The 267,459-nt window shown below is 37.5% G+C and overlaps 4 protein-coding genes and 2 long non-coding RNA genes across 6 annotated transcripts; 3 read left to right on the forward strand and 3 right to left on the reverse strand.

Annotated features, from left to right (window-relative positions):
- The first annotated feature begins 6,114 nt into the window (after window positions 1-6,114).
- On the forward strand, window positions 6,115-220,617 carry tenm1 (teneurin transmembrane protein 1). Its single transcript, XM_065250598.2, has 32 exons — window positions 6,115-6,416; window positions 52,441-52,729; window positions 57,079-57,342; window positions 103,269-103,506; window positions 117,590-117,828; window positions 142,066-142,215; window positions 147,865-148,073; window positions 154,767-154,977; window positions 155,190-155,291; window positions 155,554-155,748; window positions 158,612-158,812; window positions 163,634-163,819; window positions 166,781-166,810; window positions 166,924-167,070; window positions 167,655-167,871; window positions 169,473-169,592; window positions 172,194-172,455; window positions 173,144-173,411; window positions 177,614-177,757; window positions 178,368-178,617; window positions 179,703-179,723; window positions 182,388-182,620; window positions 193,921-194,075; window positions 197,896-198,262; window positions 198,727-199,237; window positions 205,330-205,502; window positions 205,664-205,923; window positions 208,970-209,260; window positions 211,683-212,073; window positions 212,572-213,792; window positions 217,617-217,759; window positions 217,855-220,617. The coding sequence occupies exons 2-32, from the start codon at window positions 52,522-52,524 to the stop codon at window positions 218,614-218,616; spliced, it is 8,169 nt and encodes a 2,722-aa protein (XP_065106670.2). The 5' UTR covers window positions 6,115-6,416; window positions 52,441-52,521; the 3' UTR covers window positions 218,617-220,617.
- LOC141282192 (uncharacterized) lies at window positions 60,386-61,998 on the reverse strand. Its single transcript, XR_012336714.1, has 4 exons — window positions 61,953-61,998; window positions 61,750-61,811; window positions 61,401-61,462; window positions 60,386-61,241 (listed from the first exon to the last, which is right to left on the reverse strand). It is a non-coding gene; the product is annotated as an uncharacterized lncRNA (long non-coding RNA).
- LOC135786199 (uncharacterized) lies at window positions 110,039-114,343 on the reverse strand. Its single transcript, XR_012336715.1, has 4 exons — window positions 112,700-114,343; window positions 112,502-112,592; window positions 112,324-112,403; window positions 110,039-111,956 (listed from the first exon to the last, which is right to left on the reverse strand). It is a non-coding gene; the product is annotated as an uncharacterized lncRNA (long non-coding RNA).
- A 1,265-nt stretch (window positions 220,618-221,882) lies between the features above and the next one.
- Window positions 221,883-227,071, reverse strand: sh2d1aa (SH2 domain containing 1A duplicate a). The gene is made up of 3 exons (XM_065250028.2): window positions 226,841-227,071; window positions 226,681-226,744; window positions 221,883-222,242 (listed from the first exon to the last, which is right to left on the reverse strand). The coding sequence occupies exons 1-3, from the start codon at window positions 226,990-226,992 to the stop codon at window positions 222,114-222,116; spliced, it is 345 nt and encodes a 114-aa protein (XP_065106100.2). The 5' UTR covers window positions 226,993-227,071; the 3' UTR covers window positions 221,883-222,113.
- Window positions 227,072-229,588: 2,517 nt separating this feature from the next.
- On the forward strand, window positions 229,589-242,330 carry LOC135732515 (uncharacterized). Its single transcript, XM_073814858.1, has 6 exons — window positions 229,589-229,668; window positions 230,354-230,387; window positions 235,094-235,408; window positions 236,417-236,571; window positions 236,737-236,797; window positions 240,920-242,330. Exons 2-6 carry the CDS (start codon window positions 230,360-230,362, stop codon window positions 241,285-241,287), a joined length of 927 nt encoding a protein of 308 aa, XP_073670959.1. The 5' UTR covers window positions 229,589-229,668; window positions 230,354-230,359; the 3' UTR covers window positions 241,288-242,330.
- Window positions 242,331-248,734: 6,404 nt separating this feature from the next.
- LOC141282247 (uncharacterized) lies at window positions 248,735-260,002 on the forward strand. The gene is made up of 7 exons (XM_073814859.1): window positions 248,735-249,002; window positions 250,661-250,975; window positions 257,281-257,447; window positions 257,640-257,700; window positions 258,220-258,882; window positions 259,010-259,054; window positions 259,141-260,002. The coding sequence occupies exons 1-7, from the start codon at window positions 248,975-248,977 to the stop codon at window positions 259,185-259,187; spliced, it is 1,326 nt and encodes a 441-aa protein (XP_073670960.1). The 5' UTR covers window positions 248,735-248,974; the 3' UTR covers window positions 259,188-260,002.
- Window positions 260,003-267,459: the final 7,457 nt, after the last annotated feature.

The following is a 267,459-nucleotide window of genomic DNA, read 5'->3' on the forward strand; positions in this document are numbered from 1 at the left end:
ATTAATTGTATAAAAGTATTACAAACCATTCGCGTTGCAAACCTTGCGAACTGAAGCCATACGATTACTTTATATGAAGAACTCTGTGATCAAAACGCACATTCAGATCTCATTCAAATATAAACCAGCATGACGTAGTCAGTCACAATAGCCAATAACGCTTCACATTCTTAGCTAACGTAATGATGCAATCGGTCACGAGACACACGAAAGCCAATGCCCTTTTCACAATCATAGATGACTTAGCATCACTTCTTCTTGCGCCAGTTTTTGAATCAGTGTACGTCTGGATCTGATATTTACAGCGGATTGTCGGTATATTTTAAGTACATTTTTTAAAAGTTGTGACTGTTTTGTATGCTGTGTTTTTATCATATAATAAATAAATGGGTACGTTATTTGCTTTAAATGCCTGAATAGTGTAATGTGTTATAAAGTACAATTAATCCTGGTGTTTAAATTGAAAATCTTTTCCCAGTTCATGTCATTATAGCAAAATTATACCCCAAAATATTATTTTATACCCTAATATATTAAGTTTCACTTGCTGCCGGCAGATGCGCTAACTTAGTAAACACATATTGTCGTATTTGATGAAATGGACAAACGACCAAAGCAATCGTATGGGTTGGAGGATATGTTGGAAATGAACATACATACCGAGAGCATTCGGTTAAAGGCAGGGTCCATGATCTCTGAAAGCCAATGTTGATATTTGAAATCACCTGAACAACCACGCCCCTACCCCAATAGAATCTGGACGTTTTTTGATAGACCCGCCCCACACATACGCAAGCCAGGCAACGATGTTGTTTAGTAGAGACACACCTTACTCTTAAATGGCTACAAGTGTGTTTTGGTAGTCTGGTTGACTCCCTTTTCCAAAGCATTTTTCAGAAATCATGCACTCCCCCTTTAATATCATCATCTAATTTTTGACTGAGGTGGCATTTAGCGGCTTTTGCATCTGAACTCCTCAGTTTCCTAAATGCACCCTGTATCTGCCACTTTTTGGAGAGTCCTGGTCTAAGCTCACATCATTGTTTGAGTCAATGGCTGAACACACAGACCGATGTTGAAAGTGCAGTTTGCTTAGGTTTTGTACTGCACTTTTTGGCAAACAGACAGCAAATACTGTTTGAAAGTGAGCACTGTGCCCGACACTCTAGAATGCAGAGTACTTGACGTGTGAACTTTAAAGGCTGCCAGACAACCCTTTTCATATTTGATACAAAGGTAGTTGCCCAATAACATCACTAACAATGTGACTGCTACCTTGAAACACACAGCCACATAAGGGGTGTTATTACCTTTTTATTATTTCTGTTTTTCTTTCAGGTATTAAAGGCAAAAAATGTTAGTTTTCACTGCTATGGTCTAAAAATGCTGGGTTATATTCAACCCAACAATAGGTTTAAAGGGGATGAACACAACCCATTGGGTTGTTATTAAACCAACTTTTTTCCTACTATGGAAGTCAATGGGACTTCTGATCGGTTTAGTTACAAAGACAAACTAATACTATGAATACTATATCTAGGGCTGTCACGATTATGAAATTTGGTTGACAGTTAATTGTCTAATAAATTGTGGCGATTATGATGATTAGTTGACTGTTTTATTATAATTTTTTATAATTTATTTCAACATTGTTGTGATTATTTATATTAACTATTTTGCAAGGTTTACCTGGCAGTAAATATGAATACACATAACACATTTAATAATTTTTTTATTTAATTCTTCATCAGAAATAAACACAATAAAGTGTCGGAAAAATAACTAAAAATAAAAATGCAATCAAAATAAACTGACCATACCAGAACAGGCCTTAATAGTAGCCAGTCCTTCTGGTGATATTAGTACTGACCACATGTAGTCTGTAGTGGCTGCAAAAAAATCAATTCCTTACAGATCCATAAGTATAGCAACCTTCAATTCAATTCAGTGGAAATTGAATCGAATTATTTTTCCACTGTATTGAATGGCTTTGCAATGTATTCCATTACACTGTCAGTTAAGGAGCAGCATCTGATACGGTCTCCTTTATACAGCTCCCCCTTGTGTTTTTTTAGAGAGATGTGCAATCATTGCGGTGATCTGAACAATCGCGAAGAACAGTCGAAAAAGGTCAAACAATCGCGATGAGACAATTATTTAATCATTGTGACAGCCCTAACAATATCTAAAAAAATAATATGAATACTTTATCTTTCTTTGTGTTCACCAGAACAAAAAAATATATACAGGTTTGTAACAAAATGAGTTGATGACAGAATTTTCATTTTTGTGTGAACTATCCCTTAAAGAGTGTAGAGATCGCATTTTCAAAACCATAATGAAGATGAATTGGAATTATGGGAGATGTCTTTCTCACCATCCAGAGATCTACACTCTAAAAAAAAAAACGGTGCTATATAGCACCAAAAGTGGTTATTTGCTTGTAATCATAAAGAACCGTTTTTAGTGCCATATAGCACCGGTGAAGCACTAGTGAAGCACCTGTGTAGAACCATATAGTGCTATGTAGAACCATATGTGGTGCTATATGGCCCCTATTTGGTTCTACTCAGGTGCTTCACTGGTGCTTCACCGGTGCTTTATGGCACTAAAAATGGTTCTTCTATGATTACGAGCAAAGAACCACTTTTGGTGCTATATAGCACAGTTTGTTTTTAGAATGGAATACACAAGCGAAATCCGAAGATAGCGTTTATATTACGTCATTAAAGGTGACCAGTGTTGGGGAAAGTTACTTTTAAAATAATGCATTACAATTTTAAGTTACTCCCCAAAAAAGTAACTAATTGCGTTACTTAGTTACTTTTCATGGAAAGTAATGCTTACGTTACTTTTAAGTTACTTTTGTGTTACTTTTGCGATACTTTTGCATTACTTTTTCTTACTTGGCTGAGCCTTGATCTCTTTCAGGCCTAGGTGGCTTTTATGACTGAGAAGCTCTGCATTCAGAAATTGCATATTTCCATCGCAAAAATTTCAAGCTCTGGCCTGCCATCCCCGTTTCTAACTGAAACTGTTCTGCTCAGGCGCTCACACATAGAATGCGTAAATCTCAGTTTAACTCTTTCACCGCCAGCGTTTTAAAAAAGTTGCCAGCCAGCGCCAGCGTTTTTCATGATTTTCAAAAAAGTTTAATGTCTTCCAGAAAATTTTCTTCTTCAAATATATAAACATACAATATACCAAATGAAAGAACAGACCCTCTGCTTTCAAAAAAAAAGTTTCATCCTACCTTCAGTAGTTCTTTTGTAATCAGCTTTTGAATATGGGTAGGTTTCTGCAAAAACACCACATTTTGAGCAAAAAGCAGAGATAATTCCATTTTTGTGACGAACTTTTCATAGAGATACCATTCAGAGCGATCTTTAAAACAAACACGGACATGCAGCAGCTTGCCATAGGGCAATACTTCCGGGTTTAAAAAGTTGCGGAAGGACGCCACCTAGTGGATAATAGCGGTATTGTGGAAAGACGGAAAAACTCGTCATTGGCGGGGAAGCGTTTTCTCTTGATTGACGAGATATCTGTACATAATGAAGTACATAGATTTTTTTTACATCAAATTAATTAAACTGAAAATTAATTTGCATTTACTCATTACTTCAGAAAAGTAATATTATTACGTAATGCACGTTACTTGTAATGAGTTACCCCCAACACTGAAAGTGACAATCGACGAGACATAATTTAAAATGGGAATTTCTCTGGCTTTACAAATCCATGGAAACTTTTGGGGAAATTTAAGTAAAAAACTGCATGAAATATCTTCTTGTTCAAGTGGTTTTTTGATATTTCATCTCAAAAATCTTACATGTTGTGCCTTTAAGATCAATACATTGCATAAGCCAGCATCAAACTTACTCCCACACAGGCACCATCGGTTTTATTTGAGATTGGAGCATTTGTAATAACCACTCTGATGCAACATAACTCTGATCCAGAGTTAGGGTTTTGTAAGCCCAAGTTAGATCTCAACCCTTGATATTTGCCACTGATATCATGCCAAGATTACATGATTAAACTGACCATTGTCTCTCCACATTACTAACAGACTTTTCTTTTAGAACAACAATACAAATAACTTTTTTGTCCTTTCTTGCTTAAAGGGTGTAAAAATGGCATTAGGGCTTTGCTGGTATATCATCTTGGGGTTTAAAGCATACGTTGGGTATACAGTGCACAGTATACGTAGTATGTAATAATGAACACAGGGATGCAAACACCTTACAGCAACATGTATCTTTTTAGCTATATTGTGTGGTGACACTTTTCAAATTTTATTATAAAAATACCTAAAAAGTGGCACATTAAAGTTAAATTTTAGAAAGCTTTATCGCATGAAAAACATTTGTGCAAAACATACCACAGGTACACTAGATGCAAATGTATCACCTTTTTTAGTGTCTCAATCTTCTTATCGGAGTTTTTATCCGTGGGAACATATCTGTAAATACTGCAAAAATCACAAATTCTTTTGCTTTGAGCACTGTAGAGATGCTAATGCAGCACATCCCACATGAGACTTAGAAACTGAACAAAAAATGAACGTCTTTTTACTATATACATACACACACACACGCTCCTACACCTCACACAGATAAGCATTCCCAATAGGCCAATTGACACAGAGGAACAGGTGCATGCTGGGAGACCAATACAATAAGTTAAGAGGCCAACCACATGTCAAAGTACAAGCAAACACAATTGTGCACACACACACACAAACCCTTCTAATCTTCAATCAGACTTCTAATCATCTATTATTTGCCTGTCATAAATAATGGATCTAAGTGTTCAGACTGCCACAGATTCACTCTTTTAGATGCAAATTTTAACTTATTCCCACACGGCCATTTAGCCAAACAAACACACACACATACACACAAAAACACAACAAGCTTTGCTGGAAAATCATACAGCTCCAACACGCCATCACTTCATAGGGCATTTTAAAGCAGACACATCCATTGGATGATGCACTTCTAAATGCATTAAACCCAGATTTAAGCACTATTTCATTTTTGTACATAAAATGTCCTCCTCTGCATGAAATTACCTTGCAGATTCCACAAAAGTGGTCAGAGTTACCCAGTCACAAATAAGAGGCGAGCAAAAGGCATCACACGCTACCTAACAACCTGAAAATCGCAGGAAGTGCTCTGAGAGGTACCAGAAGTGCTCATTTAAAAAAAATCTTACATGCAGATGGTAAAATAGAGTACCTTGACTGACTCACTCACCTTATAAGTGCACAGAGAGTTCAGGCTATACAGACATGCCAGATATTATCTTATTTAGCTATTTTATGCTGCATCTGAAGCTCAAAACACATACTTTCCTCATCACGGTGCACACACAAATACACCTAAAGCAGAGATATGGCCTTTTAGGGATGGTTTAGCAGGTATGCAGTGCACCTGGGCATGTAATGTATAAGGAAATGTGTGTCTATTGGTGTATTACATGGATGTGTGTTGTATGTCTGCAACATCAATGTATAGCACTGAGTGCCAAAATGAGGAATGGATATTGTTGACTTCAAATGGTTGGTGTACTCATGCATTTACAACCTTGAGAAGCCAGCACACACTGAAAATGGTTTTCGTTGACCTTGGCTGATCACACATATGCTTCCAATCTCAAGGCATTGATATACATATTGATGCCAAACACAACAGATTTGTTTCCATTAAGCCTTATATTGATGCGCCCAAGCACACACAAGCACGTGCATCATCAGATTCAACACACACACATCAGCCAGCTGTACTCACACACCACAAAATGAAAAATCTCTCTTAACTACATGTATTATAGATGGGTATCAGTCTAGGCCGCAAAATATATTTCTAAAGAATTATTGGCTAAGTTCATCCAACACAACAGGAGTTTTATTAGGAAATCACACTCTGTGGATGTTTCCTCGACATGCGCTTCGGCCGGACTGAGAGATTCTGCATCGGCCGCTTGCGCCGGTAGACACGCGCCACCCGCTCCCCTCACGCCGCCACACCCCCTTTCATATGAGCGCCGAATGGTACGTCCCGGTGATGCCGAACGTGTCAGACGGTGAAAAATCCGTGAAGACTTGAATCTGAATCTTAACCGTTTAGAACACGACGCTCACTCCGCGTGCGAGTGCGCGTGTGTACGTTTAGCTATTGCGAGCCACCGCATCCCGTTTCACTTAGCATCGTTTCCCAGTAACCGAGCACCGCCTCTCCCGCCGCCTAACCGGAGCCACCGTGTCTCCGACCGAGCTGCTGTGCTCTCTGAAGGATAAACCCCAGGATTCAGTGCCGGAATTCGCAAAACGACCTTTTCCTGAATATCTGCCAGAGATTACATGATCTATCCCGGGATTTTCAACTGAATCATGGTCAGCATTGAAAAAGGTAAGAGGCGACTCTGCGTGTATTTGTGGTTGTTTGCTCAAGACGTGATTTCTGTGTCTTTAACGGATGGCTGCGGGTAGGGCACCCCTGTCAGCTCTTAAATAAACGATTAAAACAATCGCTTATTCTTTAAAATAACGACGAAATATTGAAGAACCGTTATGGGGCGACGGGAATGAGCTCGGTCATTTGTATCTGCGCAGTACTGAGAGCGTTTCCGCGCTCCGAGCACAGACATCTACAAACACCGCCAGCCCTTTAAATGAATCCCCATCCGTCCAGTGTGACACTTTCTTGGTTTTGCTACGAGCTTTCCCGCCGTTACCGGACGCAACTCATACTTGACAGTATCGACTGGACGTAAGACCGCAATTACCCGCCGCTCGTGAACCTGACGGACTGAACGCGACCTTTACGCTCTTTAACTCTTGAATTGCGATATTGCAATGAGTTATGCCTGCTAATACAGCAGACGGCGCTAAATGTTTGTGTACAGATTTCACGGACAGTATGAGCAGATTAAATGACCACGACCGGGTCACCTGGACGTCCTGGTAATTGAACTGGTAAATATTTAAATTTCACGGCTTTACAGACGAGGACAGACCGGCCGCTTGGATCTCATATCTCGCCGTGGATTCGGTCTGCGACACATCTGTGCATTATTCAGTAAGTTTCCCTCATAGAAAACCGCTGGAAAGATGTAGAGTTGTTCGAGAGAAGGAGTTTAAGTGTTCATGCTTCACTTGCAAATGCATCGCTTTATATGATTTATTTTTAATTAGACATTTGCACAAATGGAGAGATAGTGTTGTTCTGGTATTTATAATATTTAAAATGCTAAATAAATTATTAGAGACACGTAGCTGCTAGTGAGGTTAAGAGATACGTAACTACTTCTACTGAGTTGTATTAATAAAACATTTTCAGATTAGGTATGGCTTTATGGTACTGTAATGTCAGTTTTGTTAGGGTGGTTTTTGTTAGACCAGAGGTTACAGGTTTAATCCTAACTTTGGTTAACTGAATTTACGGTCTTTAATGCTTTATTTTATGATCTATACAATGTCAATTATATTTTATTATTTGTGACATTATTTACCCTGACATTTGAATTAATTAATATTTCTGCGTGTATTCAAATAATTTTATTGAGTTATTATACATTTGGACAGAAATAGTGAGAGAGAGGACTGTTGTAGTATTTACACCATTTGTATTTATAATACTGGATAATATATTTAGAGTTCAAAACTTTGCACTAATAATGCATTTTAGATGGTGAAGAATGGTCTTTTGGTACAATAGGTAGTATTTTTGTTAGCGCTGCCACAGTGGTTAAGGATTTTTTTTTGTAACACGTTAGACGATCAATCCCAATGTTGGTTTAATGAAAATTCAGTCCTGCTGTATCATTTATGTGCCCTTGAGCAAGTATCAAACCTAACCTGAGAGTTAATCCCAGTGGTTAACAGCACTGTAAGAAATCACTAAATAGCAACTATGAACCTGCAATATTTATATGCTAGACCAGGGGTCTCCAACCTTTTTGTGAGCAAGAGCTACAATGGATAAAACATCTGGAGGGCTAATTTTTGATATAATCTATTCAAACCTTTTTTGTTTTACATGTTGATTTTATTTTATTTGACATGTTTTATAATTGTTTAAAATGTCAACATGCAAAAAAATCCAAGGAAATATAAAAATATGTAATAAACAAATATTAATATTGAGGCTATTAGTAGAATTTGCTTTGGCGGGCAACTCTGTGTTGGAGACCACTGTGCTAGACAATAGAGAGTGAGTGTGTGTGTATGATATTAGTCTACTGTAAGTGAATCAGCATGTTGTGATCTCCTTGTTATGCTGGAGTGTTTATGAAATGTTTATTATTTGTCCTGACATTTTAATTAATTTGTAAAGCTGTCTATATTTTAGATATTTGTACATTTGGGTAGTATGCTTATTGATAATAATTGTTTGCTACATTTATATAGTGATTTACTGCAGTACTCAAAGCACTTTACATATGAAAGGGGGATTATTTTCAATCACCACCAATGTGCAGCATCCACCTGGATGATGCGACACCAGCCATATTGTGCCAGAACGCCCACCATACACCAGCTTATTAGTGGAGAGGAGACAGAGTGATATAGCCAATCAGTGTATGAGGGGATGATTAGTAGGCCAATGGGCAAGTTTGCCAAGGATGCCAGGGCACACCCCTACTCTTTTTCGAAAGACATCCTGGTATTTTTAACAACCACAGAGAGTCAGAACCTCGGTGTAACGTCTCATCCGAAGGACGGTATTTTTTATATATATACTTTTTGACAGTATAGTGTCCCCATCACTATACTAGGGGGTGTTAGGACCCACACAGACCACAGGGTGAGCACTAGGCGTGGGCCGGTATGAGATTCTGGCCGCATGATAACCGTAACAAAAATACCACGGTTTTGCGGTATTGCCATTGTAAGACTAAAATGTGTTATTTTCAAATGTCTCTGTTAGGGATGCACCGATAGGATTTTTTGGGCTGATACCGCACTCGTATACAACATAGGATTTTTTTGGGCCGATACCGATTTAAACAGACAACTTCTGGCCGATGCCGAAACCGATATTAAACACTCGTATACAATACTATACAGCTGGTCTATAAGCTAGTTTATTTCTGCATCAAATAATTTTTTCTGAACATGGATTGGATCTAATTAACATTTAACTGACCAACATAATAAGAGAGGTACAAATTAAGCTTAAATTAATAAAACTAATATAATAAGACAGCATGACAACCTTCAAAGGTGGTTTTTGCTATTCAGCATTTATTTTATTAACAACATGAACTCATGAACTTAATGCAGTTAATTAAAAAACAATCGGTATCGGCCTTTCTCGTGCTATTGCCGATATGCCGATGGTTTCAAATTCATCAAAAATCGGCCGATACATCGGTGCATCACTAGTCTCTGTATAAAAACATCAACATTTCAACTGGACACAATACATTTTATTTTTAAGCAACATACAACGTTTATGCCAGGTAAAAAGAAAGCTTTTAAATGATAATATTCTTTCAAAAATATGTAAGTGAAATGTAAGCATGAATTCAATTACACGATTTAATTCATTTTGTGTAAACACAGTTCATACATTGAAAATGGTATCACAGAAAATTTTTGTGGTTTTGAAACCTTTGTATATCTTGAAACCGGTAACCGTCATGCCTAGCACCCCCTGGTCTCACTAACACCTGTATCAGCTGCAAACTAGTTTAGGTCTCCTGTCCAAGTACTGGCCAGGCTCAACCCTACTTAGCTACTTAGCAGTGGGCAACTAGTCTTGTGTTACAGGGTGATATTGTTGCTTGTTGATGGCTTTTAAGCAAAATGCTTGAATGCTTCCACATACAATATGTAAGTCACTGTGAAATAAAATTAATAAGTGTAGGAATTTTGATTAATATGAACATCAAACAGATCGTTATGGTTGTCTTCCTATACCAAAACGTGTCATGAGAAACACATCAAATATTTGTATTACTTGAAAAGAACACATGTAATACTTATTTTTACCTATGGAGGCCGCTATTACTGGCATGATGACGTAAGTGAATCCACTGACTGGTAAATTGACACAACTTAAAGGCAAAATGCAACATAAACATCTCCCTGAAAATTAACTGCGGTTTAACTTTACTATGATCATACTAGTATAGGTCATATATTTTTCTAAGGGTCACGTTGAAAGGGTTGCAACCATTTAATGTCATGCGAACATCAATGGTGATCTGCGACAAAGTTGATCAAATTCATGACATCTACACTGTTTTCATTTGACATTTTATTATAGCCGATCTCAGTGTTAATCTAATAAGCCACGCAATTTCCTTTAATCTTTTGTGAACATCGGTACAGAACATTAGATTATCGTCATGTGTGTTCAGTACTCTCATTTAGAACTGAATGTAGTGCCACATTACCGCTTTTGTCTTTCTCTAAAATGTCGAGGTTTAGCAGGGACGGTAGCTGCCCACGCTGGCATTAACCCCCTGCTATACCTCAGCCTTTCCTAACAATAGAGGTAAAGACCCAGAGGGGCTTCAACCAGCTCTCCTGCTCACAGCAAACGCCATAGTACTGCATTCAGCTTTCATTAACAACACATTCAGAGAGGGAGAGAGCGAATGCAGCGGGTTCTTAGCTTTTTGACAGGCCCCAACAGCTTGAGAGCCTAATACATCAAAAGCTCCAGCTAGCGCAGCCCAAGGGTACTATTGTTCGACGTTTAACATTTATTAACAAACATTCTTTTTTATTTATTTATTTCGTTTAGGAAAAAAAAACACTTGTTGCAATAGCAATCAGTTATAATTTAAAAAAATCACTGTTATCTAAACAATGATTAAATGTGTTTAACAAAACATTAACGCTTACAGTGTGGTGTGGATATGCTTGGCAAGTTTTGTTTATTTAACATGTAGCTAACAGTTTGTTTTGATTGCTGTGACTATATAATTATGGCAATGAATGCAGTAACCCTGCCCTCTGACCCACATAAGGGTTTATCAAGCGAAGAGGTGTCACAAGGGGAAATAGATTGGACCTCATTACAGATTAGCCACCGTTGTCAAATGGCCTCAGCTTTGACATTAGCATGTTAGCGCTACTCCCTCATGTCTGGATTAATACTGCACTGGAAACAGGGGATTAAGCAGTGCTTGCCCAACCCAGATCTGCCAGTCACACAGCCGTAATTATACTAGCAAAGTGTCTTTTGCTAATACCACTGTGTTTTTATTCGGCGATGAGCAACAACCAGGGGACCGATTGCCATGTTATGACACAGTGTTGTTTGCTACTTCTAAATACTTCAAGGTTATTTGGGCTTTATTAAGGTTGGAAAATGCAATATGTTCAGCTTAACAGTGCAGAGTTGAGGTTATTATGTTTCTTTTATAATTAAGCTAATGTCTGTTTTTAACAGGGAATTACTTCAACATGATGCTTACTGTATTATACGTTTCCTGTAACTGTTGGAATAATAAATTAGTATGTATCCAGATATAAGTTTTTTTATCAATTTATTAAAAATAATAAGTAACTCTGTACCAGTGTTCCAAAAAACAATACTTACCGACCGTTGATGTTAGTATAAAATGCAGAACAGTAGGTACAGTAGCACTTTCTTTTATTATTGATGCATGCTGCGTTTCAAAGCTCTTGGTTAATTATATTTCTCTCCCCCATTCTTCTTCTCTTATCCTCTTATCAGACCCCCACTGTGAGTCACTGTTATTCTCCTTCACTCCCTCTTTCCTTCTCTCTCTTACCCCCTTTACTTTGGAAGCCCCCTGGCTTTTATGCCATTCAGATAGATTGTAGTCTTTCTAAGAAAGGTAGTAATTTTCACAGTCTTGACACCCCACCCCACCGACCCTGCAACACTATTTACAGGTAGTAAGAGTGAGCTAAGTCATCCTACACCTCTCTGTATCTTATTTTTCAGTTCTAATGCCTTTCTTTTTTCTTTATTCTCTTTATTCTTTGGTACAGTTCTTAGAAATGCAGTTCGACTTGAGTAGAGACTGATACATGCATAATACAGCCCTGAGGTTTTATATGGGAGAAGACTGTGATATCATAATAGGACTCCAGAACACTGAATTTTTTCTTATTCTGTTCTTGTTCCATTCTGCGTTACAATGCACAGACTGTCGCCTAATAAGGCCCTGTGAAGTGAGTAGTAGAGCTGCACCATTATGACAAAAATCATGCAAAAATTCTTATTATTACTCCTATGCAATATCTAGCTTTTAACAAAATATACGTGCTTTTAACAAAATATTTAGTTCATGCTTAAATTAAGCACTTAGTTAATCGTGTCAACTATAATTTCATTTATTTGCTCTTGTTAAATCAATTTTGCAGACCTTCTTCACATGGTGTTCTTAGTGAAACTCCAGTTCATAGGAAATGTACTGTATGTGCTCACTCCTAAGAACATTAAAGACAAGGAGGAAGTGCACATCGATATATCACTTCACAGGATGTGGACAGGGAATTTAGCCATCAGTCACTTTTCCCCACCTCAGTAATACACGAAATAAAGGCTGAACTAAATGCAGTGAAAAGGGGTTAAGGGAGCAACATTTTTATCCAGCTTGGTTCACCTTAGGAGCGGTTATACTAGACTGCATGTATATAGTGTGCCTGATGTGTTACTGCATCAATGAACATGGTTAAAATAAATCAAATTATAAATTAGCCATGTCATATATAAAAATTGTATTATTAAATAAAATGTAACTCATTTTGGAAACTGCATTAACTGTAGAGTGTGTTGTGAGTACTAGGTTTCATATGAATTAAAATATTGGTGCTTTTCCATTGCATAGTACCCCACGGTTTGGTTTAGTTTGGGTCGGGTCAGCTTACTTTTGGGAGCTTTTCCATTGGGTGCAGTACGTAGTACCCGATACTTTTTTTCGTACCACCTCGGTTGGGGTTCCAAGCGACCCGAGCTGATACCAAACGTGACGCGAAAACACTGTAGATCACTGATTGGTCTGAGAAAATCGTCACTAAGCGTCATCGCTATAATGTAGATTAGCTTTACCTTTAGTGCTAGCTTGCGCTGTCTCGAGCAAACATGTTGTCATCAAGTTCCCAAACTCCCTTTTAGCGATGAAAAATATCCACAGGTTGAGAATCAGGGACACCATAAGGGTTTTTTCCAAACTTGCAGTTTGTGGCGGAACATTCGCGCGAGCACGTCACCATTATATGCTTAAATGCAACTTCAATGAGGCTCAGCGGAGTGTGTCAACTACTGACGCCACGGGTGTTTAAACCGAAACTGTCATGTGAGATAGAGGTAGCGTTAGTGATAAACGCGATGTGCAAACATCTATTTGTGGTGCCCAATTTTAATTTTGTGGCAGACAGAGAAATAAATAAATGTATGGGAATGTACAAGGGCGCTCTCACTTGTAGGATGTCACAGCAGTATAGCGCAAATATAACGACACGCCTATAATCCCACTGCGAAGTGATACTAAACTCGATGGAAAAGCTAACCAAGCCGAAGTGAGGTGAGCTGACCCGACCCGACCCAAACTAAACTAAACCGTGGGGTACTATGCAATGGAAAAGCGCCATAAGTGTCACTCTTGCCTTATGCAACACCACCGCTTTCCAATATTTTACTATGTTTTTACCTCAACTCAGAAAAATTAATACATACCAAAATGTACCTAGTATAATAGTATTATAGTTCTATTTTTTATATGCTTAAAAAAATCGGCATATTTTATTTTGTACCGCCATACTTACTTGTGTAACTACTCATGTAACAGTCTTTAAATACACTGTAAAAACATTACTGGCAACTAGCTAAATTGATCTCTGTTTGGATCCTAAGGAATGAATGGGGCTAGGCTAAATGCTAACATATTCATGACGCATCATACAAAGATTAAGTGCATGTATTGAGTAAAGATAGGAAGGATTCATTCGTCTAGATTGAGGTAAGAACATAGTAAAATATTGAAAATGGGTGGTGTTTTCTTTAAGAAAAAATTGTGCTATCATAATAGATGAGGAATCCTCAGAACTTCAACTTTAAATTTTGAAGGTCCAATAATACATAACAGGCCTGTGTATCATATTCGGATTTGGTTTTGTCCATAAACGTCTGCTTTTTTGAAAAAGAACATTATATTTCTTGTTCCCCGAAACTAATTCATTATAGGAACTGTCTTTCTCTAAAAATAAGCTCCAGAAATGTGTGATAAATGGGTTTCTGAGGCACACTCATTAAGTCTCAGATATGTGTGTTTGAGAAGGACAGACTCTCATCACTCTTATTGCCATCCTCCAATATGTGAATAATGCGAACGAGATTGAACATGTGAAACATGTTTCGGCGACAATGACCACCAGATTGACCAAACAACTGCAGTCGGTTGAATGATTATATTCATTTTTAGATTTTTGCTCCTGGATATTTGATATGCATGAAAAACCACAACACATTTTATTATACGTGATAGAAAGCAAATATTCTCTGTCTCTGCAGTGTGATCCTCCAGCACACCCATATTAGGTGTGAATGATATTTAGCATATGTCACAGCAGACTGTAAAAATGTTCTTATATTGGTTTAACATTCGCTGTGCTTTAACCTTATGGTTTGTATGCTCTTTGTTTTTGATAGCTGGCACTACATTTCCCTTTTGGAGTCGGCAACATATTTCTCTATCCGCCTCTGGTAAATTACAGATTTTAAAAGGAACCGAAAGTGCATTATAAGTTGGCAAATTTTGAAAAAGAGTTCCCTCACTCTGTAGGTCAGGCTGCACATTTCTATCCATTTTTAAAAGGTTAGGCTGCCTTTCAACACAATAGAGGAGAAAGATGCATTGTCCAGCTCGAGCAACCATAACAGCACCCAGCAGATACGGCTTTGCCGTTTGATTTAATGACACATCATACTTTGCAGGTTTACAGTAATTAACATACTGATGAGACTTTTTGGAATATATTCTTATTTTAATCAGCAGCAAACTCATTTGCAAGATATGAAACATCATACAGCAGGGTGCCAGTGTGGGTAACCTGTCATTTAGCAGACGCTTTTATCCAAAGTAACGTACAGTACGCTAATTTCAGGAGCAACCTGGGGTCATGTGTCTTGCTCAAGGGCACAAAATTGAATGCAACTCTGGCACCATAACTTTCCAGAGCGTTGATCCCCTCCTGCTGCGGTGGGAATCTGCAACCTTGCCTGACAGTACAGATTGTTGGTGGTTTTTTTTACCAATTTTTTGAGAGGACAATTGATAGAAAGAAAAGGCAATGACGCAAGTATGCGTATCTAAAGTTATATTGCAAATAATCACATTTCGTGCATCTGAAATGGCCTACTTCTATACTATATAGTATGCAAAAATCCGTACAGGTATGTGTAATAAATAGTACTGTATGTCCAAAACCTTAATATGCAAAAAACTGTACATGAGAAGCTGCTTCCACTGAAATAGCATTGAGACTATAGAATAGACACTATTATACCAAATCAAAAAATCAATAAAAGTAAAGGAAAACAATTTTACTGTTTTATAAGGTAGCGGGAGACTAGTTCCCTCACCACAAAGCCGCAAATAATAAACTCTGTTTTTAACAAAAGTTTATGACACTTACACATTTTGTTCAATGAGATCATCTTTACAGATAAACATGACTTAAGGAATTTTGAAGTCTATGCGTTTACTAGAAATAAACAGCTAACCCTAGGCTACTATTGAACTACACCACATCATTACTACCAAGCTTCCAAAAGCTCTTTTAATCCAATTAAAACATTTTTAAAAAAATTCCCGATAAGGGAATACTCTGTACATTAATCTTTGTTGGGAATAGTTCCCATGTTGCGTTGTTTTTGAGATGTTCATGCGTGATGACTTTAAAGTCCCCAACTAAGGCTGTTTCTCAATTCCAAGAACGCAAAGAACGGAAATGCGTTCTCGTTAAGATTGGTCTTGCCAGGCGACCTTGGAAGAACGAACTCAGAACGTTGCTAGAAAACAGAACGCACTTGTGAGAATTGAGATGTGTGCGATCTTCCTGTTGGTCACCTGACCTCCCCAGATTTCAGCGCGCAAGTCTGCACTCGATGCATCCTCGATATCAAGAACCCATCCGGGTATTTTTATGCGTCCTCTGTACTTGCGTTCTTGAGAATTGGAATTGAACTTCGCCAGTTAATGAGGACGTAGAGCGAGGACACAAGGACGCAAGATCGCTGAAGAACACATATTGAGAAACAGCCTAAGTCTGGAGTCCCATGTAGCAACTTCTTAGCAACGGCCCTTTTAAAGACACATAAAAGCTTTAAAAAGTCACGAGTGCGTGGATTACTGGTGTGTTTTATAGAATAAATTGTGAAAGTATCTCATTGATTTCGGGGCGATGAAACCAAAAGTGCTAAAATGATATCCCGCCTCCGGGTTTTGCCAACACAAATATGAAATTCCTGTGGCACTTTATGCCAAAGGGCCGTTGAATGCTTCATTCTGATTGGTTGACAAATGTTCTAAGGGTGTGTTCATTATGTTTTTTAAACGTACACTTTTGAAGAAGTTACAAGTTTGTTGACCGCATTATGGTACATCCACACGGGGCGGTAGCAGTAGTGCTTGACGGAAGGCGTGTCTGAAGCGTGGCCAACAGCCAATCACAATGGCCGCAACACATTCTACTCTCTTTTCCGGTCTTGCATAAGCGTAATTGGCTGGCTCTGCACTAGGTTATTTGCATGAGGCAAATCTGATTGGCAGACGCACACATTGGCGTTTGAAAAGTTGTGAAATGTACAACTTCTGCCTTGAGCAATGGCAGTAACACGACACTGAAGGATCCACAATTTAGTTCGTCAACACATTACGTCAACCATTCAAAGTTATAGTCATGTGTAAGGTCTACGCCATAGGTTATCTGTAGCCTGAGTGTAGCTCTGCGTAGCCTTACGCGCACCTCGACAATTTTTTAACAGCTCGTCAGTTCCACGTGGTCCACAAGCACTGTGATTGGTCCACTAGAACCCCTACTGTCAGGTAATAACACTGCGTCATTGGTATTTCCGTTTGCGACGGTGAGAACAAAGATGGGCCAAGTTAAGAAGTGATTTAATGGTGACATAGAATGATTGAATGGGGTATTTATCCTTGTTCTGTAATGTGACAAATTTTGTTTGGGTCTGTAATGCCTTAGAAGCTTCCTAAAAACCTCTCTCAGATAGCTCTTTTAGGGTGGGGGATTTTAAACAAGTGGTTTTGCACCTATTTGGCTCCCCCTACTGGCTTAACTTGCAATCTCATTACTGATTGGTTGACTTTGCTGCCACTCAAAAAATTTTGCCAATTATTTTACAGTGGAGGGGCAGTGAGATGCCTGTGATGTCATAAGCATCAGTTTTTCAGATTGGGCCGTTTTCTGGCTGACATTTCTAAAAGAGGAATTTCTATGAGACTGAGATGTTTAGCATGTCTAGCACTTTTTGTAGATGCGGGTAGACTACCATTATTCAACAAAAACAAGGTATAAATGGTTTTTCATTCTCTGTCCCCTTTAACTCAAATTGCAACATAAGTCCTTGTTTTTTTACTTCCATCAGTGCCAGTCTTCTCAAAACATACACAACAAGTTGCTGTTTCTTCTTCATTTGTGGTTAAACTGGCCAAGCTGCTTCTTCATTGATGGTCATGCTGCTATTGTGGTAACACCGAGGGGCAACATTCCGATCTCTCCGATGAAGCCAATATAGAAGTGACTCAACGTGCAATTCATCGACTGGCCGCTTGAGGCTGGCTCCAAAAGTCAATTCCCATAGACCTCCATCTTAAAATGCCCAAATTTACAGTAGAAAGTAATATTTTTACAGCCTGATACAAAAAGTGTTTTTGGTCTATATAGCTGGCTTTAATGACAACTTTGAGGGGGGAGTATTTTTTGTAACTCATCCGTTTAAATTATATTAAGCCTTGAAATTCTGCATAATAAAGGGCGTGGCCACTTAAGTGAGGGGTGAACTGCCACCGCTGTCACTAGAATCGAGCTAGGCAGGCGTGGTTTGAGCAACCAGCCACCTCAGCTTTACCCATGTACCAGCTCTTTACCCATTTGCGAGTGATTTGCAATGACAAGATTGCCACAGCAGGCAATGCCTACTTTAAGCTTCAAAAATGATCTTAAAAAACCAATGGGTGACGTCTCGGACACTACGTCCAATCCTTTTACAGTCTGGGTTACACGTGTGGATACTGCCAGCGGTCTGCTTTTGTGTTTGCACATCAATGGCGCAAAAGTATATATAAAAACCGATGCGTAACTTAAGCCGTCGTGGCTACGCATAGGACCTACACTATAATAAGCCCTTTAATGAGAAGCGTTAACGCTTATGCACAGTGTGAATGTACTGTTACTGTTCCATTTCACTTCACCAAGTTTAACTGAAATAACAGATTAATTTACTTTTTAAACAAAAAAATTGTGTTAGCAAAATAAATTAATTGAAAATGAGTAATTAAAAAGAAAAGAAAATTAATACAGTAACTAAACACAGATTGCCTGCTTGTTCAGTTTTGTTTTTACTTTATTCCTAATAATATAAGACTAAAACAAAATTACTGAAGAAAATAAATGATAGGCCATGCTCACATTGTTCTCATTACTGCAAACACAAGTGCATGATCTCTCTCTCTCTCTCTCTTTCTCTCAAGCTGTAAAATTATGTTTGGAATTAGCAACGGAGGCTTTAGATCAGATACATAAGAAATTAGTACTCATAATAGCATTTAAAGGACAAAAACCTTACAGATGTCTTAACATAAAACACCTGAACAATGTCTTATATTTTGGTAACAGTATTTTCAAATAATTCCATGACCCGTTGTCAATAATCCTTTGCATAACTGTTAAGGAAAAATTATACTTTTTATTTTTGTCCCTGAAATGTATGCATACTGCATTCAAAAATACTGTATACATCATAAGAACATACTGTTTAAAGTAGATAGTTCATCTAATTCAGTACTCAGTTTTGGATGCTGTGATCTTTCACGATGCTAACACTTGGAATTCTTTAATGCCGAGCATTTAACAATCATTTCTGTAAAAAAGCTCTCTGCCAACATTAATGACGCCTATTGAGTGATTAATCAAGCACATGGACAGATTTTTGTCACACCACAGTCCTCCAATCTGAAGTTCTCGAGCCAAGCTGTAATTTAAGTATGATTGGGTTTTAGTGCGCTGAGATGATTAGGCACTTGGTTAAGAGTTTGCTATCAGTGAGACAGCCTTAAAATGGAGCCTGTCAGGCCCTCATCTGTGACACTGCAGGTGCTTTGTTAACCTGTAATAAGGGCACTTGAATGACTCACCTCAAGGCCGAACCCCAACCGGCCACCTGTTGTGGAATGATTAGGCGTAATTGTGTGCATGTACGGTATGTGTGTGTGTGTATAAAAGAAACCTTAAGAATGTAAAACCCTCACCTAATCACCTGTAACTGCTTAGCAAGCCTCTCGAAGCCATTTATCTATGACTGATTTATGTGCGAGATCCAAAATCCCATAGAGCTGATCAAATTCCAGACCTGTTATCTTCCCTCAAGGAATCTGTTAATGTTGCCCTATCAGAATTAAAGCTTTCTGGACCATAAGAAAAACATTTGTTGCCGTTTTTTCTCTTTTCGTTTGGTTCATCTCCCAAAGTTCACCTCGGCTCTCCCGATCCACTTATGAACTGAATTCAGATGGCGTTTTGTTTCTTCATTGCAAATTTAAAAGAAGTGTTCATTACTTATGCAAAACCCGTGTTTTAAATCAGCGCTCCGTACTGGGTCACTGCGAGTTCACATGACATCACCAAAATAATGCACTTGGTTTCTATGACAATGACATCAGTTGCGATGTCACAGCGATCAAGCGGAGAAAACGCAAACAGCTGAATAATTCAACAAGTCATCACACTGAATCAGAGAGGTCACTGGTGAAAAGTGTTTTAAAAACGACAAGAAGAGAAAAAGGGGAAAATCTCACTGAAGCGTTGTTCACTTGATATTGTCAGCGATCTTATAAAGCTGCTTATGATGTAATATTTTATATTATTTAATAGATGAATATTTTTACATTCCATTGCATATTAAATGATTCAGAGCTCTTTTTGTCTTTATGTTGGAGGCACGTTTGAAGCATTGAAACATCATGTTGTAAAATTCTATTACCCTGTGGATTGTTGTCGAAGCCGTTTGCATGCCTGACGCTAAGTGTTTTTGTTGTTATAGAGATTATTACGGATGTGTGCCCGGAATATAAAGAAGCATGCGAGGGTCACGGTGAAACACTGCAGAGAGGTGTTTATTTAGCATTAAGAGGCCGATCAGACTGAAGAGGTTTTAAAGTAGACGTTGGGTCAATGCTGGAGTGCGCTGACGGTGCTCTGCATGAGCTCCTTTGTGCACTCATCTGGAGTTGCCGGTCGAGGAGTAGGTGTGCGAATTTGGAGTGCCTCGGAGAGACCTTTTATTTGGACGCTTCGCCTAAACCTCCTTCGTTTCTGCCTCTGGCAGAAATATCTGGCGTGTTGTGTAGGCTTGCCTTGTTGAATCGGCTCCAGCTGTGCCGCATCTCCTGTCTTCACCACAGGCTGTGTGTTTTGGTTCTGTCCAAGGTGCTAATGAAGTGTGTGCATGTGCCGCTACAAGAGCTCACCGATTGGTGCGTAGGAACCTCGGCTTCACAGAATTCCCTCTGACCCGAGCGTGTGCTGTTTACGGATGTGATAATATGATGAAATAACAGCTTTGCAGATGCATTCATTTTCTTTGAAGAGGGAGAGACAGCTAACAGAAGGAGAGTTAAAGGATTAGTCAATTTTATTAAAAAAAATCCAGATAATTTACTCCCCACCACGTCTTTCTTTGTTCAGTCGAAAAGAAATTATGTTTTTTGAGGAAAACATTCCAGGATTTTTCTCATTTAATTGACTTTAATGGACACCAACACGTAACAGTTTTAATGCAGTTTAAAATTGCAGTTTCAACGGAGTTTCAAAGGACTCTAAAAGATCCCAAACGAGGCATTAGGGTCTTATCTAGCCAAACGATGGTCAAAAAATATGCACTTTTAAACCACAACTTCTCATCTATCTCCGGTCTTGAGACGCGCCAGCGCAACCTCACATAATTGCGTTATGCTGTGGAAAGGTCAGGTGTTACATATATGACACAAAGACATTAAGTAAGGGATAATGTATTTTGCGATAACTACAGGCTGCCTGTACATTATCCCGCTTATTACACGGCTACTTGCCACATAAGGAAAAAACTGGACATGAATATGAATTTGAAACATTTTATTGGCATATTTGTTTTAAATAAACATTCTTATCTTTCCGCGAAACGATATAGTACCACCATTGTTAATTGTGTTTGTCCAGTGTTTGTTACAAGATGGCGCCACGGTAATCTTAATTGGCGCGGAGGGATTTTAAACATACTGTACAAGTAGTACCGGCTATGCGTTATTACTTTGGAGTGGTTATTATTTGAAAAGAACGAACCTGCAAATGTCTCAACTGACCAATCAGAATCAAGCATTCCAGAGAGCCTTGTAATAATTAGTATCATTCCACATACAACAACGTCAGAACGGTCCTCTTTCTCCACACTTACAGTATGTAAGGGGGTGTAGTTTCGCATACATCATCCGTCATGCATATTTTTATTATTCTTGTCAAAAATGACAATCGTTTCGCTAGATAAGACCCTTATGCCTCATTCGTGATCATTTAGAGTGCTTTGAAACTGCCATTTTAAACTGCATTAAAACTGTTATGTGTTGGGGTCCATTGAAGTCCGTTAAAATGAGAAAAATCCTGGAATGTTTTCCTCAAAAAACATAATTTCTTCTCCAAAGACATCAACATTTTGGATGACGTGGTGGTGTGTAAATTATCTGGATTTTTTTAAAGAAAATTGACTAATCCTTTAATGCTTGTTATTCAAATTAAACTATTGTGTTTTGTTTTAAATGTATTGCTTCACATGTTTTACAGTGAGATTTTTCCATTGGGATGAAAATTAGATTTCATAAAAAAAATGACATCTAAGCACAAGCAGATTGCATCATATAGCAACGGCAGTTATTGATGTAGTTTAACTGAACCTCATAAGATCAAGGCGGAGAACTGGCAGATAGATCTAAATTCAATGTTAATTGAATTGGCTTATTATTGTAGGAAGCTATACGTTACATTCACTGTTCTGAGGAGCTGAAGTTTCCTTCTGTTTATAGTTTCTCTAATGTACCGGAATTTTCCAAGGGTGTCCGTGGCTTATAAATGTTTAGGAGGTTAAAAACTCTTAAACTTGAACCGTCCTTGTTCAAAAGCCTCTGGCGCCTCTGTAACATATGAACAGCTGAATTTATGAAAGCATTTATTGCCGTACTTCTAGAGCAAAATGTCTAAGCCTGTGATTTGTAGAGGTTGTAGATGGTTTCCAGTCCATCATCGGAGTAGAAATGCGCGTGTAAAAAAGGTGACATTTGCTAAAGGCGCTGGTAAATGCAGCTTGTATTCAAACGTTTGAAAATGTCCAAGGTGTCAAACAGGAACGTTTCTTACAGTGATTTATGAATTAGAAATATTAGGTCTCTCATCATCACGCCTCTGTCACTGACTTTCATCGCAGGGCCTTTTAGATCAATGCAGAACTGTGAAACTCAACAAAGACAAATTATGGAAAGGGATCTCATTTGCGATACGCCGCGAGGAGGGGAACTTCATTTATGAGCGGAATTAATAAACGCATTCGGAATTTGAATCGGAACGTCCCCACGGGCTCTGGATTCTAAACATTCCATTAGTTTGCCAGAACGCTGTCGCGCTCAGATAAACGGACTCAGCTGCAGTTGAGTTTATTTATTCCTGTCCACCAGCTCAGAGAGATACCGAGGTCAGAGGAGGTGTTCTGGTTGCCATTCGCTAGTTTTAGTATGCAGGTCCAGCACGATAAGGGAGGCGATAGCTTAGTGGGTACCGATCCGCAACGGTAATGTGACATATGGAGGTTCACTCCTACGTGAGTGTGATCTATGAACTGGAGGGTTACTGAAATCTGCGCTCTTCTATTACCATCCAGCCCTTGAGCGAGACACCAAACCCCAGGATGCTCCACAGGCAGTGTCCCTGCAATTAGTGTACTGTCACTTTGGATAGAAAAATCTCTACTTAATGGCTAGTAAGTAACACAATTCGGGTAGATGGTCGGACATGAAGAACATAAGTCTCTCCTTTCTATTACCTTGTAGCTGATTGTCCAGGCTTGGTTGGGAGCTGGATCATGGATTGAACAAAACAATGTTTTACAGTTGAAGGTTTGTTTGTTTGTGTGTGTGTGTGTGTGAGTGGCATACTGATTCGATTTTTTCCCTTTGAACCTGTCGGCGGTATTCACTTCCTGTGTTCCCCGTTCACCGCTAAAGACTCGTAATTTTGTACGTTTGGGTAGATTTCATTTGTACATTTGGTGGTTCATATTGTTTGTTTGTGTAGGTATACGCAACCCCCCACTGTTTTTGCTCGTCTTAACCAATCTCCTGAGAATAACTTGATCGTTTTTTTTCTCCTATCTCTCGCTTTCTTTCTCTCTGAAATGCTAATTTATTCTCTCACTCGTTCTTTCGTTCTGTCAGAGCGAGCGTGTGGGAGGGAGAAATGGCTTCTCCGAGAGAGGGGATAAACGCTGGTCTGAGATCAGTAAAATGGAGACATCTGGTAATGAGAGCGACATTCATACGCCACCAGGACCTCGATACGTTTTTTATTGATGCATTGAAAGTTTTACAAAAGCAGACATCCCTTTGGCCAGGCAGCAAACATCCCATTTTTTCCAGCGTGCGAAATCACTCCACAGTCGGTTGCTTTGTTTACCCCGGTTCAAGAAATTCACTCTTATGTGCTTGAGTGTTTCAGAGGTGCATTTCGGTGGGATTTTCGAAAGGTGCAGTTTTGGGGCGGGGGATTCATTAAGGCGTTTGATTGAGTATTACGAAGCGCCTTCAAGTTCATAGCTAAATAAATGGCATACCGAAAGAGTCTCACATTGCTCCCTCCTTCTTTTCCCCCTTTCTTTCTGTCCTCAAGCATAACGGTCACCTCGGATTTTTGAAGGATGAATTGCAGAGAAATACTTGAAGCAGAGAGAGGCCCCGTCCTTTAATTAGTCAGCAAAGACAAACACATTATCACTGCGCTCCGCAATTCTCACCTCTCTAGTCTTGGTGAGAGTCAATTCAAAACAAGTAATGAAGGAACAATTGAGAAAGAAATGAAAAGGCATTGGGACAGAAATGGCAGGAACAGACAATCAGAGTGGAAGAGCGAGAGAGCTAGGGGGATAGATGGAGAGGGAGAGAGAGAAAGCGTTTCAGGTTGACCGTGACAAGGTGAGAGATAATGATAGAATCCAAACCCTAGAGAGAAGTGTGTGTGTGTATGTGTGTGGGGTGTTGAGGCTGATATTCATCATCACGGGTCAGGTGTGTATGACTTTAGTCACTCCATTGTCTTGAAGGCTCCCACTGAAACGAGCCCCACTAAGAAAAGTGTAAGAGCAAAGCATATGGGTCACAGTTCAATGTCTCTTACCGCACACACACATGCAAGACTGTTTTCTGCTGTTTTTGGACTGTTATGGTTGTCGATTATGGCAGTGTCATGTGTGCACTCGAGCGACGGAAAGGAACTTATTGCGGTGAGACCCTGAACGCAGAGGGAAAGGAAAATACTCTGGGTCAAAGCTCAAACTGTATTTAAACTCAGCCAGATAAGCAGGTCTGATTAAGAGCCATTTAATCTTTTGATCTTTGTATAAAAGCCCTTTTAGTTACTTAAGCACTTGACTTTTCACGTAATGCATTATGAGGGAAAACATTATGCATTATAATTAGGGCTATTTAAAGTATGTTCAATATTTGTTGCTAATATTAAATTAACCAACATCGTGAATATTGCAATGATTTTAATGCACTTTTTATTTGGCCATTAAGATTCCTAAAGACTCTGCCAGCGGGTGCATTTCACGCCTTTTCTTTACAGTATGTCACGGCTTGTGAGAACGCCAGGACAGAGATATTTGAATAATTTCTCGGATTTAAACCTTTGCTGCAAACAGATTTAAAAATGACTTTGACACATTTATGTAAATCAGTCACTACCAACTTTTTTTCAATAAATCAATTCAAAACACAGAGGGAGAAATTAGAAGCCTGTGGTTGTGAATTTTCAACCTCAAAATAAATAAGTAAAAAAATAGATGTAGGTAAATAATGTTAATTTATTTGTATTGTTATATTGTGCATTCAGATAAAATAATTTTATGTGTTTTTTATGTAATGAAAGTGTATAAAAGGGTTGCACTATTAAATTAAGGTTGTATTTCCAACCACCAGAAGCAATTGTCTCTTAATCCATTAGCTAACATCAACTAATAATCTTGGTTAGTGGTCATTAATGCCTATATAATTGTTCATGTTAGTTGGTTATGGATTAACTGATGTTAACAGTTCCAACTTAAAACTAATACAAAATAGAAAAAATATTAGTAAATAATAAAAATTAAGATTTTAATGCTGTATTGTTAGTTCATATTAGCTAATGTATTAACTAATGTGTTAAGACCTTTTCGGATGGTAATTGTTTCCCGTGGAAACGTAAGGTATTTTTATCATTTATTGGCATCCGAATCCAGATTGTCAGTGTTTTTATCTGACCATTTCTAAGAATTTCTCGACCAAGGTTGTGTGGTTTAATTTGCTGTGCAAATCCAGATCTCTGAGTTTATAAAGGGGGATCAATGCAAAAGTCTTCCTTTTAGACACTGAAAAGCACTGCATGTTTACGGCTTTGCACGTTTATTCTGCATCAGTGAAGAGGCTCCATTTGCGTGCATTTTAAACATTGACACCTTCATAACTGAAATGATGAGAAGTATATGAGATCAAAGTTTCATCATCGCTCCACTACAGTGAGCGGGAGCTGATACAAATAAAGAGAAGAAAATCACAAAAACTTTCAAAATGTCTATTATCAGCAACAAGTGCTAAATAAAATGTTAAAAAGTGTATTCAATTACACAACAGTATTAAATATACATATAATTAAAGTATCTGAGTCATGTAAGTTAGTGGTTCCCAACCTTTTTCACTTCAAGGCCCCCTAGTTGGCCACAGCAATATTTGGAGGCCCCCCCACTTGTTCAATTTTTTCAACTTAAAATTAAATAAAACAAAAATAAGAAATAGAACAAAATAAGGAAAACATCTAACTGCTTGTTTTAGCTTATTTTAAAGCTTGTTTTGTCCAATTTCTTATATAATTTTAAGTCATCTTGAGGCCCCCTTGGAAATCAGCTTAGGCCCCCTTGTGGGCCCTGACCCGCTGGTTGGAAAACACTGATTTAAATGATCGTGTGATTAACCACATGTGTAGCACATTTTCAGGTGTTTCAAATAATAAACTCACACATCCACCGCAAATAAAGAGTTTTATTGCGGAGAAGGCATGCAAATATATTTAGAGACATCCTCATGAGCAACAATTACTGTCCGAATAGGGCTTAATTCAACCTTATTGTGAAGTGGTACTATTTAAATTGTACCTTGATTATTTTACCTAGGTTTTCATTTTACATTTTGTATAACCGCAGGGCTCGCAAAATTGCTAACGTCCCGGGGCTATTGTGAATTCCTGTCGAGCTACCAAAATGTATATCTGCCCTGCCCGTCGGGGTATCTTAGGGAGGAAAATATATATATATTTGAACTTCTTTCACTTTCCATTCGCAATCACTCCAACTGTACAGGGAGTGACAGTACTGTTTTTGTCATTGATGCTCTGGACCTATTGCACTTAATTTCCTCAAACGTCATCTTGTCAGTCATTACTATCCTCACGTAACAAGTGAAATGTCCTGCAGCAAGCTTAACCATGATTAAGATTGCAAGCGCAGTGAAGAGAATTGCGAACTTGCTGACAGTTATGTCAAAATTCCCCGATAAGAACAAAGAGCAGAGAAGTGCAATTTGCTGTAGGTCAGGGTAAATCAGATATCATTGTCAAGGATTGCTATGACAAAATATAGCCCCAACATTAAAGGTATGGATTAAGTATTTCTGTACTGGCAAGCTCCGTTTAGAAGCTCGCACACAGAGAGTAGCATTTCCAACAACGCACACACAAAATTATGTTCTCCCTTTGTGCAGAACTCGCTCTTAAAGTGACAGTAGCCCCTATTTTATGATCGGAAAATTAATCCAATCTGTGACTGGAAAAACATTATATGATCCAAACTGTGAGTCTTGTAATCCATTGAATCACTATTAAATGGTGATTAGATCCAAGAAATGGACAGGAACAGTTGGCTTGCATCATTTTATCAATATTCTACATTCAAAAAATAATGTCTTTTTTATTCAGGCTACTTATATTCATTTCGGGCTACCAAAAATTGAAGAGTACCTCCCCGAATGGCTGCCAGGGATTTAGGAAATTTTGCGAGCCCTGCACCGTAAAAACTGCAAGTTGAATCTACTTGAATTTTTTTTACACAAATACAACTTTAGATATTACTAATTGAAGTAATTTTTTTAAGTTAATCTAACCTACTTTTTACACTTATTATTGTGCTTGCTTAATTTAGAAAATATATTTATAACCTTAAAGAAGTCAATTTCAGTGCAAACACAAAAGGTGGACATCATTAGATATGAGATATGTCAAATATAGTCAAAATGCTGAAAAATATGATTTAATATTTTGTATATTAGGCCAGCCCCATTATTATGCATTCATGATTATGTATTCATTTGTATATGTTATAATACACTGTATGTAGAAAAAACGTTTAAAATATCCACCCCAGCTGTCACTGGGGCAGTACCCTATAATAAAATCCTTAAATGTACCATTAAGTACAGATATATGTGTACATTTAGTTCCAATATATACCTTTGAGATACTAATATGTATCAATATAAACTTTTTGGTGCAAAGCTGTACTTTTTAAAAGGGTACAGCCCTATTGATTGCTGGGGTACATATTTTGAAAAAAATTAAATTAATGGTTAATATTTTATTTTAATATATAATGTTATCATGAGCATAAATGCTTTTTAAAGGTATACTCATAAATATGCAAAGGTTATTATGAGAATCCATCATTCATTAAACTGTATTTTATATGGCACTATCAACATGCATTTTGATTCATTATCCCGTATTCACAGGCTTCAAGCTTCACCTTTTTATTTGTCACGTATTATGATAGTTTTATAGTTTTATATATTATTTGGTTTTACTATATTGCGTGTTTATTTTTTACAGCACTGGTTCACGAGAATCGTGTACGGTTGTTCCATTTTCGAACCAATCAGAGCGCATTACCTTTTTTTCCTGCGAGGGTTGTTAAATCATTCTGTAGACCAGCTGGATGAGAGAACCATGTAAAGATGGAAATCACAACTCGGTGACTTACAAAAATAATGAGCAAACATCAGTCCCGGGGGGCAAGAGTTTCCTCCCATGGCTCTCTGACCACAGGTGTGCATCCCCACCTGCCTGTTAAATATGAGTCCATTCGATCCCAAACAAGGCAAAATAAAGCACTGTTACCTCATTAGGTTGAAGCGGCGGGATAATTCAGGGCCCTAGTTGCGATAGCGATTTGCATATCACACGGTATCAGGTTGGCAGGATCGTTGCGATCAGTTCTCAAGTGAAAATGAGATTTGCATGTTTTGCGTTTATTCACTCCAGAACATTAGCAACAGGCCAATGAAGGAAATCGGCTATTTATTTTTGCTGCGGTTACGTGTTTATATGCCATTAGTCCCGACACCTGCAAGAAACACACTCACTTCTTGTGCAGAAGAGAAAGAGAGAGATTGACAGATTTTCTCCTCATGCTCCTTATCAGCGGTGAAGTGCTACTTTATGTCCGTAGAGAGACAGACGACAGGAACAGAGTCTAATTAAGTCTCTCAGTGATCAGAAAGTGTCTGACTGTCTTCAGCCTGAATGACTCACACGTCAACAAGCAACACACACACACTTTTCATCCTGTCACGTCATTGCTTGCTATGTTTTCTTTGTTATTCCTAACAAATTTGCATTCTGTAGATGTTTTCTTTACACCTGCCTGAACCCGAGCACTGTGTGTGTGTGTGTTTGGGCATATACTCGTACGTTTTTACCTTGTCAGCAGAACCGAAATTCTGTCTGTTGCACATCAGGGAACCATGTGTGTAGGTTTGTGTGACTTTCTTTCATGTGTGAATCACCGTTACTGCTGACAGTATGATCACAGACAGAAATCCGGTGATTGAAGGGGATCGGGGCGTAAACGGAGCAGCGTGTTTGCCTCTGACCAGACATGAAAGAGTCACACAACATCATTAAAGTTCTCGCCCCGAACCCCCCACCCACACATACAAATAAATTTACATACTTTTATTTTTCTGATTGTCTTTCTCTGCTCCTTCACTGCTACACACATACACACACTAAAAAACAGTAGAAAACGCATCCCCACTCATTATTTGTTGTAATTCAAAAATAATGATGGCAATATATAATATTTTATAATGCGCACACACACACACACACACATTATGCCTTGGCCTAGTTGTGATTGTAAATATTTGGCTGATGATGAATTCTGAACTGTGTGTGTATCGGATTAGTACCTCAAGGGGTGTGTGTATACTGTATGTACCTCAATGTGTGTGCAGTAAGTGTATACAGTATGTGCATGTGTGTATGAGTGTGTATTTGTTAAGGTTGTGGTCCAGAGTGAGATCATTTAGTTTTTTAACAGCAGCCAAATAAACAGATGTGCTCTCATATGTGCCTCCTTTGGCCTCACCAGGTGGATCGTGTGTGTGTATGTGTGTATTTACAGCATGCGCATACCTTTTGTTGTGTACTAAACAGATTTATTGTGAAATATATTCACTGTACTCATAGCACCTTATAAAAGAATTTGACTTTCCTCGTAAAAGTTAAATAAAAATTGTGGCACTCGCTGTCTTTTTTTGCTATCATATTTATATTCAGCACTGGTTTGCATTTGTTTTTAGTTTTAATTTAGTTAAATAAGTGTAGAACTGCTTTGCCTACTGGAACTGTTGTGTTTTTACTTCTGCTTTTTACAGGGAAATTAGTGGGTAGGTCCTTATACATAGGGGGTTTACCTCTGTCACACCTTATATCTGGTTTTTCCACTTTATATGGGTAAAACTAATAAGATTTATTCTCACCCAAGGCTATGTTCCCTCTACGATGGGCACGTACACGGTGCAGGCAGGAAAACATTTTGTGCAGATGCCAGACGAAAAATATGCAGGGGAAAAGCTGAAGTTTTTTTTAAAATCTCAGCTAAATGAATGGCCAGCATTTCAACTGCAGTCAATTGATTTTCTTCATAGAACTGAAGCTGTGAGAAATCTTGTGCGTAAATATGCAGTGCGAATTAATTTGTGAGATAAGGACCACATACTTGAACTGCATTTTAAATCCATATCAGCATAGACGAAAACACAAAAATGTCATGGGTTATTTTCCGTTTTATATATCTTGTTTTTGCGATCTTGACAAATGTTATCTGTATTTTTGTTCTTGAGAATGCATGTCAGATAATGTAACAGTGGCATCTATTAATCCATTAATCAATAATAATCATTATTATTATTATTTGAAGTCTTCTTATTATTTTTATTATTACTGTATAGATACATGTAAAGTTAGATTATAGGTGTGTAACAATACATCGATATGTATGGATGCATCAATCAAATCTCTAAAGCTGCATGCACTCCCACCCATCTCTTTCAATGAGATTGCGTTCCTAATTCTGGTCCTAGTAATATTTTTAAAGGGCACCTATTTTATTTCTAAAAACAACACTATTTTGTGTATTTGGTATAATACAATGCATTTGCGTGGTTAAAAAACCCCACATTATTTTCCACATATCGTACATTTTTGTAGCTCCAGATTTCCCTCTTTTACTGAGGGCGCACTCACATTATCCAAACCAAACTAAACCATTCCCCAGCGCGATTGTCATCCCTCCCTACTCCCCCAGATTTGAAAAGCGTTGTGTCCCTGATTGGCCAACTATTGTGTATTTTGTGATTGGCCTGAATACCTCTGACGTCAGCCGGAAATGTGACGCTCCTTACCATGTTTGAAAGATTCACTCACAATGCAATGCTAACAGGAGTTAACTTTCAGGCTATGAGTCTGAAGCGGGGGGAATTATGATAATGTCGGTCTTTCCTACATCACCAATCCCAGGAAGTTAACTGTTGCCTACAATCCATGTGCTTGCTGTAGTCCAAGAAAAGAGATTTACGTTGGAGATGATAACTCGCGTCATTGTTTACTTTGGGGTATGTATGTGTAAGTGTGTATTAATACATGTTCATGTTATGCAAAAGCATAACGTGAACATGTACTACACACTTACACACCAAAGGAAATGTAAAATTGTGAATTAGATAATTGGTGCTCTTTAAACAAGTGAGTAACCGTCCCCTCAGTAACAGACGAAAGATGGATTACGTCAACTTCACTGCTTCACTTTCATTGGTAGTCGCTCCCAAAATTCAACTTTGTTGTGAAGCTGGACACTTCCATTTCCTGTCTTCAGTGGTTACTGCTGCTAGTGTTGCCGGAAGTGACCAAGCTTCCATTAAAAGGAACGAGATTGCGTTGCTCCGTCTGTGCTAGTCACTGGCGATGTGTACAGAACTTAGCGATATAATGCATCAATCGCATTGTTTCCTGAAAATACAGTCTGCCTGTGCATCAGATTGTTATGCTACAACAAAGCAATGGTAGCAGTGAAAAGATGCTGAAAACTTTGTGTCTGCTACCAGACACTTTCTAAATATTGATAAATCGATCAATATACCCCTGAATTGAATGGAAATCACATCACAGGGTTTTTAAGGTATCGACAAGCATCGCTGAGAGAATCAATATCATAGTGTAGCATGACGAGATGTCAGATTTACACCCCTGTATACTATATATGTATATGAGTGGGACTATACAGTAATATTGCAATATTGTAGTAATATTGCCAAAATATATATAGTTTTTCCTTGTTCGATAAATGTGATAACGACTCATATCTTCTTCTGTCTCTCAGTGCTAGCTGTGTGTGTTTCTCTTTGATGCTTTTGTCAGGCTATGGAATTCATAATTTATAATCTCGGTTAGCGGCATCAGTCACTGTTATGGGACCTTTTCCTTTGTATTTGAAAACCTGTTTGGTGTCTCTCTCTTGTCTCTCCATCCCTCTCTCTTTTTCTCTCTCTCTCTCTCTCTCTTTTCTCTTCTTACATTTCTGATTAACCCTCATGCTCAACACCTACACTCTCCATATGTGTTCAACTCACTCTCTCCACTGGATATCAATTTATTTTAGTACAGGCTTTATTTAACTTCACTGTTATGTTATTGGATTATTGGAGTAGTTTTGTGCTAAAATCATAGCAATAACAATTTATTACCAACAATTTATTTATAGTAACAAAATAGGGAATAGTAAAACAAGTCTTTAAAGCGTCATGAAACCCTGTTGTTTCAGCTCCAGTCTACCTCACTATCATTTTGAAAAATGTTACTGGGCATGGACGCTGTGAGAAGAATGGCGATAAGTGGGTGGGGCAACTGATATAAGCTGAGATTTACTAAGATTAGCAGTATTACAGAAATAATTAAATGGATATAATATTTAATTTAAACAAAGGTCAAGTAAAACTGTTATAGTTGAAATAATTGCGTGTTTGAAGATAATGAAAAGTCCTCATGGTACCTCAGAACAGATCAAAGTCCACCTGCATTCCGTAGCTTTCCTGAGCAAATTCAGTTATTTTCCCATTGCGGGAATAATCAAAAGTATTTACAAAGTGTGCGTAATGGCGCAGTCACATTTACTTTACTATACAGAACCTTGTCCATTTGCGATTATCCTGAACCCCAGACACCCCCCTCCGGCTGACCTGGCCTCACGGAGCACATGCACGCATGCGCACACAAAAGCGAAACATTTCCGAATTGGATAAGAACACGCTATCTTATAAATATTAATGTGACACTGACAGTTATGAGGTAATACAGTAATTTGCCATGTCACAGCCCGTGACGTTTACAGGATGTGGAGTTTAAACCAGGAAGGCAAAAATATCACAAAAAAGCTAAAAATTAACTAGTTTTCTCCTAATGTTAAAATTAACAGATACTAACACTGTCTTCCATGATGTGCAACACAACTAACTTTGTTAACATCTAAAAAAAGTGTTGGTCAGTGTTTCATGACGCTTTATTGCATAGTGAACTGTAAACTCTCCGTCTCTTACACACACAGATACATTTGTTTTGAGCTTGAGCAGAGATGACAGTTTTTGAAGGACAAGCTTTTAGCTCTCATATCACTCACTCAAACACACACTCAAACACACACACACACACACACACACACACACACACACACACACACACACACACACACACACACACACACACACACACACACACACACACACACACACACACACACACATCAGCTAAATGGGGCTCTGAGCCACTGCAGTGTGTGTGTGTGTGTGTGCGTGTATCAGAGTGTTTTTACTTGTCGCAGGCCAGAATTAGCAACACTTCAGAAAAGCCCTCCAGAATGAGCACACCCAGATAGATACTTTAGCCTAACAGGATGAAAGAGAGAAAGAGAGAGAAATGGGGTGATGAGGTGAGGTGACAAAAAGCATTTAAATACACAAGAGTATAGAATACCATTAGAGAGAGAGAGAGAGAGCGAGAGAGAGAGAGTGAGAGAGAGAGAAACAAGGAGTTGGTGGATGGTGAGATAAAATAATAAATGTTTACATATGAATACAAGAGGCTTTGACACAATTATTTGATTTCACCTTCGTCCCTACTGTTCTGGATTTTTAAAAACACATTTTCATTTTCTGCATACACCTTCAACACAATACGAACTATAGCGAAATATGAGTAATTCAGGCAAAACCTGCCAAAACGACACCCCTGAATCGGTTCAGACAGGTTTCAGTGTAAAACGCGCACCACCGGGTTTATGTAACCGTGTAGGTCGCCCATGCACGTGCAGGTGTATGTAGCCTAGGAGATGCATTGCATTTTGTCGCAATGCACATGCGTCAAACGTCTTCGTACACGTACAAGTCAAATAAACTATGCTTTGCAAGGCTGTGCATTCAAGCATGTGCACACGTTCCAATTCAAGTAAAAAAAAAACTAGGCTTAACACCAGGCTTAAGGCATCTATGACTGTCATTTATCTATAGCTGTTTTGTGCTAAAACTTTATCAAAGCATTCATTAACAAAGATGAATTAAAGCTAGGGACTTTATATGTCTATGTGTCAGACACATAATGTGTTTACTTTGACAGCAGTTTTTTTGAAACTGTGAAACTGTTTAATGAAATAAACATTGCATAATGATTAACATAGCATGTAAAAATGTTATGGGGATTTTTTTTATGAAATTTCACAAATAATTATACTTGAATGACATTAGATGGATAAATGTGAAGTTAATGGCATTTCTGACTATTTAAATGCACATTAATGATCTGTGAAGCAGTATATGATATTTATTCAATTTTCAATTTTGTAATGTAAATAAAAAAAATTTGTGCTGTCAAAGTAAACGCATCAGCCAAGTCTAACACACAAACACACACAAAGAGAGAAAGAGAGAAAAGCACCCGTTTATCACTAAATGATGGGGAAAGACCCTCTTTTACGGGCAATTTATTTATAAATCAATCCCAGATGGTGCATTTAACAAAAGTAAAGTCATTTGCACTGTCTGTATGGCAATGTAATTATCAGTGAAGTTCAGTAAGCGGACTGTCATTATTTATAGAAAGTTTAATGTAAACACCAGTTAAGGGCTGTAGCTTTGTAGAGTATCTTGTCTATGTTAGAGTATGTCTATGCACTGAAAAAAATATTCATTCAATTTACTACATTTTTTAAGGGTAAGTGGTTGCCATCGATTTATTTAAGCTACATTTACACAGAAGTTTTTTATTTTATATTTTTTTTGTTTAAATGTAGCTGAAATAAATTGATTGCAACCACTTGCCTTCATTTTTTTTTTAAAGAAAATGAATCATTTTGTGCAGTGTGTCAAGATGTGAGAAAAGTTATGTTTATAAATTATTACATTGGTGTGTCTGTATATTTCACTAACGTTTGAAAAATACAGAATTTGTTGTCTGTGACACGAGAAAAGAACACTGTTTTATAAACTTGTTTATAAAACACATCCACACAAATAGCCGACCATAATAATTACACATGCAACATGCCTGTTCTTTGGTTGTCATTCCTTATAAGGAACTGGATGTGTTAACCGGTTAATGTGTTAACTTGCAAAAGTTATTGTTCTCAAATAAATATTTGTTTCATAAATATTTATGTGATATTTGAAGTGTTATTTAAAAATGTCATTCAGTGCCTTGTGCACTGCTGTCAAATCGGTAGCCTCAGCCACCTGGACAGCAGCTCCAGCCCATGACGTGTCTTTTATTTACCACCTTCTGTGTGTTGCCATCCACAACAACACTTTCAGTTTGAAACTGTATTCTTGGTAGACGCGTTCTTACCAAACCAATTTAAAAGTAGGATACTCATATAGTGTAGTGACAATCACCTAAACAAGTGGCAACACTACACCACAAATCCCATCCCCTGTAATAAGCACCTGCTTCTCTCTCTTGAGCTCCACTTGCCTATCCCATGTCCTTATTCCTGTATTTCATTTTTGTCTGCCAGGGCTCTTGCTTAGCTTCTAGAAAGTTTCACAGAAACACATTTTTAGATGTTGGCATGAAGTCTGTTTTGAATTCCCTGATAGGGGTCATCTGTAAGTATTAACAAACTTAAAATTTATGTTAAGGAAGGAAGGGGTAAATCAGAAATAGATGATGTGTAGACTGAAGATTTTTTTCTCATTCTGAAGTAGAGACCAAGTAATTATTTTATACACTTATATCAGAAAGCAAAGCAGACAGTTGTGCTCAAGGTTATTCTGTTTACCAGCTATCAAACAGATTATGTACATCAAGCTACATTTATTAATACCATAATCCTCATAAACTTCGACAAATACATCTTTACAGCATTATGTTAGCAGCAGGATACATTGTAACAACCCAGTATCACGAAATGACGTACCTATAGTCAATTTTTGCGCCCTTTTGTGTGAACCTTACCATTGTTGTTTTGGTTTAGGGTTAGATTTACATAAAATGGCATCCTTACCCAAACCCTAACCCTAATGCCAGGCGACAATGGTTTAAAAATCATAAAATATAAAAAAATAAATCATGAAAAAAAGTATAAACCAATACTTACCAATAACCCCAAACTGAAGCGTCAATGGTTAGAAAATAGGACAAAACAGTTGAGTAACAAATACGTGACACGTAAACAGAAATGCGTGACATGTTCACGCAAAAGGCGGAAAACCGTGTCACGCAAAAGACTCAAAAATTTACGTGACTATAGGAACATAATTTCATGATACAGGGTTGCATTGTAAATAGGGATCGACCAATATGGATTTTTTCTGTGCCGATATCGATTTTTGATTCTTCAAACTTAGCCGATGACCGATACAAGCTGATGATTTTATTGAGCTGATATTTGGAGCTGATAATGCTTTTGCTCACTCAATTTACATCATAAAAATGACACGATGATGCCAAATTTTACAAGTCTCAATTTAAAAAAGTAACATTTATTGAACTTTAAAAAAAAGTATATTTAACAAATAGTAAAAACAGGTGAGGGTGCTATGGAACCATGAACGGCACTCTTCACAATGACGAGGAACTATCAGCAAATTATATTGATTTCTAGCACTTTACTACTACAAATATAGATGAGAAATAAAAACCCACTTTGTCCAGCTATGATCAGCTGTTAGGCCGAGTTTTCGATGTTGTCATGGAAAGGTTGGTTGTTTTTACTCACATGACCTGCAATCGCTTGTGGGATCCAGCACTCTGTCTGTAAAAAATGGCGGAAAAAAATCGGCGAACACAGCAGCCACGTATCTGCCGATACACATAAAACTCGCAAAAATATATATATAAACATGACTTTGTGTTCTGGTAGACCAATAAAAGCACTCTGACCTGTGGAAATTGTATGAAGCCAGCCATCAGACTTGAAGTTAAAATTTTGAAAATGCATTTTTGTATGCAGTATGCATCAGACAGTCTGTGCATGGTTTGTGGGTATGCTATCTAACGCGTTGAGATTAGCCTCACCCCCAGTCTCACATAGGCAGAAGTTTGACTGCGACAAAAAGGCATGCTGCTTTTTGCATCTTAAACTGTCGAAGAACCACCCATTTAGTAAAGCAATCAATCACTGTTTGTTTTGTTTATACGTGCTGTTTAGAAGTGGATGTGAAGTACAGTGCATTACACTATGAACACAAACTACTTTCTGGGAGAGGAGTTAACAGAGGTGCTTAGAAAGTCATCTTTTGACAGTAGACAACAAAAGGCTTCTGACAGTGCACTAAATATTTGAATAAAACCTAAATAAAATATCATTTTTCAGAAGATGGCCCTCCAAAGTATCAACACTCATATGAAAAAGTTATAGCGGAGATTGGCACTCACCGACTAGCAACAAAAATAGTCAGAAGTTTGGGAAATAGCTTTTGCATTTAAGGACCATAATATAATATATGTACATGTTGAATATACATATAACATACATTTATGTACACAATGTAAATAAAGGTGCCTCGTGCACATTTCTAATGCTTTAGAAACAAACATTTTTGGCTAAATGGTTCTATAAAGAACCTTTAACATCTGAAAAACGGTTATTCATAATGAAAAAAGGTTTTTGTATCAGAGTCCTGCACGGGTCCATTTTTGGAGACCCGCTTCCGCCCGTACCCGCAAAGTTCAGCACCTGATCTGACCTGTCACCCGTGATAATATCAAAATTAAATCGGCACCCGCCCAGACCCATTAATATTTGGCCTGTTACACGATAAATCACACACGCTAAAATCATTCCAGTTAAAGTGCTTTATTTTTTATCTCGTACCTCTCTCAACATCACAACAGCGTCAAGAATGGACTAATGAAACAGGCTAAAGTGTGCTTTGTTTTGCGTCAATCAAGTAGCCTACCTTCGGCACCTTAATAGGCTATGGAACCTGATAACTATACACAAATAGACCTATTAATGCAAAAAGAACAAGAACGCTTGCAACGCTCGCTCCAACTAGGCTACAAGAAGCATCAACAAAGGTCGCGCACTGTCGCAGTGGTGGTGACGTGCTGGGTCAAATGTCATATGTTGTGTGTGTAATGGTAATTTAGACATACAAATATTGCACATATTTTCATTCGTGCTACTACCGTCCGCACAGAGTTGATTATCCGCCCGCATTTCCGCTCGTGAACTTTAGGAATGTCACAATCCACCCATTTTAGACACTTTTATGCGGGGATCCGCGGGTACCTGACCCGTTGCAGGACTCTGCTATAACAAGGTATGAAAGAAATAGATCTTCTAAGATCCTTTGGTTGAATGGTTCTTTGAGGAACCAAAATCGTTCTAGTATGGCATCGCTGTGAAAAACCTTACACGCACCATTATTTTTAAGGGTGTTTAATGTAATGGAAGGAATGTTAATGTAAATCTATGTTTTATAAATGGGTACTTACTATGTTGAGCCATTACCTTAACCCCTCCTCCTGCTTGTGTCTCCATGGCGATATATGACCCCCAGAGATGTCTGACTAGCTTCAGGTTTATGTAGGAAAAATGAACCAAGCAGATGTATTTGTGTGTATGTGTGTGTGTGTGTGTTTTGGAAACACTGAGAAATGCCACCAGCAAGAAATATTCTTAGCTGACCTGTGCTTGACTTTCATGTTTATGGACTGTGAATGTGTGTACGTATGTGTGTACACGTGTGTGTGTGTGTGTGTGTGTGTGTGTGTGTGTGTGTGTGTGTGTGTGTGTGTGTGTGTGTGTGTGTGTGTGTGTGTGTGTGTGCATGTGCTGTCAGCTTTTATTTCAGGCGGTATCAGGACTTTGACACATTTGTGCAGTTGCTCAGGGCAAGAGCTTTCTTGCTGCAGATCTGATTCTCCTCAGAAGAATTTGCGTGTGTGTGTGTGTGTGTGTGTGTGTGTGTGTGTGTGTGTGTGTGTGTGTTTGTTTGAGAGAAAAACGTTCAGTGCAGGAAGTGGATCTGGCAATAGAGAGAGATGGATGAGGGAATGTCAACTCTTGCTGTGTGTGTGGGACTGTTTTAGAGAAAATCGCACAGGAAGTCTGGACTGATAATCTGAAGATGGATGAATGAATATTATCTACTGTGTGTAGTTACATTGCGAGTGTGTGCGTGTGTGTGTGAATATGATATGCCTCTATGGGCTGCCTGTAATATTGTGCGATTCCCAGAAGTCAAATCATGCTAATGTTATTGTTGACAATATTTAGAAGCAAATATTTAAAAGTCTTTAGACATTAGTAGGCCTGTGCACAAGTGTGCAAGCACATGTAACACTAAATTGGTGTGGCCGTCCTGCCTTATTACCTTTAAATCAATTAAACTCGAATTAAACACCCAAACGGATTCCCATTCTGAATATGGCAGATATGAACGATTAAAACCAAGGTTGATGTTTAATCATGGAAACAATGAATTATTTAACACAGTGCGGTCGGAAAAATATAATAGGAAGGTGTGCACATATTCCAAAGGAAATATGAAATGAAACAATGATTAAACTTAATACATTAAATTGGAAGTGAATACGGTGAAATATAGTGTCAAGCTAAAAATAGCCGACACTTTACTGTATCTTAGAGATTGTGATTTCTTTTAGCACGCATTGGTTAGGCATCCACACTAGTCATAGTACACTATAGACTGCTGGGACACCACCGTTAGAAGACCACTGAGTCCTGTTAGACAGGAACCTCACAAGCCTATTAGATATGGATTTAGGTGGAAAGCCATTAAGGGATCGGAACACCAGTAACGGAAATTTGAAATCAATTCTAAAATTTACGAGAGGCCAATGAAGGGACTTTAAGACGTCCATAATGTGTGCTTTCGTTCTGCTTCCTGTCAGCACTCGTGCTGCAGCATTAATTTGTAGTCTAGCCGGGCTTTCTCGGGGAGAGCAGACAGGAGAGCGTCGCGGCAGTCCAGACTCACATCAATCTCTCAGCATCTACTCAAAAGAAAAGCCTTTGACTGCGTTTCTCAGCTGATAAAAAGTGGCCGCCTGATGTGGATCTCAAAATTCACGTTCGACCCCAAAGGATTTTAATGCGAGTCTTGGAATTCAGGTGAGGATTTTCGCGTTGTAGACACTTTCGCCCTCTGCCCTTTATCCTTGACTAAGATCCCTTTGATTTTCTCTTTGTTTAGTTGGGAAAAGTTCAGTGACACCAAGTGTTAATACTGTCCATACATCGATCTCTCCATACATTGAGCTGTCGAAACGTCAACACATAAAAACCAATCTGACTGTACGTCTAAAGTGACTGTCTGATGCATAGACCCACACTTGTGTATCAGCAGTACGGGTATGAAAATCAATGCAGACCGAGTTATTTTCACCACTCTGAGTGTCAAAGTCAAATATAAGCATTTATACTACAAGCAGAAAATATATTTCAGCTGATTAATCTGATGCACGCGCAAGTTGAAACGCAGGCCTGTTCTTTTCTGCCCGCAACAGGTTGCAAATCTTTTTCTTGGTCTTTTTACCATGTTCTTTTTTCTTAACTTTTGTTATATATAGGGAAAATAAAATAGCTTTTTTATGCAACTAATACACAAAAAAATGCTGTGTTATTTTCAAATCATGGTTGGTTTCAAAAAGGGACAAACCCAGCATTTTTGAGTTAAAACAACACAACATAAGTACATTTTCGTACCCAACTGTTAGGTTTGTAACTCAACCATTGGTTGAAAATGACCCCAGATTTGACTACAATCTACATTTCATGTGAGTGTACACAGGAGGGTGGGATGAGTGAATTTCGAGGGGCAATGGAGTTCCATCTAAAACTGGGACATTTTTTTGAAATGCTGGAATAGAAACGTAATTATTTTTGAACAACTCACTAGAATTTAAATTTGACTCCCTATTAGGATTTTTTTCATCGCACCCATGCGCGTTCTCACGCATATGTGTCAGGATGGAACTTAACTTCCGGTCTCAGTTTGTTTAATGGTTTAATTAGTGTCTAAACTGAACTCTGGAACAAATAACTTGTCGAAAACAATGTTTTGGTTTCCTTAAGACGATTGGAGATGGAAAATTTTCACTGGCCTCACTAAAAATATTTCAGTGCCTGTCACATATATAAAAATAATAATTCAAAAGTTAAATATAATTGTATACGTATACAACAGAAATGTTCCAAATAGCAGTCCTTCCAGAAAAAAATATTTTTTGTGATTGTTGCAGGCAAAAATAATTTATCTTTTGGCAAGTTTTCTTAAAAAATGCAATGAAATACGTGGGATATTTATGCAATTTTATGCAATGAAATTGTAGAAACTTGCAAAAACTGTTTGCAGCTTTTGCAGCTTTTCAATGGTGTTCATGTCACATAATCGCATCACTTCATAGCGTTCCCATGGCAACAGGGGACATGGCTGCGCTTGTGTGAAGTAAATGCAAAATTTTTCAACTTTCTGCTCAGATATATGTGATTTTTGCTACGAAAATGCGGGGATTATGAAATCATGCAAGCCCCCCATATTTTGTGCACGGAAATCTGCAATTTATGCTGCGAAAGTGCTGTGTATTTAAAAATTATTAATTATTGTTGAATCATGTGATCGCATAATCACGTTTTTGTTTGAGGGACTGAAAAAGGCTTTCGACTTTTTTGCTTTACCTCTAAACTGATGGCAAACTGTGTAAAACATTGCATAGTTTCTAACGTCATGTTTTACCCAAGTAAATTCCTGCTTCCTTAAAGCAACACCAAAGAGTTTTTGCTCTTTGCTCCCCCTACAGGTTAGAAGCGTAATTGTCCATTACCACTGTCATAAATACTGCAGCATAGCTGGCTCTGATTGGATTGTAGGTCTGCCGTAAAGCAGGTTTTTGTAGTTTTCACTCGAACTACAGGACCACTACCCGACGGTTGGAAACTTCTTTAGTGCGGTTTTGGCCGATAGATGGCTGCAAAGCGAATGTGAAAGTGCCATTCACCCTGTTTCGAGTGGATGAACGACTGGAACTTTTTTGGAAATGTTATTTTAAGTTAAAAAAAACTCTTTGGTGTTGCTTTAATGTCTTTTTGGTTTACCAGCTGATGTAACATGCAACACAAATTATTGTTCACAACAACCAATAAGGTAGGAGAAACCTCATGACATTGCTGAGAAGTTAACATGCGCGACGCTTAAAATGTGTCTCGATGGTAACATTGTATAAGAATACATACAGACATATGGCCACAGGCAGAAATATATATTTCTGTGACTGAGGGTGAAGCACTGGCCGATCGGGCAAGTGACAATACTGTTAACTGGCCCGGACCTCTCTCACGCTTGCCACGGGCCACCCAACAGTCCTTTATTTTGACCCAGCATTAGCTCAGTATAGGTTTTGATATGCTTTAGCTATGATTTGAACTAAGGTAATCTACATGTTATTTTTTAGCTTGTTGTCAGAAATAAACTCTTCTAAAGGACTCTGTTGTTCTTGATACTATGGGAAAGTTTATCCGGAAGTTACGTTTGTTCCACGAAAGCCCTTTGTTTATGTTATTACTGCTGAAACCATCTATAATGCATTTTCAAGCTTGTCACTTCACAGTCACAGTGGCACTGTATGACTGATGTATTGGATTTTTCCTCTTATTTAAAATATCCATTAACTTATTTTCCAAATTTTCACACACTACAAAATTTTCCTTAATCTGAAGACAGATTTATTATTAAAAGTTTATGTGACTTCAATAGTCAAGAAAACATGCTTAGGAGGAAACATAAAAATTGTAATGTTATTAATTATTCTAAACTCATCTAAGAAGTAATCTAAATCCCCCCCAACTAAAATCCCCCAAGTAAATTTCTGCCATTTCCACCCCTGGGTGTACATGATTTAAAACGCTCAAAAGTAATAATCATTTTATTACATGTTTAACCTTTCCAATGAGAATAAAAACATCTGTGCGCACCTTTAAGGACCTTTTATTATTACTTGTTGACCAATGATAAAAGATGAACGTCTCAGAACATTAACCATGTGATCTGTAGCACAAACCTAATTAAGAGCACAATGCATACGTGCTTGGGCTCGCGCCCATGTTAGTGTCCCCTCTCGGCAGTTTGTTCTCCTACACTGCAATCTTCATAATCGTCTGATTACAAAGACTTATTCAGCACTCCCATAAGAATTCTTCCCATCTGCCTGGCTCAAGTGTGTTCACGTGTGTGTGTTTTTTCGTGCACTGATTTTGTAAGTGGCCCTAAAACGTCTTCTAATGCCATAGAAATTCTGATCCAAACTAGTAGTGATAGTGTTGGATCTCCTTCCTCTGCTAGACTTCACATGCACACAGTCTCATGGGGGCCCAGCAGAACAAGAGAGACTGATAAAAGGAGCGTCCGTTAACTAACAGACTATTAATTGTGTCTGTTCACGAAAACGCTGCCTCCTGTTGGCATAGTCGCCTTCACCTCCAATTGGCACGACATCCAATCGGTGGGCAGCCTGCCAGAGACTGACAGGGATTTAACTCTCATTCCCCACCCACATCACTTAGTCATGCCATGCATTTCCGCATCAGCCAATTAGTAACTCATTACCCGAGCAATACAGAGTATACAAGCTAATGAGCGTTTGATGGTAATATTTAACTTCTGTTAAATCAACGTCAGGATGTGACTTTTGTCTTTTTCTCTCTCGCCTGTCCACTTCCCTGAAGGTCTTTAGCCTGGTTGGTCGTCCCTCGAGTTCATTTTATCTTTCTTCATTTCTTCAATATGCCACCTTCATCCTTCTCCTCTCCTGTTTCATCCTTCCCTGTCTTCATCTTCGTTTGACTCCTTTTCCACTTGGTATGGTCTGTTGGTTCTCTTTCATCTAGTCTCGCACAGGCAGACCTTTGACTGCAGCAAAAGGTCTGGTGCATTTATAGAGGGTTGGCAGCAGGACGACGTATTATATCAAAATAAACGATTGATGTGATAATTAATTATGTGCTCAGAAAACGTTAAACTATACACTAAGTAGTGTATATACAGTGAGTACAGTACAGTAAAAAATCTGCCTGCTTTTACTCGTGAAAGGTTGCGTGAAGCCAGGCAGTTAGATTTGCATGTGGATAAAGAGTGTCTTCTTCAATTTTGTGTGCAATATGCATCAGGCGGTTAGCAAACAGATTATGGGCAGTCTGCGAGTGTGGGCATCTCTTCCTTTAATCGGTCTCTTTATAGCTGAATCTTTCTCTTTCCATCTATCCCCATCTCGTTTTCCGCTCACCCCCCCAACCCCACCTGTGCTCTCCTCTATAGAAAGCCGAATGCTCTTTTCAGGCTCAAAGGTCATGGAAAGGTCATGGACAGCGTTTAGATTCTGGGAACTGAAAGGGAGCCGAGCTCTCTGGAGAGACAGAGAGACAAAGAGACAGAGAGCATAAAGGATTGTGCGTAAATGTTATTTTCCAATGAATCGCTACTCATGTTGACTCAAAAGGTGACAACTGTCAATTAAATGTTATGTATGTTTAATGTAATACTTGAGAAAAAACAGCTTTAATCAGGTTTGTTTGCATTATTAGACTAATTTAACACAATTAACGCTTTTAATTTGACACAGATTTTGTTGTGTGAATTGTTAAGACAACACAGAGTAAGTTTTTATTTAATAAAGCAAAAAAACAGTTATTTGCAAATGTCAACATTGCCATGAAAAAAAGAAAGTTTTAGCAAACAGATTTTAACCATGCTAATATCTTAGATGTCAATATTTGGTTGCTTATATACCTATGCGATTGTGAGGTCTCTGATAATTTATTTTTTATTTTTCAGTTAGGTAAGCACAGATTTCAGAATCGTCACATCCATAACAAAGAAAAGTCGCATCCATATCGCAGTTTTTTCCTCATACATGAAAATTAAAATAAAATAAAAATCCTTCTGTTCTTTGAAAAGCCAACCCTTTTCCATTTGTTGAGTATTATTAATTCAGAGTTTTATTCACAGAATTTCTACAAAGTACTGTATGTTGTCTACCAAAAACTTTTTTTGTCTAACAAAAAGTGAAGAGTTTGCTTCCAAAATGCAATATTTTAATTAGACTAATAAGACAAATTTTCAAGAAAGTGACAAGATGAAGCAAATTTCTGTTACAAGCTTTCACATAGCATCTTTAGGTTATAATAACATAAAAAAATTTAATCCATAATTTGATTTTTAAATATTTATTATAAAAACTTAGTTTTCTTTCAAAATGCTATAAATCTATTAAAATCAATATATAAATGTGCATTCTTCTTTGCCATGTTATATTCATTTAGTTGACTAGTGGTATACACTGATTAAAAAAAAAAAACATTAATTGCATTAAAGCTGACATAACACAAAACATTTTTGCCAATCTAATGTTAATCTTGCTTATATATAGACTAGTATTTCATCATTCATATGTCCAAAGAGTCTTTAGTTTAGTCAGATTTATAAAAGAAAAAACAGCCTTTCCGATTTTTGGCGTGAAAGGTCGAACACTTGAAGGCGTGCGGTAGGCGGAGCTAAAGAGTTACGAGTATGCGCAGCTTCGGATACTACTTTTGGATTTACAGCCGACATAGATGGAAAATCAAACTTTAAAAAAACTTTTTTTTTAAATAACCAGCCTTATATTATAAATATGATCCAGAATCGGATACTTAGTCAGTAATGGACGAACAGGAACAATAGCAGCAACAATTACACCAGGACGTCTCAGGTAATTAATCCTTGCTTGTTTATCCGCTATTTTAATAAAAAAGCAACATAATCCAGTTTTTAACTGCATTTGCCCGTTTTAAAAGGTGTAAATGTTGTAAATGCAGTACAAACTGCTGTTGTTGGTGTTGTTTACATTACATGCACATATGCGTGATTGCAAACAAAACACGTGAGATTTTGAATTACTTACGCCTGTGGTTGTGACTCCTAAACAGGGTCTTTTTAAAGTTTTGACCGCTCCAATAGTTGTAAAAAAGTGGAAAATCCGGCGTCAAACTGAGCCTTGTTTGTAAAAAAAAACTCTGTTACAAGCTCAACTGCTTTTTTGACACTTTGCTTATGTTTAGCATGAGGACTACAACTCTTAAACTGTGTTAATAAGTCAGAATGCATGAAATAGCATTAAACCTCCCCTTTAATCAAAACAGTTTACGTCATATTAAGAAAACATTGCTGCTGTTATCCTTGGGACATTGTCACTGAACTTTTTTGAAAGCGATGAGCTGTAAAATCTTTCGGTCCTGCTCGATTTTCTTGGCTTCGAGTAAAATAATGGAAAGTTTTTCATAAGATCCCCTGGGGTCAATGTGTTAGCATGACAGAAGCTTGATGCTGTCAGGAGAACAAGCAACAGCTGGCATTTTTCTGTCTCCCGAGTGCCTCTCGTGTAAAGTATTAGATTTTGATGGCTTACGTTTCTTTCCCGTCACAGAAAACCACCACAGGTTTAGCAATGCCATCAAAGGATAATTTTGTTTTTGTTTGTTTGTTGATCTCAAAGTACAAAATAGATGAGGAAAACTAGGATTCTGTGGTATTAAACGTGCCCCCATTGTTGTTTACATTGCATGGAATGGTGCGCTGTGATTTGTTGAGCGGATTTTTGTGCATTCTGCAAAGAAAGAGGAATGGTGTTTATTGCGTTTTGGGAAAAAATAAAAAAAGATGACAGAATAATAGGGCGGATATTGGATTTTGCGTAAAAGTAAGAATTTACTTGGTAACACTTTATTTTACGGTGTCTTTGCTACATGTAATTATTATCGTAATAACAGTTAATTATGCATAATTACATGCAACTAACCCTGAACCAAACCCTATAGTAAGTACATGTTGTTAATGATTATTACTTAGTTCTTAAATGTATAATAACACTGTAACAGTGATGCCGTAAAATAAAGTGTGACCATTTACTTTTTTATAATGACCTGTTACGATACTAATTTTGGCAGTAACTCCTTTTTTTTAAATGCCGTCAGAGCCGGCCCTAGACCTTTGGGGGCCCTAAGCAAAATTTCGTCGGAGGCCCCTTTGACCGTTTTAAGTAAGGCCTAAAGAAAAGCAATGACTACCTTATGACTATACTGCACATATTATCTCTACTATGTTATTTTTTTTAAATGTGTCTATTAAATTATGTTTTAATTATTCTATGTATACTGTATGTTAATGATCTTTTTTACATTGCTGGTCCTGAGTACGTATTTCGTTCTTATGTGGCAACATGTAGCCTACAGAATGACAATAAAAGACCTTGGGGTGGTCCCGGACAGGGAATATCTTAAGACAGGACTCGGCCTTAGTTTAATTAGAAAACATAACTAATTTGAACAAAAATGCCTTACTAAAAACATTATTTGTGTGGATTTTGAGGCAAAACAAAGAGCACTGGTGTATTTTAAGATATGTCAGTGCAAGCTTTTTTCAGTTTGGACAGCTCTTAGCCTACTTTTATTTTAGTCTAGGACTACTTTAATTCCTGTCAGGGAAACTGCCCCCTTGAGTTCTTGATTTGAGTTCCATGTTTGATGTCTAACAGGAAAAAATATGATACCACTGACTGAACTGAATGGCAGTGCAGTGCAACAAACACACACTGATGAACTTGCTAAATAAAAAGACTTTTCACTGACCATCAAAGAAACATTTTTAATTGACACCAGAGTTTAAGAGGCACAAACAACAGCCTATATATAATTTGAATGAAATTGAGTAAATAGAATAACATTTAAATAAAATATAATATAAAATAATAAATATAACACTTAAATGTTTAAATTTTTCAAATAAACAAAATTAACAATAATATCTAAAACATCACAAACAAGGTTAATAGTACCTAACATTCGCCTCACTATATATTATCCCTTACGTAAATAGCATAACAAAAGTTAATAGGCTTGTTTGAGATGAGCAAAATCTGACACAAACATAGGTTTGTGGATAATAACAATTAACTTGCAAATAATATTAATAATTGAAGATTAACAATTAACATTGCATTCATAACATTAATCTAACAAAGCTGACTACTGTATGTCATATGCATTGCTATAGTTTAAATATTAAAGACTGAACAGTGACATTATAAACTTTTGCAAAGGCCAGCAGGTGGTTTTAAAAACAGTTCGCTGTCTGGGCATGTACCACCACGCATATGCGCATGAGTTTGTTTACTCTTACACATAAAACACTTTAAATTCAGACGTTTAACAATATAATTACACTAATGACATACATATGTAGAAATGACAATGGCATACGTGAAATATAAGCGTAACAGAATTAATTTACCACGTTAAACCGTTTAAATATTAATTATTAAGCTTAATATACCAATTCACGTTATGATGGCAAATATAAGAAAGAGAAGTCAAACAGAACACAGGTTTGGTCATTACCGAAGTCAAATAAGATCCACTTACTTCGCATTTACGCACAAACACACATAGCATTAAAGAAATTGTCCTTAAAGCAACAGCAAAAGTTCGCGTCTGTATCAGTGATCTGGCTCAACTCAACTTTGCGTTCTGTGGGCGGGATGCTCGCCTGCACATAGATCGCGGGCACTGATTGGCTGCTGCGCTGGATGTTGTGTGTCAATCAATCTCGGCAAGAAAGAGATCTTATTTATTAGCGAACTTTCATAATAACTATAATAACAAGTAACAGCCTTTTTAACATTGCCATAATAATAAATAATGAATATTTATTTTATGTTACTTTTGATGAATGATTTTTTTCAACCACTAGCTAAGTGATGGCCCTAGCTAGGGGGCCCTCTGCTGGCCACGAGGCCCTTTGCAATTGCAAGTGTCGTTTAGTGGCTGGGCCGGCTCTGAATGCCGTTTAACGTATTTTGGAACCAAACTCTTCAAGTCTCTTCAAGTCTCCATAACAACATTTTCTGCATGCATACGTTTATATTTTTTTGATGTCTATATCATTAGATGTTTATGAAAACATAATCAGATGGCTTAATATATTGTTAATAAAACATATATTAAATTGTACCTTTGTCTGAAAATGCCACATCCACTAAAACCCTATAACGCTAAAATAGCTCGAAAGCAGAAATTTACAGGGAAAACAGAATACAGTAGCACTGTCTTCTCAATTGTCTCTATAACAGTAGTACAGTGCTTGAACACAAGTGTGAGTGCAGAAAAGGTTTTTATTTGTAAGTGCAAAAAATCTAATAAGTTAGTAGTAAGTGCTCTTCTGTGTGGTTTTTTTTTTTGGAGGTTGCAATGGATTTAATTTTAAAAAGAGGGTCTCTGAAAGAGTGTTTGAGCATGCTGACAGCGTGCTGTGCTCTAAGATGCTAATAGTCTCACAGTAACTATTGCACCTTGTCTACTGGAAGTGTTATGGGGTGAACAAACTAGATCACCGCTATTGTACTTGACAATACTGTCTGCATTGCAAGCATGCAATTTTTACCTACCCCTGTAGTGTAGACTCCATGACTGTCTATAAGTAGTTGCATCTCTGAATGAATTCTTTGAAAAGAACAACCAAATAGCCATCAACACTCTTCTTTTGCATATACCGTAGGGCTGGGTGATACTGATTGAAATTCATATATTTGTAATTTTGGTATGAATGGTGATATATTACAGTGGTTCTCAAACTTTTTCAGCGTGCAGCCCCCCTTATGTACGGTGCATTCCTTCGCGGCCCCCCAAAGAAAATTTGTGACAAAAACTGTTCTAAAACTCAACATTTTAATAAAAAAACATTAAATTATACAAAAAGTAGTGCTTTTGGTTAGTATCCTTATTTTTGTTTAGGTTTAATTACACAGAATTCATGATAAATTAATGTATTCCATAAAATGTCATAAAACTGGGGCCCCCCTGGGACCATCTTGCGGCCCCCCGCTTGAAAACCACTGACATATTATACATATCTCTGTGTTTTCTACAAAGAAAAATAAATGTTTCTATGTGAGTTAAAATCTTGTGTGAGATGTTACAAACACAGTTGTTACCTTCCTTTTTGAACTACATGATTACAAAGTTCTTTGGTCAAAATCCAAATATTTGCTCATTTTTCCATGGCATTCTCACGGATTGGTTTAACTGCTTTTTCCCATTTTCAAACCATTGTCGCTTCGGTTAAGGGTTAGATTTGGTGTTTGCATTAGTATGTCACTTTAAGTATTGGTTTATACTATTTTTCTGATGTATTCTTTTATATTTTCTAAACTTTAAACAATTGTTGCCTGGCGTTAGGGTTAGAGTTGGGTTTGGGTAGGGATGTCATTTTATGTAAATCTAACCCTAAACCGAAGCGACAATGGTAAGAAAATAGGACAAATCAGTTGAGTAACAAATCCGTGAGAATGCCACGGTAAAATGAGCGAAAATTTTGTGACTATGCCACGGAAATTCATGAGATCAGGTTGTTTTTAAAAGTGCAGTATACATGTGCACAACATGTGAGCTGGTTGGAAAGCTTACGTCTGAGGCAGAGCTTGTATTGCAAAGGAGGGTCACTTCAGACTATATATAGATATACTGTAGACTAAATTGTCTCATCTCGTATCCCATAGGAAAAATGCTGATATACTGTATTTAATACAGGGCTCAATGCAAATAATTTTTTATACTTGCAGGCCAGTGGTTCAGGTTACACTTGTCTGCTTTAGCTGGAAAAACAAACTGTGCAAAACATCACATTGTGTCTTTCATCGTGTTTTGCCCAATTAAACGTTTCAAAATGTTAAATAATTATGTATTCATTTGGCCTCATAATTATCATATATATGACGTAACACGCAACACATGCAACAGTGTGCACAACAACCAATAAGGTATTTGGAGAGGCTTAAATCTCGATGATAACATTGCATAAGAATGAAATATTTTTTATTTTTGTCTGTGTGACTGAGGGCGAAGCACTGGCCTGTTCGGGCCAGTGACAATATTGTTTACTTGCCCGAGCGTCTCTCACGCTGGCCCCAGGCCGTGGGGCAGTTCCTTATGTTGAGCCATGTATTATATTATTATATTATATTTCCTACTCTTTCGACTTTGAGTGAACAGCAAATGATAAAGTTGGCTGGCATGCAAGATCCTTCAAATGTTTTGTTTTCCATTATTGAGTGGCTCCCCTCAGGATGACAACTTTGCTGTCCAGGGTGCTAAACACAAAGGAGAAAGGCAACCTTTGTTCCTAAAGTGGTTCAGTTGTTAAATCAATCATCCATGACTCCCTTGTCTATTACTCTGTGACTTTCTATTTTACTTGCACATATTTATTAATTATTTATGTATTTTTATGGACATTGTTGCTACTCCATGTGACCTTGTAAATTGGCCCCTGAGGATAAATAAAGTGTTGAAATGAAGTAAAAAAATGACCACAACTGCCCAGCCTATTTCGCCTTCAACCATATAGTAAATATTACGGAATTTTCTGTATATTTGAAATAGTTATAAAATGTTATATTTTTTGTTACAGAATTCATTTAAAGGGCTGAACATCTATAATGAAATGTGTCTGATCAGTGTCTTGTAGTCATTCTTTAAAAAAGTCAGACAGACAGTTAAATAGATTGAGAAAGATATACATTGACAGACAGATAAACATAGAGGCAAATGTTAAGATTTTTTGCAAAAAAAATTCGAATTAAATATTTAAGTCTATTTGTTTGCCTTCATGACTGGAGAGTTGATAAACTCTATTAGCTTTTTGAGTTTGTTTAGTTTTCATCCCATCTTTCACCCTTTTATCTCCTCTCTTTTCCTCTATCTAAGCATCTCTTTATCTCTTAATCACACCCTCCATCTCTCTATCTCACCATCTTCTCTTTCATTCGTCCTCTGAGACCTTCTCTCTTTACTTGATGGTCGATGAATGTTTTACTAAAACATGGGATGGTTTCGGAAAAACCTTCATGCCGTGTTTCTACAAATCAACCGTTTTTTTCGAGCTGTTTCATGTACCCTGTTAAAAAATTGCGGCAATGAAATAAAGGTTAGGTTAGATTTGAACTGCTGTTGTTTATTATCCATTTCAGCGCCTGAGTTTTCTTTTCATTTTGTTCTTTGTGTGTGTGGGCAGTGTGCTTTGAGTGAGTTTTTCAGATTACAGTCTGTGTGCGAGTGTGTGTGTGTGTGTGTGATATTGTGAAGGAAAGCAGAGATGGAAGAGAAGCTGTACCAATCTTTGGCGCGACCACACCCGGGCCTGGAGCTCAGTTACTCCAGCTCATCTGAGGAAGAGGATGGTACCAGCCTTCATCACAAACACTACAGAGAGGCGCACACCCGTACAGACTACGAGCCTGACCGCAGGTTCACCTACAACAGCCACAAAGTCCGCAGGAAACCCATGGAGCCGCCGCAGAAAGGTACGACCTTCACGGATTTCAATAAACAGTGTTTTTCAGCATAAAACCTGTGTCTTATTTACTAAGTACGTGCAAATCAGTTTAACTAGGTGCTGTGTTATGCAGTGAATTGGTCTTAAACTTAATGCTGTTTGCTTACTGCAATTAACATCGTACTATTGATTGATTTTTTTATAAGGAAAGACTTAATTGTAAATTTTCTAGTGATTAAGGCAGCAGTATTTTACAGTATTAAATAATGAACTTTTTGGGCATGTTTGTCCCGTTTCCTGATTTGCATAATTTTTTTAGTTAACTGGGTGAAAAGACAAAACATGAAAACAATTGATCCCAAAGGAATATAAAATCTTAAAAGTGATCGGGAAATCCCAAACTTTAATTGTTAGCAGTTATATATTACCACTAATTAAATTAAAGGCAATAAACATTTTACTAATTAAAATTAAATAATACATAAACAATTATTTGAAGAGTTTGATTCCAAAATGAGATAACTCTGTTTTTTTATTTTTCAAAAATTTCAATTAATTAAATTTCAATTAATATCAATCAAACTGCAGTTGGTTTGTTTTGATGTAAACCTTCTAACAAAAAAACAAAAAATACATCTAAGTAGCACATTAAAAACATGATAACATAATAATAAACATGTTTTGACAAAATTTTTAAAAACAGTGTTATCTCGTTTTGGATCCTAATTTGCTGGTTTAAATAAAATAAAGAATTATTATTTTTTTATTATTTTTATTTATATATTTAAATGAACTAACATAACATAATATCCCCAAAAATCTATTCCAGTAAGTAGGGCAGAGCGGGGTCAACTTCGTGTTCACATCTGGTCAAGATCGCTCTAATGTGATGTTAGCACAATTGTCTTATTTTTTGGATTAAAAAGTAAAAAAGTGCTCTTTATATTTTATGTAATACAACTTTGTTAGGTATGAATGTTAAAAAACTATTATTTGAGTCTTTTGATACTTTAGCTGAGGTGCTATGTTGAGCTTGTCCCAAACTATGGGATTAAGCCAACATTAGCACACATGTCAGTTTGGTGCAAGTTGTCTTAATGGCTTTGGGGCAAGTCGTCACATGCTTTTAACAATGGAAATAGTTAACCCCGGGTTATTCTTAACCCCCGGTTAACGGAATCCTGGGGTATCTGTTACATGTTTCACCAGGGGTAAAGAGATAACCCTGGGTATTCATAATTTGATGTTTAACACTGTGCATTCCTAAACCCTAGGTCAGGTGTCTGAAACCCTGCTCATACACCTGTCTGTAATTATCAAGCAACCCTGAACAGATTGATTATCTGCTTCAGCTGTGTTTAATTGGGGTCATAGCATTCTAACCCTGCTTGGTTTTTACATTGCGTGTGTTTGGCACCGCAATGCAGGGTTAACCCCACAAATACAGGGCTAGCAGGGTTTCATAACCCTTGGTTAATTTCAGGAATAACCTCACTTCTAAATTACAAGTGTGAAACGATTCTAGGGTTAAAAGCAGGGTTTAGAAGGAAGATAAACCAGGGTTAAGCACAGTGTGAAAAGCCCTAGAGTTAATATTTCCAGTTCTGGTTTGAATTAAAAAATTCAAGTCAATAATCACAATTAATTTATCTTCTTCTTTTTAGATAATCTAGTGTGACAATTTACCCATTGATGGGGCAAAGTGAACTTTTTCCATTAATTAGTCTACATGTAATGAGGATAAGATATGAAAATGAAATGTGTACAACATATGTGTATATGCATTTGGTCTCAGATTTATACCATTGTGATTTTTGACAGTGTGAAAGTGTGACAACTTACCCCGCTCTCCCCTACATAGTGTTAGATCATATTTTCACTACCAAACATCAAATACTATTATCCTTTAATTAATTATAGCCTCTGTGTGCATGTGTGTTTTATGTTTAAATAATGACGTACAATTAAAATGTTAAAATAATTTTTAATAATAATTAGATTTATTTCACAATTTTTTCCGCTGTCTTTGATATTCCACATTTATAGATCCTAAGGGAGTACTTTTCCATTAATTAATTCCCCATAACTAAAAGACAAACACAAGTACATACTTGTTCTCACACACAGCATGCTATTAAACATGCATACTGTACCCTTTCTGAACCATACATAATTCTGAGCAGATAAATTGATGTGATTGTTAAGTTAAGGATATTTGTTTGTTGTTTGCCTCTTATTTGTGTGCTGCGTCTGAGTATGTCATTATTGTATGTTTAATTGTGTGGTCCGGTCCGAGAGGAACGTCAGTGAGGCGTGTGATTTGTTTTTAGGGTTGTCTAACACTACATGTGCATGTTTTTTGCTGTTGTGGTCTGTAAGCAGCATTAACACGCCGCTGGTTCGAACAGGTTACAGTGAGGCATTTTGTTTCCTCTATGGAATCATTCAAATGCTACATGCAGAACAAAACACTCTATTCCGGTTACCACGGCAACAGCTGTACAAAGAGAGAGAAGGATAGAGAGAGAGAGATGAAAATAGAGGCAGAGGGAGTTAGATAAGGACCTTTCACCCAAACCTCTTACCCTGACTTTTCCCAGCCATGTCTGCTCATGGACGGTGTGTTTTTTAAGTGTGTGTGTGGGTCAGGCCAAGAAGCACGGGGTCATGTTCCCGTTGAAGGACGGAGAAGTGCATCGTGGGCAATTAGTATTGAGATGATTAGAGCAAGGAGAGCGGTGAGAGGGGTCGCCACGGAGACAGAAGTCAGATAGGTAGAGGATTCTTAAGGACACTTGAGGTAAAGAGCTCGCCTCTCTCTCTCTCTCTCTCTCTCTCTCTCTCTCTCTATCATACACACTCACACACACACAGGTCTGAAAATCACACACAGACAGAGCCATCACAAATCCTTTACCAAGATGGGACAAGAGAATAAAAGAGATACGATGAGTAGAAATGAGACCAGATGAGATGAGAGAAAGAGACAAGCTTGATTTTGATAAGAAATGACGTTAGAGGAGGCGAGATGAGAGTAAGAGATGAGATCAAACAAAATTAGTGGAAATGAGAAAAGGAGAAAAGATCATGGTGAGAAGAGATGAGCAGAAATGAGAAATGACTGAGATAAATCAAGTGTTATGGTTTGATATGCAGTTATCTGTCTTTGTGAGCGTCTGAATTCGAGGCGAATTTGCATGGAGCGAAGCATAAAAATGAGAGAGAAATGTAGTGCAAATGCAATGTGTGTGTGTGTGTGTAAACCTCATATCTCTAACTCACTGAGATTCTTCGGGGAGTTTAAATGCTTTCCACATTTTGTGCAGTTAAAAGCAAAATACTTTTTGTAAAATATTTATTTTGGGGTTTTCCAAGCTATTCCTCATCTCTAAAGAGTGAAGAAAATTGTTTCTCAGCACGGCTCCAGAAATCTCTTCAGTTCAGTAACTCCAGCACTCTAATACAGCCTTTGTGTGTGTTCTTGTAAAACTTTGATTTGCGTGTACGATAAAATACATTTGGATGATTCTTACGAAATCCATACTTAGAAAGTGTCCAGCATCAGATTTTTTAAAAAGCCCTAGAAGCCATATTTTTGTACGTATAAGATTAAGGTCTGATTTTTCTATCTTAAAGGATTTAAAAAATATTTCCTACAGTATATAATTATTTACATTTTTTAGATTATCATTATCAAAAATTATCATTACCGCAATATGATATTACATTAAATATATGCACATACAAACTCATGTTTCGGTAATGAGAACTAAAAGTTGTCTAGGTACTATGACAAACAAATTTTCAACTTTTATCTGGAGAGAAAAAATAAGAACTGCTTACCTGGTAGCCATCTTGAGTGTCACAGTCAATTATGTCCCTTACAACCATTTTTTTTTTTAATGTTAATTCCTTGAGGGCTTAAACAATGATTGAAAATTGTTGCGGAAGATGAGAAAATTGGTCTTGGAAACATTTATATTCGTTATTATTGTCTCTATATTTACCAATGATCACCAAACACCACATGTATCTTTACTGTAAATGTTTATAGTATAACATGCACTGAAGCTTTTGTTTTGTAGATTTTTTTAATTATAAATATTTCCATGTCAAAGAAACCAAATCCAGTCATGTTGCGGTAATGAAAATGTTCCCCTTAAATGTGGATAAAACAACAAAATCGATTTTTATGATGTCATTTGAAAATATGTGCAAAATAGTACATAAAGAGATGTTTGTAACTGTATGCTTCTTATTTTGATACTCTTACTTTGCATTTACTTTCTTTATCAAAATGTTTCATGACACCTCATAAGTCTAATTTCGCGAGAATCCCCAAATTATGTGTGTACCTCTCTCTTTTTGTTCCCTCAGATTTCGCAGATCCATCCAAGACAACGTTCCCTGATTTCCAGACGGAGCTTCACGCAGCCAATCAGGAGCTTGCATACCCGGGAGGCATGTCTACAGGTGTTGCTTCAGATCCAGAGTCAGAGGGCGATGCCTCCCCTGACCACGCCTTGCGTTTGTGGATGCAGGAAGTAAAGTCAGAGCACAGCTCCTGCCTGTCAAGCCGGGCAAACTCGGTTCTGTCCCTCACCGATACGGAACAGGAGCGCAAGTCCGAGCCAGAGAACGGTAAGGGGCGCGAGGCATTAGAGAGATTTTTTTTTTGTTGTACTGTAGGTCAGCCAGACTGTGATCATGATGATAACGTTGAATGATTTTTCATTCATGTGCATATGTGTGTGGATGTCTTGTGTGTGTGTGTGTGTGTGTGTGTGTGTGTGTGTGTGCATTTGGGTTACTCTGAGGTGCCCTCATCAGTGTATGACTTTACAATTTTAATGAGAGTTGACGCAGAGGGAGATGCACACGCGGTTAAACAGACTTCCAGTCTAACCTCACGCACACACAATTTCCTCTACACTGATGCAATATTTATGTGGTGCGCTAATAACTGCTTTGGTGTGTAAACTACACTCCATTATCTCATGCACATACTCACACACACACATTAAGGTTATATTATTGTTAAATACACATACATTAGGTTATATTTGATTGACCCCTGCGGGACCATTTCAGACCATCGTCTTGGCAATTATTGGATACATCTGGTTATGCACTACGCTTGTCTCTCTTTAGGAGTCCGCGCTTCTTCAGATTTTGAATTATTTCCAGCAAGAACACTTATTACAAAAATGTTTCCAAGAAAATAAAAATTCTGTATAATATAATTCCTAACCCTCTATTGTTTCCTTAAAGGGACATTCCACTTTTTTTTGAAAATATGCTAATTTTCCAGCTCCCCTAGAGTTAAACATTTGATTTTTACAGTTTTGGAATTAATTCAGCTGATCTCCGGGTCTGGTGCTAGCACTTTTAGCATAGCTTAGCACAATCCATTGAATCTGATTAGACCATTAGCATCGAACTAAAAAATAACCAAAAAGTTTCAATAATTTTACTATTTAAAACTTGACTCTTCTGTACAGTAGTTACATCATGCATTAAGACCGACAGAAAATTAAAAAGTTGCAATTTTCTAGGCAGATATGGCTAGGAACTATACTCTCAAACTGGCATAAGAATGCTTGAAGTGCTTGATTATTACGCCAGTTTGAGAGTATAGTTCCTAGTTCCTGCCTAGAAAATTGCAACTTTTAATTTTCCGTCGGTCTTAGTACACAATGTAACTAAAGAAGAGTCAAGTTTTAAATAGGAAAAAATATTGAAACTCTTTGGTTATTTTTTAGTTCGATGCTAATGGTCTAATCAGATTTAATGGATTGTGCTAAGCTATGCTAAACGTGCTAGCGCCAGACCCAGAGATCGGCTGAATGAATTTCAAAACTGTAAAATTCAAATGTTTAACTCTAGGGGAGCTGGAAAATTTGCATATTTTCAAAAAAAGTTGAATGTCACTTTAATAACATCATTATATATATATATATATATATATATATCATATTATGACTTTTTTATTTTTGGGTGAACTATTAGGATTTGCCTCCTGTCTAACTACTTGTCAGTGACTAAACAACAAAACATTTTTGACCTTTACCTCTGACAAAGCCATTAATTGTCTACGGACATCATATTTGAATCCCTTAAACTAATTTGTGTACTTTTCGTTATGTGTCTGTTACACTATCAATAACAGTGATTCTTAAGAATTATTACATCAAGAATGATAAGTCTAGGTACATCGTGTTTTGTGTCCTGAGTGAACAATAAAGGTGCTCTCTCTCTCTCTCTCTCTCTCTCTCTCTCTCTCTCTCTCTCTCTCTCTCTCTCTCTCTTCCTTATACAAAGATGGATGTGGTATGGATACCATCTTTGTGTCCAGCGATCTGATTAATTTTTCCTTATCCAATAGATCCAAATTAAAATTAATTACAAAGGCTGGACAGGCACATTAAGGCCAGACTGTGTGTGTGGTCAGGTTAGAGAATTGAGCTTACTTCATTTAAACATCTTTAAATCTGAAGTCAATTTAGAGGTCCTTTAGTACCAATAGCTTTAGCTGTCAGATTTATACACTGCAGTATTACAGTATATAACAGTATACATGAAGCCAATTACACCTTGTAGATGTTTGTGTTCATTCAGGCAAAGCCATGGAAGTAGCGTTTAAGACCCTACTCATCCAAAATAGTTTTGTGGTTGAGGGGATCTGTATGCTAAACTGTCAGAAAAATGGTCAAATTAAGTACCCCAGCTGTCACTGGGGCTGCACCCTTTTAACAATACAGCTTTGCACCTAAAGACATATTGGTACCAAAAAGAGCTCATTAGTGCTTCAAAGATACATACTGTACCAGTATCTCAATGGTACATATATATTGGTATCAAATGTATACATATCTGTACCCAGTGGTATAGGACGTTTTTATATGGTACTGCCCCAGTGATAGCTGGGGTAGGGGTGAGGGAGGCTTAAAAATAAGCAGGGTTAATTATAATGCAGCTACTTTACATATTTATACAAGGCTGAGCAATCTGTGCTTTTGGTCATTTTCTCTTACTGTCAGAAGATCTCCTGTGAATTTGTGAAAAGTTTTGCTTTGCTTTGGTTAAGATATTGAACAAAGAGTGTTTTGGAGGCATAAAAGTAAATTTCTTCGTCTTATGTTTTTTTTTTTTGATTTCTGAGTTGGGTGCGTAAGTCACCAAGTCCAACCTTATATTATTTTAATCACTGTCTTGTAACCTAAAACATAATAACAGCATTTAGAAACATTTCAACAACTCCTAGTAACTGATAGCTGGGATTGAAAACATTTTACACAGCAGGGTTAGTTGTAACACAGTGTTACAACTAAACATCCAGTATACAATGATAATGAAATGAAAACAATTGAAATACTATTCATCAAAATGATAACTGTTAATTCAATATCAGGGGAAATAACTCACAATTATAATTTTTTGTCTTAATTCTGCAGGCCTTTAAAAAAATCTATTTATATGCATTGATGCTTAATACAAGGATGGTTAGAAGAAGGATCATGGATGGATGAATTTGTGAATATCTATCTTTTATAGGCAGATATATAAACATTATCCACCATTGGTATATAGACAAAATTGTATTGAATTATTTGTGTTTAAACAACATTTTCTAGCAGGTGTTACAACAAATCCTCTGTTTGTTACAGTGAACCACACACTGTTAACGATTTCCCTGTATTTTTACAGTACGGTACTGGCAGCACGGTTGCCAGTAAGTTACTGTATTTTGGGTTTACAGTACTGTACTGTAATACCATTTTACAGTACACAAACTAGTACTGTATAGTTACAAAGCAGTACTGTACTGTAATTTTACAATATTTTATTACAGTAGTCTATTTTTACAGTAATTTACTGTAATGTCTATATTGACCCATAAATACTATTTATTACTTATTACAGTTAATACAATAATATTATATAAAATAGATAGAGATTTAGGTTTAAATCTATAGTTATTAATATGGTAAAAATGCTATCCTTGACATGACATAATGAATTAAAAGGCAATCCAAGCAATGTTTGTATCAAAATTTTATTTAAAAAAACATTTAATTGAAACAAAACATTTAAAACAAGATTTTAAACAATAATAAACATATAATCAAGTAACATAAAATAAAATCAACAAGTATAAACAAGTTTGTAGACCCCTGCTGTAACATATTTAACTCTGGCAAATAGAACACTGTTCCATAGTTTGAAGTTTTCAGTTTAAAGTCCATCATCGACTAAAAGGTAACATTTCACTGTGGTAAAAAGAACACTGGCCCATAGTTTTAAATATTCTACTTGAATTTCATTTAACACTAAAAATAAATGCATTAAACTGGCAGACAGACCACAGTGGCCTTTACTTTGAAGTCGTCCATTCGAACTCAATCAGGGACTGCATGAAGCTGTTCACATGGGGGTTAATGGCCACAGCTTTTCTCTGCACCAAGTTCCTTGTCTTTTTGCTTGCTCCTTGTCTGGATGTGCACTTTTTCCCATCTTTGGAATTAATTCTATCCAGAAACCTGTTAGAAATATCATAAACATTAAGTCAACAAATATAAGATAGAAAAAGATTCTTAAAAAATTTAACTCAGCCTTGAATTTACCCCTATTCTGAAACCTTTTGCTCTTATTCTACTGTTCCACACCTAATTTCACTAAAATACAGAAGATTCACTTACCGCTGAACAAACTCTTTCCTCAATGGACAGCATCCACATGGATCATGTCATGATTGAATGTCCTGAACAGAAAGTACAATTGTTACTGATTTGGACACAACTTTTTATTCTGAAAACAAAATATTTTGTCAATAAAGTCCAGGGACACCTCTGCTAAATAAATACAATTATTAAATTAAATTTCTTATAACCAAAGTCTGAATATTTCTGTTTGTATATTTCTACATGGCAAACTAAGACAATTGTGTACATGTTGTGTATGGTCGTGTTACAGTGTTGTGTGTGGGAATTGTGAATGAGTGTATACATGGGTATTTAAAGAAACTGTAGTGGTAAAGTGCAAACTTACCGAACAATGTGCTTGGTGTGTGTCTGGTGTCACCCATTGTGCCTCCACATCTGCCTTAACTCCTGAAAAGTGCAATGACACTCATGTAAACTACAAATAAAAAGTGATCAGCACATTCCTGTGTACTTTTACATGTGACGTGAAAGCATTTAATATTGCAGTCGAAAAAATACATGACTTGTAACTGTACATCATGTACTTGCCTGGTGCCTTTAAAGATGATCCATCTTACCCAATCCAGCTTACAAGTAATGGTAAGACTGTAAAAAAGACAAATGTTACAAAATCTGTTAGCCATAGAAATAAGTAGACATTGTGAAGGAAATGGTAAAAGAAAATTTAGTAACACTTTACAATAAGAGTTTATTCCTTAACATTTGGTAATGCCTTAGCTAATATGAACTAACAATGAACAATATATTTTACAACATTAATAATATTTGATAATGTTCATTGTGCAGAGACAAAGTGATTGATTTAAAAATGTATTAAGTGTTTAAATCTAATATCATGCTATGCTAACAAATAAAACATTACTGTAAGTGTTAAGTCAGTTGTAAAACAAATATATATATATATATTAGTTGTTATATTATATATTATATATAAATATCTAAATAAGTCTTTTTTAAATTATTATTCTATAACATCTTGTCTACAGAAAATCTCTGAAAATGTCTCGTTTAGTGCAGAAAATAGCGATTTATAGTGACAAGGTAAAAAGACTGTCCCTTTAATGTTTTACCCGGACGGCTGCGGTGTAACACTATTTCACGCAAAGTTTTTAAACAAGTTAGTAGCTAGCTGCTCACTTTAAAGATAAACATGATCGCCTAAATCTGAGCAATCCTGGTGATGCCAGTTTTCTACACGATGTTATAATGGACTATTTTACATCCAGAGATGAAGGATCAGATGACAGAGACGAGAAGACCAAGGTACGTAAATGCGAAGCCCATTCTCTTTTCGTGCATTGATTTGATGTGTTTTGGAAACTTATATATACAGCGTGTAATGCATCTGAAGTGGTGGAAACAATATGCCATAAAAATGTATTGGACAACTTACTGGACGTGTAAAACGCTTAAGAGAAGATATTCTCTGCTTTTGCTGATATAAGTTACCGTAATATAATAACAACAACAATAAGCGCGGCAATCCCTTTCGTTCATCTGATATTAAGATGAGCCCAGGTCTGAATTATATTTGGTCGAAGTTAAAGCTGCGATGAGTTCGATGCATTTATCCAGTTAAATATGAGGTTTCTTGTTTTCACTTCTGTGGAGGAGTTTGGTACTACAGTATGCTGTGTACGGCGTGTCAAGTCCTATCTGTTTACAACCACGAGTCAGCCTTACCAAACAGTCGAACTTCATACTTTTCTCTGACGCTAACTGAACGGATGAAACGCCGTCAACGACCGTTATGCTGGGACCGCAAGACCGCGCTGGCGGGTTGTCTTTGTCCATTTCGTTAAAAATAGTTTCATTGTCACCACACTTTCAACACAATATAAACTCACCAAACCGTCATAATTTAGTTAAAACAACCCTATATTCATTTAAAAAGGTGTAAAGCGAGTTAAAGCAGCGGTAGACATCTGTGTGTAACGTTTACGTTAGCTTACTTTCTGAGGGAGATTGAAACTTTGTTGGCGACCGTTTTTCTCTCTCATTGCACGTTTAAAACAATATTGTGACAAACTATTGACAACATTCTTAAACTAAAAATTAAGTTTTCATGAAACAGAAATATTTCAAACTTACCGAACTGACAGAAATCAATCGTCCTCCTTCAGCTGCAGCCAAGAGTTGTGCTCTCCCTCTGTCTGTGTGATTTGACGTTGGCGCACTTTCACTGATTATTGCAAGTACACCTGGCACATTACAGCAATGGCTACAGCAAGGTTACATCAAGACCAAAATATACTGTAAAATTTTCCCGCTCAAACAAATTTACCCAGAATGCATTATGAACTGCAGTACTGTACTGTAATGTACACATACAGTATAGTACTGTGGATTTTTACAGTACAGTGCTGCTAAATCTACAGCGACATCTAACAGTGCACCTATGGGGTAGGTTGTAACGTTTGCACCCCTATCACTTTTAGTGTAATTGTATGATAATGGTAGGTCCCACAAACAAACTTTAAGTGTTCATTTGTAGCAGAGATGTGTATGTTGATTTTACAAACAAATGATAATTCTAACTTAAATATATTTTGAATGATAGAGACAAAGTCAAAAAGCATTAGGTTGTGCCCTGCTCTCCCCTACATATTTTGACAATTTTTTCTAAAAGTGTACCTGTAATGTACGCCTAAGAAATATCTGAGTTAGCTTTAAAGCTGCAGTCTGTAACTTTCTTTGGTTAAGAATTGAGAAAAAATCAATTATTGAGCAAGTACATAATAAACTGTGTTCAGAACCGCCTTCTTACCTTATTCCAATTCACAGCTGTAAGCTTATAATAATGATTTATGTTTTGAGCTGTTGGGTCTGATTTCACGGGGTAATGCCACTTTGATTTTACCCTTGTAAAAAACTGCAAGCAACTATGTTTAACAAAAAAAAGGGTGATGGGGAAGAAAAACTACCTTGACCGTTCGTAAGCACAATCATTTTCATTGTGTCTAACACCAGCTACTTCCATACTATATAGTAGACAAAAAGCAGTAAGCGAGGTGAGTAGTATGTCCGAATTCATGGTATTAGAAAAACAGTATGCGAAAAGTACCTGGATGACCTACTACCCTCGAAAAGATTCTGAAGCGTTCATGCGATGGAGACTTTACTATCCTGTGAGCCCCTGAGAGAGGAGTTATCCAAAAAAGCAAAAGGAGATGTGTTGTTTTATTAAGAAATGTCCGAAAGGGGTAACACGGCTCAATTCAAATGAAAATACATATATTCAACAGCTGTCTCTTGTGGTTAAATTGTGCTTCTTTAACGTCATTCCACTTAACGACCAACTTGTACTTATGACGACACCATGTATGAACATGGTGGATGTAGTAAGTCCAAATTCATATCCAAACTATATAGTAGGGGAGACCGGGGCGTTTTGGTTTTGGCTCAGTCAACAAAAAATATTTAAGTTTGATTAATTATAAATTTACACAAGCAGCACACACATCTCTGCTACAAATGACAATTTGAAGTTTGTTTCTAGTACTTACCATTCTTGGACAATTACACCAAACGTGCAAGAAGTGCAAACGTTACAACTTACCCCATAGGTGGGGTTAATTGTAACAGACAGGGGGTTAGTTGTAACACTTGCCAAAAAATTAAGTTTGCAGGCAAATATTTCAATACTAGTTTGTCTATATACTTGAAGTGTATATTGTTTATATATCTGTCTATAATAGACAGGTATCCACACTGTATTCATTCATCCAGCCCTTTTCTAACAATAGTTCAATTATAAATGGATACAAATGTCTAAATATGTGAGAAAAGCAGCACAATTATGACAAAACATTTTTTTATAAGTGACCCAGTCTGTAATTACCATACTACAGTTTCAAATTCAAATTCTGAGATAATTAGCATCAAAGTCTGATTTTAGCCATTCATTTCATTATGATTTCAATCTTTGATGTGACCTTATTCAATCAATATTAAAGATATTAACAAAAATAAATTTGACACAGTTTTTGATAAGACAGGCACATTGGCGATTTTTATATCGTAAGTGCTGAGGGGTTAGTTGTTACACAGCGTTACAATTAACCCCACTGGGTCAAAATATTTTCAAGCCCAACAAAGAAGTTGCTAAGAGCTGCAGACATATTTCAAAACGATGCTATGTTTTAGTTAACAAGACAATGATTAATATGACATAGATTTGGTATCTTACACATCCAACTTAAAAAAAAAAAAAAAAAAAAAAATTACATATAATTATAAAATTTACTTACATGCCACCAAAACACTTGTTCATCAATAACTCTCTGAAAAAAAAGTTATACATTTCCAATATTTTGCGGGAGATCGTCTTTTGGCAGGGTGAAATCAATACGTAAAAAACGAATCGCTCAACCCTGTGCAACAATTTAAACAGTCCGTGTTACAACTAACCTCGCATTAGTACTTGCCCCGCACACCGCTACCTACTGTTTTACCGGTCCATGAATAGGTATTTCCTCTAATTCAGTACCTATTGTCACAGTATGTGATTTCAGAAGCAGCGTTTCCGTTTTTACTAAAAGGCCAGCAGTTAATTTCTGAAAAAGCCCTAAATGCCATTCATAAAAACCGAGAGCAAAACATGCCAACATATTTAATACCTCTCAGTAACACAAGAAGCTGTGCAAAATGGCCTTCAGCTTTATAACCACGTCCGATTGCTTCCTAACAGTCACGTTATATTCCACTCTTGACGGAGTATTGATTCACAACGGGTTTTTAAAAGCTCCGGCACCCGTGTTCCCAGTCTCTCGGGATAAACGGTCGCCGCAGCCGTCGCAGGTGCTAAAAGAGTCTTTTCCTGTCGGGAGACACGCTCTTCCCCCGGACCCGAGGTTGTGTCCCCTATCTCGACACTGGCTCTCGCTTTCATCGTTCAGTCGGCGTGACACCGCTGGAGCCGATAAATGCCGCAGTTTATTCTTCTTCAAACAATGGCAGACTGCAGATTACACAGCCGCAGTAAATTCATTATCATGCTAAAGGTTTTTAATTTTCCAAGGCCTGAAAAGCCAAATTGAAAGCCAAAGGTGACGGAATTAAGACAGACGCGCGCTGGTGAAAACAGGCCGGGCGATGATCAGACAGCAATACAATTAATCCAATAAATGTCGGGGGAATTGAAAAACCATATATCTGCCGTACAATTTGAGCATGAGGGAGCAGCCATTCAACACACTTCACATGATGTGTGTGTGCGTGAGATAGATTAGCCAGCTGTGTAACAGTCATTCCTCAAGACAGCAGTGTGTAAATGCTTTGGCTTTCTAGGCTCTCATCATGCCACAACATACAGTATATGCCTGTCTGTGTACATGCATGGTTAGCCTGAACATCTCAGGACTGTGCTGGTCCATGCCATGTGCATGTATATGTAACTTCGAATGCGATTATTTTTCAATACACAATCGGTACCCTACAGCAATACTTAAACACACACAGCTCAGCAGATTGTATGTACATCTACACTCTGCCCACGTAACCATGCCCCCTACACCACAGTTACACCTCCCCCTTGTATTGAATTATGAGTCCCGCAAACTCAAATGAATACAGAAAAGACAGAGATAAGAAAAATCAAATCTAACTCGTCTTTCTGTATTTTTCTTTCTCCCTTCATTTTCTCATTTAAAGCAGTGCAACGGCCTCTCATTTTATATTCAGACAAATATACTCTTTTATTTGTTCCGTTCATTTATTTATTTATTTTTATATGGTTATTTATTTATTTGTTTCTTTTTCCTCTGACAGGAAATTGTCAGAGGTACAAATTCGAATAAAATGACCTCTCTCTCTCTCTTATTTTTTCCTTCTCTCTCTCTGCCTCTCAGAAAGATTGCTCTATTAATTCTTTATGCATGTAGGTGGCAAAGATTCCAGATCTGAAATGATGGATTTTCACCTATGAATTAATTTCATCTCTGTCATTTAAAGTTCAGGCATCAGAGCTGTCATTTCCATACCATCCGTTTTAAAGTGAACGAGGCAGATGGGAGCGAGCGAGAGAGGGATGAGTGGATGAAGAGAAGGAGTTTACGAGAACATGTGAGAGATGGACAATAAATTCTCACTTTATTTTCGGCACACGAAGCGGCAATTTCTGTGTTGTTATAATCATGCGCAATATAAGACGTCTATTCAAAACACCAACAGCGCTTTTAATTAGGGGGCACTTTGTTAATCGGTTGCATCAGCTGCGGTCAATCGAACAAACACACTCAGTCTGTAAGCAGAAATCCTATTGAATCTATCGCCCACTTAACTCGCTTAAAGTAAATCAGTCACAAATACTATGTGACTGTTTCAGCACCTAATTAATATTCGATTTATATTAAAGAGCACCTATTGTCCGATTCACGTTTTTAAATTTCCTTTTGTAGGTGTGTATTAGTACTGTAGGGGTGCGCGGGGGAAAAAACTAACGCTGGGTTAGTTGTAAAACGGACTGTTTATATTGTTGCACAAGGTTAAGCATTTTGGATTTCTGGTGTTTTTTTCACGCTGCCAAATGAAATTATGGGAAATGTATAATGTTTTTTCAGAGAGTTATTGATGAACGGGTGTTTTGGTGGCATGTAAGTACATTTTTTCCTTGTAAGTTTTTTTCGGTTTCTAAGTTGGGTGTGTAAGATACCAAAACCATTGCTATGTCATATTAATCAGTGTCTTGTTTACTAAAACATAGCATTGTTTTGAAATACTTCTGCAGCTCTTAGCAACTTTTTTGGTGGGCTTGAAAATATTTTCACCCAGCGGGTTTAATTCAAACGCTGTGTTACAACTAACCCCTCAGCATTTAAGATATGTAAATCGCTAACGTAAGCGTAATTCTTGCTGTTGTTTTAAATGGCTACACACGAATGATTGCTGGCTGCCAACAAAATAAATGTGCCTGCTTTTTTCAAAAATCGTTTGTCAAATTTATTTTTGTTCATATCTTTAGTATTGATTGAATACGGTCAGGTCAAAGATTAAAATCATAATGAAATTCATAATGAAATGGCTAAAATCTGAATTGGATGCTCATTATCTCAGAATTTGATTTTGAAACTGTAGTATGATTATTACAGACTGGGTCACATATAAAAATTTTTTTTGTCATAATTGTGCTGCTTTTTCTCAGATATTTAGACATTTGTATCCATTTATAATTGAACTATTGTTAGAAAAGGGCTGAATGAATGAATACAGTGTGGATACCTGTCTATTATAGACAGATATATAAACAATATCCACTTCAAGTATATAGACAAACTAGTATTGAAATATTTGCCTACAAACATAATTTTTAGCAAGTGTTACAACTAACCCCTGTCTGTTACAATTAACCCCACACCTATGGGGTAAGTTGTAACGTTTGCACTTCTGTCACGTTTGGTGTAATTGTCCAAGAATGGTAAGTACTAGAAACAAACTTCAAATATTCATTTGTAGCAGAGATGTGTGTGTTGCTTGTGTAAAAATATAATTAATCAAACTGAAATATTTTTTTAAAGATTGAGCCAAAACCAAAAAGCGTTAGGTTGTGCCCGGCTCTCCCCTATGTGGGAAATAGTGTGTTTTTTACCATAAACCACGCAAACACATTGTATACCAAATACACAAAATAACGTTGTTTTCAGCAATGAAATAGGTGCTCTTTAATATTCTTTAATGACTTTCAGAGCATTCTTATAGCGTCAAATGTGCAATATGCAGCATAAAAACGTCAATGATTTATTCTGGGAAGAAAGACGTATCAGGTCTGTCTTACGTTACTGACATTATTAATCTATATGGCCTTCAGAAAAGACGAAAATGGTTCATTTTTTCCCCTCTCTGAACGTTCTGGGTCACTTGCCCCAAAACTACTTGAATGAGATGATGTAGGTTATAAGACGACACTAAGCTATAAATTCTCTATTTAGTGCTCTCTCTCCATACACCGGCTAAAGTCAAAGGCACAATAATGAAATCCTAATAAAATATGTTGGATGTGTAAGAAATGTAGCAGCCATAATGCACAAAGAGTCTTTTAGGTGCTTCGAGTTCAGATCTTCCTCGTATGTTTTTTTTTTTTTTGTATTTAACTCGGAGCAATGATGAGACCTGCTGCAGACAATCTAACGCTCAAGTCTAGAGAATAATCTCTTGGGCACACAGAGATTTATGAGAGGGCTAAAGTCTGAGAACCATTAAAAGGATTTTAGAATATAACAAATGGTGGCGGGCTTATAGTTAAGCATCTGGGCTTGTAACGCAATTACCAGTGAGTTTAATAATAAAAAAAGAATCAACAAAATGACTTAAAAATGAAAATAGTTTCTAATCAGATTTTTGAGTAACATCATTGTGGCTTAAATAAAGCTCGGTGTTTCGGTGCTGCAAGTCCTTTCATAGTTGACGTTAGGGGAATTTCTGTTTTTCATCATCTGGTTTTATAGACTAGGCTCAATCTAATAAAAGAAAAACACAGAATAGATGGTTTATTGTGCTATTTTCTAATTTGGTAAGGCTCACTCAAGGAAATATTATTTATGCAAAAGGAAGGTGAAAGAAAAGACACCTCAGCCGCAACACCTGACCCGCTTAATCGGGTGGGATCCTAGCCGTCCAAACGTGTTATACTCATGCATTTATTTGCTTCGGGGTGCCAGGCCACAGTTAATGCAATTTCTCTCACATATACATCAGGTCTTTATTACCTCCTTGAGAAAAAGTGGAATTGTGAAAGTTTGATAGGTGTTTTTCCAGCCTGGAGGGTTGTCTGAGCTCCACAGAAGCTTTAATGATTAAAAACAGAAGATTGAGTTGAACCCTAAGCGAGTGTGTTTGTAGTACTGCACCTCTTCAGACCAATAATTGAACACATGTGGTTCCTATCGGCCCGTCCTCTCTGTTTTAATGATATCTTTGCTAATGACGCTGCCTTTAATCATCTGAACGCACTCGCTGTGCAAACTTTCACACAGAGCATATTTGCTGCGGAGAACGTTATTATTATATGAGAGATATGATGAGGCTGTGAACTATTTTAGAAATAAGGTTTTGGTACCTTTGTAATTTCTGTGATGTTTACACGGCCGACGCATTTACCTGAAGTCTCGTTTAGTGTCAGTTTTAATGAGGTTTCTGCTTTTTTTATCCTGAGTGCGGTCTCTGAAACAATCTCTTTTGAACTTTTCTTTCTCGTGTGGGTGGGTGTCGGCGTGTTGAAGGGTACAATGATGAGACATTTTAAAATTACTCCTGTCATTTCTGAAAGAGGAAATGTAATAAAGGTGGGGGGAGGATGAAGGGATTTTTTACCCCCACTCTCTGTCATACATAGTCGCTGTAAAGAGTTTGGTACACTTACTGAAAATTTTCACCGCGAGGTACTGGGATTATGTTTTTAAGCAATCATGTTGTTAGGCATTGGACATCAGATGCTCAGATTCATTTTTCATTGTATTACGCCCCCACGCATGTTTCCATGTTTTATGGGGACTTTTCATTGATATAATGACTTTTATACTGTACACGTTGTATATTTTACCCCCTCTCTTGCTAACCCAACTCCTACACCTAGACTTGTAGAAAAGTTTTTGCATTTTTTACATAAAAACATAATTTAGTATGGTTTAGAGTTTACCTGAATGGGACCAAAAAATGTCCCCACAAGATAAAAAATACTGGTTCTGCTTTCTTTGTATGGATTACAGGTTCACTAACATATGGGTCAATGACATGCATGTTTTTGTGTCCAAGGGCATTATGTACTATATAAAAATAACTTGATACATTTATGACATGTGTCACTTTATTATATAAAATTTAGTTTATATTTAGTTGAAATACATTTTCGGTATTTGTAATAATAATAATAAAAAAGGTATCTCAACTTGTAAACTGGCATGTGGGGCAACCATCCATACAAATAAGGCTGTTAAAAATTATAAAAAATTTCTATAAACAAATTTCATGAATATCAGTACACTAAAAAATGTCTCATTAGTTTCCGTGTCAAAATATTACATTCATATAGCTGTAATCTAATCATGTTTGTTGTATGCAACTTAACTGTTTTTATGTTGACCTTAAATAATAATTTACTTGGAAATTTGCCATGTAATTTAAACATATTCAACTATTGAGTGTAGTTGTTCGGATGTTAGGATAAAGGAAAAACTTTTGTCCAACAATTTGGATGTTCTCACACTCTAAAAATGGCTGGGTTATTTTTGACCCATAAATATTGGACAGAACACATGCTGGTCTAAAACCATGGGGTATAATAAACCAGCAGTTGGGTTAAAACAATCCAGTGTTGGGTCAATTTTGACCCAGCAGTGTGTTCTGTCCAATATTTACACATTATGGGACAAAAATAACCCAGCCATTTTTAGAGTGCAAATGTCAAGGTAGTACATCTGCAATCATGGGTCTTTTATAAGAAGTTAACAAGTATAAACAGTAAACAAGATACAGTATCACATCATTCAGTGAACCCCAGGTATATCTTTATGGCTGAATGAAAACTCTGTAGGTTTCTCTCAAATAGTGAAAAAAATGGCTACTTGAATGTACTGTGTAGGTGAGGCAATCACTGTAAAACTAGAAATAAGTCTATTTTATCAAACACATTTTAGTTATATTTATGATACAAGCTTATATCCAAGTAGTCAAGTAAATTCATTCAGTGGTCAGGTGGTGCAACCAGAAAGTCAAAGGGTCCAACTTCTATGAATACCCTTATGAAGTAAAAGAAAGAAATTAGGGATGTTAACCGATGACCGTTTGACCGATGGTTGACCGTATCAACGTTAACCGGTCAAAGTTGTCGGTTGTCGGTTAAAAAAAGGGATCTGTAAATTAGGCTATTATAGACAGTGGACTAAACCCTACTACAGTTAGTCATCTCTTTCTTTCCAAGATCATGTTGTGTGAAGTGAACAAATCCCTCACACTCAGTTTTTCATAACTGGTCTGTTTGTACTTTATAAACCAATAAAAAAACATTTGGCGCGAGGTCACTGCGTTTGGTTTCGCATGCTCACAAGGTTTGCGAAAAGTAAATGCTACAGGCTATTTTTTGATAAATTCCTTTATTCGAATAGTAAATAAAATACAGCAATAAAATAATTAAAATTAAAGTCTCTCCTGGTTGTGTTTCAAATTATTAACATTTATGTCTTTTAGGCTAACAGTAAAGTGCAAAGTAAGTTTAGTTTCTATAAATCCTCAGCCATGATTTTTACCACTTTATTAAGTTTTGCTTTGTAGAAAGCATTCCTTTAAAGTGAATTTCGTTTTGTATAAATTGTATCTTAATTTTAATAAATGTTTCATCAACCAAATGCATGTATTTAATAAATAAAAAGCAAATATAGCAGAGTATATAATTACCGGTCCATGCATGAAGGCACCGGCACGGCGCGTTCACTTGCATTGAATTGTTAATTAGAACACACCTCATCATAAATAAATAAAACTCAGCGTAGGCCTATATGCCTCATACAAGCATTAAATATCTTTGCTGCATTTGTTCTAGAACAAACACAGTGCGAGACCTGCTTTGGCCGGTGCGTCTTTTACACATTCTGAAGGTGCCCGTTTAATCCATTGGTTTTATCGTGTTGCAGTCTATTAGGCAACATTCCGCATAAGATGGGTTTAGATTTGGAAATACATTACATCTATATTTCAGTGGTAACAGAAAAGGTGATGATGCTCATCCTATGTCTTTATTATTACTACCCCACTAAAGCGCAGTCTCTTTTGAGCTGTCATTTTCTTAAATGAGCCGCGGCAATTTTCAAATGAGCTTCACAAACGCCTTTATTTTCAAGTTCAACGCGATCACCTAGTACCTAAACTATTTCGAAACTAAGCACGGCGCCGCGTTTGCGGGACTTATGTTTCGCGCTGTAGGGGATTTAAAAAGTGTTGTGAGGTCTGTGTGTGTGTGTGTGTGTGAGCCGGAGGCAGAGCGCAGAGAGATGCAAGTTGCGAAATTGCAGGCGCGGCTCGAAATGGTAGGTATGTGACAAAAAAATATAAATACTAGAAAATTCATATATAATTATAACCATATAGATAATAAAAATAACTTTAACATGGTTTTTAAATTATTAAAATCGGATAATTATTAAGAAAGTTATGGAATTTTTTATCTCGAAAATTAGGGGGCATTTTTGTACCCAATTAAAACGATAAAACTATGAAAAACTGTGACCTCTTCCGCTTGACCAAACACTTTAAAATATCATAACTTCCTCATTTCTTGGTCTATTTGCATAATTCAAACACCACATTGTAGGTAATTAAAAGCCCAACAAGATTAAGATGACATCTTTTTAAAAAATATATAAAAATGTTATTATTTTTGATTAACCACTAATTAATGAAACCCAGAGCATCAATCCACGCATATCTTTCCATATGAAATCAAAGCCTTCTCAAATAAAATTGCTGTATTTTTATATATTAAAGAAACATTTCATTGTTTCTTTAATATTTCTTAATTGACTAATAATGCTGGCGAGCGATTTAAATGGTCAGATATTATTAATACATTAATTGATGATTATGTTATTTATCATTCATAAATCAATAAATGCATGCATGTTGCATGCATGTATTTATTTATATGTTTGACAAAATTATGCCAATAATGTAATCTAGAGAGTCTAATCCTTCGTTCTGTATGATTACTTTGAAAAATACTGCACGGATTGATGAAAACGGAGAAGTTTTGGAAGCCAATATGATTGAATGGGCGATTCTGCTTTTGACAACAACGTCACTTGCGGATCTTAAAAAAGCACATGCGAATGTTACAATCAATCCCAAACTTCACCTAATTCAAGTTAAATGTATATTCTATCAAAAGTATTTGGTTTGAAACAAAAAAATACTCGCCTTCATAGAGGATTTCAATGCCAAACACGAGAGAAATTTTCCTTCGCTTATAACTTTCTTTTTACGACAGCTGTCTTGGAAATTCGAACGTGAGAATCAACGTGAGGAAGTAATTTATGTCACTAGTATATGGGCTTTAGAGGTATTCACAAAGCAAAGATATGACAGATTTCCTAAGTCACCAACGTGTCTGGCGCTGAATACCTGCTGGGAACACAGCCGTGGGAACAAAGCACTCGTGCGTGTTACGTCATTTTGTCACATGCCTAATAATGGCTGTTATTTTAAATAGCATAGCATATTTTAAACTAATAGGCCTATCGGTTAACCGGTTTCAACCGGCTAATGAGGCTCGGTGGCCGGTCAAGAAAATTTTTCGTTTTCGCCATCCCTAAAAGAAATAAGCTAAACAATTTTAATAAGCTAATAATTTAGCTAATACTGTTAGTTTTAATAAGCTAAGGTCATCTATTATTGTTACTTTGTAAAACACATTTTAGTTTTATGGTAAAGTTGTTTTATACTTTCTGTTTTCAGGATTATAATTTTAAATGCCACTATCAAATAAACAGCATGACACAGGGAGTGCATTAAAACTTATTTGGCAAATAGAAAATGACTGGTTGTACCACTTGACATTTTGAATGGGCACATCAAAAAATATTGTCAAACAAAATCATTAAAATGTACTGAAATGTTGTTCAATAAACCAAACTTTTAAAACATAATGTCTCTGACTCAAAGATATACATTACATTTATTTGAAAGGATTTTTTGAAAGGATTTAAAAATATATACTGTGGAAAACTCTTAGGCCACCATGCTACTATTAGATGTGTTGTTTTTGCAATTGTATAGTGATCATATATAATTATTTCTCAGTCTCTTTATTAGAATACAACCAGAAAATACAGGAAATATGTATGTACACTGTAGTATTAAAAACATTATAAAAGTATAAGACGAATTGTCAAGTATTTAGGGTAAACCCCCCTTCCACTTGAGCAATAGCAGACAGCTGCAGGATCTCTTAAACCTAAATAAAATGAAATCCTAATTCTAATCGAATGACTTCAGGACTTTAGTCTTCTTAAAAAAACTCAAGGTGTGTTTAGTGCCAAGAGAGGTCAAACTAAATACTGAGTGATGCCTAAAGAAGACATTTAGTTCTGAAAATTGTTTTGTTTTTAATTTTGTGAACGTATTTCCTGTATTTTCGTAATAAAAAGAGTGAAAAATAAATCTGGATGGACATTAAGGGGTTGTGTACACCAAAACTTTTACGCCCGCGGACGGCGCATGTTTTCAATTGTTTCCAATGGAAGCTCTGCGTTTTTTCAAATAAGCCAGCAGCTAGCGGTTTTCTTCCGCGCTGAAAACCGGCGCCCAGCGGTTTTTCCGCGCTCAGCACTGAGCACCGAGAGTTGAAAAATGTTTAACTTTGGATGAAAAGCTCAACTCGTCAATGTCAGTTCTAACGCGGCCGTCCAATCACAGTGGAGGTGGGGCGGGACAAGTATCACAGCAACCAACCGTCTCACGGCTGACGTATCAGAGCTACCAAAGCGCTTAGCTGAAGAAAGCTGGCACTCAGCTGAAAAACAGCTGGCATTCGGCGTTGTCCAGGCGTTTTCAGCCGCATTTAAAAGTTTTGGTGTGTCCAGCCCCTAAAACTTTGCTAAAACAACAAAGCTGCTGGTGGTGGCCTAAGACTTTTGCACAGCACTCTATGGTTTAGGAGCTTGTTTTGTGTTTGAAATTGAATAGCTTCAAATTCAAATTGTATTTTCAGAATAACCATATTAATTGAAAATACGCAATACTCAATGTATTTGATAGTTTTTGCACTTCCCGTTAAGCTGCACCTCAGTTGATGCCACAAGAATGCAACCTTATGATCCATCATCATCCTGGGAAAGTATAAGAACATTCCAGCTTTTTCTATTTGAATAGTGACCTAGAAACAATGCACACTCATCAGTATTTTATGACTTTTTTATATAATCTATCTTTTCAAATCCTAAAACTTGTATTTCCTTTGTACTATGGTTTATTCAGTTTTGAAACCCAAATTCCCATTGGCAATTTTCAAGTGTATACGATTGTGTGTTCTTAAGATACCAATTTTAAAAACATTGTCTTTCTTCACTCACACAATCTGTTTATCTGCGTTCCTCTCCACCTTATTCCTCTGCTCTGCATTCTGTCCATTTCTATTCAAGCACCGCTTAGTTATCTCAGACCTTCCCTCTCTCCGTACTTGTATCTCTCGACCCCCTCTCTTTCTCTCTCTCTCTCTCTCTCTCTCTCTCTTCCTATCTCTCTCTCTATTATTCTCTCTTTTTTCCCTCAGCATCTGCTACCTGTACAGTTTGTACTTTTTACATTTGCATTTTTACGTTCCCTGAGGCTCCTTTTCTTTCTCTCTCACTCACTTTCTCTTTGTCTCTCTCTGGCTTTCAACGTTTTAGTGTTACAATGTGTTTTATAGGCATGACAAATAATGGCATATTTGTTTTACCATAGCGCTAGTTATAATACAAAAATTGCAAAATGCATAATTAAGGGGGAAATAACATAATAATAATGGTAATAAATACATGCAAGATGATATGAATAAATAAAATAATAATAAATAACATATCACAATAACAATAATATAACCAAAAAATGGCTACAGTAGTAAATGTGAGTTATACATATGAGTGAAGATGAGTCAAGTTAAAGCGAAAGGAAGAGACAATGCACATTATTCAGAATGGCAGGTCAAATCTAGCTGCTACTGCTCAGCACTAATAGCCGGGAGTTTTTCATTGTTAGGCAAGTTGTCAGCTCTTGGGATCGCTCTCCCCCTCTCTCACTCTCTTTTTCTGTCTTTCTCTCCAAAGTCAAGTCAAGTTTATTGTCATACCAGCAATACACGCGTATGCAAGGGAAGAAAATTGTAGACCGTACAGTTTGACGGCTCCAAGGCTACACTATAAATGACGTTTATTTGTGTCATGTAAATTTATAGATATGTGTATATAATAAACACACACTTGTGTGTGAGTGTGTGTGTGTACATACATATGCATTCATCTTTATTTTACTAATACATTTACACAAGGTGCAATATACTCAGTTATTCCTACAATATGCCTACAAGGTGCACATGCAATTTGTTGAATAAGCAAATTAGCATGTTTTTTGCATGTAAGAAAATCAGGGCCATAGTGTGGATCATAAATAATAAGGCAGCGGCTTTGGTAATAACAAAGTGACAAGTGATTGTGCAATTATGTAGCAGCCGTATGATGTGCATGTGTGTATATGTATGTATGTGTGTGAGTCTATACATTTGTTTTCTTTACCTTAATGTATCTCTCTTGTGTAATGGTTTGTGTAGAATCACTACTCTATGTTCTTTCTTTCTCTCTCTCTCTCTCTTTCAGCCCACTTTATGTCTCTTCATATACGGTTAATTTTCTAATTTCTCACTCTTTTAACTCTTTCCCCACCAGCGTTTTTTTATGTTGCCAGCCAGCGCCAGCATTTTTATGATTTTGAAAAAAGTTTAATGCCTTGCAGAAAATGTTTTTCTTTAAATATATAAACATAAAATATATCAAATGAAAAAAAAAACAGACCCTCTGCTTTAAAAACAAAAAAAGTTTCATCCTACCTTCATTTGTTCTCTTTTTATCACCTCTCAAATATGGGTTTGTTTCTTCAAAGAATACCAAATTTTTAACAAAAGGCTGAGATAATTAAATTTTTTATGAAGGACTTTTGATAGACATCAGATTCACAGTGATCCTCAAAATATACACGGACTTTGAACTGTTTGCCCAAAGGGAATACTTCTGGGTTTTATAAGTTGGGTACTGTAAGAGCGGCACCTGCTTGATATTAGGGAAATACGGATTGCGAGTTAACTCATCAATGACAGGGAAAGAGTTAAGCATTACACTGTACCTGTCCTCTTAAAAAGAAAAATCTTCATCTCATTTAACTCTTAAATACTCATATTTAGCAAGTCACTTTAAACTTTGTAAAACAGCAGAAATTATATGTTAGTTCAATTGTGAACTTGAAAAATTAAACATTCACTACTTTTTTTAATCTTTAAGGTGCAATGTGTAACTTTTAGAAGGATCTCTTGATGAATATGCAATATAATATACATAACTATATTATCAGTGGTGTATAAAGACCTTACATAATCAACTGTACCTTTGAATGGGCCATTTTATCTACAGACACTGCGTTAAAGGGATAGTTTATCCAAAAATGAAAATTCTGTCATCATTTACTCACCCTCATGTTGTTATAAACCAGCATAAATGTATTTGTTCTGATGAACACAAAGGAAGGTATTTTGAGAAATGTTTGTAACCAAACCGTTTGTGGACCCCTTTTACTTCCACATTATTCTTTTTTTCTACTATGGAATTAAGTGAATGGGATCCACAAAAGTTTTGGTTACAAACATTTCTCAAAATACCTTCCTTTGTTTTCATCAGAACAAAAACATTTTATCTTTAAATCTTTAAAAATTACTGAAAATCTGTGGTAGTATCATAGTGATTTGAATTTTTTATACCATTTTATCTCTAGTTTGTACTTTGTTTACATTTGACTCATGCTATGTGATTGTGTCACCACTTTTGCATTTAAATGCTGCTTCTCCAACCTTATGAAAATGGATTTAAACTTCAAATTAGGTAGTCTGTCATTAATTACAGCTCATTGGATGGAAAATGCCCTTCCTTTTCTATAATTTTTATATCGTCATAAATATCATTCCTGCAAAAATTCTTAAAAAATATCTTGATATAATTTTGAGGCTGTATTGCCCACCCCTACGGGTTTGTAAAAACATGAAAGTGAGTAAATGTTGTTGTTGCTGCTGAAACCGTCTGTAAGAGCCCAATGCTTTAAGCCGATTTGTAGATTAAGAGCATTTATACTTTAAGCATGCATGAAGCCTTTAAATTAGTAAAAAGAGTTAAAACATATTTAAAAGGAATATATAATTTAAGGGTTGTTTTATTTACAAAGAATCCTGAATGACGTATCGGCATAAAGTGTAAAACCCTTGCATTATTCACAGATTTCAGTAAATAAATTGAGGTTTTCTAACTAACGTTTTGTTTAGACTGCAGCGCCACTCAATGTGACCAAATCAGATCACTCCTTTTACAATCAACAAGGCTGTCTACAAAGTGCTTAGCAATTAGCGGACACTATTGTTGGGTAGCTTGTTTTGTAGTGTCTAGAATTTTCGACTCAGAATTACCCGTTAGTGAAATCAATTATCCATTGATTGTTACCATTATCGTGTTTTGTGTGTGGCTGACTCTCTTGTTTCCTACATAAGATGATGTCTTATTTGAAAGACAGCGGTTTAAAAGTTGGACTATTTCTAATTTGACAGGCTTTCCTATAAATGCAGCGTGATGCTAAAGAGAAAAAGAGAGAGAAAGGCTCGATACACATCTCTAATCTATAAAATCAAATGTTTTAAATGAGCATTACTGACTCCCTCAGGTTTTACTTAATTTTATGCCAAATTCAAATTAACTTGCAGTAATTACTTTAGAAAGTCATTTGGCTTCTATACTGCATCCTTTCTCTGTCTGTCACTCACTTGGAAGGGACATTCGATGGAGAAAATCCCCCTTTTCCATAGAAAGATAGACAGAACACATGTTTCTATTGTTTTGATCACAGTCAGTGTCGTACAGCTGACACTTAAAGGAGGGACAGAAAGAGAGAGAGAGATGCAACATGGCCCAGATTTTACTCTGGCTTTCTTCCATAGCAGATGCTTGGCAAGGTGGTCCTTTCTAGAATCACACACTGGCACACCCCCCATGTGTGTTTCAAACCAACTCCAACATCATTTTCCTAAAGGCCCTTTATCTTTTCATTTCATGTCGTCTTTGTTGGTAACTGCTAATGTCATAGCGCCATTGAACATTAGCAAATGTAGCCAGAGGGTGTTATGAAGCGTGTAACAGAGCATTCCCTAATGGTGATATTATTTTAAATATCATCATCATGATCATTTCTCTTCCACCATTCTTAACGATGCAACAGGAGATAGCAGAGATCTCTTCTTGTGTGACAGCACAGCAAGAACCAGCAAGCGTGACTTGTGTCTGTAAAATCTGTTAATATTTAGCATGCATCTCCTTTAGGTCATAATCAACAGCGAACGTGGTGCACATGAGGAGGTTTTCATTTGTCAGAGGAAGGAATTTCTCACTCCTATTTATGCCTTCTATGTGATAGACATTCCTTACACATAAATTACACACCTGTAGACACTTGACACAAGTGTATATTATACTTTTTTAGATCTGTCATTAAAAGGGATGGTGGAAAAGTTTTATAGAAGATTGTTCCTTGACAATTCTTGTTTCTTAAAACTGAGCTTGTAATAATAAAATATTCTGGATTAAGAGATTTGTGTAACTTGAAATGCTCTAATATGTAACAGAGAGTTTCACAATCTCTGTACAGTTTTTGCTGTGATGAAATAACAATGACTGATCATTTATGTACTCACCTAAAGGATTATTAGGAACACCATACTAATACTGTGTTTGACCCCCTTTCGCCTTCAGAACTGCCTTATTTCTACATGGCATTGATTCAACAAGGTGCTGAAAGTATTCTTTAGAAATGTTGGCCCATATTGATAGGATAGCATCTTGCAGTTGATGGAGATTTGTGGGATGCACATCCAGGGCACGAAGCTCCTAATCCACCACATCCCAAAGATGCTCTATTGGGTTGAGATCTGGTGAATGTGGGGGCCATTTTAGTGCAGTAAACTCATTGTCATGTTCAAGAAACCAATTTGAAATGATTCGAGCTTTGTGACATGGTGCATTATCCAGCTGGAAGTAGCCATCAGAGGATGGGTAGTCAGAAACAAGGGTCAGAAACAATGTTCAGGTAGGCCGTGGCATTTAAACAATGCCCAACTGGTACTAAGGGGCCTAAAGTGTGCCAAGAAAACATCCCCCACACCATTACACCACCACCACCAGCCTGCATAGTGGTAACAAGGCATGATGGATCCATTTTCTCATTCGGTTTACGCCAAATTCTGACTCTACCATCTGAATGTCAACAGAAACCGAGACTCATCAGACCAGGCAACATTTTTCCAGTCTTCAACTGTCCAATTTTGGTGAGCCCTTGCAAATTGTAGCCTATTTTTCCTATTTGTAGTGGAGATGAGTGGTACCCAGTGGAGTCTTCTACTGTTGTAGCCCATCCGCCTCAAGGGTTGGGCATGTTGTGGCTTCACAAATGCTTTGCTGCATACCTCGGTTGTAACGAGTGGTTATTTCAGTCAAAGTTGCTCTTCTATCAGCTTGAATCAGTCGGCCCATTCTCTTCTGACCTCTAGCATCAACAAGGCATTTTTGCCCACAGGACTGCCGCATACTGGATGTTTTTCCCTTTTCACATCATTCTTTGTAAACCCTAGAAATGGTTGTGCATAAAAAAATCCCAGTAACTGAGCAGATTGTGAAATACTCAGACCGGCCCGTCTGGCACCAACAACCATGCCATGTTCAAAAATGTTTAAATCACCTTTCTTTCCCATTCTGACATTCAATTTGGAGTTCAGGAGATTCTCTTGACCAGGACCACACCCCAAAATGCATTGAAGCAAGTGCCATATCATTGGTTGATTAGATAATTGCATTAATGAGAAATTGAACAGGTGTTCCTAATAATCCTTTATGTGAGTGTATGTGATGCTATACTAAAGTACAGTATGAGGGACAAAATAAGAAGTTCATTTGTTTTTGTGAATTTGTTAATATACGCAGGGGTAACAGTTCTCATCTACGTATGTGTACAGTAATTCTGCATACTGGCCTTGCCAACAAGCCGTCTTAATAGACTTTTCCTAATCATCATTTCCAATAAAAGACATTATAGAATTTCAAAGAAGTTCATCTAATTACGTTTGAAGATGAATCATTCGGACTGCTCTTGCGCTTTTCACTACAGCTTGATCTCTAATAATACATGGCTGGGTTGGATATTGTTAGATATTGCATTAACAATTCTTCTGTTCAGATAGTGCTCTCAGGCGTTTCATTTTTAAGTTTTTCCATTATTGATGCCAAACCCATGTTCTGATATCAGACATCTGAGGGCACGTCCTCTCGCAGAACCTGCCCAAAGCACAAACCTGAACTGTTACCAGGGTGGAGAGGTGGCATCTCCCCACAGGGACAGATGCCACGCATAACAACTCTGAGGCGTCTGGCAGGGCACTGCGTGCTACTCACTTCAGAAATAAAATGTATGAATATTTAGTATCTGATGAGTAGCAGCAAAAAAAAAAAAAAAATGAATAAGATGCTGTAGCAAAAAAGGGAACTCAAAGATCCCAGTGTACATCTTTTCCCCACACGCCAGTTTTGAACACACCCACTTCCCAGCATGCGACAGAAAGACAGCACAAGCGAGAGAGAGAGTCATTATATATTCAGGTGTAAATCCCTTCCCTAGGCTTGTTAATCCTATTGTGTTAATTGATTGATGGTTTGATGAATTAATGTCAGGGGTAAGTATTTGGCTGACGTGTTATTTTAGAGGGGAAAGCGGACTTAGCGTGTCCAACCTGATCTCACTGTAACGATAGAGACACGCTGGAAGCAGATGCAGGAAAATAACACAGGTTTATTTATATGGAGAAGACACACACAGGGAATTAAGTCAACACAATGTCCAGATGATGGTAATGGTGCTCGAAGGACTACGGTGGTAAGGCGGGTGATGGTGGTTGTGAAGGTCGTTGGTGGTGTTGGTCTGAAGTGGAGTGAAACCCAGGAACAGAGACCGGAACATCCAACACGAAGACGACACGATACAATCCACATACGCTTTACAAAACAATCCAGAGACACGGAGGCCAAACAAAGAGTGAGGATCTGACGAGGAACAGAGAGCAGAGTGAGTTTATATGGAGAGTCTGTAATGATGAGCAGCTGGAGTGAGACAATCAACACAGGTGAAGGGAATCGGGATAACGAGCACATGACATCACAGGTGAGTAAACACCATACACGAGACACAGAGAGAGCAGTGTATTTACCCACCGTGACAGTACCCCCTCCCCTAGGACGTCACCTGACGTTCCTAGCCTGCTGTACCTGTTGATGGTAATCATCAATAAGGGAGTGATCCAGTATGTCCCGAGCAGGAACCCAACTTCTCTCCTCCGGACCGTAACCTTCCCAGTCCACCAAGTATTGAAATCCGCGTCCCCTCCGCCTAGAGTCCAGAATACGATTCACCGAATAGGTGGGTTCCCCTGCTACGAGACGAGGCGGGGGGGGAACCGGAACTGGCGGGTTAAGTCGTGAACGAAAAACTGGTTTAATTTTAGAGATGTGAAACGCAGGATGAATTCTCCTGTACGCAGGAGGGAGGTTAAGGCGAACTGTTACCGGGTTAATAATTTTGGCAACAGCGAATGGGCCAATAAATTTGGGAGCAAGTTTGTTCGAGACGGAACGCATCGGAATGTTCTGAGTAGAAAGCCACACTTTTTGACCGACGACGTATACGGGAGGCTTAGACCGGTGGCGATCGGCTTTAGCCTTGGTGCGCGCCCCCACCTGGAGTAGAGCTTCCCGAGCTCTAGTCCAGGTGCGGTGACACCTCTGGACATAGGCGTGAGCGGAGGGAACCGCAATCTCGGATTCCATACTGGGAAAATTAGGTGGCTGGTAACCTAGACTACATTCAAACGGAGATAGGCCCGTAGATGACACTGGCAACGAATTGTGTGCGTACTCCACCATAGAGAGATGTTGGCTCCAGGACGAAGGATTCTTGGAGGCCAAACATCGTAACACTCTTTCAACATCTTGGTTGGCTCGCTCGGTCTGACCATTGCTCTGGGGATGAAACCCGGAGGACAGACTCACAGTCGCTCCTAACAATTTACAAAATTCTCTCCAAAATTTGGACACAAATTGGGGACCCCTGTCGGAGACCACGTCTGTCGGAAGGCCATGTAACCGGAAGACGTGGTCCACGACAGTAACCGCTGTCTCCTTGGCAGATGGTAATTTGGGCAAGGGGATGAAGTGAGTCGCCTTCGAGAATCGGTCCACTACGGTTAAAATCACCGTATTCCCCTGGGAGGGTGGGAGGGCGGTAATAAAATCTAGCGCAATGTGGGACCAGGGTCTCGAAGGGACTGGCAGCGGTAAAAGTAACCCGTCAGGAGGGCGATTGGAAGTCTTACCAGTGGCACACACCGAGCAAGCCAAAACAAAATCGTGAATGTCACGAGCCATACCTGGCCACCAGAATCGTTGTTTGACTAAAAACTTAGTGCGACTCACCCCTGGATGACAAGCTACCTTGGAACAATGACCCCACTGGATTACGTTGGACCGTAACTTCTCCGGCACAAACAAGCGGTTCGGTGGGCAACGAGACGGGGGCGTTACCCCTTCTAAGGCTGTCAAAACCTTCGATTCGACCTCCCATGTGAGCGCGGAGATGAATAGAGTCTCCGGTAAAATGTGCTCGGGAGTAGCAGTGCGATCGGAACGCTCAAAAAGTCGAGACAAAGCATCGGGTTTGATGTTTTTGGAACCCGGACGGTATGAAAGAGTAAAATCGAAACGTCCGAAAAATAAAGCCCACCGAGCCTGCCTGGAGTTAAGTCTTTTGGCAGTTTTAATGTATTCAAGGTTCTTGTGATCGGTCCAAACGATAAAAGGTACACCCGAACCTTCTAACCAGTGACGCCATTCCTCCAAAGCCAGTTTGACTGCCAATAACTCTCTGTTACCAATGTCATAATTACTTTCCGCCGGAGATAACCGATGAGACAAAAACGCGCAGGGATGAACCTTTCCGTCTGAGGGTGTGCGCTGGGAAAGCACTGCTCCTACCCCCACCTCTGATGCATCGACCTCCACTATGAACTGACGTGTGCGATCAGGGGACACGAGAATGGGAGCTGAAACGAAGCAGCTCTTGATTTTGGTAAACGCAGCCTCGGCTGTGTCTGACCACCTGAACGCAGTACTAGGGGAGGTCAAGGCAGTCAGAGGAGCGGCTAGTTGGCTGAAATTGCGAATGAAACGCCTATAAAAATTGGCGAACCCCAGAAATCTCTGCAGGGTCTTGCGAGAATCTGGGGATGGCCAATCCACCACAGCCTTAACCTTATCAGGATCCATGCGGACACCCTCAGTCGAAATGATGTGCCCTAAAAAAGAAACAGACTGTGCATGAAAAACGCATTTCTCCGCCTTGACAAAAAGCCCATTCTCTAGCAACCGCAGAAGCACTCGTCGTACGTGTTGCACATGTTCCTGGAGAGACGACGAAAAAATCAATATGTCATCCAGGTAGACATATATGAACTGGTCTATCATGTCTCGCAACACGTCATTAACGAGTGCTTGGAAGACCGCTGGCGAGTTCGTCAATCCGAAAGGCATGACGCAGTACTCAAAATGGCCACGAGGGGTGTTAAACGCAGTCTTCCATTCATCCCCCTCCCTGATGCGGACCAAATGATAAGCATTACGTAAGTCCAATTTAGTGAAGACGGACGCTCCTTGCAACCTCTCGAAAGCTGAAGACATTAACGGCAAAGGATACGTATTCTTTACCGTAATGTTGTTCAACCCTCGGTAATCAATACAAGGTCGCAAGGATCCATCCTTCTTCCCCACAAAAAAGAACCCCGCCCCCGCTGGAGAAGAGGAAGGACGAATGAACCCCGTTGCTAGAGAATCAGAAATATATTTCTCCATGGCCTTCATCTCAGGAACAGATAAAGAGTATAACTTGCCTTTAGGCGGAAAAGTACCGGGAAGTAGCTCTATAGCACAGTCATAGGGACGGTGAGGAGGTAGAGAATCAGCCCGCGACTTACTGAACACTTCCTTCAGGTCATGGTACTCTGCGGGCACGTTAGATAAATCCACTGCTTCCCCCTGAAACACAGACTCAGAAACAGTTAGACACGCAGACAAAAGACAAGACTTGTGACACCCCTCACTCCAGCTGATAACAGTCCCAAGACGCCAGTCGATCTTCGGGTTGTGCTGGTGAAGCCAGGTGTGTCCAAGCACAATGGGTGAGAGAGGGGAGTCTGTGACGTAGAATGAGATGTTCTCGTGGTGATTGCCCGATGTGATGAGGGAGACAGGTTCCGTGATGTGGGTGATAGTAGGAAGCTTGTGTCCATTAAGTGCGAACGGTGCAATCGGGTGAGTAAGCTGAGTGAGTGGTATCTGAAGCTTACGTGCAGTGGCGTGATCGATGAAACTCCCCTCAGCTCCCGAATCCAAAAGTGCGTGACAGTCGTGAGAATGAGTGCACCACCGTAGTTTCACCGGGAGGAGCGTAGATGTAGATGAGGTCTTCATGGAGGAGATCCCGCCCGATAGTAGCCTCAGATTTACTATCGGGCTTGGTCTTTTACCGGGCACTGATGGATCTGATGCCCGGCTCTACCGCAGTATAAGCACAATCCAAGGGACCTCCGCCGGAGCTTCTCCTCCCGGGAAAGCCGAGCTCGACCCACCTGCATGGGCTCGAGATCGTTGGGGGGACTGACCGCACCGCTCTGGCTGGCCTGGAGATAATCCAGTCTTACGGGTAACGGCGTGGTAGCTCTCCGGCGTGCTGCTTGGCTGAGTCGGGCGTCGATCCTGATGGCCAGGTCGATGAGAGCATTCAGAGACGTGGGTAAGTCCACCACATGGATCTCTTGCTGGATGCGGTCAGCCAGCCCATGCAGGAAATGGTCCCACTGCGCTTCTTCGTTCCACCTACACTCCGCCGCCAGGGTGCGAAACTCAATCGCGTAGTCCGACACGGTTTTATCCTCCTGCCGGAGTTCTGAGAGGCGTCTTGCGGCTTCCTTCCCGGCGACGGAGCGATCAAACACCCTCTTCATCTCGTCAGCGAGGGCGGAGAACGAAGAACAGCAGATGTCACGGTTCTCCCACACCGCCGTCCCCCAGAGGGCAGCCTTCCCAGTCAGGAGAGAGAGAACGAATGCCACCTTGGTTTGCTCGCTGGAAAAAGTTCTGGGTTGCAAAGCAAAATGGAGAGAACAGTGAGACAAAAATGTGCGGCAAAAACTCGGCTCACCCGCGTATTTATCCGGAATAGGAAGTCTGGGCTCTGACTGAGAGGCGCCCTCCGGTGAAGAAGATGTAGCTGGGGGTGTGGGAGGCGCAGTGGGCGGTGGTTGTTGTTGTTGGGTCAGCTCGGACACCTTCGTCACCATTACTTGGACTGCTCGACCCATCTCCTCTATAACCTTATCCTGGCGATCCATCCTCTGAACCGCCCGCTGGAGAAATTCCTCGAGAGGAGATGGGGAGTGATTTCCCGCTGCTTCCATTACTGGTCAGATCCTTCTGTAACGATAGAGACACGCTGGAAGCAGATGCAGGAAAATAACACAGGTTTATTTATATGGAGAAGACACACACAGGGAATTAAGTCAACACAATGTCCAGATGATGGTAATGGTGCTCGAAGGACTACGGTGGTAAGGCGGGTGATGGTGGTTGTGAAGGTCGTTGGTGGTGTTGGTCTGAAGTGGAGTGAAACCCAGGAACAGAGACCGGAACATCCAACACGAAGACGACACGATACAATCCACATACGCTTTACAAAACAATCCAGAGACACGGAGGCCAAACAAAGAGTGAGGATCTGACGAGGAACAGAGAGCAGAGTGAGTTTATATGGAGAGTCTGTAATGATGAGCAGCTGGAGTGAGACAATCAACACAGGTGAAGGGAATCGGGATAACGAGCACATGACATCACAGGTGAGTAAACACCATACACGAGACACAGAGAGAGCAGTGTATTTACCCACCGTGACACTCACGGGAAAACTTGTTTTACAAGGTGTGAATTTGCAAAATGTGTATTATTATTAGGCTTTACTCTAACTCATACCTAAAAATTGCTAGATTCTTTTCAACCCAGCGTTGTGTCAAAAAGGGATGACACCAACCGTTGAGTTAAGTTAGACCATGAGGGGAGGTTTCCCAAACATTAGCTTAAGCCAGGACTAGGCCTTAGTTTAATTAGAAAATATAACTAGTTTTAACAAATATGCCTTACAATAAACATTGTGTGCATTTTGAGGCAAAATAAAGGGCACTGATTTATTTTAAGATATGTCAGTGCAAGTTGTTTTCAGTTTGGACAGTTCTTACATTTATTTTAGTCTAGGACTAGGGTTGAAACCACCCAGTATAGATTACATTGGGTTGGGTTTGTCACTTTTTAACCAAATTGAATATTTATTTTTAGCGTGTCATTACGCCAAAAGAAGATCATACTTAACTCTTTATCTGTCATTGACGAGTAATCTTGTTGAATAAGAGAAAACGCTTCTTTGCCAATGACACTTTCCTGACAAGTTTTTACAGAAATCTTTATTTCCGCTATTATCCACTAGGTGGCGCTCTTACCCAACTTAGAAAACAATTAGGGGATAGTTCACCTTAAAATTTAAATTCTGTCGTCATTTACTCCTCCATATTGTTCTAAACCTTTATGATGTTTTTCTGATGAACACAAAAGAAGATATTTTGAGAAATTATGGTAAACACACAGCAGATAGTGACCATTGACTTCCATAGCAGGAAAAAATATTTTGGAAGTATTGTGAAAAATGATGAAGAAAATATTTTGATAAATGATGGTAAGCACACAGTTGACGTTCCCCGTTAACAGGAATGAAAATCCCTCACGTTTCGGCGAAATTTGCAGTTTTGAAGCCAAAAAAGGTGAACCACGTGAATCGCGTAGATTCGATGAGAAAACATTTTTTGGGGGGGGGTATGTGCGCGTTGTTTGTAGACGCGCCCTTCGCCATCATCCAACATGTATCCCAGACATTAGGTTTGTTTGAGTTCATGCTGCGCTGCAAAAACCGACAAGCAGGCAGCTGACATCAAAGTATCACAAGCGTGAATCGAGAAGTCATAAGAAAGTCTGCTTTCGAACGACTCTCGCGCTACTGTGATGTCATCCGTCTTTCTGTGTTCTTCGTCATACACGCTTGTTGATGATGCGTAGAGCGACTGCCTTCGGGACGTAAAGTCAACACAAAATGCTGTAAAACTATAACTGTAGATTTCAATAAATTAAAACAACATATATACACAGACTGACATTGCAAAGTGACCTAAAAGATTTTTTGTTGGAATGGATTGGAACGAATGATGGACATACTCCTCGCTTGTAACTCACATTGATTTACTAGTCTACAGCTGTAAGTACTTATATATGGTGTAAATATGGTGAAACTGCAAAATATTGTTAATAAGAACATACTGTTATTAATACTGTTAATAAGAAAGTTTACCGTTTAAAGTAACATTTAAGCGATTTTAGACTATTTGAGACACAAACTCCTAAGCTCACGCAATGAAAAGCGTTTCAAAAATCACGCAAACACATAATTTCTTTGGGCTTGACAGGAGATATACGCACAAACTATATTGTTATACCACAGTCTCTGCAAGTATTCTCATAAAAACAGTCGTTTATTATAAGTGAGCAGTTGATCATGTGTCAGTGTAAAGATCGCTTCTCCGTTGTTAAAGGGACAGTTCCTCTTATAAGAAATGCTTATGTTTGAGTCATTATGTTAATCAAACTACAGAAGACAAAAGGAAAATCACTTTTATAGCTTTAAAAAGATCAATTCTATTTAATTTATAGAATGAAAACAGTGTTGTATTAATTTGATACTGTTTCTCTACCTAATCAATACTGCTACTTTGTTCTTTTCGATATGATATGCTTGTAATGTATTGATTTGTTCTTATTTTATTTTCCCACATAACTTTTTTGCTTATCTGAAAATTATTCAACCCATGACTCAAAAACCATTATGTAATTCATTTAACTATATTGTAAAATTAAGTCATTTTAAATTAGATGTAGGCCTTCAGGTCTACCCAATCCAAGGCCAACTTAAAATTGTATGGCCTTGCGACTGATGGTCAGATTATGGCAAAATAAAAGGATTGCAGATGTAAAATAGTAAGGGAATGCTACTTGTTACAGCTTTCCACATTGATCAACCCATTTAATTAAGCAGTCAAATGTTTACAGAGGCCACATTGCCCCTCGAGCACCCTTCTCACCTTTTTCACCCCTGACCCGTTTTCATGCCTGTATTAAATTCCATCATATTTTTTTATTCCTACTTTGGAAGTCAATGGTCTGCTGTGTGTTTACCATCATTTCTCAAAATATCTTCTTTTTTGTTCAACAGAAAAATGAAATTCATACAGGTTTAAAACAACATGAGGATGAGTAAATGATGACAGAATTTTCATTTTAAGGTGAACTTTAAGCACCCACTAATTCAAAAACAATAAAAACTCTGTGGATGTTTTGATCATAATTCTGAATCTGATCACTAACAAAATTCCTTTACAAAAATGCAACTATCTTGTTTATTTATTATCTAATTTAGTAATTGAAGAAACCTACCCATGTTTGAGAGGTGATAAAAAGAGAACAAATAAATAAAGGATAAAATGTTTTTTTTTTTTTGAAAGAGGAGGGTCTGTTCTTTTATTTGCTATGTTGTATGCTTATATATTTATAGAAGAAAATGTTCTGAAAGACATTAAAGTTTTGTGAAAATCTAAAAAAAGGTTGGCGCTGGCTGGCAACTTTTTTTAAATGCTGGCGGGTAAAGAGTTAAATATAAGAATCAGTTTTTATGAATTCATACTTTTTAAAATAGCTTCGAAGTGCCATAAGATTTTGTTGGTGTGTCAGGTTTAATTAACGTGTGCACATATTTTAATTTGGAAATGAAGTAAATTAAATAGACTAAAAGACTAGAATATAATATTCTAATTATTCATTATTAGTGCGTGCATTTTGTTCGTATTTTTGTCTCCTGCAAGATTTAAAAATAAATAAATAAACAGAGTGAAACAAATAATATTCCCAATTAATTTCCTAAAAGGTTTTATTTTTATTTGATCAACTTTACTTTATTGTTAATAAAGTAAATATCACAGTTAATTACTAAATAAGTACTGAATATATTTGCATTAAAGAGAGTTTATTAGTGCGTACCCAAATAAATATTTTATCAGTCATTCACAATTGTATTCATGTGTGAGTGCATGTGTTTGTAAAAGCAATAATAATATATAAGGCATGTGCAATATTTAGCTCGCACTACCCAGCTGTTAATAAGGCTTAACGTTTGGAGATTTAAGTTTCTGTGTGTGTTTGCGTCTTTACTTTTGCCGCAGTAGAGTATTGGGACTTTGAAGGTAATGTGAAAGAACAGGTGTAGCTATGTTTTTTAAAGAACTGTCTTAAAGAAAGCTTGAAACTTCCCTCATACATTTCTTTCCACTTATCAAACTGAAGTGACTCATCTTTCAAGCTTCTAAACATATTTGCATCTTAATGTTTTAAATATGCGAGACGAGCGTACAAATAAACACATTGACTTCTTGCTTTTGCTTTAAAATTCACCCACAAGAAAGACATCTTTTCAGAAAAACGCTGGTTTCCATCGAAACCATGTTCTTTTCTGAGTGATTACAGAGCGATTTCATGTTATTTCATTTTTTTAAGTGCATTTTTAGACTGTTCTCATGATGCCTTCCTTTCAAATCATTAAAGGTCATTTTCGTCACGGGAAAAATCACATGAAATAACCAGACCGGATCTTTCAGTCGCTCAGTGCATCTTCTCTCAATTATGTAAAAAAGTCTTGATCGTCTCGTTTACAACATCTTCTGCCGTGCATTTGTGTGTTTGTGTGCATGCGTCCCTCTTGTCTTTGTTAGCGCGGCGGTCTTTTTAACGCTTGTCTTTTTCCTGTCAGCCTGTTAAATGTTCTGTCATCAAAGCGTGTCACTTTAACTGCCGTTACCCCACACACATAGATTTCTCTTCGCTACTCCTCTGGGTCGCCCTGTTGAATGTCATCACGATGCTGTTTTGACACCACAGTAGACCTGATGCATATTTATACTGTATTGTGCAACTGACGGCTCGAAGTCGGTAACTGCCATTGGCTTCGTTTCCCGACACCAGCGCGCGCTACTTATAGGGCATTAACCGCGCTACAGGCGCGCAGTTGATATTTCTGAGGTCGCCTTTTTGAATTGCACACCGAGGACCTGATTTATAAACCGACGTGAAGTAAACAGCATCTAAGATGAGAAGCGGTAACCCAGAAAATGTTACCTGGGTAACTATATGTAGGTCACCAGGGAAACGGTGCATATGTCAAGAATCGGTAGCGCTCCGTGTGCAACAAGTGTGGGCATCCTTTCTCATGTATGCGCACATCTGTTCGTTTCTCTCTAAGGATGAGATAAACCCATCTTTCACACCTGCCTTACAGAGGAGAGAAATTAATCACCCCGTCTATTCGTCTCTGTCCATCCTCGCACACACTAAACATTCTGTCCTTCAGCCGAGGGGGGGCATCACCTGCCTTTAAGCATCATGGGAAATCTCATGGGGGCTTAGGTGGGATTGAAAAGGTTTGTTTGGAATACTTAATATGACTGCGGGACAGTTTGCAAACACACACACACACACTTGTCTCTTTCAAGCAGATGTGTAAATAGCTATGCGAATCGATCTGCGTGTTCCCACATACATTTTTCACCTCTCATTTTTCATCCCTCTGGGTGTTTGTGTGTTGTGTACGTGTGTGTTTGTGTTTGATTGATGCCTCCCGAGGTTGGCGAGTTAGTCATGCAACTAATTAATGGATTAGCATGTGGACTGAAGGCTGGACTGGTGTATATACGCTCACGCGGGCGAGAGTAACACAGTTAAAGCTGTATGCTGAATTTAATAAGAGAGGAAGAGGCAGAATGGATGTCACGGGAGGTGAGCATAACAGGCTTTCGTAGCGTCGAGCTTTCTCTTCCTCCGACATTTAAAGTTCTGCATATGGCAGGCAACTGAATAACCTGCCGAAGATTTACTGTACACAGTGTGTGCATGTGTGTGTGATAAAGTCTGTTGTAAATAGACTGTGTCGTATCTGATAAGCTCAATGAATAGAGGGCCATAAAACAGAGCAATGAATCCAGCCACAAATTTATAGACCCACACACACACACACACATACATTGTCCCTGTTTGATTCTTTTTCTGTTTATTTACTCTCTCTTGAGCTCCGGATTGTTTTTCAATAAGGGATCTGCCTATAATTGGAGCGCCCGTGTTTTTTGATAAGACAAGGACAAACGGCAGTAACGGTAAAGGAAGGAAAAACAAGAAAAGGGGGGAGGAGAGACGGAGGACAACGAATAAAAGAGAATGCTGATGTAAATCAACTAGCAGGGATGTCCTGCTATAAAGTTTTATTGTGGGGTAAAGGACACGAGCAGGGCCTCCCGAAGCCAGCAACGCAAGAAGGAGCGCAGACACGTAGGCATGATGCAACAAGCAGGTGGGCAGGCGACACATCAGCCCTATATACAGTACAACCGAGGCAGACCTTATCAGCGGCAAAGTGGAGTGGGAGAATATCCTTAAGGCTTCACAGCATGAGTCACAGCAGCCAAGGTAGAATCAAAGACCATCGCTGAGGCATTGCCGCATGAGTCACGGCAGCAGATGTGGCGCCCGAAAACTATCGCAGCAGCTCTGCGTTGGGATTCGCAGCAGATGTTTCTTTGTTTAGCAGTTTTCCTCAAGTCGCTAATATGCCGGAGCAGCAAGTGTGAAATTTTTGTGGTGTGCGCAGTTCAGTGGTGTCAATCAATCTGAAAATAATTAAACGCAATTTTTTATATCAAAGCGAATTTACATGAACAAAAGCAATCAGAAGGTCTCCCGCGAGGTTCCGTATTTGAAGGGTGTGTTGTATGTTTGTACGCGTACGTGCGTGTGTGTGTGATTGTGTGTTTTATGATCTGTGAACAAGACCAGCTGGTAAGGGTAAACAAAGATGAAAGCTCAGTTAAAACCAGCAGTGTGCCCTTGAAAAGTCTCCCTATTGAGTCTGACTGAGAGATCATGTAAAATAATGTATCTTACAATGGTGTATTGACGTTTTCAAATCATGATTATAGGGGAGGCAGTGTTTCCACGGGTCTTTGAAATCCTTGAAAGTTTGTGAATCTGGGGGGGGGGAGTTTTTGAAAATATACACACATAGATCCAGGTCATTGAAAGTTCTGGAATCTATTTTATGTAAGAAGTTTTCTGGGGAAAAAAATCCATATTATTCCATGTGTAGTGTAGGATAATATCATCAAAATTCTAGACTTTTTAATCACACATGCTAAACTGTTTGCTTTAAATGCTTATATCTTCTGTATGCGAATGTTGATTCATACCAAAATGCTTTCTTGCATAGTTGAGTTTGACACATGAAAACTTCTCGGTTACGTATTTAACTGTTGTTTGCTGAGAAGGGAACGAGACACTGCGTCTCCTTTGCCATACTTCCTGCATACCTGTAACACCGTCTTTGGCAATATTTCAGATAGCGATATACTTCCTGGCTCCAGCTTCACCCTGTCTTTGTCGTTAAGCCTCACCATTGGTTGAATTTGATATACACATTCAGACACACTTACCCCTGGAGGCGTCCCCAAAGTGTCACCGCAGTGACGCAGTGCAAGTTCCCTCGAAAGAGAACTGTAACAATGTATCTTAAAAGGTAACACAATGTAACCTTTGTAGATGTGTCCCCACATGTAGTCCTTGAATTTGAAAGCATTGGACCTGGAAACTCCTTGAAAGGTCCTTGAATTTGAAGTTAACTAAGGTGTGGGAACCCTGGGGAGGGCAGGATGACCGAAAATGAAGACTCTTAAAGGAGGTTAAAACAAAATATTTTGGTAACAAAACCACTATTTCAAAAATCACCATTATTAGGCTACTAGTGGTAATAATACCCTTCGTATTAAGAATGTTGCATTTTAATTTTCATGGAAACACAAATGTCATTACTAGTTAGATTCAGATATCAGAACCAGACATTTGCCTGTGGGTGTTGCCAGGCTATCCTTCATGAGCACTTTCCAACAGTTTATTAATACAATTTAAGTACTGTCATTATTTGTCGCTTTATTAGATTTCAATATCATGAGTATCTCACAGAAAGTGATTTGGGTCCTAATGTCCATTGGGTTGCAATGCAAACAATGACTTTCTTACTTAGTATTTTTGCCTTGTTTTCAGTAAAAATATCTAAAAAAATTCTTAAATTACAGTAAGATGTATTTTCTTGATGAGCAAAATGAACTAGGAAAATAAGTCTAGTTTTTAGACAAAAAATATCAAATTTAAGCGAATTTGTGCTTAAAACGAGCAAAAAATCTGCCAATGGAATAAGAAAAAATTTCTTGATTTAAATGTTTATGAAAAAAGTTAATTTATTTCAAGAAACTTTTTCTTATTCCATTGGCTGATTTTTTTTTTTTTTTGCTTGTTTTAAGCACTAATTGACTTAAATTTTATATTTTTTAATTTACTTTAAGTTTATATGCACACTGCAAAAAATGACTTTCTTACTTAGTATTTTTGCCTTGTTTTCAGTAAAAATATCTAAAAATTCTTGACTTAAGATGTATTTTCTTGATGAGCAAAATGAACTAGGAAAATAAGTCTAGTTTTTAGACAAAAAATATAAAATTTAAGCAAATTTGTGCTTAAAACGAGCAAAAAAAATTTGCCAATGGAATAAGAAAAACATTCTTGATTTAAATATTTATGAAAAAAGTTAACTTATTTCAAGAAACTTTTTCTTATTCCATTGGCAGATTTTTTTTGTTTTTTTTTTTTGCTTGTTTTAAGCACTAATTTACTTAAAGTTTATATTTTTTTAATTTACATTAAGTTTATATGCACACTGCAAAAAATTTCTTACTTACTTAGTATTTTTGCATTGTTTTCAGTAAAAATATCAAAAAATTCTTGAATTAAGATGGATTTTCTTGATGAGCAAAATGACCTAGGAAAATAAGTCTAGTTTTTAGACAAAAAATATAAAATGTAAGCAAATTTGTGCTTAAAACGAGCAAAAAAAATTTGCCAATGGAATAAGAAAAACATTCTTGATTTAAATATTTATGGAAAAAGTTAACTTATTTCAAGTAACTTTTTCTTATTCCATTGGCAGATTTTTTTTTTTTTTTTGCTTGTTTTAAGCACTAATTTACTTAAAGTTTATATTTTTTTAATTTACATTAAGTTTATATGCACACTGCAAAAAATTTCTTTCTTACTTAGTATTTTTGCATTGTTTTCAGTAAAAATATCAAAAAATTCTTGAATTAAGATGGATTTTCTTGATGAGCAAAATGACCTAGGAAAATAAGTCTAGTTTTAAGACAAATAATATATAATTTAAACAAAGCAAAAAAAAAAATAAAAAATTGGCCAAAGGAATAAGAAAAATTTTCTTGAATTAAGTGTTTATGAAAAAAGTTAACTTATTTAACATATTATTTTCTTATTCCATTGGCAGATTTTTTGCTTGTTTTAAGCACTAATTTACTTAAAATATATAATTTACCTATATTTTTTCTCTAAAAACTAGACTTGTTTTCCTAGGTCATTTTGCTCATCAATACATTTTTACACTTTTTAGATATTTTTACTGAAAACAAGACAAAAATACTAAGTAAGAAAGTCATTTATTGCAGTGTGCATGAAGATATCTCAATACAGTAAAAATTTATTTTAAGACGTTGCGAACAGCAAATAAAACTGCATTTTATATATAAGACATGCATTTATTACACAGACAAACAAACCTTAAGGTCTTTATTCAGAAACCAATAGTGGCATCTCCTATTTAAGATAACAAATGGAAAGTCTAAAACCAACTGACATATTACTTAAAAATACATGGCCGAATCTTGGGAATAAGTCATAGATTTTGGATTTAAATGGGAGTGTCATTTGCAAACACACAATCCATCCTGTGGCACGTAAAGTGAAGCGAGGGATGTTTGTCAGATTTTGCCTCGGATCTATCGAGCAAGTGTCATAATAAGGTCTCTTCTTTGACAGATGAAGATTTGAGGATGTATCGGCGGTAGTGGAGGGTGTCATGTATCCGAGTAGACGGCTGTGGGCAAGACGGAGCTGTACATTTCCATAAGTGAAACAGATTGATTTTCCTAAAGTAATTTCGAAGTAAGAGGGATATTTAATAACGGTTTCATGGCTATAAGGTTTCCACCCTTTTCCTCTTTCGCTTTACACACACAGATGTGTACATTAACTTGCATAATTTTTTTGGCTAAGTTGATTCTGTCTTAGTTTTTGTCTGCATTGAGAGAGCAATGCACACTGAGAAATAGAGAGAGACAGATAGGCAGAAAAGGTAGAAATCACTTCATGTTATTATTCTGAAATCTTCAGTGCAATCAGTGTCATGTGCGCATTTAAATGTGTGTGTGTGTGTGTGTGTCTGTCTGTCTGTGTTTGTATGCATTTTTCTTTCAGTCAAAGGTTTTTGCACTGGATTATGAGGGCCAAGCTCTGTTGCCATGGAGACCAGCCAGGTTAATGGTCCTTTACTGTGTGTGTTCACGTGTGTGTGTGTGTGTGTGTGTGTGTGTGTGTGTGTGTGTGTGTGTGTGTGTGTGTGTGTGTTTGATCTCAGTGTTTATTTGCCTATGCTGTGGTTTTACCATTTTTGTTTATGTGTATCTGTGTGTTTTGCAGCAGTTTTAGTGTTACAACTGTATGTGTTTCTCAAATGGTTTCATACACACACACACACACACACGCACACGCACACACACACACACACACACACACATTAACGTATTAAATGTTACTAATATGTTAACCTCAGGGCTATTATCATTTTTATTTATAGACTGTTTCAGCAGCAGCAACATAAACAAACAGCTTTTGAGGACTAAACGCAACTTCCGGTATACTTCCACATATAATCAATAGTCCTTTACAGTAGTTTATTTCTGATAAGAAGGGGAAAAAATGACATTCGTTCATATATTACATCTAATGCATATCAGCTACTACGCTGAGTTAGTGTAGTATGCTTATCGTCTCCCCTCATCCTTAGCAAACCAAAACATTTTATTTTGAACAAGGTATTTGTTTCAGAGATTAGCTTAGCCACTAGCCAGACCGATAAATAAATACAGACCACAAGTTCACTTCGGTTTAGGCGTGTAACCGCATCCGATGAAACTGTCTATACATAGACTGTATGTCTATTGAAACACACACATTTAAGAGCACCAATTATCCGATTCACAATTTTACATTTCCTGCGGTGTGTAAGTGTGTATTAATACATGTTAACGATATGCAAAAGGTACATACCTTAAAGTAAACGATGACGCAAGTTATCATCATCAACGTACATTTCTTTTCTTGGACTACAACAAACACACGGATTGTAGGCAACAGTTTACTTCCTGGGATTTCTGATGTAGACAAGACCGACATTATCATAATTTCTCCCACTTGGACTCACAGCCTGTAAGTAAACTCCTGTCAGCATTGCATTGTGCGCAAATCTTTCAAACATGGTAAGGAGCGTCACATTTCCGACTGACGTCAGAGGTATTCAGACCAATCACAACGCACAGATTATGGCTTTTTTTTTTACCACGGTCGGTAATCAACAAATTCCCGCGGTTTTGCGGTTTATTGGCAAGACAACGAGTTAAATAACATGCATGGTTTATTTATCTTCAATACAAAACACGTGCAAATTACTTAAAGGAACATGTAAAGTGAATATTATTTCCTTCCACATTTCTTCAATTTCAACATTCAACAACTTGAACAATTAATATTATCACAAAAACAATCACCCACAAAGCAGGGGCTGGAGGGCTACGGCGTTCCAAACAGTATACAAAATGTCAAAAAATATATGTAAATCGAAGGTGCTCTTTGGGAAATAAACTGAATTTCAAAAACAACAAAAGGAAACCAAGGCACTCTTCTAAATATAAAACCGCTTTAATAAAGGTGCTAGTTCATAATGGAACTTAAAAATACCACCAACATGTTTCGGCCGACATCTAGGCCTTCATCAGGGCACAAGAATGAATGCCCTGATGAAGGCCTAGATGTAGGCCGAAACATGTTGGTGGTATTTTTAAGTTCCATTATGAACTAGCACCTTTATTAAAGCGGTTTTATATTTAGAAGAGTGCCTTGGTTTCCTTTTGTTGTTTTTGAAATTAATATTATCAGTTTGAAAAATGTTAACGCATTGTGCGTGTCCACACGTGCCCACAGACATTTCCCCACTTTTCTATCCTTAATTTGTTAATAGCCTATAAATGACGGAAATTATTGCTGCCCTGATGGTCTGGTAAAATAACCATTTGTATGAGAAATCAGTTGTACTGCATATGTGTCCGTGCTTGAGTATAGCTGGGAAGCTGCACGGAGACGCGTGTGCGCGCAAGATGTCTGCGTCAGTCCGCGTCTGTCTTGCGCGCGCCCGGGCAGTTCGCGTCTGTCTTGTGCGTGCCCAGGCAGTCCGCGAGTCCGTGCTCTTTATGTTGCTTGAAAATTTGATAATGTATGAACCGGCTTCTGTTGTTGATCTGTTGCGGCTGTTTGCACGTTCAAATTAGATAAAATGTTTGTATTGCTTTAAACGAGTCACAGACAACATCACCTGTATTTCTACTCAATGACAATTCAATATTAAAATCATATCAGTTAATGTTCAGTTAACAAGTTGCGGTTGTGTCGCGTGTATAACAACCCCACATATACACACAAGTGCAGGCCAATGTTTCATTTTTTTTTTTTTTGCGGTTATGACGGTAAGGAGCTTAGATCCGCGGCATGGGTCACGCCCAGGCCTACCACAGATTAGCTGGCCAATCAGGGACCTTCAAATCCTTGCGTTTCAGAAAGATAGTGAAATCTGGAGCTACAAAAATGTATGTGGAAAATAATGTTTTTTAACCATAAACAACGCAAACACATTGTATTATACCAAATACACAAAATAACTTTTTTTGGCAATGAAATAGGTACTCTTTAATGGTAATAGTACTTAGGAGTCATTTTTGGTACTCAACTTATAATAGGAGTCATCTGGTTTTCAAGGACTACCAGCATATACCTGCTATTATAATGAGGTCATTTTTTTCATTTATAACCAGTGTATGTTCTTAACTGGATAGTAGTTTTAAAAAGCAATTTCCTACTGTGTCTATTTTACTCTATATTATAATGTTGCAATTGTAATGTGTATTATATTCATGTGTTGACCGTGAAGCCGACTGGAATTCTTTAGTCTCCAAGAGGCTGGCTCCAAAAGGGAGTGAATTCCATAGACCCCCCATGTTAAAATGGCCAACTTTACAGCAGAAATAAATATGTTTACAGCCTGTTTTGGTCTATATAATTTTGCCCTTCATGACAAATGTTAAGGGGGTGAATTTTTTTATAACTCATCCGTTTAAATTATATTAAGCCTTAAAGTTCTGCATAATTAAAGAGCGTGGGCTAGGGCTGCACAATTTATAGTTTCAGCATCGGCATTGCCATGCCTGCATCTGCACTAGTCACATCGCAGAACCTAAAAAGCATTTTTTTTTTTTAAAGAAACATTATTTTGGACCCACTTGCCAGTGGTACACTATACATAAAATGCAAGGCAGAAGTGAAATTACTCTTACTGTGCATTCACACCGCCACCGGCAAGAGCGTCAATAAAAGCTCTGGCTGCCCTACCAACGACACTAAAGAAAAGGTGTAGTGGACGCTCTGATGCTCGAATGCATTCTCTGAACTCCTCTCAGGCGGAGGTTTCCGCCTTCTGATTGGTTGCCGCTGAACATTTCCGCCATCCGATTGGTTGCCGCCGAACCGCGTCATATCTCATTACCATAAAGTTGAGCTGATTTCAACTCTCCTCGACGCTCACGCTGTACATGACGCGCCGCTGCTCGCCGGAGCTCGCCGCCAGCTCTTATTGAAAATGAATGACTTCCGGCCACTTTGAAGCTCTCGCCGGTCTGAATGCACAGTTAAACTGAGCTTTTATAAGTCATCTGATAAATTCGTTCCTGTATTTCTTGCATCACAATATACATCGCAGAAAACCAAAACATTGCAGTGTTAATTTCCCTTCATTTCCCACAGGTTAACTGCCACTACTGTCACTGCCGTCGAACTACGTGGCCGTGGTTACAGCAACCACGTGCCTTAGCTCCCCCAATGTCCCGCCTTTTTGCCCACATTTTGTATATGTGGTGACGCGCTGACAAGATGGCGACGGCAGACTCTGCCAAGTATTGGCTTCAAAAAAGCTCTTCAAAAACCTATGGGTCTTGTCACGGAAACTACGCCCATATTTGGTTATGGTGTTTGCATATTCATGTGTGTATTCATGTTCATGTGTTTTAGAGAAACTATTCATTTTAGATTTAAGATAATCTTTACATAACATTGATAAAATAATTTATAATATCTATTATATATTGGTTATTAGTCGTATTTCCATATTGCTGTATATAAAGAATTTACATAAGTAGATAGAAAGACATATTTTAGATAGATAGACGGGTGTGTATTTGTGTGCCTGCATGGAAAATTTCTCAGGGTTTTTATTCGCTGCTGGATCGATGAGTGATGGTGCTTTGATTACATTACCTTCAGAGGTCTATTCCCATTCAAACCATTGTGCATTTACACTGTCTAAAACATCATACATTCTCATAGATCAGAGACAGCATAATTTAATCAGCAAACCCAATCTAAATCAATGCTGTTCGCTCTCAACTCCGCAGTCAAGTGAAATACAATGTATTTCTAAGTGCATTAGATAATATGGAAGTGAATTTAGGAAGAGAGATATTTTTTGCAGGGTGAACTTAAATGCAGTGGATGCTTTTGTTTTCTGTGCTCACTGTATTTGGGGCTTCCCAAAAGATCTCTGCCAAGCTTCTCGAAACAACAGCATTTTTCATCGCAGTGTTCCATTTAAAAGTGTAAAATAGTTTTTTAAAGAGTGTTAATTTGAGTGTATTTTATCTGGTTTCCGAGGTGATGAAGAGAGCAAAGCGGTAATGCAATTCCAGATCTTTAAGAGAGAGCTTTCCTAATTGAATTTGTCCGACTGCTCTCTTTGTGTCTGCTTCCATTCACCGAGATTAAAATTTAGGGCTTTGTGTGGGCACGTGTGAGTATTTGTGTGCGTGCATTCTCCATCTCCAAATAGAAAGTGTTCTTCGCAGATTAGGAAGTCATTTTGGCTTTTAGAATAGATTAGATGAAAGGCATGAAGTGAAGGAAGAGAAAGAGTCGATGAAAATAATATAATCTCTTCTTCATTCAAACAGATAACCTCGATCAGGGCTTAATGGAATTAGTAGGAAAGGATCGGGCGCTTTTGTACGCGTGTGTGCATCGTCCTTTCTTCCAGCAGTGAGTGTAGCTGTAGGTGTGAGCCTGTAAGCTTCATTTTAAATGAGAGAGAGGAGAAAATGATAGAAAAGCAGCGTGTGTGCAAGCGCTGGAAGATCAGATGGAGTTTCTGTGATCTTGCAGTGTCTCAGTGGGGTTCAATCCAGATGCTATTGAAGGCTTTTACAGACCATTCAGCTTGTCGTAGTTAAAGTAAAAGCTTTAAGCGTAAGTAAACTAGAACACGGTGTTGATTTGCAAAAATAAAGACATCCCTGAATACATACTGGATATAGAACAATGGTTTAATGACATTTTGACAATGTGTATCTAATTATAAAGTACAGACTTAAAGGATCTTTTGGCTTTGACAAGAAAATGGAAGGTTGTTAAAGAAAAGGGTTTTACAAAGGACCAGTTTCTCTTTCAGAAAAATTGACGCATTGAAGACCGTCATTAAATATTATAATACAATCTATTTTTCACTCATTCTCTTTTTGTCTCTTATCTCTCCATTAAGATCTCCCTTCCAGTCCCGTGGCCCAGTTCACTTTCCGTCCTCTTCCCCCTCCACCTCCTCCGCCCCACGCGTGCACCTGTGCCCGGCCTGCACCCGCTCCCCTTCCAGAAGTGGTGCAGAGGAGCACGTTGCCCGCCCGATGCCAGCCAATAGACTCCGGAAATAAAGCTGGTCAGGATGACAACGGGCAGACCCACAATACCTGGGCACTGAACAGCAACATACCACTAGAGACCAGGTGAGATACAGACACATTACACACACAGGTTTATTTCACTATGTAGTTACAGCCCAACCCAGTATCAAGGCAAGTCGTGTTATCGTTACGGAAATTTTGATTTAGTTATTTGTGTTTGACGACACGTATTTCCTCAGATTTTCGTGTCTCTGGAGACAAATGTCTTTTTCGTCCTTCCCAGCACGAATTTCTATCAATGGCTGTTCGTGTCTGTGGTACGACTTTCTTTATTGTGTCATTTTATGTTTTGTTTTCTCATCGTTGTTTTCTTTTTTTTGACCGTTGTCGCTTGGGGTTTGGGTTAGAATCACTTTCTGATACTTCCTAACCCAAACCCCAACTCCAGGCGAGAATAGTTTTAAAAGCAGACGAAAAACATGTAGAAACCAGTGCATAAAATTACATCCTACACAAACCCCAAATCTAACCCCAAGCGACAATGATTTAAAAAATAGGTAAGAACAATAAAAAAAAATGGCACGATAAAAAAAGTCGTGCCACAGACACGAACAGCCATTGATAGAAATTTGTGCTGGGAAGGACAAAAAGGACATTCATCGCCAGAGACACGAAAAACAGCAGAAATTCGTGTCATCAAACACGAATAAATGAATCAAAATTTTCGTAAATATAACGGGACTTGCCTTGAGACTGGGTTGTACAGCCTGATCTCACAAGAATGTGGATGTATTTTATGAATTGACTGATTTGTATGACTTTTTTAGAAGGAAATCAAATGATTTTCATAACAAAACCAATAACAAAACCCCACCCCTAACCCCAACATCACAGGGGTAAAATCAAATCGTACATGAATATACGAAAGTGGTCGTACGAATTACTATGAATTAGCCACCTTGTAAAATATGTACAAATTGCCATTAGATTGGTAGTTATCAATTTTATACCAGGGTAATAATTTTAGGGTTATAAATTTAACCCTTTCTCATACTTGGGGAGGTTGTTCGATTTTAGTAAAACAGGATTTGGAAGCTTTATAAGGCTTTTTTTGTTGAGGCAAAATGTCATACACACACATTCTCTATTATAGTAAGTAATTTCCTTTGACTATTACAGTATTGTTTTCATTCTGGGCAATTTATATTTGTAATTCAAAGTCTGGAACTATCAAATAGTGGATAAACTTACTGGCTGAGTGTGTGTAAAAACAAAGAATATGCATGAGTTAGGGATTATGATGATGATGAAGGGTTGACCTACTCTTCTGAAAAAGAGAAATGGAATAGTAAATAAATAATGAAGGATAGACAGGTCTGCTTTGATGGTGGAAATCAAACTGTCTGCTGGAGGTGATTGTCTTAAACACATACAAACACCAAAGATATTGGTAAAAATTAAAGTTGCGTGTGTGCATATATGAGCGCACATGTATGTGTGTATTTCCTTTTTTATAGATCTTATGCAGGGTGAATTTGATGGAAGAGGTCAGACTTTTATTTACAAAATTACAAGAACAAAGCACGTAGCAAACGCTAATAGCGTCACATACATGGAGAGATGTTTATTATGTTAGTATTTATAAAAAATGTCATATTGCACAAGTGTTTTTTGGGACCGTATCATATTTTAAAGCCAAATGGCTCAAAACAAAACCGAACAGCTGATTTCAATCTGAACTAGATTGAGCACTGCGGGACCTTTTGCTAAACTTAACACAGGCAGCAGGCAGCAATGGAGTGTTAGTGCTAGTGGCTATTAGAGAAATGCTTGGGTAATTTACACCTTATGTATTTTTCCATCAGCAAAGTCCTGTTTGTCCAACATCAATTTCTGCCATTTAAAAAAGAATAAAGTGTATAAAAGCAGCCGACCACTTGCTTGGTTGTAGTTTAAATGGTCACTTATCTTTGTTCGTATGAGTGAATGTCACCCGTTCAGATGTTGTTTTGAGATTTGGGGGTTAAAGAAAAGCAGATTAACCAATTTTATAGAGTGCTTTGAAAATCCAGCCAACCGCCTGAGGTAAGTCCCCAGGTTAAAGGGTTGATTCCGGTCAGTTTTGAAAACAGTGGTCGGGGATGAACGCGGGATGACATTGGCGTTGCATTGGGAACGTGTCATTGTCATGGTGATGTCTATACCTGCTGACATGTTGCTCTCTCCCAAATGAACTTTCTCAATTAAATCTGGATCAATAGAGCAACATTAATGCACAGAGGAGAATCACTCCATCAGCATATCATTCTGGACACTCACCGATTCAGCTGCCATGCACTATGTATATATTATATAGGCTTACAGTACATGACACAAAGTTAATCTAGAGCGAGTAATGCGATGCCCCGCATTTGGTGTGTACGTAGCATTAGGGGCATCCTTTTTTTAAAAGTTTCTGCTCATATGAAAGTTAACAGCAATGCTTAAATGTTTGATTGACAGGACATCTGCGTCGGTGGTTGCCTAGCAATATAAAAAGCAGCGCTGCACTGTTGCTAGGGATGTAACGATTAATCGTTAATCGATTAATCATTAAAAATGCCTGTCTGAAACCGAATCTGAATCGCAAGGCTGCGATTCTTTGTTTCATGCACAGCTTGTGCGTGTACTATGGCATTTGGTCAGTTGGAAGTCCTTATCAATCTAAAATCATTATGAGTCGGAGTCGTTTATAACGTGCATTTAAAAAAGCAACACTCGTTAAACCTAATCATTCAAAATATTCTTTATTATCATGAAAATAGCTGAAACAATTTGAAGAACAAGTGATATAAATATTCCTGTAGACATTTCCTGTAATAGCGTTTGTAACGCTGCTACTTCTGTGGCACAAGGGTTATTTTCTGCATGAGAGCGCCCCCTGGCGTTCGGATGTGCCGGGATTTCACCGTAATTCATTCAAATTCATTCATTGAGAAAATGCGCATTTGCACAGTTAATCATTAAAGCCCTAACTGTTGTTTTTTAAAAGTCTGTTCACATGTCGCACCTAAAAAGCGTGGAAAATGTATGTTCTTGTCACATGAACTGCGGTGCGCTTGCGGCATTCTGAAAAGTTGAAATATTTTTTAACTCAGTGCGGATGCGCCTGGAAAAAACAATTGCGTCGCTTCCATTATAAGCGGGCATATGGGCACCTACATTTGAAATAACGAACTTGAGAGCGCAAAAGACGCGATATGTAAATCACCCCTAAAGTGACCCAAAAAAAGGCAGTGCGGCACACCTTGCATTTCTTTTTTTTTGGTGTGTTTGTTCCTTAGTCAGTTTTTTACCATTTCTGAGTGCAGGATTTTTTAAGCAGGGGTAAAATGGTGGCTCGATGAGCCACAGCGCATGGCTCCGCCCCCTAACACATTTGCGAGCATCCATTCAGGTTGTAGCTGTATTTAAAAGTTTAAGCGTAACTAAACCCCTGGTCAGAGCCTGACTCCACCCACTGGCAATATTTGAAAAATGCAAGAAAAGTGGGCAGATCCCAAGGAGATAGAGGGGACGAACTAAGTGTTTGGTAAGATCGTAACAAGGGCGTGGTGATCTTGAACCTGCTTACAGTAGGTCACGAGTCATTTTTTGGACCCAACCTCCAATAGGAAAATTCAACTGCAGTAGCCACCGTTCAACCTGAAGAGGGCAGCACTCAGACGTTTTTACACCATATATTGTAGTATTGAAACAGTTTATATCCAAATGTCAAAAAACTTACTAAAATCAACGAACATCACTAATAAAGCCCCATTCTTACAGATCATTAACTAAAAAAGTTGGTTTAGGGTTTAGTTACGCTTTAAGAGAAACGGCTGCTTTCCTGCTAGTGGGAGTGGTTTTAGCGTTGACTTTACAGGGACTTATTTTCCATAGTTCAGTAAGTACAAATTTGGTACAAAAAGGGAGGATTTCACGTCCACAACACTTTTTCTTCTTCATAAATGCACATACAAAATTAAAATAAATATTAAATGTTCTTTGAAGATCCGCCCCTTCTCCTTTTGTTTGGTATTATTTCTTTTGGTTTGGGACACCCATGTCAAAAATAACATGATGAAATTAATGCTCTTGGTATGTATTATATGTTCATCAAATCCGTTCGCTCCAAATCCAATCAATCCTGGCTTCAAACGCTTCAGAAATATGATTTTTTTGTCAGAATCCGTTAATCAAATATCTTTTTTATATAATTCCGTAATCCACTTTTAAAATTGTGTTAAAATGTTACAAATTTTATTATATATTCATACAATATACAATATGAAGTATTATAATGACAAAGTTATATCAATCAAAGTAAGTACATTGACAAGTATCTTAACAATGCAAATTGTTTTTTGTATGTGCCACATTTCACGGTCTGTCAGAAGTGTTTGTTAAAAATCAAGATGCAGTGCATGAGACACATTTCCACTGACAGGGATCTAAGTGAGAACAGCAGAAGTCTGTTTAATAGAATATATATTTTAAGACAGTTGAAGTCTGATGTTCTCACCTGCTCTTTTCTTTCTTTCCTTCCCTCTGTTTCCTTTGCCGTTCCTTTGCTCTTTGTTTTTCCGAGTGTTAATTGTTATGTATTTATTCTACGGTAAATACAGATAGGATTAGTTCTGCATGTCTAAGTGTGAAATTAAGTTTTCATTTTTAATGGCTAAGGTAAAGTGTAATATTTCTCTGAGTCTCAAGCCTCATTTTACCATTGCATGCTCATTTAATCGCCGCTTTCAAAGCTTTGTACTGCATTCCCGTAAGACAATGTTAACAAATTTACCAAAACTTGTGTGAATATATGTGCGCTGTACAGTGTTTACTCATTGAAGTACAGTATTTAGTGCAGGAAAGGCTTCCTTTTTTTATATGTATCTCTAGATATTTGCTTTTGGTTATTTACAGTAAATGCTTTGATAAGACCTAAATAAAACATTTTAAAGTATTAATCATACACACAATTGTATATAAACTTTGAACTTTTATTAACTTTCTATAAGTATTAACATTTTTATAATTCTGCAAGGTGAACCAGAAATAGTTAAATGTCAATCCTAAAATAAATGTAAACCTGTATTAAAGCAATGCATTAATTGACTTTAAAAATGCATAAAAACACTCTGTAAATACCTTCTTACTGAACGATACAGCAAGTCAATGAAAAGTCTGTAAAAGCTAAGTGGTTTGTACACGTACATGTTAAGTTTTTTCTGCAGTCTTCAATCAATATTGATGCCATCATGTTTTTTTTGCCTTATCAGCATATGAAGATGTAAATGTGTTAAGACTGATCTACCTTTCAATGATTTTGGGGCACATTATCGATTGACTCTTTGTGTCTTTGGAAGAGTTGCACACGCGTTTGCCCACTTAGTTTCCATCACCCAGTAAATCCAAACTAGCTGATGTGGCAAACAGATCAATTATTGTTGAAAATACATGTGTATCTTGGGAATTTGAAGGTCCTAATTCTGTCGCCTCTGGGCTTTTAACCTCAAAGCAGTAACCAGTTTGCTAACGGCTATCTGTCTTATCTGTCTTTCTTGTTTATGACATGGCCACAGGGCCATATTGTATGGCCGCATGCGTGTGTCACACCGATTTAGAGGCAACCAAGTGCTTAGTGCTTTTACATTTGACCATTTAGCAGATGCTTTTATCCAAATTGACTTAATTCTCAGCGATATTGGTGCAGCTGTGTTGTGATGTTGAACAATAGCCAAATAGCTAATTAGACATTTGCTTAAGCTACTGTTGTTTGTAATGAAGAAATCTTGCCAATAGTTAACACATTAATTATAGGAAATAGCGTAATAAAAGTTGTAGCAGTTATAGCAAATAACGCTAGATTTGAAAATGAAGGATTATAATTGTTATGTTGAAACTCAACCTTAAAGGCCCACTGACGTGCCTTGGAACGTGCAGCATTATTTTATCTGGACACAGAGTTTTAACTGTATAACCAATAGCGTTTCGTTTATAGTACAGTTCAAATGATGCAATATCAGACTTAATTCACCCCAATTGAAAACATATTTACACTGTCTGAATCATTTCTTATCACCTACATAGTGCCATTGCCCATTTAAGAACTGAAGCTCAGGTGCTTTTCATTTTAGACGGCCGTGCAATGTAGGGGTGGGATGTTGTAACGTTTAGAAAGCATTTGATTGGACAGGAAATTTGATGATTGCATGACATCATAAAAATTCTAGACTTTTTTAGCGCACATGCCAAACTGTAAATTTTGAACGCTTATATCTTCTGTATCTGAATGTTTTCAGTGTTTTGGACCATACCAGTTAAAATATATTATTAAGCCTAATATATTTATACTAAAAGAAAAATTAATTTATATAATTTTATATAATTATAATTTTGATTACATGGGGTTCCCAGACAGGGTTTAGGTTAATCTAGGACTAGGCTTCAGTTTTATATGCTACTAAAATACTAAGGTTTCATCTTTATTTTTGGTGTCATTTCAAAGGCCGTGTGCGATGGTTAAAAAGGTCTAATTTCTATAATTCTAATAAAAAGTACAAAGTTAAGAACTTAAGGCATAATCTGCACTCCTGCTAGAGGTGTCTCCACTGCATGAAAAGAGGTGTATCCGTACTAGGAAACTCCTGTAAACACCACTGATTTTCGGATGTATCTACTAGTTCCACTGAGGGTAAACTTCTAATTCCACCAAGTTAGGAAACTCCCGTAATGATACCAATTCGGATGTATCTTGCTGATGGGATATTCCTGTGGTACATGCAGCCATTTGTTGCCATGGCAAATAATCCCATTGAAGATTTTGTCAGGGGACATTTTCACACCTGCAGAGGTACTGGGATTTCACACCTTTGCACAATTCTAGTGTCTCCATTGGTGTTTAATCTCAACACTGATTGGTTGCTTTTAAAACCCCCTCCCAAAACTCTGACAACTATTGGGACACAACTTTGAAACTTTCCAGTTGAGATCATTTGATTGGTTACACTTTGTATTAAGCCCAACCCAAGCCCTCATAGCTTAGTGACTTGATTGGTTATTTGCCTGCTATGCAGATAGACTACAAACCCCCCCACTATATATATATATTCATATTTATATTCATATACACCCCAAAACCCTTATGTAAAATAAAAAACTTGAATTGAGTTTGAAATGTTTATTTAATAAAAAACTGAACAATTCACAATTGTCACAATAACAAAATAATATTATACACAAATATTAAAAGTTGCATACATAAACAATACTATTTAAACTCATAAATATACAGACAGAGAAAGCAATATTAGAGTAAAATAAAACAAAATAAAAGCAACAATAAAAATTACATTCAAAGCAGTACAATGTAATGTAGCAGTGGCGGCTCGTGACTGCTCATCCGAGGGGTGCAAATTCAAAATAAGTGTTCGGAGTGTCATGTGTGTTGCTTGTGTTTTTAAAATGTGTTTGTTGCTTCATGTAAACCATGTGCATCACGGGTTTAGTCAAAACACGTGATGCACATACACGCAGAACACATATTTTGAACCACACAAATGACTGGCTATATACATGTTGTGACAAACTTTGCATCGAGTGCTCACAAAAAAAGAAGTCACCAGCTGCCACTGTAATGTAGTAAATATCTAAATAAAATAAAGCAAGATCAATATAGTTGTTGTTCAAGAAATCAGTCCTACACTGCAAAATAATGACTTTCTTACATAGTATTTTTGTCTCGTTTTCAGTAGAAATATTATTTAAATAAAATGCTTTTTCTTGATGAACAAAATGACCTAAGAAAATAAGTCTAGTTTTAGACAAAATAAATAAATGCACACAATTTAAGTGAATTTGTGCTTAAAACAAGCTAAAATATCTGAAAAAATCTTAAGTTTTCTTTTTTCTTAAAAACTTAATTCAAGCACAATTTTCTCACCCCATTGTTAGATATTTTTGCTTGTTTAGGCACAAATTTACTTAAATTGTATATTTTTGTCTAAAAACTAGACATTTTCTTAGGTAATTTTGCTCATCAAGAAAATACATCTTGATTTAAGAATTTTTAGTTTTTCTACTAAAAACAAGATAAAAATCCTAAGTTAGAAACTGATTTTTTGCAGTGTAGATACAATTGCAGAGCTCTGTCTTGGAATTATTCAAGAATTTCTCACTGTAAAACCTAAAAGTTAACTAAACTCAAACCATTTAAGAAAACCGGTTGCATTAAACCATTTAAGTTTTAAAACACATAGATTTGAGTACTGTGAACTTAAACAAATTGAGTCACATGCAGTTATGCACTTATATTTAAGTTCACACTAACTAAATATAAGTGCATTATTGCACAAGACTTAAGTTCACAGTACTCAAATGTATGTTTTTTTTTTTAAACTTAATGGGTTAAGGCAACCGATTTCCTTAAATGGTTTAAGTTAAGTTAACTGTTATGCTTTACAATGTAAAACCTATACTTGTCAGCAAAGGTAACGTTGATGCACCCTCATCTGGACAGACATCTCTTTGGAGCCCTTTGGAAATATAAAAGTACATATAAGTATTTGGCATAATACTAATACACATACACACGACAAATCAAATGACATAGAATTAAAGTTGTACATTTTAGAAAGTTAACATTAAACCAGTGGTTCTTAACGTAATTCCTGGAGGCACACTGCCCTGCATGTTTTGTATATCTCTTTTATCTGACAGACGTAGTTCAGTTCATGGAGATCCCTTCTAATGAGCTGATGATTTGAATCAGGTGTGTTAAATAAGGGAGACATACAAAATGTGCAGAGCAGTGCGCCTCCAGGAATAAGGTTAAGAACCACTGCATTAAACTGTACAAAGATACAACAATATATGATCAAAGAACTTCATAAATCTTCTTACTTAATTTTCTGTGTTGATGTCCTCAGAGTCTCTGTGTTGTTCTGCAGCTTCATTACAGTAGGCTACTTCAATATAGTTGTCTATCAAACACAGAATAAAAAAATAGAATCACATACATCATAACACATCTATTTACGATTTAACCTCTTTAATTTAATAATTTAATTATTAAACTTACATCATTTTGGCCAGATTGCAGTGACATCAATTTCTTCAGTGTCTGGATCAGTCTGATGTTTTAGCTTTCACTGTTACTTCATTATATTTCTCTGGCAAACACAGAATTAAAAATTAAAATCACATATCACAATACATCCGTTTACTATTTAACATGTTTGATTTTAATTTAATGTAATCATTGAATGATTAAACATACATCATCTTTACCCAGAAACCTCTTCATCATCCACAAAGTTGACCACAGTGTACATGACCTCTGTAAACACAAACATGTATAGACTTCATATTTAAAAAGATGAAGAACAGCAAACATATAACGTTTAAATATATTATGACTCCAAGCTTCTTTACAATTAGCATCTAGGTTCTCTTAAAGTGAAGCTGGCTTTGTTACAAATCAATATAAAGCTATTAAAACAGTCTTGAAAAATAAGCAGCATCTACCAGAACTGAATGAGCTTTTAAAACAACAAAAGATCATCAGTACCATTTAAAATAGCAGAGAGACACTTGCTAGCTGCTAACATTTCAAACACACGAGTTACTGTTGTTTTGTTTGTTTTAAGCAAATAACGTCTCATCTTGGCTTCTTTAAAGTTTTGTTTTTAAAAATTTAAACATCGAATTGATTCTTTTAACAGCCCGGTTTGAATGTTACTTCGCGTATTTTTAACCTCATGTTTACCGCTGTGTACCACGTATAACCTTAATGTTTTACTGTTTGTGCTTTAAATTCAAACAGTTCTAGTATAAAGACAAAAACGAATCATAGTTAATAACATAATATGAACAAATAGGCAACCGATCAGCGCGATGCAGACAAATGAATTAAATCAAACTTACCTTACTGTTGATGAGCAAACAAACAAATAAGAGACGGAGTAGTCCAGGCAGTAACGGTTCGCGATTTTGAATTTTCCCGTCAAGCCCATAGGTTGAGCAGTCACACCTGAAGGGTGGGGGCAGATGAGTAGGTGCAGGTGCATTCTGGGAAATGTAGTCCTTTTCTTTAATATACTTTTTATAATCCGCGTTTTCACACTATGCATTGTTCTTTATACTTGATTATTAATAAAAAATAAAAAATATTTTTATAAAGTTTATTACGTTTACAAAACATGTTTAGTTGACAAACATGTTAACAGTTATTTGGAATGATGCTCAGATTTTCTTAAATATAAAATCTTTGTGAATCAGCAGCACCTTCTTGATGAAATACAAAACTCTTTAAACATGCCTCAGGAATTATCTCTGGGTTTAGTGGATGAGTGGCTCATCATTGGAAACATTGAACGTATACCTAAATGAATTCTTACTTAAATATTAGTAAATATAAACTAATGCTGAGTTAAGACATGTAACTTACTGAACTTACTTAACTACAACATGAACTCAAATTAATTTATTGTAAATGACTGCATTAACTAACAATGAAAAACATGTCGTAGTTAATGATGACTCTTCAATAGTTTATTATTAGGATATGCTGTAACTCAGCATTAGTTCATGTTAAAGTAAAAATACATGTATGTCTTTTTTCACTGTGATATATGGACCCTTATTATATTATAAAGTCCCCATCTCTTTTGTTTAAATTGATTGATTGAAGACAAACATTATAATATGTGGTCTGACTTTGTGCAAGCATGCATTATCATATGCTAAAAGTTACCTCCTCAGATAGACTAGAACATTCATTGGTGCCCGAACATTTTCCTTACAAGGGCCAAACCTGACTGAGGGCCGTGGGCCAAAAGTAAATGTTGTTGTGTTATATTAAAATTAAAGTTGCCCTGATAACCCCTAATTTATAATTTTCTAATATTTTAAAAATAAATAAGCAAACATTACTCTATTTATGCATAACTAATGCAGTTTTATTTTCCAAGGCTTTTTGTAGAAAAAAGAAATCGTTTTGCCAATCAATTTTAAATATCCTTTTCTCTGTGTGCCACTGCCGCAACCTCTTCATTTTTAGCCTATAGTACCCGAGTTCATTAGGTTTTGTGATGCATTTTATACACCTTCAAATATGCATGAAACATAAAAAAATTTAAGGTCTTTTGTGGGCCAACTTTGGGCACCTCTGGACTAGAAGTACAGTAGCTGACAGGTATCTGCAGATATGTTTACCCGAGTTTGTCAGTCTGTTTCACCCAACATGTTTTGCATCCACATGTGAAAGACTGTCTTTTAGATTATGGACCTGTCTATTGATATTTTTGTTTCTATTTTAAAAGATTTAATGAAATGTTAGGGTAGAATTATAATAACAATAGAAACAGTGAACTTCAAATCATGAGACATCAGCAAAAATAAGCAGCTTTACATTTCACTGACTAATTTATCAACATCCTAGCTAGCAAAAATGAGTTACATGATGTCATTTGAACGGCTTCTTTTAAACGATGTATGCAGCATTGAGAGATACGTTCACAATATTCTGACCTAGGGCAGTTGGAGACATGTTTTCAAAGTGTTGGAAATATATATTCTGAAATAATATTTGTTGCATTTCTCTTGAGTCAGAGACATAATTTTCACACATTAAAATGATAATTGTGTCCATTGAATTTTAGTTATTTTGAATGATGCTTAGTTTCTTAAATAGACTAATTAAATTATATTAATAATAAACATATTTAGGAAGCACAGTTTTTATGTACCACAATACTGTATGTGCTGTCTTAAAGAGACATGGTTAACCCCCCACCCCACCCCACTCAGCTCTGAAAACAAAGAAGACACCTCTACCTGTGGGTCATTAACATATAAAAAGCCGTTCACACCTCACACCCACCGCTCCTCACAACCAGCTGTAAGGATTCCTGGAAACTTCCACCAGTTCCTACATACATCCACAAACGTAAGGTTTCTGGATGTTTCACGGGTTTACTTTGGTGTATTACCTTTCCAAGCACTCTGCCTCAAAAATCTGGCAAACCTAAAGTTTAGCAGGGATTTCCCATTCCGTATTTGTCCGTATACAGCTCTTTTCATGCAGTGTCTCCTCCTGAGGAAATCTATGCCATTGGATACTGTCCTTGAGCAATAAGTGGTTCTTTACAAGAAAAAACAATTGCACTGATTCATGTTAAGATATGTCAGTACAAGGTGTTTTTAAATTAAAGGAAAACACCACCATTTTTCAATATTTTACTATGTTCTTTCCTCAATTTAGACAAATTAATATATTGCTGTCTTTTTTCAATGCGTGCACTTAATCTTCGTATAGCGTGTCGTGGAAGTGTTAGCATTTAGCCTAGCCCCATTCATTCCTTAGGATCCAAACAGGGATGAATTTAGAAGCCACCAAACACTTCTATGTTTTCCCTATTTAAAGACTGTTACATGAGTTGTTACGCGGGTAAGTATGGTGACACAAAATAAAACGTGGCGATTTTTTAAAGTAGTGTAATGTGGAAACATCCCCCTTTCGCTCAAACTTTCTTCAATAGCGCCCGAGGTTGAAGTGCTGCAAACTACTGTAAGTGCTCTTGTGCCATACAACATAGTTCTCATTTTTTATCCACTTAAAATCACGTTTTATTTTATGCCACCATACTTACCCGTTCAACTACTGATGTCAAGTGTTTGGTGACTTCTAAATTCATCCCTGTTTGGATCCTTAGGAATAAATGGGGCTAGGCTAAATGCTAACACATTCACGAAAAGCTGTACAAAGATAAAGTGTACGCATTGAAAAACGATAGGTATGTATTCATTTGTCGAAGTTGTTGTAAGAACATAGTCAAATATTGAAAAACTGTGGTGTTTTCCTTTAAGGCAGCTCAAAAAATGCAATTTAGTCTGGGACTAGGAGAAGCCCTGCCCCAGAATTCCTAATTCTGTTTGTCCTCCATTGGTAGTTGGTCCAGAAAGTCGCTCATCATTTGCATAAAGTTGAACTTTTCTCAACTTTGTCACATAGCTGGACACGCCCACAAGTTTCCATTGAAGTGAGAGCGATTGCGTCGCTTTGCCATTGGTAGTCGTTGGCAGTGTGCACACAGCATTAGCTTCCGGTCTAAACACCTTGGGTGGACGCAGTGTTTCGGTATGGAGGAAAACAGGTCTGACTCCATGTTAGAATCAAATAACTATAGCCTGGTTAGCCAGACCTACATCAAGATGTAAGGTCTGGCAACTCTTCACACAAACGGCTCAATGCAAGGGGCGGGATATAAGGTTGTCCCTCAAAATGCCTCTGCACGCAATAGGATAGCGCTATGAACAAATAGAGCAACGGAGAAGGTGACGTAGTTACCGTAACCAGTCGGCAAAACTCCAAACACATCTTTCTTGCTTAAAAAGGACTTCAGTAGGGTTATTTGCTCTTCTCTCAAAGAAAAACATAAGTCTAAAGTCGCGGCCAAAGCCGCTTCAAAAGATAGCTGTTCGCCAGCAGCAGCAGCCATTCTTTGTTTTCAAGTAGGAACCTTTGCAGCTCTGTCGTCATCATGTTAAGCCCACCCCACAGACGCTACACACGATGTGATTGGCCTGACCAAATTTTGGTTTTTGGAGCTGTTAAGTGTATTGTGAGTGCCTAGACTAAACCCTGGCAGCAAATATATTTTGCGGCCGCTAGGGTGCGTCTAGATTTCTAGGCTAAAATAACTACTTTTTAAGTTCCAATCAATTCCTTGTGGACGTTTTTTGTCATGTTAAGGTACAATGGATAGTGAGTCCAACTGACTTTGGTGTATGGCAGCACCAGAAGAGTCTACCTGTGAGTAAATTGTTTTTAAGTAGGCACCTTTTAATTACTGTAAGAATGGACTCCTCCGTGTAATTTCTTTCATAATTAATCTAAGGGATGTTATCTATTAATACTGCCTCATTAATCTCTAGTGCTAAATATCTGTAATTAAACGCACGTGAGCGCAAATGACTCTAATTAGTAACCAAAGCAAATAAGAGCGATCGCAGTAAGATTACACCTTTCTCTTTATCTCACACCATCTCTCACTTCCTTTCTCTCACCTCACCGCTGTGTTTTCCAGGTATAATTTGTTTTTGAATGTTTTTGAATGTAGTCGAGTGACAGATCAGACCGAAATGACATGTCGCTTTCTTTTCACAGGCACTTCCTATTCAAGCACGGCTCGGGTTCGTCAGCCATTTTCAACGCGGCCAATCAGAATTACCCTCTCACGTCCAGCACGGTGTATTCCCCACCTCCGAGGCCGCTACCCAGAACCACCCTCTCCAGACCTCTGTTTTCCTTCAGTAAACCATACCGCTGCTGTAACTGGAAATGTACGGCTCTGAGCGCCAGCGCTATTACGCTGACTCTTGCTCTGCTGCTTACGTACATCATCGGTGAGTTTCTTATCTTTCCACCTTTCTCTCTCTCTCTTTCTCTCTCTCTCTTTCTGGCCGTATGTGCTGTCATGCTGGTTGGGGTCATATGGAATTAGCAGAACTCACACTGTGAAAAACTCTATTAGAGAGATGAATATTTATGAACGAGGGATGAGGGAGAACGAGAGATGAAAGAGTAAATATCCCACAAGGCCGTTCAGAGGTTAATGGTGTTAAAGTTTTGTTTAGCCAAGTCACTGTGTGTGTGTGCAAGAGAGAGAGAATGAAAGGTGCTTATGTTCCTCAGTGTACTGACTTAATTTTCTGAGGCTTTCACCGTCTTATGGGCATTTCTCCTGAAAATCTCGCTAAAAATGATGTGTGCTTTACAGAAAAACATTAGGGTAAAAGGTTTCATCCATTAACGCTTGAAAGGCTGCAGTTAATAAAGTTTCTGGTCAGAAGTTCACGCTGTAGGCTCTTAAACACTAATCATGTGTCTGCGAAGGTTTTTTCTTGTTAATGAAGACCTGTTCAATTCCCGTACACGTTCTAATGATTTCTTCTCAATCTGATTTTCATTTCTGTTCTACAAGGTGTATTTCTGTTCTAAACATGTTCAGTTTGGATTTATGACTTTTCGGAGAATAATTTGTTACTTGCAACAGAAACTTCATATTTTTTTGCCAATAGGAACCCCAAATAGAACAAAAGAAGTGTTTGGTTCCAAAACAAGATAACTCGTTTTTTTATCTCCATTTTTGATTGTGCATCAATTAATATCAATCAAAGTGCAGTTTTGATTTAAGCCTTCGTAACTAAAAAAAAATTATACTGCTAAGTAGCACAATAAAAAACAATAAAAACAAGATAACATAATAATTATCTTGTTTTGGAACCAAACTTTTCAAAAACAGTTCATGGAAGTCCTGTCCTCTATCCGGTTTTTAAGTCTGATGTCATGCGCCGCTTTGGGGTCAGATGTCATAGAGAAATAACAAAAAATCACAGCTATAATACACTCGTATCATAATGAAAAACTACCACAAACACCCGGTTCAAATTTTTAGCTCCATATTAATTTTTTATGAATTATTAATATATTGCTGTCTTTGATTCTGGTAGCCTGAGACTGCAGTTTACATGTGAGTTTATTTCTCTTAAATGTGTGCTATGAATAAATAGTGCTCATAAATGGCTGTTTAAATGTGGTGGCTTGGAGCTGGAAATGGTATTCCTTACATCATGACAGTAACAAGCGGATTGGTCAGCAAAACAAATAATCCCACCCACCCAAAGACCAGGGGACTGATTGAGCCAGTGTTGCTAAACTATGAAGCAGTTGATTGACAGGATCACTGAACCACAATGTTTACATATTTCGGCTTATCTGCTTAGATCTGTTTGTTTACAGTTGAGTTTAACTGAAAAAGCTCAAAGTATTAATGATTTTCTCTGACATATTGTTTCACCTTTCTTGATTGTAAAAAGTAAAAGTTGTATCTACTTTAAAAAAATTCTTAAATTCGTAAAAAAACCTACGTTTTACTAACTTATATTTTCTCATTTAAGATTTTAAAGTAAAGAAACTTAAAAAAAAATACTTCACTTGGTAACACCTACAAAAATTTTAACAATATTGAGTAACATTTTTTACTTAGAGTAGGATTTTTTTTTTTTTTTAAATAAACTTTCACTTACTGTACAGTGTAGATGTGCTTTTTGTAGTTTCACTATTTAAAGAGCACCTATGGTCTAATTCACGCTTGTACATTTCCTTTGGTGTGTAAGTAAACACACGGATTGTAGGCAACAGTTTGCTTCTTGGGATTGGTGATGTAGACAAGACCGACATTATCATAATTCCTCACACTTCGGACTCAGCCTGTAAGTTAAAGGAGTAGTCCACTTTAAAGTTGGGGTCTATTGACTTGTTATAGTAGGAAAAAACACTATGGCCAGCAGCCATACCACCCTGTAGCCCAAGACAACTTACCCACTGAAGCTAAGCAGGGCTGAGCCTGGTCAGTACTTGGATGGGAGACCACCTGGGAAAACCAGGTTGCTGCTGGTAGTGGTGTTAGTGAGACCAGCGGGGATGCTCACCCTGTGGTCTGTGTGGGTCCTAACACCCCAGTATAGTGATGGGGACACTATACTGTCAAAAAGCACCATCCTTCGGATGAGACGTTAAACCGAGGTTGACTCTCTGTGGTCATTAAAAATCCCAGGATGTCTTTCGAAAAAGAGTAGGGGTGTGCCCCCGCATCCTGGCCAAAAACTTGCCCATTGGCCTACTAATTGGCTATATCACTCTGTTTCCTCTCCACTAATAAGCTGGTGTATGGTGAGCGTTCTGGTGCAATATGGCGGCCTTCGCATCATCCAGGTGGATGCTGCACATTGGTGGTGGTTGAGGAGATTCCCCCATTCATATGTAAAGCGCTTTGAGTGCTGCAGAAAAGCGCTATATAAAATGTAATTAATTTTTATTAATTATAATTATTATTATGGTAAGTCAATGGGCCCCATCTTTAAAGTGGACTACTCCTTAAACTCCTGTTAGCATTGCATTGTGAGCGAATCTTTCAAATACAGTAAGGAGCGTCACATTTCCAGCTGACGTCAGAGGTATTCAGGCCAATTATAGTCTCAGATGTCACGCCCATAGAATGTTGGCTAAACGTCTAATGTTTATCGTACACTTTTTTGGAAACGCTGTGGGAATGGCGAAGTCGTCTTTTGATTTGTTGAAATAAACCGGATTTCCATGAGACGCGAGTGTTGTGATTATTTTCAGTCCCTGGAAAACAAAGCTCTGACGTTCCTTTGAGAAAGAGAGTCAGTTGTGTTTACATGGATAATAAAGACCAGTTATCATGATCAGCTAAACATTGTTTTTTTTTATATGCAAAGTTTGCAGCATAGACTCTCTAAAAGACGTCCAAGAGTTTTACTTGAGGCAGTTAGTGGAGTCAAAACTTCGGTTCTCCTGAATTGCTTGTAGGTGTTAAAAAGTGGAGAGATATGCTTCAAACAGATGTTTACCGGGAGCGTCTCAATGGTGTGGCTGTTGATGAAGTGCACAATGTTGTTCTATGGTGAGTTATGTTGCTTATTTAGATGCTTTTCGGTTGTGGCTGGTTATTTCAATTACTGACTTGTTGCAAGCCGGCTCGTTATTGTGGGAAGTCCGAAACGTGACGCTAGATGAAACAAACTGTGATTGGTTGTTTGACCATAACCCTAACTTTGTCCAGAAAAAGCAGTGAAAAACACCAGACCTTCAGTATTGAGACTAGGCCAATCACAACATACAGATTAGCTGGCCCATCCGGGACACAGTGCTTTTCAAATCAATGAGTTTTTTTTACAAAATCCATGCATTTCAGGAAGAGAGTGAAATCTGGAGCTACAAAAATGTACGGTATGTGGAAAATAATGTGTTTTTTGAACCATAAACCACGCGAACACAACTTATACCAAATACACAAAATAACGCCGTTTTTTTAGCAGTGAGATAGGTGCACTTTAAGAAAATATTTTTTTATGGCATTTTATTATAAAATGATTACTTTGTATCTTGAAAGATGAAGTCAGATACATCAAGATAATTTCCTTTTAGGTTCTGTACCTTTAAATGTTATCCTACACTGTCAGAAACAATTGTCAAAATATATATGTAGCTGTCACTGGGGGGTTATCCTGTTTAAAACTACAGCTTTGTAGCTAAATTAGTTATTAGTACCTCAGAGGTACAGTACTGGTACCATATAGTGCATATTAGTACATCCAAGATACATATTAGTATCTCAAAGGAATGTTACTGATCTTTTGACAGCTCCCTGTTTTGGGTAATTTTTTTATTTTGGAAGGTAGACAGCCTCATAATGGAAGAATTTTGGCATGAACTGTTATATTTGAATGTTAGACAACAGTTTACTGTTTGTGTGTCCTGAAGATGGGCAGTTAATGATCTTCTTGGTCATCTTTCAACGTTTTATTAGTTGCACCCTGTCCAAGCAGATTCAAACCGCCTGCATTGTCTACTGGCTTCCATTCTTATCTAACAATCTAAATGTGTTCTCAGTTCATTTTCTGGGCAAATAAAGGAAAGCTGTGGATAAAAGAATAAAGATAAAGACGATTGTAAAGAAATAATGAACAAATGAATCTAAATTATCTCTAGATGCTAAACAAAAACTTCTGTCATGTCGAGTAAAAGTGTCACAGATGAGAAGAAAAGGACCCATAAAACATGTTAACTAGATAGGTGACTGCATTGTGTGGCAGCCCTGAAGTCTAATGTGATTGGTCGATAGGCCATAGCGTCGTAAATATCCCATTTAAAACATCCGATTGTCTTGAAAGATTTACTGTTGTAATGTTATGGTTAGGATCAGGTCCTGGAGAAGATACAAGGGTGGAAAGGCTAACACATAATCTGCAGATGTTTCTCCACATTTTATCCAGTTAATTTTAATTCCAAAGATATTTAAAGGAATGTTTTAGGATGAATATAAACAACAGAAAATAATTTAACTGATTAAAAGCAAACAAACTGAAATAGTTTTAAAGGTATTTACAATGAAAATGTATCTGCCGATTGTTTGTTTTATAGGCTACCATTGTAATATTTTAATACTATTTTAATTTAATACTTTAATTATTTTATAAAAACTGAGGGACAAGTCGAAATTACTATTGGTGGTGATCTACCGGTAGCAGTGGCATTAAGCTTAAGTTGTATTTTGCTTTTTAAATCTGGTACAGCTTGTTAAATAAATATGAAATTACTACACTGTATTGGCAGCTGAAAGCTTTATCAAATTAGCCGAAATCTCAAACACACAAGGGGTGGACGTGTAAAATTTGATGAATTGGACTTCAAGTGTAATTGGATTGAATTGGAATTCCGGAGAAATATGCAGGGCCAGCGGAGATACGGTGCAGGTCCGGGTATGGGTTTTAAATTATAATTGGGAAAAAGGGACAGGATCAGGTTCACAGTCTGGATTAAGGTCAGTGACTGTTTATTCTTAGAGAAGCATTTTAATTGGTCTGTGTGTATAATTAATTAAATGAATCTAATGAGCCGGTATCGTCAGGCCTCTTTACAATTTTTACTTTAACAAGCACATTAACTTTCAGACTTCCACACACTATGAAGACATTAAATAGGGTGTGAATGTGTGTGTTTTTGTTGTGTCCTAATTGATTCAAGGACCCAGCAGGGACAAAAAGAGAGAGGGACAATCAATATTTGTTGATGAAAATGTATCAAAGGCTCTGAGTGAATCACTGTCTGTTTTTGTGTTTGTTGTGGAGAGAGAGGAACTTCTAGACATTACGCTCTTATTTTCCGAACAACATGATACGTTGACCCAAAATAGCTTATTTTATTACGTGATTTTTTTTGGGGTGTTTGGGTTTGTGTGTCTAAGTTAGTTGTCTGTGGATGTGCCTTGCTTGCTGCAAGGGGATAAGTGATGGGATATGTTTGTATGTGTGTGCTATGACCCAGATAGCTGACAGAATCTAGTGAATAAGTAAGATGGTTTCGGCAAGATGAACTTTCTTCCAACCAAGGCAAAAATGCCGGTGCAAATTTCCAGGGGCATCAGCCAGCTTTTAATTATCCTGAAAAATGTTGGAAATAACAAAATAGATGATAATGTTGAGCAAAACTAAAGAACACTTGTTGTCATATTTTAGAATTAAACATTTGTTGTAACTGTGTATTAGAAATAGTATTTAATTTTTATTTCTATATTTTTATGCTCGATCCTTTAAAAACAGCATCTTTGTAACCCCTGCATCGTTGTGACTATTTTAACGATCTTAGCGCATTGTCTAAAGCTCACGGCGCACGATCTAAACGGGCGTGTCCGAACTCACTTTTGCTCATTTAACGACGGGAAAATAGTTTATGCGCCAAGATCACAGCCTAAAAGGTTGTTCTTATATTCGTAATGAGTAATGGGTGTGTTTTGGGCGTAACGTGCAATAAACCAAAGAGAGTCTCAGATCTCATCCCCTTTAAAAGCAAGTTGCACCTGGCGTCATGCCTAATCCCTATTTAGAAAGTGCAATTTGTAAACTGAAAAACTAAGCGGAGGAAGAAAACCACCAGTTTAAGATTAATATAAAAAATTGTGTTGTTTTTATTTGTATTGAAATTGTTATTAAAACCTTTAAAAGCCTTTTTTTCAGTCATGCAACTAAAATTAGCAGGTTTTTAATTGCTGTAAATGTATTGATATCCTACATAATCACTGTAATCTCATCAAATAATTTGCAAATATGCAAGAAAAAGCTTTTTACTCTAAAAATACTTTATTTGTAACAAACTGGAGATAAAAAATTTACAAACATGCGGAAAGCCGTTTCAGCACTTGGACAGCGCCAAGTTTTTTTTTTAAGCATTACTTAAAAATGTTTCTCATCTCATCATATCCACAAGTACAAAGTCATCATATACAATACATCCGTGGGGTAGCATTTAAAAAAACATTTAAAAATAAATGCATTTGTTTAAAACAAAGCATTTATGTACTTACCAGGCTACAGGTAAAGCAGCTCTTTTCGCCATCTAACGTCTCATAATTGGTGCTCATTTATGTCCAAGAGACTCAATAATAATCTTTAACATTTTAATCCTTTAATTTTTCGCATTTTTAAGCATTTTTGTGCTGCTGCGCATCCAAGTGTGTGATAAGCAAACCCGCATTGTCGTCTCGTTTATAAGCGCATATTACTAACGCGCTCATTAAATAACAAAAAAATAACATTAAATAATATTGCACCATAGACTTTAGATCAGGTTTTAGTTGGTCAATGTTGTAGTTTATTTTATTTGCCTCAAAATAACAATGCACCAACAATGCGCCTGAACACACCTTGTTTTCAGACCAGAACGCCCATGGGCGCAAAATTGGGTGCAAATGCATTTGCTAGTTAAACAAAGTGGCACTAAACGTGAAAATGATCATTGCGCTGGGTTGAAACTAGCAAAAGACACTTGTGTTCCGCATTGCGCTGCATTGCGTCGAGTGTATGAAAGGGCCCTTACTGTTGAAATCCCAAAAAAACTGTTAAGTAACTAAATATGTTTTTAATATCCTCCAGAAGGATATGCCACGTCCACTCTTATAATAAAGATAGGCTACAAAACGATGCCATGGAGGAAACATTTTTGGTCGTATGGTTCCATAAAGAACCTTTAACATCCACAGAACCTTTGTGTTGTACAAAATGTTCTTTTAAGTACAAAGACTATAAAAAGGTAAAAAAGAAATTAGTCCTTTAGGAGAATCCTTCCCAGCAAGCAATTTTAAAAGTTTAACAGACTAACAAAGCAAAGATGTCTATGCTTAAACAAGGTAAAATTTGGGCTATCAGCAGTGGTGGCCGTGACTTCTTATTATTTTTCGAGGGACGCACGATGCGAAGCTCATCAAAACATGTACTTAGCCCATCGTGTGTGGCTCGTCATGTCAAAATATGTGTTTGGCGTGTCATGTGAACCTATGTGCATCACGCGTCATGTCAAAATACGTGCCGACTACAGACGCTTCGAAGGGGTTTATGATAAAAGAGTTTAGTGTCAAGTTAGTGAACCAGTGGCGGCGTTTCACGAAAACCTAGGGTATGGCAAAAAATATTCGTACAAGAAGGCCATTCAAATAACGAATCTATGAAACCACATTATATCCATATGTGTACATACTCCACCAACCTGTTTAAAATCATACTATGATTGCACGGATGTACACTTACTGACAACAATACAGAAGCAATACAAATGAAAAACAAAAATAGAAATCATGGTTGTTTAAAATGCTTTTCAAATGTTGTCATTCTTAACTAAGTGCAACTCCAGCAACAGATAAACTAAAACAAGATAATATCAAAACATACTGTAACATCCCTTCACAAATCTTGTCATGACAACCGCCAATAAACACTTATAAACACACAATAAAGACTTTTAAATGATGTGATAGAGCACACGTAGTTAACCCAGCCAGCTAACCACTGAGGATGGGCTGACTAAGACTAAAACACTAAATAAACTCTTAGTAAAACAGGGCTAAATGCAAAAGCAAGTCTTACCTTTTGTCGTCGTGCAGTTTTTATTCCACAAGTCGCCATATTCAAAAACGCGCGCAAATAATTAATACAATTCACTTCGACTGCGCTACAATTTCCCAGTGTAAGAGAACATGTTTATTTATCCGCAGAGAACAAAACATTTTACTTCCGGAATAATGTATGCAATATGCATTGCGCGAGTGTGGGGGAGAACCGTGAGTTTACTTGCGAAAATAAAGATTATAACAACAGCGGTCATCATGAAACCTCCTGCACAATTCAATCTGCGCTGCAAGAACGACAGGGTGATGACATCAAAGTACCGCGAGGGTGAGGTGAGAAATCATTGGAAGAGTTTGCTTTCAAACCGCTCTCGCGGCACGTTGATGTCATCCACATGTCGGTTCCTGTATTATAGCATGAAGTCGAGCACACGCGTAAATTATCCATATTAGTGATGTACCAATGTTCAGATATGTTCTACTGAAAATATTTAACATTATTTTTAATGAGCTTCATTATAGCCTGTTGATTTCTTGTGTTTTGTCTGAATGCTAGGGTATGGCAACTGCCGTGTCACGTCGTGTCACAAGAACCGACAAGCGCATGACTTCAAAATACAAAGAGAACGAATCGGCAGTCGACTGCTCTGTATGCTTTTAAATCGCTCTCGCTTTATTTAAATGTAATCCGCATGTCGGCCTGCGTTGCGGAGTATGAAGTTAACCACACCCATCACTATAGTTTTTGGAATGTTTGGAAAAACGCCATAATTTTGCAATAGATTTTAGTTGACATTTAGAAAATAACGCTAAAGTTTGATGCAAATCTTTAATAAAAATGCAGCTATGTTGACTTTGCTAAGATGATGGGATATCATATATCTTTCAAGTTATTTCGGCAAAAACTATATATGTCCAAATTGAAGTTTATTTTGGCTATAAGTGGGTTACTCATAGGAATTTATGAGTGAAGTGAAATGACGGTTATTACAGGCTGAGTTTGGAGATTTTTTTGCACAACCAAAAATGTTAAACCCTTTCTAGAATGTACTTTTTAATAGTGCTAAGCCTGAAATAGCACAGCTTTTATCCAACAATTCAAAAGGTTACTGTTATTATTAATTCTTCTGTCGTGTAGGAATAATGATATCTACAGTACTGTGCCCTTGTTGCTTCAGTCGTCACTAGTCGGGCCAAGTTTCTAAACACCGAATTGGTGTCATTGATGTGTAAATGTACTGTTATTCAGTTTAGGATTCTGGTGCTAGAACTCCAAGGAGTCAATTTTCCAGATTAGTTTCAATAGATGGTCTTTTTGGACAGGAGAGATGAACCGTACAACCTTATTTAATGGAAATGTTCTTTTATACTTGTGGATTAACTAAATCTGACAGTGGCAACAATCCACTGGTAACAATGAAGCGATGCACAAGTGAATGAGATGGGGCGTGGCAAACTGAGAGGGTGTGACAGCTCATGTCACATGTAATATAAAAATGTGCACAGAATAAACTAAAAAAAACTGAAGACATATGGGTGAGAGCGTGGGCGAAATCTGGCATTTTCTCTGCTGAATCTGGCATTGCAATACTGTATTATTCATTTTAATGTTATGCACACATGCTGATCCGCATGTCTTGTTTAACTGATACATACATTATGCAGCAGCCACAGACGTGAACCATAGGTGTGCACTAGCACCTACACATTTTTATACGATAAACATTCACTAATAATGAGGTCTGAGGTTGCTGAAAGTTTATACTGTAGTTTTAGAAGGAAACATTAATGTGTATTTATGGATCATTATGTGTCTTTTCATGATCAAAACAATAGATAACTGCAAAAGAAACCTTGGAACCAAGCCTTCACTGAATAGAGCAGCTTCAAGCGATGTGTCTTGAAAGGAAAGAAATCAAAAGTGTGTGTCTGTGTGCGTTGCCATGTTTATTTTCAGAGGATGAAACACACCCTGCGGCTATGCATTAGGGCGTTTTCAGTTGATGGATTGAAAGACGTGTTCAGAAAACGCACACGTATCCTTGCATTTATATACTGTCTGGGGTTAGCTTTGGGATAGCAAAGATGCATGCAGATAAATAGCTGTTTTTGAGACCTGCCATAAAGCCAATTAACCAGGCCTGAGTGGTAAAGCTGTTTTAAGGTCTTTGGTTACAGCTCATTCAGGGCGATTCGAAGACTTTATTAACATGTTAGTTTGCCCCACGAGAACGGTTTCATACAGAAAGCAGAGGTTTATCTTGCATTTAATACTTCGTATTCATAGTTTTCTCTGCTTTGGGATGCTTTTGGATCTCAACTGTCAGATTTATTGCACGTTTTTTATACCTTGCCACTTTTTTACGCATTTCATCTAACAAGCAGATGTTCACACAAAAACAAGGCGCGTTTCCCTCTGAATTTTGAAAAGAATGTCAACATGATGAAATTTTTATGGCTCACAAGATGCTCTTTCGTTGCTCAGGAGACAAGCTTTCTCTTTAATGTTTCTCTAAAATTAAAACGAAAACTGCAAATATGTGACCCTGGACCACAAAACCAGTCATAAGGGAAATGTTTTGATATTAAGATTTATACATTATCTGAATTAATTAACTCCATTGATGTATGGTTTGTTAGGATAGGACAATCTTTGACAGAGACAGAACTATTTAAATCTGAGGGTGCAAAAAATCTAAATATTGAAAAATTGCATTTAAAATTGTTTAATGATTAATATTTCTTTTATTTATAAACAGTATGACATTTTCAAAATATCTCCATGTAACATGATCTTTACAGTTTTTCTCAGTCGCTTTGGTGCATTTCTCACATCACTATTTACATTTGCACAACAGAGCAATTTACATTAGCTCAAAACAATTGGTACAAACTGCAAAACCTAGTTGATAACCTCCAAAAGCATGTCACTTGCTCAAAATGGATAGATCATTTCTCAAAAGCAAGTATTCATGTCAATGGAAGTGTCAGTGTCATCAACATGAAAAGTCCTGACACCATTGTTTATGAACAAGATAGTCAAATGGCTTTGTCATGTTTTTATTATGACAGTTTACTCTATAAATGTGTTCCTATGCAAAAAAGTCATCTTCACAAATCTTGGTGACACTACCTGAAAATACTCAAGACAACACTATTGACTATTTGCACAGCTATTTGAAAAATACATTAAAGTATTGTATTTAGTGAGGAAACTGAGGACAAGACACTGAATGTGTATGTTTCACATTTTTACTGCATATGCTCTTTGCAATTCTAATTTGTTCATAGCATTGTGCAAAAGAAAAAAAATACACCTTTATTTACAACAAACATAAACTCCCTTTGGGTAGAGCTGTGCACAACTGTAAACAATATTGCAGTACATATTGGAACTGAACATACAACACACATAGTACTGTAATCATTCTTGCACATCCAGCCATTCGTCTCTGCACATAATTTCAGAAATTGTTCAATTTAGGAGATATTTCAAGGAAAAGATTTTAAAAACATGATTTTGACAACTAGTTCAAAATTTTTGTATGTAATGACTTAGGCAATTAAATGAGGACTATAAGTTTTATGGAATGACTATTCAGCATTACAAGTATAGTTAATTTTGACTGGCATGACATTAGCAAATGACAATGTTATAAAACAGCAGAGAATTGTATGAAAGCAATTGATGCATGTCCAAAAGCATTTGCAATTTGTTCGAAGGAATGAGAAACTGCTACTTTGATGTGCACAAAATGACTAAATTTTGTGGAGGTTAAACTGACTGTTGTGCAAATGTAAATAGTGATGTGAGAAATGCATCAAAGTGACTGAGAAAAACTGTAATATCCTAATGATTTTATGCATCAAGGAAATTTATCATTTTGACCCATACCGTGTATTGTTGGCTACTGCTACAAATATACCAGTGCAACTTTTGACTAGTTTTGTGGTCCAGGGTCACATATAGTAGGTTATAAACTGTTAGCAAAAATTGTCAAAATAAGTACCCCAGATGTCACTGGGGCAGTACCGTTTAAAAAGGTCCTAATGTGTACTGTTAATGTGGTACACATGAAGTATTATGAGATACTGATATGAACTCTTTTGAGGTGCAAAGCTGTACTTTTTAAGGGAATCAATAGATAGATAGATAGATAGATAGATAGATAGATAGATAGATAGATAGATAGATAGACAGACAGACAGACAGACAGACAGACAGACAGACAGACAGACAGGTAGATAGACAGACAGACAGATAATGATTAGATAGATAGATAGATAGATAGATAGATAGATAGATAGATAGATAGATAGATAGATAGATAGATAGATAGATAGATAGATAGATAGATAGATAGATAGATAGATAGATAGATAGATAGATAGATTAAAAGACGATAGACAGACAGACAGACAGACAGATAATGATTAGAGGCGATAGATAGATAGATAAATAGATAGATAGACAGACAGACAGAAAGACAGACAGGTTCAGAGGCAATAGACAGACAGACACACAGATAGACAGACAGACAGATAATGGCTAGATAGATAGATAGATAGATAGATAGATAGATAGATAGATAGATAGATAGATAGATAGATAGATAGATAGATAGATAGACAGACAGACAGACAGACAGACAGACAGACAGACAGACAGGTTCAGAGGCAATAGACAGACAGACAGACAGACAGAGAGAGAGAGAGAGAGAGAGAGAGAGAGAGAGAGAGAGACAGACAGACAGACAGACAGACAGACAGATAATGATTAGATAGATAGATAGATAGATAGATAGATAGATAGATAGATAGATAGATAGATAGATAGATAGATAGATAGATAGATAGACAGACAGACAGACAGACAGACAGACAGACAGACAGACAGACAGACAGACAGGTTCAGAGGCAATAGACAGACAGACAGACAGAGAGAGAGAGAGAGAGAGAGACAGACAGACAGACAGACAGACAGACAGACAGACAGACAGACAGACAGACAGATAATGATTAGATAGATAGATAGATAGATAGATAGATAGATAGATAGATAGATAGATAGATAGATAGATAGATAGATAGATAGATAGATAGATAGATAGACAGACAGACACACAGACAGACAGACAGACAGACAGGTTCAGAGGCAATAGACAGACAGACAGACAGGATGGATGGATGGAAGTCGCTCATAATTTGCATAAAGTTAAACATTTCTCAACTTTGTTGCACGACTGGACACGTCCATCCAGCCGTCAACGGTCATTGTCGCTCGTGTCGCTCAATGAGATCGCGTCGCTCTACTACTGCTAGTCGCTTATAATGTGAATGTACCTTTACTCTCCATTTAATCTAAAGAAACATTTGAAATGTTACATTTTACATTAACTCATTTATCAAACACTTTTACCCAAAGCAACTTGCAAATGAGGAAACTGTGGGGAAGACATGCAAATTTCCAAAATTGCTCCTAAAGTTACACACAACCCAGTGGTAAAGTGTCTCAGGTGAGACAACATAAAATGAATTTGAGTTTTTTTATAGCATAACAGAAATTGCATTACCAATTGTAAAGCGTGTCTCTAGAGTTTTGTAAAAGTAGAGGGGGATTGAGCTTTTTTTGAGGGAGTCACTGAATGTGAAGTCAAGTGTCAAGACAGTGATTTTACATCTCTTATTTCTTGTTCATATTTTAGCTTTATTTCAAAATCAGGGAGATGTTTTGCTATGTACTTTCTACATGGACCACTGCCTCCTAAAGCAGCATCCAAAACATCATGCAACCCTTAAGGGGTGATAATAGTGTTCTTCATAGGAAGCAGCTTAGAAAAAGGGCTTCTTATCATGTACTGTAAAGTGAACATGAGATCTGACTCTTATTTAATTTAAATATACTTTGTCAATATCATGTTGATAAGCTTATGTAAATATGATAAACATAAAAACAGATTAGACGTATAGGGCAAAGCTTATCAAAATGCATTCTGGGATTTCTTCCTGCATGATGAATGCATGTAATTATGTCTTTTTGGCCAAAACAAGCTTTCTTACTTGGCATAATTATTCTGCCTCCTTTCTTAAAACAGCCTCTGTGTTGGAGGCATCCTAATGTCTTAAAACGCAGTTGAGTTAGACAGCTCAGTAAATGTACAACAGGACCAACTGCAGATTTCTGAAGGAAATGTAAAAGTGAATGAATGTAGGTGGTTCTGTTCTGTACTCAAGCTTCAGTGCTTTGGACTGATGTGGGCCGCAACTGGCAGCCAGCAGAGACAGATAAAGAGAAATGGAACGCCTGCGCTCCTGGGTTCATTGAAGACCTGACGTGCCGCCGCATTCTGGATTATTTTCAGCGGTTTAGTGGCGCATACAGGAAGGATGGCTAAAAAGCTTTGCAGTAGTGTCTAAAGGTGACAAGGAGTAGTACAGCATGGAAGAATGATCTAAGTTTCACTCTTAAAAATGAAGGTGCTTCAAAAGGCTCTTCACAGTGATGCCCTAGAAGAACCATTTTGGTTCCTTAAGGAACCATTTAGTCAAATGTTCTTAACTCTTTCACCGCCAGCATGCCTTCCAGAAAATGCTCCTTTTTAAATATATAAACATACAATATATGAAATAAAAGAACAGACCCTCTGCTTTCAAACAAAAAATCTGTTTCATCCTACCTTCATGTGTTCGGTTTTTATCACCTCTCAAATATGTGTAGGTTTCATCAAAAACACCAAATTTTGAGCAAAAAGCTGAGATAATTCCATTTTTGTGAAGGACTTTTGATAGAGATCAGATGCAGAGCGATCTTTAAAACATACACGGACATACAGCTGTTTGCCCTAGGGCAATACTTCCGGTTTTTATAAGTTCCTGGTGGATAATAGAGGTATTGCAGATTGACGAGATATCTCGTATGGCGGGAAAAGAGTTAAAAGAGTGAATTGTTAATTACGTTTTGACCGTCTGAAGAACCTTTTTAATATGATATAATAGTTTAGAAGGATGAAATTGAAATTAGTTTATCAAGTTTGAGAATATTTTTCAGAGCATTCCAGTCCCTAACAGGCAGCAGATTAAAAAGATGTGAGACCAAATGTAGAGATGGTTTTAGGAATGCTTAATTGAAGATGAAGTGAGGACCGGGTGTTATACAGTATGTGACAGGTTTTGGCTACAGCAAGTGACCTAAGTAAGGAGGTGAGCACCCGAGAAGGTTCTTGTAAATAAAGGTGTACCAGTTTTTTACCGCGATTGTGAAGGGAGGGCCAGTTAACAGATGAATATAGAGTGCAGTGATGTGTATTGAAATTAGCATTTGTGGCAAACCTGATAAAGAGCATCAAGTTTTGATAGGGTGGACTTGCAAGCAACCCTGTATATAGTGTCTCCATAGTCTAACATAGGTAGAATGGTCATTTGAATAAGAGGAAGTTTGGCAGAAGTGGTGAAGGAAGAGTGGTTTCTGTAAAGGAAACCAAGCTTGGCTTTGATCTTAGATTGCAATTTTGATATGTGGATAGAGAGAAAAAGTAGGTAAATGCGGTGACTTGTTCTAGAATAGCCCCTTGCAGGTGGTAATGTTTAGGGCAAGAGGAGGCATAACCTTACAGTAAAACCACATGATTTTTGTTTTGGAGGTATTGAGTTTGAGTTGTGTAAAAGACTGCTGTAGTTGGTAAAAGCTATCTTGCAGGGTAGCTTGAACAGCATCAGGGGAGAAACCTATGGCATAAAGGATTAAATCATCAGCATATATGTGAATCAGTGAATAATATTGGAGAGAATAATATTCCCCAACTTCCTGGGGAATATTATTTATAAAAAATAAGAAAAGTGTAGGGCCAAGGATGGAGCCTTGGGGGACACCCCTGGTGACTGGGAGAGAAGAATAGTCACATAACATGCAGATAAAAATATATTTTTGTTAGTGTTTTCCCTGCGAACCACTAGGGGTGTGCAAACCCCAGTTTGGGAAACCCTGCTCTATTGCATTGTGTAGCACCCTTATATAAGTTACAATACATGTCATATACCGATAAAGTGGGTAGCTTTAGCTGCACAAGCATCACCAAAACAGAATTGCCAAACTTTTCAGTTTTCCTGAACACAACTCTTAGTCAGACAAAAAGCATCAAATTCACTCCATTTCATTAGCCAATGTTGCTGAAAGTGTTACTGTTGGACAGTTTTTACACCTATAAATGTCTTATTTAGTTATCCCTGCATATTTAGCAATTTAACGAACTGTAAAAGAAATCACACACTTCACATTTAATTTACATTTACAAATTTTAATATTTTTTTTATTTTCCACATGTAGTGTTTGGAAATAAAGTAATGCATGTGTTGGCAGATCACATCATTTGCACTTGCCAATTCACACTTTGTTTTAATTAACAGTAGTCATTTGTTATGTACCAGACATTCAGCTTTTGAACCGAATAGATGCTCTGTGTACAGAAACACTCCTGAGTTCAGGATATCTCCGGTGCTTTAGTTTGTCCTCACCCTGGGTTTAAACCTCCAGGTTTCTGGCTCAGATCATTACACACAAAGCTTCTACCAGCCTTGCTAAACCCATTTATTTTTATTAGCAAAGGGGCCTGTTGCCAGTTGACTACTATGGTGTACAAAAAACCTAATGTATTACTGCGATTATTGAGTCATTCACATTGTTTGGCAGCTGTTGCTCAGTCTGGAGTCATGAGTGTATAGTGCTTAAAATCAGTTTGTAATCACATACACACACTGGATGACAAATCCAAACAGAGCTGTCAAAATCTGGAAAGAGGATGAAGAGGGGTAAAATCCAATTGGCTGACAGCAGGCAGAGTTCCAGTCCAGGCAATTTAGTTCACTCTTGGACACATTGGTAGCACCCCTAGGCAGCTATTTTCTGTGTCGATATTAAGCATGCAGGTACAGCCCCAATTTATTTTAAATGGAATAGTCATTTCCAAAAGTGTTAGGTAAGATTACATTTTAATAGTTTTCAAATCCGCAATAAAATCTGTCAACAGTGCTATTTTTAATGTTGCTTCTTTAGCATAAATCATACAGAAAAAGTTTTTCAGCTCTGAATATGCTGTAACATGAAAAATGATTGACAATGCCAACAGCTTAATATTTGGTCCCTTCAGTGGAAGTTTTCTATAAATGAAAAGTTAATGACAGATTCATCCTTAAAGTTTTACTCTATATAGAGAGGAGGGGCTTCTTCTCTCCTCCCTTAAAGGGAGGGTTTATCTTTCCTTCCCTTGAAGAGAGAGGCTTATCTTCTCCCTAAAAGCGAAAGCATTCGTCTTCTGTCTTCATTAAAGTCAAAGTTATCTCAGTCGGGAAAGTGGCGAGGTCAGGTAACGATGCAGTCCTCTGGAAATACGACGTGATGAGCATTTTTGCATCATTTCAACAAACGGCAATCAATTCCTCTCCTGTCAATGACTGTAAGCCCCTCCCACACAGGCTGTCGTGTCAACCTCATAACTGCTCTATTAATTTAACCTGAAGCACCAATCGACAGCATCACTCATCTGAAGAGCATTTCCGTCATTTCGGAATATCGGCTGGCTGGCCGTGACAAACGTCTGCCTTCTGCCTGTTACCTCCTTTAATTCAATCTTTTCCAGACCATTCTCTGTCCTGCGGGGGTGAATCGGACCTGCCTGTATCCGGAGCTCGCGCCTTTTTAAACATTGACTTTACGCCACAGCGGCCAGGCCACAAAAGCGCATTGTTCTCATTGACCGATAGCCAGGGCACACAATAAACGAATCCATTTCTTTTAGCTCGGCTTCCGAGGCAGGGATATTAACAAACTATGGCGTGACAGTAAACTCAGAGAGCTTAACCATTTCTCAGTCTCAGAGCAGTTCGCTATTCAGCCACAAGGTTAAAGCCAGCTTTGATGTATGTGGGACTTTTGTCTATCGTGCCGCTCTCGGTTCGTCCCCGTAAAATGCTTTTCCTTTAGCGTCTCTCTTGCTTTTGTCTGTCTCGCTCTCTCGGGCACCCGCACGCACAACAAATCCTGTAGCCAGTGTTATATGTTTCCAGCTGTCCTGCACTCTACAAATCATGTTAAAATCTGTTGATTTAACAAAAGCCTTGATGAATGGCGTCCTTCTCGCTTTCTATTCTCGCTCCCTTTCAAGAGTGCTGAATCCTTCCCAGCGGTCCATCTTGTATAAAGAGAGGAAATGCGGAGGAAAAGGGTCAGCGAGACAAATGGGGGAGAGAGAGAAGGGGAGAGAGAGATTTTTCTCTTCATTAGCGGTTGTAAAGAGAGAACTAGCGGAGAGGTTAGAGGTTTTAAGGGATCGATGTTTGCCGTTCAAGGCTCTGAGAAACGTCCTGCGGGGTAGAGAAATGCGGCCTCCATGGAATTTATGAGACCTTCCAGATGCACACCTCTAAAGCGCTTTGTGATCCCGTACGCACATACACACGCCGCAGATCGTGGTTACACACACTAATAGAAAGCTTTGTGATGTCATCGATCTGTTTGGCCCATCTATCAATTTCTCCTCTCTGTCATTCTCATCCTCTTCCTGTCTTTTGTCCTGTCTGAAGCTCTGTTCATCATATTTTTTGTGTGAAATGTAAACATGGGCTCTCTTCCAAAAACAGAATGATCTGTTACACCATCTGTCATACTGTTTTAGAACTTATTTTTTTACCAAACCGATTGCTATTTATTGTATTGCCTTTTCATAAAAACCTGTACACTGTATGCGTTTGTGACTTTTCAGGAGGCAACATAATTAAGATCTAGTGTCATCATTAAGTCATCATTATTTTCTAGAAATAGAAAGAGTAGTATGGTATGCTTCCTTACAACATAGTGTAAAAAGAAATACAAAAAAGGTTAAAGGAACTACAGAAGTAAATATGTAAAAAAACATGTGAGTGCAGTGGGCGGTGCTCCGACATATGGTGCAGACGCACTTTCGGAAACCCGAGTGCGAATCCCGGCTCGAGGTCCTTTGCCGATTCCATACACGTACACTTTTAAAACGAATGTGTTAAAATAACACATCTTGTGTCTAGTTAAGGACAACACATCTAGTTTGTTTTCCTTTACTGAACATCTCTGTGTTATTTTTGGAACAACATATTTGTGTTGTTTTAACAAATCTTGTGTTGTCCCTTCTATTCATTTGAAATCAAAATCAACACAAAATGACAAATAATATGTTAAATAGTTTAACACAAAACAATGTGTTAAATTAACACATACAGAATGTGTTAATTTTAACACATTGTTTAACACACTAGATTATTTTAGCACATTTGTTTTAAGAGTGTATCTCCACCCTGTACTTTGCTGTCCTTTCCTGACATAATGTCTATCAAATAAAGGCAAAAAGGGCCCAAAGACATACCTTGGCTAAGAAAAAAGGCAAAGAAAATACAGAAGTAAATAATTAATTAAATATAGAAACACTTAACATATGTGACCCGTCACGGAAACCAGTGACACAAGTCGGCAGCACAAGTTTCGAGAAAATGAGAAACAAAGGTTTTGTTTTCAAAATTTGTGATTTTCGTTTTATTGCAGAATCTGTTAGTTGAGATCACGAAGAAGCCTCTCCATGTTTGAGATAGCAGTTTTTATATATTTAAAAGCTTACATTTTGCGGTTGAAATCGGCTTGTTTTTCCGGAGATTCTAGCGTGCAGCGGGGGGCGTCATTGTCTGTGTGTATATTTACATACTGTATAAGCTTGTGTTTTCGCCTCCGCCCCCAAAGGGAACAGCGTGACTACTAAAGAAGGATAGTTCGCCCAAAAATTAAAATAATGTCATTAATGACTTACCCTTATGTCGTTCTAAACTCGGAAGGCATTCGTTCATCTTCGGAACACAGTTTAAGATGTTTTAACATTACATTTAGTCTGAGAGCTTTCTGTCCCCTTCATTGACAATCTATGTACGGTTTCCATCTCCAGAAAGGTAATAAAACATCATCAAAGTAGTCCATGTGACATCAGTGGGTCAGTAAAAATGTGTTGAAGCACCGAAAATACATTTTGGTCCAAAAATAGCAAGAATTACGACTTTATTCAGCATTGTCTTCTCTTCCGGCTCGAGCATGAAGTCACGTGACTGTAGTGACGTGGCTGCCCTGTTCCTCAGACATGTTTGCTAAGTTTTTTTTTCAAACCTATAGCGTGCGTCTCCCCAGACTGTAAACGAACTTGGGCGCACAAAACAAAAGAAAAATAAAAGAAGCTGGGGCGGAACAAATAACAGTCAGCCGCACTGTACGTCAGCCGCGTCACTGACTTTATGCGGCGCCGCAGTCAGATGACGTCAAAGTACTGCGAGAGCTCTTCAAGAAATCTTACAAAGTCGTTTAATTTCAATTCGCTCTCGCAGTGCTTTGACGCATCTCTCTGTCAGTTCTTGCAGCGCAGCATAAGTCCAAACACACATAAGTTACACAGAGATGGTGGAATTCGTTATATAATTGGCTACATGTTTTGCCTATCAATATTTTCCATGAAGTCATTGGCTGATGGAGGAACGAGTGAGCGATTGCAGTGTTTCCCACAGATCTGAAATTTACTTGTGGTGGTAGCTGGTGAATAGGGCAATCATTATTATCCACTGACAAAAAATGGTCTACTATACATGTGACAAAGAACTAATAATGTGTGACACAACACAATACTTTGATTTATAAAACATTCATATTAATTTCACATTATAGTTCATTAATCTAACCACCCCAAACTTTTGTTGCCATAAACAACGCTGACACTGTTTGTCAAAGCACCACGAAAAAACTTTATGTTTTTGCACTGATATATGAAGCAATTTGATGACCCCTTTTATGAAACTCAATTATATACAATACTTTGTATACTATAGCCTATATAGACAGTGCAGGTCTATAGATTATACATGTGACTGATGTTATAATGTTAATAACTTCTATAAGGCACTTTTACTGCTTCTGCTTTCTATTTCTCTTTTGCCGATTAAAAAAAGCTTAATCCACTAATTATTTCAGATTTAAAAGTCTACTTGCTGTCCCGATGACAGACTTTACATTACAGCTTTGCGTTTTTTATATCCTGAGTCAGCTAGAGCTTTGCTCATTCAGTATTAGCACTGCTTTTTGCTACAATCTCTGTGCAAACTGTTTAGATTTTAGTAAAGATATGGTCTATTAAAAATAGTAAGATTATTAAAAAATGGGATAAAGAAAATGAAGCGGCGCGTGGTCGTGACAAGAGCCAGTTGCTATCGCCATAGAAACCGGAGGCACGCTAAAACAGCACTCGAGTTTTAGCGCGGTAGCGCTCACGGCCGTTCTCCGATCGACTCGGGTTTTACACACAATATTAATCAGACTTGGGACCCGAAGTAACGAAATAGGACCGACCCGGACCCATCTGACCATTTAAAATATAAACCCGGAACCGTACGGGTCCTGCGTCCTCAGTGAAGAAAGACCTCTAATGGTAAAACTCTGCTCAAGTTCAGAAACATGAAAGGATACAATGTGACACTGAGGTTGCTTCGCGTCGCGCCCAATTCATTGAGAAACAGAGAGCACGTGAACGGACACTCAACCGGAGAGACACAACGTGCTTGCACGCAAAATGAAGCCAACTTAGATGCTATAAACACATATGCACATAAGCATATGCGACCATTTTGGTCGCAGTGTGTTCCCTAGCTGCTCCGTATGTGCTGCTGCAGTTGATCCAGTTTGCCGCGCTGGATGATGAGTTTATGACGCGTGCATCATCTTCACGGTCACCCGACCCCGACCTCTCTCTCGAGCTCTCTCTCTCGCGCTCTCTCTTTCGCGCGCTCTCTCTCTCTCTCTCCAAAACACGGGTCATCCAGTCGAGTTCAGAAAATACGGAAATTCATAAAGTGATTTTTTTTACCTGGGCGGGTCGCAATTTACCTGGGCGCAGCGCCCAAGTAGAGCCTATGTATGGGAAACACTGGATTGGTTACATCCCTAAAGGACTTCACGTTTTCGACGGCGCTGTTTGGATTATCTATTATACTACCGCCCTATTTTAAATACAAACTCTGAAGGCGGGTTCTCATATACCCTTACATGTTACGATGGAAATAGTCCTCACATTGTATATTATATTGTATTACCAGACGTTCATGGGAAATCTGATGTAAGCAATAAACTATATATCTATATTTCACGGATTATACGCATTTGTGGACAAAAATTGTCATTGGATAATTCACACATCTGAAACAGACTGGATTCGACTTGTGATCCCCACAAAGGTAAAAAGAGTCATGTTTATTTTTGCATGTTGTCATTTAGACTTCTGTCATAAAATACTACATATGATGCTAAAACATCTGTATCTCAAAACGGCTTTACAGGGGGTATGGCTTAGCTAAATGAGATGTAAATGAGCCCTATTGTCTCCCCCAGTTGGAAAGAAGAGTCCCTTTTGTCTCGATTTTCTCGGTTTGAGTATTTCTGAGTTCCTATATTAAAATGGCCAGAACTTCTCAAATGTGTTACACATTGTTGGAAAGCTTAGAAACTGCACTTTCAGAATCTGTGAATAACTCAAAATGGCCCAGATCCGACTTGTGTCACTACTTTCCGTGACTGGTCACATATAGAGAAAAATATATAAAATAATAATTATAATAATTATATTATTATTATTATTAGTAGTAGTAGTATTAGTAGGCTAATATTATGAAATAAATTCAAAACTAAATTCATTTTTAAAAGTTGTATTTATTTAATTAAATAAGTTATTCCTTTATTTCTTTCCCTATTATTACATTTAATTACTTTTCATTTATTTTCAATTATTGCAGGTTTGGTCTTCCACAGAGGCCCCGTAAGCATAACAATATACAGGGCACACACAGATTTTAGGTTAAACAATACATTTTAATTACATTGTATTCTTTTTATTAGTATGTATCAGTACTGAATAAAATGCAGGTTAATTTATAAACAACATTTCTCTCGTCCTGCATCCTGGATTTACTTTCCACAGAATTTGTCGCAATGCACCTTACAATTCCTCTCCGCAAGGGCACATGCAATTATGCCCTACAATTTGCTAAAATGAGGTTTGAGGTAGCATAATTAAGTTGCCCATCTTTCTGGACTGTTTAAAATGCTGCATCCATAGGCAGCTCGCTAGGTTTTGGGACAGAGCCATAAAGTGACATCTCTCCAGCCCTGGACTAAACCCTGCACTCAGTCCGGTGCCGTGTTGAAGCGGAACCGGGGCGTTTAGTCTGATCTGTAATTTAACCAATGACAGCCGCTGCGTGTGCGTGTGATAGAGAGATGGAGAAAGGCGAAGAGGGAGAGATAAAAGAGCGGATCGTGTAGATCCAGCTCCCCGCTGAGACACCAATCCCTCTTTATGGCTCGTAAAGACGCCTCCTCATGGCAGAGCCCGACGTGCACACGCGCACAGACCCACACGCGACTCCCATTGTTCCTGAGGAATGGGGAGGGAATGAAAGATAGAAACTAGCCGGGAGAATAACCTGATTTTCACTCGCCGTTCCAGGGCTCGTCGTCAGTATATCTTCCCACCTCATTTCCCTGATCGACTAAAATCCCACACACACGGGAGAGAGTGAAAGAGAGAGAGAGGCTGCATGATGAGATAGTTGGTATCGGGGGCCCTGAGGTGAGCCGAATGAGAGTTTGTCCTTTTTATTGGCTGTAATTAGGATGAGGTCATTATCATGCGCCAAAGGCCTTTCACTGCTGGGAGATCATAAAATGCCACCTGAACGATTTATGCTCCTCTCCCAGAATCCTCTGCAGCCGCACACTGAAGAGATGAGGAGATAAAGGGGAACGAAAAATACATGTGTGCGCACACACGTGTTCATATACATTAAAAACGGGTATGTGCGGCCGGGGATGAGCGATGAAACAATAACATATTAAAGAATGATGTAATACAACATTCTAATCCCATTTCAGTGTAAAATTAATGCGTAATTATGTCTGTGACTGGTTTCATTCATCTGTTTTATTATATAATATCAGTATAAATTCTTCCAGACAACATTTCTTCTAATTGGAATGTGATGTAAATGTCAGAGTATGATTCAAATCTCTCTCTCTCTCTCTCTATTTCTTTCTCGCTCTATCTCTGTCTGTCTGTCACAGTCGTTCACCTGCTTGGGTTGCCGTGGCATCTAAAGAGGGTGGAAGGAGAGCTGTATGAGAACGGGATAAGTAAAGACGATCAGCCACTGCCGGGTGCGGATTTCACCTTCACTCCCGTCCACCTGCCAGGATTCAACACCACACAGCCAGGTGTGTGTGCTGCTTAAGTCCTCTAACATAAGATTTCCATCTAGTGTCCCAGCAGCTCAATAATTCATACACAGTTGCACAGATGTCAGGTCTTTGCATACAGCGAGAGCTGAGATTGCGCGCGTGTCTTCATTATAAGAGTTTGATTGGCATTTAATTAATGGCAATAAACGACAGTAAATTACTCTCTCCCAGATGATCCCTAAGATCTTCAGGCCATTTTCTAACAAGCGTGAGATGTTATCTGTGTAGGCCCATACTGCTTGATAACCTGTAAATGAAAGACAGTACCATGCAGTATTTGCCATAGAATAGAAACGCGATAAACGCAACTTTTTTTTTACTGCCAGAATCAGTATTGTATCAGGTCAGTATTTAATAGTAAATTATAAATTTTACGCAAAATACAATATCCGCTGTGTTATTCTAGCATCTTTTTTACCTTTTTTCCAAAACGCAATTAACACCACTTCTCCTTTTCTGCAGAATGCAATAAATCAGCTTAACAAATCACAACGCACCATTCCACGCATTGTAAACAACAATACACGGAATCCTAGTTTTCCTCATCTTGTACTTCGTGATAAACAAACAAACAAAAACAAAATAATACTTTGATGGCATTGATAAGCCTGTGGTGGTTTTCTGTGACGGGAAAGAAACGTAAGCCATCAACAACTAATAATTTATGTAAAAGGCACTCGGGAGACTGAAAAATGCCGGCTGTTGCTTGTTCTCCTGACAGCATCAAGCTTCTGTCATGCTAACACATTGAGCCCAGGGGATCTTATGAAAAACTTTCCATTATTTTACGCGAAGCCAACAGTCAAAAAAGTTCACCGACAACGTTCTTAGTATGACAAAGTAAGTGTTTTGATTAGGGATGCTCCGATCGATCGGCCGCCGATCGGTATCGGCGGATAATGGCATTAAATGACTCGATCGGTGCTCGCTAAATCTGCCGATCTCATAAACCGATCTTTCTGTTTACTTTTGTCATCAAAAGGATCCTGAATGCGGCTGCAATTAAAGACATTTTTTATGTAGCGCGAGCATTTTTACAACCCGTTGCTCATGTGCGGCGTGCAGATTTGTATGTCTCTCTTTGCCTTTACAGAGATATGCGTATTTTCTATGCGGACGCGCTCCGGTCAACAGCGCGAGGCGTCTTCACATCCCCATCAAACAGTGTATACAACACATATCTATCACGGACAATTGCATCCTCATGCCAAAAGTTTATTATTTGCATGCCGCCGCCCACACACAGCAGCCTGTCATCAGTGCACGTGAACAGAGCGATCTCTCTCTCTCATGTCTTAAAGCTGCAGTAACCTAATTCATCTCTCAATAAAATCACTCTCTGCTCTTGACTAAAGAACTTTTATACTTCATACGAATGCATGTATATTTAATTAATACAGTACAGACTGTGAAGTGTTTTATTTTCAGTAATTTTAGGAGACATAAGCTTTTTTAAAGCCATATTAAATTTCTCTTTGCAGAATAAATATTTGTTGTGCTTATTTATTTGAGTCTCTATTAAAACAATAATATACCTAATTACTGCAAGTAATATAACAAAGGCAACATCCGTGGTATTATTTTATCTAGAAAAAATTTAACAGTTACAGTCATCAAAGAGCTTGCATATCAGCTTTTAAAAAAAAATCGGAATCGGTATCGGCCGATCACGAAGATTACAAATCGGTGATCGGTATCGGCTGCAAAAATCTTGATCGGAGCATCCCTAGTTTTGATTAATGACATCAATGTATACCACTATTCAACTAAATGAATATAACATGGCAAAGATGAGAGCACATTTATATGTTGATTTAATAGATTTATAGCATTTTGAAAAAAAATATTGTCATGGATTTATTGCATTTTGTAATTATGCTTATTTATAATAAATCTTTAAAAATCAATTTATTAATTTGAATTTTTGTATGCTTTTATAACCTAAAGATGCTATTTGAAAGTTGGTAACAGAAAATTTTGGATTTTCATCTTGTAACTTTCTTGGTATAGCAAAACACGTTTTTACTGAATAGATTTATTGCGTTTTGGAACCAAACTTTTCAAATATTTATTTATTACAGACACATACCTAGGCTTACGTAAGTTATTTGTGGTGAAATTGGTAAACCATTTTCTAAAGTGGCCGTTTTCGAATAAGTGCATACTTACAGTGTTACTTAAAATTTTCTATAATACTATAAAAGTAAAAGTATTTTAATATTTACATTTATGACTTACAGTGCATTCAAGTCATAAATTTTTTATTAGTATACAAAACCTTTGCGCTGCTGACACAATGCTCTACAGTACCATCCTGCTCCTGGAGGTCTGGTGTCTCTGCAGAATTATAATCAAACCTGATCCAGCTAGGCAGACTAGAAACTTTCAGGCAGGTGTGTTGAGGGAAGTTTCAGCAAATCTCTGCAGGAATCCAGCCCTCCAGGACCGAGTTTGGACACCGCTGAGCTAAAGGATTATTATTGCCCCTATATCTTCACTACATTATTATAGATCCATGGGCACCCAAGCGTTAAGTGAAAAGCCTTGAACTTATTCTTGCATCATTTATACCCAAAACAATATGTTGCTGCATCAGTATGTGTAAAGTAATTTCAGACAAGTGTTTCTAAACACATTATAAATGTTAGAAATGTACAGCGGGGAAAATAAATATTTGGAATTCTCTGTCATTTCACTTTACTTATTATGACTCAACTTGTATAGTTAAATGTTCTGATTTCTTTCTATGAATTCAATATTTGGCTTGATGGCTACATCTGGTGGACATTTTGTGTCAATAGCGCACATCCCCTTACTGATAAAATGCTGATGTGTCAAATACTTATTTTCCCAGCTGTATTGTTGAAACATGTTACAATGACTGTGAACTATACTACTGAATTGTGCAGGAAGCAGCCCAGTCTCATGAAATTACGTACCTATAGTCACGTCATTTTTTTGTTCTTTTTGTGATCGTGTCATGAATGTCCGTTGTTTTTCATGATCGTATCATGAATTTCTGTTTATGTGTCATTGTCACGTATTGGAAACTTTACTGTTTCTTCCTATTTTCTTACCATTGTCACTTTGGTTTAGGGTTAGATTTACATAAAATGACTTCCTTACCCAACTCTAACCCCAACGCCAGGTGACAACTGTTTAAATATCAGAAAATAAAAAAAATTTAATCAGAAAAAAATAGTATAAGCCAATACTAAAAAGTGACATCCTAAAACAAACACCAAATCTAACCCTAAACCGAAGCGACAATGGTTTGAAAATAGAAAAAAGCAGTTGAGTAACCAATACATGACAATGACACATAAATTTGTGATACGATCACAAAAAACACGAAAATTTGTGACACGATCACAAAAAACGTGGAAATTCGTGACAGTATCACAAAAAAAGAATAAAAAATATGTGACTATAGATATGTAATGTCGTGAGACTGGGTAGCGGAGTTATAATGTTAAATAGTTTTTCCACTTTCTTTGTTCAGGATAATCTGGGCGGGGCTAAAACGCACTGGAGTCGCTGCCCATAGCCCCGCCCCTAACACAATCACGAGCATCCATTCAGGTTGTAGCAATATCTAAAAGATGAGAGAGATGGCAGCTTTCCCACTAGTGGCCATGGTATATAAGCCCAGACAGCAGACACTCCACCACCAGCATTTAAGAGCAGAGAATCTTGCTTATTTATTTACTGGGTGTTTTACATGGTTCAAATTTGTCTGGGTGGTTAATAACACATTTTCTGTGGTGTGAAAAACACATATTTACTATCACTTTACACTGACTTTAATTAAAATGAGTGTGTATAATTTTTTCTATAGCCATACTTCTATCGCTATAACTCATTTAATCTATAGGGTAAATATAGCCCCATCGTATCGTTTTTGTTTCCTGTCCACCCACCTGATGTCTTCACATTCTTTCTTCAGGTCATAAGGGACTTGCTGAAGGGCAGAATGGTGATAGTTCAGATATTTCCCTCGAAGGCTTCAAGCCTGCATTTATTTCTAGCCAGATCTTTGACCACAAGTTTGCTCTACCCCAGTTTGTATCTGTACACAGGTGTGTTTGTTCTGTGAATGGTAATGTCAGTTCACCCCCCAGCTGAATGTCCATTGAGGGTTCGGTCGCTCGTGTGTCCCAGCGGGTGCCATTTCATCGTCGCCGTCACCCGAGTTTGACTCTAGTCAGCAAAGCTCTTCAAAGAGTCCTGTAGACGATTGCATTTGATTCACATCGACTGAAGCTGTGAAAAATACATGATTGTTTCTGACACTAAAAAGGACGCAGAGGCGTCTGTGTTGCTAGAATCAGAAGCGAAATTCATCTAGCAGCCTCCAGGCGCTCTTCTTTTACTTTTTATGTCTACGGTATAACTTTACTATGGCTGCCCGTCAAAGAACCTGAGCTTGGTTGCATCATTTTTAGTTTAACCCATATCCCAAACCTAAAAATAAAGGATACGGTTAACCAAAAGATGAAAGTTTATGATTTACCTGCTGTCAAATGCTTAGTTTTATACAACAGGTACATTTAAATAGTGTATTAGTCTAATGTAGGCCTACTGCTTAAGGGTGCCAGTGCTTCTCTTTTGAAGCCTCGGTCCCCATTTGTTGTAAAATAGTTAAACACAATGACAAAGTAAAATCTCTTTTATATTAATATGCACTATAAAATTAAACAATAAATGCTATATTAAAGGTATAGCGGAAGATTTTCGTTTTCCGGGTGGATCATCACTGTTATTGGTCATCCCAGATATCAATCATTCTGATTATATGTTGACGTATAACCGTCGCACGTGCTCGCCTCTACGTTTGCTTTCTGCACATGCGCACTTTCACGTGTATGTGTGTTGTGCTACGGTTTCAACCATTCATTGAAGGTCGCGTTCTCACTGTGTTTTTTTCAAAATGTCTGAGGGTCACAAGAGAAAAAGTGTCTACGAATTGTATGACAAGAAGAGAAAGGACTATAAATAAAGAAACAAGACCAGAGTGTTTATGGGAGACTATTTCACACGCTGGCGTGAGCTAAAGGACAGGTTGGGCTTCCCACGCGAAGTTTCTACTGGAAAGGTACATTTTGTCATGCTATTTGGAGAAATCCATTTAAAATCACTGCTGGTAAAAGTTGATGTAAGCTATGATTTGCGATGCTAGCCCTGGCACAAGTCACGAACCGCACAGACACGGTAAACATGCCGACAGAAACTTGTAAACAGAGCGAAGAGAAGAACTGAGCTCCTGCACGCTCTCTCTCTGTCTCGTGCACGCGTTTAACAGGCGTTCCCTCTCGGGAGCATTTTTTAAAAAATATCGAGGGGCGGTTCTTTTAAATAATTTGGGAAAATCTTCCGCTATACCTTTAAAAGTTTACTTTGTATGCTGTACTCTGTGTGGTTGAGTTCAGTGGGATGGGTTACATTAAACGCCATTGAAACACTTGCAATTTGTTGTGTACCTGACATAATGGTTAATATTATTGTCTTTATCTTAACTAAAGCTGTTTACAGCTATGCAAGGTAAATGCTCGGTCCTATCAACTCTTTTTTTTTTGTGATGAAAGAAATGTAATGTTATTTTGTTGATTTGGTTTGTCTTGATAGATAAAGAGGTGATACAGCGGGGCAGGGTGATAGAGAGGGGAGAGGTGGCCGTCGGAACACAGCTGGTCCAGGCGATTCCTCCTGGACTCTTCTGGAGGTTTCACATCACGGTTCACCACCCTGAGTATGTCAAGTTCAACATCTCGCTCACACGGGACGCCCTGCTGGGCATCTACGGGAGGAGGAATATACCACCCACTCACACGCAGGTAACCACAAGCTAATATACGCACATTGTTTCCCAAGCCCAGTAATATTCTTTAAATATTTATAACTCATAAATAATTTTTCTGTGTGCACGTGTTTTTGTGTACGCTTATTAGGGCCAAATCTTCAAAAATGTGGTTAAACTAATATGTGGGGACATATAAAGTGGTCTTAAGTATTTCAGAGTTATTTGAGACCCCATTCCAGGGACAAAATGTTAAATGCTCTCTCATTTGTAAGTTGCTTTGGATAAAAGCATCTACTAAATGAATAAGTGTGAATGTAAAAAATAAATTGAGGGTTAGGTTTAGGGGTAGAGAATAGTAATAAAAGTCAGTGATAAAAAATGATCTTAGTATAAAAAAACTACTGCATATGAGAAGTTCTTACTAATATATAGTTTCCAAATGTGTTTGTTTTAAAGTACAGCTGTACTTGCCAAGGCCACGTTTTTTACACGCTAACACAAAATTAGAAAACAGATATGCGAGTACATTTAAAGGTGCAATTTGTAACTTTTAGAAAGATCTCTTAAAGAAATGCAATATAATATACATAACTATATTATCAGTGGTGCATAAAGACCTAACATGATAAACGGTATTGTTTTTATTACCTTAGAATGAGCCGTTTTTATCTACAACGCCGGTCACCTAACATGAAAGTCGCCATTTCACACCGTCATGTTTCTACTAGGGGTGTAACGGTTCAAATTACTCATGGTTTGGTGCGTGTCATGGTTTTAGGGTCACGGTTTCGATGTGCGTATGTTTATGGGGACGAGAAGGCTACTGTCAAATTCCAAGAAAATAAAATTATTTATTGGGTTACAAACACCTAACACTTTGGTCACAACAGGCTTCTTTACAAAAATAAAACCAAACAGTTTTTAACCTCTGCCAAAATCAAAATTTTCACTTAAGAGCACTTGCATTATTATACTACATGTACCAACATACAGTAACTTAAAAATGAACATAAAGATCAGTTTGTTAACATTTAAACACATAAGGCAATGTGTGCTGTTTCGGACTCACCTGCGATCGCATGCTTTCAACAACACCCTGGTGATGATGGCGCAATAAGCGACTCGTCATATTAGATGTATTGCCTTGAGCATACGGCACTCACGAATTTTACACTTTTGTCCACGTTTTCTTGAGCATCGCTGCTGCTGTAGACTTAAATGAAGCTAGCGGTGGCTTATTAGCGGCTTTTCTTCGCGCTAAACGGTCCGCAACAGATTTGCATACTACGAGTTGATTGGACAGGTACTCTCACGTAAAAACACGCAGAGCTTATTCAAAACCATACATTAATGGTTTTATGCATTGTTTTTTCAGCAAACTTTATTAGAAATGTGTGGTCAAATCAAACATGGTGCACTGCGGTGCAAGTACATGCCGAACCATGGGAGGATAACGGGACGGTTTGATTTTTTCCAAGAACCGTTACAATCCTAGTTTCTACAGTAGCCATTAACTCTTTCCCTGCCGCAATCACCAGCATTTTTTTATGATTTTCACATAAGTTCAATGCCTTCCAGAAAATGTTCTTCTTTAAATATATAGACATACAATATATCAAATGAAATAACAGACCATCTGCTTTAAAAACAAACAAACAAAAAAACACTTTTTGTGAAGAACTTTTGATAGAGATCAGATTCAGAGTGATTCTCAAAACATATACAGAGTTTGAACTGTTTGCCCTAAGGAAATACTTCTCGGTTTTATAAGTTGGGTAAGAGCGCCACCTGGTTGATAAAAGCGGAAATACGGATTGCCGGAAAAACTCATCATTGGCAGGGAAGCGCTTTTTCTTAATTGACGAGTTAACTTGTCAATGGCGGGTACAGAATTAATGGACAAACTGTTCTACAGAGCGTTTTGTTCCTACGTTGTCTCAGATGATGACATGATTGTCTTGTGGTAGCTACCGTAGCTGCTCATTGCGTTTCGAAATTGAGGTTGGTTGCAATTTGCAATTTCACCACTAGATGCCGCTAAAAACCCATACAGTACCTTTAAAGTGTTTTTCAATATTTGAAAATACTTACATGTCAAGTTTTGCTTTGGGTCTAATGATATAAACCATTTTCCCTGGGTTTTCGAAGCTTTGATTGTGTTTACGGTGCACAATATAACATGTGTTCATGTTTCCTGTGTGAAAAAGCGCTGTATTTGCACACAAATTACTTTTCTCTATACTGCTGTTTTCACTGTCCTAAAAACGGGCTGATGTCTTCCTCGTTCTATGAAGTCCATCCTTCAAAAATACGTAAAGATTCGTGATTTGACGACAGAAGCTTAGCGCACCTTTTCTGAAAATGTCTCGCCAGATTGCGGAAGCTGTCCTCATCAAATGCAAAACAAAAGGCCAAACAATCCCGGATTTGACTCTGGGATGAAAATAACGTCTCGGTGGCATGGCAACAAAAACACTCTATTAACGCAAATCTTGCTCTTCTCAGTGAAAGCGGAACAAGGTCACGCCCTTTTTTGGTGTATTCCTTTAGGTCAGTGGTTTTCAAACTGGGGGCTGGGGCCCCCCGGGGGGCCGCGAGATGGTGCCAGGTGGGCCTCATTTTTATGACATTTTATGAAATACATTAATTTATCATGAATTCTGTGTAATTAAACCTAAAAAAATAAGGCTACTAACCAAAAGCACTACTTTTTTGTATAATTTAATGTTTTTTATTAAAATGTTGAGTTTTAGAACAGTTTTTTGTCACAAATTTTCTTTAGGGGGCCGCGAAGGAATGCACCGTACACAAGGGGGGCCGCACGCTGAAAAAGTTTGGGAACCACTGCTTTAGGTTGTAATTTAGAATATTGTCTTCATATACCTGGGAAGTTGATGGCTGTTGTCCAAACCAGCCGTTCTCTGTAGTTCTTAAAAGTTTGTATCTTTAAAAAATGTGAAAATAAATATTAAATCAAAATTAATAATAATTTAAATTTGTATGCAGTATAAAAAATGTAAAAAAAATTATAATCTAAAGTATCTGAACTATTTAGCGTGAGCTCCCCTTACACTTGAGCAACAGCAGGAATCTGCAAGCTCCCTTAAACCTTAATGAAATTACACCCAAATTTCTAATTCTAAACTAATGACTTCAGGACTTCAATCTCCTCAAAAGAGCTCAAGATGTGCATAATGCCATGAGAGGTCACACTAAATACTGACTGATGCCTGAAGAAAATGTTTTTTTTTTTGGTCATTATAACTGATAAAACATCAAAGATTGTGGTGGCCAGACTTTATCACAATACAGTATATAGTAAAAAGTTGTTTTGTGTATATGTGTATACATAACAGTACTGTATGCATTTGCATGTATTAGACTTGTGCATCGTTGAGTTTAAGATTGTTGTTGTTGATAAACGTTGTGTAAGTGCATATTGTTATGACTGGCAGATAACAAGCGGGATCGGCAGCGTATCTAACAAGGTGCTTCAGACGACCCCAACATGCTAATTACATCTCATTATTCAGGATATCATCCGAGATTAACCATTCACTTTGCTCAAGAAATTAGAGCCCGGTGTAATTCAATTTAAGGCTTCTGGTTTGCACCTCATTTGCATACGAGCTCTCATATGTAGGCGGAGACAAAGCACGAAGACTGGTTAATTGTTCTCGCTTAATGAAAAGGCTTCCATTGTGCGTACGTGCGGCGGAATAGAGATGTTTACGCAGACACAGCTTCTGTACGTCGTCTGGCTTGCATGTGTGTATGTGTTCGGCGAGGCCTGACAGATCGCTACTGCACCGAGACTGTCAACTCCACGGCGGCTCCCGCGATCGTTCCTCAGTTTCTCTGGCTGTCATTAAAAGCAGTGGGGCTCCTGCCCTGCTGGCTCCTGCCTGTCAGAGTAAGAGTCATTACAGTCGATGGGGCTTCAGTGGCTCCACAGTTTCCAGAGTGACTTCGGGGGTGGAGAGGGACTCATTATAGCCAGAGGGTTCTGTAGTGCCTTGGAGAACGCCGCTCATTGATGTTTCTGATGGTTGTAACAGCTCTGTCTAAACAGCGGCAATGCCCCCCAAAACACAGAGAGCACGCATACGGTACGTGCATATCTTTTCCAGTTTCCTTGGTGATGGATTCATTCCGGTTACAGTGACACGGTAGTGCGGGGTGATGTGACAGACACTGAACGCAGTCATACTGACTCAAACGAACGCAGATGGTGAGCCATAAACTCCTGGATGCAAACATATTTCATATCTGCAGTGGGTCCAGATTTATATATGTGATTTTAATGGTGTCTGGCGGTGTTTGCTCAAACTGGATGCTTGCTTCTCTCATATCGCAGCATGTGCAGGTAATCAGTGCTGGTTTAGGCTGCGTATATGGGTCACAATGTCACAATAGGAGATGGTTTGATGGAGAGAGAAATGTTTTATCGGTAGGCTTGTGCTCTATCACAATTAACTCTAGCACAGCTTGCATTAGTTTAAATTCTGTTAGGTACTCTCTTGACTCCTAGTTTTCTTATATTTCTATCCAGATTCCTATTTTCTGTTTATGTCGCAGTCACCCTAGTCATGGTACATTTCTGCATAGATTCATGCATGTATTACTGTATATGATATCACATAAGTATTGTTTTTATTTACACATCATCGATTCCGGCATGCTTGCACTTGTATTGGGCGCTAAAGGTATTTTTCTCCCACCTGAAAAGGTCATGCTGTGACATATCAATCATCTATTGGTCACATCTTTACGTGATACAAATTTGCAGGTCAGTATTTGCTAAACTTTAACTTTGGATCTGCCGAATTTTTAGGCGTGAGCTTGCGTTCCTGTCTACCGCATTCGTATGCATGTGAATGGAAGTCAATGGAATGAAACGTTTAGTGCAAGGTTCTCCAACCTTTTTGTGAGCAAGGCAGGGTTCCCACGGGTCCTTGAAATCCTTGAAAGTATGTGAATCTGGGGGAAAAAAGTCAAGGACCTGGGAAGTTTTTAAAAATATACATACATAGATACAGTTCATTGAAAGTGCTTAAATCTATTTTATGCAAGAAGTTTTCTGGAAAAAAAACATATTATTCCGTGTGTAGTGTAGGATAATATCATAAAAATTCTAGACTTTTTAAGCACACGTGATAAACTGTTCGCTTTAAATGCTTATATCTTCTGTATGCGAATGTTGATTCATACCAAAATGCTTTTTTGCATAGTTGTGTTTGACATCTCAGGTTACATATGTAACTGTTGTTCCCTGTGAAGGGAACGAGACGCTGCGTCTCCCTTGCCATACTTCCTGCGTCCCTGTAACGCCGTCTTTGGCAATATTTCAGATAGCGTTATACTTTCTGGCTCCCGCGTCACCCTTTCTTTTTCGTTAAGCCTCACCATTGGTTGAATTTGATATACACATTCAGATGCACTTACCCCTGGAGGCGTCCCCAAAGTGTCACCACAGTGACGCAGCGCAAGTTCCCTCGAAAGGTATCTTAAAAGGTAACACGATGTAACCTTGCTCTCACTTGAAATTTGTCCTCACATTAAGTCCTTAAAAGGTCCTTGAACTTGAAGTTAACTAAGGTGTAGAAACCCTGGCAAGGGCTACCACAATGGATAAAACAATATCGAGGGCAAATTTTTTAAATAGTTTACTCAAAACTTTTTAGTTTTACTTGTTGATTTTATTTTATTTTACTTGTTGATATGTTTTAGTATTATTTCAAATGTTAACATAATTAAACCAAGCCAAGCAAAAAAATGTAATAAATAAATATTACAATTGAGACTATTAATAGAATGTGCTTTGGCGGGCACCTCACAGACTCACAGCCGCAGGCACCCTGTTGGAGACCCCGGTCTAGTGTAACCATGGCATTAGATTTTTAATATTATTATTGTAGTTTTTTTGTATTATTATGTTATTACTTGCACATTCTAACGAAAGCTGATCAGACCTACATTTTAATAATACAAGTTGTATCTGTGATAAACATATGTGAGAAATAAACTATAATAAATTGAATTGCACATTAATTATAATTTTTTTATTAGCTTCATTTTACAATATTTTATGCTTTTAACATCATTAAGTTTGGTAGGAACATTAAATATTGATTTGAAATATTTTATTTGCTCATTTTTAATGGATGCAGACCTTTTTCGAGGCATTTAAGGCCTTCAAATGTCACGTACACAGTATTTGCTTTAATCATTTGTAAATTGTCATTTATGTTATTAAAGGACATATTTATATTTAATTGTGTGTATTATTAAACTGTACTTGTCAGAATGATTTGTAGGATTCGGGTTAGCGTGTGTTATTAGTTTTGAACTGTTGTTATCTGGGAATAACAAACCTGCACGTTGCGACTGGCCAATCAGAATCAAGCATTCCAATGAGACGTGTAATAATATAGCCTATGTATTTCTTAATGCTTTTCTAGTATGTTTTCATTTTCTTTGCACAATTCCTCATTTTATGCATTTATGATACAGACACTGGAAATACAATTGTGCAGTTACTCTCTTGCCAACAAAGCGTACTAAAATTTAAATTATAATCAATAAGGAGATAAAAAAGTAAGGAATTATTGAGAGAGCAAGGCAGTTTTGTTTTGTATACAAACAAGTTGTTGAGATGTGTCATGCTGGAGACGAGCCAACTCATGTTTAGATTAGATACATATATAACTTTCACCTTTATCTTTAGTTTGACTTTGTGAAGTTACTGGACGGAAGACAGCTGATAAAGCAAGACTCACGGAATGCCAAAATCCCGAATCCTCCACCGCGCAGCCTGCTCATGTCTGCTCTGCAGGAGACGGGTTTTGTGGAATACCTAGACGTTGGCACCTGGTACCTGGCCTTCTATAATGATGGGCGTAAGATGGAACAGGTGGTAGTGTACAGCACCCCCATAGGTAAGGCCGTGCTGGAGAGCACAGCTGTTACTTATTTATTTATTTTTTCTTTTTAATTGATTTTAATAGTTTTTTCTTTTTAATACGAACTTAATTACTGCATAATGATGGTTGTTAGAAAAATGCTTGCTTTAGATTCACAAATATAGTCGAAACCCAGCCATCGGATTTATTGAATTGCTTAGTGAATTTAATTGTGTTTGTGTGTTTAGAAACACTAGATGGTTGTTCCACTAACTGCAATGGCAATGGAGAGTGCGTTGCCGGACACTGTCATTGTTTTACTGGCTTCCTTGGGCCAGATTGTTCCAAAGGTATACAACATAATAACATAATGATACAAAACATTAACACAATCATATAAAAATATACAACGCAATCGCATAATAATATGCAACATAATGACATAATATAAACCCTAATCACAATCAGACAATAATGCACATGACAATTAAACAATGCTACACAGCATAATAATAATTGTTCAACACTGCATAATCACACAATGATACACAACATATACAATAGACTTACAGTTTTACAATGTAACTAACGAACATGATCTGTTTGTGTCAGACTCTTGTCCAGTACTTTGTAGTGGCAATGGAGATTATGAGAAAGGTGTTTGTGTGTGTCACACTGGCTGGAAGGGGGCGGAGTGTGAGGTGGAGGAAGGCCAATGCATTGATCCCACCTGCTCCAACAATGGTGAATGTGTCAACGGACTCTGTGTTTGTGCTCCCGCATTCAAGGGCGATAACTGTGAGCAAGGTATGGGTCTCACACACCAAGACTGATAGAAATGAATACAATTGATGAGCACCTACAGCCACATGTATTAAGGAATTAGTTCACCTCCATAAGAATTTTTCCTGAAAATGTACTTAACCCCATGTCATCCAAGATGTTTATGTCTTTCTTAAGTCAAAAAGAAATTAAGTTTTTTGAGAAAAACATTTCACACTCAAAAAAATGAAATGTTGGGTTTAATTAAAAATATTCTGTCAACATCTTATGGGGTTACACTTCTGCAAGAGGGTGCCAGAACAACAATTACCCATAATACACTGCAAAATCCTCAGCCAATGAGATGCATGTATTGGTTTTATTAATCTGTTACGTTTATGCAACAATGTTATGTTGGCTGAACAAATAATTATTAACTCTTTCACCGCCAGTGTTTTTTAAAAAAAGTTGCCAGCCAGCGCCAGCGTTTTTCATGATTTTCACCAATGTTTAATGCCTTCCAGAAAATGTTCTCTTTTAAATATATAAACATACAATATACCAAATGATATATACCAAATTTCATCCTACCTTCAGTGGTTCTTTTGTAATCAGCTTTTGAATATGGGTAGGTTTCTGCAAAAACACCACATTTTGAGCAAAAAAGCAGAGATAATTCCATTTTTGTGACAGACTTTTTATAGAGATCCCATTAAGAGCGATCTTTAAAACAGACACGGACATGCAGCCGCTTCCCATAGGGCAATACTTCCGGATTTAAAAAGTTGCGGAAGGGCGCCACCTGGTGGATAATAGCGGTGTTGCGGAAAGACTGAAAATCTCGTCATTGGCAGAGAAGCGTTTTCTCTTGATTGACGAGATATCTCGTCAATGGCGGCATGAAAGTTCATTTTTTGAGTTTCTCCATATAGTGTACTTCAATTGAACCCAATAGTTTAAAGGTCCAAACTGTAGTTTCAATGCAGCTTCAAAGGGCTCTAAATGATCCCAACCGAGGCATAAGGGTCTTATCTAGTGAAACAGGATGTCATTTAAACCTTCAAACTGTTGGGTTCAATTGTAGTCCACTATTGAGAAAAATTCTGGAATGTTTTTCTAAAAAAAAAAAACCTACTAGTGTATATGTGCAACTTCTTTTCGTATTCCTGTTAAACATTGTGGATCGCTTCCGGTTCTGTATGCTTTATGCTGACATGAAACATAAAGCCTTCATTAGCTACCAAAGACGAGAATAACCGATGTCCAGTGGATATTCTTGTTAATATCTTAAACCTAAATAGAATAAAATGTACTTTATAAAAATAAAAGTCATTCCTCATGTTGTTACAAAGCTGTATTAATTACTTTGTTCGGCTGAACACAAAGGAAGATATTTTAAGCATTGTTTGTTATTTATTTATTTAAAAAAGTTGCGAATTAGCACTAAAAAACTCAAACAATACATCTGGTTTGTCCAATGTAATTGCTATGTCCATATCAAATAAAATGTCATTCATTTACCAAACCGTTTTTGATCACCATTGACTTCCATGTTTTTTTTTCATACTATGGAAGTCAATGATTCTTATGCTTCCCGCTTCATCACAAATATCTTCCTTTGTGTTCAGCAGAACAAATAAATGTATACAGGTTTGTAACAACATGAGGATGAGTAAATGACAAAATTTTCAATTTTGGCTGAATTACCCCTTTAAGTTAACACACCTCACAAATCACAAAACGCTCATGTTTTTCCAAAAAATACAGTTTTTGACGGACAGCATTTATGTATAGATGGAAGGATTAAGTCGGAAGCACGAATAGCTATTATCTTCTACATGACCATCACTGAGTGTAAGTGTGGTAAGAGTTCCTAGTCCATCTCCACAGCTTGTTTATGATGAATGTTCTGTAATTGGATTTTAAACACACTTTCTCCTCTGCCCATTAAGCTGAAAATTCATTGCCGCAATTTCAGTGATAGAGAGAGAGACAGAGAGTGTGTGAGAGAGAGACTCAATTTAATCCCATGTAGATCCATCCACCAAATTAGCTTTTCCATCAAGCACCTTTCCCATCTATCCACACACACATACACAGACTAAAGTGAACATGGTTGCAAGTGTAATTGAAAGCTACAGTACACGAATGTCTTTCTCATTCTTTTAAGGTGTGCATGCATACTAGTGTATGTGCTACTGATTTTTTATTATTAGGATAAAGAGTCGGCAAAACTGATACACATTTATTTTATTATACTCATCTGTTATCTTTTCAACGTGGTCACAGGTAAATGCGTCCTTTATTTCAGAAATTCAGTCCGGTTACCTACAGTACAGTAAATGGTTCAGCACGATCAGATAAAAAAATAATGTGAAATGTTTAATAGAAATACAGACAAATTCTCTTGAATAATTAAATGAATGAATAAATAAATGAACGAAATCACGAACAAACGAATGACTTGGGAATACAAGATGTTTTCAGAATGATTGTCAGCTACATCTACTGAAACAATCTTTCTTTGCATTCATAAATATCTGAGTGTTAACTAAATGAAAACCTGTTTATCATAATATCGGCTTTAATCTACATGAAATCTGGGTACAGCTTATAGAGCTAGATATTTTATTGTAATTATTTTAATGAAATAAGAGTTAATGAAATGGTATACAGTAAATCATTTGCATTACAGCCATTTTAATGATAATCTCTGATTAATTTTATAGTGGAAATGTTATGTCAGTAAGACTTAGAGAAGTTGTTGGCCATTTTTTATGCTCTCTCTCTCTCTCTCTCTCTCTCTCTTTTTTCTCCCTCTTTCTCTCTCCCGCAACACCTGCATGCAGCTCTAAACAAATTTTAATGGGCACATCTTTTATTTTGTTGTGTCTGTCTGTGTCTGTAGTGGATTGCACGGACCCGTTGTGCTCAGGTCGGGGTGTGTGCGTGCGCGGCGAGTGTGTGTGTTCGGCAGGCTGGGGTGGTGAAAGCTGTGAAACGGCCCTTCCTGCCTGTAAAGAGCAATGTTCAGGTCACGGATCGTACCAACTCCAGACAGGGGTGTGCGTGTGTGAGAAGGGCTGGTCCGGAGATGACTGCTCTGTCGGTGAGTTATCATCAACACATACTAATGTGCTGTGACAGGCTCGATGGGTGTCCTGTATCACTTGTTTTGAAATGTAAGCTTTCCTGTAGCTCAGCTGGTAGAGTATGACGCTAACAGCACCAAGTGTATGGATTAGATTCCCAGTGAATGCACTGCTAATACTGCTCAAATGTTTACAGGAGCTTGAATGCACTCTGGCAAATGCGTAAATGTTAAGTCCCTATATTCTAGTTTTGCATTATTGTTCCCTTCCTCAGTGTTTCCGGAAATGTTCAGTTTTGTGTTGTTTTCTCATATGTCATCCTGGACAAAAAAACAGTCATAAGTCGCACTAGTATATTTGTAGCAATAGCAAAAAAATATATATATATATATATATACTTTGTATGGGTCACAATTACAAATTTTTGACGGATATTAAGTAAAGATCAAAAAATGTATTTATCATAATAATATATGTTCCTAAAGACTTCATTTGGACCACTTGGACAATTTTTAATATTTTTATATTTTTAAATAGTTGTATTTCAGCCAACTATTGTCCTATCCTAACAAACCATGCATCAGTGGAAAGCTTATTTATTCACATATGGATGATGTATAAATCTCAATTTTTTAAATAATTAAAGGACAAGTTCGGTATTTTAGACTTAAAGCCCTGTTTTCAGATTGTTTATGATGAAATAGAACGGTTTTGAATGAAATTTTGACATATGCGGCTGCCCCGAGAATTTTGGGGGGTTTGTGTTTCACCTCCTACCTTTACAATGGGTTTAATGGTGCACTGGAACAATCCTTCCTAAAATGCATTAAACTTTCATTTACAAAGACGTGAAACTCACCGAGTGGTCAGGGGTGTTCACTGGTATGCTCACACAAAAATCGCTGCAAAATACGCATTCCAACAGGTTTTATCGTAGTTATTGCCAACTCCATTGACTTGTATTAGTTGTGCTGTGATGTACGTATTACTCCGCGCCGGGAACTTTGTTTCTATTCTTGCAATTGGCAATGGCGGATTAGCTCCACCACCTGGGCTGGAGTGTTTATTATTCAAGCTCTAGGCGGAAGAATGTACGGGTGTGAGGCGTTTGGAAAAATAGGTCCACAAGTTAACAACGAACGCTAAAACAGCTGTTGGAAAGCATCTTTTGCAGCGATTTTTGTGTGAGCATATCAGTGAACACCCCTGACCACTCGGTGAGTTTCACGTCTTTGTAAACGAAAGTTTAATGCATTTTAGAAAGGATTGTTCCAGTGCACCATTAAACATATTGTAGAGGTGTGAGGTGAAACACAAACATCCGAAATTTCTCAGGGCAGCCGCATATGTCGAAATTTCAGTCAAAACCGTTCTATTTCACCATAAACAATCTGAAAACAGGGCTTTAAATGTAAAATACCAACTTGTCCTTTAACCCCTTTGACTGGTTTTGTGGTCTAGGGTCACACATGCTCTAAAGTCTTGTTAAATTATTCCTCGGGATGCATCGATATGTCTGCCTAAAATAAGCAGAGCACTTTTCTATTGTCGAACATCGGCTGATTGTTTAAAGACAGACGATGATTAAGGCAAATTATATCCTAGCATTTAAAAGGGGCGGAAAAACGCATCAGCACTTAACTCCTTGATTATTTTGAATTGGCAACTAGGACAACAGAACTGCAGTTTGTACGCCCTGCACTTCTAGGATTTCATGACATAATACTTTGCATCAAGGAGTAAAATGCTAAACTATTTGTATCTAGCGTATCAGCAAATGTTATTTCGAAGTAAACGAATATCAGTTTTGGCACAAAAATTTTATATCGGTGCATCCCTAGTTATTTACCCTCATGTTTAACATGTGTTTGGTGGATCATGCATTTTTCTTGGTTGTATCATTTGGTTGATCTCCATTAAAGGATTCTATAAGCAAAATCTGGCAAAGTCTAGTCTTTGAAATAGACATGCCAACTTTCCAGATCTCTGCCCATAAAGACATGCACACAAGCTGGCACATGGAGGTCGTTGTTTTCAAAGACGGGCAAGAATTCAGCTTTTCACTGTTCTTTTTTACTGCATGTGAAGTTAGGGTTGGCTAAAAAACAAACTGAGCACAGTTGCTGATACATTTTTGTTTACAGTATAGCTGTTGATGTGATAAATGTGATATCTCAGGACACTTAAACACTCTCACAAAATGCAAGACTATGTCAGTAGAGCGGTACCCTTTCATAAAGAACAACTTAGTACCTAAAGGGTGCATACAAGTATTAGTACCTCAAAGGTACCAAATGTATGCCATTGCATAGAGGTTTGAATCGTCACTAGTCAAGATTTAATTATGGTTATTATGTCAATTATTCGATCTGATATCCCAATGCATTGTAATGCATCACAACCTTTACATCCTCATTTTTTATCATTTTAATTTTAATATAAATTCACAGGTAAGTCTGTCTCTCTCACACTTTTACTTCTTGTCAAAACCCCGCATTAAAATTCTGCTTCAGTGGTGCGTGCTTTACTGATATGGCTTGTATCGCTTTGAGATGCAATGTGGCATCTTTAAAGGGACATTCCACTTTTTTTTTAAATGCTCATTTTCAGCTCCCCTAGAGTTACTGTAAACATTTGATTCTTACAGTTTTGGAATCCATTCAGCCGATCTTCAGGTCTGGCGCTAGCACTTTTAGCATAGCTTAGCACAATCCATTGAATCTGATTAGACCATTAAAAAATAACTAAAGAGTTTCAATATATTTCCTATGTACAACTTGACTCTTCTGTAGTCACATTGTGTACTAAGACCGACAGAAAAGGAAAAGTTGCAATTTTCTATGCAGACATGGCTAGGAACTATACTCTCAAACTGGCGTAATAATTAAGGACTTTGCTGATGTAACATGGTGGCAGCAAGCGTAGTGATATTATGCAGTGCCCGAAAATATTCCCCTGCTATTGAAAGTAACCAAGGGGACTATTTTCAGGCACTGCATAATCTCACTACGCCTGCTGCAGCCATGTTATAGCAGCAAAGTCCTTGATTATTAAGCCAGAATGAGAGTATAGTTCCTAGCCATATCGGCCTAGAAAATCGCAGCTTTTAATTTTCTGTCAATCTTAGTACACAATGTACAGAAGAGTCAAGTTTTAAATAGGAAAAATATTGAAACTCTTTAGTTATTTTTTAGCACGATGCTAATGGTCTAATCAGATTCAATAGATTGTGCTAAGCTATGCTAAAAGTGCTAGCGCCAGACCCGGAGATCAGCATAAATGGATTCCAAAATGAAAGAGAAAGAGACATAGAAATAGAGATAAAGAGACAAAGAAAGATGCGCGTGAGAGTGATGTGTGTGAGCACGGCTTTTTAATAATCTACTTTTTGTTTTTATGCTTCGATGCAGTAATCGTTCACATTAGCATTGCGATGAATAGAAAAAACTGTTATATGCAACAGCCCTACAGTACATGTACCTAAATGGTACATATTACGCCATTTTCAAAGGGTGCCAGTGACAGCTTTGTACCTTTATTTCTGAGAGTGTTTAAAAAATATGTTTTAAAATAACGCATCGCTTATATCTTTAGTCTTTGCATTCTGAGACCCTGTTACATGCATTGCTCACTTATCTTTACATTCGTAATTCGAGTCTTGAACGCCATTTTTTAAAGGAAAAGTTTCTAGTATTATTGGTTTGATTCAGTTACTATTGACCTCAAAACTCAAGATTTAGTTCGGCTCTTGTCTGACAGAGTAAAGTAGGGCCCTAGGTGCAATAGTATGGATCGGCCATTAATTGTAATGTGATATATATTACAAAAAAAAGAAAGTACTTTCTTTAATAGGGAGAAATTTCCGAAAACGGATTTGCTCTTATAGCCAGATTGATTTTGGAAATAAATGCTGCAGGACTGTAGAATTTCATCAGTTGTGTTTTACAGATGGGGGATCGTGAGGAAATGCATTATTATATATCAGCTTCCACATTTCCTGCTTAACTGTAATGATATTTAAATACGAATACTGTTTTATTGCAGAGAAACTTCTCTTTGCTTTAGGATTTTGTAACACAGCATACTGGCCACTGGCTAGAATATGAAAGCATTTATGAAATATTAGATTTAAAAAATGTAATATATATCAAAATGCATGAATATTACAGCTCGAAACTGGCCGTTCCCATGAAAGAGCGCTTAAATTGATAATGTCTGTATTAATAAACATTTTGACTTAAAGCCCTATCTTTTATTTCTAGACAGTTATATCTTGCTTGTGATTAAGAAGGAGAAATCCCGTCCGATGTGCTTTATGGAACAGCAAAGATAATTTGTTTTGAACGTTATGAGACACTTCGAGCGAAAGAAAAGAAGCTGTCCAAACTAAACGCTTACAGAAGAAAAATCTGGCAGCTGATTTAAAGCAAGTTTTAAGATATGAAAACTGTCATCTCATTTTGACCCGGCACTAATCCTGTTAGTAAGTGTGAAGACAGTGTCATCCTGTCTGAGGGCCTTAGAGCAGAGATATCTTACCGGTTCAGGGAAAGTGTTTTTGTCATTAAACCGTGATAAACTCCATCATGAATTCAAAACCACACCGCATCGCTTGGACTTTTGGTCCTCTAAAGAGTATAGACTATAATAAAGCAGGCTATCGATAAAGGCTTGGAGTGTAGAGAGGATGTTTTCAAGTCCTCTATTTACACTCGTTCATCACAATTAAAGAGATCCCTTCCTTAGTTTTGATTTTTAAGTCAGAGTAGATGGTAGGGAAGTCAAGAGTAGATGGTGATAGATGATCTTTCTCTTTTTCTCTCGCTCTCTTATTCTAGAGGTGTGCCCTGTCGCTTGCAGTAGCCACAGTGTGTGTGTTGCCGGGCGGTGCCAATGCGAGGAAGGGTGGGAGGGGCCAGCTTGTGACAGACAGGCATGCCATCCAATCTGTGAAGAACATGGCGAGTGCAGGGATGGGCAATGTGTCTGTCAGCCCGGTTGGGAGGGAGAGCACTGTACTATTGGTATGTATTAATGTCTCTTATAACTTTTTATATAAGTCTTATTTGCACTCAGCACATTGCAGTCTTTCTTAACTCTTTCACCGCCAGGGTTTTAAAAAAAAGTTGCCAGCCAGCGCCAGCGTTTTTCATGATTTTCACCAAAGTTTAATGCCTTCCAGAAAATGTTCTTCTTTAAATATATAAACATACAATATACCAAATGAAAGAACAGACCCTCCACATTTTGATCAAAAAGCAGAGATAATTCCATTTTTGTGACAGACTTTTCATAGAGATCCCATTCAGAGCGATCTTTAAAACAGACACGAACATGCAGCCGCTTGCCATAGGGCAATACTTCCGGGTTTAACAAGTTGCGGAAGGGAGCCACCTGATGGATAATAGCGGTATTGCGGAAAGACGGAAAATCGCGTCATTGGCAGGGAAGCGTTTTCTCTTAATTGACGAGATATCTCGTCAATGGCTGGGAAAGAGTTAAGTGATGGACTTTTGGATAAACTTATAAGAGTATACATTTTTAGGTCATCATACAGTACACTACATATCATTTATTGTGGTGGTATTACCGGGGTCCTCCAAATATTGTTTGAGTTCAATATTTTTGATAAATAAAATTAAGCATCAAACAAAAAATGCATTAATAGATTAATAATAAAAATAAAACTTAAATTGAAGAGTACAAAGTTCCCACAGTAAAATCTACTAAATAAAAAAAATTGATGTACTGTAGCATGCTGATTTTTATTTATTTTTTTAAGTTAGTAACATAACCATTATAACAAGGTATGGGTGATTCTCACGAAATCCAGATTTATAATGTGTCCCAGCATCAGAATTTTTTAAAAGCCTTTGAAGCCAATTTTTTTGCACATATTAGATTAATGTCTGAACTTACTATAACCGCATTATTTTTAGAAGATTTAAACAAATATTTCCTATAGAATTATTAACATTTTTAGATTATCATTATAAGAAATGATAATTACTGCAACATGATATTACATTAAATACAGTATATGCATTTACAAACTCAAGTTTCGATGAGAACTTAAAAGTTGTCTAGGTACTATAACAAACAAATGTTCATCTTTTATCTGGAGAAAAAAAAATAAGAACTGCTTACCTGGTAGCCATCTTGTGTGTCACAGTCAATTATGTCCCTTACAATTTTTTTAAATGTTAGTTCCTTGAGGGCTTAAACAATGATTGAAAACTGTTACGGAGGATGAGAAAATTGCTCTTGGACACATTTATATTCCTTATTATTGTCTCTGCATTTACCAATGATCACCAAATACCACATGTTTTTTTACTGTAAATGTTTATAGTATAACATGCACTGAACCTTTTTATTTTTTTAGATTTTTTAATTATAAATATTTCCATGTCAAAGAACCCAAATCCAGTCATGGACACGTTGGGGTAATGAAAATTTTCCCCTTGAATGTGAAAAAAAAATGGTTTGTATGTTGTCATTTGAAATCATGTACAAAATAGTACATGAAGAGATGTTTGTAACTGTATGCTTCTTATTTTGATACTCTTACATGCTTCATGACACCTCATAAGTCTAATTTCGAAGGAAACCCCCGGTATGTGTTATAAATAGTAATAAATTTGGCCTTAATTTGAAGTACTGGTGGTCCCTGTTCCTTCTCTCTATCAATTAAAGGGTCATTGACCTGAAAAAGGATGAGGACCTCTGTATTACTTGCATTTTAATGTTTGGTTAAATATACAAATAATACATAACAAATAATATAAGTATAAAGTTGAAACAGTAATGCATAAATATATTAATATTAAATATACATACAAATTTTTTCATATTAGCTACACTGTAAAAAAATCCATAGAAATTGCAATGTTATTGCAGCTGGGTTGTCGGTAATTTACCGTAGATTTAAATTTATGTTTTTTACTGGCAAGAGTTTGTTCAAAGTTAAATAAATTTTAAATATTAACAAGTCTTTATCTTTACAGAATAAAACTATACAATAACAGCCTCATGCAAAGCATTCTGGGAACCAGAAATCATCATCAACCTTTTTCTGTTTTTTGCTCCATATTTTGTTTCCCAGAATGTTTTGCTTGATGCTGTTTTTTAGTTTTACTCTGTAAAGATAAAGACTTGTAAATGTTTAATGTTCATTTAACTTTGAACAAAATGTTGGCACTAAAAAACCTAAATATAAATCTACGTTAAGTTACCGGCAACCCAGCTGCAATTTCTACGGAATTTTTTTACAGTGTATGTATGGTATTTTGTATTAAAAGAAGTACATTTAACTTGTCAGATTGGTTGAATCCTGCATTATTTTGTGTATGGCATGCATTCTGCTTTAGGTATGCAAACTTTTCACCGTAAACTGCAAAAATTTGCCTTACAAAAATCACTTGTGTTGTACTTGATGTAAATACCCTTTAACACCCCTTTTTGACACTATTTCATTCTTGATGTTTGCCGGCATTTTAAATTTCCCAATATATTGGCGCATTAGCATGAAGAGCATCTTTATTTTGACTGGCAATCTTTGCGAAACCATGCTTCAGACACTTTGTAAACATCATGTCTTGCAGATTCAGGCATTTTACAGCAGTAGATCGACAAGCGTCATGCATTTTTTATAAAACATGTAAATGAGATGATGCCGAACCAAAATAGAGCCAATCTGTTTTTTCCATGTGAATGATGTGTGAACTAAACATGTCTTTCCCTTTTTGCCTGTCTCTCTCTCTCCCCCATTTTTCTTCTCTATGCCACAACACAGTTTTTTTAATTGGGATGCTCATGATATGAACAGTCTGTGAAACTCTGGGGGCAAATATACTGTACGATTAAGGCAGCAAAGTACAGGGATACTTAAAAACAGCGCAGACACACACCAGATTCTCTGAAGTATGTCTCCGATGTAATTTCTCCTCTTTATTCTTTCCCTTTCATTTTTCTAACTATTTCAGCGGCGCATTACCTGGATCTGTTCGATAAAGGTAGGAACAATAATGAAATGGTGACTTTGTAATTTCTTTATTTGAACCATTATGCTCAAGGTCTAAGGAGATGGGAGAAAGTCTTGATTTGATGTATAATCTCTATATCTCAGACGCCTGTCCAGGGCTGTGTAACGGAAATGGGCGCTGTACACTGGAGCAGAGCGGTTGGCATTGTGTGTGCCAGGCGGGATGGAGCGGTACAGGTTGTAACGTCGTCATGGAAACCGAATGCAATGACAGTAAAGATAATGACAGTGGTAGGTGACCCTGTAAAGATGCCACTTTCTTGTGTGGATGACAGATATGGAGAGATTGAATTATGCTTCAAGTTAACTAAAACATATTAAAAAATGTACTGTTTTAAGTGTGACACCCTGGACAACAAAACCAGTAGCACGGGTAAATTTGTAGCAATAGCCAACAATACATTGAATAGGTCAATATTATACATTTTTTTAATGCCAAAAATCATTAGGTTATTAAGTAACCATCATGTTCCATGAAGATATTTTGTATAACAACATTAAATTAGATTTTCTCAATATTTTGCACAAAAAAGACCCTTGTGACTGTTTTTGTGGTTCAGGATCACATATCAAAATCTGTCATATGATAACACAACACTGGCTTACATTTCAGGTTGTGTGCACACGTGTGCGTGTGTCTGTAAGTAAGGGGTTTCTGGGTTATTCGCTCTGAAACTGTCTCCTTTGGGAGGTTAAAACACAGATCCTTTCTAATGGAGCTAACAAATGAGATCACACACTTACAGACACACACAGAGCAAGGGCAAACTCCGTCAAGACTACATATAAAGGGTGTATGTGTGTGTGTGTTTCAGATGGTCTCATAGACTGTGTCGACCCAGACTGTTGCAGTCAGCAGGTGTGTGTCAGTGCCCCGCTGTGCCAAGGGTCACCTGACCCTCGTGACATCATTCAGCAGACCCACAGCACATTCGAGGCACGCCCTTCACGTCTGTTCTTTGACCGTGTGCGATTCCTTATTGGACGGGACAGCACACATATACTGCCAGGAGACCTGCCATTTGATAGCAGGTGATAAACGCACCCTTGCAGTTATTATCACAAACACACTCAGCTTACATAATATAAATGCACAGGCGGCCCAGACAATATATTTCATTTTACATTTATCAGATGCTTTTATCTAAATCGACTTACAAATGAGCAAACGTTCAACATTTTGTTTACATGTTTTACAATATTTTACTTGGTTTATCAACCAAACACATTTTGGTGGGTTGTTGGGTCATGTTGCTTGTAGTGGGGCTGCACTTAATTTACTCACCACCATGTCATCCAAAATGTTGATGTCTTTCTTTGTTCAGTCGAGAAGAAATTATGTTTTTTGAGGAAAACATTGCAGGATTTTTCTCATTTTAATGGACTTTAATAGAGCCCAACATTTAATACTTAACTCAACACTTAACAGTTTTTTTCAACAGAGTTTCAAAGGACTATAAATGATCCCAAACGAGGCATAAGGGTCTTATCTAGCGAAACGATTGTCATTTTTGATAAGAAAAATAAAAAATATCCACTTTTAAACCACAACTTCTCGTCTAGATCAGGTCGTGATGCGTGATGTGACCCCACGCAATACGTCATGACGTCAAGAGGTCACAGAAGACGAACGCGAAACTCCGCCCCAGTGTTTACAAATGTGTTGAAAGAGGACCGTTCCTACGTTGTTTTATGTCAACTGATACTAATTAATGTCTTTGTGTCAGTTTATTGTTTACAATGGTCTGCAAATGTGCGTTTTATATATGTAACACGTGACCTCTCTACGTCACTACGCATTTACGTTAGGTTGCGCTGGATCAGACCTAGACGAAAAGTTGTGGTTTAAAAGAGCATATTTTTCGTTTCGTTTCGCTAGATAAGACCCTTATGCCTCGTTTGGGATCGTTTAGAGTCCTTTGAAACTCCGTTGAAAAAAACTGTTAAGTGTTGAGTTAAGTATTAAATGTTGGGCTCTATTAAAGTCCATTAAAAAGAGAAAAATCCTGCAATGTTTTCCTCAAAAAACATAATTTCTTCTCGACTGAACAAAGAAAGACATCAACATTTTGGATGACATGGTGGTGAGTAAATTATCTGGATTTTTCTTTTAAGAAAATTGAATATTCCTTTAATGACTTGGTATGAAAATGCCTTAGTATTTATGAGTGCACGATTTATAGCATTAATATTGTTTTTGTAATTCATGACATTAAAAGAACAAGCCTTGGATACAAGAATCAATAGATTAAAATTGTATTGGTACAAAAACAGAGTAGGAATATGGACGTTTGGAATCCATAACTATATCTATGCACAAATTTATTATTGTGTTGTACATTATGAACTGATCGACTGATAGACTCTGATAAGCTGATACACAGCTAACTGCTACGAGCAGTGTGCCTCTCTCCCGAAATAATCTCCCTAAATGATTTTTGCCATCATTGTCTAGTTTGAGGAAGTTTACGATCGATTGCAGCATGTATTGTATTTTTCTCTGATTACTGAAAAGAGACTGGTGCTCTCTCAGCTTCGATCTCTTCTGTCGGATCCTCGGTTACATTTTCCCTCTCTCACTTTCACTCTCCCTGTCTCGCTCACTCTTTCTCTCTCTCTTGTTTTTTCTGCAGTCGAGTGTGTGTAATTCGAGGTCAGGTTTTGGCTGCTGATGGAACTCCTCTAGTCGGCGTAAATGTCACATTTCAGCATAACCCTGAATATGGATACACACTTAGCCGACAAGACGGCAGGTAAAACACCCATACATTGCTGTACATTAGCACAAACTAACACACACACAATTCTATGCATATACTATTCAGTGTATATATTTTGCATATTTTGCTCTACAGTATGTGCTCTGCATGTGTATTTATTTTTAACGTATATATAAATATATATATATATACTGGACTCTTAGGACACCATGCCACCAATAGATTTGTTGTTTCAGCAATAGTATAATGAGAAAATACAGAAAATGAGAATTATAGAATTAAATGATAAGCAGAATTAAATGATAAGCTAAAGTGTCAAGTTGTTAGTGTGACCACCTCTTACACTTGAGCGATAGCAGAAATCGGCAGACTTTCTTAAGCCTAAATGAAAGGACATCCTAAGTCTAATCGAATGACTTCAGGACTTTAGTCTCCTCAAAAGAGTTCAAGATGTGTTAAGTGCCAAGAGAAGTCACACTACTGATGTTTGCCTGAAGAAGCCATTTTGTTCTTAAAATTGTGGGGGGTTTAGATTTTGTTTGTATCTTAAAAAGCCCCTATTATATTGCTAAAAACAACTTTATTTTGTTTATTTGGTGTAATACTAGGGCTGTGCAAAAAATCGCCTATGATTCTCATGCGTGTTTCATCGGTAAAGGTCATTCCTTAATAGTATTAAATCGCCATCCCCTGCTTTCTGATGGAGCGGCATTTACTACACAGATCCGTAGTTCAAAGAGAAGCTAGGCATTCATAATCAAGGAAAATCGACTCCAATAATCTATGCTATTTTGCCTAGCTTCTCTGTGAACTATGGCTCTGTGTAGTAAATGCCACTCCATTTGAAAGCAGGTGATGGCGATTTACTTCTAATCACGGAACCAGCTTTACTGATGAAATGCATGAGAATCAAAATACAAAGCAAAGCTCATTGTTATGAAAAGTGCAGTGTACTCTGATTGGCCCGCCAACCAGTACTTTGTGATTGGCCTGAATACCTCTGACGCTCCTTATCGTATTTGGAAGATTAGCTCGCAATTCAATACTGACAGGAGTTAATATCGGCTTTACTACCTTATCAGTACGGGCTGAATCTGATCCAGAAAATGCAGTTGACCAAGCTGATTGATCAACTTTACCAGCACTGCTTAAGCAGAACGAAACAGATTGATAAGGTAATGATATTAAAACATAAAACCATGTTTGCATTTGTGATTTGTAAAAACGGAAAGCAACAAGCGCTGCTCTGCACTGCACTAATTTCCTGTTTGAATCATGGTTTAAATAGTCAATAGTAAATAAATTTTGCATATGAAAACATAGGTGACTTACGGGCGGAATTATGATTATGACCGTCATGTCCACGTCAAAAGGCCACGGAAGTAATCTGTAACTCGCGTCATCATTTACTGTACGTTCACACCGCCGCAGACTTGAGCTTCCAAAGTTACCGGAAGTCATTCATTTACAATGGAAGCTGGCTTCTCTCAGCCGCAAGGAGCGTCAAATCCATTTGTGTCGCGTTTTGGGCGTCTTGGAAGACCAGAGCGTCAATCAGAAAGTTGAAAGAAGCTCAACTTTATGGTAATGAGCTATGATGCGGTTCAGCGGCAAGCAGCGGCAAAACGCCAGCAACCAATCGGAATATAGCCTAGATGTTCTTCGCTGGCTGATTCCGGCGAAACATATGATGGAAGCTTCTATGGAAGCTCAAGTCTGTGGCCGTGTGAACAGTTACTTTGGAATTTATACCTTTGCTTACCATTAACATATACTAATACACACTTACGCCCTTTTCAGGCGGGATTAGTTTTACAGGGGGACCTCTGAGAAAATCGTGCTTCTCAGAGGTCCTCTGTGTTTTTAATCCCGTCCGAATCGGCCATGTCTGTGTTTTTCTCTGACGACATCCGTAAGAATTCCAGAGCAATTTACCTACTGCTTTTGGCCGAACTCAGAGGTCCTCTGTGAAATTTAATCCCGTCCGGATGCAAATGTCTGTGTTTGCCCACAATATCTTTTGAAAACGCGGTTCATTTCATATTTTGGCCAACATGATCTGCCGCAAGGTCTTATTAACGCACGTATATTGTATTTCCTGAGTCCCATTTATTCAGATATGAATGTTTTTTTCACATTCGGCGAAACGGCCCTATATCTTTTTTTGTTATTTGGTCCCTGTTTTTCCCATTTCAATTTTCAGAAAATAAATTCAACACTATGGGGTGGTTCCCCAGACAGGATTTAGGCTACTCCAGGACTAGGCCTTAATCTCAAACATGCGTTTTAGTCTGGGACAAGAATAAGACCTGTTCGGGAAACCGACCCCCATATTTTTTTGTTATTTGGACCCTGGTTTCCCCATTTAACTTTTTAGTAAATAAATGCAAATAAAAAAAAACTTTTTGTTGAAAAATGTTGTCTGTAGTTGGAAGAATAAAACAAAAACTACTTTTCTACTTTAACAGATACCTATAAATAGTCAATTTAGAAAAACAGGAAAATAATCTTGAAGTGGTCCATTAATTTTTTCCACAGCAGTACAAACTTGTTAATTTCCTGTATATTTGTGATATTATTACCATATAAATCTTTGTTTCTAAATGTGTTCGCATTTGTGTGTGTTCCCTCTAGCTTTGATCTTCTGGCAGTGGGAGGAATCTCTGTATCTCTATTGTTCCAGCGAGCCCCATTTTTGTCCCAGATACGATCTGTCTGGCTTCCCTGGAACCAGTTCATGGTCTTGGACCGTGTTATAATGGAAAGAACTGGACCCAGACTACCTGTCTGCGATCTAAAAAACCTGATCAGTCCACACGCCATCGTTCTCTCTGCCCCCCTGCCACGATTCGCGGCTGACTGTGAAGACAGAGGGTCTGTCGTACCCGAATTACAGGTACCAGATACATCCATTCTAAGGATGCATTCTCAGTTTAGTAAGAAGGACAGTCTAGCTTTTTCCCGAAATTTAAAAGGCTACTCACTTAGATCCACATTTGTCAGGCTTTTTAGACACACCACTCACGCAAAGGCTTTTCTGAAGTGTGGAAAGCCAAATCCTGCTGCCTTATGAGATCCCAGCATGCATCATTTACTGAGCTTCTTGCAATGCAGAATTTAATGCATTGAAGATTTTCATCCACACTTCGAATAAATTAGGAAATCTAAAATATGATTGTTATAGATTTTTTCCCACTATGTTTGTGTTTGTTATGTTTAATGTATGTCACACAAAACCATAACGAAAGTGTAGGGTGCATCCCTTCGCACATGCCCCCACAGAAAATTCAGGTTTAATTACACAGAATTTATGACAAATTTATGTATTTTATAAAATGTCACACCCCCAACGCCTTAAAGTTAGCTGCCTATATATAGTAAATAGCTGTGTTTGAAAGCAAAGCTTGTGTGTGCCTGTATGTTATAACGAAAAACAGCTTATAGGTGTTTATAACTTTTTTATTTTGGCAGCATTATAGTCATTGGCTCTATTTTTGTTCTGGACAGAAAGTGCAAACTGTAAATAAAAACAATTAATTTCTCTCACAATCTGCTCTCCACGCTTTTTCTCTGTCTCCCTGTAGGCGGTCCAAGAGGAAGTTGTTATCCCCAGTACAATTCTGAAGTTAAGCTACCTCTCTTCCAGAGCTCCGGGTTATCGCTCTCTCCTGAGGGTGGTTCTGACCCACTCCACCCTCCTGCCAGGCCTGGCCAAAGTACATCTCTCCGTGGCAGTCCAGGGTCGACAGCTTCTCAAATCATTTCCCGCAGCTCCAAACCTCATATATGTTTTCTCCTGGAATAAAACTGACATCTACGGACAGCAGGTCACAGGGCTTGTGCAGACATTGGGTGAGTATCTTTGTGTGTGTGTGTGTGAGAGAGAGATAGAGAGATGTTTTTAAGATGAAACGTTATAAAATAAGCCATTCAATTAATGCAATAATCATGATTCACTTGCACTTTAAATTTCACTCGCATATTGCCAGCTAAGTAAATGAATTTTAAGTGAATATAGAAATGCGCATTTTGATGTCTCTTTTTCCGGTTCAGCACTGTTATGCGAGCACTCCAAATGAACTCAGACGCGTGAAGTGTATGTGAAGTCTAAATGCCTCTGGAGTGCTGCGTGTGCGAGCGCTGCTGCAGTTCGTGTGGAAATATAAACCAGGCATTAACTTGTCTAGAGCTCATATTTGGATTTTTTAATATTGTCGTAATGGCAGATATGCTTCACACATCTCCTCAAAATGGGTCTCAAAATGGCACATAGTATTCAAGAGTTTGGACAGAAATATATATTCATTTTGTATGTTACTCCAAAATTTATAATAACATTATTAGCAACTGCAACAGTCAATATTGTATTGCTGTAATATATTGTAGTATAATGTTAGAGTTGTCTGGGTTTTATTATTGTGTCTGTTTTATTAAAATAATAACAAATGTTTAACATATTCCACTTTTAATGTAAATATTTTAATAATACAGACAGTCAGATATTTAATCACAATTACTTGTGATTCTTAAAATAAATCACCATGAAAAAGTCGGAGCCTGTGACAGCCCTACATTAAACATAATTATACGATGAACCTGAGCATCATAAAATGCAATCTACATATGAATATACCATAGGCCATTTTTCATTATATGGGAGTAGAAGCTCAAATGTTCTCTCTTGTCTTTCTGTGTCTCACTCTCTTTCTCCATTATTTTGAGATCTATCACAATGACAGCAATCAGACACTGCTGAGAGTCTAAGTCCTTCATCTTGTGCTCAGCTCTTATCGTTATGTTTAATGGTACACTTGCAGCGGCGCACACACCTACTAAATAATGGCAAAAAATAAGTCATTACTGGCCATTAGAAGGGAAATGAACGGCAGTTTTCAAGTAGTAATTACAAATAATTAACCCAAAACATTTGATGGTAATGATAAACAAATGTGTGACATAACAGCAAATATTTTGACATCAACATATAATTGAAGGGTAACAAAATTCTTATGACTCAACATTTCTGCACTGAGAACAGGTAAATGTAATTATCAATTAATAATTTATATTCATCCCCTTAGCCGTATTTATGTTGGCTACAGCTCAAGCTTTGCTATTTTGAAGCACCTGTCTAATTAAGTTCACTGGAGCACCATGGCAACACTGCTGTCACTGAAGCAAAGTATAATTTACCAGCATATACTGTAGCAAACTGTAAATCTGCTTGCTATTTTTTTATTTATTTAAAACGTCACGTTTAGTTATTTAGAGTCAGGAAAATTTTTGGAATCACATTGAGCCGGTATCACATTGAGCTGCATTTAGATATCACAATCAGCCAATATCACAATGAGCTTCATTTAGATGTCGCAATAAGCCAATATCACATTAGGCTTCATTTAGATATAATTGAGCTGATATTACATTGAGCTGGATTTATATATCACAATGAACGGTCACAATGAACTTTATTTACATATCACATTCAGCTACAATTAGATATCACATTGAGGCGATATCACATAAAGCTTTATTTTGATACAACAATGAGCCAAAATATCATTGAGCTGCTGCATTTAGATACAACAATGAGCCAAAATATCGTTGAGCTGCTGCATTTAGTTATAACATTGAGCCAGTATCACATTGAGCTGCATTTAGATATCACATTGACCTGGTATCACAATGAGCTGTATTTTTGATATCACAATGAGCCAATATCGCACTGAGCTTCATTTATATATAACAATGAGCCAATATCACATTGAGCTTCATTTATATATCACAATGAGCCAATATCACATTGAGCTTCATTTATACATCACAATGAGTCAATATCACATTGAGCTTCATTTATATATCACAGTAGGCCAATATAACATTGAGCTTCATTTATATATCACAATGAGTCAATATCACATTGAGCTTCATTTATATATCACAATAGGCCAATATAACATTGAGCTTCATTTATATATCAAAATGAGCCAATATCACATTGAGCATCATTTATATATCACAATAGGCCAATATAACATTGAGCTTCATTCATATATATATATAACAATGAACCAATATCATATTAAGCTTCATTTATACATCACAATGAACCAATATCACATTGGGCTTCATTTATATATCACAATGAAGCAATATCACATTGAGCTTCATTTATATATCACAATGAAGCAATATCACATTGAGCTTAATTTATATATCAAAATAAGCCAATATCACATTGAGCTTCATTTATATATCACAATGAGCCAATATCACATTGAGCTTCATTTGTATATATCACAATGAACCAATATCACATTGAGCTTCATTTATATATCACAATGAACCAATATCACATTGGGCTTCATTTATATATCACAATGAAGCAATATCACATTGAGCTTCATTTATATATCACAATGAACCAATATCACATTGGGCTTCATTTATATATCACAATGAACCAATATCACATTGGGCTTCATTTATATATTACAATGAAGCAATATCACATTGAGCTTCATTTATATATCACAATGAAGCAATATCACATTGAGCTTCATTTATATATCACAATGAAGCAATATAACATTGAGCTTCATTTATATATCACAATGAACCAATATCACATTGAGCTTCATTTATATATCACAATAGGCCAATATAACATTGAGCTTAATTTATATATCACAATAGGCCAATATAACATTGAGATGAATTTATATATATCACAATGAGCCAATATCACATTGAGCTTCATTTATATATCACAATGAAGCAATATCACATTGAGCTTAATTTATATATCAAAATAAGCCAATATCACATTGAGCTTCATTTATATATCACAATGAGCCAATATCACATTGAGCTTCATTTGTATATATCACAATGAACCAATATCACATTGAGCTTCATTTATATATCACAATGAACCAATATCACATTGAGCTTCATTTATATATCACAATGAAGCAATATCACATTGAGCTTCATTTATATATCACAATGAGCCAATATCATATTGAGCTTTATTTATATATATCACAATGAACCAATATCACATTGAGCATTATTTATATATCACAATGAGCCAATATTACATTGGGCTTCATGTATATATCACAATGAACCAGTATGTGATATCAATATGTGATATCACAATTTAGATATCACGTTGAGCCGGTATCACATTTAGCTGCATTCCGATATCAAATTGAGCTAATGTGTTGTTGAGCTGCTGCATTCCGATATCACATTAAGACTGTATCACGTTGAGCTGCTGCATTTTTATATCACAGTTAGACAATATCACATTGAGCTTCTGCATTTATATATCACATTGAGACAATATCACATCGAGATGCCATATTGAGACACTTTCAGATATCATATTAAGCCACATTCAGATATCAAATAAAAAATATCACATTTGGCCACTTTTACATATCACATTGAGATGCTTTCAGACTCCACACTGTGCTGCATTCAAATCTCAAAGATGTTTTGTCTTTTTGAAAGCATTTGTATTCTGTCATATGCATAACATATCTGCCTCGGAAATGTTCATTAAAATCCTTGGGATAATCACAAAGACTGGAAAAGTCAGGAAGATTAATTAGTATAAAAACTGCATTAACTCTGTATTTATATATTATTGTATAGTGTTACTTATTTGTAGATGTGTTTGAATGAGCTAAATACTTTTAAGGGTAAATACTTTTTAGAAAATGATGCTGTAAATTATATTAAAACATTTTCTAAAATAGCTCAATTGTCATATTAATCAAATTGTTTTAGTATAATCTGCAGGGGTTTACTCTCTTAATGACAGTAATTACTGGCCATACTGTGTAATTTATGCATTTGTTTAAAGAAAAATCCTGCGGTTATACTCTAAAATGATTTACCAATTAATTATCTGTTTGTCTCTTTTGATGATGCTGATGTTTTGTCTGTTTTAGGCTTTGATAATAGTGATGTTTAATGATATCTAAAAGCATAAAGTCTGATCTTCCCTTTTGTGGGTGTGTGTTTGTGTATTAATAACACAGTCTCTGTTGGATATGAGTATGAATCGTGTCCAGACGTTGTGCTTTGGGAAAAAAGAGCCGCTCAGCTGCAGGGTTTTGAGCTGATGCCTTCCAACCTGGGTGGATGGACAATCAATCACCACCACATACTTAACCTGGAGAGTGGTGAGGAGCATTAAACACACACATACATTATATTACATTACATTTATGCATTTGGCAGATGCTTTTATCCAAAGTGACTTATTGAGCATTCAAGGTGTATATTTTATCAGTATGTGTGTTCTTTTGGGATCAAACGTATAACCTTCTGCGCTGCTAACGCAGTGCTACAACAATTCAGCTCTTAGAATACATGTGAAGATTTTACCTGGGTAACACAAGCGTAGTCTATTTACAGTATGAACCTCATAGTGTGCTTTGTTTGGGTGACTCTGTGGACAAAATCAAATCTATCCACATAAGTTTTATACTCTAGTATCATGATTTTTGTAAGACAACCTTTAATGTACTATATAGCTTACTGAGACAAGGCTTTATAAATAGGCTTAGAACCCTTGACCTTCAAAGTGGTAACAAGCAATTGTTTTTAAATCTAGCATCCTTCTTCCCGATCAGTGAATCATTGTAGTTCCCGTGGGCTCACTAGATGCCAGTTTGTGTCATTTCTTTTCACGGTTTATGTTTTTACAAGGTCTTTTACCACGGCCACATTTCAGTATCAATAAATAAAAGCTTCAGTCTAATACTCTCTATTTTTTTTTCTCTCGTACAGGTATCCTTCACAAAGGTAATGGGGAGAATGTGTTTATTTCCCAGCAGCCCTTTGTCATCTCAACAGTGATGGGGACCGGGGTAGTCCGTGCGATCCCATGCCCGAACTGCAATGGCCCGGCCGTGGATCAGAAATTGTTCGCCCCCATTGCTCTCGCCTGCGGTTCTGATGGAAGTGTGTATGTTGGCGATTTTAATTATATCCGCAGGATTCTGCCCAACGGGTTCACCATCAGCATCTTAGAGCTCAGGTCTGCAAACTATTTATGTTTTTATTTTAATGATTATGTAATATATTAAACAAGGTAAAATGTGTTTAGTGAAACTGAGAGAAGTAATAAAGCTTTCGGCTACCAATAAAAGTGTAATTAAATTAGCCAAAATATTTAATAATAAATACACAATGGCTGGGGGATATGTACATATTTATAAAAGATAGGCATATAAAAATTGGCAAAGCTTTTTGGAGAGTTAAATTCTCTGTGGACCTGGAACAATATTAGATTATCAGGTATTTAAATTATTGATTATTTTAACCATTGTGTATATTGCATTTTGTATTAGGGCATGAATGATGCATCCTTAAAAGAAAAAAGCACACGGGATGAATTTAAATTACAGAATTATATTTTTAGGACTTTATATGCAGTAAGAACATTTTCTAGGAAATGTACATGTAAGAAATTCACAGTAAGAAATTTGCAAAAAGTTTTTCTAGGAATTTCAGACAGGCCTTTGAGTCTGGCTTAAAACAGGATTTGACAACAACCCATAGTCAAATATGTGACCCTGGACCACAACGTCATAAGGGAGGGTACGTTTTTTGAAATTGAGATTTATACATCATATGAATAAATAAGCTTTCTATTGATATAGGAATTGTTAGTACAATATTCGGCTGATATGAAAATCTGTAATTTAAATATTCAGAAAATCGCCTTTAAGTTATCCAAATGAAGTCATTAGCAACACATATTACTAATGATAAATGGATTTTTGATATATTTACAGTAGGAAAACTACTATTTTTAATATCTTAATATTCTAAGGATTTTTTGCATAAAAATTATAATTTTAACCCATACAATGTATTGTTGGCTATTGCTACAAATATTCCCATGCGACTTATGACTGGTTTTGTGGTCCAGGGTCACATATTTGTTTGCTGTTTCCAGAGTCTGATGCTTCACAGAGACAAATGCGATGTTTCTCCATAAAAAAATCACTTACAGTGCCTTTAAAATGATAAATGATATAAACTGCTTTTATGACTGTAAAAAAATCACTGTTACCAATATTGACCTCTTTTTTACTTTCGTTTATCTTTCGCACCCAGAAATCGTGACATTAGGCACAGGTACGTTGCTTTTCTGCCCATAACGTCTTTCTGATGTCAGTACTCTGTTGTATCTGTGCTTTTCATTTTTAAAATTTTGATTCCCTGTCCATTCATAAATCATCCTTTGAAGAAGTAGAGCTTTAAGAGACTACGGTCTCAAGTGAAATGTGAAAGAACACAGTTAAAGACAGCAGTCCCGACAGTAAGTCATTGTAACAACAGGCTCTGACCTTTTTTTAATAAAACACAAAGTAATAAATTCAGCCTATTGCAACATTACTCATCAAGGTTACATCATCGCTAATGTTCCAAACACAAATATTCCTGCATGCAATATTAAGGATAAAACAGGGTAAATTCAGTTACTGTAACATAATTTTACCATTATGACTTTGGAAATGACTGTGGCCTAATTTACCTGAATTTACTAAAGTCTCAAAAAACATTAGATTTTTTCTTGATATGAAATAAGAATTTTGTAATAGAAGTATTTTTGAATTGTGCGTGTAAAGTATTGGTTGAATAATTTATTCTAGTTTTGATTCTAGAAAGCTGTAGTTTAATTTCTTTAATGATTTAAATTGCACCTTCCCTATCCTGTTTTTTATTATTTGCTGACCCCCCCCCCCCCCCGGGAAACTTTAAAGTCGTCATGAAATGGAAGTAACGATTATCTTATTTTTCCTGTCGTGATGTATATATGCGAGTGAATTGGCTTCTAAAATGAGATAAAGGTAGGGCGGGACTCGTCCATCGAGAAGTTATTGGATCGTTTGAATTTGGGCCATGTTGCTAATTGCTAATCGCTGTGATCTTCTCCCAGGCCCCGCCCTCTTGCCATTCCTTGTGACCAGAAGTAAAGAAAAATCTTTTTGAGGAGGAGATTAGTGTTTGTTATGTATTTTCTTAAGATTATGAGGGAACATAAATTTTTATAACAAACATAATTTGTAAAAAAAATACCACAATATAAAAAAAAAACGTTTTTAATCTCAATTTCATAGCGACTTTAAAGTGACATTGTTTTTTTTTGCATTTAATTTGCTATGAAGCTTATCATCTTGATTTTTTTAATAGGAGGTCATGTTTTGTTATTTAGTATATAACAATCTGGCATATTGTCATGTTTGTGTAACTGTGTGCATGCATTCCTATAGTATATTTGTGTCCATGGACGTGTATCTGTGTGCGCGTGTCACAAAGTGGCTACTGTTGCTTGTAATCTTCGGTGTGTGGTCGGGAATCCATCAGAGGTGTTTTTCTGGTCGATGGATTGAACACTTACAGCTTTTCTCAACATAGTGCTGTCAGCGTCACACCACAGTCTCCCGCTTATCGTCTGGATCTTCCTCGTTTCATGTGAATTTAAAAACGGCGCCCCCCGCAGAGAGGGAGTTAGAGAGCGGTATAGACCTCTGCCCCATAGACAAGCATACTGTAATCCTTTATCTTTGTGTGTGTGTGTGTGTGCCTGCGTGTTTGCACACAGTATTACATCCCGCAGCAAGGGGGAAATCCTGCCTTCAGTCGACTTTTGGAGATAGGGCCTCTGATCAAACCGAGGTCTGATTAAACCTCGTAAAGGCTTTATAAAACCTCTAGTATTAACGTTTTCCATTTCATCAATCTGTCTGTAAACACAGACCGTTTGGGATGGGACTTTTGCCACTTATTGGATATATACAGTAGTAAAGAGTAGGCAGGATATTATTGTGGAAAAAGGAGGGGGAATGGTTCGAACCTGCATCGCCCACGTAAGCATTAGTCACACTAATGCATTTTTTATCCAAAGTGATTTAAAGCATATGCTTTATAAGTGCTACAGTATATGCATTTCCTGAAAATGAAACCCTTTCAGGAAGCTTTAACTGGGACCGTACTCTTACAAAAGGTCCTATTATGTACCATTTAGGTACAGATATGTATCTATGAGGTACTACTATGTACCTTTAGGGTACTAATATGCATCCGTTACATACTTTTTATAAGGGTATCGTCCCAGCGACAGCTTTGTGCCTTTATTTCTAAGAGTGCAGAGCTTCGTCTAACTATATTTTAGTAGCCATTTACAAAAAATGCAAAAAAAGTTGCTGTCCTCACACACCAAAAAATAAGAATCAGCTTCCCCGAAATGTCAAAGTAGTTGAATGACTCTTCTTCCTCAGACACCAACTCATAAGCCGCAGGTGATGTGCCAGATGATGTGTCTGAGCGATTACAACACAGAAAAGCACTTGCACATTTTGTAAACAAACAAAGAAAATTTTTTCAGGTGTCATAAGAGAAAGCACTTGTATATTTTTGCATGAACACAGTTGCACACTTTTAAAAAGAGTTGCTCTTCTTAGTTTTGTTCTGCCTAAGGAAAAAAATGAAAAAGAGGCAGCAGGTAGATTTGCTCTAAAGGCAGGACAGGATGGCAGGAAGCGGGAAGAGAAGATTATGGACTGTCGGGGGTCTGATGTGCTGGAGGGGCGGAAGGTTTGATCCGGGTTTAGGTCCAGAATGATTGAGATGTGTTGCTCTGACACCTGGAGGGTTTTTACTTAAAACTTGTGCGAGTGTCTGTGTGTGGTTCGGTTTTTTTTTCAGTATGGATTTAGACTGTAAAGTGGTTCAGCACAAGGATGTTGGCAATACGTGTGTTGCCAAGCTTTGTCATAAAGACTCTCTTTCTCACAGCTCCAGTCCAGCTCATAAGTATTACTTGTCTATGGATCCAGTGCGTGAGTCGCTCTACCTGTCGGACACCAGCAGCGGGAAGCTGTACCGCCTGAAGACTCTGACTGAACCCAAGGATCTCAGCCGAAACGTGGAGGTGGTTGCCGGAAGCGGGGAGCAGTGCACACCCTTCCACCCGAACCAGTGTGGAGATGGAGGCAAAGCCACTGAAGCGGCGCTCAACAACCCTAGGGGTGAGAATCCAACACACTGCTATTTGTTTTAGAAATCTGATCTGTTTGCACTGTCATTCTTCAAGTGGTGAAATCTGATCTTTGTGTTCAGACTGTGTAGTCAACATCCAGTCTGTTGGTTGCTATAGTAATGACTGAAGCATCATAAACCAAGCCATTAAACAACTTAGAATAGCTGTTGTTGTTGTGGACAGAGAAGATCGAAAATAGGGAATTTTTCGCCGTTGGCAATCTATGGTGACGGCTGGGCCCCTGAAAGCTCTCCTCCTTTTTTATTTAATGGACGGCCCTGCTAGCAGTTAAACGGTTTTGAGTGGGATACGCCGAAAAAACTGAAGAAAGCCTTAGTTTCTGAAGTCAAATTGAAAGAATGTGACAGGAGATATAGGTGAGAGTGGTTATTGGAGGCGGAAAGAGAAAAATAGTGGCATTTTTCAGAGGGAGGAATTGAAGATGTCTTCCTCTTTGCTAAATCAGGCAGAGCGGCCATTAGTCCCGCCTATCCATCACTGCCACTGTCTCTTTAAACCTGTCAGTCAGCCCGATGGACAGGTGGAGGCGTGGCTAACAGGCACGTATGTTCTCTTATCCTTCAAGCCTCATTGTGCACTCTTTCTCTCTCGCTGACTCACTCACAGAAACTCACTCACTCAACTGTCGCTGTTAAAAGCCTCCACTTACTTGTAAACCCCTGAGGATAGAATTTATAAAGAATCCCAGAGCAAGAATGCTGCATGTATGTGCTTTGATTTCATACTGTTCTGCATAGATAGAGGAAGTGAATGCTGCATTTCAGATCAGTGTCTTATAGTAAATCGCATTTAAAACTGATTTATGCCTTTTATACACGCTTCAACGATTCATATGCATTTTTTCCACCAAACCTACGGGTAAAAGCCTTCCTTTGTGTAGAATAGCCATGCCTGCTTTGTTAAAGTGTTTCCACTGAAGTCTATTATCTGTAAGAGGCTCTGACCGAAATGCTGAGCACTTCAATAACTGCAATCCGACCTTCTGTGTTCTCGGGGTATGAGGGGCTCCACACTGCAATAAAAGCATTAAAGGGATAGTTCAACCAAAAATGAAAACTTTGCCATCATTTACCCACATTCATCATTTTTTTATTCAATTACACTGAAGGAGGCTTATAAGCTTCAATATGGATGCCAAAGCACCACATGTAAGCAGACCATCTTTCATTCTGAAGCCGAACAATAAAGGAATTAAGTTTGTTTAAGCTCTTTTTTGGTAAGTTTGTAAGAATTAATTAGAAAAGCTTTAATGCCCAAATCATTTGGACCTTGCACTTTTCAATTGAATCTTGTCAAACAATCTGCCGATCTCATTCACAAAACTGGTCTGAATGATTTTTCTATAACAGTGGTTCTCAACCTTTTTTTGGGCCAGCGCCCCCCCATCCATTATCCAGGTCTCTTACCGCCCCTCCCTAAACAAAAACGAGCTAAATGTCTTTGCTGAATATAAGCTGATTCTTACTTAATAATATTGATGATGATAATAATATGCATAAGCGTTGTTATTTTCCTTTTATTAAGAAAAAAATGCTTCCCTGTCAATGATGCTCCCCTGATGAGTTTTTACACAATCTGTATTTTCGCTGTTATCCACTAGGTGGTGCTCTTACCAAACGTATAAAACACTTTAAGGCGGGGTGCATGATTTTTGAAAACAATTTGGAAAAGGGAGTCTGGCCGAGTACCAAAACACACTTGTAGCCAATCAGCAGTAAGGTGCGTGTCTACTTACCAACATTGTTGCTCGGGGTGTGTATTTGTGAGTCTATCCACAGAAGGTCCAGATTCTATTGGGGTAGGGGTGTGTTTGTTTAGGTGATTTTAAATGTCAACATTGGCTTTCAGAGATCATGCACTGATCCAAAAACACTGAAAACTCTGTGTATGTTTTCATCATCATTCTGGAAAAGTCCTTTTCAAAAATGGAATTATCTCAGCTTTTGCTTAAAATTTCGTATTTTTAAAGAAACCTACCCATATTTGAAAGTTAATAGAAAGAAAACAAATGAAGATATGATGAAACCGTTTTTTTTTCTTTCATTTGATATATTGTATGTTTATATGTTTATATATATTTATAGAAGAACATATTCTGGAAGGCATCAAACTTTTGTTTAAATCAAAAAAATGCTGGTGCTGGCTGGCAACTTATTTAAAAACCCTGGCAGGGAAAGAGTTAAAGCCAAATGACAGATTTGATTCGACTTGACTGGACAGTTGGAATATTTTTATCATAGTTTCACTGAGACTTAAAAAGCTACATTGAAATTATTGGCTTAAATAATACTACCAAACTCAATTTCGACTAAACAGAACTAGCCTACTTCTAAAACAAAATATAAAAATATTGAAAGGTATGCCGCTGGAGATTTGCCATTGGCTGTTGTTGCTGAAAAAATAATGAGGTGAGTCTATAAAAGGATTAGGGGATATTTTGGGCACTATTTTTTTATTATAAATATAATTGTTTCATATTATTATGTTTTGTTTTATGAATTTTTGGTAATAATGCGTTCAAATTTCTTTTTTTTTCATTTAGATACGTTTTTTATTACCGTTGGAGACTAGTCCTGTCCCTATGACCTAAACACTGCTGAGGAGAGCTCTCAAAACTAGTATAATAAACTGACAGAATTCACGTAACATAGACCATTTAGAGCAGCACCTTGTGTCATATGGCAATCTGTTTATAATGTTTATAGTGTTTATAAATTGCATCATGTATTGATTTGATATTTATTACAAATATAAATTAATAAAAATACAACATAACCCACCCGCTTCTGTCTCGCATCATAATAACTAACAACGGTGGGGTCAGATATGGAAATCAAAACTTACGGATCATAAAAATGGCAATGAATAAGCAAATAAAGCTCCAACAAGACATATCATGACCCAGCATACGTATCATGCGTGTGCATGAGATAGAATTGCATTGTACGCTCAATTGTGATTGGCTAAATGTTAGTTCACTCAAATCTAAGTGCAAACTCAAGAGAGCATAGACACAGAGCACTGAGATGTGTTTTCTGGTCCCATGTAGTTGCTACGCACATGCTTGCAGAGAGTATTTAAAGTTTTATATAGATTGTCTCAGCAAAGCGGCTTTTGTTGAAAAATGTTTACTTTTGGTAAACTTTCACAAACAATCAATAACAATAGAGTCCTTTTTAGAGGAGTTTATTTCTGATAACATGCAAAAGTAAGTTCAAATCATAGCTAAAGCGTATCAAAAACTACACTGAGCTAATGTTACTGTGTAAAATGAATGTATACATTGTTAACTAAAGAAATGCTGCCAAACCTCCCTTCATAGCAGTGATCCATTATCGCCATCTGCCCTCATCTTTATGAAACCTAAACATTTGTTATTTTCGACAAGGTATTTGTGTCAGAGTTTAGTTTAGACACTAGCCAGACCATTTAAGACAGAGACCAAAGTTTCCGTTCAGACGGGTAAACTCAAAAACGCGCATGCATCGCCCTGTTAAGAAACCCTATACATGTATTCTATTAGGACGAGACTGATCCACTTTCGATGATCCAGTCAGGGTGGTTAGTAGCATAATGGAGGAGAAGATAATCCATAATTACCAGCCTGTTCAGGTCTTTCTCATACAGGTAATACAATTTAAGAAGACAGCGTAGGAGTCATATTAACTACTGTTCTGTGTGCATCCTTTTTGAAACCTTAATGTAATAGCAACCTATTTAATGTAATTCCATGGAGGAGAAGAACCATTAGAAAGTCCACCTTTTGTGCTTTGTACACAAAAAAACGACACAAGGGGTTTTGAACAACATAAAGGTAAATAAATAATAACCGAATATTCAGAGGAGCAGAACAGAACTAATCCTATAACATCTCTGTGAAATTTGTCTGTAGCGGCGATATTTGTCATTCATACACATGTCTTGACAGTTCTGCACAGCAGAGTGTGGTTTGACTTTGGCTCGCTGTTGATTCAATTAATCTCAATATACAGAATGTTTTTATAATCAATATCTCTTTATACACATAGAAACTCCGAGTGATGCAGTATCGATCTCTGCAGCACGCCAGCATCTTCCTTGACTATGATCTTTTTAGTGCGCTATTCAGCTCGCTCTAGCCTCCAAAGGCCCAGGGCTTCACGCAGCGAGCCAGTAAACAACTCAGAATAAAAAGCTAAATATACAGGTAATATAAAATAACAGGATTCTCTTAAAAAGTAATTGTATTTTCAAGGGAGAAATGGTGCGCTTTCGACAAACCATTACAGGAAAATATACAGGCTGAATTGACTTGTAAATAATGAACTGAAGAAAATGTTCAACTCTGGAACGCCAGATATTATTGCATTTTACATATACTGCATGATTTTATATTGGATCTATTAGTCCAGAGACCATCACCCTGAACCAGAAGTGTTGTGTGACTGCACCTACAACCTATAAGGCAGAGGCTTTTATTCAAAATGACCACTGCAAGTTATCAGTTTTTTAAGAATATATGTGTTCCCTGGGGTAGAACCCATCAGTGGCGCCTCGTGACTGCTCATCTGAGGGGCGCCAATTCAAAATAAGTGTTTGAAGTGTCATATGTGTGGTTCCTTTTTTCTAAATATGTGTTCTGCGTGGCGAGAGATCCTGTGTGCATCATGTGTTTTGTCAAAATAAGTGCCTTCTGCACACACATCAAAACCGTTTATGATAAAAGAGACGCTCACGTTCACAAAATACACGAAAGACGTTCCCTTAACAGTTAACTCTGATTACGCATGAGATTATATGAGTATATGGCAAACGCGAGCGTCTCTTTTATCATAAACCCTTTAGATGCGTCTGCAGCAGGCACTTATTTTGACAAGATACGTGATGCACACGAGATTTCTCGCCGCGCAGAACACATAATTGAAAAAATTAACCACAAACATGACGGGCTACATACATGTTGTGACGAACTTCGCATCGAGCGCCCTCGAAAAAAGAAGTCACCGGCCACCCATCACCTTTTGCACTGCTAATGTATTGCATAAATATGTACTCTATAAATTATGATCATATTGACTTTCAAATAAAATCTTTCCATTAAAAACCTAAATATCTTGTCAGTGTTAACTTCAGTTTATAAGCAAAAACATTTCGTTCTACATGGCAAACGTTTTTCCATGTTGGTTTTCTTTATTTGACAACATTAGTGGAAGACCTTGTTTAGGTTTGTGCAGTATCGCTTATGTGTGTGTGTGGAACATCAAATCACATCATCTTTATTTTTTGAGCATCTAAGTTACACAAAGTTCAACATAATAACAATTTTCAATATAATAGGCGAAACTAAAAAAGAATACATATACGCAAATGATTAAGTAAATTAAAGAAAAGAATAATAATAAAAAAATGAAAAACAAGAAAAAAGGAAAAAAATAGATGTTATTCTCAAAAAAATTATATAACAAGAAAGTGTGTGTGTGTGTTGTGCAAAAGTCTTAGGCCACCACCACCAGACTTTTTTTTTTTTAACTTTTTTTAAAAGTTTTAATGTCCACCCATATTTATTTTTAAATCTATTTTATTAAAGGGGACAGAGAATAAAAAACCATTTTTACCTTGTCTTTGTTGAATAATGGTAGTCTACCCACATTCACAAACATACAAAAAGTGCTAGACATGCTAAACATCTCAGTCTCATAGAAATTCCTCTTTTAGAAATGTCAGCCAGAAAACAGCCCAATCTGAAAAACTGATGCTTATGACTTCACAGGCATCTCACTGCCCCTCCACTTTAAAATAATTGGCTACATTTTTTGAGTGGCAGCAAAGTCAGCCAATCAGTAATGAGATTGCAAGTTAAGCCAGTAGGAGGAGCCAAATAGGCGCAAAACCACTTGTTTAAAATCCCCCACCCTAATAGAGCTATCTGAGAGAGGTTTTTAGGAAGCTTCTAAGGCATTACAGACCCAAAAAAAAATAATTTGTCTACATGTCACACCACAGAACAAGGATAAATACCCCGTTCAATCATTCTATGTCACCTTTAAAGGAACAGTATGTAGGATTGTGGCCAAAACTGGTATTGCAATCACAAAACGTGTGGCTAAAACTGGTACTGCAGTCACACAGCTGGTGGCCAATATACCAAACGACAACATAAACATCAGTTGAGGGCTGCAACTCCACTTTTTAAATGACAATATCCTGGCCAGACCACTGTTGTCAGTGATATAAGTATTTGAAATGAAAATGATTTCTTAATGTCTAGTGACATTTCAGGGCCATTTAATGATTAATTGATATACATTTCTTACATACTGTTCCTTTAAGATACAAAGAGGAAATATGTACAAAAAATACAAATTTCAGGACTAAATGTCTTCTTTAGGCATCGTTGTTTAGTGTGACCTCTCTTGGCACTAAACACATCGTGAGCGTTTTTGAGCAGAATTAAGTAAAAAGACTTAATTTTAATTTTATTTTGGTTTAAGATATCTTGCACTTTACTGCTATTGGTCAAGTGGAAGGGGAGTTTACCCTAAAAACTTGACACATTTTTATATAATTTTTAATACTATATACACATTTCCTGTATTTTCTGGATGTATTCTATTAAAGAGACTAATAAAAAACTATTATATATGATCACTACAACATTGCAAAAACAACAAATCTAATTGTGGCATGGAGTGGCATAAGACTTTTGCAAAGTACTATATATATTACAAATTTGACTGTCTTTCGCTGCAAAACTCCCTATGTACATACAAAATCTTAACTTCTCCAGTCACTCTTCACTGTGATTTCTGAATAATGGAATAAAAGCTCCAAATATATTCGGTAAACTTCATGTACCCAGAAAAAAAAAAACATGTACATGCGGCATCATTTCTTAAATTGTTCTTATGTGCACTTAGAGGACTTTGCTGAAAAATTGTTGTGCTGATTAATGGATTCTGCCAACAAAGCTTGGATTCTGCCAAGTGAATTTGAAGCAAAAATATTTGAAAAACGAATAAAAATGTAGAGAGCATTATCTCGTTTTTGATGGAGGTAGGGTTTAGCAGCTTTTGCACCTAAGATCTTCATATGTATAGTAAGTAAACTTATAATGTATTTGGTATGTGCAGTATATCATACAGTCTGACATAAAAAAAAACTGATGCTGTAAAGTCTGCCTTGAATTTTACACAAGATCTCATGCGGGTAATATCGTACCATCTGACAAGTAACTGTCGTAAAAGAGAAAAATTCACAGCATGCCATAATAACAGTTTATTTCCACTCTGCTTTTCCAAACCCCCAAACTTCACTGTTTGTCGAACGTTTCGGCTGCGTAATAGTTGGATCGTCCTGCATCGTTGTGAATTTATAACAGCGGATCATGATTTTATTGGCTAAAAAGAATTGGCCCTCAAATCACTCATCGCAGAACTATGGCGTGCTTGTCAGCGGCTCACATTAAAGAAGTTTAATGAGCGTCTTAAAGGATCGGAATCAGATGCAAATCAATACTTACATTAAAGGAGCACACGCACTCGGATACATAAAACACTCTTTGACAATATGTAGCTTTCCAACCCGTAGGGAACAAACAAATGAAATCTTTTTAATATCCGAACTCTTTCTCCTGGACAGCAGTTAGATACATCTGAGACAAAATTGATAGCACACAACTCCATTAGGTATCCTGAGATATGAAAGAGCAACCTCTGAGCACTAAAATGTTCCTCTGGGTCTCACCTCAAACCGTATGTGTGTGTGCCCGCATGTCGGTGCATATGATGTAGAAGCTGAAAATGTGTGCGTGTTGAAACCAAAATTTGAGTGAGCTGAACTCCATGATTCAATGAAATCTGTGATTCAGGGTGGAGGGAGATAAAAGGAGAAAAGGGGACATTAATTCACAGCTCCCTGCAGGATACGCTTCTGACTGTCTGGTCTGATGCCAAGCCAGAGTTTAAAAGAAATAGAGGGTGAGAAAAAAGGGAACATAAAGAGATTCTCCATTCTGCCTGTTTCTAGAAGGGACAGAGAGAGAAAAGTGCTGCTGAAGTCTAAATTATCATAGTCTGCTATTGAATTTTAATGTGTGTGTATACTGTACTGTATGTGTGTCATGGTTATGCTCCTCTGATCATTTTGAACTTTTAACTTGGATTTGGCATTCAAGCAGATGAATTAGAAATCGTGTTTTGTAACCTGGGGTCTGTGTGTTCTTCCCAGCTTATTGAAGGACAGAGGGAGGTATGTGTACCCCTCTAACGGCAGTATAAATAATTAAGCTTGTTATGCTTGTTAAGTGGGTAATATGCCTTGTAATTAGCACCCATAACAAGATGCATTTGTTAACAGGCTTATTAAGGTAGATAGTTTTTCGCCTAACAGTATTGCGTGTGTTCAGACGTTTATATGTCTGATTTCCCACTCAAAATGATCCATCTTGTCAATTTTGAAGAGATACTCTGCTTTTGAAGAGCTGTACACCATCTGTCATGAACGGATGGTAGATCTCAGGGTCAAAGAATCAATAACAAAAAAAGGAAGAAATCGGGGGTGGTTTCATACTTTTTAGTGAAGTCAGTTTCTTTATAAGAATACAACTTAAAGGTGCATTGTGTAACTTTTAGAAAGATCTCTTGGCAGAAATGCAATACAATATACATAACTATGTTATCAATGGTGTATAAACCCTTTACATAGTGAACTGTTTTGTTTTTATTACCTTAGAATGAGTCATTTTTATGTACATAAATCGCAGGTCCCCTTACAAAGAAGTCACCATCTTGCAACACCATAAGCCCTAAACAGACAAACTGTTGCGTTTCCTCACTACATTGTCTTAGATGATGATGTGTTTGTCTTGTGACGGCTACTAGTGATGCGCTGGTCAATGTATAAACAACCCACACCTGACCAACATTTTCAACTAACCCGCCCGCAAATCAGACTGCAAAAAAAAAATAAACCCGACCTGCTTTCTGGCCCACGTTTTTTAAAAGTAGTAATTGTTTAAAATAGTTAATTGGCCTCTTTTTTTTTAAATGACCTGACCGACCGCAACCTGGATATCATTAATGTGTAGCATAAAATCCACAATGTTTTTAAACAATTAAAATCAATTTTAAGAGAAATGTAATGAGAACTAAAAAGTTGTCTAGGTACTATGACAAACAAAATTTCAACATAAGAACTGCTTACCTGGTAGCCATCTTGAGTGTCACAGTCAATTATGGCCCTTTCAACCACTTTTTTTTCTTTTGAAAATGTTAGTTCCTTGAGGGCTTAATCAATGATTGAAAATTGTTGCGGATGATGAGAAAATTTATCTTGGACACATTTATATTCCTTATTATTGTCTCTACATTTACCAATGATCACCAAATACCACATGTTTCTTTACTGTAAATGTTTATAGTATAACATGCACTGAAGCTTTTTATTTTTTTAATTGTTTCACTATACATATTTTCATGTCAAAGAACACAAATCACAAACACGTTGCGGTAATGAAAATGTTTCCATTAAATGTGGAAAAAAAACAACAAAATTGGTTTGTATAATGTCATTTGAAATCATGTGCAAAATAGTACATGAAGAGATGTTTATAACTGTATGCTTCTTATTCTGATTCACTTTTTTATCAAAATGTTTCATGACACTTCATAAGATGCAAAACCCTCCAAGTGCGACTGACATGTTTTCTTGGAGAGTACCTCATCATTTAAATACCAATCTGTAAAAGAAGCACTTCTTGAAGTATGCATTCAGTTATAAATGTACAATGGTAGCTTTAATTTTGTTAGGCTTGGAGATATTGTTAAATTATGCATACATGGCTTGCAAATTGCTGGGCTGGAAAAGAAATAGACTACAGCTAGCAAAGTACTGCCGTGTGTCAGCCATTATTGGCAGTTTATCCATATGGAGAAGGTGCTGTTACCTTTAACCATAGTGATCGGTGTGAGCTGTCATTGTACTGGAGTGAGTGTGTGCGCCTACTTAACAATCCCTTCACAACAAATCTGTCCACAGACGCGAGTTAAATCTGACCTTTTTTCTTCAGGGACACATTACAGTATGTGTGTTTATTTGTACTGTTTAAGCATGCTATTAACAACGATTTTATAAATTCTTAAAATGCTAAAGGATTTCTTAAAGGGTGTGTGTAAGAGTTAGTACACCGTATAGTAATTGTCATTTTCTGTAAAAACAGGTGAAAGCTGCATTTCCACATTGGGGTACTGTAGCTGAGTAAATGTGTATGTGCGACTCCGTCTTTCCCAAAGTAAATCAAAGCTTTGAAAACAGACCAATATGTCTGCTTATCTCTGCGATTCTCATTAGAGGAGAGAGAGCGAATAACGAGAGCAAATTAGAGATGGGAAAGAAAAGCCACAAACAAACACATACACACACATAGCCATTTGCCATAACAATCTATGTTGTGTGTGGGGGAGATGGTTATATAAGGCTCAATTCAGTATTAAATCCCTCTGGAGAGCAAAAATATCAGTAAACGGCATGCACCAAAAGACATTTATAATATCTGTGTTTGCCTATGTGTGTTTTGTGGCCCCATGCGCGGTTTGCTCCGTTTAATCCATACAAAAGAAAGATATGCGATACGGACTTATTTAAAAGGAACAATAACAATAAAGAATGATAAAGTCTGTGACGGCAATGAGGATGACGATCGTTGTCTGTGTGCTTGGTATTTGTGCTTAAGATCTGTTTTAATTAAACTGTAATAAAGCATGTTTGTGCCCAGCACGCTTTAAGGCTAATTCATGCTGATCTTACAAATGCCAACAAACGGCAACAAACTCGTTCATTCTACTGATGGTATTTGTAGTGTTGTTGGCGTTGGTCGGATCAATGCGAATTAGCCTTTAAACGTAAACTCAAGTTGCTGTGCAAAGCTCAAACTGATGTCAGGCGTTCAAACAGAATAAGAAAAATGTAATTAAAGAAGAGAAACTTTGAATAGCAATGAAAAAATACTATTTGTAATTTGCATATCTGATGTCATTTAGAATACATTTGCATATATAAGATAATCTGCATATATTTAAGATCATAGGAACAGAATGATCACAGACAGGTTATTATTGCCCGAGACAGTGAGAGGAACCGAGAGAGATTTATTCTCTTCCTTTATTGCAATGTTCCCCATCATCTGCTGTTTGGCAATGCAAATGTAGCGTTATTTGTTACACCAATAAAACACATTACAACTGAAGGAGAGCGAGAGAGAAATGACAATGTATGTGTCCTGTTGTCCTGCAGGTATTGCGGTGGACAAGCACGGCTTCATTTACTTTGTCGACGGATCAACGATCCGTAAGATTGATGACAAAGGCGTGATAACAACCATTATTGGGTCAAACGGACTCACCTCCTCCCAGCCAATCAGCTGTGACTCAAGAATGGACATTAGCCAGGTGAAACACACACACACACACACACACACACACATGTTTAACAATCAGGAATAATATTTGTCTTAGTTATATTTGCAATATAACTAAGACAAATATTGAAAAAAACTGTTACATGTTGAGTTAAGTGTTAAATGTTGGGCTCTATTAAAGTCCATTAAAATGAGAAAAATCCTGCAATGTTTTCCTCAAAAAACTAAATTTCTTCTCGACTGAACAAAGAAAGACATCAACATTTTGGATGATATGGTGGTGAGTAAATTATCTGGATTTTTCTTTTAAGAAAATGGAATATTCCTTTAATAAAATAGATTGAAAAATAAATATGGAGGGACATTAAAACTTCTAAAACAACAAGTCTGGTGGTGGTGGCATAAGATACAGTATTGTATATATTTACGAAGGTTCTGGGAAATTTATTTTTTCTCATATATTTTCTACATCGCAAGCAAAAATGTAACCTAATTTTAAAAAGATACTGTTAAGGATTTTTAGATCATTTATCTTGTGTTTCTCTTAATACTTAGTAACATCAGATTAACAATATATATTGTTATCGGACAATAAAAGCAATTTTCACACTATCGGCTATCCTGTCAATCAAAAGAATACATGAAAATGCTAAGAATCTGAGCTCTGTGTTCAGTATTAATGGTCATTATATAAATAAATAACATTCATAATTGCCCATCGCTATCGGTGGAGAAATGTAATATCGCTGCATCTCTAATTTATACAAAATTATTCCTTTTAATTTTGCACTTCTGTAGACTATTTAGTCCCCCGTCTCATAACCCATGGTTGTCCTCTCACACACCACAGCAATAAACTGAACAACAGAAGTACACACAGATGTAAAACTGAAGAGAAAGAAACCCCAGCATACACACCACACACAGCAAGAGCCTGGAGACAGCTCTTTCTCCTTCACCATCTCTTTCTTTAGCCATTTCCTGTAGCTCAACAGGATTCACGCACACACAGTTTCTGGTGCTCACCTCAAGAGTGAGAAAATGCTGATAGGGAAGGTCTCTCTGGTACTACTGAGTTACATTATACGGCTTGCAGCAACATCCTTACTTTCCTTTATCTGCCTCTCGTTCTGCCTCTGTCCTTTGAGTTTTCTTTCTTTCTCTGCTCCATCCATTTTTAACACTAAACACTCTTAAACATTTCCAGGCAATTCTACAGCTTTCTCTTAAAATGTTCTTAAAAGTCTTACTTACTTTCTCTCTCTCTCCCTCTCTCTCTTGTGCTCTCTCTCCCCCTGCAGTTTAACTCAGTGTGTCCTCATTAAAACTGCAGGACTACTCTCTCTGTAAAGTCAGACACAATTCTTTTCCACCTCTGAATGGCATCAATTTTTGGCAGACTGTCCCTTGATTTCTCTTTCATTTTCTCTCTCTCTCTCTCTCTCTCTCTCTCTCTCTCTCTCTCTCTCTCTCTCTCTCTCTCTCTCTCTCTCTCATGTGCACACACACTTTGCTCTTCTGCACAGTTCATCCATTGGGGTGTGTGGTGTGTGAATAAGAATCAGACAGTGAGGAAAGAGAGCGAAATGAGGTGCCGCGGGGTAAAAGAAGCACTGAAATCTGCATAATTCCCAGTATGCCTGGGATATGACACACTTCACACTGAATACTGTCCGGCTGTCGGCCAGCTGCGGACACACACACAGACACACACACACACACACACACACACGGAGATGCATTTATTTTTATTTACCTTGGTGTACATTGGGGGTGGATGGTAAAACAAAAATAGATACTGCCATACAAGTCATTGTAAATAATGGGTTGTTATTGTTATTCTTAGTAAAATTCAATTGAAAATTTGTTTTTAATTATTTAGTAATACTTTAAATAAATATATGGATATTTTTGGATGAATTAAACATGGTACATCATGAAAAAAGTAGTATGTTCATAAGACTGACACGTGTCATGAACATGAAGGAGATTTTATGCACATTTATAACAAATGTCATTTAGTGTCATTCGTTCAATTGTGTAGTTTTTAATGCAAAGATGACATTGTTTGAGATGTCTTTGTTATGACAACTTGACATTAACCAATACATTATAACTTGTCATGACAACTTGACATTACCAAGACAACATACCTGACCACTTTTTACCAGTGATACAAATTGAATTTGTCATTAAAATGTCATTAAGTGTTAATACTCTATCAAATAGTTTTATAACAGCATCATGAATATTGTTCTTGATCTCAACTACAGTGATACAAATTGAATTTGTCATTAAAATGTCATTAAGTGTTAATACTCTGTCAAATAGTTTTATAACAGCATCATGAATATTTATCTTGACCTCAACTACAGTGATACAAATTGAATTTGTCATTAAAATGTCATTAAGTGTTAATACTCTGTCAAATAGTTTTATAACAGCGTCATGAATATTTTTCTTGACCTCAGCTACAGTGATACAAATTGAATTTGTCATTAAAATGTCATTAAGTGTTAATACTCTGTCAAATAGTTTTATAACAGCGTCATGAATATTTTTCTTGACCTCAACTACAGTGGTACAAATAATATTTGTCATTAAAATGTAATTAAGTGTTAATTCTCTGATAAATAGTTTTATAACAGCGTCATGAATATTCTTCAGTTTATTATGGTTTTTAAGTTTCCTCCAGGTGTTAGAGAAATAATATCAATCATCTAATAATAATAATTTAAATTGATAAAATTATATATTAAAGCATTTGGAGAGCGAGTCACCTAACATTAAATGAAAGCAGTACAATAATGGGTTAAGCCATGCAGTGTTGGGTCCATATCACTGGAAAACAGTTAATTGCATTAAATTAATCAAATGTTTTGTTAGTTGTCAGTTTTTTATGCATTGTGCATATAAATAAAGTTAAGTATAATCTTTTGACATGTCTGTTGCATTTTGTTAAGGTATTTAAAATTATTTGACAGAGTATTAACACTTAATGACATTTAAATGACAGTTTAATGTAATGTTAGCCCATACAGCTAGGTAGCTTCTTAAGTTTGATATTTATTCTGATATGTCATGTTTATGACAAGTTATGATGTATTGGTTTATGTCAAGTTGTCATAACAAAGACATCTCAAACAATGTCATCTTTGCATTAAAAATGACATAATTAAATGAATGACACTTAATGACAGTTGTCATAAAGCTGCATAAAATCTCCTTCATGTTTATGACACGTGTCATGTCATGTTTATGAAGGTGTCATGTCAGTATTATGAACACCCCTTCAAATAAAGTGTTACAAAAAAAAACATATACCCATTGGTAACATTTTACAATAAGGTTCATTATTTAACATTAGTTAACTACATTAGTTAATAAGAACTAATAATGAACTGCACTTATACAGCATTTATTAATCTTTGTTAATGTTAATTTCAACAATTACTAATAATTTATTAAAATTTTGTTAACGCACTGTGAACTAACATGAACAAACAGTTAAAAGCTTTATTTCTATTAACTAACATTAACAAAGAGTAATAAACACTGTAACAAATGTGTTGATCATGGTTTGTTCATGTTAGTTAATACATTAACTAATGTTATCTAATGAACCTTACTGTAAAGTGTTACCAACCAATTTAATTGTTTTGCATTCGATCAAATTATTCATCAATACGAAGACAGATGCTTTACATTGCATAACCCTTTTAAAAACAAAAGACACTCCCGGATCAGCCTCGGTGGAAGTGAAATGAATCCTTTTCAGCCTTGTAAAAGTGCAGCATCTTCGTTCCCACAGCACGTCTGTAATCTCATAACATACCTTTGTGTTTTCACAGGTGCGTTTAGAGTGGCCCACAGATCTGGCCGTGAGTCCATTAGATAACTCTCTCTACGTTCTGGATAATAACCTGGTGCTTCAGGTCAGCGAGTCCCAGCAGGTGCGCGTGGTTGCCGGGCGACCCATCCACTGCCCCATGGCAAATATCGAGCCGGTGCTTCTGGGAAAAGCAGCCGTGCGTTCTGTGCTGGAGGGAGCGAAGGCCATCGCTGTCAGCCACCAGGGTGCGCTATACATTGCCGAAACGGACGACAGAAAGCACAGCCGAGTACAAGAAGTCTCCACAAATGGAGAAATGGTTGTAATCGCGGGGGCCACCAGTGAATGTGATTGTAAGATTGACCCCAGCTGCGAGTGCTTTTCAGGTGAGAAGATGAGCGCCGTCGCTCATTTACATTTAAGAAGTAAGTGTGCTCACTGGGAAACGAACCCATGACCTTTTGCGCTGCTAACACAGTGCCTCAACTGGTACAATAACACACACACACACACACACACACTTACTTAACATGTTAGGCAGGAGTCTATAGGGTCTGGTTTCCAAGCATTAGTGTGAAGGATGAGTAAAGTATTAAATACATATTGCAAAAAGTGTCTCATAAATCATTGTTCTCTGTATAATTAAACAAGCCGGTCTCTTCAGCTTGCTGGATATTAACTCATAATTTGAGTTGAATTTTTAATTTTTTTCCTCCACAAAATTAGTGGGAAGTCACAGCAATAATTGCAGCACTCGCTTCTGTTTTCCGCCAACCCCTGAAGAGTTACAGACCCCCTATTGCAGACCCCTGTAATGAACTAAATTTCTTTTGTTTTGTTTTTCTGATAGGCGACGGAGGTTACGCTCGAGACGCCAAGCTGAAGTCTCCCTCCTCCCTGGCAGTTTCTCCTAACGGCTCCCTCTACATCGCCGACCTCGGGAACGTACGCATTCGCCGGCTCGCCGCAAACCATCCTCAGCTGAGCCCCGAGGGTCTTTACGAGCTCACCTCGGTGGCCGACCAGGAGCTCTACTTGTTCAGTCCAAACGGTACTCACCTGTTCACCCGTAGCCTGGTGACGGGGGACTACCTGCTTAACTTCACGTACACCCCCGAGGGCTATCTGAGCAGCATAGCAAACAGGGAGGGCACGATAGCGCAGTTGCGGCGGGATGCTAATGGCGTACCCCTGTGGCTTGTAGCCCCGGGCGGGCAGGTGTACTGGCTGACCATTAGCAATGCAGGAATGCTGAAGCGCATCTCTGCTCTGGCGCACGACCTCGCGCAGCTCAGTTACTACGGCAACACGGGACTGCTCGCCACCATCAGCAATGAAAACGGCTGGACCACTGTGTATGAGTAAGTGATGCCCTTCTATTCGTTTTGTCTCTCTCTGTTGTGTTCATGAGAGCGTGCTACATTGTTTGATTTATAGGTGCGTGAGAGAGCACGATCTGTCTTCGTTTTTGCGTGTCACATCCTGCGGTCGCTTCCTTTAGCGTCTATTTCACCCCGCTGTCAAGCACGCACACTTTCACGCATGCATGCGCACGCATGCCAATAGATTTCATTAGCAGAAAAGTGGCGAGTTTCTTTATCTTATAAAACAATATGCTATCCCAGCATAGATTAATCTTTACCTGCGTGTAATCTAATCACTCTTTTATCAGAATCTATCAGAAAGAAAATAATCTAATAGAGTCAGATCGACAGTGTTACCAGAGATTGTCTATAAGAATAGAGTGCTTCGATTTCTCACCCTGCGTGCTTTTCTGCTACAGAGAAAATCATTCGGCCTTAATCTATCCAGTAAAGAAAAGAAGGCTGTATATCGTCTGATTTCAGTATAAAAGAGTCTGGGTACCTGCGAGTGGGTTTTTGTGTGTGTATACTGTGTGCATGGGCGTTTTCAGGGATTTTTATTTTTTTTTTAGTCTGAGCTGCAAGTTCTAATTTAGTGTGAAAATGTCAGGGGCTTCTTTTGCTCGCTCTCTTTCTCTCCTTTTTGTTTGATCAACTCGGTGACCTTTCACACACTGTGTTTACCCACACGCACACATACAGTATAAGCCCACACATTTTCATGCAGCTCCGGGTGTTATGTCGAGGCAGATCAAATGCCATGTTCGGTCTGTTGCGAGACATTGCCCCCTGCTGGTACCTACTCCATAAAACATACTCCATCAATAAACTGCATCCTTGTGGTTCAGGGAAAATTCGGAGATGGGTGACACTGTCTGTGAAATAAAGGCTGATGTCTTTAAATCCAATTATGAGATTAAGTCATTGATTATACATTGATTTCAGTCTTTGACATGACCTTACTCAGGCAACATTAAAGATATCAAGGTTATATTCTTTACAGTAGATTAGATAGGATGATTTTATGTGGAAAACGGTAAATAAAAAATGACTTCAGCTGGGTCCTCACTGGATAACATTTGTACTACACGCCCTTGTGGGCAGAGATAAATGCTGTAAATTTTGTTTTTTTATTGTTTATCAGTTTTTTCCTGTAGCATTCATCTAACTATCTTTAAACGCAGTAAGCTGACATTTTATGTATATCTGCATTGATAGTATGCTTATATTTAGATATAACACATTTCTCATCCTTGAGAAAAACAATTCTGAGACTTTGACACTTTGTCATATACCCACATAAAGCATGGTATCATTTACCGTATTGCCCTGAATATAAGACGACCCTGATTATAAGACCCCCTCCCCTTCAAAGTGTAACATTTGGAAAAATGCTTTTTGAAAACCAACTCTTGCTTTTTATAAAGAAAATGCTGTCAAAAAATCTTTATTTATGACAACAAGAATAAGTTCAGAGAAAAGTAACCCCCACCCACACACAACAGGGTTTTTAAATAATAAACAATAACACAGAGGATAAACAAATAAATAAATGAAAAAATTACGATTTCTAAAACAGACTTTACCATAGTCAATAGATTTTTTTTTTCTTTACATACTCTATGTAAATCCAGCAAAATCCAGAAAATATGTAAATTTGGCCAAGTACCAAAACAGAATTATAGCCAATCAGCAGTAAGGGGCGTGTCTACTAACCGACATCGTTGCCTGGGTTGCGTATGTGTGGGGCGGTTCTATGAAAAGAAAGTCCAGATTCTATTGGGGTAGGGGCGAGTTTGTTTAGGTGATGTCAAATGTCAACACTGGCTTTTAGAAATCTTGCACCCCGCCTTTAACAGTAGTTTATCAGATTGCTACATTCGAGGTGAACTTGTTTATGTGTATTGGCGCCACCTACCTCATTTTGGCGGATGTGCAGTTTGATTGACATGTAATGTCTAGAGCAGTGCTTCCCAATCCTGGTCCTCTAGGACCCCCTCCCAAAACGTTTTAGATTTCTCCTTAACACACCTGATTTAACTCATCAGTTTGTTAGCAAGACATGTTTACAATTTTGAAAGGAGTCTGATTATTTGAATCAGGTTTTTTAAAAGGAAACATCTAAAACTTTTTGGAAGGGGGTCCTTGAGGAGCAGGATTGGGAAGCACTGGTCTCTAGAGCTTGAATACGCCATTGTTTATTGAGAGGCTTTTCCATGAAAAAAATGTTGTCTTATATTCCAGGTAGTTGTTTAATAATGTTAAATTAGATAAAAAATAATGGCATGTAGTGAGGGAGTGGCTCTGAACTAGGGGAAAGAGATGATGTTACCATAGCTACCAATTCATTAATGGTGGATAATACAGACATCTCCTGTTAAATGGATATTTACACAAGAAACATATTCTTATTCTTCAGTTTGTTATATTGGTTTATTTTTATGTGAAATAAGACTCATCTAATAAGGGCTTGACTTTAGAGACTTGAGACTTGACTAAGGCTTGAATTTCATACATTAAAAATGTCTGATGTGAAGACTTTACCCTAAAGACTAATTCCTACTTGGCAGACTTGTTTATTTCCATGATTTTTTTGTTTTGCATATTTGTTCTTAAAAAGAAAAAACAGGCTCAAGGAGGAAGTGATGTAAGAAGTGCCACCAAACAAAGTTTTGTTCAGGAAAAAAGCTTTGTTAAGTTAGAAAGACATACCACATTAACAGGATTGAGTCAACCTTTCAGAGAAGAGATGCGTCTTTTGAACAGACTCAGCTGTTCGGGTTCAGCTTGGGAAGTTAATTCCACCAGCGTCAAACAGTGAAAGTTCAGGAAAGTGATCACTCATGGACTGCAAAGGGAACAAAGATTTATAAAAGTGTGTGGAAGTATAAGGTTGCACAGCAGTTTCCCTGTGAGCAGCAGAAGCCAGCGAGGCAAGACAAAGGCATGTTCAGACTGTCGATTTAACTTGTTCAAACAAGCCTAAAACCCCCAAAATGCCAAAAATAGGCAGCTTATAAGTTTTGATGCGCACAGTTAGCAGTGCTTTCTATGGCGAGCATCACTGTTGCTATATAACGCAAATGGTGCAACCGCCCACTGCTGTATATGCTAGCTTTGTGGCACGGAGTTATACACAGGCAATGTGAAACATGTTAAATCTCATATTAATATATGGCTGCAGAGGAGTTATAATGAAAACTGAGCGAAATCATCAGAATTCAAGCAGAAACCAAGTGGATTAGCTGCTTCCAGCCACGTTTTAGGCAGATTAAACATTTGAAGCAAATGGAGATGTGGTAGCCTCATGTCTTTGGATCTTTTGAAAATCCCTGCAATCTGATCAGATAAAAAGCTTTTTCTCTCTTCAGCATCAGTGTGGGTGGCCATACACAAGTACATGATATAAATTAGCATTGACATTGATTGGATAGAAATAAAACGGAGATAGAGAAGATGTAGGAGCTCTGTGATTGTGTGTTTCTCATTGCTATTCAATCTAGTAATGAAGGGAAGAGAGAGAAGAATCAAGGAAACATGTCGTAATGTGATCACAGAAATATGGGAGTACTTCACCTCCTCACATAACTGGCCATCCATGGGTGCAAATTGAGAATTGACACTACACGGCTTTTCGAATACAAACCGATTTTAAATTACTAAACATCACACACTTGCTTGCTGCTTTGTAAATGACTACTGAAAAAACTTGGGAATCACACAATTAGCGGCTGAGGATCACACACGCAATCCGACTTTCATGTCCTACCAAACACCACAAATACATGATGAAACGATCATGTACAAACCTTTCGTTGACTTCTTTTGTTTTATAATGATTTTTTTTTCTACTACTCCTGCCCCTACAGCTGGCATCACTATACAGGATTTTTAAAAACACCTCACGGGGAAGTGGATGTAAAAGAAGGAGATTGTGACATACGCTTATTATTATTTTTAATTTGTACATTTGCTTACCCTAATAGCTTCATACACTCACCCGGAACTGAGGCAATTTCTTATCACACTGCAAAAAATGACTTTCTTACATAGTAATTTTGTCTTGTTTTGAAGTAGCCATGAAAATAAAATAAAAACGTCATTTGTTTTTGAAAATATTGTGGTGTTTTTTACAATGACTTATCTGTGAGTTTTATAATTTTTTTAAATTCATGTGCCCTCATAATCTTTAATCAAAAACGAAATCTCCAACCCTCCTCAAAATGATCTCTTTTTACTTATGGTCATATGGTACATCTCTAAAAAAATTTGCTAAATAGCACTAAAATCTGGTAATCATAGGGGAACCATTTTTAGTGCTATGAAGCACAAGAACCATCCGGGGGTGAAATAGCACCACTATAGCACCAGATATGGTTCTATATAGCACAATATGGTTCTACACAGGTGCTACATAGGTGCTTTATGGCACTAATCTAAGAGATTACGAGCCAGTAAACCACTTTAAGTGCTATTTAGCACCATTTTTTTACAGTGTATGGCAGGTGGTTGGGATCCAGGAGAAGATCGCTGCGATTAGCAATTAGGAACACCACCCAACTTTAAATAATCCAATCAGATCTCGATGGACAAATTAAATTCCAGCCTTGCCTTACTTCATTTCAGAAGCCGGGTTTTACTCGGATATACATCACCACCACGTGGAAAATAAGGCAATCACTACTTTCGTTTCATGCCGCCTTTAAATCAAGATGCTTTTTCTAGATGAGCAAAATTACAAAAAATAAGAAAAAAGTTTTTAAGAAAAAAAAAAATATATATATATATATATATATATATATATATATATATATATATATATATATTATAATGTTATAATATTTTATTAAATTTTATTAAATACAAATTCACTTAATTATATATATATATATATATATATATATATATATATATATATATATATATATATATATATATATATAAATTAAGTGAATTTGTGCTTAAATCTGCCAGTGGGGTAAGACTTTTTTTAATAAGTTTACTTTTTTCTTAATCACATAATTTAACAAAAAAAAATCAAGAAACATTTTTACACCATTGACAGATTTTTTTGCTTGTTTTAAGCACAAATTCAATTAAATTTTATATTTTTGTCTAGGTCATTTTGCTCATTAAGAAAATGCATCTTCATTTTCAGACTTTTTAGATATTGGTACTGAAAACAAGATATAAATACTAAGAAAGAAAGTCATTTTCTGCACTGCAGCTCTTGTTTTTGAGGCAACATTCATGCTATGTTTTCACAGAGGTGTTACATAGGAAGTCGTGTTGTTTCCAGATTTCCACATTCCGGTTTCTCCGTCTTCGCTGTCTATCAAAAGGTCTTTCATTCATCTCCTTCTCTCATTGGCTATTGTTAAATTGTTGATATAATCATCTCGATTTAAAATCCTTAATACGAGACATGTTTAATATGATCAGGGCACCACCGATTTTCTTGCGAGCAGTTCGGGAGGTGTAACATGTGATCTGTAAACATCACACATTTTGAGCCAAATGAGGTCCCGGACCCGACTTCCTTTTAGATTCTGAGAAGGGTTAAATCGGAGTAAATTTAGTCTGAAAATCCTGTAATGTGAGCCCAGCCTAAAACTTCAAACCTTTTTATTTAGTATGTTTATTAAGTTTTTCTTATAGAGCTTGTTGGTTGGTCCCTTCAGTTTAGGTGATTTCGTGTTTATTATCCATAGGGGGATGTCTGCGACACGCAAACAAAATTCTGGTGGTGAATTAAATCGTCCATCAAAGGAAACACGATAAAACTGTCTTCATTGTCCTTAACACGTTGTTAAAGTGGTTTTATTGTGAGTCATCTATGTTATGCCATCTATCTGTATGGCACGTAAACCGCAATCCCAGATCATGTTGGTCCAGGTGTACGCGCAGTAAAAAACAACCTGTTTACAAAACCTAAATTAAAATTAAAACTGGACTACAGGGAAGAATAGAAAAAATATATAAAGATTTTTTAAATGCACACTGCATATAAACCCTCACATTTGAGCTGTAGCGTCAACTTTTTCTTTTTCTCAAACAAACACAATTAACAGAGATGTTTTCGTGTTTAGGTATAACTCTGATGGCCATCTCATCAACATGACCTTGCCGACAGGAGAGGTCAGCAGTTTCCATGGTAACATGGAGAAAGCTGTCAAAGTGGAAGCCACCGCTTCGAACAGAGAAAACTTTATTATAATCACAAATCATTCTGCGGATAACACCATCTATACGCTTCGACAAGGTGAGAGAAAGAGTATGTGTTTGTGGGAGGGTGTGGGTGTTAATCCACGCTATACAGTCAACTAATGATTTTATCTGATGTTGTGTCAAATACAGAAGAAGTGCAATAGAGATATACAGTATGTATTGTACAGTTTTCTCTTTCTCTCTCTCTCTCTCTAGCTCACTCTGTTAGCGTGTATGGCGTCAAAGATGATGGATCTCTCTGGGTGACGTATGCGAGTGGAATGGACGTTACCCTCAGCACTGAACCGACCGTGTCATCTGGGTTGTTGCTGGGGGCATTGTCAGGTCTGGTCCATCCCACGGTCGGAAGGTGCAACATCACGTTGCCAGGGGAACCATCTCACAGCCTGATAGAGTGGAGACAGAGACGCGAGCAGGCCAAGGGAAATCACACAGCATATGAACGCAGACTGAGGGTAACACACACACCCATACACAAACTGTACAGCTTATAAATGCAGGCCGAGACTAATTATATCTGCGCGGGGTGGGGTGACAAGGGTACGATACTGTATGTAATGTGCAGGGGTAGAACGTGTACTCAGAGGCGGTATGAGAAGGAACAGATGGGCAATTCATAGAAAAATTAATTGGAGGAATCATAGCACTCAATCTTTCAGGTAAAAGAGCTAGTTGTCTTATTAGTTATTGTAAAGCATCACCCGCTCATTTTCTCTGGAAGGCACAAGCACATTAGCTGGACCAATCTGATGAGATTTGAGCTTAAAGGTGCCAAAGAATGCATTGAAACAATATGTTAAATTGTTCTCTGATATCTTCATAGAAGCTATGTGGCTTTATTAAATGCAAAAATTATCCAGAGACAGTTTTACACATACATTTACAACCCTAGGATTTGCCTTTAGAGTTAAATGGTCTATTATTACCTTATTTGAATGAGTCATGAATAATAATGTTGAGCTCTGCTCTGATTGGCTGTTTCATAGAGCAGCTCTTTTCAGTAGCTGTGTGTGTGTAACCCACCTTATGTTTGAGCCTGTATCAGACAAAGATATTGAATTAGAGGAATAATAAATTATTTGGAGATTGTTAATGACGTGTCTGAGTGGTAAGTTTTGTGTTTTTTCAGTATGGACCTGCAAAACATAACTGTAACATCAATAGTTGAACTTTTACGCTAGCACATAGCATTAATTAGCATATAGAGGGTATGCATTGATATCACTTTTCCACGTGACCATGCCGGAGAACGCCCTGTTGGGTGGCAAACGTTTAACAAAATGGCTGGTATTCATAGTGGCTACTGCGTTAAAACTGACTATTATAAGCTTAAATTGAATTTATTTGGCCTTAACAGTGACCCTAACAACTTGGCAAACAACCAGTAGTCCGTGGACCATGGCATATGGCCAGACATTGCTTTTCCTGACATATATGGGTGATTCTCACGAAATTAGACTTATGAGGTGTCATGAAACATTTTGATAAAAAATCAAAATAAGAAGCATACAGTTACAAACATCTCTTCATGTACTATTTTGCACATGATTTTAAATGATATACAAACCAATGTTGTAGTTTTTTCCACACAAGGAAAAATTTTCATTACCGCACTTATTGCATTACCGCACTTATTATTGACTGTGACACTCAAGATGCCTACCAGGTAAGCAGAAATATTGTTTGTCATAGTACCTAGACAACTTTTTAGTTCTCATTACCGAAACATGAGTTTGTAAATGCATATATTTAATGTAATGAAGGCAACATCACGTGCATATACCCTCTATTGCGCTAACTCAGCAGTCACAACTTTGTTTTTAGCATTGTAACAACATTGCACTTAATTTATCGTGTAATTTAATGTTAGGGTATAACATTATAGTCGGTGTTACTGTATGTTGAGATTGGGCTCTTTTCCAGTGGTCTTTTGCATACACAAGGTTTACATAATAGCGTTTGAGGCTCACGATAAGTCATTACCGTGTATCTATACCTAGGTGAATACCTACATAATAGTGTTTGAGGCTCACGATAAGTCATTACCGTGTATCTATACCTAGGTGAATACCGTTTTACATTCTACAGCACCTTTAAGGATAAAGATTCTGTATATGGTAGCATTGATGTCAGATGTTTATTGCTATGTTTATTGCACTTGGCGGGCAGTTTTGGAGATTTCAGCCTTTCCCTATTCGGGTAGATACAAGCAGTTCTTACATGACCAAACAAATACTGCCCTGAGATGAGGCTATGGCCTTCAAGAGACTTTGGTGTTGTGCAAAAGGGAAACACAGACTAACCTTTACACACAGTACACTAAACCCTTACAACAACATACCATACAAAGGCACTATACACTCCAACAAAATGCACCTCAAACAGTGTTACTTAAACTCAAATGAACTCCGTACATCTGTTTTTCTTCTCCCTTTTGTATCCGTTCTTGTCTTTTCTTTTCAATATTAATTGTAATGTGCTTTACTGGAGCTAGAAATAAGCGCACAGTTGCATTGGCAGAGCTGCTGAAGGGCATCGCCCGACAATAGATGCTGTGAAGATCAGAGCGCAATTAATAATTAAAAGATGAGAAGACATCATAATGATTACAAAAACAACATCAGGATTGAATAAGATTTTTTTCCACAGGCCACATTAGTGTTATACTTACTAATAAATGGATGGATGGATTGCCATAGTGCAGTATTTTTAAGAGTGAATCGCATTTTACTTTATGACATTGTTTGCATTTCCAAATATGTGATGTAATTTTGTTCCGCTTGTTATTTGGTTTATTTTAATTAGGTTCAGGGAGCATTTATATGTTTGTACAATTAATGGTAAAGCTCAGGTCCAGCTCAGTGAGGGGGTCGGTTTGCTTTGCTTAACTCATTTCATTGCAAGGTTTTATAATGATACAGGGATCGCTGAATTTATAATCACTGGCCTGATTCTGCCGTGCACACATTATTCGTTGTGTTCCCATTTACGTTTAAGATATTTTTACGGAATATTGCACGCAAGGTCTCAGTTGGATGTTTTTCCCATTTGCCTAATATGTGATTTCTTAGCGTACGCCACACCTCGCAGCCGTAAAGGGCAGCTGGCTCAATTAGTGATTCTAATATATTCAGCCAAATCCTAACAGGCATCACTATAGGACATTATATTTTTATGGCACTGGATGCCTATAACACGTCCAGACTCTGCAGTAACTCTGCAGATCATCCTAGCCTATCATCTGCATAGTGGAGAAATTTGATCTCTGAATCATGCAGAGCGAAAGCAGAAACTTCAAACTCTTCCAGATTCGTTGTCAATTCACTGATGCATACGCTGAATAATGCCGGCCATAACAGCAACCCCGTCTCCCTCCGCGCCCCCGAGAAAGACATTTTGTTCTTTTATTGCCAATTTTATTGCACGTGCGCTTTCTGTGTACACCGATGTAATAAGATCATAAGTTTTACCTTTTTTCTCGCCCTCTTCTCTCTTGCTCAGGCTCACAATAGGAACGTGTTGTCTATAGACTACAGTCAGGAGAGTCGGGTGGGGAAGATCTATGACGACCATCGTAAGTTCACCCTGCGTGTGCAGTACGATGATCAGGGCAGGCCCGTGCTATGGACCCCCAGTAAATACAATCAGGTGCGAGTGTCGTATTCGAACGACGGCTTGGTCACCAGCATACAGAGAGGCAATTGGACAGAGCGCAGAGATTACGATAATGGCCGCATCATTACCCGTACCTGGGCCAATGGGAAGATCTGGAGCTACACTTTTCTGGAAAAGGTAGGTTACATGTGTGTGTGTATATGTACTGTATATGTATACAGATTTATTTTTTATTGTAAAATCACTGCAAACTTTAATTTTAAAGGGGTCATGACATGTTTTTTATTATAATATTACTACACTCAAAATTAAAGGGGTAGTTCACCCAAAAATTAAAATAATGTCATTACTGACTCACCCTCAAGTCGTTCCAACTCGTAAGACCTCCATTCATCTTAGGGACGCAGTTTAAGATGTTTTATATTAAGTCCGAAAGCTTGTTGACCCTTCATTGAAAATCTACGTACGGTATACTGTCCATGTCCAGAAAACATCATCAAAGTAGTCCATGTGACATCAGTGGGTCAGTTAGAATGTGTTGAAGCATCAAATATATATTTTGGTCCAAAAATAACAAAAATTACAACTTTATTCAGCATTTTCTTCTCTTCCGCGTCTGTTGTGAAGCGCATGCTCAAGACGAAAGTCAGGTGACTGCAGTGACGCGGATGACGTACAATGTGGCTGACGTGTTATCTGGTGCGCCCCAGCTGGTTTTTTTTGTGCCCGGGCTTCGTTTACAGTCTGGGGGAGACGCACGCTGTAAGTAAAAAAAAAAAAACTAAACTTCGCAAACATGTCTGAGGATAACACGTCATCCGTGTCCCTGCAGTCACCTGACTTTAGTCTCGCCCGTGCACTTCACAACAGATGCAGAAGAGAAGACAACGCTGAATAAAGTCATAATTTTGGGGGGTTTTTTGGACCAAAATGTATTTTCGATGCTTTCGATTAATAAAAAATACCTTGCATTGACATTTCTTTACATTATCAGTACCATTGTTTTGTCTCAAGATGCACACCAGTATTGTTTTTTGTAAGGTATTTTTGTAAAAACAACTTAAATGTCCTAATGTAACTAAGGCCTAGTCTTGGGTTAATCTAAACCCTGTCGCAGATTTATTAGATTTGTGTTGCATGGTGCGATCTGTCATGATCTTATAAGATGGTTGAAATCTGCGCCCTGTAGCCATAACAGGTGCAGAATTGTTTGTTACATTTGCTGGTAGTGCAATTGATACTAAAATGCATTGAACAAACGGCAATTCAGGATCGACGTGAATAGGACATTGTGTAAAAATTATCTGATTCCATTTTTCCTTATGTGGGGATCCTTTGGAAGCATGAGCAAAGATGTTTATTTTCCACAGCCAGGCACAGGCACAAGAACTTAACTGGAGTCTTATTGCTATCACAATCGTATAGTGAGAGTGTAAACAAGTCTTGAGTTTCACTTGCTCCTCCAAACTATTCTCTACAGACTGTTGTGTGATGTTGTAGTCAATTAATCACAAATAAAGAGGATGTTGCTGTGTTGTTCTGTCAGGAGAGTACTGTTAACACTTCAATGCGATGAAAAACCTAGGATGGAGCCAATGATGCAATGATGTAAAAGTAGGCGTTGTTATCTTACTCTGGTGCAAGTTATATGAAAATTAATCTACCTTGTGACATCACATATCCAGACATTTAGTATTTATAAGAGAGCAATTACATACATTTTAATCTATGAAACTTGCTGGATATATTGATAGGAAGACCCAATATTATGTTACAAGATCAAAGAAAATTTGTGTCAAATTTGCATCCCCTTTAAAGACCACCAGTTATTCGATTCACGATTTAGGTACATACACCAAAGTAAACAATGACGCAGGTTATTGTCTCCAATGTACATCTCTTTTCTTGAACTACAACAAATACACAGATTGTAGACAACAGTTTACTTCCTGGGATTGGTGATGTAATAAAGACCGACATTATTATAATTCCTCCCGCTTCAGACTCACAACCTGTAAGTTATCTCCTGTTAGTATTGCATTGTGACTGTATCTTTCAAAAATGGTAAGGAGCGTCACATTTCCGGCTGATGTCAGAGGTATTCAGGCCAATCACAACGTACAGATTAGCTGTCCAATCAGGGACACAGCCCTTTTCAAATCGATGAGTTTTGAACATGAATCGATGAATCCAAGCGAACACATTGTATTATACCAAATACACAAAATAACGTTGTTTTCAGCAATGAAATGGGTGCCCTTTAAATAATAATAGATATGTACTCACTAAAGTCCCTAAAACTGTTTTTAAGTTACTTAAGTTTTACTATATAAAAACTTTTTTTACAGTAATTAATTGAGAATCTAATGGGACCCCGCCTAAGAATAATCACAAATGAGACAACATCAAAATACACTAAACCACATAATTTTAATGAGAATTTTTTTGGGGAAATGTGCCTACTTGTAATTAAAATAATATCACAATCACAAAGTTTAATGACCATAAGAATTGAGTACTTTTAATGTTTTTTTTGCTTCTGCAGAACATTAAAGCCTCTAAATCATCTTCTCTTTTATGCCTTGTTTTCTTCTCTCAGTCTGTCCAGCTGTTGTTACACAGTCAACGGCGCTACACATTTGAATACGATCAGACAGACTGCCTGCTATCTGTCACCCTTCCCAGCATGGTGAGACACAGCCTTCAGACCTCTCTGTCTGTGGGCTACTACCGAAACACCTACACGCCCCCCGACTCGCCCGCATCCAGCTTCACGCAGGACTATGCCCATGACGGGCGTCTCCTCCAGAGCCTGTACCTGGGCACGGGGAGACGTGTGATCTACAAATACAGTCGAGTGGCCCGGCTGGCCGAGATTCTGTATGATTCAACACTTGTTACCTTCACCTACGATGAGGCAACAGGTGCTGTGAAAACCATCCACTTGATGCATGATGGATTCGTCTGCACCATCCGATACAGACAGACAGGTACAGAGCCACAGCATCTTTATTTCATTATTTTCTTTTTGTATTTGAACTCATGAATGCGATGAATGCAAGGTTTGGCGTCAGCGCAAAACTAATTAAAAGCAAAAAAGACTCAAAGAAGTAAAAGAAATGTTTCTATAGGACAGGCTGAATGGTTGTACCTTCGCACAGACATACAGGTGATGTGATAATACCGCCAGACAGAGAGACGGGTTGGATGGGTAAGCTGTTGGATGGAGAAACTGGTTAGGTGCTTGCCCCAGTAAACATACAGGCTGACATTTAATCTTCCTTTGTCACTTCTCTTGCTCTCCCTCCTGTTTGGTTGATCTAAAAGTGCCTTGAATCACAATCAGTGGGGAGTTCATCCTATCTCACACACTGACAAAGCTGACTCGTGTAATACCTCACCTTTGTGTGTTTTGCTGCTCTGCTGCTAAATTCTGTTCTTGTCTTGTTTATTTTCCTTTTCCATCTCTCTCTTTCTCTCGCTTTAAGGTCCTCTGGTGAGCAGACAAATATATCGCTTCAGTGAGGAAGGATTGGTTAATGCCCGCTTCGACTACAGCTATAACAACTTTAGAGTCACCAGCATGCAAGCTATGATCAACGAAACGCCACTGCCAATTGACCTCTACCGCTACGTGGATGTGTCGGGCCGAATCGAGCAATTTGGGAAATTCAGCGTCATCAACTACGACCTCAACCAGGTCATAACCACACATGCCATGAAACACACCAAGATCTTCAACCCTAATGGACAGGTGATCGAGGTTCAGTATGAGATCTTAAAAGCCATCGCTTACTGGATGACGCTGCAGTATGACAGCATGGGACGCGTCACAAATTGCGATATTCGAATCGGTGTGGACAGCAACATCACGCGGTACGCGTATGAGTACGACGCAGATGGGCAGTTGCAAACGGTGGCCATAAACGATCGTCCACAGTGGCGCTATAGCTACGATCTCAATGGAAACATAAACTTACTGAGTCATGGCAACAGTGCACGTTTGACACCGCTACGCTACGATCTTCGAGACAGAATAACGCGCCTTGGAGAGATCCAGTACCGTACCGACGAAGATGGGTTCTTGCGTCTCCGTGGCAACCTGCTTTTCGATTACGGTTCAAATGGACTCCTTTTAGGTGCCTATGACCGGGACAGTGGACAGAGGGTGTGGTACCGCTACGACGGGCTCGGGAGGAGAGTCGCTACCCGTGCAAGCGATGGAACCCAACTGCAGTTTTTCTACGCCGATCTGACTGAACCGACGCGGGTGACGCATCTGTACAACCACAGCAGCTCAGAGATCACTTCCCTCTATTACGACCTTCAGGGTCACCTCATCGCCATGGAGATGAGCAGCGGAGAGGAATTCTACATAGCATGCGACAATGCTGGAACGCCGCTTGCGGTTTTCAGCAGTCGTGGTCATGTGGTGAAAGAACTTCGGTACACACCGTACGGAGATGTGTACAGAGATTCCAATCCTACGTTTCCTCTCGTCTTCGGGTTTCAGGGGGGCCTCTATGACTCTTTTACTCGTTTGGTGCATCTCGGTCGACGTGACTATGACGTGGTGGCTGGAAGATGGACGACACCCAATCATGAATTGTGGGCGGAGCTGAGTGTGAATCCCAAGCCGTTTAACTTGTATGCATTTAGGAACAACTATCCTCTAGGAGGTCTACAGGATGTAACCAAGTTCACAACAGGTAAGAGAAAAGTTCTGCATGAAGGTAAATCAATAGCAAAACTTGTAATTTGTACTTGTACACTAATATTTATACTCACAGCCCTGATGTGAAAACTTGCAAAATAAAAATCTGAATTTCAATGTTGAGATTTGCACTCGTGGAAAGTAATCACAAACTTGTCACCCCCCAAAACTGATTTTGAAGTTGCAGACAAATAGTCACGAATGTGTGAACATGCATTCACAAAACACTGTACAAACACAAATAGGCACATACAACCTCTCAAACCTGTCACTGCACTTTCAAATCTTTGCTTTTTGACTTTTGATACTGCTTTTGAGATATACCCTTTCCAAAATGAACTTGTGTACTTGTAAACTCAAAGGTGAGAGAGAAGCTGAGGTGTGATGACGTCACTCAGAAGAAGAGCCACATTGCCCCCTTGTGGCGGTTAAGATCACAATAAAGGGAACTAACAAACCAATGATAACTTTGGGATTCAATAGCAAAATAAGACTAAATGTAAACTAAAGCCCTTATACATTTTTAGCAGGCTGTAATGTGTGCTGCTATGGTGGGATAATCTGGGTGTCATCAGTATAGCAATGGTAGGAGAAGCCATGTGCCTGTGTGATAGGTCCAAAGATGTTGTTTAGATGGAAAAAAAGGAGTGGACAGTTCTTATGTTGAACAGAACTGAATAATTTTATATTATTTTATACAACCCGTATAAAGTATAGAGCCCAGAGAATCGACTTTTTTTGCCAAAGTGGCCATATTGAGGGTTGCATTGTCCCCTACATAGATATATACACTAGGGCCCTGTCCCAAATGGCACACTTCAGACTTGTGGACCTCCTCAGAGTCCACACTTTGATAATATCATGAAGTGCGGACTTTAGGGACCCTTGAGTCGTATTTTGGGACAGACTCGAGCGTCACGCCGTAAATAGGAAGAGAAGTTGCCCGTCAGTGTGAACTCCTCCCTTCCATTGTCTGATTGGTCTGATTACTCTTTCGCAAGGACTTCTGGGTTGGTAAAGTGCGCAGAGTCTGCTGCAGTGCACCACCATCTTGAAACAGGGGAGCCCCTCCTCTTTAAAGGGATAGTTCGGCCAAAAATGATATTAAACCCATGATTTACTCACCCCCAAGCTGTCCGAGTTGCATATGTCCATCGTTTTTCAGACAAACACATTTTCGGATATTTTAGAAAATGTTTTAGATCTTTCAGTTAATTAAATGTAATGTTACGGGGTCCACCCATAGTCCACGACCTTTAAGTCCAAAAAAAGTGCGTCTATCCTTCACAAATTAAATCCAAACGGCTCCAGGATGATAAACAAAGGTCTTCTGAGGGTAATCCGCGTGGTGTTGTTGTAGAAATATCCATATTTAAAACTTTATTAACGAAAATAAATACCTTCCGATAGCGCCGCCATCTTAGTCGCGTCCGCATTCAGGATGAGAGCTTACGCAGCCTACGGAGGCTACTCTGCTGCTGCTCTGTGCCCCCGCCCTCCGAATTTGTCATACGTAACTAAGAAAAGTGCGTACACTACGCTAATCCTCTCTCCTGAATACAGAGGAGTCTAAGATGGGGTGGACCCCATAACATTAATCAACTGAAAGATCTAAAACATTTTCTAAAATATCCGAAAATGTGTTTGTCTGAAAAACGATGGACATATGCAACTCGGACAGCTTGGGGGTGAGTAAATCATGGGTTTAATATCATTTTTGGCCGAACTATCCCTTATAAGCATTCGTGTCAATGTAGGCAAAGGTGTAACGGAAATAAAATCACTATAAATCGTCATGTATGCGATATTCTAGTTTTTTTTTCTTGGTTTTTTTTTTCGTTCCAACAGTCAGACATGTATTTAGCATTGAGTCCAGAGAAAATGTAACATTTTGATATTAAGAAAATCTACTTTTTTTAATATAATGCATAGTGCTAGTAGGCCTAACATCCATACGCAGCACAAAAGTCTGGCATCGTCCATGAATTTGAAGTACAGGCGGAAATAGCAGCGTTACTTCCTATGACAAGACCCCTATTCTAAGATGCTGGCGGTTTTGACGCATGCTTAGAACCCAAAGGTGACATCTAGTGTACATGTCTATGTGTCCCCTATTCATAGTAATACGAGTGCTTATATTCTGTATCTTTGTCACAGTGGGAAGGCTTCAGAAAGTACATCCATCCCTCAATAATATAATCTGAATGACTCAAGTGGGTAATAAATGATCAATAATATCATGCGTCCATTGAAACATGCAGATCAGTGTGGTAAATTTAAATATAGCAGAATGTCAACAACTTTGAATCTTATTGGTTACTGCGTGTCTCGTGACAAAACACATATGAGTAGTCATGAGACTGGTCGAAATATATTCAAGAACCAGTGAGATTTCCATGAATATGATTTAGATGGTTTACACCAATGTTGGATGTATTTGATTTTTGGATCATTACCATGTTGAACCCCATATGCACGATGGCATTTTAATATAAAATGTGTTTCACTGAAGAAAATAAGTCATAAACATCTGGGTTGGCATGAGGATGAGTAAATTATAAAGAGTGTTTTAATTTTTGTGTGTCCATTTTGAATATACTTGGGTGGTAGACAGAAATGAACATTTTAATTGTTTTAAGGGTCATTTTTACTTTTAGAAGACCATTAAAGGCGAACCATAAAGCATCTTTAGCTGGCTGTGTCCAGTGGAGTCAGTTTAACTTAAAAATAAGAAACGGGCCGTTTGTCGGTAAGGTTAAACCATCGACATGTTTCAGGTTTTGCGAGCTGGGATTGTGCTTTAATGTTGATGACAGTTCCCTGAGGGGAAATGAACAGCTGAAAATGGCAGAACTGAGATTCATTAGTTTTATCCATGGCAAATGTCTGTGCACTAATGAATAGGCCAGTTTGCCTCAAGATAACTAAAGTTAAGTGCCTCGCTAAAGGCAACATTTGTGTTAGAACAGAATCTTCATAACTCCTGAGTTAAATCTGTTTTAAGAGTGACTATACAGTTTTTAACCATTACACTGCCAGAATTGCATTTAAAGCAACACTATGTAGTTTCCATGTAAAAATGACTTACAGCTCCCCCATGTGGTTGAAAAGCGCAACAGTGCCTGGTATCAGACACTCTTCTGCAGGCAGGGGGAGGGGCGGGGCTGTGTTTCCTACCCTCCACCGCCACTTTCAGATTGTGCTTGTAGCAGCTAGGAGGCTGCTTAGGTTGCAGCAACAGTACAATTTGTCCAGTTAAAAGTTGTTCTATCACTGAAATAATTTTAGAGACATTATATAAAGGTAAAAAAACTACATAGTGTTGCTTTAATGGTGAATAATTAAAAAAGAACAATGTCTCATGATCACTGAATCCGACTATTTTTTGTGACATGACATTCATCACAATCAAAAATTAAAAACAGGATATGAGCAGTTCCTGTTGTCTTGTATCATGACCAGCTGTGAACTAGAAGATAACTACAGTATTAAAATAAACAGACCCCATGAACTGTCAGACAAATGCATTTTCCTGTGTTGATGTGTTTCATATTGAAACAGGAAGTTGCAGCTTTGAAGCATGAGTTTTTACTGCCTAGTCATTGATGCATATTATGGGGAGGTCATTCTCATTCTAAACCGCATTTGATTGGGCTTTGTCGTACAGGATGAAGGAAAAATATCCATATTCCTGAAAGATTTTTAAATGGTACTTTGTTAACTTTTAGGAGTACCCAAGCCTAGTAAAAATATAGACTAAATACCACTTAAAGTCTTAAACAGCTTTTACATAAGTGTACTGCATCTTTCTCTGTGCAGATATCAGTAGCTGGCTGCAACTCTTTGGGTTCCAGCTTCATAATGTGGTTCCAGGGTTCCCCAAACCAAAGGTGGAGAACACGGAGCAAACCTACGAGATGATGGCTACACAGCTTCGCACACAGACCTGGGACACCAGCAAGGTATGCTTAAATTTCCCCATGTACAGAAAAACCTGTTTTAAGATAAAATTAAATTAACACTTACGGTTACTACTTTTTATACGATTTCACTTCAGGTTGTACTTGGTATCCAGTGTGATCTTCAAAAGCATTTGAAAAACTTCATCTCCTTGGATCGCCTTCCCATGACACCAGCCAATGGTAAAATCGGAGGACGCCAGGGACGTAGGCCGATATTCTCTGCCCTTTCATCAATTTTCGGAAAAGGTGTCAAATTCGCCATTCGTGACGGAGTGGTCGCGACTGAGATAATCGGGGTGGCAAGCGAGGACAGTCGACGCATTGCGGCCGTACTAAACGGCGCCGTGTACCTAAGAGGCCTCCATTTCACGGTGGATGCACGCGACACTCACTATTTCACTAAAGCGGGTCCATTAGAGGCAGATCTGGGAGTGGCAGGAGGTGGAGCTGGAGGCGGAGTCAGAGTGTTGGAAAACGGCGTAAACGTTTCAGTGTCCCAAATCAGTGCTATGGTCGGTGGGGAAATGCGACGGTTTGCCGACATAGTGCTCCAGCAGGGCGTGCTTAGCTTTAATATTCGATACGGAGCATCGCCGGAGGAAGAACGTACGCGTGTGCTGGAGGCTGCTCGGATAAGAGCTGTGCAAGGGGCGTGGCTACGGGAACAGAAGAAGGTCCTGGAAGGGGAGATCGGAAGTTTGGTTTGGACCGATAAGGAAAAGGATGAGCTTATCGCCGAGGGGCGTGTCTCAGGCTACGATGGGTTCTACGCGTTACCCGTCGAACAACATCCCGAGCTAGCAGACAGCCCTTTCAATATTCACCTGATCAGACATGTGGAAACCGGTCGTAGGTAACAGCGGCACTTAGACACGCCTACACACCCCTTTATTACACTCCGAGCTACTACATATCTCTCTTCAGCTTTTCTAGAACCCCAACCAAACCAATTGCGAAAGACTCTATTGCCTTGTGACAAATGATGGTATTATTTTTAGACTTTTGCGTTTGTTTATGCACTCCTAGAAAGTTTTGGTTAGGTAGATTTCTTGTTTTACAGTGGCTTAACCGTTCTTACTAAAGAACGAGCCTTGCTTGCCAACAAGAAGGCACAGAGAATAATTCACCCGTGACTGTTCTTGACTAACGTTTTCGACTTCACACACGCAGCCATGCCTGGCTCTCTCACTTTATTGTGTACAGTCATCATTTGACTTTAGGGGGAATGTCAAGTCAGAATGGTTATGACATTAAATCCTACAAACCTAAGGGGTTTTCTTGTGGTTTCATTGGCTGCTGTGTTAAGTGTTTCTCGGAGAATTTTCACAGTTGATTTGCTTTCCAGGATTTACATGTAGACGGCTTTCAGGATGACCTTCCAGAAACCAAACATTTCTGCAGACCTGTCAACGTCAAACGGATTTCTGGAGGCTCTCAGTTCGGTTTTCCGGTCTGCCTCTGTGTCTCTGACTTTGCCGTCGCAAAATTGAACTCCTGGGAGAGATTCACAGTGTTTTTCGAGTCTTGGCAAGAGCTCATCACCATCTTGTGTTGTTTTTGCTTAATCAGTGTTGAAGAAGCTGAGAGAAATAGGCCGTTCGACACCGCTGGTGTGAAAACAGATTCTTTTTTTTTCTTTTTTTTGCGAAAACTGTACAGTTAACTTTTCGTTTTAAATGTAGAAAAATATTATGTATGTGGAAATTGTGCCTTCCTGGTCTGCTAGAAACGATCACATGAAATGGGCTTAGACATATCGTACATCCTCAACTTGTGTTTCTGTAATAGTCACATGCCTTAGTTATATGCAATTATTTATTTTAAGTTTATTTATTGGCTAGCGGTAGCCAAAAACACGAATGCTAACTGAATTCTTGTAAGCATACGCCAGGATACAAACTCAAGTCCTGGTTTACAGTTTATGTGCTGCTCTTCTTTTTTCTATTCTCACGTGATTTAAAATCTTTTTGCTTTGCTGAAACTGTAATCATGTGTTTGACATTATGGTTTCACAATGAATGTCAAAGCAAACATGTTTTGGACTTATTTTACAGTACGTCGAGTTCATTTTCCCCGTTTCTGATCCCTATTGAAACTAGTAGGAGACCCGAGGAGGAAGATGCATAGGGAAATGAAAGGATCACCTGTCGAAGAAGAGCGCTGTTTTTTTGTTTTAGTCTTGGAGTTGAGTCTTTTCTAAAACTATTAAAGTCTGCAGCACTGTGGGTAGACGTTCTGTGTGTAGGACACTTGATATGGACTACTGTATATCATTAATGGACTACTGTAGACTGTTTATAGATAATGGACTATTTATACACGAAACTCAAGAGAATTAGGACTAAATGTATTTTCTTGTGAATTATGTGGATATGCTGTACCATCGAGCTTTGTAACCTTAATCTGAGATATATATTTGCACTGAAAATAAGGTGAAGAGGAAAATGCATCGGACTGAATTTTTCGAGCGTGCAAATATTTAACAGAGAGGTGCTCCGAAGGCACTATATGTTTCCGGCATTTTGCAAATATTCATTTCAATCAAAGTATGACTACGTTGCACGAAGAAAAAAATTGTGGCGGGAATTTCCTTTTATTTTATCCTGGTTTGCATCTTAGTCATAATCACGATCATTTCTGAACTGACCAAGGAATATGTAATGTTTGGTTTATGATCGAATCTCTCACAAAAGTACTAAGAAGTTCAGTGTCCTCACCTTGGCCAAACAAGTTCCTGTGGTGTATATTTGGCTGATGGCCTTTATGTACACAACATAAAGCAGTTTGTAAAAACATGCCTATTTAAAAACAAAGTACTTTGGGCAGTGGCCTTTTTATAAATAAAAATGCAAATTTAACCCTGTTTTTCTATGTTTTTGTATGTGCGTCTTTGGGAGTGTGTGTTTGTTCGTACGGTCATGTTTACCACAGAGATGCAAAAGTTGATAAACACCATTTCTGACAAAAATTAGATAAAGTAAACCAAATGCTCTTGGCACGTATTATACGTTCATCAAATACATCCGGCCTCATTCAGAATTACTGGTTTGTTGGCAAAATCCATTAAGTACTTAAAGAGTTGGGAAATGGTTCCTTGTGAGGACTTGGAGCTGAATTCAAAATGAATGTGGTGGCCCAACCCAGTATCACGAAATTACATACCTATAGTCACGTAATTTTGTGAGTCTTTTCCGTGACACTCGCACGTTTTTCTGCGTGAACATGTCACGTATTTCTGTTTATGTGTCACTGTCACGTATTTGTTACTCAACTGTTTTGTCCTATTCTCTTACCATTACCGCTTCGGTTTAGGGTTAGATTGACATAAAATGACATCCTTACCCAAACCCAACTCTAACCCTAATGCCAGGCGACAATGGTTTAAAAATCATAAAATATAAAAAATAAATCATGAAATAAAGGTTGAAACCAATACTTAAAGTGACATCCTAATGCAAACACCAAATCTAACCCTAAACCGAAGTGTCAATGGTTTGAAAATAGGAAAAACAGTTGAGTAACAAATACGTGACAGTGACACGTAAACAAAAATATGTGAAAAAAGGTGGGAAAACGTGTCAGTGTCACGGAAAAGACTCATAATTTTGTGATACAGTGGACATGCATCACAGCTCCCCCTAATGTGCGTTTCAGTTACTTAATTTTTACATTTTAAATTTTTACCTTATTTGCAATGGGTAGTTGCATCTTTAGTGAATTTGGAACTGTTTACCATCTTGTCCAAAGATACGATTTTTTATTTATTTATATTTTATTTAAGTGGAGGTTTTGCACTAAGAGGGTTTTGCAGTGAAAGACAGTCGAAGTTTTCATTGCCATTAAAGTGCAAATTACTGAACCTAAACATAAGAGCCTGATTAAAAAAAAATGCTCATTTACCAGAAAACATGTCAGACGCACTTAAAGGGTTTTGCATCTGAACTTTTCACTTAGAAATTGCTTTCAGTGAAGAAACTGTGAACAAACAGCCAGATGTAGACATTATTTTGATAATACGTGAATTGCATCACACAAACCTCTTTAGAAATCAAATGTTTATTGTTTAACAATTGTGACAGGAGTCCTTACTAAAACTTATTCTAAAACACTTAAACAAAATCTAGTCTCAGAAAACCAAAGACGGACATTATAATACACGTTTCTCTTGTTGTTATCAACATTCTATAAAGAGGAAATGAGCTTCCCATGTTTACAAAAAAAAACCTTCAAATCTGAAATCAAAATAGCGACTGGGCAGTGCAAACTGTGCATTAGACTGTACTTACACAAGACAATGATTTACAAATATCTACAACAAATATACATTATGTGTTTTCAGGTTTTTATCTTTGTGTTATTGTTGATGTTTTGGATTATTTACAGGATACAGGAGCGGAAAGCTGATTCCTTGGTCCGGGACCATAAAAGCAGCAATAAGGTTTCTGACTTTCCTAAAGAATCTTTGCTTTGTCCCAGGTGCTGTCTGAAAAACAACAACAATGTCAAATGTAATAGGATTTCACTTTTCTTTATGAGTTCTTAAAAGCATCTCTGATAGCAGCAGCACCTGGTATTTTTTATATATTTCATCCCCCAAATGAATTTGTGTATCATTAATGTATCAAAAACAGATGTTACTGCACCATCCAAAATCTCCTTAGGAAGTCCTTAAAGGGGTTATGGTGGACTTATCAGATATCGTTTAAAGGCAGTCAGTTTCTTAAAGGGATAGTTCACCCAAAATGAAAGTTCTGTCATTTACTCACCCTCAAGTTGTTCAAAACCTGAACAGAAAGGGAGATATTTGTAATTGAGCAAAAAGCAGGACCGCCACTGACTTCCAGAGTAGGAACAATAACCTCCTAAGACCCGAGTTTTGGTTTGTCTTTTTTCAGATTTCTACCAGCTATTTTGGGGTTAGGAAGAACCAATAAATATAATAACCAAACATTTTTCTTTGAACATGAAGCAGTGTATTTGTGCATGTTTGTGTACAACAGGTTCCAGTTACACAGAATTAAGTATTAAGGTGCAAACATCAGAAAATAATTGATGTCCAGGTCTTAGGAGGATAATACTATGGAGGTCTGTGGCGGCCGGTGACTTCTTTTTAAAGGGCGCAAGATGCGTAGCTCGTCACAATATGTATTTAGCCCGTCATGTGTTGGGTTGTCATTCCAAAATATGTGTTCGGCACCTCAGATAAACTATATGCATCATGCGTCTTGTCAAAAAAAAGTGCACACGCATCGAAAGGTTGTTATGATAAAAGTGACGATTGTGTTTACCAGATACTCGGTTATTCTCATGTATATCAGAGTTTGTGTTACGTGTCTTGTGTCAATGTTTATAGGCCTGATGTCATAGGAAGTGCGGTATGAGTAATGTTTTGACATTTAATAACATTGTTATTTTTAATACGCACCTACATCTGTCTAGATTCTAGCTTAGCATTGTGTTAGCAGTGCAAAAGGTCATGGGTTTAAACACACATGCTGAAAACAACTAAACAATGTCAGGATTTTCATTTTTGGGTAAATTATCCTTTTAATTGACACTTTTTACAGACAGCTGTTTATTTACACTTAAAGGAATAGTCACCCTTTTGCCATATTAAACTATGTTATTACCTCAACTTAGACGAATTAATACATATCTATCACTGTACAGCGCGTCGTGAATGTGTTAGCCTTTAGCCTAGTCCCATTCATTCCTATGGTACCAAACAGGGACACCGTGTTTTCCCTATTTAAAGACTGTTACATGAGGAGTTATACCAGTAAGTATGGTGCCACAAAATAAAACTTTTTTTGGTACCATAGGAATGAATGGGGCTAGGCTAAATGCTAACACATTCACAACGCGCTGTACAGTGCACGCATTGAAAAAAGATAGATATTAATTTGTCTAAGTTGAGGTAATAACATAGTTTAATATGGCAAAAGAGTTGTTTTGTCATTTCTTCATCAGATGGACAGGTTTGCCCGTGTGTGACATAAAGGAAAGTTTGCATCTAAATACTCATTTGCATTTTTGAAGAAAACTTGATGTGGTTTTTAAAACCATGAGCTCTATAAAATTATTTCACTTAAAAAATGTTTGGGTAAGGTTTCACAGTTAACAGAAAAAAATGTATCAGCATCTTTATCATCATCGTTGATATCAGCATATTAGTGCTGTGTTGCACAGCTCGAGCTAACCACTTCCTTTAGGCATGAATGTGGTATACTGAAACGCAGATGTACTGGGCAATTCTCTGGCTGTTAATATGTGGTTGGTTAAGCTATAAATACAGATCACAGCACACTGACCACAAATAAGAAAAAAAAAATTCACTGTATACTTAAGTACAGAGCTTACCCAGATAGCCACTGGACACTGTAACGGAACAGGACCGCAACCGCAAAACGATAGTGCCGGACTCGTTCCTGGGTCCAAACGCACAACGGGCCGAAGCCGTTTCTGGTCTGTTATTAGGGGTTGTTGCGGATATGTACCAGCGCCGATCCAGCGCTGATTCAGCACCGCCTGATCATCAGTATCGGCTCAGATTCTAATTGCAGATCTGGACCAAATCAGTGTCAGACACAGCTAATGTCTTTCGGTTATCTTTGGGAAAAGTAATCTGGGCCAGATCTGTTAAATGATATAAATACTGAACTGATGTTTAAGCTGAAACCTCTATCTGGCACGGATCTGGTTCACAATCAGAAAACTTCTCTGAGATAGAAACGGAGGCAAGGGGCTTAAAACGGATCCGGGCCAAATGTAATTGCTATCTGGGTAGACTTTCATTTGTTATTTGCAGTTTTGCACAAGCATGAATTTTTAATATTTGCAGAAGTGACTAACCCTAATTATTGCATGCAACAATGGAAACAACACACTAGGGTGGGTCACTGCCTGGGTGGGCCACTCTTGCTTCTAATAATAAAATGTCGAAAATGCATTTACAGTGTGAAATGCATAGGGGAAATGCTAACGCTAAAATAGTTTTGAGTTAATCATAAACTTTTCTTTCTAAGATGATCTTTGCACACCTTTGGCTACATCTTAGTGGAAGTTTATGTAAGATGTTATGTGGTATAAAAATTATTTGAATTGCCAAATTTAAAATGTATACCTTTGTGCATGATGCTTTTATGAAAACATGCTAGCAACATCATACATTATTGTTATATACAATGTAGAAACTACAGTGTTAGCTGGTTGCTTACTTACTGTAGATTGTACATTTATGTTATTTACTGGCAACAGTTTGTTCAAAGTTAAATGAACATGAAACATTTTCAGTCTTTATCTTCTACAGTACGTTACTGGCAACCAGCTGCATTATTACAGCTAATTTTTACAATGTAGCCTTTTTTTCTAGAGAGGTTTGAGTAATAGTATAGGAACTGTTGAATGCTTAAGAGGGCTGGAGATCGGATCAACCTTGAGACACTAAAGTCCTGCTTATTGATCTGTGTACCGTTCATATTGAGCTTGTAATCATTCAGCTGTGTTGTGTTGTGTTAAAGGAATAGTCTACCCTTTTGCCATATTAAACTATGTTATTACTTCAACCTAGACAAATTAATACATACCAATCTTTTTTTAATGCGTGCACTGTACAGCGCGTCGTGAATGTGTTAGCATTTAGCCTAGCCCCATTCATTCCTATGGTACCAAACAGGGAAGCCACCAAACACTTCCGTGTTTTCCCTATTTAAAGACTGTTACATGAGGAGTTATACTAGTAAGTATGGTGCCACAAAATAAAACTTTTTTTTGGTACCATAGGAATGAATGGGGCTAGGCTAAATGCTAACACATTCATAACGCGCTGTACAGTGCACGCATTGAAAAAAGATAGGTATGTATTAATTCGTCTAGGTTGAGGTAATAACATAGTTTAATATGGCAAAAGGGTAGACTATTCCTTTAAGGTGGTCTGTTGGTGTTGTAGCTGTTTGTAGGCCTGGTGTCATAGGAAGAGTGGTATGAAAAATTATTTGAGGTTTAATAACATTGTTATTTTTAATATGCATTTACATCTGTTTAAATGTATAGTGCATAAGGCCGTGGGTTCAACTAAGTCACTTTGGAGGATAAAAGCATCTGCCAAAAGCATAAATGTAATGTATGCTTATTAACAATGAGCTGTTGCCTCTCAAAAGACACTCAACGGTGTGTTATGTTATTCTCATTGACACAATTTAGATTTTTGTTCTGTCTATATTGAAATAGGAATCCGGTAAAATGGTTTCCTTACAAAACTTTACCTGTATGAATTTCTTTTTTCTGATGAACACAAAAGAAGATTTTTTGAGAAATGATGGTAAACACACAGCAGGTAGTGACCATTGAGTTCCATAGTAGGAAAAAAATATATTTTAGAAGTAATTGTGATAAATGAGGAAGAAAATGTTTTGATAAATGATCAGTTGACGGTACCTGTTAAATTCCATCATATTTTTTATTCCTACTATGGAAGTCAATGGTCACTGTCTGCTGTGTGTTTACCATCATTTCTCCAAATATTTTCTTTTGTATTCATCAGAAAAAATTAATTCATACAGTTTTAGAACAACATGAGGATGAGGAAATGATGACAGAATTTTCATTTTAAAGTGAACTATCCCTTTAATTGTCAGTAATATTAATATGTTGTTTTGTTAAGCATTTTTTCCCTCACAGATTTATACAGAGTGCTCAAGGTGGATCATATCAGGACTCCGGTTAGGTTTGAAAAGTGCATTGTTTCCAAATAGCCTAATACAGCAAAGGTATGTTAATGTTACACGTTTAAAATAAATTAAAGACATTACTATCCCTTAATACAATATAACAAAACAGCAGTAGCTGTCTCTGCAGACAGGTAGCCTACATTCAAGATTTACCTGAGGAAAAATCAATGTAAACCTTAAATCTCTTCATACCTCTATCGTCCAGTAGCCATCATTTTGTTTGAAGATTCTGTAGGTGTACACCCACTCGCCAGACCTGCAGATCAATGCATTCAGTTATTACTAAAGCATGATAGACACGACTCTCACAAACAGTAATTCTACCCAAACAGATGTGAAAGATGTTACTCACAGCACACACACGCAGTAAGAACCCGGTAAGTTTTTGCTGTCTCTGATCAGATAGCTGCCGTCTCTGCCAGCCACACTCAAAATCTCTTCTGCTTTTCTTTTACTGATGTCTCCGTGATACTCTGGTAGATCCTCCATTCTGCCTCTCTGCATCTATTGTACACACACATACCGCCACACAGACAGTATACAGGATGTGACTTCTTTTAAGGAAGTCAATTTTTACCCAGACTTTAGAAGCTTTCTATGAAAGTACCTCTTAGGGTATATATGCTGTTCCAGGATCAGCTTTAGCTGCCTTGTGCCTTTTTGAGATGTGGATCCACTATCTTTGCTTTTAGGCGACAATGGAAATATGTCCTATATATGAAATTTGCTACAAGTATATTATGTGATATATAATATATTATGAGATATATTGGCCAAGAATAACACTTTTAACTTTTAAAACTAACTTCATGTTAACCATGTGGCTTTGAAAAGATCCTTCTGCTTTTAGATTTAGCCTAGACATTAGATCATTATTTTGCCAAGAAGTTTTACTTCATGCTTTCAGAGAAAGAGACCCACTATTTCAATTATAAATTTAAAGCTTAAGCTAAATCTCATGATTCATGATATTATTTATAAATTTTCCTAGCATATTTCTTACATTTTACAGTAATAAATGTGAGCGGCTGCACTAGAAGATTATGTCCACACGGGGGCACTCTGTCGATAGAAATGATTCATTAAGGTACACCAAATAATGTAGGCTACTTAAATATTAATGTAAGGTATGGTACATTCATATTTCGGTTGTATTTAATTATAACATATACCGCATAAGCTGAGGTGAAGTTTAACAATTTATAAATGTGTTATCTAATATGTATAAAAGGTTTCTAGCATGGTTTATAAATGTTATTTTCACAGAGAATTTAAATTTTAAAGAATCTTTAGTTTAATCATTAAACATTTATTGGTTGGCTGCCAATACATTTATATTCCTGTCACGCATTGATTTATTTACTAACTAATCGATAAACATTATTATAATAATAATAATTTTTTTGTAAATTCAGTAGTTTGATTAAAGTGACTCGGGCATGGCGTGATGAAGAAAGAAAGAAGTGCATCGGGCAAAATCTGGTGTACTCTGTCGCCATCTCGCGGTGTCCACAACTTCCAGATGTGCAATTAATATGATGGTTCGTAGGCCTACTAACAATTTAATAAGAAACTGATTTACCAAACAGTCACTCTTTGTAACGTATTTTAATTTTTATGGGGCAGTTTCCGTACAGTGATTAGACTAGTCCTAGAATAAAACAAATGTAAGAGCTGTCCAAACTGAAAACAACTTGCACTGACATATCTTAAAATACATCAGTGCCCTTTGTTTTGCCTCAACATGCACACACGTAATGTTTTAAGTAAGGCATGTTGGTTAAAACTAGTTAATTTTTCCTAATTAAAGTAAGGTCTAGTCGTGTTTTAAGATAACCAACCACCCCTATATATTATAGTACTACATTAACATGCCTGCATTCAAGCAATTTGTCAACTTATTTAATTCCTTTAGTGCTTTATATAGCCATGTATAAACAAATTATTAGTAGTAATATAAGCATTAGCAAGGCCATGTACATGACATTCTAAGGGTTTACAGTTTACAGCATTCGAAGTCTATATTTAGCTACACCTGAGTCATTAGCACCACAGGTCTGTGAAAACCACAAAGGTAAGAGAAGCTCGCTTGCTTACCTTTTGTTTAAAGAAAAATAATATCAAATGAAACCTGTTTAAAGTAAATTAAATCAAATATTATAAAGTAGTAGTAAAACTATTTCAACTGATGCAGCAGAACTATTTAAATTATGAACTTCATTTTAGATTATCTTAAAGTCAATCCTTGTTGGATTTTCTTTTTGTTTGTTTGTTCTAGTGTGAAAAGTGCACAAAGTTTGATTGCGAAGTCAAAGGGTAAATTAAACACTAACCATAAAACAAATGTTTTTTTTACTGCTTTATTAGAATGCGTTGCTGGTTTCATCAACAACTATGCAGATCTCTTTGCCTAGAGATCCCTTTTAGCTATAGTGAAACCAGATTAAAAATAACGCATTGTTTAAGATTCAGAATGCTGAACAATGGAAACCCTTAATGGACGAGTTGGGTGAGAAATGGTGGAATTTTCTTGAGCATCTTTTTTTCATACTCAAACTTTTTGCTTTATAAATTTATCTTTAAAAAGCCTGACTGGTTAAGGTTTTGTTTTTGAAAACGATCCCATCCCATGCTGTGGTTCTTATGTTCTTATTTGGTTATTGTTTAATTAATTTATTTTTCTTTCCTTTATATTTTACAACATTATACATGTTTTATGTACATGTATGCATTTACGCTCGCGCGCAATGTTTTTCATATTTTTCAGGATGGTCTAGTTTTCAGCTACAGTACAGAAACTGAATTAAGTAGTTAAACGTAAAATAATTTCTTTACTGTATAAATTAAACATTTCCTAGATCCTTTTATACTACCTTCACACGCGTTTGATTTCTCAACGGCTTATATTCACTAAAAAGTAAGACTTACTAGGATAATCACGGCATTTTGAGATAATTTTATGGCGCTGTGTTAAAATATGTTCTGTCCTCAGTTGTTTATATTAATGAAAAGCTGTACAGTTCTGTGTTATGCATATGTGTATGCCACAAGGGGGCACTAAAAAGTAAGCTGCTGATGACGTGTTTGTGTTATTTGTTCTAGTCGAGTTTCGGTTGTCTTTTACTGAAGTCTGTCTGACCCAGGCATCGGTCTGTGCTTATTGTGGAGCCCTGCAGAAAAGTAAGTTAGTTTTTTTCATATGTTTTATAAAACCTTTTTTTTACACTATCACACTAACATAATACGCAACTGTTTGGTTTTTTAACGTTATGTTTAAGATTACGCATCTCTTGGTTTAAATCAAGCTATTTCTGTTGCTCATGGATTAAACACTATCTGTTTTTTGTATATATATATACTGTAATATATCTAAAATACCAATTTATTATTGGATTAGCAGTTTTTGGTAACATTAAATGGACTTCATGAGCTCTTAATGTCACATATAGGACAGTTAGTGAATTTTCGTGCCGTGTATAGATCATGTAGAATAAACGCTAACAATATATTTACACTCAAATGTACTGTAGGGTTATTATACAAATCTAAATAAAGAGGAAGGCAGTCAACATATCCAACTCTATCTGCAATTAATAAACTATTTGAGCAATTGTATTTATATTGTAGTTATAGTGTGGAACTTTTTCATGTAAAAAAGTAAAAAAAAAGAATGCGTTGCAAGAGTCCAATGTACTTTAGTTGAGTTTATTTTATTTTTTGAGTTTACTTATTCCGAGGCCAATTATCTGGCGGACAACAAAGTCAGTAACCGATACCAAGCCATGGAAATTGACTGCACCTGGTTACCTGTGCAGTTTTGTTTTTTATAGCTTTTTTTTACACTTGTGCATGTATTCTGTTTTAGGGAACTATGGGAGTCACGAGCAGTAACGTTCAAAGTAAGTTTGATCACAGTTTTGCAATAGCACAAAGGCATTCTTTTCTGTGTCATTTTACATAACCATGGATATTACAGTATGCAAGTTAAACCACAGTTACTAGAATGGCTTTGCTATCAATATGCCAAATATGGTTATTACAAAATACATAATTTTCATTAAGGAATATGCATTGCACTATATTCTCTTATATATTTGCTTTTATAACTTGTTTTATTTGAGAAATAGTTTTTAAAAATCTAAAGGAATCCTTTGTGCTTGTGTATGTTCTTATACTGTTAATGTAATGGCTCGGTTAGAAGGCTATTATTTGCTACATTTCGATTGTGTTTAATGATTCTAAAAAAAAAGATATAGCTTGTCATATCGTTGTTATGGGGAGAAATAAACAGAGAGATCCTAGTGCAGATGAACAGAAAATGTATTAAATTAAATGTAAATGTAAAAGTCAGCAGCACGTCTGGGCACAAAGGCCACACTGAGGCAGACGGCAAGAAGGCGATGAGAACACACACACTGGGTCAGAGCGAGAACCACACACGTCCGGACTCCAGCCACACTTCAGCGGACGGTTGGAGAGAGGAAGGAGGGCACACTGGAAACTGGGCGAAAGCCTCACACGTCCGGGCACCAGCCACACTTCAACAGACGGTGGGAGAGATATCAGATCACAAACTGGAGAGCCATCCACAACTCGCCCGGGCACAACGCCACACTCGGCAGGTGGGGGGAGTGATCCTGTGGCGGCAGAGAGAGAGAGAGCATTAGTGGTGCTGAGCGCTGCACGGAGAGAAGCTGGACAGCTCCCGAGGCAAAGGACCGCCCTGCTGGACAGCGGCAAAGCCGCGGCGAGAATCCTCTGCACGTAGATGGAGAGATAAGCAGTCTTAATGCATTTGGATGAAGCAGAGGACAGCAGATGATATCAGAGACGGTATCCAATTCTTCCGGATAGCAGAGAGCACAGACAAACAGGGAAAAATGACTATTAACAGACTAGAATAACTTGCTAGACAAGACAGTACAGGACTAGAATCTAGACGAGCTAGAAACCGGCGAGCACATACAAAGACGAACTTGCAACGAGACACAAAACCCCCCAGGGATTAAATAGCAAACCGATTGGCCATCAAAATGAGGAGCAGCTGTGAAGTGTGAAGCTGTCAAAGCAAAACACAAACACAGGGAAACAAAAACACAGCAGCCGGTAAGACCGAGATCATGACAGGACCCCCCCACGACCGCCACCAGGCGGTCCATGGGAGGGCTCACCTCGTCGCCGACGGAAGTCCTCAATCATGTCAGGGTCCAAGATGTCCCGGGCCGGTACACAACACCTCTCCTCCGGACCATAGCCCTCCCAGTCCACTAAATACTGAAAACCCCTGCCCCGATGACACACATCTAACAAGGATTTAACAGTAAAAACAGGGGAACCAAAAGCTGCGGGGTGGTAGCAGATGGAACAGGGTTAAGAGGAGAAAAGAAAACAGGCTTAAGTTTAGACACATGAAAAACTGAGATTTTAAATTATCAAAGGCCTCCTGAGCCTCCTTACCCCAGACAAACCTCTCCTTAGTGGAGGTGAGAGCTGTAAGGGGGTGAGCAATCTGACCAAAGTTTCTGATGAATCGCCAGTAAAATTGGCGAACCCCAAGAAATGTAGTAATGCCTTACAGGAGTCGGGGACAGGCCACTCGGCCACCGCTCTGATCTTGGCTGGATCGGGACGAATCTCACCAGTGGCAACAACAAAACCCAGGAACGAAACCGACCTCTTATGAAACTCGCACTTCTCGGCCTTAACAAAAAAGTTTATTCTCTAACAGCCGGCGTAAAACTCGGCGGACATGCTGAGTGTGTTCCTGCATAGAGGGAGAAAAGATGAGAATATCATCCAAATACACAAAGACAAACTTGTAAATCAGGTCTCTCAGCACATCATTAACCAGAGCCTGGAAGACAGAAGGAGCGTTCGTCAACCCCCACGGGAGAACGCAGTACTCAAAGTGTCCAGTAGGGGTGCTAAATGCTGTCTTCCATTCATCGCCCTCTATTATGCGCAGCAAATGATAAGCATTGAGCAGATCTAATCTGGTGAAAAACTGCGCTCCCTGCAAAAGCTCAAAAGCCGAAGACATTAAATGAAGAGGGTACCTATTCTTAACAGTAATGTCATTCAAGCCCATATAATCAATACAGGGACAGAGGGAGCCATCCTTATTCTTTACAAAGAAAAACCCCAACCTGCGGGAGAGGTGGAGGGACGGATGAGACCGCCACGTAAGGCATCATTAATGTATCGATCCATGGCCTCTCTCTCAGGACCAGACAAAGAAAAGAGTCTACCTTTAGGCGGAGAAGTGCCTGGGAGGAGTTCGATAGAACAATCGTATGGCCGGTGGGGAGGAAGGGAGGTGGCCCGGGCTTTACTAAACACCTGAACAAAGTCGGCATACTCCGCCGGGACCCCGGTCAAATCGGCCGCCGGAACCTGAGAAAGAGAAAGAACAGATCCCGAAACAGCAGAACCAAAACAAGACACATGACAAGACTGAGACCAAACTAAAATAATATTGTGTTGCCAATCAACATGAGGATTGTGTTGTGCCAACCATGCATGCCCCAAAATGATGGGAGAGAGAGAGGCATGAAGGAGGTACAACACAATCTCTTCACGATGATTGCCGGAAATAAAAAGACTTACAGGAGGGGTGCAGTGGGTGATCTGTGCCATCTGCTGACCTCTAATGGACCAGACATCCAAGGGGACCTCAAGGAGAACAGCGGGAATACCACAAGCACCAGCCAGATCCTCATCTATAAAATTGCCTTCAGCGCCGGAGTCGAGAAGGACCGTGGTAGAATGTTCATGGCCAGAGAAGGACAACGTGACAGGGAGTTGAGTGCATGATGACGGGGAGGATTTCTGTGACGTGACGCCCACCAGGACCCCCTGATTCACCGATGGGCGGTGCCTTTTACCGGGCAGAGTTTGGCAAAGTGCCCCAGCTTACCGCAGTAGAGGCAGAGGGAATTCTGAAGATGACGCTCTCTCTCTCTGCGATAATCGCATCCTACCCAACTGCATGGGCTCACTCTCAGCAGGCAAAGGGTTACTAGACTGACTAGACTGGGTGGCCTCACTCAGAAAGACCCGGTGACGGAGAGAACGGTGCTGGTCGCAGAACAGCATCCGGGCTTAAACCCTCAGTGCAAGCTCAATGATGCCGTCAAGTGAGTGAGGCATTTCGTGGGTCGCTATCTCATCCTGAATGCTGTCAGATAAACCATCAATGAACTGCGCCCGGAGTGCTGCCTCGTTCCAACTGCATGCCGCTGCCAAGGTCTTAAAATGGATCGAATAATCCGTCACCGAGCTCGTTCCCTGGGCGAGGCGGGCCAGACGAGCTGAAGCGGCATCCCCGTGAACGCAGCGATCGAAGAGCTTGACCATTTCCTCCCAGAATTCCTCAAACGATTGGCAGCAAGGATCCTGGGCGTCCCAAACAGCGGGCCCCACTCGCGCGCTCTTCCCACCAGCAGAGTGATCACATAGGCGACCCGGGTGCATTCGGTCGCGTATCAGCGAGGTTGGAGAGCGAACACCAGCGAGCACTGGGACAAGACCGCCCGACAGGATGAGGGATCACCGTCATAGGGTGGAGGGTTGGCAGCATGGGGCTCCATATCGGGAGGGTGGCGAATCCGATCGAGGCGTGCAGAGAGCTTGTTCATGCGAGAGGACAGATCATCAACCTCCTCGGCTGTAGTAGTGAGCTGTGCAGTGTGTTGACCCAGCCAGGCTCCCTACTGAGCGAGTGCAGAACGAACTGAATCAACATCCATGTTGGCAAGTTCGTTCTGTTATGGGGAGAAATAAACGGAGAGATCCCAGTGTAGATGAACAGAAAATGTATTAAATTAAATGTAAAAGTAAAAGTCAGCAGCACGTCTGGGCACAAAGGCCACACTGAGGCAGACGGCGAGAAGGCGATGAGAACACGCGCACGTGTTAAGCTGTCAAAACAAAACACAAACACAGGGAAACAAAAACACCGAAATCATGACAATCGTGTAATGTCCACTAAATTATTTATCTCCAATAAATTCAGTGTCTTAAAAAAAATTGACAATAGCATGTGTGTGGAAGCTGTCTATAGTAATTCAAAAAGCATTCAGATTTGGTTCCTTATCAGGGGACACATAATACAGTGCTTATGGCCTTTTTGTTAACTGTCTATAGACACTATAAAACACACATAGCAAGTAAAATGATTTTTAAGTTTTTGTTGTGATTAATTAAGGAAGTAAACTGTTGCAACATTTTTTAATTCCAATCATTGAATCTCGAAATAAATTTTGTAATTATGACTCTTTTTGCATCACATCTGAGTATGTTTTGCATAAGCATTTGTATATCTGCTTTAGATCTGTTTATCTTATTTTTTGTATATTTTTTGTATATCTTTATACTTTTGAAGTGTAGTTTTTTCAGTGGACATTTTATTCTAAAGCAGAAAAATAAACTTCAAACTTTAAATGTATGAAGCAAATGAAATACTTGGACTTTGCATGCAGGTAAAACATTATAGTTTGTTGTTAACAAAATTACTTAATTTCCGTTAAACAAAAGACACTTTCAAAAGTGAATGTTTATGATATTACAGTATGAGTGTTTTCCTTTTCTTTTTTTTACCTCATAGGTGATCTATACATCTGTGGAACACATCAGATCACACAGTTTGGTTTCACTATACCATGCTTCCTGTCACATGCACCACACGGTGCTATAGAGTTGGCGTGGTTTAAGGAGACAGAATGCATTTGTCTTTATAAGAATGGACAGGTGATAAAGGGGAGGGGTTATGAGAACAGAGTGAATCTGTTACCTAAACAGCTAAAGAGGGGAAATGTGTCCTTAACACTACAAGGATTAAAAAATTCAGATGTTGGAGATTACACATGTCAAGTCACTGATGTAGACAAAACAAAGGAGATAACAGTAAGAGTAGGAAAAGGTTAGTATTCTGTCATTTTATATTTTCATTATTTGTACGACGACAAAGGTCACCTGAAAATCTCATTAATCCCACATTAATAAAAGGGTCATCATACTTCCTGGCCCCTTTGAGGTCTTTTTATAATGTTAGCATAGTTTCCAACACCAAAAACAGTGATAATTTAGTTTTTCATGACTTTCTTATTGGCCTTGAGAATAAAATGGGATGAATAGCTGCCCTGTCGAAGATGTTTTTAATGCTCTCTCGTCTATACTATGAGACAAGCTGGTCGTGTGATGACCCCTGGGCCTGGTCCATGCATTCATGTGAATGTCAGTTTGACAGGTTTCATCTACCATTGTTGTGGTATCCGTAAGGGCAGCGGCATCTTTCAGCAGGGTAATGTGGCCTACCCCACTGCACATGCTGTCGGAGGCACATGATAGTTTCATGGTGTTACCTTAGAGTTCAATTCACGGTGGCTCCACTTCTGGTCCACTTCTAACATCACATGTCTTGGCTAGTTCATGCCTCAATGGGCAGCGTATTTGGCAGGGAGTCATAAGACTAATTGGGAGGCAAGGCAACATGCTTAACTCATCATATCTTTGAACCAGTGGTCTCCAACATGGTTGCCCGCACAGAGTCTGTGAGGTGCCCGCCAAAGCACATTCTATAGCCTCCATTTGAATTTTTATTAATTACATATCTTTTATATTAGCTTGGCTTCTTTTATGTATGTTAACATTTAAAACAATGATAAAACATATCAACAAGTAAAATAAAATCAAGAAGTAAAACTTTTTTGACTACTCTACACTAAATCAAAAAGAAGCCCTCCAGATTGTTATATCCATTGTGGTAGCCCTTGCTTACAAAAAGGGTGGAGACCCCTGATTTAAACGCTTCCAGAGCCATATATGCAGTGTGATTTAAACTGTTAAAAGTCTCATTGTTATTAAGTGTTATTAAGTGTTATTATCGTGTTATTAAGTTTCTTTATTTTTGTGATACTTTTTTCAACAGAACTCCTCTTGTACAAAATTCACAATATGGTAAATTATAAAGTAGTTGGAGCATTGGTTATGCTGCTTGCAGTAGCAATAAGAGAAGCAGCTGTAATAGTTGCAATATTGGGAATAGTAGTCACAGCACTACTATCAAACGTCACTTTCATGGAAGTAAGTGCAGTTTTATGTTTTAAAAATGTATATTTTGCTAAAAAATGCTGAAACAAACCAGCTTACAATAATTAATGCAGACATCAACAGACATTTTAACAAAGTATTTTTCACTTCCTCCATAAGTTGCATCCCTCCATTACAGTTTTGTCTTTACTTGCTCAGATAAACAGGCAATGGAGTCAGCATGAGAGGCAAAAAATGGAAAGGTCTGCTCTGTTGGCAGGTAGTTACTATTTAACTATTTACTATTTTACAGTTCATGATGAGCAAAACCACTGCAAGCTCAAGTTTATTATTTACAAAAAAGCAAAATAGAAAAAATAATATCTAGAGGAACAAGGAAGCTCCCAAACTCAAAATTCAGACAAAGAGTTAAACTAAAATAGTGTACATGTATACATGTAGTGTACAAATATATGTACATATACACACAGACTAAAAGGTCATTGTTCATGATTTCTTACTCTCTTAGAACAGATGTGTTAAAACAACACTATAGGTGTGATTGGCAAAGGACAAAAAAGCAGGAAAATATATGGCACACCTATGACGTGGCGACATACACATTAGAATCCACCCATCTCTGTGTTATTATTGAAACAACACATTTTGTGTTACTTTTAACAAAACTTGTGTTTTATTTTAACACAAAATCAACACAAAATGACAAGCTTAACGCACAAAAATTTGTAAATCCTTTCTAAAAGTGTATGCTTATAAATAGTCGTGCAGTACTTGAACAAAAGTCCAATTTTGTGTGCATATAATACTACCACACCCTGACCTTTGAGACTCCCGTGTGATATTCATTAAATCTGCAATAAATCATGCACAGTTACAAATCTGCAAATGCAAGTGACTTACATTGCATTTACTGCTTTAAATACAATTTCTTTAGTATAAACGTCATGCTAAGCAGGCAGCATCAAGATAACAGAAATGTTTATCATCATGCCATTTAAATTGCAATGTGTAAAAAAATATATATATATATATATTGACCAGATTAGAAGTCTGTTGAAAACTTATATAGTTTTCTTCCTTTATAAAAGAAATGAGTTGATTATGAAAGAAAAATCTTAACAACCTATAAAATGATAACATCTAACCCGGCTTTTTTTTAAATAATAATTCATAGTAAAACCTAATATCAGATCTTGTTACTAACAAGACAAAATAAGTGAAAGCAAGAATATGCATTAATGTACACTGTTAGAAAATTTGTCAAAATATGTATCCAGTATGTAAAGTACAGCTTTGCACCTAAAGAGTTAGTACCTCAAAGATAAATATTAGATATAGCATGTCAAATGTCTACAAATTTGTACCTAATACATAGTATGACCTATTATAAAGGCTTTTGCCCCAGTGACAGCGGGTGTACATCATTGTAAAAAATTAGCTGTAATTATGCAGCTGGTTGCCTGTAACTTACTGTAGAAGATAAAGACTGAAAATTTTTCACATTCATTTAACTTTGAACAAACTGTTGCCAGTAAATAACATAAATATACAGCTGAAAGAAAAAGTATGTGAACCCTTTGGCCTTACTTGGATTTCTTCATACATTGGTCATAAAATTTGTTCTGATCTTCATCTAAGTCACAACAATAGAGAAACACAGTCTGCTTAAACTAATACCGCACAAACATTATATGTTTTCATGTATTTATTGAACACAACATGTAAACATTCATAGTGCAGGGTGGAAAAAGTATTTGAAACCCTAGGCTAATGACTTCTCCAGCTAATTGGAGCCAGGAGTCAGCCAACCTGGGGTCCAATCAATGTGATGAGATTGGATGCGTTGATTAAAGCTGCCCTGTCCAATAAAAAACACACACCAGTTTTGAGTTTGCTGTTCTGAAGAAGCATTGTCTGATGTGAACCATGCCTCGCACAAAAGAGCTCTCAGAAGACCTACGATCAAGAATTGTTGACTTACATAAAGCTGGAAAGGGCTACAAAAGTATATCTTAAAGCCTTGATGTCCATGTTTCCACGGTAAGACAGATTGTCTACAAATGGAGAAAGTTCAGCAATGTTGCTACACTCCCTAGGCGTGGTCGTCCTGTAAAGATGACTGCAAGAGCACAGCGCAGAATGCTCAATGAGGTGAAGAAGAATCCTGGGGTGTCAGCTAAAGACTTACAGAAATCTCTGGCACATGCTAACATTTTTGTTGACAAATCTACAATAAGGAAAACATTAAACAAGAATGGACTTCATGGGAAGTTTGCAAAACAGCACCTGGATGTTCCACAGCACTACTGGCAAAACATTCTGTGTACAGATGAAACCAAAATTGAGTTGGTTTGGAAAGAACACACAACACTATGTGTGGAGAACAAAAGGCACAGCACACCAACACCAAAACCTCATCCCAACTGTGAAATATGGTGGAGGGGGCATCATGGTTTGGGGCTGCTTTGCTGCCTCAGGCCCTGGACGGATTACTATCATCGATGGAAAAATGAATTCCAAAGTTTATCAAGACATTTTGCAGGAAAACTTAAGACCATCTGTCCGCCATCTGAAGCTTAACAGAGGATGGACGATGCAACAGGACAACAACCCAAAGCTCAAAGGAGGGTCAACCAGTTATTAAACCCAAAGATTCACATACTTTTTCCATCCTGCACTATGAATGTTTACATGTTGTGTTCAATAAATACATGAAAACGTATAATGTTTGTGCGGTATTAGTTTAAGCAGACTGTGTTTCTCTATTGTTGTGACTTAGGCCATGTTTACATTAGAGCATTTGCGTTTTAAAACGGCATTTTAAAATGAAAACGATCCTCGTTTATACTGGCATTTTAAAAAGAATCTTCATCCACACTATACACCACCATAAACGCATGAAACATGACCAATCATGTAACTGGGCATGCGCATAAAAGTGTAAAATAACTTATTACTCTAATAATAGCTTACCTGCACGTTTACGCAGCCTAGGGGTGTGCGATATTGACAAAAATTCATAGCTAGATCCTTTGCCGGCCACTACAACAGACACTATTTTTTAACCTATAAAAATGTGTTTGGGAAAGTTTTATACTGCTCTATCTACCCCCTACAACATATTAATATGATTAATAGGTTAATTTTGATTTTATAACTAAACAGAAATGTCTTTATGATTTAAAAAGAAAGCATTCAAGTGAACAGTACTAAACAGTAGCGAACTTGAAGCAAAAATAAATCAGCAAATTCAAACTTCAATCAAACATAGTAAGAGGTGAAGTATTGCTTTAGCCTTTACCAGAAATGCTTATTGAATTAATTTTTAAAAGTGTGCGAGGTCCGTGCACGTCCTCCGCTAGCAACACACAAATAGCTAAAAGCCAAGCGCCTAAACAAGCATTATATTAATGACGTTGAGTTTATTGTTTTTATTAATTTATATTCACAAAACTTATCAACAAAACATCGATTAAAATTAAGAGACAAATTATCTGAAACGAAATTCATTTTAAAGTAGCAAACAAAACTTACATTAAATGGAAAATAATGTCTGACCCATTACAATTCTCCCTTCATATTGGCCTTTGCAACGCCTATATGGCATTTAAAATTACAGTCTATCTTTCATAAGCTAACTACATTTAAACAAAACATAAACACATTAAACCCAACAATACTCAAACATTCATATAAAACAGACATTATCTATAAGGATACATGTTAAAACTATCCGATATAGCGTTTATAATAGCTGGTTGGTAGATGTTTACTATTTTTGGCAAAACCTTCGTAACAAACCAACATTTACATGAATAAAATAATTTTTACTTTGAAAATGATGCGCTGTCACGTTAACATCAGCTGTTCGTTTACATAAGACTCCGTCTATGTTCATTTACACTCAGAGCAACGTCTGAGTTCTCAAACTAAAACGGGGTCTTCAGCGTTTGCGAACGAATCCGCTTATGAGGGTCGAAAACGGTGATGTAGTGTAGATGAAAGGCGTAAACGTAGCAAAAGTAACGCGTTTTAAAGGATAAACGCATTAATGTAAACATAGCCTTAGATGAAGATCAGAACACATTTTATGACCGATTTTTGAAGAAATCCAAGTAAGCCCAAAGGGTTCACATACTTTTTCTTTCAACTGTATAAAATATACATTAAGTTACTGGCAACCAGCTGCCAGTAATACTGTAATTTCTACAGAATTTTTTTACAGTAGGCTATATTTTAACTTTTTTTCTAACACGTTAGAACCACTGGGGAACAACACCACTTCTGTTGACAAAATGCGCGCACAGGCTATTTGATCACGTAAATCATGCTATATTTTAACTTTTTTTGTTAAAGTTAAAAAAATTATCTTTTCTCAAAGAAACACAGGCAAGTCTTGTTGAAAGAGATACAAAGATCGAAGACTATTGCAAAAATCAACTGGCCGCACTGAAAATTGAACTGCAAAAAGAGATCAGAGTGCTGCGAGCAGATTTTCAACATCAACAGGCCATACAGAAAATTGAATTACAGGAAGAGATCAAAGTGCTACGAGAAGATTTCAAACTTCAACTGGCCACACTGAATGTGAAACAACAGGAAGATATCAAAGTGCTACGAGATGATTTCAAACTTAAACTGGCCATACCAAAAATGGAATTACAGGAAGAGATCAAAGTGCTACGAGAAGAGATACAGAGACTAAAATATATCCAATCTTCAAACACACCTGCTAAGTTTTATAGTTGAAGGAGTTATACATCCAATATACCAAGAAATAAATAATGCCATCATAATTATGGGACCATATAGTTCTTATTTTCTGTAAAATTTAAATGGTTTTACTGTTTTACTCAGGAATTGTGAAAAAGGGTCAGTATAACTGATCCATATAAATGACTGGATTGCACATAGATGGCTTAACGTAACAGCGTTTTCATGCCTGTTATTAGGTTTGTTCGGAGTTCACTGCTGCAAGAACCAACAGGTGGATGACATTAAAGTACAGTGAGAGCAATTCGGAGAAGTCTGATTTCGAGTCGCTCTCGCGGTATTGTGATGTCATCCTCCTGTCGGTTCTTACGGTTCCGCTTGAACTCAAACAAGTGTTCTACGTCATAGGTCACGCGAAAATGTCAACATGGGGGATGCTGTCCATACTAACGCAAACGTATGTACTGTCTTAGTGCTCGTTAAGTACTAAGTGAAATTCAGTACCTACTCAGTAAGTATGCGATTTCGGATTCAGCCTACGTCCATCTTTTTTACAGTCTATGGTAAAAACTGATTCTCTCGCCCTCTCGTGGTGTTCAACAACTGCTGCACAGGTGAACTTAATAAGACGTTACCTAAAATTTAATAGACCCTTTTACTGTTTGTACACAATGATGACGTGGCAATGTATGCGCGCACAGGTTGGCAACGGAAGTATGGCAAGAATCAGCAGTGAAGCAAGACAGAGAAAGTTATTTTAAAAAGTTGACTTATGAACTTTTTCAACACAGCTACTAGATCCGTGTACTGTAGTGGAGTGGATAGAAGACGTTAGCAGATAGCCCAATATAAAGTGGCCAGATACATATATACATATATTAGTATATTATATTAGTGCAACCAAACGCAACAACCAGACATTTTGATCCTGGGAAACCGTTTTAATAAACTTTCTGAGTTGCTAACACGTTAGAACCACTGGGGAACAACACCACTTCTGTTGACAAAATGCGCGCACAGGCTATTTGATCACGTAAATCATGTATTCGAGCTGTAAAAGGGTCTGAACGGATTTGCATGCAGGGACTTTTGGTGTATTATAATTATTTATAATTTAGGATAAATACAATTACTATAATGATATTTTGTTTTCTTTTTTGACAACCTTTTAATTTACATAAACTGTATGTTTTCATGCATGTGACACAGTTTTAACTAATCTACTTATTTTTATTTATATGTAGGCCTATTAAAGGGAATAAGGGTATATATTAGCAAGATAGGTGACAGTCAAAGCGACCAGATTGAAAATGAAAGCAAATGTTTTTAGCTTTGTCTCTAGACCGTCAGCATTCAGACCCATATTTACACAGCAAATATGGGTGTGTGAAGAACAGGAAAGGTAAGAAAAGCTTGTTTGGTTACTTTTTGTTTAATTTAAGATTGTAAAATCATGAAACGTAGCTAAGTTATTAAATTAAGCAACATGGAAGTTCATATTATCTTAATAATATTTCTACCAGTGCAGAATTTAAAAAACCTGATTTTAAAAAAACCTGAGAGTTTGTTTGTGTTTGCGTGAAAGGGCAGAAAGCATCATGAACACAAAATCTAAACATTAAACCAATGCTTTTTATTTGTTCAAATTTCATTTTAAGTTACAACATGCCAACAAGGATTTAATATGTGTTTAGTTTCAAATGTTTTTGCAATATCACTGTAAACTTAAGTACAGAGCTTAGAACTTCACTTGTTATTTGGCGTTTTGCACAAGCATACATTTTTAATATTTCCAGAAGTGACTAACCCTAAATTATTGCATGCAACAATGGAAATAACACACTAGGGTGGGTCACTCTTGCTTCTAATAATAAAATGTGGAAAATACATTTACAATGTAAAATGCATATCATTAAAATAGTTTTGAGTTAATCATAAACTTTTCTTTCTACAGTGTGATTATCTTTGCACACCTTCGGCTACATCTTAGTGGCAGTTCATGTAAGTTATGTGGTATAAAAATAATTTTGAATTGCCATATACAACATTTATACAAATACTTTGTACTTTTCATACTTTGTTTATGAAAACATGCTAGCAACGTCATACATTATTGTTATAGCGGAGAAATTAGTATTTGACACATCAGCATTTTTTTCAGTAGGCCAAGGGGATTTCTAAGTGGCCTATTGACACAAAATTTCCACCAGATGTAGCCATCAAGCGAAATATTGAATTCATACAAAGAAATCAGAACATTTAAGTATACAAGTTGAGTCATAATAAATAAAGTGAAATGACACAGGGAATAAGTATTGAACACACCAAGAGAACAAGGTGCAAAATGGCATAGAAAGCCAAGAGATCACCTGAAATCTGTCAGTACTGAGAGAGAAACCCTGCCTCCTATCAGGACTAATTGATATCCGCTGCTTTAGTCCTAATTGATGGCCTATAAAGGCTTCTCATTACCCAGGAGGCACACAGGAAAGACTTCATGGTGGGTAAAAGCAAAGTCCTCTCTCAAGATAGAACTCTCTCTTCGTAATAGGGATGTTCACATTGAACGTTTAACCGTTAACCGAAGGTAAGAATTTATGACCGATTAACATTATCAGTTAAAATAAAAAAATATTTGTTAATACATGGTGCGTGTTGTCATGAGCCGACAGACATTTCGCCACTTTTCTATCTGTAATTTGTGAATGTCCTGTAAATGACACAAATTATTGTTGCCCCTGACGGTCTGATAAAGTAATCATTTGTATGAGAAATCATTTGTATGCATGTTTGGAGGCTGAACGGAAACACGCGCGTGTCCGCGCAAGATGACGCGGTCCGTCTCGCGCACATCCGGACAGACGTTCGCTGATAGCCTCTGACCCTGACCAAAAACATCTCTGTTTTTGCACAAACGGAGAAAGACGACGCAAAAGCAAAACTTTCTGAAAAGCGTCTTGCTTTAGAAATGACCACTGTGGTAGATGAAACAGAGACAATCTGCCCTTTTTGGATATTAATCCTCTGGACCGATCGCGTGCTTTTTAATAAGGTAATGTTGCGTGAATATCTGATAATGTATGAATCCTGGTTCTGTTTTTGATCTGTCGCTGCTGTTAAATGTTTTGTTTTTACTAGTTCACAGACAACCATCAACTGTATTTTTACTCAATGACGATTTCATATTAAAATCTTATCAGTTAACGGTTAATGTTCCGTTTAGAAGCTACGGTTGTCGGTCGGGGAAATTAACTGATATGAGCATCCCTACTTCGTAATCTTATCGTTGAAAAGCATTTTGATGGGAATGGTTTAGTGATGGGCAGTCCGGCCCTTTCCATTGATTCGGCTCTTTCGGCTCAAGCTCTGGCTCTACATTTTAGTGATGGCAGTCCGGCTCTTTTCATAGATTCGGCTCTTCTGGCTCGGCTCCTTTAGAAGAGCCGGCTCCCCTGCCTGCGTCTGAAGATTCGGCTCTGCTCGTTCGCTACAAAGAATCAGCTCTTAGAGCCGCTCTTCGCGAACGACCCATCACTAGAATGGTTACAGGCACATTTCCAGAATGCTTAATGTTCCTGTGAGCACTGTGGGCGCCATTATCCGGAAATGGAAAGAGCATCACTTCACCATAAACCAGCCACGATCAGTTGCTCCACTTAAGATCCCTGTCCGAGGAGTTCAAAGAATAAACAGAGTTCTCCAAAAGCCAAGAACCACTCGGGCAGAACTTAAGGAAGTCCTTGCATCAGCAGGTCCAAGAAAACTATAAGCAATGCACTGATGCATGGCATTCATGCACGCTCACCACGCAAGACTCCATTGTTGAACAAAAACATGTTGGGGCTCGGTTAAAGTTTGTGAAAGAGCATATGGAGAAGCTTGTGGATTATTGGAAGACTATAGTATGGTCAGATGAAAGTAAAATTAAACTTTTTGGCATTCTACACACCATGTTTGGAGAAGAAATGGCACTGCCCACCACCACAAGAACACCATACCAACAGTTACGTTTGGGGGTGCAAGCATCATGGTTTGGGGCTGCTTTTCAGCAAAAGGTACTGGCAGACTTCATATTATTGAAGGCACGATGAATGGAGAAATGTACCAGGACATTCTGGATAAAAATCTGCTGCCATCTACCAGAAAGCTGAAAATGAAAAGAGGGTGAACATTTCAGCAAGACAATGATCCCCAACACAAGGCCAAGGAAACAATAAAGTGGTTTTAAAAAAAGAAAATCAAGTTGCTTGAATGGCCCAGTGAGAGAACTGAAGATCAAAGTTCATAAAAGAGGCCCAAGGAACCTTCAAGATTTAAAGATGATTAGTGTGGAAGAATGGGCCATAATCACTCCTGAGCAATGCTGATGACTGGTCTATCCATAAATGAGGTGTCTAGAAGCTGTTATCACCAACAAAGGCTTTTCTACAAAGTATTAAATAAAATGTGTTCAATACTTATTCCCTGTGTCATTTCACTTTATTTATTATGACTCAACTTGTATACTTAAATGTTCTGATTTCTTCAATGAACTCAATATTTGGCTTGTTGGCTACAATCTGGTGGAAGTTTTGTGTCAATAGCCCACTTAGAAATCCCCTTACTGATAAAAAGGCTGATGTGTCAAATACTTATTTTCTGGAGGGCTGGAGATCGAATCAACCTCGAGACAGACAGTATACAGGATGTGACCTCTTTTAAGGAAGTCAATTTTTACCAATACTTAATAGAAGCTTTCTATGAAAGTACCTCTTAGGGTATATATGCTGTTCCAGGATCAGCTTTAGCTGCCTTGTGCCTTTTTGAGATGTGGATCCACTATTTTTGCTTTTAGGTAGACAATGGGATTAGGCTATGCCAGCAACAAATAAACTTTGAAATTTGCTACAGGTATATTATGTGATATATAACTTTAAAAAATTAGCTGTAATTATGCAGCTGGTTGCCAGTAACTTACTGTAGAAGATAAAGATTGAAAATGTTTAATGTTCATTTAACTTTGAACAATCTGTTGCCAGAAAATAACATAAATGTAAAATCTACAGTAAGTTACTGGCAGCTAGTTGCCAGTAATTCACAGTTATACTGTTATTTCTACAGACATTTTTTACAGTTGTATGAGATATATTGCCCAAGAATAACACTTTTAACTTTTCGAACTAACTTCATGTTAACCATGTGGCTTTGAAAAGGTCCTTCTGCTTTTTGATGCAGCCTACTGTAGACATTAGATCATTATTTTGCCAAGCAATTTTACTTCATGCTTTCTGAGAAAGAGACCCACTATTTCAATTATAAATTCAAAGCTTAAATCACATGATTCATAATATTATTATGTATACATTTTCTTAGCACATTTCCTACATTTACAGTAATAAATGTGAACGGCTGCACTACACGATTATGTCCACACGGGGGCACTCTGTCAATAGAAATGATTCATGAAAATACACCAAATAATGTAAGCTATCTAGATAGTCATGTATGACATGATACATTCATTTTTCGGTTGTATTTCATTATAAACATGTACCGCATAAGCTGAGGTGAACTTTGAAAATGTATAAAATTGTATCTAGTATGTATAAAAGGTTGCTATGTTCACAGAGAATTTAAATCTTAAAGAACCCTTAGTTTAATAATTACCTTTTTATTGATTGCCTGCCAATACATTTATATTCCTGTCTACACATTGATTCATTTACTTATTAATCGATAAAGAATCGTTATGATGATAATCATTTTTCTTTTTCGTAGAATCAGTTGTATGGTAAAGTGCATCGTCAGGAATCTGGTGTACTCTGTCGCCCTCTCGCGTTGTTCACTGACCTGGTTTCATAACTACTCCAGAAGTGAAACGATAACACAATTTTATTTCTCTTGTTATAACTTTTATATGTTTTAGTAGTACATTAACAGCATTGTTCAATACTGAAACCACATTTTTAAAACTCTTTACACAGTCTGAAGAACCAGCATGAATGTTTGCCAAAATCTCACTCAGACCAGCTAACACTGGCAACAATTCTCATTCATCAAAATTTGCAATTACCTTGCAATGATTGAAAAATGGTTCACAGTTTGGTCTGCACTGACTTCTGTTTCACTGACTGTGTAAGAGTTGTGAACATGTGGTTTTAGTAGTGAACAATGCTTGTTAAAAACAAAAAAAGCTGTATTAGTAAGATAAGCATTAGCAAGGCCATATACGTGACATTTTATAGACAGGGTTATACAGCATTCCAAGTCTATATTTAGCTACACCTGAGTCATTAGCAACCACAGGTGTGTGAAAACAGGAAAGGTAAGAGAAGCTTGCTTGCTTACTTTTTGTTTAAAGAAAAATAATATAAAATAAAACCTGTTTAAAAATAAATTAAGTCATATTTAAATAATATAAGTGATAAAACTATTTCTATTGATGCAGCAGAACTATTAAAATTATGAACTTCATTTAGATTATCCTAAAGTCAATTCTATTTGAAATAGCTTTTTGTTTGTTTGTGCTTGTGTGAAAAGTGCATAAAGTCCGCAAAAGTTTGTGTGTGTACCTGATAATTATCACAAAGATAGGAATACCAGTATTTTTGTGACCTTGTGAGGACATTTTGAGGTCCCCATGAGGAAACAAGCTTATAAATTAAACAAAATGATGTTTCTTGAAAATGTGAAGTAGGAGAAAGTTTTCTGTGATGGTTGGGGTTAGGGTTTGGGTTAGGGGAAGATAATAGAATATACAGTTTGTACGGTATAAAACCATTACGTATATGGAATGTCCCCACAAAACATGGAAACCAGAATGTGTTTGTTTGTAGAACTTAAAAAAATACCTTCGTCTTGTTCCCTTGCTTGGATAGCCATCAAGCCAAATATTGAATTTTATACATAGAAATCAGAACATTTAAGTAGTTAAGTCATTATAAATAAAGTGAATTGACACAAGGAATAAGTATTAAACACATGAAGAGAACAAGGTGCAAAATAGCATAGAAAGCCAGAAGATCACCTGAAATCTGTGAGTATTGATAGAGAAAACCTGGATAGTTTCGTTTTAAAGTAATGGTGGGCATAATTATATGCGCATCGTTAGCACATCAGACATCACTCTACTGCGTCATGCATGCTGCCGTTTCTTTGCGGAGGCTGCAACCTCTGGAGGTCGCATATGCGCGCTGCACGTCATCAAGCTTGGTTTATTTAAGTCAAATAAGCATTTCATTTGCAAGTTATAAGGATAATATAACATTAACCGTTAACTAAGAGTAATAGTCAACTTTATAATTGTTAATATTCTGAAATACGTCTTTATGACGTATGCAGCCTACAAATGTGACATCTGAAGGCTGCAGCCTTTAGATTTAAAAACGGCCTGCATGTTATCCGAGTACATATCAGTAAATAAAGAAATCATTAAGTATTTAAAAACCAGTATAAATCTGCATGTTTGCAAATTATAGCGTCATGTTTTCAGTTAACATAATAATAATTTTGATTTGGTATAATGGTTTTAAATTATCTTGAGATCAAGGGGGCCCCCTAGTGGTGCAGAACCCTATGCAAATTGCGTAATTTGCGTGTATAGGAAAGACCGGCACTGGGTAACATAGAGACAGGTAAAAACATAGAGACAGGTAGCCGCACCTGGTTACCTCTGCCATCAACATCGGTTTTGTTTTCTAGCACTTTTAACAATTGTGTATGTGTTCTTATTCAGGCAACTGTAATGGGAGCCACGAGCAGTAACGTTCAAGGTAAGGTTTTTTTGGTTTTGCAGCAGCATATTCTAAAGCATTCTTTTCTGTGTCATTTCACAAAACCATGATTATTGAAGTTAAACCACAGTTACTAGAATGGTTTTGCAATCAATATGCCAAATATGGTTATTATAAAATACATAATTTTCGTTAAGGATTAGCATTGTATTGCACTATATTCTCTTTGTATATGTTTATTTTTATAACTTGTTTAAACAGGATGATGGGAAATATTTGAATGGGAAAGTTATTTAAAACTGTGTGCTTGTGTAAATTCTGTAATGGCTCAGCCTATTATTTGCTAAATGTTCTACAAATCAAGTTTGGTTAATATTTAAAAAAAAAATGTCAAAGATATGGCTTGCCATATCAAGTGATGTCCACAATTTTTTTAATCTCTAATAAATTCAGTGTCTTAAGTGAGAATAGCATGTGTGTGGAAGCTAAAGTAATTCTAAAAGCATTCAGATTTGGTTAATAGGGGACAAATACTGTACATACTTGTGCCTTTTAATAACTGCCTTTAGACACTAAACCCACATAGCAAGCATAATAATTTTAAAGTTTTTGTTGTAATTCATCAAGGAAGTAAACTGTTGCAACATGTTTGTATTCTAATCATTTGATTTCAGAAGTGTTTTTTTGAACCCAGTCTCACAGAGTTGCGTATAAATAGCACGAAGTGTAAAAATCTGCCAAATTCCACTTTGGCGTGCATATGATATGCCAGTCCTTCCCATTCACTAAAAGAGCGCATCTTTTTTGTCGTTTTTTACAATTTTCGCTTGGGTTTAGGGTTAGAACAACTTTTTGTTATATAAAATGACATCCTAACCCAAACTCCAATTCTAACCCCAACTCCAAGCGTCCATGGCTTACATAAAACATGGAGAAACCTGTTTACTAAATAACCTCCTTAAGCAAATCTCAAATCTAACCCTAAACCTAAGCGAAAATGGTTTAAAAACAGAAAAAAATAGAGAAAACAATAAATGAAACAACAAAAAAGATGTGCCTTTTAAGTGAATGGGGAGGACTCGCGGAATGTGGAATTTGGCGTATGTATTGCATTGATTTTTACAGTTCGTGCTATTTATACGCATCTACATGAGATTTTTTCAGTGGACATTTTAGTGCCAAGCAGAAAAAACTACTTTAAATGTATGTGAGGCAAATAAAAACAGTGAATGTTATATGTGATATAACAGTTAGGGCTTTTCACACTGCGCTTAACCCTAGGTTATCTTCATTCTAAACCCCATCTTTTAATCCTAGGTTAAGGATTGTTTTTAACTTGTACTTTAGAAGCATGAGGTATTCCTTGAAATTAACCCAGGGTTATGAAACCCTGCTTGGAAGCAGGGATAACCCTGCGGTGTGCTATTTTATTACACTCAGTTTCACATTGCTTTTTATGCAATCATGACTTTTGACACAGCAAATATGCAAATGAAAACGTTAATCCAGGGTTTAGGAATGGACAGTGTGAAGCATCAGTTTATGAATACCCTTTAAACCCTGGTTAAGTATGAACAGTGAGAAACACATAAACTGGGGTTCCGTTAACCTGGGGTTGAGAATAACCTGGGGTTAACTATTTTCAAGTGTGAAAAGCCCATGTATGAGTATTCTTCTTTTTCTCTTTTACCTCATAGGTGATTTTTACCTCTATGAAGCAGATCAGATCACACTATATGATGTCACTATACAATGCTTCCTTTCACGTGCACCACACAGACCTATAGAGTTGGCGTGGTTTAAGGAAACAGAATGCATTTGTCTTTATAAGAATGGACAGGTGATAAAGGGGAGGGGTTATGAGAACAGAGTGAGTCTGTTACCTGAACAGCTAAAGAGAGGAAATGTGTCCTTAACACTACAAGGCTTCAAAAATTCAGATGTTGGAGATTACACATGTCAAGTTACCGATGGAGGCAGAACAAAGCAGATAACAGTAAGGGTAGGAAAAGGTTAGTATTCTGTCATTTTTATTTAAATTATTTGTACGACAAAAGTCACCTGTAAATCACATTAATCATTTATTAATAAAAGGGTCATCATACTTCCTGCCCCTTGAGGTCACCTTATAATGTTAAAAAAACGGCACTCTCAAAATATAATTTCACGATTTATTTATCACGTTTCGGCCTAAGCCATCATTGGTGCTTTCAAATATGGGTAGGTTTCTTCAAAAATACCTACATTTTTAGCTGAGATCATTGTATTTATGAAAAGGATTTTTGTTAGAGATTAGATTCAGAGCGATAATTAAAACATACACAGAATTTTTACTGTTTTTTAACTGAGTGATTGCGTTAGTGTTTTTTAATTTGAGTAAAAGGGCCGCCTAGTGGATAAGAGCGCAAATAGGGATTGCCGTAAAAACTAGTCATTTGCAGCAAACCGTTTTCTTTTAAATGACGAGAGGCTATGGTTCTGCATGACACTTTCTTTAGTCTGATGTTGTTTTAAGTTAGTCTATTAATGTGTCGTTTTGAGTGTATGGTCAGTAAATAAAAGGAATTAATAGAGATGGGCAAAAAAGTTACCAAATTTCCTCCCGTTTGTCAAGCCCCACTTATGTTCCTATTCTCCCCACCAGTGGGACCCGCCTCACACTTTGAGAAACGCTGCCAGTTTAATCCACGGTGGCTCCATTTCTTGGTCCACTTTTACTATCACAAGTCTTGTGTAGTGGTAGGGAGTTATAATACTTTATAAGTAAGTATAATTGGGAGGCAAGGCACATGTTTAACTCCTCGTCATATTCTTCAAACGATTCCACAGCAATATATGCAGTGTGACTTAAACTGAAAAAAAAAGATATTTTTGATCATATTTACTGAAATCGACACTATGCTCCAGTAGAACAAAATAAATTAGATGACTAAAAAACTTCCGATTCCTCGGTTAACAACCAGAGCTAGGAGAACAACCAATGAAACAAAGACAGAAAGTGACCATGCCCGTAATAAAACTAGGATCAATATCCAATTTGAAAGGTGGAGGAATATACAGGATTTTAAAATGTTCAAGCTGGATGCAGAGCTTGCCACATTTCTTCACGACAATGAAAATTGTAAACATTTGAAATCATCTCAATACTTCAGATAGATACTCCGCAGCTTAAAGGTAGGTGCCAAATTGACTTTCACATGAATGCCAAAACCAGGATTTTTTTTCTGAGAAAATAACACTCTTTCCATAGCCTGGCTAACACCAGACCAGTCTCAGAGAATGAGACGTGGTCTGGGAACCACATGCTCATTTTCTTGTATTTGAGGCGTGGTTTACAAATACCCAGAGCCGTTTATTGGGAGCTACGAATGTCTATCAAATGCGTCTGAACGTAGCTCATAGCCAATCATTTCAAATTATACCAGATGACGTATGTGTCAGGGCAGAGAGGGAAACAGAAACAGGATCCAATTAAAATTACACAGAAAATTCCAAAAGGCAGAACTTGGGTGAGAGATATTAAGAATAAAGTCAGGGATAGATATCCACTGCGCGAAGACAGGGTGAGAAATCCACTGCGTGAAGACAGGATGACAGATCCACTGCGCGAAGACAGGGTGAGAGAGTTATCGCGAAGGAGTAACCAGCCGTGCTGGACAGCGGCAGAAGACCCCGTGGGGCACGCTGGACAATGCTTAAGGGAGCAATGCAGCCGGAGCTGCGGCAGTGAGAGAGATGACAAACTCCCAGAGGCGGCAGGGCAGTGGAAGACCTGGCAGATTGTAGACTGCAGAGAGCACAGGTAAAATACGAAAAAATAACAGTAAATATCAAAACTTGAAGCGTTTCAAAACTGGGATATAACTAGACAGGACCGAAATATTGGCAAGGCACATACAATGACGAACTCGCAGGGAACAAAAGGCAAAAGGACACTAATATAGCAAACCAAAGGGGAATGAATGGGAAACAGGTGCAGGTCACAGGTGTAGGAAATCACGAAGATGAAGCGCCCGGGTGACAGACATGCATGAGCAGAGCTGTAAAACATAAACACAATGAAAACACAGAAACAGATCGGCCGATCAGACCGACGTCGTGACAGTATGTAAAGTGACATAAATTCAAACATAAACAACTTTTATCGTACGTGCACACAGCTGAAAGCTATGGAGAAGGGGTTTTAACATTAAGTGGCATGGCATCTTACGCACAGAAGCCAGTGGCACGTGCCACTACGTTTTGTGGCACTTCCGGTTTCAATTGGCTCGTACCAGTGGCTCGTCGAGTGGCACTTCCGGTGTCCAGTGGCTCATGCCACTCTGTTTAGTGGCTCATCGAGTGGCACTTCCGGTGTCCAGTGGCTCATGTCACTGTTTAGTGGTGGCTCGTCGAGTGGCACTTCCGATGTCCAGTGGCTCATACCGTTTGTGGCTTGTCTACTGACACATGTCAGTAAAACTTAGGTCTGTTGGATTGAGGCATGTGGCACTGATATTCACCGATCGATCATTACAGAACCGAGAGTAACTTACGCGTGCTGCTGCTATGTTCATTCAATTGTGACACAATGATTTTGTGTGTCCTTTTTGACTGTCTGGTGTTTCCGGTAACCGAATGTTTGAAATGCATCGAGAGCTAAAAAGGACATTTTGATGATCGTATGATCATAATTCAAAAATTAAGTATTAAAAATGTAAATATTTAAAATGGGAAGGCAAATATTTTATATATTTAATAAAGCACAACATTTGTCTGAGCTATATTGTATAATAGTTTTAAATATAAATTTTCTAATTGTATTATTTGTGAAAATGTAGTCTGTGAGTGCCATGTTTTTATTTGTAAACAGTGCCAATGTGTTGTATTTAATAAAAAGTGTCATTTATAAGAATCTCGCAGAATATTATAATATTTTTTTTCTGCAAAGTACCGCATTTACACACATGCACGCCAAAACAGTAGGTGTCAGTCTAACCATGTTTATGTTTAAAAACAATGTCCTATTACATATTTTACAACTTGATATTTTATTTTTTTTACAACTTGATATTTACACGATGTTGACAGTGCAGATACGTCACGTGCCCTTCAAAATTACATTTTATATAGTCTATATAGATTGTTGTCTATAAAAATAAGGGTTTGAACAAATTATTATTTCACAACATTTATGAGATGGTAATTATTTTAAATAAATTGTTGGATTATTTCAAAGCAAAACAGATTTACAAAGCACTTAGCAATACACTTTACAAACGATTAAATCAAACACAGTTTTTTCCTTTATTTTATGCATTTCATTGGATCTAAATGTTGCCGACAGTATGCTTTAAGGAGGAGTCAGTTTTTTCTTCGATCTCGTCTTTCATTTAAAGGGTATCTAGTAGACTCAATTAAATTAGGCATACTACTTTAAAAAAAAAGATTTACAAAAACTGATTAAATATTAAGAAAAGGCACAATGTTCACACGACCATGGCTCAGACAAATACTGTGCTTTATTAAATGAAAACACTTTGCATATTATGCATTTCCATTTTAAATATTGTGATCATACAATTCCTTTATGAATGAGCGTCAATATGATATATTTATCTCTCGACTCAATTTACGCATTCGGTTACCTGAAACATCAGAGTCAGAAAGGACACACAAAATCATTGTGTCACAATTAAATGAACATAGCAGCAGCACGCGTAAGTTACGCTCGAATCTGTAATGATCGATCGGTGACTATCAGTGCCACATGCCTCAATCAAACAGACCTAAGTTTTACTGACATGTGTCAGTGTACAAGCAACCAAACGGAGTGGTATGAGCCACTGGCCATCGGAAGTGCCACTCGACGAGCCACTAAAAAGTGGCATGAGCCACTGGACACCGGAAGTGCCACTCGACGAGCCACTGGTACGAGCCAATGGAAACCGGAAGTGCCACTAAACATGGTGGCACGTGCCAGTGGCTTCTGTGCGTAAGATGCCATGCCACTTTATGTTAAAACTGCTACTGGAGCTATGGAACTAAACCGGTAGCTGTATATTGATATCGAAAAGCAACACAATTTAGTGGCAATGTGACAACCACAGTACAGGCATAATGACAATATGATATTAAAAAATACCACTTACCATTTATAAGTTAATTGTACTTAGTCTACGGCGATGGCTAGCAGGTTGGTTCTATAAAACTCCGTAGCTATCATGGCTTGCCATATACAAACATCCTTCTTGGATATAAAAATGGTTTAATGCCAAAAGTTAGTTACTTAGAACACTAAGGCAGCATTGAAAAGTAAACTCGCGTCTGCACCTGCGTGCATGGATAAACAAAACTGCTTCGGTGTGTCGCATAGACGTCATTATCGTCTTGCTCATAGATATGTATATAAAGGCTAGATGGCTCAAGGCGGAGTCAGCTGTGTCGTCACTTGGCGGCCATCTTAGGTCAGTGCTGCCATAGTGCTGCTCCCTGCTGCTGTGGACGGTGTCGTGAGCAATCCAGTCCCCCCGAGCAATTCTGCCCCCCTAGGACCCTAATTGGTACCTAGCAGTAATGCCTGGTCAAAAACTTGTCATCGCGATATCTTGATGCTAATGGCTAATCGAAGCTGCGTTAGTGGTGTAGCAAGCTAGGTACTTTTTACAAAATAGAAGCATACAAAATATTTTTAAAATAAAAGCTTACAAAAATAATATAATTAATGAACTAATATTCATGTTGCAAACACGTGAGCAGCACGTAATGACACACGTAATCGCCTAAAAACCCAATTAATTGCCTTACACAACAAAAACACATTTCAATTTTATGTTATTGATTACTAAGTTATCTGAACGTGAAACATATTTTTTTAAACCTCAGGATTAAAAAAATGACATTACGTTATTACGGTGAGTGCAACTGGTGTTTGTGTTAAGCTATTTTACCCGATAGCTGTATGCTAAGCTGGTACGTCACGTTAAGCTAATTAAAAAAAATCTAAGAACGAGATTTGGTAGATCTCACCACCTAGAGCATCAGTTATATACTACTATATTAAACGGATAATTTAAAATAGACCAATTGTAATTTTAACAACATTCTAACGATATAAATCATCACGAAATTTTGAAGGAATTGTAATAAGGCGCTACAAAGGCTACCCATGAGGAGTTTTTTCAGCCAATGGAATTACGCGGGGTCCTAGGGGGGCAGAATTGCTCGGGGGGACTGGATTGCTCACGACACCGGAAGGTGAGTGACATACGCCAACTAAAATGCTCGTAACTTGCTGAATTCTTGACGGATTTACAAACGGTTTGGTTTTTTACAAACGTTATTAACGTGGCTATAATTATGGATGCTTTAACATGTTTCATGAATTTTTTATTTATTTTTAGTATACGTATTCAGTGTCATAGGTACATCTTTGACATTTATAACAAACCAATCCGTTTGAAAATCGGTAAAAAATTAAGCAAGTTATGGTCATTTAAAAGTACCTGCATCATTAAAACTCAATGCTACGAGTGAGCGAGCGCCCTGTCCTAAGATGGCCGCCAAAATGCGGACGTTCAACTCAATTGGCCATCAGCGCGGACGAGCCATCTAGCCTTTATATACATATCTATGGTCTTGCTGCCCACTCCCTGTTCTGTGATTGGTTCCCTATTTCAGGGGCAAAAAAGGTCCATAGTTTTCATGCTAGACTTGCAGCGTGAATAAACTTGCGCGCCAGGCAGCATGGGGAAACCCAGGCTATTCTTTCCACATGCTGCTTGTCTTTTAAACTGCTCATAATGGTTTTACTGAAGTGTTACCCTGAGGTTTTCGGAATGAACCATTTTGTAGCTTTGTTTAAATGATCTTTTTGTGGAGACAGTTGTAAGTTCTGATTTACATTAAATTGTCATTGCACATTTTAAACTATGGAATGTCAAATGTTAAATTGAAATGAATAGCTCATTATATGAGCCATATAAATTAACTGTTTTATGCACAGCTTTCCTCAAGCATTGCTTTTTGATTTTTTTAAAACATTGTTTTATATTTGATCTGATTTAATATCATTTTATTTCTGTAACAGATCCAGAAACATACAGTACATTAATAAGCAGTATGCTGTGATTATATGAAATGCTTATGTGCAGTTTGCACACAGTAGTAAATGTTTAAACGATTTATATATTTTCTTGTACACCTTGTCATAATGATAATAAATGTGGACCAGGGATCGTAACTTTTTAAAATCACCTTAATGTTTGTTTCTTATGCTTATGTTTGTGTGTTATTAACAGTTTCTTTATTTTTGTGACAACACTTTTTTTTCCAACAGAACGCCTTTTGTACAGAATTCAGAATATGGCCAATAATATAATAGTTGGAGCATTGGTGATGCTGCTTGCAGTACTAATAGGAGCCGCAGCAGCAATGGGAGCAGCAGTAGTAATAGGAGCAATAGTAATAGCATCAGCAATACTATCCAACATCACTTTCATGATTGTAAGTACAGTATCTTTTGCTGCTATAAGTGGATGAAATAAAACATGCTGAAATAAACCAATTTCACTATTTAATGTTTTTTTCCAAACCAGCTTACATGATTTATACAGACATCTACAGACAAAAAAGTTTTTTGCGCTTTAATAGCTTGTAACTTGCACCCTCCATTACAGTTTTTCTTTACTTGCACAGATAAACAGGCAATGGAGTCCGCAAGAGACACAGAAAATGGAAAGTACTGCTCTGTTTGCAGGTAGTTACCATTTAACTGAATAACAGTTCAGTTTAAGAATTAAAGTTCATCACTTGTGCAGTTCCTTATTTCAAAATATGTGTGCTGCGCATCGAGAGATCCTATGTGCATCACGTGTCTTCTCAAAATAAGTGCCTGCTGCTGATGTGTCTAAAGGGTTTATGATAAAAGAGACGCTCGCGTTTGCCAGATACTCGGATAATCTCATGCGTAATCAGAGTTTAGTGTTAAGTGAGTGTCTTGCGTGTATTTTGTGAATGTGAGCGTCTCTTTTATCATAAACGGTTTTGACGCGTGTGCAGCAGGCACTTATTTTGACAAAACACGTGATGCACATGATTCACATGACACCACAAACACATATTTTGAAAACACAAGCAACACACATGACACTTTGAACACTTATTTTTAATTTGCGCCCCTCGGATGAGCAGTCACGAGCTGCCACTGCTTTTATATGATCAATCCTTGAAATTCGAAAATGGGAGTTATAAAGTGAAAATTTCTATTTTCTCAAAGAAACACAGGCAAGTCTTAATGAAAGAGATAAAAGGATTGAAGACTATTGCAAACATCAACTGGCCATACTGAAAATTGAACTGCAGGAAGAGATCAAAGTGCTACGAGAAGATTTCAAACATCAACAGGACACACTGGCTGTGAAACAACAGGAAGAGATCAAGGTGCTACGAGAAGATTTCCAACATCAACTGGCCATACCAAAAATGGAATTACAGGAAGAGATCAAGGTGCTACGAAAAGATTTCCAACATCAACTGGCCACACTAAATGTGAAACATCAGGAAGATATGAAAAAGCTACGAGAAGATTCCCAACATCAACTGGCAATACCGAAAATGGAATTAAAGGAAGAGATCAAGGTGCTACGAAAAGATTTCCAACATCAACTGGCCACACTAAATGTGAAACAACAGGAAGAGATGAAAATGCTACGAGAAGATTTCCAACATCCACTGGCAATACCGAAAATAGAATTACAGAAAGAGATCAAGTCGCTACGAGAAGATTTCCAACATCAACTGGCCACACTAAAGGTGAAACAACAGGAAGAGATCAAAATGCTTTCAGAAGAGAGACTAAATAATAACTCCTTAAAGATCAATAGGGTCCTCGCACCTCAGTGCTCGGGCCCTAATAAGATCCAATCTTCAAACAAACCAGGTAAGTTTCATAATTCAAAGAGTTATACATCCAATAACAAAATGTGTGGAACAGACTACAAAAAACATATAATGCTATATATAATTTACTGTTTGCCATATGCCATATAATTTACTGTTTTACTCAGGAACTGTGTATATGAATTCTGTTCCTTTGCCGCCTCACTTTAACAGTAAGTTACTTGAGTTAAATCTCCAGTAATAAGTTATACATTTTGCAACTTGAGAATCAATGAGAGGTTCTGCTCGGTTCTCTTAGTATATACAGGTGGACGGAAAGCAGGTGACTTTGGTGGAAACTCCTGACAGGTTCTGCTCTGGATTGTCTCTGGAGGAGGTGTGGAAATGAAAAGGAACAGCAGTTTAAATCTGTGACACAACTCCCATTTCCTTTTCAGAAGAGACTGGTTGCATTCCTCAGCCCATAGTGGTGCTTGTAGTAAACAAAGATTATTGGCTGAGATGTTTGTTGGGGGTCTGCTAATAATTTAGTACACCTGCAGTTTACTTAATTGTTTTAGGTGTAAGTATAGAATTAAAAGAATCATAAAAAAGGAAATTAAAAGGGGATATATTATGAGATTTTTTTTAGATGTAAACTAAATCTAAATCTAGGTCTGAGAAAAAGTGTGCCGTTTTGGGTGTGTCATTGCAAATGCAAATGAGCGGATGAAGTATAAACACTGATCACAATGATGGTGGTTTGATGCAATTGAAACTCAATTGTGCTGTGAATTATTTTCTCTCTCTCTCTCTTTCTCTCTGCACTAAATGGCTGTGCTGTGGTTGGATAGTGCAGATAAAGGGGGCGGTATTATCCTATTCTGACATCACAATAGGAGCCAAATAACAATGACCTATTTTTTTCACATGCTTGCAGAGAATGGTTTACCAAAACTAAGTTACTGGGTTGATCTTTTTCACATTTTCTAGGTTGATAGAAGCACTGGGGACACAATTATAGCAGTTAAACATGGAAAAGTCAGAATTTCATAATATGTCCCCTTTAAAAATGCATTTGAAATGTCTCTTTCTCAGGGTTCTTTTCTTTTGGATTCTGCCTTGGCATTAAGTTTTTTTATTTGAGTATGTAATATGAATATGTAATATGTCTCACATACACTGGCTATTTAAGTGATTTGAACATTTTTAATTAACTAATCATAAATGTATATTTTAACTAAAGTATATTGTAACTATAATAATATTTCAAGCGAAATCTTAAGCACTAAACTGTTAATAAATCCATTCATCTATAAACTATGTGCAGACTGATTTAGCTTCATTTCAATATTAAATGCTACATATTTCAATAATAATAATATTTTTGTGAAAAAATGAAAGTAAAAGATGGTATTTGTCAAATAGACCCCTTCACAGTTCACGTTGCAGGCGGTTCCCACTGCACACATCAGGGTCAGAAAAGTCATTACAGCAGATTGAGTTGCGTATTATTCGGTATCGTCAAAAATTGCATAGACATAATGCATTTTATACTGTACAAACTGTATATTCTATTCCCCACTCGTGTCAAGGCGCCTATTCCTTCCAAAGCGCACGTGACGTGTTTCATAGCCAAGCAACCATGATCTGCGCTCTCCGATATGGCGAGGAAAACAGAATGCCTGATCAGATTTAAATTGCTGATCTGTACCTTGCGTTAAATCATATCATTGTTATTATGCGATCAATTACTCTGGTTGGGACTTTGGAGTGTTTGCTCAGAGAAGAGCTGTCACTCAGAAGTACGAGAAGGAGAGGTGCAGGTTAGCTTGCGTCAAGTCACAGCTTCCAATGGTGACACCATAGAGGGAGAACAGGAGATGTAATGCAACACGAGAAAAATAGGCTTAAGCCATTAGGTGCCCATGTTAGAAAAGGGAAAGATTAGAAACGTGCAAAAGATAAATGTATGCAGCTATGACATTCGTCCCATTATGAGTATAATAATGGAGAATCGTACCATCATTCAAAAGTTTAAGGGTCACTTTCACTTAGGCTATTTATTAATATTTTTCCACATATTACTATAATAGCAAATTGTTCAAAACTATGGAGCTATGAAAGTGAATACTGTGACTGAAGAAATCTAAAAGTTTGATACCCTTGCATTACAGCATTTATCACAGACTGACATTCAGGTAAACTTTATTAATATTAAAGGTGAGTCTTGTTTATTTGACAGTGAGTTAACATAAATTTCTCAAAACTGTTGGATCAATTTAAGGATATTAATCTTCGACCAAGACCATGGAGTAGCCGGCAGCTTAAAAGTGACGGGGACAGGGACATGTACTGAATGTAAAGAAATATCAAGGGTTCGTTCAAAGCAAGGAGAGTCAGCTTTTAGCTATTATGCCAGTCACAGCTGGAACCAGCTTCCAGAGGAGATCAGATGTGCTCCAACAGTAGTCACATTCAAATCCAGACATCTGTTTAGCTATGCATTTACTGAATGAGCACTATGCTGCGCCTGCGTCCGAACTGATTGCACTATATTGTATATGCACTATTTTAATTATTTTTATTTCTCTGGTTTTTGTTCTTATTTTTAACTGTTTTATACTTTTATTCCTGTTTTATTCTTTTTCACACATTTAAACAGTTTTTATTAAAATCACATTTATTTTCTTTTAATTGATATTTAAATTATCATGTATCTTTGATTTTTTGTGTCTCTTATTTCTACATACTTTTTTTCTCTTATACATTGTTTTCTAATTTCTATGTAAAGCACTTTGAATGACCTCTGTTTATGAAATGTGCTATACAAATAAACTTGCTTTGCATATAGTAAAGCAAAATAAAGTAAACTGTGACATAAACTCAACAAATTCTTTATACAGTGGTTTACCAGTAAAACTTTATTAAAAAATAGGGACCAACAATTATTTAGCCACGTTGACCCGACCGTGTTGGCTTTAGTGTTTTTTCTTTAATTCAGTATGAATTTGCTGCTGCTTTTTTGGCTGACGTGCTGCAACTGTGTACTATGTTTGTAGTTGCACCTTTAGTGATTTTGCAACTGTTTAGAAGTGGAGTTTTTTGAAAAAAAAAGCAGGTTTTGCAGTGAAAAGTAGTCAAATTGGTTAAATACCAATAAAAAGACTAAAGCGACATTTATGAAAATAAGGCATATCAATTATTGACCTTTTCATTGCCATTACAGTTTTTACCAATTGCTTACACATGTTTCAAAACTAAGTCTCCTTTTTTCAAAACTACACACTATTCTCAAAGCTGCACACACAAAATGCAAAATAGCACATATCTCCTTCAAAATGCAACACTGCATTCAAAATGCCATAAACACATGTCAAAATTAAGCATTGCATCAAATGGCAAACACTTCTTTCATAATAATACATTTTTGGATATACCATGTAAACACTGCTGTTCTAAATCTAAAGCTCTTTGGTCTTTCATGGGCTTATATCTACATTTCAATACAATGTTCTACAGTGAAAGTAATCTGGTGAGAGGGGTAACAACCCACGTAGAAGGTGACGTTCTCGTGACATTTCGCAACGTTCCCTAAAAGTTCTCTAAAGGGGGTGAAAAGACCTGAACCTTTAGAGAACATTAGGTACATTCCTAAAACGTCCTTTGTTGGTTATAAAAGTCTTGCAGTTCAAGGTTCCTCATGTGACTTTAGGGGGACGCCTGAGACATTAACAGAACATTCCCATATGGTACTATTTTGGTCAGATAACAACGTTCCCGATATGACTGTAGGAAGACGTTCCTTATTGGTTATCCTGTGGTTACATAAGAACGTTACAGAGAGGACATTTGGAACATTAGCAGAACATTCCCACATGGTACTATTTTGGTCATATCATAACTTTCCTGATATGACTGTAGCGGTACGTTCCATATTGGTTATGCTGTGGTCACATAAGAACGTTTTAGAAAGGACATTTGGAACATTAACAGAACATTCCCACATGGTATTACTTTGGTCATATCATAACGTTCCTGATATGACTGTAGCGGGACGTTCCATATTGGTTATGCTGTGGTCACATAAGAACGTTTCAGAAAGGACATTTGGAACATTAACAGAACATTCCCACATGGTATTACTTTGGTCATATCATAACGTTCCTGATATGACTGTAGCGGGACGTTCCATATTGGTTATGCTGTGGTCACATAAGAACGTTTTAGAAAGGACATTTGGAACATTAACAGAACATTCCCACATGGTATTACTTTGGTCATATCATAACGTTCCTGATATGACTGTAGCGGGACGTTCCATATTGGTTATGCTGTGGTCACATAAGAACGTTTCAGAAAGGACATTTGGAACATTAACAGAACATTCCCACATGGTATTACTTTGGTCATATCATAACGTTCCTGATATGACTGTAGCGGGACGTTCCATATTGGTTATCCTGTGGTCACATAAGAACATTACAGAGAGGACACCTGAGACATTAACAGAACATTCCCACATGGTATTACTTTGGTCATATTATAACGTTCCTGATATAACTTTAGCGGGACGTTCCATATTGGTTATGCTGTGGTCACATAAGAACGTTTCAGAAAGGACATTTGGAACATTAACAGAACGTTCCCACATGGTATTACTTTGGTCATATCATAACGTTCCTGATATGACTGTAGCGGGACATTCCATATTGGTTATGCTGTGGTCACATAAGAACGTTTTAGAAAAGACATTTGGAACATTAACAGAACATTCCCACATGGTATTACTTTGGTCATATCATAACGTTCCTGATATGACTGTAGCGGGACGTTCCATATTGATTATGCTATGGTCAAATAAGAACGTTACAGAAAGGACATTTGGAACATTAACAGAACATTCCCACATGGTACTATTTTGGTAAGATAAAAACGTTCCTGATATGACTTTAGGGGGACGTCCCATATTGGTTATTCTGTGGTCACATGGCAACTTTACAAAGAGGACATTTTGAACATTAATAGAATGTTCCCACATGGTCCTCTGTTGGTCATTTAATAATGTTCCTGATATCACTAGGAGGACAAAATATGAAATTACACTTAGAACATTTTATTTTTATAGGCAGTTAATACAAAGGATGTGTCAATGTGCAATGGCCCATACAAACAAAGTAATAAATAAATGATTTCAGAATGAAGAAAAATAAATGAGTGATTTAGTCTGCACTATCGTACATCAGCTACTAATATGAATTATGTTGTACTCTCCAAATATGATGATGTAGATTGCATTGCATCTTGGAAACAGTAGTCAGTTAACAGCAACAGCGTTCAATTCGCTTTATGAAAAGGACTACCTTTCCCATAATGCCACAGCTTACAAGAGGACCCGGAAGTCGCATGAAATACAAACTGCCACACATGACAACGTGATGTGATGTAATACTGTAAGGTAAGTTAAGATACTTTTCTTTTTAAGCCTACATAGATTTCACTTGTTGTTCTACAGCGAGTTACATGAATGTTTTTTCTGTTTATTTGCTATTCTTTTATGTGATGTTTTTTATTTCTATGTTAGGCTGTAAGTGCTAGTATTATATTCTTATTTGCCATTTAAAGTATAGCGATAAACATGCATGCTTACAAAACAATATGCATAAAGAGGATGTTAAAGAAATCTATAAGATGTTCGATCTTTACAAAATAAATTAATGCTCAGACTACAAAGAAGCCAACCAAAGATCATATGTTTTGTTTACAAAACAAAAATCTTTTTGAAAATGCTTTTGTAAAGGAATTTAATACCTAAGAGTCATAAATTTGTGTTTGTCTTACTCTTTTATTTTACTTTTTTACAATTAAAATGAAATCATGTTTGTGTTTGGTTTGCAGAAGTCATGTACCACACTTCGTCAAACCTGAAGAAGAGTATCTTCCTGCAATCTGGGTAAAGAATTATGTAAGTTTAATACACTTTACTTAAAAAACTTAACAGTCATGTTCATTATTTATCTTTGTGCAATTTGATTTAAATTACAATATTGAATGTATTGAATTTGTTAAGTTTTGTATGGGTTAATTTCTTAGATGGGTTAATTTGCCTAATATTAGTATTAGATACAAAAGCACAAGTGTTTTGGCTTAAAAGCTTGCATTGTTTGAAGTAGTAAAGAATAATGGCAAATAATGAAGCAGGTGATAAAAAATACTTGACCAAGAAGTTTTGGAGCTTAACATTTTTGTAGTTTGTAGGCTAATTGCTTTTTCTTTAAGTTGGTAATTTGAAAATCTATCTGGAAGTCTGAAATCTTCCAACATATTTTTTCACATCTCGATTTGAACGTTAAAAAAAAGTTCTTGGACTTGTGATGTTTTGTACTATGTGTTTTTGCCCTTACTTATGCATTTTATGTAAATTTATTTTTTAACTGGATTTGTATTTGTATTCTGCAGGCTCCAGACCTGGAGATTGAAGTTCCTAAAGGTTGATGTTTATCAAGCTTGTGACCTTATTGCATGGTGTTATTTTTTACATTTGTATATCTAATACACATTTACACATCTGTAAACATAAATTTTATATTTCGTGGGATATCTTTTTATTTTATTTAACCAGTTGTTGTATATTGGATTCTGTCATTACATTTTATGCACTTCAACTGTAAATGTTTTGTTTTAATTGCATCTTTATTGTTTTAAACAATTTAATTAATGTGGGTTTTTGTTAGCTTTTATGTTATTCTTGTATTTTTTGGCAATTTATTTGTAGCTTTTTTATTATCATTCTGTTTATTTGCCAGATTTTGACATTCTATTTATTTTTCCTGTAATTCCACTTCGATTATTTTCTGTGTTTTTCAATTATACATTTCTGTCACAGTCCCAGTTTGTTAAAGCTTGTTTCTCCATGTTTCACCGTTCATCACTCATTTTGACTTCATTTCCCATAATCCTCTTCACTCTCTCACCTGAACTCTGTTTGTTATTATCCTCACCTGACAGTCATCCCCCTCATCACTCAATTGTCTAAATACCCTGCTGTTCCCTTTGTCTAGGTCAGTTCTTCTTTATAGTGATGTGTTGTGAGTTTTGCTGTTTACCAGTTGCCATGTGCCTGGTTTAATATTAATTAAAGATTATCATTTTGGATTCATCATCTCTATCTCCTCCTTTATCCTACACCACACCAACCGTATCAATTTCACAGTATAATTATATATTGGTGGAGTTACGGCTATTTTTGGGGCTTCTGGATAAGTTGTGGGTGAGTCTCAAAACGTTCTGGGAACTTTACTAGGCAATGTCCTTAACACCAGCAGGGTCGTTCTGAGAGCGTTTTGTGAAAGTAAAGTTTACATGAAAAATGGTCCCCTTAACATTTCCAGAATGTCCTGAATGCTCCGTGAAGGTCTGCCAAATAACGTCCTCCAACCCTTTAGGGAACTCCACAACACGTCCGTCTCAGAGCGTTTTGGGAACTTTACTAGGCAACGTCCTTAACACTTGCAGGGTCGTTCTGAGAGCGTTCTGGGAACGTAAAGTCTACATAAAATATGGTCCCCTAAACATTCCCGGGACGTCCTGAATGTTCTGTGGAGGTCTGCCAAATAACGTCCTTTAGCCCTTTAAATAACTCCATAACACGTCCGTCTCATAACGTTCTGGAAATGTTACTAGACAACGTCCTTAACACCAGCGGGGTCGTTTAGAGAACGTTATGGGAACGTGAAATTTCTACCTAAAATATGGTTCTCTTAACATTCCCAGGACGTCCTGAATGTTCTGTGGAGGTCTGCCAAATAACGTCCTCCAACCCTTTAGGGAACTCCACAACACGTCCGTCTCAAAATGTTCTGGGAACTTTACTGGGCAACGTTCTTAACACCAGCGGGGTTGTTTTAAGAACATTATGGGAACGTAAAGTGTACCTAAAATATGGTTCTCTTAACATTCCCGGGACGCCCTGAATGTTCTGTGGAGGTCTGCCAAATAACGTCCTCCAACCCTTTAGGGAACTCCACAACACATCCGTCTCAAAATGTTCTGGGAACTTTACTGGGCAACGTTCTTAACACCAGCGGGGTTGTTTTAAGAACATTATGGGAACGTAAAGTGTACCTAAAATATGGTTCTCTAAACATTCCCGGGACGTCCCGATTGTTCTGTGGAGGTCTGCCAAATAACGTCCTCCAACCCTTTAGGGAACTCCACAACACGTCCATCTCATAACGTTCTGGGAACTTTACTGGGCATCGTCCTTAACACCAGCGGGGTTGTTCTGAGAACGTTATGGGAACGTAAAATTTCTAGGGGGGAAGTACACTGGAAACGCCATTGCAATGTAGAAACAGAAAATATTTATTAGTCCAAACATTACTGTTGTATACATTAGCACACAACAAAACCATAAACTAAAAGTATATTCTTTACAGTAGAATAGAGGAAATTGTGTTTGGGGTCCCGGTCCAGGAATTGGCAGGGGGTCGGGTGCAGATTGCCAAAACAGGTAATCTGACCTTTTACCTATTTATAGGCATATCTATACTACTGTAAAGTAAAGCATTGGTTGGTTAGTGATCAGTTAAGCAATTAGTGTTTGCACATGTGAGGAGCGTGTCTGTGTGACCTAAGT

This window comes from Paramisgurnus dabryanus, chromosome 5, assembly GCF_030506205.2.
Source record: "Paramisgurnus dabryanus chromosome 5, PD_genome_1.1, whole genome shotgun sequence".
NCBI classification, from domain to species: Eukaryota; Metazoa; Chordata; class Actinopteri; order Cypriniformes; family Cobitidae; genus Paramisgurnus; species Paramisgurnus dabryanus.

Coding starts and splice junctions, on each gene's coding strand:
- tenm1 (XM_065250598.2), top strand. CDS start 52,522: ATGGAAGAGAAGCTGTACCAATCTTTGGCGCGACCACACCCGGGCCTG. Junction 166,811..166,923: donor CCTGGATCTGTTCGATAAAG/GTAGGAACAATA, acceptor TCTATATCTCAG/ACGCCTGTCCAGGGCTGTGT. Junction 177,758..178,367: donor CATACTTAACCTGGAGAGTG/GTGAGGAGCATT, acceptor TCTCTCGTACAG/GTATCCTTCACAAAGGTAAT.
- sh2d1aa (XM_065250028.2), bottom strand. CDS start 226,992: ATGCAGAGAGGCAGAATGGAGGATCTACCAGAGTATCACGGAGACATC. Junction 226,745..226,840: donor TCTTACTGCGTGTGTGTGCT/GTGAGTAACATC, acceptor ATTGATCTGCAG/GTCTGGCGAGTGGGTGTACA. Junction 222,243..226,680: donor ATGGCTACTGGACGATAGAG/GTATGAAGAGAT, acceptor GTTGTTTTTCAG/ACAGCACCTGGGACAAAGCA.
- LOC135732515 (XM_073814858.1), top strand. CDS start 230,360: ATGGGAGTCACGAGCAGTAACGTTCAAA. Junction 236,572..236,736: donor CAAACGTCACTTTCATGGAA/GTAAGTGCAGTT, acceptor TTACTTGCTCAG/ATAAACAGGCAATGGAGTCA. Junction 236,798..240,919: donor AAGGTCTGCTCTGTTGGCAG/GTAGTTACTATT, acceptor CTTTTCTCAAAG/AAACACAGGCAAGTCTTGTT.
- LOC141282247 (XM_073814859.1), top strand. CDS start 248,975: ATGGGAGCCACGAGCAGTAACGTTCAAG. Junction 257,448..257,639: donor CCAACATCACTTTCATGATT/GTAAGTACAGTA, acceptor TTACTTGCACAG/ATAAACAGGCAATGGAGTCC. Junction 257,701..258,219: donor AAGTACTGCTCTGTTTGCAG/GTAGTTACCATT, acceptor ATTTTCTCAAAG/AAACACAGGCAAGTCTTAAT.